The 278199-nt window shown below is 44.5% G+C and overlaps 5 protein-coding genes and 1 non-coding gene across 18 annotated transcripts; 3 read left to right on the plus strand and 3 right to left on the minus strand.

Moving 5' to 3' along the window:
* Positions 1-3015: 3015 nt before the first annotated feature.
* COMMD9 (COMM domain containing 9) lies at positions 3016-16089 on the minus strand. The gene is made up of 6 exons (XM_061381150.1): positions 15984-16089; positions 9420-9545; positions 7859-7998; positions 6246-6280; positions 5319-5422; positions 3016-3807 (listed from the first exon to the last, which is right to left on the minus strand). Exons 1-6 carry the CDS (start codon positions 16032-16034, stop codon positions 3667-3669), a joined length of 597 nt encoding a protein of 198 aa, XP_061237134.1. The 5' UTR covers positions 16035-16089; the 3' UTR covers positions 3016-3666.
* Positions 16090-23567: 7478 nt separating this feature from the next.
* On the plus strand, positions 23568-181283 carry PRR5L (proline rich 5 like). 11 transcript variants are annotated; one of them, XM_061381161.1, is made up of 10 exons: positions 103275-103883; positions 125079-125365; positions 127415-127495; positions 143262-143310; positions 157237-157294; positions 161865-161956; positions 167157-167297; positions 170884-171010; positions 178964-179079; positions 180026-180117. In XM_061381161.1, the coding sequence occupies exons 1-9, from the start codon at positions 103845-103847 to the stop codon at positions 179035-179037; spliced, it is 948 nt and encodes a 315-aa protein (XP_061237145.1). In that variant the 5' UTR covers positions 103275-103844; the 3' UTR covers positions 179038-179079; positions 180026-180117. The 11 variants fall into 11 exon arrangements, with proteins under 11 accessions (XP_061237144.1, XP_061237138.1, XP_061237139.1 ...); XM_061381154.1 differs by lacking the exons at positions 103275-103883; positions 178964-179079 and adding an exon at positions 23594-23759 and having other exon boundaries at positions 180026-181283; XM_061381155.1 differs by lacking the exons at positions 103275-103883; positions 178964-179079 and adding an exon at positions 102756-102839 and having other exon boundaries at positions 180026-181283.
* On the minus strand, positions 101079-103530 carry LOC133261048 (uncharacterized). Its single transcript, XM_061439632.1, has 3 exons — positions 103353-103530; positions 102681-103304; positions 101079-101975 (listed from the first exon to the last, which is right to left on the minus strand). The coding sequence occupies exons 1-3, from the start codon at positions 103528-103530 to the stop codon at positions 101725-101727; spliced, it is 1053 nt and encodes a 350-aa protein (XP_061295616.1). The 3' UTR covers positions 101079-101724.
* On the plus strand, positions 120524-120595 carry TRNAC-GCA (transfer RNA cysteine (anticodon GCA)). The gene has a single exon. It is a non-coding gene; the product is annotated as a tRNA-Cys (tRNA).
* Positions 181284-208958: 27675 nt separating the features above from the next.
* TRAF6 (TNF receptor associated factor 6) lies at positions 208959-230140 on the minus strand. Of its 3 annotated transcripts, none has more exons than XM_061381173.1 (8): positions 229912-230140; positions 223120-223194; positions 222195-222515; positions 217828-217978; positions 216772-216930; positions 215324-215395; positions 211419-211496; positions 208959-210097 (listed from the first exon to the last, which is right to left on the minus strand). In XM_061381173.1, the coding sequence occupies exons 3-8, from the start codon at positions 222491-222493 to the stop codon at positions 209228-209230; spliced, it is 1629 nt and encodes a 542-aa protein (XP_061237157.1). In that variant the 5' UTR covers positions 222494-222515; positions 223120-223194; positions 229912-230140; the 3' UTR covers positions 208959-209227. The 3 variants fall into 3 exon arrangements, with proteins under 3 accessions (XP_061237157.1, XP_061237159.1, XP_061237156.1); XM_061381175.1 differs by having other exon boundaries at positions 223120-223199; XM_061381172.1 differs by lacking the exon at positions 223120-223194 and having other exon boundaries at positions 229912-230139.
* A 38001-nt stretch (positions 230141-268141) lies between these two features.
* On the plus strand, positions 268142-275498 carry RAG1 (recombination activating 1). Its single transcript, XM_061381163.1, has one exon. The coding sequence runs from the start codon at positions 268600-268602 to the stop codon at positions 271786-271788; it is 3189 nt and encodes a 1062-aa protein (XP_061237147.1). The 5' UTR covers positions 268142-268599; the 3' UTR covers positions 271789-275498.
* Positions 275499-278199: the final 2701 nt, after the last annotated feature.

A 278199-nucleotide genomic window follows, 5' to 3' on the forward strand; every position in this document is an offset into this window, starting at 1 on the left:
AATCCCAACTACGTGTTCTCTCAAACTCTCACACCCAAGCCAGTATTCTCCCTGCCCTGAGTCACCCCCAGACCAGGCACTAAACAGCAAGGGCCACACCTGTAGCCCAGAGCCTACCCAAATTATCCAGCCTAGCCAATCCTATGCTTACACCTCCATTTCTTCCCGTGAAAACCCCAATAAAGGCTCTGCATGCCTGCTCTTATCACCACTCCCGTCCCCCACCCTATTGCCCTCACAGAGTGTTAGTCACATCCGATTCTTTGGGACCCTATGGACTGTAGTCCACCAGGCTCCTCTGTCCATGGGATTCTCCAGACAAGAATACTGGAGTGGGTCGCCATGCTCTCCTCTAGGGGATCTTCCTGACCCAGGGATCAAACCTACATCTCTTGGGGCTCCTGCATTGGCAGGCAGGTTCTTTACCACGGAGCCACCTGGGAACCCCAATAAAGGCTCTGGACCATGCTATTCTGCCTCCAGGCCAACTGATTCTTCCCCGTTAGCCCTGCAAGACATTCCACGCCTCCAGTTTCTAAGGCTATGTGATTAGAAACGTCTTCCTTTGTGACAATCATTTGTGTGTCTGTGTGTCTTGCCATCCTGGATAAAAATGCATCCCAGTCCATTTTAACACAAACCCGACCCATCCTGATGGATACAGTAGGAGGAAGACTGGGACTGGCTTCATTGGATTTTCTCATCTTCCTCCCAACTTTGGGGTTCTGCTTTGCTCCAGGCGAGCCTCTCCTACTGTAGATGGGCTTTCTCTGTGTGGGGGAACAGGGACCCAAGCATGGCTTTACTATCAGAGCTGAGAGGCAGGAGGTGGTCTTTGTTGCCAATTTCAGCAAAAAAAAGTGTCATAGGGAAAGATCAGATTGGCCCAACCTGAGTCATGTACAATCTCCCTGGGACATAGGATTGAGCCATCTGCTCACCCCTGTGACTGGCTGGGTGGACAGTACTGGGCAGCCAGAGCCAGGGGTAGCCATCACTGAGATCTACCATGGCCCTTTCACGAATGGAGCCTGGACACCCAAACCTTGCTCCAACCTAAGGAAAGGACAGTCTGCAGGTAACTGCTCATTAGTACTACTGGGAAACCAGACAAGCAATGAAGGAACTTCCGTTGATGGAGAGCTGGGAGGTTTATTCTGAGATAGGGTCAGGCCAACCATTGATATGGTAGTTACAAACAGTCCATGCTAAAATGGGAAAACCACCCCCTTAAATGAGCATGAGCAGCAAAGGGTAGCAAACACTTACCATTTTTTGCCTGCACCACGTGGCATGTGGGATCTTAGATCCTTGATCAGGGACGGAACCCACATTCCCTGCATTGGAAGCGCAGAGACTTAACTGCTGGCTCTCCAGGGAAGTTCCTCAATGTTATCTCTTGAATGCTCTGTCACGCACCCAGTTTTGTTCAGGTGGACCTGGCTAATGGAATGTCCAGCTGTCCAGACACCTCTGCTGGGCTTCCTGCTTCAAGTCAATTTTTTGCTGATTCATGTCAATGTATGGCAAAAACCACTACAATATTGTAAAGTAATTAGCCTCCAATTAAAATAAATAAATTAATTAAAAATTTATAATGGAACCCCATGGCAAACCCAGCAAACAGGTTATTTGGGGATCTCTGTCTATGGGTCACAGGGAGTGGAAGGAAAAAAGAGAGGGACGAAGGCACGAAGAGTCTGAACTCTACCTGAGGCTGAGACCAGGGGTGCTCAACCTGGACATACTGGGCTGGCCACCAGGGTCCAGGAACACTTGTCCTTGAATATAAAAAACTTAAGTGTTCATTTCCTACAGAAAGGATTCAGGGTTTTCATTAGGTTCTCAATGGCTATAGCCCCAAATGGGTCAAGAACTGCCATTTTAACAGAAGGTAGCTCAGCTTCCAGGAAACGGCAGAAAGGAGTCTGGGGATTTTTTTTCTTGACTTCCCTAGTATTTCACTGGCGGGGGCAGAAGATTTCTTATCTCTACTTCAGTTCTAGTATTTTCCAAATGGAGCTAAAGTCACAGAACTCTAAGCCCCTTGCAGAGTCCTGTGGGGTAGAGAGACCTGGGCCCAAGAGCTGATGAGGCAACTTACTAGCAGGTGACTTTACCTGGATGAGCTGACTTTGTTGTTGATAAACAGAGGACAGTCACTCATAGTCATACGAACCCCGTTACAGTAGATGAAACAATGAGCACAGAGCGCTCTCTACTCTCCATCCCATTAATAACCAAAGCTAACAGTATCCAGCCCTCATTTGTCCTAATAGCACCAAGTGCTTTTTAGGTTCATTATACCGCTTAAATCTTCACAAAAATTCTACAGAGCAGATGCAATTATTATTCCAATTACAAAAAAAAAAAAAAAAGTAAAAACTCAGGGTGGGCAGGAATTGAGCTCAAGTGGATCCTCTTAACCTGAGGCCCCACCTCCTCCATCCATCTTCCCAAGCACACCATCCACACACATCATCCGAGAAGTCGCCAGAGCAAAGCACTCAGAGCAGGCTGCAGGCTCTTGATACTGAGTGATATGGATAAGGGGCACCTCTTACACTGAGCCCCTGGGACGTGTCAGGCATGTGACAGTGACAATTCCACCCAGTTAAACTCCTTAAGGAGTACTTTTTTTTTCTATTTATTTGGCTGGAATGGGTACTAGTTGCAGCATGTGGGATCTAGTTCCCTGACGAAGCATCGAACCCAGGCCCCCTGCATCGGAAGCATGGAGCCTTAGCTAGTGGATCACCGGGGAAGTCCTGAGGAGGGCGTTCATCACAGCTCTCGTGAGAAGCACCTGCTGAGGTCAACTCTGCTTTTGCTCTATGCGACAGACTATATGGAAGGTGGGCCAGTTCACAGGACCGGTTTCGGGTCACACTATGGTCAGAGATAAGCCAGGAAGGACAACGTGCAGAGAGAGCATCTTTACGAATGACAGGCAGCACTGGTCCAAGGTAACAACTCAAGCCACGGACAAGCTACAAAAGCGACTGGAATCACAAAGGTTTTACAACTGTATTTATTTACAATCACTCCCACTTCTTCACCCCGAGTGGTCCCATTACATCAAGGAAGGGGCACTGGCTCCACGAAGAAGGGAATGAATTCCCACTTTCCACGGCCCAGCAGGGATGAAGGGCTTGGGGAGGCTCTGGGCTCAGGGAGACGGGCACACTGCGGGGACCCTGCCCTGTGGGGTCGGTCTGGCTCCTCTGACAGAGCAGAACTGTGGACGTCGCCTGCGTGACTCCCTGCATGTGTTCCAGAGCAGAAGCAAGCTCAGCCAGCAGAGTGAACGCTGGACAGGGACGTACTAAGATGAGCACCACAACCTGGGCCTGAATCCCCACTCAGTCAGGCAGAGGCAGCTGACCCAGCCAACGCTCCCTCCCTCTCCTGCCACAGCTGTCACAAAGTCCCCCCCACAGGAGCCTTGTGGGGACAGTGGCTCCTGCCCACCGGCTTGAGAGAGAGCAAAAGGAAGACGAGTGAGGAGAAGAGCGTGGGGGCCCGGCTGCTTCCTCCCGACCCAGCTGCTGCGCCTTCTGGATGCCAGCCCCCTTCCGTGCCGGTCCCCCACCCCTGCGGTGGGCGCCGCGGGGGCCTCCACGTGCTGGGGGGTGGTGGGCAGGGCGCTGGGGCCCGCGGGCCGCCTCACTTGCTGGCCACGGCGGACAGCTGGTCCCGGATGCGGCCCAGCCCGTCTAACATCGTGTCCAGCGTCTCCTTACTCAGCTCCACAGTGACGGCCGACACAGAGGGCCTGTCCCCACACAGACTGGGATCTTCCTGGATCTGAGAAGAGAACATTTCCCCAGAGTCAAGGCTGCCTCTCTTCAACCCGCAGGCCTTACCTGGTTCTGGTGAAGCTCTGAGGAGAGGCTCTTTGCTCAGAGTCACGAGTGCTAGTCCTGGAGTTACCCAGCAGATGGGGGCAGGGCGGGAGCCGTCTTAGGGGCTCCGAACAGGAATCGGAGAAGCCCAGGCTCCCTCACCCTCCCACCCCCAACTCAGCGCTTGAATGAAAATTACCGCCTGGGTGCATGCTGGCACTTTAGGCCAGGGCTCCACGGGTATGTAAGAATCCGCCAGGATGCAGGAAAAATATTACAGCCTCTAGTTATATGTGTCTGCATCTTTTTCTAAGTAGGTCTTACACTAATAGTTAAAACTTAAGTTGTCAGAGGCACCCTCTGTTTTCATTTTCTCACCACTGTTGAGTTTCTGGCTGTCTGGTGGTTAACTAAATACAGCATTACCTTATCTAGTTTTAACTAAAACCTGAAAAAAAAAAAAAAACTTGAAACTGTTAGTCGCTCAGTCGTGTTTGACTCTTTGCGACCCCATGGACTGTAGCCCACCAGGCTTCTCTGTCCATGGGATTCTCCAGGCAAGAATACTGGAGTGGGTTGCCAGTTCCTTCTCCAGGGGATCTTCCCGACCCAGCGATCGAACCCAGATCTTCTGCACTGCAGGCAGATTCTTTATCATCTGAGCCACCAGGGAAGCCCAGGTTTTAACTAAACAAACCCTAAAAATAGGTATGTGACTTAACAAGATTCCTGAAAATAACTGTGAAGATACCACCACTGAGGCAACTGCATGTGAACTATCAAATGAAGAACTGACACTTCTCCAACTGCTAACAGGAGCCCATTCAGCATGGCACAAACAGCGACGGCCCCCTTAGTTTGGACAAGAACTCAGTCAAGCATACCAGACTTATCAAGAGGACAATTTGAAATTTGAGTGCATGCTCCTATCGTTAAAGCCAAACCTTCCCGGTTAAGTGCTGAAGGTAACCTTTAGGTTCAACAAATTATTTTTAAAATTTGTATCTCATGTCTGTCTTATTTTTTAAAAAATATTTCTACTTTCAGTATAGGTTTCATTATGACTGTACTATGCTAATTCATGTATACTTTCTAAATAAACACTCTGCACTTTAGGGGTGCTACAGCTTCTTAATTTATGGGGCTAGGGGCTTCCCTGATGGCTCAGCAGGTAAAGAATCTGCCTGCAATGCAGGAGACACAGGAGATGCAAGTTTGATCCTTGGGTCAGGAAGATCCCCTGGAGAAGGGAATGGCTACCCACTTCAGTATTACTGCCTGGTAAAATTCCGTGGACAAATGAGCCTGGTGGGCTACTGTCCAAAGGGTTGCAAAGAGTCGGACATGACTGAGCAACTAAACACACACACAGAGACCCTATGATGTTGGAGACTGGCATTTCCGCTGGTCTGTGGGACACAGATCCTTCGTGCCCTGCCCCTCGCCTTCCAGTGAGCATGACGGCGGACATACCTTCATCTGGAGCAAACAGGTGGGGACGGCCATGCGGCTGATGCTGTCTGAGGAGGTTTTGATGTCCACCCTCCAGTCCAGGTCCACCAGGCGCGGCAGAGAGACTGCGGGGATACAGCTCTGCTCAGCCCTCACACCACCGAGTAACCAAGACTTTATGATGGGCAGCTCTAAGGGCTGCACACTTGTAAGGCCCTTAGTCCACACCGCAAGCCTCTGAGGGAGACAGAGAGATGGGCCCCAAGACCCCACAGCAAGTCCTGGGCCTTCCTTACCACTGCTCGTGGCCCCCGCACTTATTATAGTGTGGACTCCTGGTGGACAGCACCTCCAGGCTTCTGCCTGAACACCTAGCCCTCCAGACATCAAGGGAAAATGAGGAATGAATGACACAGGTTGAGAAGATGAGGCCGTGGCCTGAGTCTTAGGAAATGTGTAGCTTTGCCAACAGCAGAAAGAGCTTTTGTTTGAGAGACACACAGGCTTGGCTTCAATATTCCCTCTGAGCCTCTGTTTGCTCATCTGTAAAATGGGGATGATCCCCACCCCGTTTACAAGGTTGCTGGGAGGACTAAATGAACTAATGCAGGCCAAGTTCTGCAGCACTGTGACCGAGTTTAGTGACCATTTATCAAGCACCCAGTTTTATTCACTCTTTCACAATAATTTCAATTATCGTTAATTTGTTTTCTAATGGAAACATAGTCATTTTAAGTACTTTCTGCTTTGGACAGAAAGTTTTTTTTTTTTTTTTAACAACATGCCTTATAATCAGAAACAATATTAAAAGGTAGGATTAAAAAGAAATGCAGAACAACCACTAAGTGGGTTAATTCACTTTGGTTTTAGTTAAAAACTCCAGAAGATTTAGGGTTAGGGCTGGGGAGGAAGGGGGGTGGGGAAAGAGGCAGGTTCCTTGGTACTCACTCTGATTCGCTTGGGCTTCAGCTCGCCAAGCAGATCTGTTTAGGGAAAGATGAGAAAAACAGAATGGAAAAGGGATGCCAAGTGGGTCTTCCGATAATGAGGCCCGTGGCCTGGGCCTCCGCTCCTTCGGGGATCTTCAAACCTACAATCCCCTCCTGACAGGAGAGGACCACAGAAATGCCCCCTTCCAAGCAGCAGCTGTTTGTTTTACAGAATCAAGTGATGTAGAGGCCACAGCTGTTCAGTTTTCAGCTTAGGAAAAACAAGAGAAGGCTAAATGCCCTGTAATCACATTGTACTGCTGTTCTCAGAGACAAAACAGAAAAGGTCAACTCATCCTTTGTCACTAGCCATCTCCTACACAGTGCTGGCACCTTACATAAAACACACCCAAACAGACCTAACGCTACAGCAAACCCCGCCACGGCGAGGTGCAGAGTCCAAGTGAAACGTGGCTACCCATGAGAAGGTTTCTACATAAGCAGCAAAACCCTTGGTAAGTAAGCGTTATCCATTGTGATTATCACAGAGATCTGTTCAAGCCTGCTGCTAACCAGCAGTTAATCAGTTCTGCTTAAATTATATGTACTGAAAAGGATTTTCCCAGGTAGAAAATGTACAGATAATTCACAAAAGAAATAAAAATGACCAATAACATGAAAAAGATATTTGACATCACTAGTACCAAAGATTCATGCGAGCATGCTAAGGCACTTCAGTCATGCCCAACTCTTTGCAACCCTGTGGACTGTAACTCCCCAGGCTCCTCTGTCCACTGGATTCTCCAGGCGAGAATGCTGGAGTGGGCTGCCGTGCCCTCCTCGAGGGGATCTTCCTGACCCAGGGATCGAACTCGGGTCTCTTGTGTTTCCTGAACTGGCAGGTGTGCTCTGTACCACCAGCACCACCTGGGAAACCCAGGAGCACAGATACATGAATTGAAATGAGGTACCGTGTGCCATTTGTAAAACTCGGAAGTAAAAAAAAAACATTCCCCCAGTGCAGGTGATGGTGGGGAGAGTGGCACTCCCACGTCTTACTGATGGAGAAATAGTTGGGGCAGTCTTCCCGATCGCTGACTGGATAATAAAAAGCCAAACGTCAATATCACCATTTACCAGCAAGGAAATAGTTAAGCACAATGTGGGCAAAGGTTCCCCAAGAAAGTGTTCACTGAAGTGAAAACTGCCAACAGCCTAAATGTCTAACACTAAGGTATCTATTAACTAAATTATACATAATTTCTCCATATAATGAAATACAGTTAGCCATTAGAAATAATACTGGAGGTAAATACTTATCACCCTGGAATATCATTCACATTAATACTGTGAACTGAAAACAAGCAAGTTATAAAACGGCACGACATCACTGTGTTAAACACAAAAGCAAAACCAAAATCCCTCTCTCTCTGTGTAAACGGAAAAAGCACGTCCCTCAAAAAAGGTTTTCTGTTACGGAGTGAACACTGCTAACCCTCTGGGGGGTGGATTTAATGGTCTTCTTCTTTTTTGCTGACCTGTGCCTGCCTTTCAAGAATGAGCATATTTTATCTAGAAGAGAAATTGAAACATACCAGCATTATAAGAAACTCTCAAGAAATGAGCACTTACACGTGTTCCAGGATGATTTTTGTCAGCAGGTTTTTGAGGTTTTGGTGGAAATTTTCAGGAAAGAGTGCCAGAATCGCCTCGGCGGAGGAGAGGTCACGGAACACGGCCAGCCTGGTGAGGCGGTGCAGGGCTTGGAGCAGCTGCGGGGAAGACGGGGAGCCTGGGCGGTGAGGGGCACTGGCACAGGGCCCAGGGCGCCGTCCCCTGCTGGGAAGAGGGCCTGCCGCACGCTGCCACTGTCACTCACGCTGGGCCTCAGAAGTCCAGAGGCCCTGGGGGCCCAGCCGCTGATGCCCACGTGCCTCGGCCCGCCTCCAAGTCCACCTGTTGCTTAGAGGACATGCAGCTGCCCGACCAAGCATGCTATCAACCTGCCAGAAAGTCTCTCTGCTGGCGGGCAAAGGGCTAATAAAGCCCGTTTTTTTCCTGGTGCACGCACTCTGACCTTAAGCTAACTTTCTAGCCTGTTCCCCTGGTAATGTCAGCGCAGCAGCAAGTCAGCTGTGTTACTAGGCAACGCTGCACTGGTCCCTGCCGCTGGATGGGAGGCCTGTGGAGACACCAGAGCCCACATTTTGGGCTTCCCTGAGTGTGGCCACACCGTCCCTGCCAGCACCCGAAGCTGTGCTTACTGCAGTGGTACTGGCTGTGGGGGAGTTTTGGGTTTTCATCCAGAGTAGCTGGAATGTCACCTCCTTACCCCCTAGCTGTCACCAGGGAGGGTGAGGAGAGCAAAGAGCCCCCTGTGGAAGGAGTGGCTGATGCTGCCCTGCTAAGACATCGTCCAGGTTCTACCCCGGGTCGTTCCAAGTGCATGCGTAGCCAAGTGTGGCTTGTCCTCATCTTGTGAGTATCACACTGCTTAGCTGAACCTAACAAGATGCCCCGGAGGTAATTTTCTCTGCCTTAGGGCTTTCTCAGATGCCATGGGAGGTGGCTCAGCTCAGAAAAGCACAAGTGTGGCTTTCGTGCACACCGTCTAGGTAACAAATCTGAAAATGAAATGGTCAAGAGCTCTGATTGTGGCTATCGTCTTCCCATCCATGCCTCATTTATCGTAACGATGTGAAGGTTCAATGACAACAGCTTTTTTGGGGGGCGGAGGGCATAGGTGCTTTACAATTCTGTGTTAGATTCTGTTGCACAACAGAGGGTATCAGGAGAAGGAAATGGCAGCCCACTCCAGTATTCTTGCCTAGAGAATCCCCATGGACAGAGGAGCCTGGCAGGCTACAGTCCACAGGGTCACAGGAGATGGACACAACTTAGCAACTAAACCACACCAAAGTGTATCAGCTCTAAGTGTACATATATCCCCTCCCTCTTGGGTCTCCCTCTCACCCCCTCATCCTACAGGGGTGCCTCTAGAGCACAGAGCTGAGCTCCCTGTGACACACAGCAGGTTCCCACTAAGTTCCCTAACATTAAAAAAACCCATCTGTAATGTCAACAGACAATTCAGGGGAAAAATTCCCTTGGACGTGGCGGTGGCTGGGATGTCAATGAAGAGACTGATGAGCTGAGAAGCCAGTGGCCAGAGGTCATTTCTGACCACACTTACTTGTTCTGCCTCCTCCTGGGTCACGGACAAGCTGGAACACGTAACATCCAAGAGATTCTTGGCGCCAAGGGCTGAACTGGAAAAGCTCTCTTGGCACAGCTGTCTGACAACATCTTTCGAGGAGGCCTATAAATTAATTCACAGATGGAAAAAGACAAAACAAGAAACAAACTCAGACTCTGAAAATACATTTCTTAAGAACATAATACAGTCTCGGTCAAGGCGTAACACCTAAGAGGGGCATAGGACACTTCCATTTCTGGGAAGATGATGCAGATGTACTTTTTCTTATTTTTCCTGCTAAACACGGCTAAACTCCCCAGGCACTTTACAGAAATGTAAGATAATGCTGAAAACGGAGAGAAGGCAGACCTTCTAGGGACCTCATGACCAAGGAATGACACGGTCATAATATGTCCTGAGACCGCGGACCTTGTTTAAATCTTCTGTTTTAGCTGGCTTTCTCTTTCACTGCTCAGGTAGCACGGGGAGTGTGTGTGTGTGTGTGTGTGTGTTGGGGGGAGGATGCGGCTTCATGACTACTGAATGGAGATGAAAGCCCAGCTCCCCTATTGGTTCCTGCTGATACTCTAACGTGGGGGCTCCTTGCTGCCACAGCACAGAGGTGGAAGTTCTGGCTCCGTGTAGTCTCCACTCATGCCAGGGGTGGTGGAAGCCGCCGGTGGGGATGGGAGTCCAGCTCCCTACTTGGCTTTCTCTGACGCCAGCTGCCGGGGCTGCTGAAACACGGTGTCGCAGCCTCACACGGCGGGAGTCTGTGCCCCCCAGCCTTTGCTGACACAGTGGGCAGCGGGGCCACAGTTTTTCCTGTGGTGCTTTGGTGGAGTAAACAGTTGCTACCTAACAATTTTCTCTCTTCCCAAGCTATCCCTTTCTTGGTCTTCAATAAGAGGAAGCAAGTATTTGCTGGAGTTTCTTTGTTTTCACCCACTGGGCTCCTGGGTGGCCCTCTTCTTCAGCACAGTCTGGGACGTATGAGCAAAAAAGAAAAGCCACTGTCCGATGTGGCCCGAACTGTATGTAGAGGAAGTATTTAAGATAACTATATCATACATAAGGGACTACTTCACTCTACCTGGTAAAATGATGATACTGATATTGCCTCTGAGATTGTGATATTATGTAAATAAATGTAATAAGTTGAATTAGCAGTATAAGAGTTATAAACAGAATTACATTTTAAAGCACTATAGATAAATCAAAATGGAATTCCCCCAAATAGTCAACTGGTCAAACAACCCACAGAAAGGCAGAAAAATTAAAGAAACAAAAAATAAAGACTAAGTGGGTTAAAACAGGGGTCCCCAACCTCCAGGATCTAATACCTGATGATCTGAGGTGGAGGTGATATAATAATAACAGAAATAAAGTACACAATAAATGTAATGTATGTACACACCAAAACCATAGCCCCCAACCCAGTCTCTGGAAAAACTGTCTTCCACAAAAATGGTCCCTGGTCCCAAAAAGGTTGGGGACCCCTAGATTAAGAAATGTGATCAGTTAAATGCTGTCTACAAGGAACTCCCTTCAAATATAATGGCAGAAGCAGATTAAAAGTAAAAGAATGGAAAAGGAGATCATGCAAACAATCAGGAAAGCAAGGTGGCTACATGACCATCAGATAAAGCAGACTTCACAGCAGAGAAAATTACCAGAGACAGAGAGGGACATTAAATAACGATAAAAAGTTCTGTTCACCGAGAAGACATCCTGAGTGTAAGCACTCAGCAAGAGAGCTACTACATATGGGAAGCAAAAACAGAAGTGAAAGGAGAAATCGACAAATCCATAAATACAGCTGGACTCCTTAACACCCCTCTTTCAACAATTGATACAACAACTGGACCAGATTCAACAAGGATACAGAAGAACTCTGCAACACCATCAATCAACCTAATTGACATTTATGGAACACCACCCAGTAACAACAGGATACACACTCTTTTCAAAAGCTCACTGAACAGGTACCAAGAGAGATGATATTCTGAGCCAAAAAACAAACCCTAATGAATTCAAAAGAACTGAAATCATACAGAGAGTGCTGTCAACGAACACAAGAGTCAAACTAGCAATCAATAAGAAAGATCAAAGAAATGTGTCCAAATATTTGGAAACAATAATCCACAGACTAAAGGGACAGTCTCAAGGGAAAGCTTAAAAATATATGAAATAACTTATTTCATTTATTCAAGTGAATAAACGAAAATGAAATACAACACCCCAATTTTGGGGATACAGCCAAGATGGTGCTGAGAGAGAAATTTACAGCACAGAATGCATACATTAGAGAAGAGGAAAAATCTCAAAAAAATAACCCAAGCTCTCATCTCAAGGACCTAGAAAACATGAGCATAATAAACCTAAAGGAAGAAGAAAGGAAATAACAAAGAGCAGACACCAAAAAAAAAGGAAAACAGGAAAAAAGAGGAAGTGATGGAACAAAAACCTGGTTCTTTGAAAATATCAAACTTTAAAAAATTAATTAACTAAATTAAATAAATTAATTTAAAAAAATTAACAAACTTTTAGCAAGACTGACAAAGTTAAAAAGAAAGGGAACACTAATTACCATTATCAGGAAGGCAGTAGGGCATATCACTACAGACCCTGCAGATTTCAAAAAGAAAATAAGAGAATAACTAAATACAAACAACTATACACACGTAAATTTGACAGTTTAAATGAAATGGATCAATTTCTCAAAAAAACACAAACTACCACAACTCTCTCAATATAAAATTGAAAACTTGAACAGTCTTGTAACTATTAAGGCAACTGTATTTGTCATTTTAAAACCCCTAGAAAAGAAATTGCCAGACTCAGATGGTTTCACTGGAGAATTCTAACAAACATTTGAAGAAAGAATTAACTAATTCTACATAATCTTTTTCTAGAAAACAGAAAAGGAGGAAACATTTCCCAATTCATTTGACAAAGGTAGCATTACTCTGATACCAAAATCAGACAGAGAATATATGTAAAACCAACCAAACAAACAATAGACCAATATCCCTCATTAAAAGAGATGCAAAGATCCTTAACAAAATACTAGCAAATAGAATTTAGCAATATATAAAAAGCATTATTCACTATAACCAGGTCGAATTTACTCCAGGGATGCTAGCTAGGTCAGTTCAGTATTTGAAAATCTATGTAGTCCATCATATTAACAGGCTCAAGAAGAAAATCACAGGATATCAATCAATGTAGAAATAGCAGTAGATAAAATTCAACATCCATTCTTGATGGAAACTCTCATAAAATTAGGAATAAAGGGGAACTTCCATAACTTGATTTAGAGCATCTACCAAAAAACCTAGAGACAGCATATTTAACCATCAAAGACTAAAGCTGGGAACAGGACAAAGCTGTCTGCTCTCACTACTGTTACTCCACATAGTGCTGAAAATTCTAGCCACTAAAACAAGGCAAGGGGAAGAAAGAAAGGGTTTGCAGATCAGAATGGAAGAAATAAAACTGTCCCTATTTGCAGACAGCATGACAGTCTATGAGAAAGCCCAAAGAAATGTACAAAAAATTATTATAATAAATGAGGTCAGCAGTTTGCAAATTCAAGAGACACATAGAAAAATCAGGTGTATTTCTACACACTAGCAATGAACATGTGGACACTGGAATTAAAAGTACAATATCATTTGCAACTGCTCAAAAAAAAGAAGAAATACTTAGCAATCAATCTAACAAAGCATGTACAGGACTTGTATGCTGAAAATTACACAGCACAGATAAGAAAAATCAAAGATCTCAATCAATGGGGAGACACACCATGATCATGGATTGGAAGATCCAACACATTAAAATGATGTCAATTTGCTCCTACATCATAAACAGATTTAACCCAATTCCTATGAAAATCTCAGCAAGTTTTTTTTTAAAGATATATCCAAGATTATTCTAAAATTGATATAGAAAGGCAAAAGAATTAGAATAGCTAAAGTAATTTTGATAAAGAATGAAGTAGGAGGAATCCATCTGCCTGATTTTAAGACTTATTATATAGTTATGGTAATCACGAATATATGGTATTTTCAGAGGGATAAACAAATAGATCAATGGAACAAACCAAAGACCTCTGAAGTAGACCTATGCAAATATGCCTGACTGATTCTTGACAAAATTGCAAAAGCAATTCCAACAAAGGAAACAGACTTTTCAACAAATGGTACTTCAAGGACTGGATATTCACAGGCCAAAGCAGGGGGGACCTCAAAGTGTCTTATACAAAATTAAGGCAAAACTGGTCACGGACTTGAATGTTAAAAGATATATAAATGGAATATATAAAACTATAAGCAAAAAATAGGGGAAATTTTTAAGAGCTATGGCTTCACAAAGAGTTGTGAGAATTTATACCAAGAGTACAATTCTTTAAAAAACCCCACAGTTCATATAAGGAAATTTTTTTAAAAAACTGTATTTCATCAAAATTAAAACGTTTGCTCTGCAAAAGCTTCTGTTGCAAGCTGAACTGTGTCCCCCTAAAATTCACTTATTGAAGTCTTAACTCCCAGGATCTCAAAATGCAATCTAATTTAGAAATAGGATTGCATGCATGCATGCATACTGCAAATATAACTAGTGAAGATAAGGTCATACACGTGCTGAGTTGCTAAGTTGCTTCAGTCATGTCCTACTCTGTGCAATCCTACGGACAGTAGGCTGCTAGGCTCTTCTGTCCATGGGGATTCTCCAGGCAAGAATACTGGAGTGGGTCCATGTCCTCCTCCAGGGGATCTTCCCAACCCAGGGATCGAACCCAGGTCTCCCATTTTGCAGGCAGATTCTTTACCATCTGAGCCACTAGGGAAGTCCCAAGGAACACAGGGTGAACTCTAAGCCAGTATGACTGATGCTGTCTTTAAAAGGGAAATTTAGAAACAGAGATGCCAACAGGGAGAACTCCATGTGAAGGTGAATGCAGAGACTACAAAATTAAATATTATCAGAAACCAATAGACGGTAGGAAAGAAGCATGGAACAAACTATCCCTTAAAGCCCTTGCTGCTGCTGCTGCTGCTTAGTCACTTCAGTCGTGTCCGACTCTGTGCGACCCCATAGACGGCAGCCCACCAGGCTCCCCCATCCCTGGGATTCTTAGAAGGAACCAATTTGACTGACACCTTGATCTCATACTTCTGGCCTCCAGAACTGGAAGACAATACATTTCTGCTGGGTGAGCCACCAATTCTCTGTAGCTATACACTAGGAAAGAATATGTGCAAACCACACATATGACAAAGGACCACACTCTCGAATATATAAAGAAACTCAAAAGTAAAAAGCAAACAATGCAATTAAGAGTATGAACAAAAAACATAAACAGATATTTCTCTGAAGAGATACAGATGGTAGGCACATGAAAAGAAGTCCAAAATCATTAAAGAGAAATTAAAATTAAAATTAAAATTCAAACCACAATGAGATAGAAAAACACACCTATCAGAATAGCTCAAATAAAATATAGTGATGCCAATAAATGCTGGTGAGGATGGGGAGAAACTGGATCATTCATGCACTGCTGTTGCAAATGTGAATGGTATAGCCATTCTGGAAATTTTGGCAGTTTCATAAAAACAAAACAAAAAACCCCAAAACATGCAACTACTAAAAGATCCAGAATTGTGCTCCTAGGCATTCGTTTCAGAGAACTAAAGACTTGTGCTCAATACAAAAAAACTGTATACAAGTGTTTACAGCAGCTTTATTTGTAATAGCAAAAAACCCTGCCGACGTCATACCATGGAATACTACTAAGCAACAAAAAAGAAAGAATTATTGATACATATGGCATGGATCAATCTCCAGAAAACTGGGCTCAGAGAACAAAGCCAGTCCCCAAAGGTTGTATATTGTATTATTTCCTTTATAGAACATACTTGAAATGAGAAAATTATAGAAATGAAGAACAAATTAGTGAACAAATTAGCCAGAGTTTAGAGAGGGAGTGAAGGCTGAGGGCAAGTAGGTGTAGCTCTATAAGGGGAACATGAAAAACCCTGTGGTGATGGAAAATGTTCTGCATCTTGACTATCAATGTCAATATCCTCGTTGTAGTATCATACCATAGGTTTGCAAAATGTTACCACTGGGGGAAACTGGGTAATGGCAAATAGGATCTCTCTGTATAGGGTGTTTTTTTGTTTGTTTGTTTTCTCTCAACTGACTGTTAATCAAGATCTCAAAATTAAAGTGCGTGGGGAACTGGTAAGGCGGATCTAGCGATTACTACCCCAATGCACCAATCCCAAAAGCCAGCCCCAGAGACTTTTAGTAGGGCACCTTCGTACACCACCTTCAAGTCCATTGTCTTGTTTTCCCCACTATCCTGTCAAAGCGATGCTAATTTTGTTTCTACTATTAAAAAACTCGGAAAAACGCGACCACCTGCCAGGGGTCACAGTGAGAGGCAGTGGCAGAGTCGTGGCTCCAAATCAGGGTTGGTTTATTCTCAACTCCTGCTCTGTCCAAAGTCTTGGAGACAAAGGCCCGTCTTGCGCTGGCCCTAGCCCTCCCATTTACCTTCAGCAGGCTCTGGAGAGCTGCAAAGTTCTCTGCTGTCAGCGCGGCCATCTTCCCCGAGTCACGTGACCGAGGTAGGCGTAGAAGTGCGGTCACGTGGCTCCGATAGCCGCGCAGGGCGTACCGGGAGTGGTAGTTCTTCTGGGTGGCGGGAGCGGCCTGAGTTGCGGAGCGAGGGGGTGGGGAGGCGTGGAGCAGGGCGGGGAGGCGCCGAGCAGGGAGCGCAGGCGGGACTGCTCAAGCCGGAGGATTCGAGGACCGTGGGATTTGCAGGACGCAGGCGCTGGATAGTTTTCAGGGGAGGAAATTGGCTTCCCTGGTGGCTCAGGCGCTGAAAGCGTCGGCCTACAATGCGGGAGGCCCGGGTTCGATTCCTAGGTCGAGAAGATACCTGGAGCAGGAAATGGCAACCCACTCCGGTACTCTTGCCCGGAAAATCCCATGGAGAGAGGAGCCTGATAGGCTACAGTCCATGGGGTCGCAAAGAGTCGGACACTACTGAGCCACTTAACTTTATCTACTCGCCAGGTCCCGGGAAAACTGATTTTCTCGGCTCGTGTGGATGGGCTGGCTGATTGAGGAGCTCCTTGGAATCGTAGCTGTTCTGGAGTGATTATCGTACCTGGCCGCTCGGAATTAAAATGTGGCTGTGCACGTAATTACAAATTCTTGGAATGTACCCCCCAACCCCCACCCCACCTGTCTCGAAGATTGCTTTCATGTGTACAGTTTCCTTTTTGTCCCTGGGGTAGGTAGGAGCTGGTAGTATTAACCTTATCCAAATGAGGTGTTGATGACTTTTCCTAGTCCTGGAGGAGATCCATTCTGATAAGCAGCTGGGGAAGTTTTAGGGAGAAGGAGTAGAAAGGGAATCCAATGAAAGATATTACCTAACTAGGTTCCAATGACACCTATAGCCGGGATGGGAGGTGTGGTTCATGGAAATGATTTAATTCATTGATTTAACAAAATAATTGGAACAAATGTAAGGATGATTTTGGGTGGACAGTACTGGACTCTTTGATTTGCCCAGTGATTAGATCCCATCTTGGAACAGATTCAAATTGTAAAGTCCTGGAACTTGGTTTTGAAGGAACTACCTACCTCCTCTGCCCTCCATCCCCCAACCTCTGACAGTTCCCTTATACATCTTTCCTATCTAGTTGTCTTTCTTTTTCCGTCCCCAGTTCCTTCATGAAATCTGGCTCAAAACAGGTTCTGATGAATTTAAGCCAGAGAAAGAATGTCTAACTATGAATCCAGAAATTGGTCATTAGTTTTTCTGCCTTCTACTTTTTCCCGCCTCTTCACACAAATCTCTCCAGAGAACTTTTCATATCATGACAGCTTGTTTTCCTGGGACCAAGAGATTCAGCAAATAGAAATCAGACCAAAAAAAAAAAAAAAAGAGTACTGAGAAGCTGTGTAGTTTATAACTAACCTTAGTTTAAACTAAGTTAACTAAAAGTTAGTTCACAAATAATCTTAGATGTGACATATCATCACTTCTGACACCTGCTATTGGTCACACAGACTAAAGTGGCGCCATGTGAGAGGGGACTTCACAAGGGTGTGAATACTAGGGAGCAGGAGTCATTGAGAGCCATCTTGGAGGCTGGGGAAAAACTGAAGCCTCTGACCAATAGCCAGCCAAAAACTAAAAAGCCTGCCAACAGCCTCATGACCGAGCTTGGAAGCAGATTCTTAGCCCTGGTAGAGCATTGAGATGACAGTGGCCACGGCCAATACCTTGACTACAACCTCACAAGAGATTCTGAGCCAGAACTGCCTAGCTAAACCACTCCTGGATCTCTGGCCTTATGAATGTTTGTGATTTTAAGCTGCTAAGCTTTGAGGTAATTTGTTACATAGCAATAACAACTATTCCTTGGAGGCAGAAAAGCATAGGGGCTTTAGAATTTAACCTAAGGTTGAATCCGAACTCTCCATGTTGTTAACTTACCTTGAACAAGTTCTTGAACTTCTCTGGGCCTCTTGAACTTCAGCTAAAGCTGATGTTGATCAAAAAATGATGTTGATCACACCCACTTGCCCCAGTGGAAGGAGCCACCTAACAGTTCGCCTTGCCCTTGTGGGCCGGCATGCTGCGAGGGGAATCCTGGGCTTAGTCAGTGCCAGGCAGGGCCTGCAACCCTGCATCAGATCATCCCATTTTGCCAGGACTGCCCACACTGCCACTGCCATGTTGCAGCTAAAGGTGTGTCTATGGCCTGAACAGTTTCCAGCAGTTTCTCAGCCATGAACATTTACATGGGAAGCAGCAGAACGAACGTTAGAGTTTACTTGCATGATTTGGTCTCGCCCTCTGGTTTTCGTTAAACCTAGTCTGACTTCTTTCCAGTACTGGGTATATGGATCTGTGCTTGCTTTCATTTACTTAATGACACCAATTTATTTAATAAATTAAATTTGTATTATTAAATAAATGTATTAAATAGATTTACCTAATACATGTGCCACGCTCCATTCTAATCATTTCACACTTCTTGGTTTATTTACTTCCTATATCAATCTGATGTGATACACACACACACACACACAGAGTACTATAATTTTTACCATTTTACATAAGGGGGAACTGAGGCACAGAGAAGTCAAGTTAACTTGTCCAAGTTCACACAACTAAAATTTTGGCAAAGCCCAAACTTGAGCATTTTAGCTCCAGAGTCTGTGCTGTCTCCTCGTCTTCCTGTCGCTGAAAGCTCATGCTTCTTCTCTCTGGATGTCTGACTACCTTCCCCAGGGGCCAAAAACAATCTGACAGTGTTCCTGGACACTCAACCCAGTGGTATGGTAAGAGACAAGATGATGAGTGGAAGGGGTGACTTGGGTTTTGGAAAAAGACCCAGGTTCAATTTCTGGCTCCTGTAGGCTTCTGGCTGGTTATTTCATCACTGAACCTCAGTTTATTCATCTGTAAATTAGGAGCAAGAATAATAAAAAATACCTTCTGACCATTAGAGGGTCAAAAGGGTCATTGACTAAGGATGACTTACACCCAAAATGGGGAAGGATTATTTATATGGAGACTTAGTTCTAGCCATTGGCTGCACTGAAGGCAGAACATTCCTGTGCTCTGGGAAAGAGTGAGCATTAGGATCATCAACCATCTCTGTTTGGGACACCAGACTTTCTTGCTAACACTGGACGGTTTCAGGCAAACCAGGCTAGTTGGTTACCCTTGTTTGAGCCCTGCGCTTTTGAGGAAAACCACCCTTTGAGAGCTCTTGACCTGTCTTCTCCAGTGTGGCTGCAGTGAAGAGAGTGATATGGATAGTTTCTTTTTAATAGAAGGTAATTAAGATCCCTTGGAGAAGGAAATGCAACCCACTCCAGTATTCTTGCCTGGGAAATCCCATGGACAGAGGAGTATGCTGGGCTACTATCCATGGAGTCACAAAAGAGTTGGACACAATTTAGTGACTAAGAAACAGCAATTAAGGGGATTCTTTTGCGGTGGTTAAGGCTTTTCCTTCCAATGCAGACGGTGTGGGTTTGATCCCTGGTTGAAGAGCTAAGATCCCTCATGCCTCATGGCCCAAAAACCAGAACATAAACAACAGAAGCAATATTATAACAAATTCAATAAAGGCTTTAAAAATGATCCACATCAGAAAAAAAAAAAACTTTAAAAAAAGAAAAAAGGTAATTAAAGGCAGCAATCTTAGTTTTGAGGGGTTTTTTTTTTTTTTTTGTAACAGCTTTATTGAGATATTAGTCTTGTATACAATTTACCCACTTAGAGTATAACAATTCAATGGATTTTAGTGTTATGTAACCATCACCACAGCCAATTTTAGAACATATTTTATCACTCCCAAAAGAAAAACTATACCCTTTAGCTATCATTCTGCCAACTCTCTTCATCACACCGAGCCCTAGGCAACCTCTAATCTCCTTTCTGTATCTATAGATTTGCCTATTCTAGCCTTTTCATATAAATGAAATCTTACGAAATGTGGTCTTTTAATTAGCTTCCACTCAGCCTAATGTTTTTTCATGGGATGTCCTAATGTTTTGATGGCCTGTTTCAGCACTTCATTCCTTTTGACTGTTGAATAATTTCCATTGTGTGGATACACGGCATTTTGCTCTTCCATCCATCATTTGATGGGTGTTTGGGTTGCTTCTGCCTTTGGCCATCATGAATAATGCTGCTGTGAACACTCTCAAACAAGCTTCTGTGTAACTTTATGTTTTCATTCCTCTGGGAGTATATACCCAGGAGTGAAATTGCTGGGTCATATGGTAACTCTGTTTAACTTTTCTGAAGAATTGCCAGACTGTTTCCCATCGTGGTTGCACCATTTTACATTCCCATCAGCAGTGTCTGCGGGTTCCAGTTTCCCACATCCTCCCCAATGCTTGTTATTATCTGTCTCTTTGATGGTAACCATCCTAGTGGGTGCGAAGTGGTATCTCATTATGCGCAATCTTGTTTTGAAGTTGCTTTTGCCTACCAAGCACTTTTGGTCACTTAGACTACTTATGTTCATTTGAGGTGATTGATGGAGATTACAGGGGCATGAGCCCTCAGTCTGCCCTTTGGTCCCACCACCAAGTCCAGGCTTTATCAGGGGAGCGCCTGCAGGAGATGGATTAGGCGAAGGGACTGCAGTCCTTTGGGGAGAGCCCCCTCATCTCACTGGCTGACCTCTTCCTCACCCCCATTTCATGGTCTGAGACAGGGCTGCTCATCTTTTGTGATCTTAGGCCACCTATTCCAAGTCAGAGAGTGGGTTTGAGGTGGCCTGATCAGCAGACAGGGAATCTGCTGGCAAACGGGGGGCAGGAGACTTGAAAACGACAGGCGTGGCCTGGTGTGGAAAATGACGTCTGTGGCCAGACCAAGCATCACAAGGTACATGATTTGAGGCTGACTTCGCACTAGCAATTTCTCAGGAAATGTGTCAAAATTGGGAAATCTGACATAAAAGCCCAGGTTTCTCTATTGTTTTGAAACCGACAGGTGTGGCCTCGCTGTTGCCACCTTGGCATGTTGCAGCGGTCGCCCGGAGCTGAGCCCTGGCTGCCTCTGTATCCTGGCTTGGGAGCTGGAATCCCACTGTCCCAGCTGCTCCCTGTCGTGTTGCAGCTGGCCACCTGCCTCATCCCTGAGGGTATTTATTGGTGCCCAACTTCCCTGAGGGACCTAATGGGGCAAACTGAAGCCATCGTGAGCAGCTGGGATTCCAGCCATCCTCATGCCTTCTTGTGAGTCTAAGCAAATCCCAGGTGTAATGTGAGCATCTAACTTGTCGTTCCTGCTTCTTAAGCAATTTTTATGGGCCAAGTAATGTTTCATGAATTTTATATTGTTATTGTTTAATTGCTCAGTCATGTCCGACCCTTTGCAACCCCATGGACTGTAACCTGCCAGGCTCTTCTGTCCATGGAATTTTCCAGGCAATGATACCAGAGTGGGTTGCCCTTTCCTTCTCCAGGGGATATTCCTAACCCAGGGATCGAACCCGTGTCTCCTGCATCTCCTGCATTTCCTGCATTGACAGGTGGATTCTTTACAACTGAGATCCTATTAACTCATTTAATCTCCATGGTAATCCAAGGATGATCTCAGCTTACAGGTGGTAAAACTGAGGCTCAGAGAGGGGGAAAAAAAAGAACCCTCATAATCTATGAGTTCAGTTCAGTTCAGTTCAGTCGCTCAGTCTTGTCCAACTCTTCTCGACCCCATGAATCGCAGCACGCCAGGCATCCCTGTCCATCACCAACTCCCGGAGTTCACTCAGACTCATGTCCATCGAGTCAGTGATGCCATCCAGCCATCTCATCCTCTGTCGTCCCCTTCTCCTCCTGTCCCCAATCCCTCCCAGCATCAGAGTCTTTTCCAATGAGTCAATTCTTTGCATGAGGTGGCCAAAGTACTGGAGTTTCAGCTTTAGCATCATTCCTTCCAAAGAAATCCCAGGGCTGATCTTCAGAATGGACTGGTTGGATCTCCTTGCAGTCCAAGGGACTCTCAAGAGTCTTCTCCAACACCACAGTTCAAAAGCATTGATTCTGTGCTCAGCTTTCTTTATAGTCCAACTCTCACATCCAGACATGACCACAGGAAAAACCATAGCCTTGACTAGATGGACCTTTGTTGGCAAAGTAATGTCTCTGCTTTTCAATATGCTATCTAGGTTGGTCATAACTTTTCTTCCAAGGAGTAAGCGTCTTTTAATTTCATGGCTGCAGTCACCATCTGCAGTGATTTTGGAGCCCCCCAAAATAAAGTCTGACACTGTTTCCACTGCGTCCCCATCTATTTCCCATGAAGTGATGGGACCAGATGCCATGATCTTCGTTTTCTGAATGTTGAGCTTTAAGCCAACTTTTTCACTCTCCTCTTTCACTTTCATCAAGAGGCTTTTTAGTTCCTCTTCACTTTCTGCCATAAGGATGGTGTCATCTGCATATCTGAGGTTATCGATATTTCTCCCGGCAATCATGATTCCAGCTTGTGTTTCTTCCAGCCCAGCGTTTCTCATGATGTACTCTGCATATACATTAAATAAGCAGGGTGACAATATGCAGCCTTGACGAACTCCTTTTCCTATTTGGAACCAGTCTGTTGTTCCATGTCCAGTTCTAACTGTTGCTTCCTGACCTGCATACAGATTTCTCAAGAGGCAGGTCAGGTGGTCTGGTATTCCCATCTCTTTCAGAATTTTCTACAATGTATTGTGATCCACACAGTCAAAGGCTTTGGCATAGTCAATAAAGCAGAAATAGATGTTTTTCTGGAACTCTCTTGCTTTTTCAATGATCCAGCGGATGTTGGCAGTTTGATCTCTGGTTCCTCTGTCTTTTCTAAAACCAGCTTGAACATCAGGAAGTTCACGGTTCACATATTGCTGAAGCCTGGCTTGGAGAATCCATGAGTAGTTAGTGGCAGAACCAGGATTTAAAGACAGAAGCTTCATTTTGTGAGCTTGCTCATAACAGAGTGTCAGGTCTTTGAGGGGGTCCCAGGGATGCTCTTACATAATGATTCATCTGGCCTCGCCAACTGTGGCTGACGTGCGACACAGCCAGGCACCAGTCCAGGCCAGATGCCCCCTCATGAAAACCGAGAGTTGGAGTGTTTGAAGACAAGATAGCTGTGATTCTTTTCAGCTCTAACTTGTGGTGAGCCTCTGAAAATTGGTAAGAGAAGAGCAGAGGGAAAGGAAGTGTCACTTGGCAATTCGCCATGCCCGGAAGACTAGCCTGGACCGGATTGGTCTCTCCTGACGGGTGTCCCCTGCCCCCCACTACAGGGCACTATGGGCTGGGAGTCGGAAGTTGCTTTCCCATCTCTGACCAGGCTGGGGGCTGTGATTAGTGAAGTCCACAGCACGCCAGACCCAGGAGGGTACTGTGGCCTCGTTTGCCGTCCTCCCGTCCCCAGGAGTAGCACAGCAGTGGCTGGTGACACACACCATTGTGTCACAAACACAGGGCCTCTTTGTTTCCTCCGTCCACAGAGAGGAGGCTGGAACAATGGGCTTGAATGGCACTTTGCTCTCCTTTCTCCAACGTTACATTTGTTTTTTCAGTTCTGGAACCAGCTAAACAATTATTTCCTGCAGCGGGTGTCAGCTTTTTATCTTTTCCGCCTGTTCCTCTGCCAGTCCTCAGGGCCCAGGGAAGTGGGAACTGAGTGGACAGTCAGGCCCAGGGACAGCTGGGCCTCCTCGAAATGTCATCTTCTCGGGAGGCCGAAGGGCTGTGGTACCTCACCTGCCCTGGAGGAAGGAAGCAGACCAGGTAACACAGAAGCGGCTGAGAGCTTCTGGCGTGGCAAGGGGGCTGGAGGTTATGGCTGAGTGTCCAGCCCGAGGAGGGTGGGTTTCTGATTTCAAGACACCCTGCTGGCTTGAGAGCCACTGTCTGCTGGTAGACAAAGAAGCAAAAGCAGCTGAGGTCAAGTTCCGCAACCTACTGAGTAGGGAAGCACACTTCCTGTCAGACCCCCCACTCAATGCCTCTGATGTCTCTGGGTGACCAGCAACTTCAGGGTCTTTGTGGGTTTGTTGGGAAGACTAGTTCTCTAATGATAAGCTCTTACTCTGTGTATAGGTATCTGACAGTATTGCTAGCAATTAGAGCAAACAGTTATAGCGTGTGCTTTCCATTCTTGCTTGATTCAGACCAGGGCAGTCTGGTTCTAGAATCTGTGCTTGCATCACCACACTTCTTGGCTGATGTCCTTTACAGCAAACCAAGGTTATTGTAAGCTTTCACTTTGAGGGGCACTGACCTATAATACTAGCTATATGTAACCATGTGTAATGCTAACTCCTGTGTCAGGCGAGGTTCTAAATGTTTTGCATCTGTTTCCTCATTTATTCCACATAAACTCTATGGGGTGGGTACTTCTATCAGCTCCACTTTATAGATAAGGAAAGTGAAGTACAGAGACATTAAGTATCTTGCCCAGGGTCACACAGCTGTCAGGTGGCAGGGTCAGGATTTGAACTCAGTTTTCTCTGGAGCCTTATGTGAATCTGAAGCCTGCCCTACCCTTCAGCTGGTTGGGAGCTAGTCTCCTTCTCTGGATCATGAGTTATGGAGGGTGGTGTTCTGATCCTGGCTTTGTAGAACATCAGCACTTGAGTTGTCAGCTCCAGGAATGCAGAAGCTCCCAGTGGTTTGCCTATTGTTCCTTGGCTTTTGCTGAGCTCAGGGAAGATGGAATTGCCCAGTGGTGACAGGGAAGGAATTTGGAATGATAATAATTGCTCAACGAATGCCATCTCTTACTTGGCCAGCAACAGGCTAAGTAAGCAAACAGATATTAAATAAGCAGAACTCACCAGGTATATTCAGGAAGCCAACTTTATTTGTGTCTATTGCTGCCTCTAATTTTTTTTGTGTATGTGCTGCCCTTCTCTTTCCTTGCCTTGGGATGAAAATTAGGGCAGCTCCCTGACTTCTTTTTTTTAATATATATTTTTTGCTGCTAGATGTTATGATGGGCCTTTTTATTTTTTAAGTCTTTATTGCATTTGTTACAAAATTGTTTCTGTTTTATGTTCCAGTTTTTTGGCCAAAAGACCTGTGGGATCTTAGCTTCCAGACCAGGGATTGAACCCACACCCCTTACATTGGGAGATAGAGTCTGTTAACCACTAGACTACTAGGGAAGGCCACTGCCTCATTCTTCTGATCACCTTTCTAGTTCCAGCACTGTTTCAGCTCAGTAACTGATACACTGAGGTCTGTGCAGTAACCCAGACCTTCAGTATTGCATCCAAATGAAGACTAGTCTCCTCCCCCACTGGCTGGGCCTGGTGGATGTTAAACCTGCTTCTTTGTCTCTTGATACGATGTTGTGGATGCTACAGAGAATGCCCTCCTTCCTTAACTTTGGGGATTTCTAAACTGCCAGTCCCTTGGAGCAGGTGCCTAAGATTCTTTCCTGAGTCCCCAGCATCCGAGCAGTCTGTCTGAGTCAGCGAGAGTTGCCAAAACAAATAGCACAGACTAGGTGGCTTAAACAACAGAAATTTATTTCCTCACAGTTCTGGGGGCTGGGGGCTGGGGGCGGAAATCAAGGTGTACGCAGGGCTCATTTCTCCTGAGGTTCTCTCCGTGGCTTACAGACGGCGTCTTCTCACTGTCCTCACATGGCCTTTTCTCTGTGTATGTGCACCCTGGTATCTCTTTGTGTGTTCAAATCCCTCTTCTTGTAAAGATTGGACTGGGGCCCACGCTAAATGCCTCTTTTTGACATAATCATCACGTTAGAGCCACATCAGCAAATATATTTATGTTTCAAGGTTGGGCACAGTGCTTCAACATATAAATTTGGGGGCACATAATTCAGCCATATCAGACGTTCTCGGCTTCTTTCTCCACTCTTCCTGGTGATTGTCTTAAAAGGATCTATACAAGGACTTCCCTGGTGGTCCAGTGGTTGAGACTCTGGGCTCCCCATGCTGGGGGCCCAGGTTCTGGCATGGTGATGCAGGAAGAGGTGGGACATGGAGGTTATTCTTACAAAAGATTCCTACCAAGGAGGGCTGAGTGCTGGGGTGAGGGGAGCAAAGGGACACATTCCATTCCTCTTAGAGCTGCAGCCCAAGGAAAGGAGCAATTCAAACGCAATCTTGCAGAAAGACAGAAAAGGAAATTAGGGAGGAATTGGGGAAGTTTGGATACAGATCAAGTATTCAGTTATTAGAGAATGATTCATTTTTTTATAGGTGCTATTAAGGTATTATAGTTTAGATTGGAAAATAACCCTCAGCTTTTTTTTCTTTTTCGGAGATGCAAGCTGAAATGTTTTGAGCTGAAAGGTCATGCTGCCTGTAATGTGCTTGGAAACAGGAGATGTGAGTTCAATCCCTAGGTTGGGAAGATCCCTTGGAGGAGGGCATGCAACCCACCCCGATATTCTTGCCTGGAAAATCCCACGGACAGAGGAGCTTGGTGGTCTGCAGTCCATGACGTCAAAAAAGAGTCAGACACAACTGAGTGACTAAACACCACCACCATCTGCATACACACACACACACACACACACACACACACACACACACACACTGAGAGAGAAAGCAAATATGGTAAAACGTTATCAGTTGTTGGGAATGTATGAGAGTTCCCTGTAGTATTGTACTGTTCTTCTGGCTTTGACTTTTCATAATAAAAATTTTAAAATACAGTGTAGCAAGGGCATTAATTGGAAGTAAGATACAGTGGAAACACAAAGAAGGGCTCCTACTTGGATCAGATAGATGAGAGAAGCTTCCCAAAGAAAATATCATCTAAGACCTGAGAGATGAGTGGTCAATAGGCAGGGGGTTGGGGAAGAACTGATGGGAGAAGGTTCCAGGCATGGGTAATGGCATGGTCGTCTGTTTTGTGCATGAAGGCCTGGTAATCTGTTTTGCTAGAGGAACAAAAGGATATTGAATGTGAATATAGAGTGAGAAGCAGAGAGTCACCAAGAGGTGAGATGGGAAAGGTAAGCTGGTCCTGTAGAGTTGTGGGCTGGGTAGGAGGGCTGGAATTTTGTCCTGATCTGGGTGGAAGCAAGGAGGTTGTGTTTCAGAAAGATATCACTAATGAGTATTGAGCCATTATCATCTGGCAGCCACTGTTCTAAGCACTTAATCTAGATTGGTTCACTTAATCCTCACTGTGCCTTTCCCAGGGACCTACAAAATTAGCCTCTCTATTTTAGAGATGAGGCAAACAGGCATGGCCAGGTTCAGTAACCTGCCCAAGGTCACAGATATGGAGGAACCTGGAGGAGCAAGGATCTGATGGCTGCTAGAAGGCAGGTATTCTTTCTTTCCTGAGTTCTCTTGGGACTCACCAGCTCACTATCTGTGGTGACTGCAATTGCTGATGGCAGGAAATACTTCCTTTCTCAAGGAAGAGTCCAAGATGGTGGCCAGAGTCTACCCCACTGCCCCATCTTGGTCTGAGCCTTGGGACATAGTCAGAGAAGAGATGTCCTCCTCATCATAAGTGGAGAGGGTGTCAGCAAATCCCTAATGTCCCCTTCATCTGTGAGAAGCAGCCTGCTGTACATCCAGCTCACGTTGCTCTTGCCCCGGCCTCTGCTGTCATTGTTGTTCAGCTGCTAAGTTATGTCCGTCTCTTTGTGACCCCATGGACTGCAGCACACCAGGCTTCCCTGTCCTTCACTATCTCCCAGAGTTTGCTCAAACTCATGTTCATTGTGTCGATGATACCATTCAACCACCTCATCCTCTGTTGCCCTCTTCTTCTCCTGCCCTCAGTCTTTCCCAGCATAAGGGTCTTTTACAATGAGTCAGCTCTTTGAATCAGGTGGTCAAAGTATTGGAGCTTCAGCTTCAGTCCTTCCAATGAATACTCAGGATTGGTTTCCCTTAGGATTGACTGGTTTGATCTCCTTGCTGTCCAAGGGACTCTCAAGAGTCTTCTCCAGTACCACAATTTGAAAGCATCCGGCCCCTGCCAACCATCGTTTTTGGTGCAACTTGACATTTTCAGTGTTTGAATTTTGTCACCTGTAACTGTTGCAATTTGTAGGTCAGCCCTGTACCCTAAGTTTACCAGAATAGGCCACAGCCCGGGTCCCTTTCCTGTCTCCCAACTCCAAATGTCTCTTAATTGTCTTCCAAGGTGGTTAGCCTTACATAATGTGATGTGAACACCTGGGGTGTTTTACCAGCAGCCCTTGACCTTTGGGCCTCCTCAGAGGGCTCATCAGGGATGACAAATTAAACAAATATTGAAAAACAATAGAAAGGAAAATACTTGGCTGTGTCCTTCTAATGCTTATTGATTTTTAAGATCTTCTCGGGCATGAAAATAAGATTCACTGCTGGCATCTTGACACTGGATTCCTGTTAACTGAAAGAACAACTTATTGATCAGGCTGGGATACCCAGCAGGGCTGGAGCCAGCCTGTCTCCCCTGCAGGTGATCAGCCCCAGAGATGGAGCCCCACTGGGAGGAAGCTGTATGCACTTGAAGTGGGGGGCGATGCCAGGAAGGTCCTCGTGTGTCCCAGGAAGACACTGAGGCTGTGTATCATTTCCACACCAATTCTCTTGGGGGCCTCATTTTTCTCTTGCTAAAGGCCCCAAGAATTCCAGGTGTTGGTTTTTTTTTTTCATTTTTAATTTTTTAAGCCATCCAAACAGTTTTTATTTATTATATTATATATATATAATAATATATATAATTATATATAATTATATATAATATTATATATTATATATATAATATATTTATTATATTTTATTTATATATTCATAAATACAGCAGCTTCATTAGACATGTCCATTTTCTTCTTTGATCTTAATGTAGAGGATTAGGAGAGCCTTTGGCATCTCAGCTTACGGGAAGCAGAGATCATCCCTGCATTGCTACCTGTATTTATCTGGCTTATTTTTGTGTGTCAAAAACGATACAACTTATATGGATTCACTCACAGAGGACATGGCTCTGCAGAATGAAGCATGAGCTCTTCTGTATATATTCTTTTTTTCCAATCCTCTCTCCAAAGGAATTGCCCATTTTACAGCAAGTATTTATTTTGCTCCTACTATGTGCTACACATTTTCCAGTGGTCATGTATGGATGTGAGAGTTGGACTGTGAAGAAAGCTGAGTGCCGAAGAATTGATGCTTTTGAACTGTGGTGTTGGAGAAGACTCTTGAGAGTCCCTTGGACTGTAAGGAGATCCAACCAGTCCATTCTAAAGGAGATCAGTCCTGGGTGTTCACTGGAAGGACTGATGCTGAGGCTGAAACTTCAATACTTTGGCCACCTCATGCAAAGAGTTGACTCATTGGAAAAGACCCTGATGCTGGGAGGGATTGGGGGCAGGAGGAGAAGGGGACGACAGAGGATGAGATGGCTGGGTGGCGTCACCAACTCGATGGACATGAGTTTGAGTGAACTCTGGGAGTTGGTGATGGACAGGGAAGCCTGGCGTGCTGCGATTCGTGGGGTCGCAAAGAGTTGGACATGACTGAGCGACAGAACTGAACTGAACTGATGTGCTACACATCCAGTTCTGGGTATCAGTGATATGTGTGCCTGCTCAGTTGCTAAGTCATGTCCAACTCTTTTGTGACCCTCTGGACTATAGCCTGCCAGGCTCCTCTGTCCATGGGATTTCCCAGGCAAGAATACTGGAGTAGGTTGCCATTTCCTCCCGCAAAGGATATTCCCAACCCAGGAACTGAAGCTGCATCTCCCGTGTCTCCTGCATTGCAGGCGAATTCTTTACCACTGAGTCATCAGGGAAGCCTGTTTGTGATACAGCAGTACACAAAATGAAAAGACCCCTGGCCTCCTGGAGCTTGCTTCCTAACGAAGTTACTGTATAACCTTCCAATCTATAGCTATATCATATATATCCATAACTGTATCAATGACTGTATCTGTAGGTTCATTTTGTACACATGATCCTGTGACTGCCTTTTTCACTAACAATTTGCTTTTGAGTTCATTTCATGTACACATAAATGGGCCTTCCTCATTCTTTGAAAACTGGAGAATGGTCTTCTGTAGGGATAAACCCCTGGTGTTCTAATTTTTTTTCACAGTACTGCAGCAAACTATCTTCTGCATATACTGTTGTGTTCACAAGAGTCTGTACACTTACTAAGTAACCAGGGGTACTTAATTAACCTCTCTATGACTCAGTTTCTTCATGTGTGAAATAAACATAATAATTGTACCTCCCTCTACTCATCAAGGAAATGCAAAGTAACCACAATGAGATGTCACTTCACATCCACTCAGATGTCTGTAATCAAAAAGACAGATAATAAGTGTTGGTTGGCAAGGATACAAAGAAATTGGAACCCTTGTGCACTGCTGGTGGGAATGTAAAACATTGCAGCCAGTTTAGAAAAAAGTTTGGCAGCTCCTCAAAAGGTTAAACATAGAATTGCTATATGATTCAACAGTTCTACTCCAATGTGTATACCTGGGATAAATGAAAACACAAGTTCACACAAAAACTTGTACATAAATGTTCACAGCAGCATTATTCATATTAGTAAAAAGGTAAAAACAGCCCAAATGCCCATCAGCTGATAAGTGGATAAACAGAATACAGTGTATCTATACAATGGAATATTATTTGGCATTAACAAGATGTAAGTTCTGATACAAGCTGTAGCTTGTAGCTGAATCTTGAAAATATTATGCTAACTGAAAGAAGCCAATTATAAAAGACCACATATTGTATGATTTCATTTCTATGAAATGTCCAAAATAGACAAATCCATAGATTGGTGGTTGCCAGGGGTTAAGGGGTTGCAGAAATGAGGAATGACTACCATGAAGGCTTTCTTTTAGGGATGATTAAAATGTTCATGAATTTGAGCAAACTCCAGGAGACAGTGGAGAACAGAGGAGCCTGGGGTTTTGCAGTCCATGGGGTCACAAAGAGTTGGATATGACCTAGCAACTGAACAATAACAACAACAACATATTCTAAAATTGTGATGATGGTTACACAACTTGATGAATATGCTAAAAAACCATTAAGTTGTACACTTTCAAGTGGGCAAATTATATGGTATGTGAAATGTATCTCAATTGAGCTGTTATAAAATATATAATATCTCCCTCATGGGTAGTGAGGATTAACTGAGATGGTACAAAAATGTGGAGAACAGTACCTGGCACTCTGCAAGCTCTATCCAATAACCCACCCCTCTTGCTGTTGTTCTAGAGATCAGATTCTAAAGGCAAAATTGTTGAGCCAAACCTCAGTTCAGTCACTGAATCATGTCTGACTCTTTGCAACCCCGTGGACTGCAGCATGCCAGGCTTCCCAGTCCATCACCAGGTCCTGGAGCTTGCTCAAACTTATCGAGTCAGTGATGCCATCCAACCATCTCATCCTCTGTCATCCTCTTCTTCTCCTGCCTTCAATCTTTCCCAGCATCAGGGTCTTTTCCAATGATTCAGTTCCTCAAATCAGGTGGCCAAAGTATTGGAGCTTTCACTTCAGCATAAGTCCTTTCAATGAATATTCAGGGTTGATTTCCTTTAGGATTGACTGGTTTGATCTCCTTGCAGTCTGAGGGACTCTCAAGAGGAGCCAAAGTGTTGGTGCATTAAAAATACATATTTTTTTTAATTTCCAAAGACTCTACAAAGTTTCCCGCCTAAAGGTCATCACCAATTCACCCTCAAAAGTAGCATACAAGGATGCCTGTTTCTTCTCTCTTCTTCCCCTTTTCAAAGATGCCCCCAACTAAGAAGTTTGGAAGAACATGTACATAGTATTCAGAATGCTTTCCTTTGGGTGTTGGGATCATAAGTAAATTTTCTTTTCTTTTTCTCATATTGCTTATCTGCATTTTTCATATTAAAAAACCATGTATTAATTATGTAATGTTTAAAAAATAAGACATACACACATCCCCCTTGTACTCTTCATCATGGGGCTTTTACACCTTACAGGCTTCAGAGTTTAGGGTAGGAGACCTTATACTTCTCAGTCCATTATCAAAATAGGTTTTGGGGGGTGGAAGGGTTGTAACTTTCTAGAAGGATCAGCCAGAGGGCAACAACTGTAAACACAGAGAAGTACATAAATTACAATTCTCAGCCCAGGCCTGCACTTTCTTGCTTGATGGTGCCCCAAAGCCCTATAATAAAAATCATGCCTGGGAGTCATTTGCATCCTTACCAGACACCAGACACTGCAAATTTTCAAATGCTTCATACTCATTGTCATTTAATCCTGGCAATAGGTTCTGGTGCAAAAATGGAGTTAGAGAAATTAAGTGACTTGCCTAAGGACACAGTGCTAGTCAGTGATAGGGTAGACACTGCTTAAGATGGTTTAGCTGTGAGTCAAGAGTCAGGAACCAGGATCTTTTATGACCTCACTGCAAAGCAAGGTCGTAGTTAAGACAAGCTTCAGGGGAGGTTGATTCAGCAGTTCAATGATATCCTCAGGACGTTTTTTCTTTCCACCTCTCTGCTCTGCCATCTTTTAGTTGTTTTCATCTTTGGGAAGTTAGAGGATTCTAGCAGTGACATCCAGACACAACAAAGTTCAGAAAAAGAAGAAAGGATTGGTTTCTTTCAAGAGCTTTCTCCTTACAGTGATGGAATATTTTCCCTCCAGCAAAGTCTTCCTGCAGCCACGATGTTTATCTCATCAGCCCCTTCTAGGTCACTTACCTATTCTTGAACCAGTCACTGGCAAAAGGAACAGAACGACTCCCAGCCAATCAGGCTGAGGCTTGTGTTGGAGGTGGGTCATTGTTGCCTGAGGAGGGGAGTTCCATGAGCAAAATGAGGATTCTTCTTGGGAGACAGAAGGGGAAATGGAAGTTAAGAAGTTGGGTGGGGAAGACAATTAGTATCCAGCATAAGAAAGATTCAAATGTGTGTTGTCAAACTCAGGAGTAGCTATTTCTGGCCACTGCACTATTCTGGATCTTGGCCAGGACCTTTATTGCTAGACATTGACTACTGAGGGTGAAGCATATAAACCACCCTCATCTGCCTCTTCTCTCTCTTCAGGTCCCATCCTTTCTAAAGGGAAGTTTGAAAGCTTGATTTAGGGCAGATCATGAGAAGTAAAATGGAAGGTTTTTAAACTATCCCCGATCAACTAGATGCTTTCCATCTCGGGGCTTTCTAGTTTGGGAGAATGCCATTTCCCATCCCCTTGGGTCTCTCAAGAAAAGTCTCTTTGAGATGATCACTTCTTGGCAGCTTATTGGACTGACTTCAGTAATAGGACAGTATCAGTGTGTAGATTTAGAGAACTTTGGGAAGATGTACTTGACCTCCCGCCCTCCCCGGGAATCACACTTTAAGCTGACGTGATCGATTGAAGTATTACTCAGCAAACCTTAACTTATCTCACTTGCAATCTGCGACTTTGTATGCTTCTTACCCCACTGACTGTGGGCTTGGCCAGTGACCTGCTTCAGCGAATGGAATGTGAGTGGCTGTTGACTGCTGCAGAGCCTTTAAATGATGGTTACACTGTGTGGCTTCTCTTGTAACCACCATGAGAAGAGCATGCCTTGGGTAGCCAGTGCCCTTTGTCTCTGGATCCCAGGATTAGTCATATGGAACACATCCAAACCCAGACTGAAGTAGCATCACCATAGCCAATCTGCAGACCTGTGAATAAGAAAAATAAATGCTTGATTTCATAAGTCACCAGTTTTTATTTTGCAGCAGTGTTGCAGGAATAGGGAACTCCCACAGGTGATATTTTCGAGTATTGCCCAAAGGGTGTGGATGGTGTGAGGGATTTGTAGGACAAGATATGAGACCAGGTCCCATCAGAGCAGCCCCTGGAACAGCATGTGTTAAATATAACTCAGGGAGGGAATGAACTGGAGATGTTTTGGTGAATTTCTTGAAACAGCCCAAATTCTAAGAACTTTTTAATGAAGTGTTCTCTGACCCATTCTCACTGAAACACTCTTCATGGCCAAGAAATTGCTACACTACGTGTTTCATCATCAATGCTCAAATGTAGAAGAATGTAAGGGAAAGAGCACTGGGCATTAATTCCTGAGCCCTTCCAGTCTGCCTTACATATGGGCAGAATGGCCACTGGTAGCTGGAGAAAGCCCTTAGGCAAAGAGATGCAGATGCTAGTCATTGAAAGCCAGGCCACTGTACCCTGAAATGGTACCTAAGAGAATGTGGGCAGGGAACCAACAGTATCAACTACAGGTGGGAGGAGGGAGGAGGTAGCTGGAGAATGCAGTGACCGAGTTTAGGGAAGGGGAGGATGTTAGGACAAACCAAAGGCAAACAGATTGTCCTAATTCTCATTATTTTAGTGCTGCTCCCACTCTAAGGTGTGACTGCTGTTTTTAGTAAAGATCTGAAAGGGGTAAGAGAAGAAATACGTATCATTTCTCAGTGACAAACCCAGCACTAATGGGACATTTTCACAACCGCAGGCACACATCTCTGGCTTGGATGGGGGAGGGCTGGGGAAGTGAATTCTTCATGGAGAGGACTATTGCTCAGCCCCTAGTGGGCCCAGCCAGAGAGGCAAAGGAAAGACCTCCATACTTGGTCTCCTCCTGAGTTGGTAGGCTAGGCTGGGCTGAGTTTTACATTATCTCAATTATCACCTCCCCCCAACCAAATTATAGTTAAAAACTGCTTTATGTATAGATTTCATAATTCAAGATGTCAGGTTTTTTCCTGAGTTGAAGGGAAATGGAAATTTTTAAAATTAATTATTTTTGGCTGCACTGAGTCTTCATTGCTATGAGTGGGCTTTCTCTAGTTGCCATGCACAGGCTTCTCATTGCCGTAGCTTCTCATATTGAGAAGCATGGGCTCTAGAGCTCAGGCATCAGTAGTTGGGGCACATGGGCTTAGTTGCTCCACAGCATGTGGGATCTTCCAGGATTGGGGATCAAACCCATGTCCCCTGCACTGGCAGGAGGATTCTGAACCACTGGATGATCAGGGAAGTCTGGAAATGGGATATTTGGGACAAGGTGGACATGGCAGTCTCTCCTGACATAGAAAGATCTTCTTAGAGTGGGGCTTTTCCTGAGTGCGTTTTGCTTCTTTGCTCTGACACTCTGTAGTGGTAGTTCTTTGAAATTTGGAGATGTCCATCAACCTCTTTATTTTTCATGGAGTTCTAAAGTGTCAATTTATGAATAGCAAAATAGTTAGAGACCATCAGAATGTCTTTTAATAGGAGGAAACTCAAGTATAAGGCTGACACATCCATAAATGGAATAGTATGCAGCTATAGAAAAGAATGAAGATGCTCTCTCTGAGTATTCACAGGGCAAGAGCACCAAGAAAATGAGTAGGAGTGAGGATAATTAATAACTACTAAGTTTGTAGTGTCTTACATATGTATATGTAAATTTGGCAGGAAACACAAGAAAATGCAAATCAGTAGAACTCAGAGATGGAAACAGAGTGGGTGGGACCTGGGTGGGGGGGGACATGTTTCACTGAATACTAAAACATGTACCTAAATTTATACCTGTAAATGTCTAGAGATATATATAGTAGTCATGTAGGGATGTGAGAGTTGGACTATAAAGAAAGCTGAGCGCCAAAGAATTGATGCTTTTGAACTATGGTGTTGGAGAATTCTCTTGAGAGTCCCTTGGACTGCAAGGAGATCCAACCAATCAATCCTAAAGGAAATCAGTCCTGAATATTCATTGGAAGGACTGATGCTGAAGCTGAAATTCCAATATTTTGACCACCTGATGTGAAGAACTGATTCATTGGAAAAGACTCTGATGCTGGGAAAAATTGAAGGCAGGAGGAGAAGGGGATGACAGAGGATGAGATGGCTGGATGGCATCACTGACTCAGTGGACATGAGTTTGAGCAACCTCTGGGAGTTGGTGATGGCCAGGGAAACCTGGTGTGCTGCAGTCCATGGGGCCACAAAGAGTCACACACAACTGAGTGACTGAACTGAACTGATATCTAGAGATCGGGAGAATGACTCAGAGAGGGGAAGACATAGTTGCGTTGCCCCCATCATAAATCATCTGATTGCTTCTTCTCATCACTTTGGGAAAGGGAGAAGGAAAAGGGTAGGTGGGGCAATATGAGAAGGTACAAGTGATGAATGGTTGGGGTGGGCGCTCTGCCCGCAGTGCAGAACACCTCCATCTGCTGATTCTCCCACTGGTGTGCTCCCTACAGTTCAGTCCACTGGATGTGTCGGATGCCGAGTGCATGTGCGCTAAGTCACTCAGTCATGTCTGACTCTTTGAGTTCCTATGGACTGTAGCCCTCCAGGCTCTGTCCATGGGATTCTCCACGCAAGAATACTGGAGTGGGTTGCCATGCCCTCCTGCAGGGGATCTTCCCAACCCAGGGATCAAAATGGAACCAAATATTCCACTTCCAGACTTCCCTGGTCATCCAGTGGTTAAGAATCCTCCTGCTAGTGCAGGGAACATGGGTTTGATCCCCAATCCTGGAAGATCCCACATGCTGTGGAGCAACTAAGCCCGTGTGCCCCAACTACGGAAGCCCGAGTTCTAGAGCCCATGCTTGTCAGTAAGAGAAGCCACTGCAATGAGAAGCCTGTGCATGGCAACTAGAGAAAGCCCAGTCATAGCAATGAAGACTCAGCGCAGCCAAAAATAATTAATTTTTAAAAATTACATTTCCCTTCAACTCAGAAAAAAAAAAATCTGACATCTTGAATTACTCAGTCTATACATAGAGCAGTTTTTAAGCATCTCTTAAGTCGCTTGCATTGGTCACACCTGAAAGCCCCTTGACACAGAGTAGGTACTTTGCAAAATTACTGTTAGAGTCAAGCAAGCCAGAGTGCTGCAGAATCTGTTGGCACAGCTCTATATGATCACCGACTTGGGAGTTAATATAGGGTGATGGTTAGGAGCATGGGCTCCAACATCAGAATATACCCATGTTCAAGTCTTGGCGCTGCTAGATACTTGGGCTTGAGTACCTAAGTCCTCCCTTGCTCCTGCCCTCCCTCGTTAAACAGGAATAATACAAGCGACGCCCTCACTGTTGGAAGCATCACACACAGAGTGAGGGGACTGTGCCTGGCCCATTGGTGGTGGTCGTGGTGGTGTGTGCGCCTCAGGTAGTGTCTGACTCTGTGCGACCCCGTGGACTGTAGCCCGCCAGGATCCTCTGTCCATGGGATTTCCCAAGCAAGAATACTGGAGTGAGTTGGCTTTTCCTCTTCCAGGGGATTTTCCCGACCCAGGGATCAAACCGGAGTCTGCTCCTTTGGCAGGCAGATTCTTTACCTCCGAGCCACCTGGGAAGCCCTCCTGGCCCATTATGGATGCTCAGTTACTCAGGGAGTTTGTTTTTACTAGTTCAGTCACTTCTTTTTGTGGCCAGGAGCTCAGATCCCAACTCTGTATAAAATACAGAACGAAGTCTAGGGTTTCTCGCGTGATCAGGGCAGCCCACCCCTTCCTGACCTCACTGGCTGATACTGAAGCTGCGTTTTCCATCCAACCTCCAAGGCGCTCTCCGGAAGAGCCTCTCTGCTGGCAGATGTGTCCTCTAGGATTCCAGAGGCAGCACCAGATGCTGGCGTGCAGCTGTGCTCATGGAACACTCTATCAGTATTTATTCCCTGCATAATTGCTAAGTAAATGGCTTAATGTTATTGTGAAAATGACTCTAAAACTTAATGGTTCCCCTTAAAAGGACAACCCTCCTCGCACTTCTCAGCTGCACCAGATAATTCGTTCTCCATCTTCTTTCAGTCTCAGGGAAAGAAACAAAAGCCTCCCAGTTCACCCCGGTGAGACACTCGCGTGGAATCTTGTCTGTGGTGATCTAGTCTTGATGGGGGAGGGACGGGAGAAAAAGTAAAGCCAGGGTAAGCTGTGATGTTGGGGATTTCCCGCTCTTAAAATGGTTACTTTTTTAAGATCCCATTTTTGTGACAGAAGTTTTAAGCCACACCGGTGTTTAAGAGTTAAGTGTGCTTCAGGTTTCAGAAACATTGAATACATCAGAGATGGTTTTGTGCTGGTCCCCGGGTTCTGGTGAGAGACACATTTTGCATTGCTGTATGGCCGGAGGCTGTCTCTGCCTCCTTTTGAGGCAGCAGGTGAGCCAAGGACAGCCCGCCCTGTCGGTGTAATCTGACCGAGAAGACTGTGCTCAGCTCGGGGAGGAGCCTGGGCTCTGGACACTTGGCTTGCGAGTCTCATCCCATCCCTAGGGTCTTTTTTTTTTTAAATGAACACCTCAGAATAGGAGCCCAGCAACAGCCAAGCATCAGTGACCTTACCCGCACTGCCCATTAAATCCACCTGAGGAAGAATACGAGCTGGAGTCTGTCAACTCAGGAGCCAGATATCGGAGGCTGGAGGGCCCTGCTGAGTTGTCTAGGCACTGTACTCCGGGCAGTGTGTTCTGGGTGCTTTAGCATTTGTTCAGATCCTGGGCTCTGAAGCTGGATTGTCTTGGGTTCAAGTCCCAGCCACTTGTCTTCCTAGCTGCTGTGTGATGTTGACCCAGGAGCTTAACTTCTCTGTGCCTCAATTTATCTTCTGCAATTGTGAGGGGTGGGTGAGTTAATAATGAGCAAAGTACTCTTTTCCTAGTAAGTAGGATAGAAGTTTAGTCTCAAACACCCTCTAAGAGTCTTTTTTTTCCCTTGTCTGTTACCTGGCACTAAGGAGTACTTAATGCAGTACTAACAAGTACAATTGAGTGGGGTAGTTGGCAAGAGGAAACTGAAATGTGCCCCCTGTAGATGACTGTTGTAACCTGTACGGGTGTCAGTTGGCACCTTGGGCTGGGGTTCTCACGTCACCTGAGCTGTCTCTGGTTTTGCTTTGCAGCAATCCAGCTCTTGTCTTGGTGCCTAAGTCACCCTAAAAAAAATCTCATCATCAGCGAGCAAGGTGGACTTTACTGACAATATCCTGGTGAGGTTTGAGAAGGGGATGGGAGTGTATGTTGAGTGCACACACACACACACACACACACACACACACACACCACTGCCACACCCACTTCTGCCTCAGGATTTCTTTCCTCCAGAGTCCGCGTGCTTGGCTCTGTTTTCCGTTGGTGCCCTTTTCCCCACACCAGCTTCCAGGGTTGTTCTCTCTGCCTCTTGGGAACTTAAAATTCCTCACTTTTTTTTTTTTTTTTTGGCTGCACCAGGTCTTAGTTTTAGCATGCAGGATCTAGTTCCATGGCCAGGGATCAAACCCAGGCCACCTGCATTGGGAGCTTGGAGTCTTAACAACTGGACTGCCAGGGAAGTCCCTCAGTTCCTCACTATTTTTTAATAAGCAGAGCTGTTTGGCTCTGCCCCAGGTCCAGTGCATGAACTTACCCAATCAAAAGCATCATAGCCCAACAACCCCAACTTGATTCATAGTATGAATCAAGATGCTGCTCTCCCAAAGGGGCATCAGAGCACCTTGTTGTTGGTTAGTCACTAAGTTGGGTCCAACTCTTTGCAACCCTATGGACTGCAGCACACCAGGCTTCTCTGCCCTCCACTATCTCCAGTTCAGTTCAGTTCAGTCACTCAGTCGTGTTCGACTCTTTGTGACCCCATGGACTGCAGCACACCAGGCCTCCCTGTCCATAGCCAACTCTCAGAGTTCACTCAAACTCATGTCCATTGAGTCAGTGATGTCATCCAGTCATCTCATCCTCTGTCGTCCCCTTCTCCTCCAGTAATTCTATCTCCAGGAATTTGCTCAAACTCATGTCCATGGAGTCAGTGATGCTATCTAATCATCTCATCCTCTGGCACTCCTCCTTTTGCCTTCAATCTTTCCCAGCTTCAGGGTCTTTTCCAATGAGTCAGCTCTTCACATCAGATGGCCAAAGTATTGGAGCTTCAGCTCCAGCATCAGTCATTCCAATGAATACTCAGAGTTGATTTCCTTTAGGATTGACTGGTTTGATCTTGCAGTCCAAGGGACTCTCAAGAGTCTTCTCCAGCCCCACAATTTGAAAGCAACAATTCTTCAGCCCTCAACCTTCTTTATGGCCCAACTCTCACATCCGTGGGCTTCCCCGGTGGCTTGGCTGTAAAGAATCTGCCTGCAATGCAGGAGATGTGGGTTGGATCCCTGAGTTGGGAAGATTCCCTGGAGGAGAAAATGGCAACCCACTCCAATATTCTTGCCTGGAGAATTCCATGGACAGAGGAGCCTGGTGGGCTACAGTCCTTGGAGTCGCAAAGAGATACCACCGAGCGTGCACAGATGCACTCATATCTGTACACTGCAGCATTCAAAGGCCCATTGCTCAATTGGAAACCTACCACTCTGTTCTTTACCAGCTGTGTGATGGCAAGCAAGGTACATGAGTTCTCTGAATCCCAGGATGATCACCTAAGAAATGAAGATACTGATAGGGCTAATGGAGCTGTTGTGAAGACAAAGTGAAATCATGCCTGCAAAACACAGAACAGTGACTCGAGTTTAACAGAATTGCCATCTACACTTTTTGAATAAATCATATCCTGAACTCTCACAAAACATAAATGGGATTTCTCTCAGTAGAAAATGGGCATTGATAACTTTTTATGAGATGTGTATGTGCAATAAGAGCACAAAGAAGGAAACAGGGCTATCTAGATGACACTGCGAAATTTTTCTGCAAGTTACTTAATCACTCCGCACATTAGTCTCCTCTGTCGTAATATGGGGATACTAATAGAAGCTGTTTATATGGCTGTGGGGAAGATTAAATCAAATAATGTGCTTAAAGACAAAGACTTGTGCAATTTAATAGTTTAAGAAACTGTAGCTATTATTATTAAAAGCTTATGCCTTGAATCGAACTATTAGGCTGGGAAAGTATATTTGTCTTCTCTCCTGGTATAAAATTCACATTTGAAAAGTTCAGATGTATTGAGAAAATCCCAATGCTATTTTACAAAAAGCTTTAGTCAAGACAGAAATTGATTAATTTAAGCTGATAGCTCTGGCTTTAGAAATTTTAAATCAGTACACAATTCATAAACTTCCTAATGGTTCTCTCTTGATATTTAGTTTTGGAAATTGTAACTTCTTTGGGGGCTGTTAGCTTTATAGTCGTTTCCTTTCTTCAGCTACACATGAAGAAATAATTCTGGGCATGAGCCAATAGCCCAGCACTCCTGACCAGTGTTCCCTTTGATTTTGTGTAAATTGTGAGCCAATGACCATTTTCCAAAGACAACTCATTAGGAAGATAGAATATGCATGAGTATAGTTTAGTTTGGAATCAAATAAGGCTTGCAACAAATTTAATATGACATTGTAAAGGATATGCAAAACCAACCTGTGCTGTGGGGTAATTAGACATAAATAGAGTTCACACAGATGACCGTAGTTACCTTGCCGCCAAACTAGTCCTTTCAGGAGTGGCTACCAGAGGGATGGGTTTGTTAGGAGCAGAAAGGAGCTTCCGAACACCTGTGAATTCTCCTAAACCCAGAGCATCCAGATGTCTCTCCTTTGGGATGGGACCTGGGGCACCTAAAAGTTTGTTGTTTAGGACCAGGATGTGATGAAATCAACTTCCTCCTGCCTCTTATAGGGGTTTGACTGCAAGGGAAGTTTATTAGTCTAGGCAGGGGTCAGCAAACTTTTTGTGTAAAGAACCAGATAATAAATGTTATAGGCATTGAGGGCCATATGGATCTGCTGATACTTTAAAGTTGACCTGTCTTTACACTTAGAAATGTCTCTTAATAGTAGGCCTCCCTGGTGGCTCAGATGGTAAAGAATCTGCCTGCAATGCAGGAGACCTGTGTTCAATCCCTGGGTTGGGGAGATCCCCTGAAGAAGGAAATGGCAACCCACTCCAGTATTCTTGCCTGGGAAATCCCCTGGACAGAGGGGCCTGGTGAGCTATGGACCATTCAGCCACAAAAGAGTCGGACAAGACTGAGCGACTGAACAACAACAATTTGCATTCCCATGAGACTTCTTATGAGCAGTTCAGTTATCATTCTGGTTTCTGGTGGTTTTCGTTGGTGTCTCGGAAGTGAGTGATGCGTTTGTATGCTTTTCATATACTAATTAGCCATTCGAATACCCTCTTCCGGAAAGAGTCTGTTGAAGTTTCTTACTCATTTGCCGAAATTCTTCATGGAGTCTAGATATGAGAACTTTAGCTGTGATAGGTGCTTTCTGATAAACAGAAGTCCCTGATTTTAATGCAGTTCTTTTTATCAGTCTTTGTTTTATCTTTTAAAGTTCACCGATTTAAGTAAATTATTTGCTACTATTTTTACCACCTTTCTTAGGACACTACATACAGCTGATCCATACATACCATTTAGGACCATTGCATTAGATAGCTAATTTCCTTCCAATCCTGAGATGTGATGAATCCATGAAACCCTGATAGTTTGGGTTCATTTATATCATCTCTGGAAAGGGAGTATATGGACGTGTGGGGCTGCTGTCAGCTATGAGTCACTAAGGACCCTGAGGGTGGGAATTTTGGAGTGCTCAGCCTGCACTAGGACGGGCGCACAGGGACATATGTGACATAAGTCATGCAGTGAGAGGGAGGTGTGGGCAACACGCACAGCCAGGGACGTGTCTGGGATATCCGGAAAAGTGGAGAGGAATTACGAAGGAGTGGATCACAGCATACATCAGAGAGAAGGAAGATGGGAGAAAGGCAGAAAAGGAGGTTTAAATTTGGTAACAAGTGTCAGAGACTCAAATATAATGAAATTAGATGTTCTTGGGAGGTTCGCCGGTTGAGAACCGGTTTCCTTTAATTACCCTCCCTGCCGTACCCCCTCCACACCTTTTATCCTTTTACTAGAGCAGTCCTGATAGTCCAAATCGTATAGCAATAACTTTGTAAATAATAGAAGCACTTAATACTCATCACTTTTTTCTCTCCTGATGGAAAATAAAATGGGTTATTAACTCTTCAATAGGTACTATATGAAAAAAAAAGGAGGAATAAAGGAAATTTAGAACCAGAAGCAAGCATTGTGAAGAATATATATATCCCATGTCAAGATTATAGAACTAGTCTAGCCTAAATCTCTTTTTTGCTTTGAGTATTCTGTGTAGGTCATATTGGAAGGTCCTTTCTATCAGAAAGAACTCTTGTTTGCTGTGACTGAAAACCCAACTTGGAGGCTTCCATGATAAAAGGAAAATTTTGATCCTAATAACCAAAAAGTTTAGAGTGGATGCTGGCCTCCAGTGAGGCAATTTCTAGCTGCCCAAATGATGTCATTGAGGATTTTCTCCACATCCTCATGCTGCCTTTGTTATTGTGGATTTCGTCCTTTGCTTAGATGCACACTTGCCTCTGTTGGCGGCTTCCTGCTCTCTTATCATGAGAACAACAGAACTAACCCAGTTAGAACCCTCAACCCACACTGGACTCAGGAATACTGGGAATCTCTTCTCGAGCCTCCAGCTGAAGACCTAGGATTCGCAGCTCTCATTGGTCCACAGTGGGTCACGTGCTCATGCCACGCCCAATCACGTGGCCCAGAGTCTAAGGCAGGCTAATTGTATCAGTCAGGATCCTTCATGGGACTGAGTGTGTGAAGCTGGTCCCACTCAAACTGCACGGCTGAGAAAGGGGAAGGAGTGGATTCTCCAGTGAAAGGAAAGGTGGTGATGCTGAAGGAGCATCAGAGACCAGCCATTAAACCTAGCAAGGGGACGGAGGGCTTCGGGGAAGCCTTGTGAGCAAAGAACAGCCCAGTGATTCAGCAGCTAAAATGCTAAGAGAGCGCAGCTTTCTTTGGTAACTGTTGGAGTCAGGAGACCTGGCTGGATTGTAGCTCCAATGCTTAACACTTAAGTATCCAACCTTTCTTTTTCTCAGATCCCTTATCTGTCCAGTGTGGAAATGATGCCAGTGCTCTTGTTACTATTGGAGTAAATGAGAGAATATTTTCAGACAGATTTTGGGCAATATAAAAAAATATGAATGTGAGTGTATGGTGTTTTTATTACTAAGGATCATAGCAGAAATAAATCTAAATTTAAATAAGCACATCCGTTTAAATTCAACTTCTGAAGCTAATATTTGTGCCAAGTAAAATCAGTAGTGTTGATCATGATAAAAAATACTAACCACTAACATATATCAAGGGTGTACTGTGTGCCAGGTACATTCATTTAACCTTCAAACAACCTTGTGAATTAAGCACTGTTACTGTCCCCATTTTACAGATGAGGAAATTAAGCCACAAAAAATAAACAATATTCTCCAGATAGCAATAATAGAGCTGGGATTCAAATCCGGGCATCCTGTCTCTACAATCTGAACTCTGAACCACTATATTATCCATGGTAATAGTGTTGAAACCTACTGCTTTGAAAGTCAAGTGGCAGAGTCAAATTTACCTGCTCCATTTTTGGGTGCTAACATATATAATTCATCAAAATATATTCATGGACTCATTAGCCTATACAAATAAATCGCTAAATAAAAGCATTTATTATCCTGGTATTTTTTCTTGTGGTAACTTGGTTCTCTAGTTTTAACCTATTTATGTGGTAACTTGGTTCTCTAGTTTTAGCCTATTTATGTGAATATCCCAAGGCAAAAGCATGTTATTTGTGGGATTACAGCTCATAAAATAGAGTTTAGAATCAAAAGACTAGAATTATAGGCACAGCTCAACCAGTTGCGAAGTGCCGACTCATTGGAAAAGACCCCACCGGACACGACTTAGCAACTGAACAGCAGCAACAATCAATTGTCCGCTATAACCACGCCCACATTTCTGTTTCTCATTTGTAGAGACATTGTCCCCTCCGAGAGTGAGCATGGGGCCAAAATCAGATGGTGCAAAGGACTGTCCTTTGAGAGCTTTCCCAGACAGTATAGATCCAAGACATTTCTTAATTTTCTTATTAATAATGCTCCCAGAGACTTGTTATCAATGAACTGTGTTCCATAGTAATGGCGTTTAATATTTATCTGTATTTTCATCATATTGTGCTTTTAATTTTCCTTGGTGTCTGGCCCTCCTACATGGCCTGATTTCTTCCTATGGAACTTTCTGGATTAGCTCTCAGCATGGCCTAATGGGTCACGTTACCTACTTTACCTACTTGAGGAGGCCACCTGAAGTCAGCATAAACCAGTGCTTTATGGAACTCCTTGAGGGACAGTGGGCAGCCTGCATAAGCCCACACATCTGTAGCCTCACAGGGCCTGACTCCAGCCTCCCACCCCTGTTGGAGTCACATGCTGTTTCCCACCTTTACCTGGTTTATCCGTTTTTCCACAGTGGATACTTGTGTGGTATTTTTGTTGTTGTTGTTGTCGTCTATTTACCATCTAATATCTATTTATTTGTGTTCTGGTAAAAGAAGTCTCCATAAGTTTTATGCTGTGCTGGAGCTGGTGAGTAAGAGCTGACTGTTAAGCATAAGCCAGTTGTCAAACATGGCCCTTATTAAAAATTAACTTATATAAACATGCAATTAGTAATAAATGTTCCAAGTTCATCACTTCCTAATTATTTTGCTACACTTTGTTATCGTCTTAGCCCTTGAAATATTTATGTCTATGGCGTTTATGGTGGAAATACTATTTAATGGCCTGCTACCATGCATCTCCTCCCAACTCTGCATTGGAAGTCATGTATGATAGGAGTATTGACGCTAGAAAGTGAAGTCTCTCCGACTTATTCAACTCTTTGCAACTTCATAGTCTGTAGCCCACCAGGCTCTTCTGTCCTTGGGATTCTCCAGGCAAGAATACTGGAGTGGGTTGCCATTTCCTCCTCCAGGGGATCTTCCCAACCCAGGGATGGAACTCAGGTCTCCTGCATTGCAGGCAGATTCTTTACCATCTGAGCCACCAGGGAAGCCATTCAGCAAATCTGGTAAATTAAGGCTCCTCATATCCTTACAGAATCCTGATTTACCCCATGCTTAGCTTCAGGGGTGAATCTTTATTGACTTAAACCAATCAGTAAGCCCCGCTCCTCTGCCCATAGGGAAAAGCTGATTTGGGCCGATGAGTTGCTGACCCAAGACTTTTATTTGCCTGTGGAGGGAATAAACGGTTGTCCCTGCTTGGGCTACAACTGCAAGGGGAAAGCTAGTCCAAGAATGAAGCTAATACATGGAGGAAAGCAGGCAGAAGCTGAGAGATGGAGGGTCTGGAGTTTGGAAATATCATCAAGCCCCTCGATCAAGCCACTTGACTTTGATTCCACCTAAATCAGAGATCGGCAGACTTTTCCTATAAAGGGCCTGCTAGAAAAGCTTTCTGTCAGAGCTACTCACCTCTGCTATTACAGTGTAAAAACCATAGAGAGTACATAAACCGGTGGATGTAACTAGGCTCCAATAAAACTATTTACAAGAGTAGGTGGTGAGCAGGATTTGGCCCAAGAGCAACAGTTTGCAGATCCCTCACCTAAGGCACTAAGTGCTTTTTCGCTTAAGTATATTGGGCTTGAGTTTCTAACACTTGTACTGAAAAAGCCTTAACTAATCCAGGTTCACAGATTCTAAACTATACAAATTGACTCTGAATTCCTTAAAGAAAAACAGAGATTTGTTATCAAAATAAATGGTAGCTCAAATTTAAATTCCCAGGAGACAGATTCCCATTGTTCTAGCTTAAATCACATGTCCAAGGGAGGGAGACTTTTACCAGTTCTTCCAAGACCACATGCAGGGAGAAGGGGTGGTTTCTACAGCAAAAATCAGGGGGCTATTATCAGATGAACAGGCCCTGGAGGCTTGATCTACTCCATTAAGACAGGGAAAAGTTCCCAAATTAAGCACATTCAGCAGATGCCCTGCACATGCCCTCTCTGTCCCTAACATGCTCTGTTGCCCTGGGCAAGAGATGAAACTTCTCTGAGCCTTAATCTTCCAGTACTAAAAGAACGTGATGAACCAGGACTGTAAGGGCTCACCAAGTGCCAAGTTTTGGTGGTTCGTTCCGTATATCAATTATCTTGCCTGTTAATCTCTGACTTAATACTCTGTGCCCTGTGGTTCACCTTTTTGCATAATCATGAGCTTATGGAGCTCCCTCCTGTTACTTAATTTCTGTGAATATGAATTTCCTCATCTGTTATTGGTCCCACCCTGGAAAGTGGTGTAAGGATTAAATTGATATACGCTGAGAAGGCAGTGTGTGTACTTGTTCAAGGTGGGGCTTTGGAGTTAGATGGTATGCTAAGTCACTTCAGTCATTTCCAACTTTTTATGACCCTGTGGACTATAGCCTGCCAGGCTCCTCTGTCCATGGGATTCTCCAGGCAAGAATATTGGAGTGGATTGCCATGCCCTCCTCCAGGGGATCTTCCTGACCCAGAGATCGAACCCACGTCTCTTATGTCTCCTGCATTGGCAGGCAGGTTCTTTACCACTAATGCCACCTGGGAAGCGCCTGGAGTTAGACTAGCAGGACCCAATTTTCCTTTAGCCATTTTTATGGTAGCACTGAGCAGGTTATTTAAACTCTTGGAATCTTTGTTTCCTCATCTGTAGAAGTGGAAAATTTGTAGAACCCTCTTCACAGGAGTGTTGTGTAGATTAAATGAGCTACTGCATATGATACACTTAGTGCAGAGCCTGGCCAAAGATAATCTGTAAAGGGTAATTGTTTATTATGTTTGCTTATAATGATTTTATTCCACTTTTAGAAATAAGTTCCTGATAGAAAATTCCTCCTGCTTCTTACTTTTCTTATTATGGAATTTTCCAAAAGTAATTCTTTGGATTTTGATGCTGTAGGTTGCTTTGGGGTCTTCTCTGGTGGCTCAGCCAGTAAAGAATCTGCCTGTGACACAGGAGACTGGGGTTCGATCCCTGAATCAGGAAGATCCCCTGGAGGGGGAAATGGCAACCCACTGCAGTATTCTTGCCTGGAGAATCCCATGGACAGAGGAGCCTGGTGGGCTGTGGTCCATAGGATTGCAAAGAGTCGAACACGACTGAAGCGACTGAGCGAGCAAGCTTGCTGTTGGCTGCTTTCAGTTATTTCTCTAAACTTATGAAAGTAATCCATGCCTTTAAAAAAATATTGATTTTCTAACCATTAGAGAAAGATACTTCCAGTTAAAATAACTGATTGATATGAGAAAGGGCATTTATTGGCCCATGTAATTGCAAAGTCATCTAAGGTTTAATATAGCACTCAAAATTGTCACCAAAGATTCTTTTCTTCCTTTCACTATACTCTGCATTCTGTGAGGACAATCTCATGCTAAAACGATCACAAATCATGGCCAGAAGATGGTTTCCAATGGATCCAGGGGTTACATGCTTCCTCTACCACATCCTTCAGAAATAGAAAAGATCTTCTCTGGTGGCTTTCTCAGAAAAACAAGAAAGTGGCTTTCCCATAAGCCTTTATCACCATACTGTGTGTGCTCAGTAGTGTCCAACTCTTTGTAGCCTCCTGGACGGTAGCCTGCCAGACTCCTCTGTCCATGGGACTCTCCTGGCGAGAATACTGGAGTGGGTTGCCATTTCCTCCTCCTGGGGATCTTCCTGACCCAGGGGTTGAACCTACGTCTCTGCTGTCTCCTGCATTGGCAGATGGGCTCTTTACTAGTAGCGCTTACCTGGGAAGAAGCCCTGGAACAGATGTCTTTTCAAGCTTCATTTGCCCAGATGAGGTCTTGATCTCATACCCGAGAGAAGTTATGCCTCAGAGGTTTTGCCCATCACTAGCCAAATATGACTCCCCTCTGAAGCTGCCTGACTGTCCACACTGCACACGGAGGATGCCAAAAGAGGCAGGCTCCAGGGAACGTACACCAGGACTGAATGGCAAGCACTGAGCTCTGGTGCGTCCCCACCACGTCTGCCAGGATCCTCTGTGTTGTTTCTAGGTCTGTGTATACATTTAGGGCTCCCACGACAAAGAACCACATATGAACCACATATGAACCACAAAGAACAACATACATCGATTTCCTCCCAATTCTGGAAGCTAAAGATCCAAGATCAAGCTGATGTCAGGCCTGGTTTCTGCTGAGGCTTCACTCCCTGGCTGGCAGGTGACTTCTTTCTCCATCTCTTCACCTTGTCTTCCCTCCATGTGTGTTTGGTCCTAATCTCTTCTTATGAGGATGCCAGTTACATTAGATTAGGACCTACCCTAAGAACATCATTTTACCTTGACCTCTTGAAAGGCTCTATGGTCAATATGGTCACATTTTGAGGTTCTAGGGATTAGGACTTCTACATATGAGCTTGGAGGTGGGAGTGAGGGACACAGTTCAGCCCATAACAGTTCCCAACTTCCAAGATTACTCTTCAGAATAAGTTTTAACCATTTTTAATGGTTTGTGACATATCTATAGTTTCATAATAATTCCAAAAACATTCTTTGACATGAACCTATCTTGACTTTGCCTAAGAGATTATAGCAGCTGTTTTATTCATGATATATAACAGTCAGGAAATGTTTCATACAACTGATAATTTCACCTTGGAAAAGTTTTGAGGCAGGTGTTACCAGTAATTCGAGTTCCTATTTTTAAAAGGTAAAATGCACCAATATACCCAACATTAATTCTTGGTGAATCTCTCAAAATGGATTGATAATAAATATAATCCCAGAAAATGGGATGATTTAACATAATGGTTTATTAATAAGTATTGGTGGTTTAGTCGCTAAGTCATGTCCAATTCTTGTGACCCCATGGACCATAGCCATCCAGATTCCTCTGCCCATGGGATTCTCCAGGCAAGAATACTGGAGTGGGTTGCCATTTCCTTCTCCAGGGCACCTTCCCAACCCAGGAATCAAACCTGGGTCTCCTGCATTGCAGGTAGATTCTTTCCCACCACCAACATAATGGTTTAGAGTAAACTGTGGCAGCTATTATTTTCATCTGCCTAACATACTTTGGTATACCATTTCTTTGGGAAATTTTCTCTACTGCACGTGACCTTTGAGTATTTGAGTCAAATCATTGCCTACCCCACCCACCACTGAGCACCTCCTGCCTCATCACAGATTTAAACAGGTGGTAGCATCCTTGGGACAAGGTGATTGTCTATCCTTGAAGGACTGGACACATGACTCATGTCAGTACTTAGCTGGATGTTAGGAATTGGAGGGGCAGGGTAGCCCTCCTATTGTGGCTTGGACTGAGTCCCAACAAAAAGATATATTGAAGTTCTAATCCCTGATATCTGTGAACATGACCTTATTTGGAAATATGGTCTTTACAGTTACAATCAAACTAAGATAAGGTCACTGTTGGTTAGGCTGGGCCCTAATCTGACCGGTGTCCTTTCAAGAAGAGAAGAGAGACAGAGACACATGAGGACAACCCCAAATGAGGATGGAGCAGAGGCTGTAGTGATGCCATAAGCAAGTAGAGTCTACAGGCCAAGAAACACTGAGGATTGCCAGAAACACCAGAAGCTGAGAAAGACACAGGGCAGATTCTCCCCAAGAGCCCTCAGAACATGTCCATATGGACCCCTTGATTTCAGACTTCTTCCTGCCAGAGCTGTGAGAAGCTAAATTTCTGTTATTTTAAGCAATCCAGTTTGTGGTATTTTGTTACGGAAGCCTTAGGCAATATATACTCTTCCCATTCTCTCATTTCCTTTGGCCATGCCATGAGGCAAGTGGCATCTTGGTTCTCTGACCAGGCATCAAACCCATGCCCTCTGAAATGGAAGCACAAAGTCTTAACTACTGGATCACCAGGGTAGCCCCTCTTTTTAGAATTTTAGAAAACCATGAAAAATTTAAAAGGAGAAAATAAACCATCTACATTCTCACTATTTAGAAAAAATCATTATGACTTTTGAGATACGTCTTTTCATTTTCTCTAGAAAAGCAAAAATCCGATTATAGGGAACCAGTTTTTTACCTTTTTCACCTGTTATGAACATTTTCTATGTTAGTATTCTTCAGCAACATCATTTTTCATGACAGCATAATATTCCAACATAGTTCTTCACCATGAGTTATTTAACTCACTTTTTACTGATAGTCATTTTAATTGTTTTCTGTGTTCTGACATTATAACACCCCCACTGGAACAAATATCCTTTTAGTGATCTTTACACATATCTGGGATTATTTCCTTAGGATGGATTTCTATGAGTGCATTGTTGACATTAGCAAAAATGACAATTTTTTTTTAATAGAGTAAACCCTTTTATTACTTTGGATCTGTATTCCAAATTGCTTTCCAAAAAGTTTGTATTAATTTACACTACTGGCAATGATGTATGCCATTTTATTTTACTTTTAATTATTTAAAATATCAAACATGCAAAATTCAGATAGTATTGTGAACCCTCATGTCTCTATTACCTAACTTTAATAATTATCATTTTGCTATTCTTGTACAATTTGCATCCCCTTTTCCCACATTATACATTATTTTTTATTTCCTGATGTGAAGTAAATTATAGATGTTATAGCTTTTCATAGGGCTTCCCTGATAGCTCAATTGGTAAAAAAAAAAAAAAAAAAAAATTCATTTTTGCAAACATCAACAATGCACTCATAGAAATCCATCCTAAGGAAATAATCCCAGATATGTGTAAAGATCACTAAAAGGATATTTGTCCCGGGGGTGGGGTGGATGGCAGTTATAATGTCAGAACACAGGAAACAATTAAAATGACTATCAGTAAAAAGTGAGTTAAATTTAGCTTTTCATCCATAAATCCTTTAGAATGTATCTCCAGTAGCAAAGAACAAAAACACTCCAACTCAAACCAATAACACACACAATTAATACAATCCATTCAACTTCCTCATATTAAAAAAAAATTTAATAGTTGCTTTATTGGAATCAAGATCCAAACCAAAGTTGCCCTTGGTTGATCTACCTCTTGTGCTGTTTAATCATTAACAGTTTCCCTTGTCCTCTCTTTCCCATTTCCTCCCCGCCACCCCCAAATTCCATTTATTTGAAGTCCCTGGTTCAATCACTTATCCTATATTACTCATTTAGATCCTATTCCTCATTTGACTGACCATACCCTTTGGGGTCCTTAACATCCTCCTCTGTCTCCCATCTCCCCACCAGGTGGCAGGTGGTCCTGGATCCTTTAGACTGTTTCTCTTAAAGTTGCTAAGCTCTTGAAATGACTTTTTAAATGTCCCCTGGAAAGACTAGAACTATTTAAAGAATCTAAACCATCCTTAAGGACCCAATTAAATGTCAGGGTAAGTGATTGTTAAAACCTGGCTTTAGTTAGGAGCAATAAAAATAAAACCCTGTTATCCTCGTCTGGGTAAATTCCCCTAGAGACCAGTGGAAGATGAAATACAGAGGTGGTATGAACTCTTTAAGACATAGGCCAAAGTCATTCTATATTTACTAAATTTGTTTTCTAGCTCTGTGCTCCACAGCTGGATCCATCGGATAAACAGCAGAATGATGGTAATACAGGTAGCTATCCATTTAATACCACCCGCAAGGCAGTCTCAATTTGAATCAATCTTCTGGGGAGAAAAATACTTTTCTTCTGCTCTCTTTATGCTCAGCGTTTGGAGCTCTGCAAATTAATCTGACAAAATATAGATTAGCAAGAGAAAAGGCAGATTTTTATTCACATGTGGGAGTTCACAGAAAAATGTGACTCAAGGAGGCACAATTTGGAGTTTGTAAACCAACTTAATAGAGGATGAGGAGGAAGAGAAGGGCAATTATGGAAAAACAAACAACATTTAGAAAAGATAAATGGGCCCTTAGGAATTACTTGAGAGAGATGATCTGTTTGTAATCATGTGAATTTAGATATTTCTCGTCCTCAGGCCAACTTCTCACCTCCAGTGACAGGAGTCAGTCTTCCCTGGTTGTGATTTCCTGGGGGCAGAGGTTTATGAAAATGTAATTCTTTGGGAAGGGTCTCCTTGTACGTAGATAAGGGGAATTCAGAACAAAGACTCTTCACCGTGGTATATTCCAGATCCCTTCATTTATCCCATCTGAAACCTCCCTACAAGTTTCACAGATAAGGAGCTGAGTTATTAATGGACTGGCTCCCATCCCACTAAGCCAGCCTCTCAGTCCTGGGAACAAATCAGTCCAGTTTAACAGCTGTGTGTCATTGCAGGAGGTAATGGTGTAGAGGGAAGTAGGGCCAAAGCAGGCCTTTCTATGGCTTCCCTGATGGTGCAGTGTGAAGAATCCACCTGCCAATGCAGGAAACATAAGAGACATGAATTCCATCCCTGGACTGGAAAGATCCACTGAGAAGGAAATGGCAACCTACTCCAGTCTTCTTGCCTGAGAAGTCCCACAGGCAGAGAAGCCTGCTGGGCTACAGCCCGTGGGGTCACAAAGGGTTGGACACGACTGAGTGGCTAAACAACAGCAAATGGTGCAAGCGATGAGGACAGTTAATGAGGAGCATTTCTGTGGAAACAAAAGAAAAACAAAGATTAATGGTTGGAACTGACTGCAGAACCCATTTTTCTCCCCTTTCTTTTCTTCTCTTCTCTCCAGTTTTCTTCTTAATCCAGAGTACAGCCAGTTTAGATTTCTAAATATTGAGCTCAAAATATCTTTGGGTAGTAGTGTGAAGATGGCAGCTGGCAACGTCATGGTCGTGGTTATTCCCCAGCGGGGACCACAGAAGATGCAGCCTTCAGGTGAGCTTTCTGAGTGGTGCACGCTGTTCATCCAGTTCAGTTGAGCGGTGCACACTGTTGTGGTGATAAGTCTTTTGAAGTTATGTCAAGTCATCCAGTTTAGTGTGCAGGGCTTTGGGAAAAGGACATCTTAGCTCTCAGTGATGCCAAGACAAGAAGGTAAGAGAAAAATTGGAAACATTAATTACTGACGAAATGTGTGAGATACCAGGATCCCGTTTAGAAAGTGGAGAAATAGGCTCAATGAACAGAACTAGAATCTGATAACCCACAAGAATTGATTGTAGTTGTTCACTGAAACATAAAGTTTCTCTGTACAATCACTCCCATTCTGATCAAAGACAATCAAAGTAAAGCTTACTCTTATTTTCAAAATAAGAAATGGGCTGGGGAGCAGCATGCTTTAACATATTTGTGTTTTTCATTTAACTGGGGAGACAAGACTGTGTTGATCTACCTGAGGGACAATCCAGATACAGTGTGGTCTACTTCAGTGGAAGCTTTGACAGGATAATTATAGGATATTAATAAATCCAAAAAAACAAGTTCTCCATAGGGCAACTCTCGGTCTGCCAACTAGATAATAAGCAAAAGTGAAAGCCACTTTTCTTTATAAATATTCTCTTTTAAAAGTGTCCTTGCTAGTTAATCCAAATAGTGGATTTTCTTTTGTTCATGCCTGTATTCCAAGCGTCTAGCACAGTGAGGGGCACGCAACAGGTGCAATATAACAGCCCATGAATGAATGAGTGTTTTCTCTCATTTAATGCTTACAGCAACTCTAGCACATAAACGATTATCCCCAATTGTCGTGTAGGTGAAGAAGAAGCCAAGGCACAAGGTTGCAGAGCTGGTGATTGAAGGAGCCAGGATTTAAACTGAGGAAGTCTAACTCAGGAGCCTCCTTTTAAAATATATGATATTATCTGATTTTCTCTGGCCTGGTCTGAGCCACCAAGGCAAGATTTTCGTTGGATCAATTAATAAGCAGTAACTTTTTTCAACATTATCAAAATACATCATATTCCATGTATATTTTACTTTTTAATCCCAGTTCCTAGAATGATTTTTCCCTCAAAACAGGTTTCAACCTATGCTCATTTGTGATGGCTAATTGTATGCATCAACTTGACTGGCCAGAGGTTACCCAGATAATGGTCAAATATTATTCTGAGTGTATCTGTGGGAGTGTGTATTTTGGATGAGATTAACATTTGAATCCATAGACTAAGTAAAGCAGGCTGTGCTCCCTAATGTGGGTGGTCCTCACCCAATCAGCTGAAGGCCTGAATAATACAAAAACAGCGGAGTAAGAGCGAAATCTCTCTCAACCTGACGTCTTTGAGCTGGGACATTGGTCTTCTTTGACCTTTGGACTTGGACTAGGACTCGGAACTATCCAGTTGGTTCTTCTGGGTTTCCAGCTTGTCAACTGCAGATCTGGGCATTTCTCAGCCTCCATAACTGTGTGAGCCAATTCCTTCTTATATATATAATTCTGCTAGTTCTATTATAATTCTAATGAGTGTTAGTCAGTCATGTCTGACTCTTTGTGACCCCATGAGCTGTAACCTGCCAGACTCCTCTGTCCATGGAATCATCCAGGCAAGAATATTATTAGTCCTGTTTCTCTGGATAATTCAACTAATACACTCATTTGTTCATTTTGCCTAAACTACTGCATTAACTGGAGAAGGAAATGGCAACCCACTCCAGTATCCTTGCCTGGAAAATTCCATGGATGGAGGACCCTGGAAGGCTACAGTGCATGGGGTCACAGAGTCGGACACGACTGAGCAACACTTACTTACTTATTTACTCACTTACTGCATTAACCTCCTCTCTGAGCTTTCAGCCTTTGGGTTCTCCTTCCTTCCATCCCTATTGCATAGCTGCTTCCAGACTATTCTGGGTTGTATCAGATCAGATCAGATCAGATCAGTCGCTCAGTCGTGTCCAACTCTTTGCGACCCCATGAATCACAGCATGCCAGGCCTCCGTGTCCAGTACCAACTCCCGGAGTTCACTCAGACTCACATCCATCGAGTCAGTGATGCCATCCAGCCATCTCATCCTCTGTCATCCCCTTCTCTTCTTGCCCCCAATCCCTCCCAGCATCAGGGTCTTTTCCAATGAGTCAACTCTTCTCATGAGGTGGCCAAAGTACTGGAGTTTCAGCTTTAGCATCATTCCTTCCAAAGAAATCCCAGGGCTTATCTCCTTCAGAATGGACTGGTTGGATCTCCTTGCAGTCCAAGGGACTCTCAGGAGTCTTCTCCAACACCACAGTTCAAAAGCATCAATTCTTCGGCGCTCAGCCTTCTTCACAGTCCAACTCTCATATCCATATATGACCACAGGAAAAACCATAGCCTTGACTAGACTCCGTACCAAATATTCATCTTATTGTTAGTGTTAGTTGATCAGTTGTGTCCAGCTCTTTGCAATCCCATGGACTATAGCCCACTAGGCTCCTCTGTCCATGTGATTCTCCAGGCAAGAATGCTGGAGTGGGTTGTCATTCCTTCTCCAGGGGATCTTCCTGACCCAGGGATCAAACCTGGGTCTCTCTTGCTGGTGGACTCTGCTATCTGAGCCACCAGGGAATCTTGTTACTCACCAAAAAAATTTCCAATGGTTGCCTGATATCCCAGGATAAAGCATAAAGTCTTTGACTTATGTATCAGTTAGGATTAGGTTTGGCTGCATGTTAAAATACACCCCAAATAACAGTGGCTTAAACAGTAAAGTTTATTTCTCTCTTTAGTAGCCATTCAGAGTTAGAATATCTGAGGCTGATGAGGGAGATTGGCTCCTTCCTTCCTTCCTGCCAAAAGCCTTAGCATTTTGCCTCAAGAGCTAGGATGGCTGCTAAAGCTCCAGCCATTGTGTCAATATCCCAGAATTTAAATCTCATTAAGTCTCAACTAAAATCAGAATCTAGTCACATGGCTGCACCCAGCTACCACTGAGTCTGAGAAGTATAGTATCAATATATTTTGGGTAAATAAACTAACAATTTTGTTTGAAAGGAAGGAGAGACATCTAGCAATCTCTACCATAGCCTGCCTTTGAAGGCCTTCTTCAATAAAGTGTCAATCCAGATTTCCTTTACCTACTAACTGTTCTGACCACTCTGCCCCCATTGAATTCCTCTGCTCACTGTCTCTGAAACACACCTAGTACTTTGTCACCGTCTCTCCATTTACTCAGCCCTCATGGAATGTGTTTTTGCTTCATATCCAAGCCACACCTTTGTTTCCTTGAGATTTTCCCCTGACTGCATCTGAGTTGATTTCTTCTGAAACTGAATATTCAATGGAATTGTATTTGACTCTCAGATATTCATACCCTTCTGCTTCAGATTGACCTTCTTTTGATGACTTGAGCAGCATTAATTTTTCATTGTTAATTTTTCACACATTTAGGTCTTGCTTCTCCCCACCACTCCCTGAGGACAGGAGACCCTTATTCAATGAACACTGTGCTCCATGCTGGGGATTTAGTAGTAAGTAAGATTTAGGGCCTGTCCTCAATGTCCTAATATTTCCCATGGAGTCTGGTTTTAAAACTCAGATCCATTAAGTTGTTCATAACTTTCTGTTTCTTTGTGAGTAATAAGAGCTAACATTTATTTAAATGATGGTTACTTATATCAATAATAATATTTCTTGAGTAATTATGATGTGGTAGGTCCTATGCTAACTTTTCCCATATATCACTTCATTTCTTTCTAATGCAGCTGTCACTGCAGAATGGAGGAGACCAAAGCCATGCAGCTTCCAGGAAATACAGAGATGGATGAATTGTTTTTGCATCCGAAGTAGTATTTGACAATCAAAAAGGAGGACAGGGGACAGGGGTGAGCAGCTGAGACTCGAATGGGCAGTGGTAGGTTGGCACTGCTGAGCCCGGGGGCATTCAGTAAGGAAAAGGCATCCCAGTCCAAGCAAGCTTCCTGCTGGGACAGGGTGGCAGATAAAGTCCAGATTGTGAATGGCTATTTACAGGATGCAGGCACTATTAATTTTTACAAATAAAAACGAGGCACAGACAAGTAAAGTTACCTGTTCAAAGTCACATAGCTGAAAGTGGGTAGAGCCAGGATGTAATCCACAAAGCTTGATGCCTGAGGCCCAGCTCTTGGTCCTGTGTTAAGATGGTGACTGGAAAGTAAGGGTAAGTCTGGTGATTCAAAGATTTAGTGACATCCTGTAAGCAGCCACCCACAATCTGGATTTTATCTGCCACCTGTCCCAGCAGGAAGCTTGCCTAGACTGGGATGCCTTTTCCCTACTGAGTGCCCCTGGGCTGGGCACTGCCAACCTACCACTGCCCATTTGAGTCTCAGCTGCTCACCCCTGTCCCCTGTTCTCCTTTTTGATTGTCAAATACTATTTTGGATGCAATAAAAGCAATTCATCCACCTCTGTATTTCCTGGAAGCTGCATGACTTTGGTCTCCTCCATTCTGCGGTGACGGCATGGAGTAAGTAAGGAGAGGCTGCCGTCTGCAGGCCCCAAGCTGCATCAGACCCACTGATTGTCCTGTGCAGTCCAGCATTTCATGTTTTTTTAAATTCATCATCAGCATTCACAACTTAGAAGATGTCACACAAAATCTGGACATGGGGAGCTTCTTTTGAAAAACTGGAAGATTTTGGAAACACTGGGTCTGTATGCCCACAGGTTCAGGCTGTCTAGTTCAGATGGAGCACTTTCTGTCTAAATTGGCATAGCATCCCCCTCCCTATTACCCAGACACCTTTATCCACATTAATTTTCCTTACCAGCCAGCAGCACATAGCATAGGTATGTGGCACTATATGTCAGACACTGAACTAAGGGCTTCCCCTTTCCTTGTCACAGTCACCTTTGGAAGAGGTACTGTTATTAACCCCATTCTACAGATGAGAACATGAAGGTCCATACTAAAAATAGTGTCAGGGCTGGAACTCTTAGCAAGACATTCTAGCCCCACAGTCTTAGCTTTTAAGCACCACCTCTGTCTCTCACGGAGAAGGCACTGGCAACCCACCCTAGTACTCTTGCCTGGAAAATCCCATGGACAGAGGATCCTGGTAGGCTGCAGTCTATTGTGTCGCTAAGAGTTGGACACGACTTAAGCGACTTGACTTTCACTTTTTACTTTCATGCATTGGAGAACAAAATGGCAACCCACTCCTGTGTTCTTGCCTGGAGAATCCCAGGGACAGAGGAGCCTGGTGGGCTGCCGTCTATGGGGTCGCACAGAGTCGAACACGACTGATACAACTTAGCGGCGGCAGCAGCAGCTCTCTCTCACTATGGATTGAGATTTATCTCCCTGCTCCAAAAGAGGTTGGACGGGGGAGCAGGGAAGGAACCTGGCCCTTATGCAGCCTAAAGTTGACACACTGAAAATCCAAACCCATAGAGTTAATTTCCTGTACAAATAACAAGCCATCAGGGAAAGGTTGCTTTTCCTTATTGCTCTGAACAAAACTAACCTTGACCCAAAGGAAATCAGGGTGTAGAAAGAAACCAGTAAGCACCTGCCAGGGGTTTTGGGGCCATCGGAGAGCCTGCTGTGGTGGAGAGTTTTCCCTTATCTCGTTTTCCCTCCCTTCCCTTGGAACACGGAGAATTAATTAATTCTATTAAGCCTCCATCCAACTCTCACTTGAAACATTAGCCCATGAACAAGTGTAATCCATCTCAATCCTGATTGTCTCCCAGGGAGGGAGGTAAGGATGAAATATGATGACTTCAGCCTTTGTGAAGGTGTCCACCGTGGTCGCCCAGCCTGTCTGAGTCTCACCATGCTGCGGACCCACAGGGAGATGAATGGAGCCTGAAGCACAGAGAGAAATTCATTTTGTTAGGCTAGCTGCCTGACAGCCTTGCAACAGAGCCCTCTTCATAGGCTTTGAGGAAAAGGCAGGGGAAGTATGGCTGGTTCAGACGGTTGATGTCTGTCTCAAGACCCACCCAGGAAGTGTCTCTGAAGCTATTCATTGAGCACTTCTGGCTGCCAGGCCCTGTGGGTGCAAAGACGGACAAGTCCATGGCATAGTTAGAGTAACCATAAGGTTCCAGACTAGGGCACTGCGGAGCATGAAGAACGCTGGCTTAAACTGGGACTCTCCAGGGCTAACTGATGGAGAAGGCAATGGCACCCCACTCCAGTACTTCTGCCTGGAAAATCCCATGGATGGAGGAGCCTGGAAGGCTGCAGTCCATGGGGTCACTAAGAGTCGGACATGACTGAGCAACTTCACTTTCACTTTTCACTTTCATGCCTTGGAGAAGGAAATGGCAACCCACTCCAGTGTTCTTGCCTGGAGAATCCCAGGGACGGGGGAGCCTTGGTGGGCTGCCATCTATGGGGTCACATAGAGTCAGACACGACTGAAGTGACTTAGCAGCAGCAGCAGGGCTAACTGAGACATATGGTCACGGTAAGCCAAGCCACTAAGAGCCCCCACAGGTCTGGATTTCTTGATTCTGAAGCTGGCTGTGACCATGGGCAAGTTAACCTCTGAGCCTGTTTCTCATTGTCCAAAATGGGAATGATCCCCAGGAATCTTCCCTCTCAAGAATGTCAAGAGGATTATATCAGCTAATGTAGTGACTGGAATGTGCTGAGGACCCCTTGCCCACAAGACAGGTGCTTGAGGCCACGAAGTTGGGTTCCAAGGATGAAGCTAGCTTTCCTTATCTGAGTGTCAGCTGGGCTTTGCAAAGTGAGAGCTAGTGCCTAACAGCTCTGGAAAATCAAGGGTATTATAGACGGTGAGGGTGGGGAAGAAAAAGAGGAGAAATGAAGAGACAGGCGGAAGAAGAGAGAAGTTTGGGGATGGTAGGGAGAGGAGGTACCTATTGGGAAAAATTTTAAGTCAGTGGTAGCTGGTAACACTGAGAGTCCAAGTCTGCATATTTATCTCTGCTTACGGTCTTCAATGGAGAAGCCATTGCTCACAAATGCCATACTGGAGGCAGATCTTTTGGGTGGGGGTGCTCAGTCACTCAGTCATGTCCAACTCTTTGCAACGTCATAGACTGGAGCCCACCAGGCTCCTCTATTCATGACAGCTCCCAGGCAAGAATGCTGGAGTGGGTTGCATTTCTTTTTCCAGGGGATCTTCCAAGCCCAAGCATCAAACCCTTGTCTCCTGTATTGGTAGGCGGATTCTTTACCACTAAGCCTCCTGAGACGATGCCACAGACTCAAGGTGGGCTGGTGGTGAGACTGAGACCTCTAGTGAAGGCTCATTCCACATGGATTTCGTGAATACCTCGTGCGGATCCACAGGGAGGCTCCATAAATGTTAGTGCTACGATCATTATTAGCTGCCAGGTTCCGTATATCAAGACCAGCCTGGAAATTCAAAGCCGAAAACCAGTGGGGCCTATAGAAGAGGGGAAAGCCCCATGAGAACAAAGGGGAGTTTTGTTTTGTTTTGGTCACAACACACGGTTCCTAGAGAAGGCTAGGATTCAGCAGAGCCATTTAAATCCCAGACCAGCTTTGGGCAGCTCCAGGCCTGCGCTTGGCCTACCGCAGTAGGACCAGCAAGACACAGGAGGCACTCCTCCCGGATCAGTTGTCTGCAGAATGAGAAGAATGTTAATTAATCCTGTTATCTGAGCTGCATGCTTTCTGGCTTAATTCCTCTGATGAAACCACACTAAATGGAGAACTCTCAGAATGCCAAAGCAGCCCTTCTAATGGGATTCTTGATGTGCAGTGAGCCCTGGAGTGGGTGAGGGTAGGGGGATAAACTTTTTGACCCTAGGAACCTGGAGATCAGCACTGACTCTCTACTCTGGGTATTCTGACTGAAGACCTTTACCATCCAGGCTTCTTGTCCCATTCAATACAGCCACATTTCAGAAAAGAATGGGAAAATAGAAATTCATTAAAAAAAAAAAACTTAATCTGTTTGACCTTTTATACAAATAAAACAGCCAATTTTATGTTTATTTCACAAAAATGGGCTTATCAGCAAAAATGGGTTTATTTAGAAATGGCAGAGAATTGAAATTTAAGACAAGCATGCTCTAGCAAAAACCATAGGCACGTTCTGAGAAGCAAAAGAGAAGACCCTTATTTCATAGAGGAAAAGGAGAAGCTGGGACAGCCTGTTGTAAATAAAGAGTCCATTGGAGGAAAGTGGGAGTGCAAAGTGTGGTGACTTTTCATTGGCTGAGTTGCAACAATCTCTCATTGGCTAGGCTGTTGCCAGGCAAGGAGAAAATCCTCCTTCCTCCTGCCGGGGTTCCAAAGTAGTAACCTTCCACTTGGAGATGAAAGGCAGGTCTCTTCCTGTTTGGGATCTGCAGAGAGAAAGAAGTAGGAAGGCAAGAGAGCTTCTGGCGTCCTGATTCTATTTTAAATGAGGTTTCCTCTTTCCACTTTTATAGTTCAAAATCTGTAAGGGAGTACATGGAACCAACGCAAAGTTCAGAATATGGAGCTACTTAGAGTTTTTGCATCAGACTTACTAATCACATAATTTGGTGTGCTTACATGTTTCAGAGCCTTTATTGCTTTATAGGTGTTATTTGTGTGGTTTACTCTAAAACACTGCAACATAGGTCCTGTGATATTTATATATACTTATTTGAAGTGACAGGCTTCCCAGGTGGCTCAGTGGTAAAGAATCTGCCTGCCAATGCAGGAGACATAGGAGACATGGGTTCAATCCCTAGAGTAGGAAAGATCCCCTGGAGTAGGAAATGGCACCCCACTCCAGTAATCTTTTCTGGAAAATTCCATGGACAGAGGATCCTGGCAGGCTACAGTTCAGGGGATGGTAAAGAGTCAGACATGACTGAGTGACAGAGAATGCACACACATTTTAAGTGACACCCTAGGGCAGCAACCATTCTAATCAGGCATCTGCTCTCCATGGGTGGTCAGCTAGGGTTATGTCAGAAAATTATCACTCCAGAAGAGGCCATTTAAAGTACTTTGGCTCCCTTTACCTCTGAGAGACACCAAAATGAGCAAACTAAGTGTCAAAAATAGACTTTCATTGGTGAAATTAGTAGGATGTTGATAAGTGTAATGGATGTTAGAAAGGAGCTCTCAACTTCTATCATTGAGTGGTATTCAAGATTCATAGATTGGCAAGAGTGTTTTATTATTACTATTCCTACCCTTGTGTGAAAAATATGTAAGACTTCAAGTCTTTACCCCTAAATGCATGTGTGTGCACTCAGTCATGTACGACTCTTATGATCCCCACCCCCCATGAACGGTAGCCCTCCAGGCTCCTCTGTCCATGGGATTCTCCAGGAAAGAATACTGGAGTGGGTTGCCATTTCCTCCTCCAGGGGATCTTCTTGACCCAGCAATCGCACCCGCATCTCTTAGTTCTCCTGCACTGGCAGGCCGATTGTTTACCACTGAGCCACTGGGAAGGCCCCTTTTACCCCTAAGTGGCTGTTTATCTATTTGAAGATTTTCTTCATTGAGACTGACTGTAAGGGTTGTACAATCCTATCTCTGAAATATTGTTTCAACTGCCTTGGTGATCCTTTTGATGCAAGATGGTAGTTGGTCTGAGCACCTAAAAAGACAGCTATGCTGCTGCTAAGTCGCTTCAGTCATGTCCAACTCTGTGCGACCCCATAGATGGCAGCCCACCAGGCTCCCCCATCCCTGGGATTCTCCAGGCAAGAACACTGGAGTGGGTTGCCATTTCCTCCTCCAATGCATGAAAGTGAAAAGTGAAAGTGAAGTCTCTCAGTCGTGTCCGACTGTTCGAGACCCCATGGACTGCAGCCCACCAGGCTCCTCCGTCCATGGGATTTTCCAGGCAAGAGTACTGGAGTGGGGTGCCGTTGCCTTCTCCTAAAAAAAGACAGCTATAAGGGACTTCAACTACACATGCAGCACAATTTATAGGAACTGCATCATTCCTGCTCACTGATAGAAGTTTGCAAATGCTGATAGTGTAAGGAAGAGGAAAAAGAAGGCTTCCTCTATCCTTTTAGGGTTAGTACCTAGGATCTGTGAATTAAACTGACCAAAAGATGAACAGGAAAGAAAAGTTATTTTGTATGCACATGGAGGGCCTTAGAGAAAAGAGGTGAAAACTCCTCAAAGAGGCTAGACCTTGGAGCTTATATACTATTTTAATAAAGGGTGATGTATTGTGGAGAAGTGGCCAGACAGGCAAGACAAAGGGAAAGCAGTTTGGGCTTCTAGTGGTGGTAAGTTTGGGGAAGGTAAATACATGAGAGAAACTAATGGAAGATAAGGATTATTTAATAAGGTTTGTTCTGCAGACTCAGGTCTCACAATAATCCTGATATGTAGATACTATTATATGCCCCACTTACTGTTGAAGAAACAAGTCTGGAGAGATTGAGTCACTCCGAGGACACAGTCAGGATATAAATCTAGGCTATTTGATTCTAAAGTCCATGTTCCTTACACCATGCAGAAATAAGTTTTATGATTTTTTTCTTGATTTTATAATATCACACACTCATAGGAAGACTGGAAAACATATGAATGTATTAAATACCCTAATTCCACTACTCAGAGAAAGCTGGATTAAGCTTTGACGTATTACTTCCAGATTTCTTTTTTAATGCAAATTTAGTTGTGATTGTACATTGCTTATCATCCTGTGTCCTGTTTTACTTGACACGTTATGAACATTTCTTCATATTATTAAAAATTCTCCATTAACATCATTTTAAGGTGAACATAATATTTCACCCTTTGGCTGTGTTATACCATCTGTTATTAGACATTTAACCTTGTTCTGTACTTTACTACCATCAATAACAAGATGGCCATCCCCGAAGGTAATCTCTTGCTTACATTTCTCTGTTTCTTCAGGGCAGGTTCCTGGAAAGGAAATGTCTGGATCAAAGGGCAAGAACATTTAATGGACCTTATGAGGTACTAAAATAGACACCCATGTACCCTGCCTTTGTAAATAACAAAGACCAGCATTACTTTGTAGGACTCCTATTAAAAATCAAGAGAAAGTAAAATGGTGAGGATTTTGAGCAAGAATCGACTGACCAAGTACTCAGGTTTACTTGGTGCCTCCTTTCTAACCAGGAGGGGGCAGCACGAATACCAACGGAAATCCTTCTTGACCATTTGAATTTGACATTTTTTTTTTTTTTTTAGCATTTTTTCTTTTTTGGCCAAACTTCCTTTGTAAAAATTTAGCAACTACAATGTCATCATATTTACAAGCAGAGGCCAGAGAGGAAAATCTAGTTTACTTAAAAGATTTACAGCTTTCAGGAAGATTCCGGAAGACCGATCCAGATGGCAAAAGGCTAGAGAGAAAAGTCTTTCCAGTGTGGGTTTGCACCCGAGGCTAGGAAAGCAGGTCAGGGTAATAGCAACAGCAGGAAAAAATGGTGTTGGTCCGTGGCATTGATGACGGCCTTCTGTGCCCAGCGAGAGCTTTCTGAGGGCGAGGAAGTGGGTTTATCTTTCCAAACAGGATAGCTGGAGGAGAAGGAGGCACGTGACATCCAGCCTGAGGGAAACCTCGCACAAGGTCAGTGATGGGAGGAAGGGAAGCATTAATGAATCACAGAAAAATATGCTGTGTCAAATCCATGCCAAGGGCTGGGTGGACCTCAGGAAGGAACGTGATTGCAGTGTACCTGGAGCCGGGTTGCTGACCTGAGGACCGTGTGCCTTGGATAACATCTTCAGGAAGTTTGTGCATACCCTGAATTTGTGCAGAATCTGCCTGGTGGCTCAGATGGTAAAGAATCTGCTTGCAATGCAAGAGACCCAGGTTCAATCCCTGAGTTGGGAAGATCCCCTGGAGAAGGGAATGGCAGCCTGCTCCCGTATTCTTGCCTGGAGAATTCTGTGGACAGAGGAGCCTGGTGGACTACAGTTCATGGGATCATAAAGAGCTAGACATGACTAAGCGACTAACACAGAAAAATAAGCACGTTTTTCTAGGGGGGAAAATCTATAGCTTTCAGGAGTATATGACCCCCAGAAAATCAGAAACAAGTAATCTGTGTACACTCCCTCCATCTCTAGGATCAAAGGTACTCTCTCTTCAGAGCTGAACTCCTTCTGCCCTATTTCAAAGGCACCTCCTTCCCCACAATTGGCAGAAAACCCTGTCTGGATGGAACAACAGGGTCTCCAGCCTATCTCCTGGGTGATGGAGGGCTTAGCAGGAGGTGTGGGTGGCTCAGGTGGCAGAGACTGAGTGTTCAGGGGAAAGCTCTTTGGCACAGCAGAAAGCTGGGACGCATCCAGGTGAATCTATCAAGGCAAAATTTCCACTTGGAGATGTACTCTCTTTTCTAAAAGTTTAATTCCTCCCGTGGGAGTCTGGCAACACCCAAGGCTGACTAGAACTGCTGCTTGAAGAGGCTTATTGGCACAGCGGGAGCTTCATGTTTGAGCCCTATGAATCTCTTTATTATATCCCATTTCTTCTGGGAAATCTTAAAAATAATTTATTTTTTTTCTTTTAATTTTTTATTGACGTATAGTTGATTTGCAATGTTAATTATTGCTGTATGTGCTTAGTCCCTAAGTCATGTCCAACTCTGCGACCCCATGGACTGTAGCCCACCAGGCTCCTCTGTCCGTGGGGATTCTCCAGGCAAGAGTACTAGAGTGGGTTGCCATGCCCTCCTCCAGGGGATCTTCCCAATCCAGGGATTGAACTCAGGTCTCCTGTATTGCAGGCAGATTCTTTACCAGCTGAGCTACCTGGGATACCCCATTGCTGTATAGCAAAGTGATTGGATTATACACACACACACACACACACACATATATATATATATATTCTTTTTTTTATATTATTTTTCATTATGGTTTATCATATAATATTGAATATAGTTCTCTGTACTACACAGTAGGACCTTGTTGTTTATCCATTCTATATGTAATCAGTTACATCTGCTAATTCCAACCTGCCACTCCATTCCCCCTGTCAGCCCCCACACCCTTACCAATCACAGATCAGATCAGATCAGATCAGTCTCTCAGTCGTGTCCGACTCTTTGCAACCCCCCCCCCATCAATCGCAGCACGCCAGGCCTCCCTGTCCATCACCAACTCCCAGAGTTCACTCAGACTCACGTCCATCGAGTCAGTGATGCCATCCAGCCATCTCATCCTCTGTCGTCCCCTTCTCCTCCTGCCCCCAATCCCTCCCAGCATCAGAGTCTTTTCAAGTGAGTCAACTCTTCGCATGAGGTGGCCAAAGTACTGGAGTTTCAGCTTCAGCATCATTCCTTCCAAAGAAATCCCAGGGCTGATCTCCTTCAGAATGGGCTGGTTGGATCTCCTTGCAGTCCAAGGGACTCTCAAGAGTCTTCTCCAACACCACAGTTCAAAAGCATCAATTCTTCGGCACTCAGCCTTCTTCACAGTCCAACTCTCATATCCATACATGACCACAGGAACAACCATAGCCTTGACTAGATGAACCTTTGTTGGCAAAGTAATGTCTCTGCTTTTGAATATGCTATCAAGGTTGGTCATAACTTTCCTTCCAAGGAGTAAGCATCTTTTAATTTCATGGCTGCAGTCACCATCTGCAGTGATTTTGGAGCCCCCCAAAATAAAATCTGACACTGTTTCCACTGTTTCCCCATCTATTTCCCATGAAGTGGTGGGACCAGATGCCATGATCTTCGTTTTCTGAATGTTGAGCTTTAAGCCAACTTTTTCACTCTCCACTTTCACTGTCATCAAGGGGCTTTTTAGTTCCTCTTCATTTTGTGTCATAAGGGTGGTGTCATCTGCATATCTGAGGTTATTGATATTTCTCCCGGCAATCTTGATTCCAGCTTGTGTTTCTTCCAGTCCAGCGTTTCTCATGATGTACTCTGCATAGAAGTTAAATAAACAGGGTGACAACGTACAGCCTTGACGAACTGCTTTTCCTATTTGGAACCAGTCTGTTGTTCCATGTCCAGTTCTAACTGTTGCTTCCTGACCTGCATACAAATTTCTCAAGAGGCAGGTCATGTGGTCTGGTATTCCCATCTCTTTCAGAGTTTTCCACAGTTTATTGTGATCCACACAGTCAAAGGCTTGGCATAGTCAATAAAGCAGAAATAGATGCTTTTCTGGAACTCTCTTGCTTTTCCCATGATCCAGCCACAAGTCTGTTCTCTATGTCATGAGTCTCTTTCTGTTTCATAGGTGGGTTCATCTGTGTCATATTTTAGATGCTGCATTAGTGATATCATATGTATTGTGTTTCTCTTTCTGACTTACTTCACTTAATATGATAATCTCTCGTTGCATCCATGTGGCTGCAAATGATATTACTTTGTTCATTTTTATGGCTGCGTAGTATTTCTGTGTGTGTGTGTGTGTGTGTGTGGGTGTGTGTGTACCATATCTTCTTTATCCACTCGTCTGTCGGTGGACATGTAGGCTGTTTCCACGCCTCGGCTATTGTGAACAGTGCTGCTATGAACGCAGGGGTGCACATATCTTTTTGAACTGTAGCTTTATTTGGATATATGTTCAGGAGTGAGATTGCTGTATCATACAGGAATTCTAAAAATAAACATTTATTACAGTATTGATTACAGCTGAAGAAACCTGTGAACAATCTGAGGGTCCATCAAGAGTATGACTGATATGATCAGTATTTTTACCCATATTCTGTATTTGATCCTGATGTGTGGGTTTTCTACACCAAACAATTCTCTAGTCCTCTGTGGATAGCAGCTGGTTATCCTACAAATCAATTCACTTTTGACCCCAAGTTAGTAATTCACTAATTACCCCAAGTTAGTCCAGCCCCACAGGTTAAGGGCTCAGTCTCACAAAATTGCCTTCCTCGTTTCAGATGTACTCAATCAAAAGTAGTGGGTTTCCAGGTTACTCAGGCTTCTGTCCGAGCTAGCTACAAATTGGGAGTTTCTAGGATCTTCTCCTTAGGTTCAATAATTTGCTTTGCTATAAGGGCTCACAGGACCTGGGGAAACACTTTACTTACTATTACCTGTTTATTACAAAGGATATTTTAAAGGATACAAATGAACAGCCGGATGAAGAGGTATTTACAGGGAGGTCTGGAAGCATCCTGAACACAGGACGTTCTGTCTCTGTGCAGTTTGAGGTGTGCCACCTTCCAGCACGTGGGTGATCTTACCAATCGGATGGTCTCCAAACCCTTCCATTTTTCCATTCAGTTCAGTTCAGTTCAGTTGCTCAGTCATGTTCTACTCTTTGCGACCCCCATGAATCGCAGCACTCCAGGCCTGCCTGTCCATCACCAACTCCCGGAGTTCACTCAAACTCACATCCATCGAGTCGGTGATGCCATCCAGCCATCTCATCCTCTGTCGTCCCCTTCTCCCCTTGCCCCCAATCCCTCCCAGCATCAGAGTCTTTTCCAGTGAGTCAACTCTTCGCATGAGGTGGCCAAAGTACTGGAGTTTCAGCTTTAGCATCATTCCTTCCAAAGAAATCCCAGGGCTGATCTCCTTCAGAATGGACTGGTTGGATCTCCTTGCAGTCCAAGGGACTCTCAAGAGTCTTCTCCAACACCACACTTCAAAAGCATCAATTCTTCGGCGCTCAGCTTTCTTCACAGTTCAACTCTCGCATCCATACATTTTTCCATTACATAGACACAATTAATTAAATCTCTGGTCATTGGTGATTAACTCAATCCCCAGATCCCGCCTCCCCTCCCTGGAGGTAGGGGGATTTGTGGGGGTCCCTCTAATCACATGGCTGGTTCCTCTGGCAACCAATCCCCATCCTGAAATGACCTAGGGAACCACCAAGGGTCACCTTATTAGCATTGACTCAGCTTTGGTTGACAGGGGTGTATAATGAATGACAAGACTCCTCTCACCCCTATTACATGGGAAACTACTAGGGTTTTAGGAAGCTTTTGTCAGGAACCAGAGAGAAAGAAGAAATACAATATTTCTTGTTGTTGTGTTAGTAGCTCAGTCGTGTCAGACTCTTTGTGACTCCATGGACTATAGGCCACCAGGCTCCTCTGTCCATGGCATTCTCCAGGCAAGAATACTGGAGTGGGTAGCCATTCCTTTCTCCAGGGGATCTTCTCAACCCAGGGACTGAACCCAGGTCTCCTGCATTGAAAGCAGATTCTTTACTGTCTGAGCCACGAGGGAGGTCCATATGTTTATTATATCATGGTGTCACAAATACTGAAGTCATAGAATAAGTTACAATTCATCCATATTATGAAACATTAAATAGCTTTAAAAAGAATGTTAGATCCTCTGGTGTGACCTAAGAGGTGGCCATGATACTTTGTGACAATATGGATTGGAATGTCATATATAGGGCAGACCTGGCTTCGATCCCCCTTGAATAGTGTGTATATATTTTATAAAGATAGGTCCAAGCTGTTATTGTTGGGTACCTTGGGCAGAAAAAAGGTAGCAAGGAGGTTATTCACTTTTCTTTATTCATTTCTGTTTTGTGTGATTTGAGATGGAATACATGCATTGCATTTTTTGTCATTTCTTTTTTGAACTCCCCAAATGACATAACTATTGGGAATTCTCAGCTGTGTGGGAGTGCCTTCTGTACAGTGAGACATTTGTGACTTTATTGAAGGAAGTTTTAGTTAGCCACAAGTTGCAGAGAAATCAGTAATTGGTAAACCAACCAACAAACAAAACCAAAAACCAGAAAAAAAAAGTAACTCAGTTTGAGACAATGATAAAGCACTACCAAATCAGGTCCAGCTGGCTGCTCACTGCTCCAAACTCAATGAAGAGAGAGAGGGAAATGTTGGCAGAAAGGAAAGTTGCTTTTAATCCAAATGCCAGCAATGTGGGGAGACCGTGGGCTCAGTGTCCCCCTAAAACCATCTCCAATGATTCTGCTTGGTCATGAAAGTTTTTAAAGGGAAAAAAAGGAAACAATCTCAGTTAATCATTGAGTTGGAGCTCAGATCCAACTACTGTGTGCAGGCTTGTTGATCTCTTGTGATTTTTTTCTTTAAAAGGTTTCTTGTTCACAGAATTTGTTCACAAGATGACTGAAGGGGGAGCAGGGGAAGATATCTGGTCACCTATTAATTACCTATTGTGTGATCAAAAGGTCTGAAAAGGGTGCTAGGACCGGAGGTGAGTAGGGTATGGGGGTGTGCAGATTAAAGTTAGTGACAAGACCAAAGGGTGCCTCCTGCTGAGAGCTCTTTCCTGCAAAAGCTGCTTACAGAAGCATGATTTTATGATAGAGGGTCAGTCTCACTCTTTGTACCAGTCATGTCAGGGCTCTCTTTCTAGCCTAGGGTGCTGGGATATTAGACACACATGAGCAAACTCGGTGATCGCGGAGGACAGAGGCTGGGAAGGTGAAGGTCAAGGGAGTTCCTGTGAGAGGAGTAGAGTCTGCTGAGCCAGAAGCAGAGAGAGCAGGCGTCGGGGTGGATGTGGAGAGGAGACCCATCCGCTCACGGAGCCTCAGAGTCTGTGCCTGAACCACGGCAACCCATCACCTCCTGTTAAGCAGGGAACAGTCCAGCCACTGGGGGTACTGGATAGGATCAGACTAAGGGATCCTTACATGGCTCCTGTCTAAAATAGTCTAGAACAAGCTGGTCTCAGCAGAACTTCCATGGGCCTGAACTCAGGGCCTGAACTCTGGGGTGGACAGACCTGGGGTAGCAGCTAGCCCAGCAACCTTGGCCCAAGTTTCTGAACCTCTGGAAGCCTTCATTTTTCCTCTGTACGAGAGAGAAAATTAATTATAATACTACCCCGTATTTCATAGACTGATTATGAGAACCAAATGAGCCAACACACATTTAGCGCTTTCTGTGACTCCTGGCACAAATGAATAAGCGCTTGGTAGATATTAATAGTTTGCTGTCATGACAGTCATCACTGGGGTTGTTACACAACTGCCAGATGACTCTTGGTTTACTCTTGACTGTGTTAACTTTTGGTTAAATTTTCACCTCGTAATCTTTGACAACATCAGACTGGTCTTGGCTTGGTTGTATTCTTTCTCTAGAGCTGTTTTCTCACCTATAAAAGACTTCTTGGCACCTGCTGTCCCCATCTACTCAGGCAGATGAGGTATGAAAGACCCTTTTACACTGGGAGTGTAAAAGGCAGGATGCAAATGAAAGGTGACATGATACCCAAATCTTGCTCCTCCTTCAACCAGTTAAAGTCCTGCTTCTTCTGACCACACAGTAGCTCCCTTTTCAAGACTTCTAGGCATTTTGGTGTGAGCTGGTAGTTGAATGGATGTGCCACAACCAAAAGTGAGATCTTGGAGATCAGGAACTTTCATGTATTTTCAAGCGAATAACTATAAAAAAGAGATGAGTTAAAAACTAATCATTGATGCTAAATTCAAGGAGATTGCTGTGTGTCAGATATGGTGCTAGATGCCCTCACACAGAATTTAAATGTAATATCACAGCACCGCTCTGAGGTATGTATCTGTGTTCCCACCCTACTGATGAAAAATGAAGTTCAGAAAAGTGATTAAGTAGCTGGAGGAATGAAGTACCACCCATGTATCCATATATGAAGAGGCTGCCTCTTTCCTATTTTGTTAGGGCTCAGTATCAGCAGGCTCAGAGTAAATATGTAGTATTATTTAGTACCCCTCTCTGATGAATTCAGATTTAAGAAAGTGTTATTTCTAGAAGCAACAAGGTTAAAATAGACAGCAAGACAAATTACGGACTGTACCCCGCCCTTTCTGTTTAGCCAAAGAACCCAGCGCTCACGTGGAGCTGTACCCAGGGCGGTGGGGGAGGGGAAGCGGGAGGCCCTGCAGGGCCCGGGTTTCCTGCGGGGGAAAATCCAAGCGCTGAGTGTCCCGACTTCCTTCTGGTCGATTGTTCAGGGGAAGGAAGGCAAGGGGCCTTCTGTTCTTTCTCCGGAATCCCGTGATGCCCACACTCTACGGCAAGGGGCCCCTATCCCCTCACCCAAACCCCCACACCCTCCTGGGAGCTCTCCAGCTCCTGCTCCTGAGGCAGGGAGGGGTGAGGAGGGAACTCCTGGTGGGAGTTGGGGTGTCTGTGTGTGTGTGTGTGTGTGTGTGTGTGTGTGTGTTGCGGGGGTGAGGGGAGGGTTACAACTTCCTTTGTTTTCTGGTGGATGGCAAATTTAACGTATCACTTTTTAAAAGCCTATCATTTTTTTAACTCGACCTAAGACACCTTGGGGTGGTCCAGATCCATCTCTTTCATTTAATAACCAGAGAAAGGATTGTGAGACCTACCCTCCCCTACAGGTTGCCTAGTCATTCAGTCCTGTTGGACTCTTTGCCATCCCATGGACTGTAGCCCACCAAGCTCCTGGGTCCATGGGATTCTCCAGGCAAGAACACTGGAGTGGGTTGCCGTTCCTTTCTCCAGCCTTCCCTACAGAGGAGTCAGCAAAGGAGACAGCCCAGCGGCATCTCTGGCTTTGACCTCCTGCCACCTGCTTTTCCTCCATCGCCTTTAGCCCATCCTCACTGCTGCTGGGGTTTCAGCTCTGCACCGCTGAGCTCCCAGGCTAAAGAGAATAGATTTTGTTCTGTCTCAGTTTAACTTCCCAGATTTTTTCTGAGCTAACAGAATTCCATCACAGAGCAAACGCGTGTATCTGCAATACAGTCATTTAAAAGAACAGATCTTCAAGTCAGACTGCCTTGGTTCAAATCCCAGCTGTGCCCCCTGCCAGCTGTGGAATCTGAAGTAAATCACTTAACTTCTCTGCCTCAGCATCCTCATCTATAAAATAGTGATAATAAACAATACTAATGGGATTGTTGTGAAGACTCCGTGACTGAATACTTGTAAGGTGCTTAGAACCATGCCTGATACATGGTGTGTGCCTGCTAAGTCCCTTCAGTCACGTCTGACTCTTTATGGCCCTATGGACCGTAGCCTGCCAGGCTCCTCTGTCCATGGGATTCTCCAGGGAAGAGTACTGGAGTGGGTTGCCATGCCCTCCTCCAGGGAATCTTCTCAACCCAGGGAGTGGAACCTGCGTCTTTTACATCGCCTGCATTGGGAGCAGTTCTTTACCACTAGCACCACCTGGGAAGCCCCTGGCACATGGTAACCAGCAGATAATCGGTTATTAAATAACTACCGCAGTATCCAGGTCATCTCTGTTGTTGATCTGGTTAGTTTCTATGTTGCTGGGTCCCCTGGTCGCCCTTATCCTGATAAACTGCTTTCATTTTCTTCTGTTATATAATTCCTGAGCCTTTCCAATAGCTCTGTGGCTCAGATTTCAAGGGAAAAATGGAGAATTCTTATTACTTTATTTTGGAGGACACTTTTAGCTCCCTTTATTTCCGCCTCTTCATTACAGTCTGAATTGGATAACTTTTTATACCTACAGACTCATCACCATGTTTTTCTAAACAAAGATGAGTCCACTCCTCACTCCCCTGCCATTACAGCAGTGGACAATGCCCATAAATGTGCTCATCGTGTGCAAGCAGCCGTGGGACTTCCCAGGTGGCGCTAGTGGTAAAGAACCTGCCTGTCAATGCAGGAGAATTAAGAGACGCTGGTTCAATCCCTGAGTTAGGAAGATCTCCTGGAGGAGGAAATGGCAACCCACTCCAGTATTCTTGCCTGGAAAACCCCATGGGCAGAGAAGCCTGGCAGGCCACAGTCACGGGGATCATAAAGAGTCGGACACGACTAAAGTGACTTAGCACAGCACAGTAGTCTTTTAATAATTTTGCCTTTTCAGAGGAGGAAAAACTTTTCCTCTACCTTCTTAGATTCTGAGTCAGGACTGTGAATTAAGCTGACAGACAGAGTAACAGGAGAAAAGCATACACATTTTGTTTGATATCAATATTTGAATGTGAAAGAAGTAGTAATCTCTGGGGGCTTAGATATCATTTTAACAAATGGTGTTAAATTGTGGAGAAGTAGTTAGACAAAGGAAAGGGGATTGGGCTTCTAGGGTGGTAAACTGTGGGAAAGTGAATAGGAAATATATAGGGGAAACTAATGGAACATAAGGGTTGTTTCAGTTCAATTCAGTCGCTCAGTCGTCTCCAACTCTTTGCGACCCCATGAACTGCAGCATGCCAGGCCTCCTTGTCCATCACCAACTCCTGGAGTCCACCCAAACCTATGTCCATTGAGTTGGTGATGCCATCCAACCATCTCATCCTTTGTCATCCCCTTCTCCTCTTGCCCTCAATCTTTCCCAGCATCAGGGTCTTTTCAAATGAGTCAGCTCTTTACATCAGGTGGCCAAAGTACTGGAGTTTCAGTTTCAACATCAGTCCTTTCAGTGAACACCCAGGACTGATCTCCTTTAGGATGGGCTGGTTGGATTTCCTTGCAGTCCAAGGGACTCTCAAGAGTCTTCTCCAACACCACAGTTCAAAAGCATCAATTCTTCAGTGCTCAGCTTTCTTTATAGTCCAACTCTCACATTCATACATGACCACTGGAAAAACCATAGCCTTGACTAGACGGATCTTTGTTGACAAAGTAATGCCTCTGCTTTTGAATATGCTATCTAGGTTGGTCATAACTTTCCTTCCAAGGAGTAAGCGTTTTTAATTTCATTAAATTGGGTTATTTTATAAGTTTTTATAATAATTGACTGAAGTTACTTAGCAGCAGCATAATAAATTATATATATAATTTATAAAAATTAATTTATAATAAATTAAATAAGGGTTATTTGAGTAATGTTTATTTGTGCAAGCCCATTTCCATCTCAACTCCCCATCTCGGGTAATAAGAATGTTCTTTTCCTCCTGGTACCAGGAGGGCACTTTCTCAGGAGAAATGTATGCCTTGTGCAGCTTTCAAAATTTGTTAAAACTAGGGGATTTAAGAACTAAAAGGGGTCCCCTTTATCCACACCCCTTTCACAGGTGAAAAGTTGAGCCCAGCCCTTTTCTGTAGCACTAAATCATGTTAGTTGTAGGTTTCAGGACCAGGAGTTACATCTGTGGATCCTCAAGCTGTTCCTTTTCCCCATTCCTTCCATTCAAATAAGAGGGTGACCCTGGATTATGGTGCTTGGCACTCGGCTAAACAGAGGGCTTATACATCCCTGCCCCACCTCAGCCTCCAGGACTCCAGCTTCAGAAAGAACAAACCCTTAGACTGGTTTCTCAGTCTCAGCACTATTGACACTTGGACCAGATAGCTTTTTATTTTGGTGACTTTCCTATGTACTGGAGGGTGTTTAATGGCATCCTTGCGACTAGGTGCCACTGGCATCCCTCCCCCAACCCCCAGTCATGAGGATTAAAAATGTTTCCGACTCTGCTAAATGTTCCTGGCATGGTGGCGGTGGGGGTACAAAATCACCCGAGTTTGAGAACCAGTGCCTTCCGTCAGTCTGCTTACAATAAGCTCCATCATTGCATGGGCCCAAACTCATAAATTGTTTAAACCTGAAGCTCTAAGATCATTCCTTGAGAATACAATGATTACTTTTTTTTTCAACACCTTTAGAAAGGTATTTTGTTCATTTATCCAGACCAGTATATATATGCCAGGAGTTATGGAAGTTTTTAGACACACAGGGGTGAATGAGATGACTTTAAAATGTTTCCAGTCTAAGTTAGTGATGAGGTGAAAGTGAATGCTCTCCTCCAGTCCCAAGGGGAATGGGAGAAAAGAGAGAAGGCAGAAAGGACATTGGCAGTCACATATCTTTTTCTCTCTCTGGGAAAATTCGGAGAACATACTGCTGCAGAAGTCAGCATAGGAATTGAGCTGCTGAGAACGTAGGCTTTGAAGGCAGATGCACCGGTGTTTGAATCTTGGCCTAATATGACTTGGGCAAATAACCTTCTTAACCTCAGTTTCCTTATCTGTAGAATGGAGACACTAACAATATTCAGCTCATGACTGTTTTGAAGATTCAAGAAGATAATACTTCTAAAGCTCTGAGTACAGAGCCTGGGACCTGGTAAACACTCAGCAGTCCTATTGAAGCTTCTCTAATCGTCTTTCAGCTTGTTTTGTACTTAGGAAGAAAGGTAAGTTCTGGACATGACATATCTACTGCCACCAAAGACAGGAGGGGGTCACTGGGGTAGTTACTTCAGCTTCAGTCTTTTGATTATCCTTTATTTATGGCTTGTTAGTTGCATGTTGCTTTGTTTTGAGGTGTCTTATGATTTATTACTAAATCCTTAATTTCCTGTATGCACAAAAGCAGGGAAAGCATTGAGCATGTTGCTGAGAGATTTGCTCATAATGGAAATGAAAGTAGAGGTCATTTTTTTCAACTGAAAGTGAGAAAAAGAATTGTGCATGTGCATTTGAGGTGAAGTGAGAACGTGGGACAGTGATGCATATGAAGTGCTGAGAACTGAGCTGGGCACATAGTAAACACTCAAGAAATTTCTCCCATCTTTGTCATCATCATATCATCATCATGTCGAATGAAGAGGGCATTGTATTATATTTGGAAAATGTTGAGCTCATGTATTCTACAGTTATCAGCCTGAGGCAAGAAAAAAAGAAAACCAAAATGGAAAAAAAATCGCTACTAGGAGGCCAGAGCAGAGTGTCAACCCTAGAAGCCTCATGCAAATTTAGGAGTAGGCTAGGCTTTGGAAAATGCAAGGGCTTATACATTTCCGTTCGCAGAAAGTGGAAAGTGTTGCTTGGAGATTTCTATCACAAGCTATGGTGATCCATGAATTTAAAGCTCATTTGAATCTGTTCCTCATTAGAAAGAACCTTGGGTGAATGGGGTATGGATCCTATAGGCTGCTAAGATACTTATGGAGACCATCTGGGGATGGACTGTCAATTGCCTCTATAGATTTCCAAATTGATCTATTTTAAAGAAAAATGCCTGAGAGATGTATGAGAGCAGCAAGGAGAAACAGGAATGTCAGAGTGCCAACCAACCCTTCCGTCTGGTGGCTATGTGAACGGACATTGCAAGCTTAAACTCTTCTCAGTCTTCTTAGGTTTACAAATATTATACTAACAACAGCAACTCATGCTTATTGAGCATGTAATATGTGGCAGACAGTGTTTTAAATATATCTCATGGACTTTCACCCCAACTCTGTGAGCTGGCTACTGTTATGTTTCCAGTTTAGCTGAGATGCAAGGGATCCAGCTAGTCAGTTGTGCAAGCAAGAGATGAAGTAGGCAGTCTGGCTCCAAAGTCCTTTTAACTACTGAACTTACAAATGGCTTTTTAAGACCTGACCTACTTTTAAAGTATAAAAGCTTCATATTATCACGATGACTATCACTATTAGGGAAGCACAGTCATTGACGTCAAGGAGAATTATGACCAAGTCAAAGCCATTTGATTTAGGACAGGCACATCATTGACCCTTGAGTGGGTGGTTTCTGTAAAGCGCTGGGATGACAGCCAGACTGCAAGGGCTAAGGGAGTCAAGGGAGGTGAGAAAAGGGAGGCCCCGATAATATATCACTTCCAGGGGTTTGGCAGTAACAACCAAGAAAGAAATAGAATTACAGCTACAAGGAGCAGCTAGCCATGGGAAAGCTTTCTTTTCCTTCTCCCCAAGGCAACGAATGCATGTTGGAGGAAAGGAAAGGGGGCTGATGGAAGAGAAGAGGATAAAGATGCTGAAAATGGAGCAAAGGTGTTTCAAATGAATGTCAGGGAAGGGATGGTGCTCAGGGCACTAGTGGAGGGTTTGATGCCCAGCTGTATTTGGAAGAAATATTTTGGACTTTACTTTTTAATGATCCTAGATGAAGTAGTGGTTAAACTTTCAGTAATCTGGACTCACACTGTCCTAAAAGCCCTGGTGTGTATGATCCATTATCTAACTATTTGGAGAATTGGGTGTATGTCCCACAGCTACTAATAAACAGCTCTGTGATCTTGGGCAAAAAAAGTCTTTTCTTAGACTTCCCTGGTGACTCTGTGGCAAAGAATCTGCCACAGAGATTATAGAAGACACAGGTTCAATCCCTGATCCCGAAGAATCCCACATGCCTCAGAGCAACTAAGCCTGCACCCCGCAACTACTGAGCCTGTGCTCGAGAGCCCGGGATCCACAATCACGGAGCCCACGAGCTGCAACTCCTGGGCCTGTGTGCCCTGGAGCCCGCGCTCTGCAACAAGAGAAGCCGCTGCACACTGCAAGTGGAAAGCAGCCCCTGCTCACCACAACTAGAGAAACGAAGCAGCCACGAAGACCCAGCATAGCCGAAAATAAATAAATAAAATTGTAAGAAAAATTCTTTACAAAAGTCACTTCTTATCTCTAAGTCTCAATTTCCCCATCCTGTAAAGTGGTAGATTTGAATTTAAGATCCTGGATCTTTTGCACTTGCAGCAGTACTAACTTTTAATATGAGTAGAAGAAGGTCTATTTTAGGGGGAGGATTCATACCTCTGTTGTGTCATTTTTTGTCTGAGTGAGAGAGAGGTTGCAGTCCCTTTCTTCTGTGCTGGAGAGAGAGGTGATTTGACCAGCATTGTAAACTGCTCTGTATTGTATTTATAAAGGTGTATAATGTTCATTGGGCTGCCCAGGTGGCGCTAGTGGTAAAGAACCCGCCTGCCAATGCAGGAGACATAAGAGACGTGGGCTCAGTCTCTGGGTCGGTCAGATCTCCTGGAGGAGAGCGTGGCAACCCTCTCAAGTATTCTTACCTGGAGCATCTCATGGACAGAGGAGCCTGGTGGGCTATGGTCCATGGGGTTGCAAAGAGTTGGACACGACTGAAGTGACTTTGCGCGTGCACACACATAATGTTCATTGAAATTGACTTATTTGTTACCAGGATTCTAAGGCCATCCTTCTAAACACCATAAAAACTTTGCTCCTTTATTAACTATGTACTTATCTTAGCCTCAGGAATATCAAGAAATATTACCAACTTGTTGCTAGAAAATGCTGTGTCGCTGTCATTCAAATGCGTGAATCCACCCATTAGTCAGGGGTTGCTTATCGCCCCAAGAGCCTGGTTCTGAGGAAGGAGGGGCAATCGCTGTATTTATGTTGCCAACCATCAGTTGTTAACAGCATTTAATAAGTAGAATTTCCCCCCAACCATCAGAACTATAAAATTCAGCTCAGCAAAAGCATAGAGTGCCCACTATGTGTTAAGCACGAAACAGGAAAATGGGGACCACAGATATCAGCTTGGCTGATAGAAGCCCGTAACCACAATAAAAACACAAAACAGGAAACCGTGATGAATATCTGGTGCGCAGCCATTGGGAACACAAGGGGTGCAACCTTTTAGCTAGAGGGGTGTGTGTGTGTGTGTGTGTATGTGTATTTGTGTAAAAGGCTGGGTTATGTGGAAGGCACCCAGGGGTAAACGTGCACGAGCGGTACTTCTGTCTTGCTATGGATGTGTTATTGATCAAAAACACTTATGCCTGGTGATCCAGCAGCTCAAACCACACACACACACACACACACACACAGAAGCAGACTGCTACCTCTGTAGCGTTTTGGTATACTCATGGCCCTAAGTCAGCAATCTGATGCAAGATGCAGGCAGTATTCTGCAGAAGCAACTCTCAAAATGTGGTCCAGGGACCTTTGAAGTTGCCCTCAGGTCCTGTCACACAGGGCCCCCTGCTCAGAAGGGCTAGTGCTCCGTTTAAGGTTGCGTTGTGGCTGTCTTGAAATTCTAAATAACTTTTGACCAAGAGACTCCTCCCATTTGCCTGCAAATTCTGTACCTGATCTTAGTTGCTTGAAACCCTTCCATGGGATCCGTGAGTTCAAAACTACTTTAGTAATAATGATGATGATGATAATTTTACTATATTATTTGCCTTTTCCACTCTCCTATCACTCAAGTATGTACACAGTGGAGTTTTCCAGCGTCTGTATGAATTGGAGCTCTATTGCATCAGATCAAATGCAGAAGCAGATACGAGAATCCAGCTATTTACTCTGAAGCCAGACATTAGAGAGATCTGCAGATTTGAAAAACAGTGCCGCTCAGCTCACCATATATATTTTGCTTTTGGAAAACAGTTTTCATAAATGTATTTTAATTTTGTTAACATGAAATATCTTTTTTGAATGGTTTTTAAGTGAATCAATAAATAGCTATTTAAATTTTCCTCAGTTTTATCTTTTAATGTATTAAATATTGGACTTCCCAGCTGGCTCAGTGGGTAAGGAATCTGCCTGCAATGCAGGAGATTCAGGAGACAGGGGTTCAATTCCTGGGTCAGGAAGATCCCCTGGAGGAGGGCATGGCAACCCACTTCAGTATTCTTGCCTGGAGAATCCCATGGACAGAGGAGCCTGGTGGGCTACAGTCCATAGGGTGGCAAAGAATCAGACATGACTGAAGCGACTGAGCACGCACGCATATTAAATATCAATAGACACAACTCACAAAAAACAAAAATTTTGAGGATCATCAATAAGTTTTAAGAGTATAAAGTGATTCTGAGTCCAAAAAGTCTGAAAGCTATTTAAGGCTGTCTGAAAGCTATTCAAGGCTTTATAGGTATTTACTTTTTCTATTATAGGAAAGAAATCATTGAAGGGATGTGACCAAAGATACAGTGTCCTTGTTTATACGTGTACTAGTCAGGGTTATCCAGAGAAACATAACCAATCGGAGAGATTATATACATAAATGGAGATTTATTATAGGAATCGGCCCAAATGACAACAGAAGCAAGCCAGGAGGCTGGAGACCCAGGAGAGCCAGTGGTGTAATTCGGCCCAAGTCTGAAGGCCCAAGAGCCAGGAGCACTGATGTCCAGGGTCAGCAGAAGAAGGGTGTCCAGGAAAACTGGCCCTTCTTCTGCCTTTTGGTCCATTCACAGCCTCAGTGGATCGGAAGAGCCCACCACATTGGAGAGGACTATCTTCTTTACTCAGGGTTCCTGTTCAGATGCAAATCTCTTCCAGAAGACCTTCACAGACACACTCAGAGATAATGTTTTACTCATTGGCTAGGCATCCCTTAGCCCAGTCAGGATGACACACAAAATTAACCACCACACTTGCTCATTTATGGAGGTAAATCTATGCCTAGGAATCTAAAATATGACGCAAATGAACCTACGGAACAGAAACAGATTTGGAGTTACCAAGGGGGAGGGAGGGGGTGGGGGTGGGTGGGAGTCTGGGATTAGCAGATGCAAACTAGTATATTGGGCTGGCCAAAAGGTTTGTTCGGGTTTTTCCATAGTATCTTATAGGAAAGGCCGAATGAACTTTTTGGCCAACCCAACACACAGGCTGGATAAACAACAAGGTCCTGTTGTATAACACAGGGAGCTGTATTCAATATCCTGTGATAAACCATAGGAAAAGAATATAATAGGCTACCTGGAGGGGGTAGCCTATCCCTTCTCCAGGAGATCCTCCCCATCCAGAAATCAAACTGGGGTCTCCTGCATTGCAGGTGGATTCTTTACCAGCTGAGCTCCCAGGCAAACCTGTAAGTCAACCATACTTCAATAAAATAAAATTTAAAAAAATCTACCTCTATTGGGACAGACACAACCTTTTCTTTACCCTTGAACTTCTTCAGAATTTCCCAACGTCGTCTAACACAAATCACTTATTTCTACTTGTTTTTCTTCCTTTGGATAAGCTTCAGAGTGGCAGATCTTGTTTCATCTAGCCATGGGAGCTTCCCAGAATGGAACGGCTGCCCTGAGAGGCAGTGAGCATCTTGTCCCTGAAAGGGTTCAAGCAGAAGCCACTTCTGGAGTGGGTGCTGGAAAGGATTCGGGCATGAGGCAGAGTTGGGTGAGTGACTTCTGAGGTCCCTTGACATTCTGGAGCATTAGTTGATGAGAGGGTCTTCCCTTACCTAGTCCAGACTCACAGGGCTAAAGTCATAGCGAATGGTACACATATCTTACAAGGAAAAAAGAAAGGAGAGAGAGAAGATAGAAGAAGAAAACGGAAGCAGAGGAGGAGAAGAGGAAGAAGAAGAGAAGAGGAAGAGGAAAAGGAAGGAGGAGGAGAAGAAAGAAAAACAAGAAAGGAGGAGAAAAAGGATATTCCATCAGATCAAAGCAGTGCAGCAATCACTAGAGTTTCTGGTCTTGCATGCAAGGATCCAGGCACCAGCTGGAGTTGAGAAGAGGGCTTTGGAGTGACTGACGCAAAGGAGAACCGGGTAGGCAGGGTAGGGTGGGAATGAGAATTGCATGTTCTCATTCTTATGACTCTGACTCACTGAGATGGACTTTTTTTTAGGTCACTGATCCCTCCCTTCCCTTTATAAGGCCCCTTTCCTCCACCTTTAGCACCAAAGCGCTGACGTGCTTTCCCCACTTGTCTTTTGGAAGTCCATCTTGTGATGGAACGCTAAGGTGCTTGGCTGATAATAGTTGAACACATTACCCTTGGAAAAAAAACAAGGGGAGACAGAATCTTCAACCCCAGGAACAAGTCTCCCAAGCAGGAAATCTTAGACTCTGGGCAAGCAAAAGAGATATTTTCAGGATAAGGACATTTTTTTCTAGAACTTCTCAAACCATACCTGCTGCTTTTAAGGGGTCATCAGAGATGGGTCCCTTTCTCTCTCCATCTGTGTTTCTTTCTTCATTTATATTCTTCCTCTATTCTTCCATAACAGCTTTTCCTAAGCCTGTATTATATCCCAGGGGACTTCCCAGATGGCTCAGTGGTAAAGAATCCGTCTGTCAATGCAGGAGACGCAAGTTCAATCCCTGGGTCGGGAAGATTCCCCTGGAGGAGGAAATGGCAACCCACTCCAGTATTCTTGCCTGGAGAATCCCATGGACAGAGGAGCCTGGTGAATTACATGGGGTCGCAAAGACTCAGAAGAGGACTGAGCGACTGAGCATGCACGATTGTATCCCAGGCATTGCCTAGGTTTGGTGATTCGAAGACAAATCACCCGGCATCACTGATTTCCTGATCTGTGAGCAGAGCAGGTGAACTGATCTCTGTAAGGCGCTCACACAAATGCTGCAGGGCAGGGTGTGCAAGGCCGGGTGCCCGGGGTGGATACAAAGGAGGGTGTGCAAAGTGCTGGGCAGGCCACCTGGGGCGGAGAAAAGGGATAATCCTGACCTGGCGCCTGGAGGGGGAAGTGGTATTTTATAAGGGAGAACAGGGCGCTCCAGGCCCAGAGAGGTTGTGATGTGCCCAACTTCACAGTGCTGTACTGGGGACCAGCGCTGAAATCTAGTTTGTCTCCATTGCCTGGCCCCTTGATCTGAATGCAGTCCCACCTTTCCAAGATTGCAAGCAGCTCAGTGTGACTTGGCGCACTGCAAGGTGAGTGAAAAGAAAAAGTAGCTGGAAATGAGGCTGGGATCCAGCCAGCTTATAGTATTCCTCTAGTCACACTGGCAGACAGAATAAGGAGGTGACCAGGGACCAGGAAAAAGTAAAACCCAGTGTTTCAAGGATGTTCAGTTATACTCATGTTACAAGATATTCAGTGTGTATTCACGGAGTCCCTGCCCTGTGCCCAGGCAGAGGGCGCTCCCACCGTGTCTCCAAGCTCACTTCCATCCAGCAAGGCTGGGGGTAGACTTACTGTGCTAAGCGGCATCCACTGTTAATAGTGCAGGGTCACTCCTATAGATGCTATGGTTGCTGCTTCTCATGCTTCCTTTGAAGACCTTTTGCCCCTTCTCCTAACAAATAACCGCCTTTCCTTCCTCTGACTCCCTCTGTTAGAGGCACAGAAGGGCGCTGAACTGACCCACGACAGGGGCAGGTTTCCTGCAAAGTCAGGAGGAGGGGCCCCAGCTCCTAGACCAGTGGAGTAAGCTACCAGGTTCGACAAGAGACTTGGTTTCTTCACTTCCCAGCCTTTACCTGGCTGATGCTGGCTGAGTGCTTACTGTTCCAGAAACAGCCAGGGCCCAGGCAGAATGGCTCACCCTCCCACAAGAATGCAAAGAAACAATTGGCTATTAATTTCCAGTAGGATGAGCAGAAACCCTTTCAGCCAGGAAATCTAAATTGAACAGCAATTAAGTCATTCAAGCTCCCTGACCCCTGTTTAATTTCCAGGACTGCAGATGGCTCTGAGTAGGAACTTGGAGATCATTTTAGCCACTGGTCTTGGGAGGGTATTTCACCTTTAAATGAGGTGCCTGCCTGTTCCCATTGGACTTCATCTTATAGGGGTTAAGCCTAAGGACTAGGGAGCAGACTGCCTGGGTTTGAGTTCCAGTTCTGCCATTTGCTGTGTGACTTTGAGCAACTAAGCTCTCTGTGCCTTGGTTTTCTCATCTATGAAATGGAAATAATGGAGAAGGCAATGGCACCCCACTCCAGAACTCTTGCCTGGAGAGTCCCATGGACAGAGGAGCCTGGTGGGCTGCAGTCCTTGGGGTCGCTAAAAGTCCGACACGACTGAGCAACTTCACTTTCACTTTTCACTTTCATGCATTGGAGAAGGAAATGGCAACCCACTCCAGTGTTCTTGCCTGGAGAATCCCAGGGACGGGGGAGCCTGGTGGGCTGCCGTCTATAGGGTCGCACAGAGTCGGACACGACTGAAGCAACTTAGCAGCAGAACACTGTTTTGATAACTCAGTTGGTAAAGAATCCGCCTGCAATGCAGGAGACCCCAGTTTGATTCCTGGGTTGGAAAGATCTGCTGGAGAAGGGATAGGCTCCCCACTCCAGTATTCTTGGGCTTCCCTTATGGCTCAGCTGGTAAAGAATCAGCCTGCAATGCTGGAGACCTGGGTTCAATCCCTGAGTTGGGAAGATCCTCTGGAGAAGGGAAAGGCTACCCACTCCAGTATTCTGACCTGGAGAATTCCATGAACTGTATGGTCTGTGGGGTCCCAAAGAGTTGGACATGACTGAGCAACTTTCACTTTCATACTGTTTTGCTGTATTTTGAAGATTAAATGAGTTGGTACTGGTGATGTGCTTAGACCTATGTAAACATCTTTAAGGGTTAGATTAATAAAGCAGATAAAATTATCCAGCGGTGTGTGGTACCTGCCTCTTTTCCTTCTCTTGGGATATCTGTAATTGGCCAGATGGAATACATGTAGCTAAGAGGTTAAAAACAGGGATTTGGGCAGTCAAACTGCCTCAGTTCTGGCTTCCCAGGTAGCACAGTGGTAAAGAACCCGCCTACCAATGCAGAAGACACAGGAAATGAAGGTTCAGTTCCTGGGTCACAGAAGATCCCCTGGAAGCAGGAAATGGCTACTCATTCCAGTATCCTTGCCTGGAAATTTTCATGGACAGAGAAGCCTGTTGGGCCTCAGTTCATGAGGTCTCAAAGAGTCAGACATGACTGAGCACTCACACTAGAACTAGAATAGCTGCCTCCATTCAAATCCTGACTCCACCACTTAGTTAGAGGTTGTCATCTAATCTCTCTGCTCCTCAGTTTCTGCATCTATAAAATGGGTTTGTAATTGTACCGACTTCTAGGATGGTCATGGGGAGTGAGCTGACTCATGTTCTCAGTGCAGTAAGTGACATGTACTAAGTGCTCACCAAATTTTAGCTGTCAGTATCAGGCAGCGCCCTCCCCGCCCCCACTAAAAGTGCTGTGTCAAAACAGCAATTGTGATTGCACAAGTAATAATAATGCCAAAGCTAACATACAGAGCACATGTGGCCAGAACCTCAAGCCAGCTCCTTGAAGCTGGTTGTGTGCTAGCTAACCAAAATCTTGGCAGTCGGCGAGTCATGGGAGAGCTCAGCTATTTGGCATTTAAGTCCTGGCTCTCCTGCTCACCAGAGGTGTGCTGTTGGGCAAGTGAGCATCTCTAAACCTCAATTTGTTTCCTTCCTCCCACTCTTCCTTCCTTTAATAAATATTTTTCAGTGTCTATTCAGTCGAGGCACAGTGCTATATTCTGGGTACTTCCCAAATGGACAGGCCCATGATGCATCACAAGAAGGCTGTGCAATTAAGCAGGCCACCCACTGTCTGCTGGGAGCCTAGCCTTCACGTGGTACCCATGTGCTCTCAGCAAATATCGCTGCTTATGCTAATTCACTATCAAATGCCTTGATCACATCTGCATCTGCTCTCATCAGCCTTTCTCCTGAAGGAGGTGATTGGTTCTTATTCTTTTCTCCAGCCCAGATGAGATGCATAGGTCAGAAGGAGTGATTGTGCAGGTTATTCATTTTGTTTCTGTAGTCACAGCGAAGCAGGCAGACGTTTCCCCTGTAAATTTAGGATACTATCATATATTCGTCATCCAAGAAATTAAAAAGCTGAAAGCAGAGTCTGCCAGGAAGCCTCTACTACTACCTCCCTGTGATCTTATTTAGTCCTGGGCTGTCTTCAAAGCAAAATTTGACTGACATGCAATTCTTCAGTCTAGGACAGCATTGTACCAATTGTGCTCTATGGAAAATTATATCCTTAAACTGTTAATAGTATTCCATGAAAAGAAATGAAATTATTGAATGTTTCTTTCCTGCAGTCCACCCCCAAGTTCTTAACATACAGATGCATGTTGCAATATTGTATGCTATATTTCCAAAGATTGTTTGAGTGAGGAACCTTTCTCCAGCAACACTAGCAACATCTTGTGGCTTACTCTTCCTCAGAGAAGAGTTTGAGAAATGTCCTAAGTTAGACTTCACTGATGAAAGTCATGCAGAAACACCCAAACTCTGGTAATATGAATACCATACTTAGAAGAGGTGGAACAGACATTGAGTGATGTCAAATCAGAACTGCCCCAGTTAACGCCAGAGAGTGAACAGAGAATTCTCTGTGCACCGTGGCCATCCACACTCTGGCTTGGCTTACCATGACCGAGTTGCTAGGGATAGCTGTCCAAGTGGACAGGGTATCCGGCTCCTGTTTACTTTCTCCTACTGCAGAATTCTCCTTATTTCCCACGTCCAGCAGAAAACCTCCCTACAGTTGGTGGTTTGGATGAGAATATTTATCTTCCCCAAACAGCTCTGCAACTTCCCCTCCCTAAATTGGGAGGTCGAGATGACTCAGGGTAGGGAAGAACTTACAGTGAGAAAGAAAACACTGTTATTTGTGGTTATTTCTACTTCTGACAAGTTGCGTGACCTTGGGAAAGGAATCAACCATTCATTTAAGCCTGAATTTCTTCATCTGTACAATGGGGATAATAATAGCACCCATGTCACAGAGTTTGTTGTCTGAGGAGTGAGCTACTGCTTGCAAAGCACCTAACACAGTGCCAGCACATCGTGTGTCTGCAATTAATATTCATGTCACTTGTAACTGTTGCTAGTGTAGATTCCACGTGTGTGTAAGAGACAGAGAGAGAGAGAGAGAGAGAAAGCAAAAGAATGAAGAGAGGGAAGTGGGAGGCATATGATGCAATGTTTAAGGTATAATGGGAATTCCATCTTGCAGAGGAAGATTTAGATTAAAATGGCAAATGAATAAATTTCCTACTAATTATCTCTTTCACTTAAAGAGACAATTTATCAATGTGATACTAGGCAGAGTCCTGGAAACCAAGATTACTGGTTGAAGTGAAGTGAAGTGAGAGTTGTTCAGTCAAGTCTAACTCTTTGTGACCCCATGGATTGTAGTCTGCCAGGCTCCTCTGTCCATGGAATTCTCCAGGCCAGAATACTGGAGTGGGTAGCCCTTCCCTTCTCCAGGGGGTCTTCCCAACCCAGGGATCAAACCCAGGTATCCCACATTGCAGGTTGATTTTTATCAGCTGAGCCACGAGGGAAGCCCAAGAATACTAGAGTGGGTAGCCTATTCCTTCTCCAGTGGATCTTGCCAACCCAGGAATCACTGGTTATACATTAATTAATACCCTAGTTTATATATCAGGAACCTCCCAGGTGGCTCAGATGGTAAAGAATCTGCCTGTAATGCAGGTGACCCAGCTTCAATCCCTGGGTTGGGAAGATCCCCTGGAGAAGGGCATGGCAACTCACTCCAGTTTCCTTGCCTGGAGAATACCCATGGACAGAGGTGCCTGGTGGGCTACAGTCCACGGGGTTGCAGAGTCAGGCATGACTGAGTGACTGATTCTTTCACTCATACATCAGGCTCTGGAGAATTTAGTTAGCATGAGTCAGTCCTCAGAAGATTACTTTGCATGGGATACACCTTGTGGCTGCATCATGGCACCCAGGACGCTGAATTCAAGGTTAGAGGCTTGTGAGATGGGTACTGATTCTGAGGAAAGAGGAATAGATTGCCTTGAGGAATTTTTTTCATCAGGCCTCTTGACTATAGCCTGAACAAACTCTCTTGGTCAGAAGTCTTTTGCTGGACAAGACCATCTCTCTTACCTTGCCTTTGAAAAAAATAATTTTATGTATTTATTTTTGGCTGGACTGGATCTTTGTTGCTGCATAGGCTTTTCTCTAGTTTTGGCGTGCAGGGGCTACTCTCTCATTGTGGTGGACGGGTTCTCATTGCGATGGCTTCTCTTGTTGCAGAGCACGAACTCTAGGGAGCTTGAGCTTCAGTAATTGGGGCCCGTGGGCTCAGTAGTTGCTATTCCCAGGCTCTGGAGCACAGGCTCAGTGGGGGCTGAGTTGCTGCTCAGCATGTGGGATCTTCCCGATCAGGGACTCAACCCTCGTCTCCTGCACTGCTGCTGCTGCTGCTTCTGCTGCTGCTGCTAAGTCGCATCAGTCGTGTCTGACTCTGTGCGACCCCATAGACGGCAGCCCACCAGGCTCCCCCGTCCCTGGGATTCTCCAGGCAAGAACACTGGAGTGGGTTGCCATTTCCTTCTCCAATGCATGAAAGTGAAAAGTGAAAGTGAAGTCGCTCAGTCGTGTCCGACTCTTAGTGACCCCATGAACTGTAGCCTACCAGGCTCCTCCATCCATGGGATTCTCCAGGCAAGAGTACTGGAGTGGGGTGCCATTGCCTTCTCCAGTCTCCTACACTGGCAGGTGGATTCTTTACCACTGAGCCACGAGGGAAGCCCTCCCTGTGCCTTTTTCTTTATCTTCTTTAACACTCCTCTTCCTATCCCCTTCCTCTCCCCCTCCCTACCCCAACAGAAATTAGCATAAACTCATTGCTGCTTTTCCCATTTGTCTTTGGAATGCAGACTACTATCTTTTGTTGTTACATTTATGTGATTCTGCTCCTTATTTTTATCTATGTTTGAAGTGGGAGCATGTGAAAGTCGTTTTAGGATTACCATTTTATTGCCATATTCTTGGACCACTTGAAAAGTCTCCTTTATACTCAACAGTACTTTTTTAACACGAGAGTATATTTGCATTGCAGTAATACAGCAATCATGAGAAACGCTGGACTGGAAGAAGTGCAAGCTGGAATCAAGATTGCTGGGAGAAATATCAATAACCTCAGATATGCAGATGACACCACCCTTATGGCAGAAAGTGAAGAGGAACTCAAAAGCCTCTTGATGAAAGTGAAAGTGGAGAGTGAAAAAGTTGGCTTAAAGCTCAACATTCAGAAAATGAAGATCGTGGCATCCGGTCCCATCACTCCATGGGAAATAGATGGGGAAACAGTGTCAGACTTTATTTTTTTGGCCTCCAAAATCACTGCAGATGGTGACTGCAGCCATGAAATTAAAAGACACTTACTCCTTGGAAGAAAAGTTATGACCAACCTAGATAGCATATTCAAAAGCAGAGACATTACTTTGCCAACAAAGGTCCGTCTAGTCAAGGCTATGGTTTTTCCTGTGGTCATGTATGGATGTGAGAGTTGGACTGTGAAGAAGGCTGAGCGCTGAAGAATTGATGCTTTTGAACTGTGGTGTTGGAGAAGACTCTTGAGAGTCCCTTGGCCTGCAAGGAGATCCAACCAGTCCATTCTGAAGGAGATCAGCCCTGGGATTTCTTTGGAGGGAATGATGCTGAAGCTGAAACTCCAGTACTTTGGCCACCTCATGCGAAGAGTTGACTCATTGGAAAAGACTCTGATGCTGGGAGGGATTGGGGGCAGGAGGAGAAGGGGACGACAGAGGATGAGATGGCTGGATGGCATCACTGACTTGATGGACGTGAGTCTGGGTGAACTCCGGGAGTTGGTGATGGACAGGGAGGCCTGGCGTGCTGCGATTCATGGGGTCATGAAGAGTCGGACACGACTGAGCGACTGAAGTGAACTGAATACAGCAATCATTAGAGTATAAAGAAAGGTCGAAACACATGTGAACCAAATTGGAAATCAAGCACAATACTAGGCTTTACAGTGAAGGCACTGGGATGATTTATCTAGGGAAACAAATGTTATGGACAATAAACACACATCAGTCCCTTGTTCTTATATAGCGCCTCATTACTTTTCTCTTGCTAGTAAAAAATGCCCTACATTGTGCTAAGCACTATGCCAAATATTTCACATATCTCTCATAAGCTTCATTTAGACTTTCTAACATCCCTGGAAACCAGGTTGTATCTGCAACTGAGATGCATGGATTAAGGAACTGCCCTGAAATAACATGCGTGTGTGCGCTCAGTCATGGCCAGTGCTTTGCAACTCTATGAACTGTAGCCGGCCAGGCTCCTCTGTCCATGGGATTTCCCAGGCAAGAGTACTGGAGCGAGATGCCATTTCCTACTCCAGGGGTTCTTTCTGACCCAGGGATCAAACTTGAGTCCCTTGCATCTCTTGAATTGGCAGGCAGATTCTTTACCACTGGACCACGTGGGAGGCTCTCCCTGAAATAATACTCTTAATACTAGTCTAGATCAAAGTTTAAGCTTCTTCCCCACAAGGGAACATTGCTCGACTGTAAGATGTGGATTATACTAGAAGGGAGGACTGTTTTGGTCAAGATAACTATGTTACAGAAGACAGCCTTACCCATACCCTGCTCTTAAAATAAAAGAGGCCACTCACAGACTTAAGGCCAAGTCAGGCCTTGCAGGATCTGGGGCCAGAAAGAGTTCTCTCTCCATCCTTCTCTCTCCCTCCCTCTCCCCCTTGCCCTCTATGTGTGTGTGTGTGTGTGTGTGTGTGTGTCTGTTTGTGCACATGTACACATGTGTGACTTTTCTGTTGGGAGAGCCTCACCATCAGAGAATTCATTCATTCATTCATTCATTCAACAAGTATTTGAGTTCCTATGACATGGCAATCATGGATAACCTGGACAAGTAGTTCCGGCAGAACAGAGAACAGGAAAGCCTGATTAGAGAGGGTCAAAGAATGAAAAAGAAGAAATATTAGAACAATGAATATGGAAAACTCTTTCAAGGTGTTTTGCTGTACATAAACTGGAAGGGTGCGGGAGGGGAGCATCCTACCAGCTCCACTAGGAGATGGGGAATCTGAGGGATGGGATCAATTGCACAATGGAGGGTTTAGCCTCAGAATCCACATTGGCAGTTCATCTCCAGCAATAGGAGCGAGGCAGAATATGGCTGCTGATTACAGCTAGGGGATAGGTACAGCAGTAGTGATAAATGTGTCAGGCTGCTATAACAAATACCACAGACTTGGGGGCTTAAACAACAGACATCCATTGACTCACAGATGTGGGGGCCAGGAAGTCCAAGATCAAGGAACCAGCAGGTTTGATTCTTGGTGAGGGCTTTTTGATCTCATCTAACTTTAATTAATTCCTAAAAGCCCTACTTCCAGATACCATCACATCAGGGATAAAGGGTTCAACATATGAATCTGGGCGGATACAAGCATTCAGTCCATAGCATTGTCAAAACTGTTGTTAGATGTTCCTATATTATCATGCAAAGAAGGAAGTAAGGTTCTCAGATGAGAATGAGGATGTGGAGGAAAACTTTGGCATGTAGGAGACAATAGAAGTATGAAAAGACTAGACATATTTGGTGTGGATGCTGAGTAGCCTGTATTTCTCCACTTATGTTCATATTGATGTAGGCACTGAGTAGAGGAGAATTTGATGAAACAACCTTAATGTAGCAAAGCAAAGAAATGAGAAAGGTGCAAGGGAGTCTAGGATGTATGGGGAGAAGTTAACATGATAACGGAATCTAAGCTGAATGAGAAGGGAAGTGAGGACATGAGGGGTTACATGCCATTTTCATTTGGGAACTTTTTGGCCAACCCAATACATCCCAGCGAGCTGAAGAATTATGCAAGGCAGGAAACTAGAGGGAGAGAAGTGGAAAGTTAGAGAGCAGGTCAGGGTGGCAATAGGAAATGACAAGGTCAAGGCTGACCATCAGAGTGGGTGGCTGTGGTAGAATGAAGGAAAAGGTCATTGGAACTGGGGTTGAGGAACTGAGCTTCCAGGACACTGGAAGAAGTCTTTCTGTGGATATTGAAATCACCAACATAATTCTTCAATGGATATTGAGTGGACGTTGAAACCATCAGAGGCAGAGTGACCTTGAACAAGGACTCAAATCTTCAAGGAAAGAGGAGGCTAACTGGGAGACTGCAATGACCACAAGGAGGGAGAGTGGGTAGAGTGGTCTGATGGTTTGATGGGATGTTTAGGGAGGGACTGTGGTTTGGAAGTGGCACAAGGAACAAGGAGAACAACTGCTCTCCCTTGAAGTCCAGTGACACAAGGACGGTGGGGGAGAACCACCTCCATTCAGGATTTCAGAGGAGGGATGGCCCTCAGGGCAGAACCAGTGTTCATTTAGAACAGTGATTCTCAAAGCGTAGTTAAGGAACCCCAGGGAGCCTCTAAAACCCTGTCAGAGATCCATAAGCCAAAAAGTATTTTCATCCTAGTGTTAGGGGAAGCACACTGATTGAAACCACCCACCCTGGCCAGGCACCATAGTAACCTTTTGCATGAGCTGTTTTATGACAGGAGATCCTGATAAGGAATATGGAACTAATAAGCCACCACCAACCGGAAGAGTTCGGGAAAGGTCGAAAGGAGACATCGTGTGTCCGTCCACTTCCCAGAATCCCTCTCGCTAGCATCCATCTTGGCTGAGCAATGCGTGCACCACCAGGAAAGACTCTGAATTAGAATGACTGGCCAAAGACCACCTGGAAACTAATCCCATCACCATAAAACCCGAGACTGCGAGCCATGCTGCAGAGCAGTTCTCCTGGGTTCCCTTACCCTACTGCTCTCCACCCGGGTGCCCTTTCCCAATAAAATCTCTTGCTTTGTCAGCAGATGTGTCTCCTCAGACAATTCATTTCTGGGTGTTAGACAAGAGCCCAGTTTCGGGCCCTGGAAGGGGTCCCCCTTCCTGCAACAGTAGCACTAAGATACTATTTGCCTCTTTGCTCTCTTTCTCTCACAAATCTACAGTGGAATTTTCCAGAGGCTACATGATGTGTAATAACACGACAGATTGAATGCAGGAGTGTAGAAGAATCCAGCTGTCTTCCATTAAGCTGGAAGTTAGAGAGATTTGCAGAAATGTAAAACAATGCCATTCTTCCCGGGAATGAAAAAATGTATATGTATAGCTATTTTTCATAAAATATGTGATGGTTTTATTACAGTTATTTTTAAATAAATGTTGTATTTCAAATCCAGTATTTATAGATCTAACAAATACAAAAAAGGGTTTTTGTTTTTTGGGGGGGGGGCATCCCAAATATTTTTTAAGAGTGCCCTGAAACCAAAATGTTTTGAAAACTACACAATTAGGGCATAAATTGTGAACATAATGAAATGTTCAGAGAAACTGAAGACAAAGCGTATTTTTGCTGATGATGAACTGTGGGTTCTAAACCATACAACAGAAGGTTTGGGGGAATGGGGAAGGCCTGGGAGCAGGTGAGAAATAGGAATAGAAAAAAGTGTGATGATGACAATCTGGAGGATTAACAGTGATCTTGAGTCCTGGCTCCTCATGTTGAAGGCAGAGAGTGGTGTGAGTGTTACCAGGAAGTCAGGAGCACACGGAGCCAGACCTTGCTGTGGGAGGTATGAAGCTGACTTAGCATCACAACACAGTTTGAATTTTTAGAGGGCAATCTGTTAGGTACTCCTCACCTACCTACCCCAGGCAGCCCTAGGGGTGGAGATCACCAGTTATAGGATGATTGGCTACCCAACCCTGCAGAATCTGAAGTGTGTGATGGTTCTTGGACAAGGATGTATGGTCTGCACACGCATTATCAAATGCCTGTGATAATGATGGAGGAAAAAAAATTGCAGGGGTGGGGAACAACTTTGAATATTTCTTTGGAATACTGAATTGTTTCAAATTCACTTCTGTCTGAAGGTGTGGAGACGGATTGAGTGAGTGCTGATCCTACTTTATGACATAAAACTTGGGGTATGTGGTTTATCATGCATGTCTTCCTTTACCTCTGGAGGCAAAAGACTTCTGAGAAGTGCATCGGGCAACAATGTCAGCATCTTTGGAGGCGGTCATGGTGAGTGGGTTGATGTATGTCTCACATTCTTAACTCTGCAGAGAAAATTCAGACATGGGTCTGCACCAATGGTTGGTTGGTAGAGGATCTAGCCCAAACAATTTTTTAAAAATTATTTATTTATTTATTTTTGGCTGCACTGGGTCTTCATTGCTCTCTCTCGTTGTGAGCGGGGCTACTCTCCAGTAGCAGTGCGTGGGCTTCTCGTTGAGGTGGCTTCTCTTGTTGCAGAGCACAGGCTCTAGGGTGTGCGACCTACAGCAGTAGCATCACACGGGCTTGGTAGTTGTGGCACATGGACTGAGTTGCCCCTTGGCAAGTGGAATCTTCCCAAACCAGGGACCGAACCCATGTCCCCTGCATTGGCAGGCAGATTCTTAATCATGACAACCAGGGAAGTCCTGGACCAAACAATCTTAAGTTCAAGTTCAAGTTTAGTCTTAAGTTCAAGTCTGCCCTACTGCACAAGTCCCAAAAGACATCATTCACACTGTGGTCTAAGTGACTGATGCTTTTTCCAGTTATGTAATATAGAAGCTGTGATGTGAGACGCTTCTCTGTGCATGTCCATATCTTACTTCCACATTGCTTCCTCTATCATCTTTTTGTCATAGTCTCAACATGTCAATTTATTGCATTTAAAATGTGTTTAAATGGTGCCATGTTTGAAGGATGTGTTCAACGAGAGCATTTATTTCCCTATTCCCTCCCACCAAAATGTGTGCAGGGACATAAATCAATTTCCCTCTCTATTGGATAATTCTCATCAGCCTTTAAAACATGCCTTGCTATTTATCACCCATTTAAAAATTAACTGTCAGACAATCAAACCAACAGACTGTCTTTTGACTCTGTATCTTCCAGGTACAGACCCATTTCTCTGCTCCCCTTTATAACAACTAACAACTCTTTGAAAGAGTTGTTAGTATTCCCCGTCTCCACTTTCTTTCTCTTTCCAGCTCACTTTGATGGAATTTCCTTCCATTCCACTCCCCTGAAAGAACCCTTATCAAGATCAGCATCAACCTACATCTTGCCAAAGAAACATTAACTCTATTTTCATTTTAACTCACTTTTTGACAGTGTTGAACATACTTGATCAATCCTTCCTTCTTTGTACATCTTCTTGAAGTTTTTGTATCACACTTTCTAGGATTTCCCTGTCTCATTAGAAACGCATTTCTTTCTATTCTTCTGGTTTCTCCTCTTTTACTAGACTGCTCTATTCTTCCCAATTTCTCTTCTCCATCCATACTCTCCAAGGCCTCACACCTGGCCCTTAGTTTCCAGTGCCATCTATACACACTGAGAGGTCTCATATTTCTCTCTCTAACCCTCAATGCCATCTCATCTATTCCAGTGTCCGTTTGACATCTCTGCTTGGCTCTCACTTTAGGCATTTCAAACATAACATGGCTAAAGCAGAACTACTAATTCTCCTTCTAACCTCACCCTCCATCCCATCCTTCCCATCCCAGTAGTTGGTATCACTCTCCATCCCATTGCTCTAACAAAGAGTGGAAGATATCCCATGATGCTTGTCATTTCTTCATACATCCATCAGAAAATCCCATCATCTCTAATGTTTTACAAATACTATTGCTTCAAACCTAATCCAAGCTTCATTACCTCTTCTTTGGTTTACTGCACTCACCTCCTTAAAAGAACTGCCAGCCCCTCACTTCTGCTACTTTCCTGGTTTATCCACCATGTATTAGCCAGAGGGATCTTTCTAACACAGAAATCAGATCACATCACATCCTACCTTCTAAAACCTTCCAGTAACTTTCCACTGTGACCCAACTCATACCATGACTTATCAGGTCCCATATGATCTGACCTTGATCTTTTTTCCTGGACCTGTTTGCTGGGCTTCAACCATCCTGCCCTTCTTTTCAGTCCCTCTAATTTGTCAGACTTCTTCTTGACTCAAGGCATCTACACTGGCCACTTCTCCTTTTGGAACATTCTTCTGTTCCTATGTCTGCCTCTTGTTATCATCTTTTCAGCCTTTTTTTTTTTTTTCCTTGGCCACACCATGTGACATGTGGCATCTGAGTTCCCTGACCAGGGATCAAAACTACTCCCTCAGTAGAGGAAGCATGGATTCTTAACCACTGGAGCATCAGAGAAGTCCCCCTCTTGTTGTCATTTAAATCTCAACTCCAAGGCTACCTTCTCTGAGAGACCATGCCTGATAACCATAGATAAAGCATTTGTCTTCTTCCCTCCAAATCACCCTAATGCCTCATTTGAGCCTCATCATAGCACAGATCAATACCTGAAATTACATGAAGTCGCCTCTATGTTCGTTCCCATGTTTATTGTTTTCTGTTCCTTGACAGTAGATGTTTCATCTTTCTGGTTCACTGTAGCCTTCCCAGTATCTGACAACAGTAAGTGACGGATCAATATTTGTCCACCAACTGATTAATCTGGAATTGTGGGAAGGAATAATTGAAATCTGGATTATCCAGGGAAAATTTGTGTAGGATTGCTAAATTTCTTTTCACTTTTAAGACTGGCTCATTCAAGTTATTCTCAAAATACCTTCAGAATTACATACCAGCCCCTTGAGAATCCCTGGTGGCTCAGACAGTAAAAGAATCTGCCTGTAATGCAAGAGACACGGATTCAATCCCTGGGTTGGGAAGATCCCCTGGAGGAGGAAATGGCAACTCACTCCAGTATTCTTGCTTGGAGAATTCCATGGACAGAGGAGACTGGTGGGCTACAGACCGTGGGGTCCCAAAGAGTCAGACATGACTCAGTGACTAACACTTTCACTTTCACCCTTTAGAATGAAGGGGAGGCACTTCCCAATACTAAAAGACAAAAATAATTGGAAAAAACACAACATAACAGAAACAGCCCATTGCTATCAAGAAAAGAATGAAAAGACAAAGACAATTTTTTGTGTCATCCAAAATTCTTTCAATACACAGACTTTAAGTTTCTCAGTATTACCGTGGAAGTTAAAAAGAGAATAGAAAGCGGGCAAGGTTTCTCATTTGTGTGCTAAGTCCTCCTGCTGTAACAAAGGTCACTGATTTTACACCCCAGTGTTAGATCAGATGCTGAGCTTATTTTTCAAATGATCCTGTTTTTATGGATGGTGCAGTGCTGTGGATATATGTATATTGAGGGCTTACGCAAGTTCTATATCTAGACTGGTATTTATCATGAGTAACTACATTAACTCATTTTATGACCTGAGCTCTAAGGACCTGAAAGATTGTGTTCTGATACTGCCTATGCCCGGGCACCTACCTGTGCTCCTCACAAGCTCTGTACCTGGCATTAGCAAAAGACTTTGGAATTTATGGGCCTCTAATTTTCTATCTACAAAGAGGAGAAAACTTATAGAAGGACATGATCTTTCTCTTCATTGTAAGACTTCTATAATATGATATGAAACCTTGAGGTGTCATGGAAGGAGGTCTGAATTAGAAATCAGACCTTAAACACCTAAATTCAACAGACATTTATTTTATTCCTATTGAATACCAGGTCCTTAAGGTACTAACTGCTGTGATTCTGTAAATTGAAGCAATTTAATTATAATTTAGAGATGAAAGCACTTAATCAGAGCAAGAAGGAGTACAGTATAGAACAGGAGCCCTGAATTGGCATTGCCTGCCCTGTCTTTTCTTGCTTGTGTATAATTTTAGACGAGTCACCTAACCCTTCTTGTACTTGGTCTGATTAGGCTTTGGGGGTAGAATGGGGTAGAATGAGTGATGGAGTTGGGAAGGGCAGGCATTGTCATGGGAACCGAGGAAAGTAGAAAGAACAGGCTTTCCGAAAGAGCAGAACTGGATGGTGGCTTTGATCCCAAGGCAACCCTAGTGAAGGCCTCAGCTGCTCCCCATCTTGATGCTCACTCACGTCCATATCTACCCCATCGCTTCCTCTCCCTCAGCAGCATTCAAACTCTGCAATTCCAAGCAAAGTTTTGTTTAGAAATGGGTTCTTTTGCTGGGAGAAAAATGGTTTGAACTCTAGCATAAATTCTGCTGACTCAGACCTCTGGCCTCTCTGACAATATGCCAGCATCCCTTTTCTAGCTGAATGTGGGTGCCAGAGAAGTGGGTGAAGCAGGCTGGGAATAAGAGAAGCAGAGAGTAGGGAGTGGCTGGGATTGTGCAAAGTGGAAAGTGCACGCCCTGTTTAACAGAAGAGAAGGACCGTGGCACCAGCTAATTGGGGCTGTGCAGGCCTCCACCATGGACAATGCCAGGTTGTCCAGAGTTTTCAAGGCAAGCTGAAAATCCATATTTTTGCATAAAGTTTTCTGATTTTTACACGTTGGCAAGTGATTTAAAAAGTGTTGACACCACAAGGTTTAAACAGGTTCATCTAATATATATCTAGTTAGTCTACAGACAGCCAATCTGCAGTGACTAGACACTAGAGTTCAGATAAAGTCATGACATTTCAGCTTTTGTTCTGGATACTGCTACTGCTAAGTCGCTTCAGTCGTGTCCGACTCTGTGCGACCCCATAGACGGCAGCCCACCAGGCTCCGCCATCCCTGGGATTCTCCAGGCAAGAACACTGGAGTGGGTTGCCATTTCCTTCTCCAGTGCTTGAAAGTGAAAAGTGAAAGTGAAGTTGCTCAGTTGTGTCCGATTCTTTGCGACCCCATGGACTGCAGCCCACCAGGCTCCTCTGTCCATGGGATTTTCCAGGCAAGAGTACTGGAGTGGGGTGCCATTGCCTTCTCCAGTTCTGGATACTAGCTACATGTATGTCTGTGTGTGTGTGTGTTTATATTCTTGATATGGAAACTGATTCACTCAGTATACTTTTTGAGGCCGGAGTTTCTCAGTGAAGTTTGTCACAGAGTTTGGCTACTTTTGGGTCAGGGCCCACTGAGGCTGCTTAAGGCCTACCCTTTCAGCAGGAAACTTGATTGGCCCAGTTTCCACTTCAGAAGCTGTGGCCATGGTAAACTGTGTATCTGATATATCTAAGAAAGAATGAGAATTTTCTCCTCCATAAATGAATGTTTAAATAGAATAAACTGTATTAGTTTCTCCTAACAAAATTCGATTTCTTAATAAGAAAAGGCAATGTTCCATTGACATTTAGTTAGAATTTTGGTGAAAATTTGAGTGGTAACAAGTATAATATATTGGTATCAATGGGCCTTAGAGCAAAGCTCTCATTTGCACCAAAATGTTGGATCCTTCTAATTTTTAGAAATTTCTGTTTACAAAATTAGCAATTTCTTAGAGTTGAAGACTCTAACCTTTTTAAACCTTCCTTCCAATCCTTGAATACTCTTTTATGGCATCCCCACCATGCTGGCATCACCTGTATTGTGAATATTTCTCTTTACCAGGGAGTGTGCTTCTTTTGGAGGGAGCCTCTTTTATTCTCAGATAGGCCCAGTAATTACGTTTTTTCTTACTGCACAGAGCCCAGCCCACCACAGGCAACCAGTACAGCATACATTTGCTAGATGAAATCTGTTCATGAATTCTAGTAGAAAATATGCCAGGCACTCTCCTAGGATTTTGGATAATATCAGTGAACAGAACAAATCCAGGTTCTTGAAGAGCTGATGTTCTGGTCTGGAAACAGGAGGTGATGGGAGAGAGAATTTGTTGTTGTTCAGTTGCTAAGTGTGCCCGGCTCTGCAACCCCATGGAGACTGCATGCAGCACACCAGGCTTCCATATACTTCACCGTCTCCCAGAATTTGCTCAAATTCATGTCTGTTGAGTTGGCGATGCCATCCAACCTTCTTATCCTCTAAATTTTTAAAAATAATAAGTCACACAAAATGTTACATGGTAATAGATGGAAAAAGAAAAAGTAGAGTTGAATGAGGGGGATTGGGAGGGAAGAGTGTTACAATTTTAAATAGACTGAATAGGGAAGCCCTCACTGAACAAAGACTCCCTTTCCACTTCCCAGACCTGCAGAATAATAACAGTAATAATAATAGTGTCTGTTGAATCTCAGCAGAGATTCTAAGCACTTTCTCTGTACGAATTCGTTAAAGCCTCATAACAAGCCTGAGATAGCTACTACTTTTATCCTCATTTGCATAGGTGTAAACTGAAGTGTAGTGGTTAATAACTTGGCTAATATTCTGCAACTAGTCAGAAAGGGTGGTTGACTACCCTTGACCTCTGGTTCCAGGCTTTGGCTCTCAACTGCTCTACACAACTGCTTTTTTCTTTTTTTAATTTTTTACTGGAGTATAGTTGATTTACAATGTTGTGTTAGTTTCAAGTATACAGCAAAGTGAATCAGTTATACATAAACATATATCCACTTTTTTAGATTCTTTCCTCATATAGGCCATTATAGAGCATTAAGTAGAGTTCCTTGTGGTATACAGTAGGTCCTTATTAGTAATCTATTTTTTTTTTTTTTTGCTTCTCTATCCTACTGACTTTGATTGATAGTTCATTTAAAAAAATGTTTATGTATTTTATTGTAGTTGACTTACAATGGTTCAGGTGTACAGCAAAATGATTCAGTAATACGTATACACATATATTAGTTTTCAGATTATTTTCCATTATAGGTTATTACAAGATATTGGCTATAGTTCCCTGTGCTATATAGTATATCTTTGTTGCTTGTTGTGTATCTATTTTTTTTTAAATTAGAAACCTAGCATTCTATTCATACTAAGTCAAACAGGTAGAATAAAAATTGTCATAAATTTTTTAGCTAGGCAAAAATTCATGTTTTCTAAAATACATATATTATACATACCATATATATGTATACAAAAGCTTTTCTACTGCACTTGATAAAGGCTTGAGAAAGAACATCTAATAAAACAGAAGAGATGGAGAAATTGGAAAACATAAACTAAATGAAATGGGAGCACTGAATATGAAATAAAAAAGTCAATGTAACTTTGGCTGCATTTCCCAGGTCCCCTCATTGACCACTGCCCTCTCAAGCGTTCTGATCCCAGGCACGTGCTTTGTCCAGTCTATTTCATTGTCTTTGATTCCTGGGATGGGATTAAAGTCTCTTCATCATGCTGAGGTTTGCTGAGAACACTTTAGCTTTATCTGTTATCTCTGGACAAGGGGAGCACCCTGAGCTTCATGAAACTCCCTTTGGGCACATTCTGACCAGCAACCTTTTCATAAGGTCACAGTGCTCAAAATAAACACGAATTGTTTTCTCAGTTTTGACATAAAAAGACATCTTTTTTTCAGCAAATGTCACTGTGGTTTCAAAGCCTAAGTGTGATGTGTGAACAAGCCCATTTGTAAAGTATTTCCTGCTCAGCCATAGGGTGAAATTATGCAAGCCAGTGAGTCCTGAGAACAGCTGCATCAAATTCTTAACACCTGCAAAAGAAAAACAGTTTTGAAAATAGTTTTTCATTGTTTTTAATTTGGGGATCGGTTGGCTTTCTGTTGTTTCAAACTCTGAAGGACCCTTCAATTCACTAAACCTTCAGCGGTAAAGAGAAGTGAGAAACTGAAAAAAAAAGTTACCAAATCTAAGATAGAGACCTCACTGGAATTACATTGCCATTAATGCACTTAACTTCTGGAATGGCCTGAAGATTGTCCCTTCAAGCAATGACAGAAGTCCCAGGCTCCAGTCCTCCACTGAGACCTAGAATTACCCCCTTGGCATCCTGGTAGAATTTCTTTCGTGGAGGTGGGGTGGGGGTGGGGGTGGGGTCTCCTCTTGTGTGAGGGAAGCGCAGCGCCAAGCTCCCATGACCTGTTGCATCCTCTCCAGCTTTTCAAGTGTTGAATTTCCTGAAATTGTTGCACTGGATCGAAGTGCAGGCGACCCCTTCCCCTTGCATCACCGCCCCCCCCCCCCCGCCTCCCTAGCCGAGTGAGAGTTGCTGCTGGGGAGGAGCAGTGGGATGGGGTGAGGTGGGGAGGAGCAGTGGGATGGGGTGAGGTGGGGTGCCAGCTGCTGGAGAGAAACTAAAGCGATGAGCACAGGACAGGAAAAGTGGGAGGAGGAGGAGCGGGGGGCGGTGGGAGGAGGAGGGGGAGGTCGTAAGATGAGCGAGGAGGGAAACGTGTCACCAGCTTGGGTCCGGGAGCTCCGCCGCCACCGCGACTGTGGACTCGCGCCGGAGAGGACTTGAGGCTGGACAGGACCCCGCAGAGCCGGGAGAGGAGGGAGGAAAGGGAGCTGGGCACCGCGCGGTGGCGAGAGCCATCCAGGTCGCTCTTTGCTCGCGGGTGAGAAAACTTTCTGGGGAAGACCGGAAACTTTTCCCCAGGCGCGCAGAGTCTGGGGCGGAGGCGAGCTGCGGGGGTGCGTTGACTCGAGGTGACTCGGCAGGGGCTGGAGCCTTAGGCTCAGCAGTGGCACGGGATTGAGAACACAATCGCCAGGCACACCGGGCACAATCCGGCGGGGCTCGCGGAGGGGGCTTGGGGAAAGCGTTACATCTAGGGGCAACCGGGTGGAGGCTCTCGCGTGGTTAAGGGTCCTCGGATCCGACGCTGCAGGCGGGCACGGAGGACGGGGCTCGCGACCACCGTGGGGGGTCGGGGAGGGGAGGAACGTTCCCCGCGTCGGTGGCTTAGGGTGGGCGAGGGACGCTGCCGATCCTAGGACCCAGGCTGTGCCTGGAGATCGAAAAAGAAAGTTTGCTTGTCGGTCTCTCTCGTTCTTCCCTTTGGCCCTTTTGAGGTGCAAATCTCAAGAGCTGCCCCTACTCGGGCGCGGGCGATTTGGCGCCCCCAAACACTCCATCTTTTCTACTATTCCCCCTTCTTTTCGGAGAGAGGCTTGGGACGGGAGGCCAGAGAAGGGAGCCGCTTTGTCCCGAGTGCCGCTGGAGTGCGCGCTCCGCAGACTGGGGCGGGCCGGGGAGCACCCAGCGGAGACCTCGGCGGGGAGGGCGGCCCTCCTCGCCAGCCGCATCCCCTCTCCGCAACATTTTTCCCGCCCGCCCTCGTTTTGAGGAGGCTTTCCCCTGTGCGCCTACTGTGCGCGCACGCAGAGCTCATTGCGAGCACAGGGGGGCGCTCTGGAATCTTCACTCCTGCCTCTCGACTCTGGTTCCTGCTTTCTCCTCTTTTTCCTAGGGGCGGCCGCCCAGGATCAGATCAGGTTCTGTACTTGCAAACCGTGCTTCAGGAATCGGCTCTGGGGTGCCTCCCTGGTTGGCAATAGGGTTTTCCCCTGTTCTACCTAGCCTCCGCCTTGGGTCACATGCCACCGCCTCTTCCCCGGCGATGCCGGGAGCCCGCGTTTTGTTGGTCAGCAGTAAGGCGGTGAGTATTTATAGACACCACTGCAGTCCTGCGGTATGCAAGGTTTCAATTACTACGATGCGTCTTACAAGACGGAAGGCTCACGCGAGGTGGCTCAGAGGCACATCTGCTCAGGAGACCCACTTGGAAAAAGTTCTGGGCTGGAATCTCCAGACATTCCTGCCGGGTAGAGTTCTAGACCTATTGCCCACACGGTCCGTGCAGATCCAAACCATTGCAAAGTACCAAAGCGGTCAAGGACACCAACTCCAGATTGTCTCCATCTTCTGCACGCCCCCGCCCCCCCCCCCCCCCGCCTTTTCCCCACCAAAGGGTGCTTGCTGATCAAACCTCAGAGGTGGCCCTTTTTACTTCCTTTTAGTGATCCTGACCACTGTGGGTGCAGTCATGACATTTCACTGGCCTGCATGTTGCAAAATGTCATGGAACTGTGCTCTAGTAAATTGCTGGGGGGCGGGCGGGGGGGCGGCGGGAGGCACTGTAACTGACAACAGGAACAGCACCTGTATCAGAAGGCGAGACTGCACTTGCAGGAACTAATTTAGCCACATTTTAAATTTAGCCTCTTGTGAGTTTCCTAGTAGGACTAAGAAAAGTGCAACACTCCTCTCTCTGGAACCTGGCTGGTGGCTCTTCTCTGGTTGTATTGAGCCCAGGAAATCTGACCATGAGTGCTGTTCAGTGTTTTTATAGAAGGTTGCAGATAAGGGAAACAATGCTTGGTTAATCCACAAAGTTGTCTTTGGTTTTATTCAATCCCAACCATCATCCTTTCAGTATTCCATTGATGATTGTTAGAGCCAGAACCGTCAGTAGTGTAAAAAAGAAAGGTATTAGAAATAAGGTTGTTTGACCTGGTCATTTCTTGAGGACTTAGTTTAAACAAGCTTATTTCTCAATGAGGAGACTTAATTTCTTTCAGATCCAGAGGGTCATGGTTGTGTTTTTATTTCACATGGGTAAGATTTCAACAGTGGTCTGTGTTTGAACATTTCAAAAATCTTGCCTTTATTTTATAAAGGGTGGGGGGAACAAACACCTCTTGAAGTCTTATTATATCAGACTTTGCACTAAGAAACTTTGATATATAATCTGCCCCCCAAAAATGAGATAAGTACTATCATTTCCACATGACATAGATAAGTCCACTGAGGCTTAGAGGACTTAAATTTGTCCAAAGTCATATAACAGGGAAGAGTCAATTTTGACTCTTCCCTGCTAGATCTATGTCTTTTGTTATTATAATCACACATAATGCCTGCCTCTGAGAATCCTGCTCTTCTGCTTCTGCTGCTGCTAAGTTGCTTCAGTTGTGTCCAACTCTGTGCGACCCCAGAGACGGCAGCCCACCAGGCTCCCCTGTCCCTGGGATTCTCCAGGCAAGAACACTGGAGTGGGTTCTGCTTGACTGTTAAGCTAAAGTGCCTTTATTCAGAACTCCTCTACCTGTAAATGGCAGGAAGGAAGACATTAACAGATCACCCTGTTTGAGGCTTGCTACTCTAGGAGATACTTGCAATGTTAAATGGCCTTTTTAGTTTGTTTCCTCACCACCCCCCATCACTGATGTATAAAAAAATCTGGTATCCAGACTCTGACAGGATGGTTATTTTGAGACGTTAGTCTGCCATCTTGGTCAGGCGACTTTCTAAATAAAGCTCTGAAGATGTCTTTCCTTTCAGGGCCTCAGTTGTTGATAAGATCATTTTATAGTTGATTAACTGGTGGCTTTTCTTTCTTTCTTTTAAATATCATAGAGTGGCTCAGTCACTGGGGGGAAAAAAAAATCCTCGTCTTTAAAAACCATCGCACTGGTATTTGAAAATTTCATTCTGGGGATCCAGACCTAATGTCATAATCTTCACTTTGTTTATTAACAATGTATGTGCAGTATTTCAACCATTCATCTGTAGAAAATTTAAATCAATAAGGACTTTGTGGATTTCTTAATGAGTTCTCTATCCTAGGGAATTTGTCGGTGTGCATATGAATAGTCTCCTGTGGTCATTCCTTTTGTACTGCCCTTGTACATGTAGTATACACATAAACTTGAATTGTAGCCTTTTTTCATTTCCACCTTTTTTTTTTTTTTTGCAGAGATAGATTGATACAGAATTGATGTGAGAAATAGTGTGAGGCCTTCTGAAAGATCTCTTCTGTGTTGTGTTCATCATTTAAAGTTGGTTCCCTAGAGTTGCCTCTATATATGCAAAACTAAATTCTTGCTAAAACCAATGCTTATAGAAACTATCATTTGTTAACTGTTTATTATAAATTAATATTTCAGTGCCTGAGTGTTGGGAATAAAATATTTTGTGGGTTTTGTACAGGCTATGAGTTTAATAATTTGGGAACAGAGACAGTGGTACCGTGATGAGCAGAGGGTACTGTTTTACAAGGGAAGAGTCCCCTTTGGAGCTAAGAAGAAGGTTGAGTGATGCTAAGCAGTGGTGGGGCATCAGCGGTGAACTGGAGTTAATTCATGGTTTGGGCAGGGGCTGGAGATTCAAGGTTTACCTTAAAACATGTACAGTTAAAGGAGCCAACTTATTTACTGGGCAGTTACTGTGAGCTAGGTACAGTCATGGTAATGTTATTTGAACCTCTCAACAGTCAAGCAGGTAGATATTCTTTTCCCTATTTTAAGATGTGAAAAATGAAGACTCAGAGAGGTTAATTACTTTCCTGATGTCACACAGCTATTAACTCAAGCCCCTTGTTCTTTCTAGTATATTCTGATATGTATTCTTGAAGGCCTTCCATGAAGAACCTAGGATCCCAGGATCTCAAGAAGGTCCTAGTTGTTCACATGGAAGTTTCTGAATCAGAGCAGTGTGGTTGCATTAAAATGAGAGGACAGGGGCTGGGTGAACATTGGAGGAACTCAAGGGACAGTCTGGGTAATTCTGAGAGCAGTTATTCCATGGAAGAAAGAGAAAGGCCCAGAAGGTACTGTGACTGTAAGAATTACTGGTGCTGGTCTGGCAGGGGCTGGCTGTCACCCTGGTGGGCAGGACCTGGTGATCAGCCTGCCCAACAGGTGCTGAAACGGGAGAATGCGGGAGGAAGTACTGCCACCTCTCTTGGCCTGGCTTCTGCTGTGAAGAAGCCTCGTTAGAAGCCCTAGGTTATAGTCAATTTAAATTAGGGAGCCCCAGAGTTGTCTCCGTTTTAATTGGACTTGACTCTTTGAGGTAACAGTCACCCAGTCTCTCTCTCTTTAAATATTCTTTTCTTATGCTTTGCCAGTTTATGACCTTTGTAGATCAATCCTTGGATTCCATTTAGAAAGAGAAAGAGAGAGAGAGAAAAAAATAGTAAAGGTTAGTGATTACCTAAATTGGATTAAGTTCTGTCTAGCAGCCGTTTAAAGAAATACTGCTTGCTCTTTAATTACTGTCAACTAGGAATTTAAATGGTCTATTAAATTTAAGCTGACTTTTTTTTTCCCCCCTCTGATAGTTCCAACTCCTAACATATTCTGGTGATTTGGGGGCTTTTTAAATATTCTTCAAATGTGTGGAGGACATTCTCTGTCTCCTCCCTTTAAAAAATATTCCATTTCTGTAGCAGGATAATAAATGATATTATTATAAACTGGCTTCGTTACGAAGCAGAAGCTAGCAGCCTGGTTTAGCTGGCTCTGTGCTGATTGGAGAGCAAGTCAGTTATCTGAGTTCTTTGTCAGAAATGTGAGGACTCCTCTGTGAGGTTTTGGGGATGGGGTATGGCTTCCTAATTTTTCTCTGTAGTTAAAGGTTAGGTTTAAAATGAAAATCAACCACCTTTACTCTGTGTAACCTTTCAGTCAAAAATATGAGTGATCTTTTTGGAAGCGGGTGGTATGTATGCTTTGAGGCTAGGTCCAGAGTGAGCTGGGGTCTTCCCTGGTGGCTCAGCAGTAAAGAGTCTGCCTGCAATGCAGGAGCCACAGGAGATGCAACTTGGGTTGGGAAGATCCCCTGGAGGAGGAAACAGCAACTCACTCCAGTATTCTTGTCTGGAAAATCCCCATGGGCAGAGGGGTCTAGCTGGTTACAGTCCATAGGGTCTCAAAGAGTTGGACAAGACTGAAGCAGCTGAGCACACACGCACACATGCACGCGTGCACACACGCATGCACACACACACTAGGGTGAGGTGAGTGAGCTGTCAAGGGCATGGCCCTGAGAGAGATACCTCACTCGCCCTCTTCCTAGCCCTGTTGTGCTTATGGGTGAACTGTGCCCAGAGGGTCCTGGAGAGCCACGGGACTCACCCTAAGATCCCTCTCCCTCTTGACCATGGCCTCTGGAAAAACCAGGTCAACATCTACCCCTGCCAATGCCCAAACAGCCTCTCATAATTATTTTATGATTTATTTTGCATATAATCATAGGCTCCAAAAAACATGTACTTACCTCTGAGTACACCTCACCTTAATTTTGGGGGGTAAATATGAGATTTCTCTCACATACTCATCAGTGTTCTGGTTTCACTTTAGCTGGCCACCACACACCAGCAACACCTCCAGTTTCTTGCTTCTCTCCTCATTTGTTACAGAACTTTCTTCAACTTTGCTGGCTCTTCTGGATGCAGGCCGAGTTCTGTGTTTTGTTGAAGGCATCTGTGACAACGGTTGTTTCTAGCAAATACTAGGATTAAGGGACTGCTTGGGACTGCCTTGGCCATTCGAGAACTAGAATATATGTCCATTTAGCTGAGCCTGGGAGAATACGTGAAGGAATTTGTTTTCCTCTTCTTCCCAAGGACTGGGGGCAAAAATCCAGCAAGGACTCTGATGTGCGTCTGTATTATTCTGAACTAAGCTGCCTCAAACCCTGTTACAACCTGCTCGTGACCTCAGCTGCGTAAATCCTCCGTGTAAAGCCTTTTACGCTTGTCGTTGAATTCTAAATACTCCTCTGGAACGGCTTCAGCATTATTCCCCAGGTATCGTTGGGGGAGACCACATCAACTGCTGCCGTCATTTTGGAGAACTCTGCTACTTGCCGGCCACTGGAGTCCACCACTGTGGCAGCTGTGTGGCCAGTTTCATTGTAAAATATCTGCTGGCAAAAGTGGTGGGTGAACATGGTTATCCCATGCAGTGTTCTGAGATCATTTAAAAAAATCTCAGCCAGCAGGATAATCGATTCCTTTCAGGCTTCAGAAAAGTCCCCAAGACACCCCCAAAGGTCAGTATCAACTTTGCAGATGAGTGGTGGTAGTGGTTTAGTTGCTAAGTCATGTCCGACTCTTGCAGTCCCGTGGACTGTAGCCTGCCAAGCTCCTCTGTCTGTGGGATTCTCCAGGCAAGAACACTGGAATGGGTTGCCGTTGCAGACGAGAAAGTTGTACAAAGAGGTCATATGTTGGTCCTGGCTGGCGTCTCGGAGATAGTGCAGGACAGGGATTTGAGATCTGGATTGAGCTAGATTTGAGATCAGAGATTGCCATGGGCAAGCAGTCTGACCTGGGGCCAATTGCTCACTGTTGCTGTCTACAAAATAACGCGATTGGTCTCCTGCGAAGGTTCCTTCCTGTGCAAAAATTCCGGCATGGCCAAGGAAGCCTGGTCTAGGGCTGTGCTTCTCCAGGTATATGCAGATCACCCAGGGATCTTGTTAAATCACAGAATCTGATTCAGTGGGCATGCGTTGGGGCCTGACTGTCTAACAAGCTCCCAAGTGATGCCGATTCTGCTGATTCTCAGGTCTCAAGTTAAGTAGCCAGGCGCTAGAGTCTGACCAGGGTCTCAACCTTATCCATATTGACACTTGGGGCTGCATAGTTCTTTGTCATAGGAAGCTGTCCTGTGTGCTATAGAATGTTTAACAGCATCCCTGACCTCTATTGGCTAGATGCTTGTGGTACACTCCACACCTCCCCACAGTATAGCAGCCAAAGATACCTCCAGACATTGCTGAATGTCTCCCTCAGGAGGAGATGGGGGCAAGATCACCCTTGGTTCAGAACATTAGTTTTTGCTAGACCGGTGTTGTAAAGGCTGGCTGTACATCAAGATAGCCTGGAGTTCTTCTCTTTGAAATATGCAAAAGTACTCGTCCCAGACTTGAGTCCTGGTGCTATTGCCCTTTCATAACTGTGGGACCGGAGACAAGTTCCTTCTCTGGCCTCTGAACCGGAAACTCTTTACTTCTAAAATAAATAGGGGTCATAGTGATGCCTACTTCTGAGAGTTGTTGGGGAGATCAGATGAGGTGAATGTGAAAATGAGCTTTAGAAACTAGTCATCCCTTGGTATCTGTAGGAAACTGGTGCAGGAGGTCTCTCTTCCCTGGACTGAAGTCCAAGGATGCTCAAGTCTTTACACTTGGGCCTCTGTATTCGAGGGCTCAGAACCCACAGATCCCTAAAGCTGACTCTATAAAGTGTTGTGCAGGTGTCAGTGGTGAGTGGTATACCACAGGCCTCTGAAGTTTTATTTTACTGGTTTGATTATTTTTCCCAGGACTGGATTCATCTTCCTACAGGCCTCCCTGAATGACCATCACACTCTTTCCTTGTTATTCCTCTGGCCCTGGCAGGTAGGAACTATACTTGTTTTTCTGTAGTCACTCTTTAAGCCAAGGGGCCTCAAACTGGCAACCCAGGCGCCAGACTTTGGCATCAGAAATGTCCTGTTTGGTTTGAATCCTGTTTTGGAAAAAAAAAAAAAAGATTATTTGCTCCAGTATTTAAAAATTGGGAGATTTGACATGTAAACCCGGGCTTCCAGCTTTTCTTTAAGAAACAGAAAGAAGCCTGAGGGTTCTCCTTAGTCTGCTGCGGTCGCCCTGGGCCTCTGAGCCTGGGTGTGTTCTCTGCCTCAGGCCACTGCAGGCTTTGCGTTGTTTGCCATCTGTGCTTTAGGCCTTCCTGTGTTTTTCTTTAATCCTGACCAAATTCCTGTTCTTTTTTCTCTTTTCTTTATTATTGATAGGACCACGTCTGGCTCTTCTTAGTGCTCTGGATAGTGGGTGTTTACTGATATTTATTAAAGCGTAATATTTGGTCCCATCCTTGCCAGATTTTAAAAAGGTACCTGTTGAGCTTTAGCTATGAAAGCTTGTTTTTTTCTTCCCCAAATTTCCTTCCCACTGTCCAGTGCCCATATTCTTTAGAGAAACAGACAAGAAAGAGGAGAGCATGTATTTTTCGGGTGACCTTTCGTTTGCTTTGTAACTGGAGAAGGCGATTTAATCTTTCTGCCTCGGTCTTGTCTCAACTGTCCATCTTCAATTACAGTCGTTGGTGTAATAGTGCATTTACAGCATGACTTTTGAGTATTTCCTGTGAGCCCCTGAGCCCTTTGGGGGCAGATACTCCATTCTTCCTCGTCCCGAACGGTTTTTTCCTACTCAGATCCTGGCACACAGCAGAGCTTCTAACGTGGTTGTTACATGAACTTGAATCGAACTCATGACCTCCCTGAAATGATCAGATCCCAAGAGCCCCTTTAGGCTCCTGACTCTCTTCAGTGCTCTTTGCACTTGGCCCCATGACATGGGAGAAGAGCCCTTTGCCTTCGCCTCCTTTTCTTATGAGAAAGCACTCCATCTTGTTCCTGCAACGAGAGAGTGAAGCTAATTTTTAATAAATCACACATGTTATTCTAGAGCACATTTCCCCACACTGAAATCTCTTGCTGGCTGCCAGACAGTAGCTGCTGACCGCTCTGTCACCCCTCAGGGTTTTATGTATGTTCCATGTCAGCAATGTAATTGCTGACATCATGCGTGGTCAGTCTCTGCGACCACTGGTGTCTAGACTTTTCAGTTTATCATCTGGGAGGCACTGCAGAATCACTCTGGATGGCATTTATGGGCCACACCCAAACAATTTGCACTCCAAGAAACTTGATACTTAAAGTGGGGTTTCGAGAGGAGTAAATAAGAGGTGTGGTTATTCCCCACAGTTTTGTTTGACTTGTATCACAGGAGGGGATTATTCTGATGATTATATCGTGGTTAGTAGGCCTGGGAGATGATGCTGGAATGAAATAATTATTTCTAGATGGATCGGGATTGTCAGTGCTCTGAGTTCTGGGGAGATTTTGCCAACCTTGTGAAACAGAGAGAAACAGGCGCTTGCTTCCTGTTTGTGCCAATATTTACTCTTGCACAAATTCGGACTCCCAGACTCTTCCGTCTGCGTCTGATTTCCAGCGGAGGACTGAGAAAGTTGTCTCATTCTTCCTGTTGAACTTTTTCATAGTCCAAACTTGACTCCTAACATTTTCTTGTTTGTGAGAATGTCTGGCTCCCGCTGGTTTTTGTCTCCTACAAGTTGCAAAGGTGGGTCTTAATCCAAATGAGTGTGTCATGTCCAGCAGCCGGCGCCTTCCTCTGCTGTGCTTGTAGGTTCCACTGACCAGCAGGCAGACCTAGGACTTCTTGCCCACATGGCCTAGGTCCAGTGATGCTAAGGTGGACCCCAGTTCAAGCAGAAAGAAGGGTGTTTTTCTGGTCCCTTGTGTATGCTTGGCTCAAATGGTGAAGAATCTGCCTGCAATGCGGGAGACCCAGATTCGATCCCTGGGTTGGGAAGATCCCTTGGAGAAGCGAATGGCTACCCACTCCAGTATTCTTGCCTGGAGAATCCTATGGACAGAGGAGCCTGGCGGGCTGTGATCCATGGAGTTGCAAAGAGTGGGACATGACTGACCGACTAACACTTTCAGAAATGGAAGGGTTGTTCCACTTGCTGGCGTGGAAGTCCACATTTCATCCCAGTATTCAACCTTATTTCCTGGGCATCTTTTATGTGCTTAGCACTGTGCTCATAGCAGGATACGACAGTGAGCGAGTCCAGCCAGCTCTCACACGTCTTTAAAGAACTTACGTGCTCTCAGGGCCAGTCAGGCTGTGAACCAGTAAACAAGCACAATGACTTCAGCTCTCTCGAAGGGACTATGAAGAAACAAAAACCTCCTTCCTGTAAAGGACAGAGCTCACGGGCTGCCTGAACTGGGTAAGAAGCTGTTGGCGATGGTTGAGAAGGGAAGTATGGGAGGTGGACATGTGGCAGACCTGTTGTTAAAACTTGGGGGTTCAGGTCGTGGAATCAGGTGGGATTTGACTTTTGGTCCCACTTAACTAGTCTTCTGACTCTGGGCAAGTTAATTCCCAGGCTTCAGTTTCTTCCTCTGGAAAATGAAAATAATAAAAGCTGCCTCATTGGGTTAGGACAGAAATGGACTGAGATGATAGTTGCTCACAGAGGCTCAGCATTACCCCACCATCTGGGCCAGCCTCTGATGATGGTTAGTATATTCTTACCAGCACCAACACGAGGAAAATCATCATGGGAAACAAGTGGTCTGGAAAATGGTCCCACTGTTCTTAAAGACGTACGGGCACCAGGTAGCTCAGATCTTGTTTCCTAGGTTGGCTTAGCAGGCTGTTTGCTATATGTTTCTTTTAGTGAGGATCTCAGGGGCTGCTGACTGGCCCTGTTTGAAGAGTGTATCTGAGTGTGTATGTAGTGTAGAGGGGAGGAGAGGGTGCTTGTGACTCCACTGAGGAGGCAATGATGGAGTAAGGGTGAGATAAGAGAGAGAGCTGGTTAGTTAAGAGGCTGACCAATTAGATGATACGGCAAGTGGGAGATGACAGAAGGCTGAGGGCTGGTTCTGCGTTTGCACTGTGTCATGGTCTAATCCCCCTCCTGATCTGTCAAAGGTGCCTGGTTATGTGGGCCTCACAGGGTAGGGGTTGAACACATGGCTGGCAATGCTGAGAGGTTACCATGGCCATCAGCAAGTCTCGTACTTAACTGAGAAATCAATAAATCTTAGGAAGGGAAGTTACTTTTCCAAGGCCACAGTGGCTGGGTAGTGCGGGCTTACATTATACTCTGATTAGGCTCTGGGTAAAAAGTGTGAGAAGGCTGGTGGTCATAGCTATGATGGGATAAAATAAAGGTCACAGACCCATATGCATGCTAAGTTGCTGTAGTCGAGTCCAACTTTGTGACTCTATGGACTGTAACCCACCAGGCTCCTCTGTCCATGGGATTGTCCTGGAGAGAATACTGGAGTGGGTTGCCATTTCCTATTCCAGGGGATCTTCCTGACTGACCCATGGATCTCCTGCAGCCCCTGTATTGGCAGGCAGATTCTTTACTACTGCCCCAGCTGGGAGGGGTTATGTGAGGCCCCTAAGGTGTTAGTCCACCTGGTGAATTAGTTGCCAACTCTTCCACATTGAGTGATTTAAACATTTTAATAGGTCTGGATTTGGGTCTTCTCTTGAAAACTTCAGATCTGGGACAGCTGGGCTTTTATCCTAAGATGGCAAAATCCAGATTGGATTGGTCTGTGGATGCCTCCTTGAACCTGGGTTGTTTCTGTCCACTCTTTGGGATGTTTTAGGCACAGCCCTTTGGGATGGTTTGTGATGCATGATGTGAAGATGGAAAGAAATTGGTTCTCCCCTTCATCTTTTCTTACCAGGGTTTATTTTCTGGCCCATATATCCCTCCACAAGGCAGCTCCTGTTGTAGAATAAATGCTAAATAAGTAAATTTGTGTTGAATGAATGAGTGGTAATTGATAGAGCACTGCCCTGGGGATCAGGAGCCCAGTTTGAATCCAACTTCTAAGAGCTGAGTGACTTTGACCAAATCGTATAAGCTATGATGTATTTGACTTTTGAGAAGGGGAGGGAAGTTGGGGGGGGTCACTTGTTTTTACTTATTTATTTGAAAACAGTAATACATTTTCATGTTTCAAAATTTAAAAAGTACATAAGGGTTTATAGAGAAAAGTGCTCCCCACTGTGTTCCTGCCACCCAGCTTCCTTCCTGGGGAAAACCAGGGTTACCAGTTTCTGGTCTGTCTTTTCAGAGATGCTTTATGCTTATTGAGTGAAATATGCAAATATGCTTTTTTCATCTTTTTTATGTAGATGGGAGCCTAACATAAACATGATTCTATGTTTAGCTTTTCAACACGCTTCATTCAGAGCATCCCCAGAGAGCACCCCAGTCAGTGCGTGAAGTTTGTTGACCCTTCTTTCTGAGATCCCAGCATATGGGACACTGTAGCTGACAGAGCCAGTCCTCCGTGCTAAGCATTTAGGGTCTTCCCGACCCACGGCTGTTATAAAGAAGGCTGCAGAAGAGCTCTGGTTTTAGAACCCACTCGACACGCCCAGAGTAACATCCCTGGAAGTAGCATTGCTGTGTCCGAGGACACAACCTTCGTCATTTTGTGTGCGTTAGTCGCTCAGTCATATGTGACTGTTTGTGACCCCGTGGACTGTATCCTGCCAGGCTCCTCCATCTGTGGGATTCTCCAGGCAAGAATACTGGAGTAGGTTTCCATTCCCTTCTCCAGAGGATCTTCCCAACCCAGGGATCAAACCCGGGTCTCCCGCATTGCAGCAGATTCTTTACCATCTGAGCTACCAGGTTGTAATCTTGTCAAATTTCCCTCCCTGGCAGTTGCCCCAGACTACACTCCATCAAGCCCTACACCATGACTGGATGTCCCATCTGGGAACCTATGGAGGCTTCGTGGAGAACAGTGTTCTATAAAAATTTAATACTAGCTCCAGTTAGGGGGTTTCCTACCGTGGGTGAGGCCATGATCTAGGCTGCCTCATTTAATGCTAACAACGTTGAGATAAATATCACATTCATTTGACAGATGAGGAAACAGAGATTCGGAGAGGTTGAGCCATTTATCCAGGTCACCCAGCTGATACACTGTAGAGGTTGGATTGAACCCAGGCTTGTCGGATTTCAATACTAGGATGTTTTCATGCAGTAAAGCTGTCTGTAATTTGAGGTATCAGACTCCTCAGCTGATACTTGTTTATGGTTTCTTTGTCTCCCAGCAAGACCATCACTCTCTGGCTAGTTCATTTGCTCATTCATCGAATATCTGTGGGATTCTTGCACTATACTACGTTCTGGGGATGCACTTGACCACAGAGTAGACACATTATGGACCTCATGGAAACAAAAAGGAATATTTCTGTAGTGATTTATTCTGGAGTTCGCAGCCTCTGGGATCTAATGCCTGATGATCTAAGGTGGATCTGATGTAATAATAATAGAAATGAAGTGCACAATAAATGTAATGAACTTGAATCACCCCCAAAGCATCCCCTGGCCCCATCCATGGAAAAACTGTCTTCCACAAAACTGGTCCCTGGTAAGGAGGGTGCTCTGTGGGGTGGTGTGACCTGAATGGGGTTGGGGGGTGGGCGGAGAAGGAGTAGGACCTCTCTGAGCAAGTGAAGTTTAGGTGATAAAGGGTGTGCAGGTTTGAGCCTGGATAAGTGAGTAGGAACTATTTCCCACGGAGGGCACAGCACATGCAAAGGTCCCGGGGCAGGAGAGAGCAGGTAGTATTAGAGGAAATGAGGGGAAGCTGGTGTGCAGAGTGAAGGGAAGTGAGAATGTGAGGATGAGGTTTGGGGATTTATTCTAAGACCTGTAGGGAGCCTTTGAAAGCATTGAAGCAACAGCTCTGTGAGCATTGCAGGCACTGGGGTGTTGGGTTCTTGTTCAAAGCAGCATCTCCATTTCCTTCTCTGTAAGATGGGGAAGATGATAGCACACAGGGCTTTCAAGCATTTTTTAAAAATATAGTTATTTTTAATTGAAGGATAATTGCTTTACAATATTGTGTTGGTTTGTGCCATACATCATCATGTATCAGCCATAGGTATACATATGTCCCCTCCTCTTGAACCTCCCTCCCACCTCCACCCCATCCTACCCCTCTAGGTTGTCACAGAGCCCCAGTTTGAGTTCCCTGGGTCATACAGCAAATTCTCACTGGCTATCTATTTTACATATGGTGGTGTATATATTTCAATACTACTTTCTCCATTCATTCCACCCTCTCCTTCCTGCCTCCATATGCACAAGTCTGTTCTCTGTGTCTGAGTCCCCACTGCTGCCCTGTAAACAGGATCATTGGTACCATCTTTCTAGAGTCCGTATATATGTGTTAATATATGTTATTTGTTTTTCTCTTTCTGACTTTCTCTGCATAATGGACTCTAGGTTCATCCACCTCATTAGAACTGATTCAAATGCATTCGTTTTTATGGCTGAGTAATATTCCACTGTATATATGTACCACAGCTTCTTTATCCGTTCATCTGTCAGTGGACATCTACGTTGTTTCTGTGTCCCAGCTGTTGTAAATAGTGCTGCATTGAACGTTGGGCTACAATGAACATGTGTCTTTTTCAGGGGCTTTCTAACATTTTGACAGTAGGAAATACCGATATATTTAGTCTCAGTAAATGTGTGATATGCACGTTTCCCCCAAATGGGTGCACTCTGATATTTTCTAATCTATATCATGAAAGATTTTGGGTCAAGTCCCCCTGAATTCCTTTCAGAGGTGCCAAGATAATGCGTGTCCAGTGCCTGTCCTTTCCTTGCCCTCAGTGAATATGCCATCATTCTCTGTGGTCATCATGATCAAGATTGCTCTGGCCATAGTTAAGAGAACGGATGGGTGGAGTTGAATGACGGTATCTAAATCCTGAGGGTGTGGAAGGTCATTGGCTCTTCATCTCTGTGTTCGTGTCCCAGGGGAGGAGCTCCTTGCTGGGCTTCCTGCCTTCAGGGGCACCTGGGTGGGGGTGAGGGGATCTATCAGATGAGCTGTCTATCTGGTTTCCCTGGGAACGGGTTTCTTCTGTTTTCTGTTTTCTGGGCGGCCACATCAGACTGAGTACCCAGTTTTGTTTGACTTCTTTGTTATTTACCCTCAGAATGGCTTTTTCCTGGAAGCCTCAGAGTCATTATAAGCCATCCACTTCTTTAAATTTTTGCCATGATCCTACTTCCCTTTTCAGAGGGTTGCAGTCTTAGTACAATAGAATTCATTTGCATTTTCCACTAGGTATACCCCCTACTTCTGCCCACTGGCCCAGCCCGTAGGCTGTGCCCCCTCCCCATGCCCTGGCCCTAGAAGCCGGGAGGAGAATGCAAGACACCACATTCTTCTCCAAGATACACATTGTGGATCCCGAGTTTCCAAAGTAACCCCGTGCAATGAGCCCGGCGGGGGAGCAAGGCCAGTGACAGCACCCAGGAACCCTTTAACTGCCTCATGCTTCGTGAACGCAGGACTCTGGCTTTCCAGATAACTGAAAAGCACCCAAAACTTAGCTACTTTAATCATTCTAGAAGCGTATTTTCCTAAGTGTTAGCCTCATTGGTCCTTCATGAGTGAACATCTACTAAAACCCCATGGTTTCTGTAACTCAGAGACTTAGGCAAGGAAGGTTTTGTGATGGTGACAGTGATGATGGTGGTGGTGGCAGTGGTAGCTGAATTGTGTCCCCTAGAATTTGTATCGGAGAAGGCGATGGCACCCACTCCAGTGCTCTCGCCTGGAAAATCCCATGGGCAGAGGAGCCTGGTAGGCTGCAGTCCATGGGGTCGCTAAGAGTCGGACACGACTGAGCGACTTCACTTTCACTTTTCACTTTCATGCATTGGAGAAGGAAATGGCAACCCATTCCAGTGTTCTTGCCTGGAGAATCCCAGGGACGGGGGAGCCTGGTGGGCTGCCGTCTCTGGGGTCGCACAGAGTCGGACACGACTGAAGGGACTTAGCAGAATTCGTATGGTGAGATCCAGCCCCTAGAACCTTAGACTGTGATTGTATTGGGTTGGCCAAAATGTTCATTCGGATTTTTCTGTAACATCTTACAGGAAAAAAGAACCCACAAGTTATTTTGGCCAACGTAACATTTTAAGATAGGGACTTTGAAGAGGTGACTGAGTTAAAACGAGCTCATCAGAGTGGACCCTCATCCAATATGACTAGAGTCCTTATAAGAAGAGGAAGTTTGGACAGAGAGACCCCGGGGATGCAGGCACACGGAGACAAGTCCACGCGAGGACACAGGGTGGCTGTCTGCAAGGCAGGGAGAGAGGCCTCAGGGGAGAACCACCTTGCTGACACCTTGATCATGAACTTGTAGTTCCTGAACCGTGAGAAAATAAATGTCTGTTGCTTGAACCCACCCCGTCTGTGGTATTTGGTTATAGCAGACTGAGCAGGCTAATACAGCAGTGGTGATGGTGGTAATAAAAATAAGCAGAAGGTAGCAGATATCAAGCACTTGCTGCATGCCAACCTGTTTTAAGCCTTCCTTGAATCATCTCATCCAGCCCCACACCATCACTACCACCACCAATCCTAAGTCGCCTGCTTCCGCTGGAAGTGGTGACACGGAGCCTGGCTCTGGCCCCTTTGGTCTGAACCTCCCCAGCACGTGGGGTGGCACCTGTGTACTTCCAGGAACCATGCCAAGCACCTCGTAGATCATCTTGCTCGTCAGCACCACAACTCTGCAGGCTCCCATGTTTTCGATGTAGACCCTGCTGTGCAGGGTGGACCAGGGACACAGTGAGTATATTCATTTGTGGTGGCTGCAGTAACAAATGCCCACAACCTTGGTTTGCTTTAAACAACAGGCGTGGGGACTTCCCTGGCTGGTCTAGCGATTAAGACTTTGACTTCCAGCTTGGGGGAGAATGGATACATGTATATGTATAGCTGAGTCCCTTTGCCACTCCCCTGAAACTATTACAACATTGTTAATTGGCTATACCCCAGTACAAAACAAACAGTTTACAAAATTAACATGTAGAGTTTCAAAAAAGGCTTAGACTTCCAATGCAGGGGATGCAGGTTTGATCCCTGGTCTAGGATCTAAGATCCCACATCCTAAGCCAAAAAACCAAAACATAAAACAGAAGCAATATTGTAACACATTCAATAAAGACTTTAAAAATGGTCCACATTAAAAAAAAAGTCTTAAAAAAAACCAAACAACCAGAAATGTATTTTTTCACAGTTCTGGAGTCAGAAGTCCAGAATCAACGTATCATAGCATCATATGCCCTCCAGAGACGCTAGGGGTGAATCTCATTTTCTTTTTCACAGCAGACCGACTTCTAGCTGCATTGGGAGAATCTGTTTCTTTCCCCTTTCAGCTTCCTCTGGTGGCTGCCAGCATTCCTTGGCTTGTGGCTGTATCTCTCCTGTCTCTTCCTCTGTCTTTGCATCTTCTCTGTGTGTATCTGTGTCTCCTCCTCTGTCTCCAGTCTCCTACAGCCCTCTTATCAGGGTACATGTATTTATGGGCCCATCTGGATAATCCACACTAAGCTACTTCTCTCCAGATCCTTGACTTAATTACATCTTTTGCCACCTGAGACAATGGTCTCAGGTTCTGAGGACTAAGAAGTGACTGCATCTTTGGGGGCCAGTTTTTCTGCCTCCTACAGTCAATGAGTGGCAGAATGAGCGTTAATGCCAGGGTTTGCCTGATTTGAAAGCCTCTAGTGACCACTCATCCTTGAGAGCTACAGTCATTCCTGTTAATTAATGGTATGTTAACTGTTTCATTTGGGCTTCCCAGGTGGCACAATGGTAAAGAATCTTCTTGCAATGTTGGAGATGCAGAAGACATGGGTTTGATCCCTGGCTGGGGAAGGGATCCCTTGAGGAGGAAATAGCAACCCAATCCAATATTCTTGCCTGGAAAATTCCATGGACAGAAGATCTTGGTGGGCTACAGTCCATGGGGTCGCAAAGAGTCAGACATAACTGAGCAACTGAGCAGCAACCATTCCATTTAGGGGGTACCATAGTTGATTAGGGGGCTTCCCTGGTGGCTCAGAGGTTAAAGCGTCTGCCTGCAATGCAGGAGACCCAGGTTCAATCCCTGGGTTGGGAAGCTCCCCTGGAGAAGGAAAATGGCAACCCACTCCAGTATTCTTGCCTGGAGAATCCCATGGAGAGAGGAGCCTAGTAGGCTACAGTCCACGGGGTCCCAAAGAGTTGGACACGACTGAGTGACTTCACTTTCACATAGTTGATTAACCTGTCCCCTTTGGGTGGATATTTTGGTGGTTTCCAATTTTTCATTACTGCAAAAAAACTGGCATATTTGCCAGGCTTCAGGACCATGTCACCATTTCTGTAGGGTACATTCTTAGAAGTGGAACTGCTGGGCCAAAGGGCCAGTAATTCTTAGCTTGCTTCACTCTGTGACCAACCCCCACCCCACTGCCACCCAGAAACCATGCTATGGGAAAGGAGTTGAAAGGCATCATGCCTCAGTAAATAACATCCTGAGTTACCCAAGGCCCTAATGCTCTATGACCACCATGGGGGCTCAGAGACCTGGCCTGCTCCCAAGTGGAGTATTTTCCAGATGTTTTTGAGGTCGCCATAAGCCGGAGGAAGTGTTACTATGCTCCTGCTGCTGTCATTGCCTAGAGATTTAGAAATAACAAGTTATTTATTTAACAAGCACTTATGAAGAATTTGCTATTTGCCACGCACTCTTCCATCTTAAGTGCTTTACAAATATCCTCCTTTTATCCTCATTCAACCCTGAGGTTGTCATGCTAACTAGCTCATCTCGTGCAGGAGGCAACTGAGCCTTAGAGAGGTCAAGAGGCTTGCCAAGGTCGCACAGATAGTAGGGGGTGGGGTGTCTAACTAAAGCAGCCCAAGCTTTCGCCTTTCATGTTTTTCTCCTTGTGCTCCCCTGGCCTGTGTCAAATGTGGTCTTAGTGTTCCTTACGTCTGTTTATCCATCTCTGGGGCATGAGGTTTAAATTTTAATATGAAATTCTGTGACTAGATGTTCCGGCCTAACTTGGTAGCTTCAGTTGTGATTCTCCTGGCCAGGTCTGGTCTCCCGGCAAAGTGAGAATGGGCTGTAGGATGAGGCCAGTCGTCAGTCAGTGATCTGCCTCTTAATAGCTGTGTGACTTCTGGCAGGTTACTTAACTTCTCTGATCATCAGATGGGGTTTGGTGACAGCATTTGTCATCAGGTCAGGCAGGCAGTTGGTGCCTTATGAGTTGCTAGTCTTTCTTCATTTTTATCTTCAGCAGTGCCCTTAGGCTTGAGGTTACAGGGATGAGTAAGTCTCGATCTGATTACTGTCTTCAAAGAGCCTACAGAATGGCCTAGGTGGGGGCTGGGAAACTTTCTAGATCAGGAATGAGGGAACCTGAGTTCTAGCCAGTCCCGGCTCTCTCCTACCTCGGATATCAGACTTTGCTCTGCTCCTCTGAGCCTCACTTTTGTCCCCTGTAAGCGAGAGCCTGGCCTGGCTTCACTGGGAAGCTCCGGCTGTCTTGTGAGTTTCTGCCTTGCCCTGTTTAGGTCAGGACGAGCCCGGGTGTGAGGAGGCAGTGCCATGGCAGGTGGATTCAGGGTGTGTCAGCTTTTCCCTTTTAGGCCCCTCTCATCAATGCGCCCAGCAGCTTCCTCTTGGAGCTCTGGGGAGGCCTCTCGGCTCCAGCCGGAAGTAGGCGTGGTGGATGAAGACAGCTTTGGAATGTCTGAATCTGAGGGTGGCAGGTTTTGCAGGGGACGAATGAGTCAGAAACGCTCCTGGCTGTGTGTTACTGCACGGCTGAGGCAAGGCCGAGGACGCCGTGGTCATCATCCTTTTGGCTGAAAGTCACCCATAGTTAAAAGGGTTGCATATGTGGATGGGGCTGCCCATGAGGCTTGCTGGATGTGCACATGGCTTGGAGCAGGAAGCCTGGCAGGAGGCAGTAACTGAGAAGTGGGATGCAGGGCAGGAGCCCGCTCCCGGGGTCCGCTGTGTTGCCCAGCCTCCTGCAGAAGTGGTGTTTCGGCAGGAAACCAGAAGACATGAATGATGCATTCTGCTCACCTTTCCACTTCCCTGTACAGGTGCCCCTGAGTGGGAGGCAGCTCCATCACCTGGAGTTTAGGATCCTCGTAAATGGAGTTAATATCCCATAATTACACAGATGAATTGCACTTAACAGGCCCATTTAAAGAAAGGCAGTGAAACAGAGTCTCTCTTAATCGTGTGACCTTTACCAGGCAAGTTAAATCCCAAAGCCAGCTAGTTTAAGGCGTCTGAAGGGCTCCCGTGGTTTTATTACTGCATTGCCCTACTCATTTATTTGCATAGATCTTTCCACCTTCCAGGGGCACTTGTGGGGTTATTGAGACCCTCTGAAAGTGAGAAGGCCTATCATGACTTCCTCAGCATTTATTGGTAAAGTTTAGTCATCGTCGGCTCATTCTGAGAATGGGGTGAAGGGCAGGAGACTGTCAGAGAAAGTGGGACACGTTTAAAAAGTGTCAGAGGTAGGATGAGCCATTCCTTTCTTCGCTCCTGGTTTTACAAGTTCATTGTCACTGTGCCCACTGTCTACAGGGAGTGATAGCCCTGCCCGCGCCCTCTGGATGGACAGTCTCAGGGCCCAGCAGCCTCAGTGCTTCGCTGACCAGGGCAGCCTGTTTCCCTGGGAGGAGGGACCTGGATTCTTCCTTCTTCTAACACCGCAGCTGGGCCTGCAAAATCTGCTCCCCCTGCCAGCTGGAAAGTTGGCATTTGTAGCTGGAATATCTTTTTCTTTCAGTGTTGTTTTTGGGGACACAGCAGAGTAAGCTGGTGAGGTGCTACTGAGAATACTTTTGGGCTAAACCCTAAAGCTTTGGAAGAAAAAAGTGACTTTGATCTTGGTGATTTCATTTTGTTCTTCCCTCTGACCAGTTCCCAAACTCACTTTGCATCGTCAGTTTGGACTTGACGCTGACTGAAGAATAAAAGACTGAAATGGCAGGTTCAAAAGTGCCCAGAAAAGAGAGAGAGACAGGTCTGAATAGAAATAGCCAATGCTTGAGAGCCTTGGGTCTACTATTTTGCTGGGCATGTCACACCATCTCATTTCCCCTCTTATCTGTCCTGTGAAGTTGGCATTGCTAGCAGCTGAGGACTCAGACTCAATCAGCCCAAAGTCACACAACTTGGGAGTGACCTTGTTAAGATTCGAATCCAGATTCACTCAAAGTCATTAACCATGGAGTCATAAAGGTTTCCAGGAGACAGTATCATTGAACCCAACCCTGCAGGGTGAGTTAGATTTAGATAAACAGAGAGGAAGAGGGAGGGGGTTCTGGGCAAGGGAAACAGGGCTATGCTGTGCTTCGTCACTCAGTCGTGTCCGATTCTTTGCAACCTCAAGGATTGTAGCCTGCCAGGCTTCTCTGTCCATGGGGTTTCTCCAGGCAAGAATACTGGAGTGGGTTGCCATGCCCTCCTCCAGGGGATCTTCCCACCCAGGGATCAGACCCAGGTCTCCCACATTGCAGGTGGATTCTTTACTAGCTGAGCTACCAGGGAAGCCCTAAGGGAAATAGTAGATACAATCAAAAGCCTGCAGCCTCACATGGAACAGCTCCATGGAGCAGGGACCACATTCTCCATGGCCACCATGCATCCCCAATACCCGAGTGCTCAAAGCGCTGTAGGGGCTTAGTAAATGTTTGTTGCATGAGCAAATACAGGAAACTTCTCTTCCCATAGACCGTGAGCCTCCTGAGGGCAGGGACTCGGTCTTAGAAATCTTCGGATGCTACACAGCTCATGTGGTTAATAAATCGCTGTTGTTTATTACAAAGTTGTGTCCAGCCCTTTTGCGACCCCATGGACTGTAGCCCACCAGACTCCTCTGTCCATGGGATTCTCCAGGCAAGAATACTGGAATGGGTTGCCATTTCCTCCTCCAGGGGATATTCCTGACCCAGAGTTCCAACCCACGTCTCCTGCATTAGCAGGTGGATTCTTTACCACTGAGCCACCAGGGAAGCCTGGTTAGTAAATAGTAGCTAATAAATATGTTCTGATAGAATAAATGAATGAATGGCAGGCAAGGGAGGGTGAGGAGATGAGCCTGAGGGAAGAGGCACTGATGCTTTGGGAAATACTGAGCGATGCATGTGGGCTGCTGTGGTCAGGGCGTGTCATGGACCATCTTCAGTGCCTAGACAAGGAGCTCTTGTGTGCTCTATTTTTTTTTTTTTTTAAGTCATCTCAATGGAAAACTTGGTGGAAGCTACAGAGACTCAGTGGGGGCCCAAACTTTGATGGGTGTGCATGGGAACCACAGTCAAACATAGCTTAGCAATCACTTTTCTGTAGGACTGGCCTCAACTCACTGTGAGTGCCTCTCCACCTGGGGATGACCACAAGGTTATAACCAAAAGGAGGCTTGTGAACACTTGTGAATGGGACCCTGCAAGTTATAGATAGTACTCTGGGGTCCTGGAATTTTTTTTTTTTAGGGTAGTTTGGCCAGGAAGTCCCAACCAGCTTCCCCCACGATGGGGTCTGCTCAGCCCAGGTGTTTTCAAGAAAAGCTGGCCTCTCTTTTCAGGTATTGGTCAACATCGTGGTTTTGAGAACGCCTGAGGGCCGAAAGACAGCCCTGGGAGAAGCCCTTTGGGTGGGCAGTCGGAACCTTCTGGTCAGAGGAGAAGCCGCCCCCTCACCTGGACTTATGACCCGTGGCTTCGCCCCCAGCCTGCCCGTCGAGTTCCCCAAGATGGGCTCCTTCCGCAGGCCCAGACCACGCTTCATGAGCTCCCCGGCGCTCAGCGACCTGCCCCGCTTCCAGGCAGCCCGCCAGGCTTTGCAGCTGAGTTCCAACTCCGCTTGGAACAGGTATGGGAGGCACTGGGTGGGCGGGAAGGTGGTGGTGGGGTAGGGGTTGGGGTGCCAGGGCCAGGGGCTGGCTGAGCTTCAGCATCTCCTGAGATCACAGCTCCAGAAGGTCATGGGTAGGGGTGACTGGCACAGTGTGCCCGTTTCCCTATGGCAACTGTATGCATCAGCGTTTCTTTTTTTTTTTTAATGTATTTTTTCTTTTTGTATTAATATACAGTTATTTGCAATATTGTGTTAGATTCAGTTATTTTTTCTGATTATATTTCGCAATAGGTTATTATAAGATATTGAACATAGCTCCCTGTACTATGCAGTAAATCCTGGTTGCATATCTGTTTGCTATATCCCAGTTTGTTAATCCCATACTCCTAGTTTGTCCCTTTTTCTCTCTCCCTGTCCTTCCTTGTTTGAATAGAGGGAAAGCGGACCACTGGGGGCTTCTAGGCTCTCAAAGTCAGTTAACCAGCCCGGGACAGTTGGATCAGAACTTAACATTAGTCCCATGCCAGTTGTCAGAGGACCCGAGGGTGGGAACATCTAAGTAACCTCCAGTCACCTGCTACCTATTTGGGAAGATGAGACATGTATCTGTGAAAAGCTAGCAACGCAGCGTAGACCAGGGTTGATCCCCACCTGGAAGCTATTGGTGGCTGGGAGAGGAGCCTCTGAGCCTTAATAAGGTGCCCAGCCAATCTGTGTACCAGGTACTGAGTAGAAACTGAATCCATACTATGTCTCACCTTCCTGGAGCTGTTTTTCAAATCTGTGTGGTTCCTCTTTGGATAAATCAAATGCATTGTTATTTTAAAGCATTACTGAGGGTTTGTGTGTGTGTGTCATTTGGATCATTATCAATTTTTTTAAATGAATGCACAACTCATGATTGTGAGGGAGGAGAGAACTGAAATGTTTTGATGTTAAGTAGAACCTGGTTCATTTTTAAAAAGCCTGAAACCTGGGGTGAAAACAAGCCTGTGATCAGCTCCTTGCTGAAATGCTGGGCTGGGTCCAGAGACTTACCTGGGTCCTTCAAGGGATCAACTCTCCTGCCTGGACACTCATGGGAGGGGAAGGGGAAGTGAGGCCAGCCCTTCTGGAGTTCTTCCCAGAAAGTACTATTAAAAGGATGGACCTAGAGTCTGTCATACACTGTGAAGTAAGTCAGAAGGAGAAAAACAAATATCGTATATTGCGGCATGAATATGAAATCTAGAAAAAATGGTCCAGATGAACCTATTTGCAGGGCAGGAACAGAGATGCAGACATAGAGAAGGGGTGTGTGGACACAGAGGGGGAAGGGGAGGGTGGGATGAATCGGGAGAGAGTGACATACACAGACCAGCAGCTGTGAAATAGATCGCTGGTGGGAAGCTGGTGTATAGCATGGGGAGCTCACTTCAGTGCTCTTTGATGACCTAGATGGGTAGGATTGAGGGGGGAGCTGGCAGGGAGGTCCAAGAAGGAAAGGACATTATGTATACATATAGCTGATTCACTTCGTTGTATCACAGAAACTAATATACCATTGTAAAGCAATTATACTCCAATTTTTTTTAAGTAAAATAAAAGGCGAGGACAATTAAAATCCATAATTGCAAAATTAAAAAAAAAAATTAAGATAAGGCAAGGCGTGATCCTTTCCAGGCTGTGAAGACAGAGGCCTCCTAAGGGAGAGGACCTCAGGCTGGGGTGAACTCCTGCTTGTAGCCAATGCCACGCGGGACTCTTCCAGACCCGCAGGTGCCGGCCACACAGTTTCCCGAGAGCAGATCCCACCGCCCGCCCTTCAGTGAGGCTGCTCCCCAGCAGGGCTGCCAGCCTGCGAGAAAGCGCAGGGAGATGGCCTTTTTTTGTCCTCTTGGCCTCGGTCTTCCTCCTCTCCAAGGACCTTCGTGTGCCAGTGATGGATTCCAGGGAGAGAAAAAGTGGGCCTGCCTGTGCCCCGGGCTTCCTGGCCCTTCTCCCCACCTTCGGCTCTGAGCTGCTTGTGGAGGTGGCACCGGGGAGGCAGGTCCACTCACCGGGGGTCTTTCTATTTCCCCGCAGCGTCCAGACTGCCGTGATCAACGTCTTTAAGGGGGGCGGCTTGCAGAGCAATGAGCTTTATGCGCTGAATGAAAACATCAGGTACGTGGCTGGCCAGTTGGGGACCCTCTCCTCCATGGGCCTGAACTGGGGCAGAGGGGCTACCCCTCACCGTCACTCCGGGAGCCTCACCTTAAGTTCTGTTTTCTGCTTGGTTCTTATTGCTGCTCCTGTTGGCTTTGCTGAATCTTTTCTGACTGTTCTGGGGCCCTTGTCTATCTAGACTTCTGCTCCAGAGAGGGCCTGTCCATTTGTCCATGTACATAGTGCATTGTGGGTGGCTGGGGCACAGGGGGTAGAGAGGGACATCTAGCAGCTGTCGTTTACTCTGTAAACATTTCTTATGCCTGATTGACCATATTAGGCAGGATGGTCTGGTGCTTGGGAGTAGACTACTTAGGATTTTATAGCTGTTCTTTCTTTTACTAAGAGGTTTACCAACCTCTTTGTGCCTTGGCTTCCTCTTATATGAAATAGGGATAGGAAATGCGCCTACTTCCATAAGATTCTTGTGAGGTATTGAGTTACTGCATAAATAGTCTGTAAGAACAGAGTTGGACACACATGAAGTACTTGGTACTTGGAGCTCTTACCATCATTGTCACTGTCACTGCTGTTAGGTTTTGGTGATAAAACTCTCAATAAGGTATGGTCCTTGAAGAGTTTGTCTTCCAGAATCTTCCCAGTAGTGTCCACTGCTCGTTCATTCATTCATACATCAAATGTTTCAGCGCCTCCCCATTAGCCAGGTGCTGGAAACACAATAATGAACAAAGACAGAGATAGACACTGCTTTTCCTAGAATTTACAATATGTTCAGTTGGGGCAATAATCAGTAGTCAACTGATCACACGTATAACATGCATTAATAATAATGTACCTGTGACAGCTACCACAACACAATTGACATGATGAGAGCCTGTGTCAGTAGGACTTGGTTTTGCCAAGGAGGCCAGGAATGGTGATGTGGTGCTTGTGCTGTCATCTGATGGGTCAGTGGATGTTAACTAAGTGAAGAGGGCTCCAGGTAGTGGCAACTCCAGGTGCAAAGGTCCTGCGGCAGCAACGGACCTGAGCACAGAACTGAAAGTTAGCCCACTCGCCCAGAGCACTGGGGGCTGGGTGGTCGTGTGGTTGGATTTGTGTGTTGGTAAAAGGAGCGCAGAGAAGCAGGCATGGCCCAGAGCCCCAGGATCTCCTGGGGACAGGAAGTTGGACATAAGCTCTTTTAATGGGCTGGTGCTCATTCCTCTTGGGTGTGTTAAGTGCAGAACATCAAGGCTAAAGACCCAAGCCTGGAGTGGGCAGAACATTAAACAAGGCCATTCTTCGAGTCCTGTTTACATTTAGTTAAGACCTGTATTAAGGGTCAGTGAAGTGTTTTAAGAGCTCTGCTTTCATTGAAAACCTTTAGAGCTCAGAAATAAAGAGAGTTGTCTTAAATTTCTAGCCATGTGCTTGAATTTCACATAAGAATTACACAAATATGGAAAGACACAATAGGGATCATCTCACCCAAGGCCCCCTTTTTACAGAGGAGGAAACTGAGGCCCCGAGAAGCTGGGTGACAGGGGCTAAGCTGGGTCAGCCAACCCCCCAGTTGCAAAAACTGAGTTTCACTCCGAGAACTAAGATCCCCGCCTCTCTATGAATGTTCCTTAGGTCACAATAGATGCATAAATAAATAAAGCGGTGACTCAGGGACATGCTGATTGTTCCTTGTATCAGGGGACAGATCCTGAAATTGTACTGAAAAACCATTGTTTGTTGGCAGTTAGGAAAGTATGGGTCATGCCGGATTGCGCCAGCCCTGTTAACCCATGGGCTACTCACTGAGAGGCCCGCAGGTGCCAGCAGGTCTAAGTGGGTGAAGCCAGCCTGGTGGATGGAGGTGAGGGCTAACCCTCTGCCCAAGGGGATTCCACTCCCCCTCCCTGCTGGAAGAATGTAGGTCCAGTGTCATGCCATCTTATTTCTCAAGAAGAACCAGAGACTTAGATTTTTATGTGAAATTTCATATCATTTAAATGGAGAAGGCGATGGCACCCCACTCCAGTACTCTTGCCTGGAAAATCCCATGGATGGAGGAGCCTGGTAGGCTGCAGTCCATGGGGTCGCTGAGAGTTGGACACGACTGAGCGACTTCACTTTCACTTTTCACTTTCATGCATTGGAGAAGGAAATGGCAATCCACTAGAGTGTTCTTGCCTGGAGAATCCCAGGGACGGGGAAGCCTGGTGGGCTGCCGTCTATGGGATCGCACAGAGTTGGACACGACTGAAGTGACTTAGCAGTAGCAGTAACAAATGTTGATAAATGATCCAGATGTCCCCAAACATAGGTATAGGGCAAACAAAACACACCCGTGGGCTGAACTTGACCAAGGAGGTGCCCATTTGTGAGATCAGCCAGAACATGCATGGGAGGCTGATGGGAATGGTGCATCCCAGATTCCAGCACTCAGGACCCTTGAGTTGGGGGAAAGGGAGCTGACATGGATGGAGGTGCCAGGAAAGTGCCGGGTGCCTTTCACCTCCACCACACTCAACCCACCTCACAGAGCTGTCAGACAACCATTGTTCTCATTGTGCAGCCCGCCCACAAAATGATGGGCAAGAGGTGCACAATAGCTTGTCCAAGGTCACAAAGAGAGTCAGAATGTGAACCTTTTCCTGAGGAACCTATTTGCAGGGCAGGAATATAGACGCAGACATAGGGAATGGACTTGTGGACACAGTGGGGAATGAGAGAGTGGGACGAATTAAGATAGTAGGGATTTCTTTGGAAGGAATGATGCTAAAGCTGAAACTCCAGTACTTTGGCCACCTCATGTGAAGAGTTGACTCATTGGAAAAGACTCTGATGCTGGGAGGGATTGGGGGCAGGAGGAGAAGGGGACGACAGAGGATGAGATGGCTGGATGGCATCGCTGACTCGATGGACGTGAGTCTGAGTGAACTCTGGGAGTTGGTGATGGACAGGGAGGCCTGGAGTGCTGCGATTCATGGGGTCGCAAAGAGTCGGACACGACTGAGCGACTGAACTGAACTGACATATATATATACCACCAGGTGTAAAATAAATAGCTAGTGGGAAGTTGCTGTATAACAGAGGGAGCTCAAGGTGGTACTCTGTGACAAACCTAGAGGGGCTGGGATGGGGTGCGGGTGTGGGAGGGAGGTTCAGGAGGGAGGGGATATATGTATACTTACGGCTGATTCACGTTGTTCTGTGGCAGAAACAAATACAACATTGTAAAGCAATTACCCTCCAATTAAAAATTAAAAACAAACAAGAATGAATCCTTGTCTGATTTAGACACCTGTGTTAGTTTGTTCAGGCTGCCGTACAAACACCATAGACTGGGTGACTTAAACAATAGATGTTTATTTCTCTCTGATCTGGAAGCTGGGAAGTCCAAGGTCAAGGTGCTGGCAGACTGAGCTCCTGGTGAGAGCTCTCTCCCTGGCTGTCCTCCTGCTGTGTCCTGCACAGCCCCTCTGTGTGCACGGAGGAGAGGGCATGCTCTGGTGTCCGTTCTTGTAAGGATGCTAATCCCAGCATGAGTGTTGAGGGCCTACCTGTATCACCTCTTCAGAATCTAATTATTTCCCAAAGGCCTCGTCTCCAGATACTATCACACATAGGGCTTCAACATATGAATTTGGGGGGTGGGGAGGGGTGGAGATACAAGTCAGCCTGCAGTGAAACCTGTGTTCTTTGCACTGCATAATAGTGTCAGAGAGAGAGGTTTTAGCTGGAAGAAGGGTTAAGCCAATGGTGTTGATCTTTCTTTCTGCCACGGTTCCATTCCTGAGGCCTCCCAGGCCCCATCTCTCACCATGAGCTTTGATTCTTAACATCCCCCGAGGACCACAACACTCCCCCAACACTCCTTTCCAGTACTGGGTTTAGTGTTAGGTGTTGGATATTCCTCTGTTTTGAGGATGATGAGAAACACATATTGTAGGGGTTTGAGGCTAATTGCCTGGATGTGAATTGGGCCCAGAATACATCAGAGCTGTCAAAAACCGGACTTCCAATGACCATGCTCTGGACCATCTATCCTCTGTCCTTCTTGAGGCTGGTTATTAGAATGGATGTGGGCTTTCCCAGCACAGACACTCAGAGTGTACCTGAGAACATGAAACGCATCCCAGACTTTGTATGACCTGGTTGTCCCTAGTTAAATAAGTGAACTCTTGTCTGCAAGAGCCAACATGGAAATAAACACAGCTGCCTTTATTTCAGTAATTAAAACACCAAAACAGGCATGCTAGTCTCTGGTTACATTCAGATAGACAGGTTTTGGTTTTTCTTCTCTCTCTTTCTTTCTCTAAGAAGACCTGTTCGCAGAATGCAAGCGCCAACTCACCAGCATTGATACGCCACCAGGTGGGATGAGGGGCAGAGGCAGTAGGGATGAGGGAGGAAGATGTGGAGGGAAAGAAGGCTGTTATTCTCAACCCCATTATTCAATCAGTTATGACAGTTCTATGTGCAGGAAGATCCCTGCCAGATTCAAGAGAATTGTTTAACTTCAGAGAGCAGCTTTTGGTAAGGGATGAAGATTAGACCAGCTATGTGACCATGGCTTATCCAAGTCTCTGTTCTTTGTTTTACGAAATAAGGATAATGACATCAAAATCATAGTGATTGGGAGGTCTGAGATAATGCCAAAAGTGTTATTAGTACAAGAGCTGGTGTCTAATAGATGTTAGCCATTATTATTTGTATTGTGAAAATTTAGCAATAATAAAGTGATAAATGCTGCCTGAGTACCTTGCATGCAAGAACAGGGCAGTGTGACCAGTCGCCTCTTGAGCAGTACTATATAACGAGTTCTCTTATTGTTTCGATGAGGTGAGCTGACTTTGAACTAGAAAGATCCAGGCCAGGCTGCTCCAAGAATGTGCTGGCCTGGGAGTGAGGGTGAGGCTAAGTTCTTACAAGGAGAGCCAGCTGTTTCTCCTTTCTGCAGAGGAAAGACCAAGAGGAAATGACTCTCAGTTCTTCATTCTACTCCAGCCAAACAGTAATAAACTTTGATGGATTATCCAAGTCCAATGTCAAAACCTAAATCAGCTTCCCCAGGTTACCTCAGCCAGCCCTGGCCATCTTCCTAATTGTGGAGTTAGTGTGTTCCCCGGGAAACATGAATTCATGTTAATATTAGCCAATGCAAAGGATCACCAAAAAGGTAAGTGTTATATAACTGGGTCCCGAAATGCAGTTGTTACAAATAATTGGTGTTTTCTTCTAAGACATGTCTGCATGTCTGAAAAATGAACTCCAGTTTAAACGTTGGCAGATAGACTTTGGGGTAGTTCTGAGGAAGAACTCTGGACTAAGGATGGTCGGGTTCTAAAATAGATCATTAGATCAAGAGAAGGATGCGGAGAACTTTTAAGAGCAAATTCATCAGGAATTGTTGTTCAGTCGCTGAGTTGTGTCCGACTCTTTGCAGTTCCATGGACTGCAGCGCTTCAGGCTTCCTTGTCTTTCACTATGTCCTGGAGTTAGCTTGAACTCGTGTCCACTGAGTCAGTGATGCCATCCAACCATCACATCCTCTGTAGCCCCCTTCTCCTCCTGCCTTCAGTCTTTCCCAGCATCTAGTTTTTTTCTCTTTACATCAGGTGGCCACCTCAATAAAGTGGCAAATTTTCCCTAAATTAAAGCCAAGGCTCATGGTCTGTCAATGTGAAGACCATGAATCAGATTATTTTCTGTTGAAAGTGCCTTAGAAAATGACCCCTCAGAATAGACATATTCTAGTGAAACCCTTGTTATCACAACCTACAATTCTGTCTGCCCTGACGTGGGCTGGACCTGAGTATGTTCTTGGTTTAAATTCTCTATGGGGCATCAGTGCGGTTTTGAACGCCCCTCTCCAGCCTCCATCCTAATGGGGCTGCATTTTGACAGTGGGGACAAGTCTGGGTTAGAGGTTTGGGTTTCATGAGCTTTCCCAGGAACAAGAATAGCCAAACTAAGACACGGACGCATGCTCCTGCTAAAACATTCTTTTCAGTAACTAGTCCACTGATTGTAGAAAGTTAGGAAAGTGTGAGAAAGCTACTGTTTATGTGTCCTGGTTCTTAGGAGCCTATGCAAGTAGGTTCTTAAAAGTGCTTTCAGTTTGTGGTTGGCTGGAGGTGAGGGGGTAGGCATAGAGAGAGGGGTCATTGATGCTTTCCTTCATTTCATCAGTGAGTATTTGTGGACTGTCTGTCAGATCCTGGGGCAGCCGTTGGGGTGGGTAGTTCTTGCTCTTAGGGAACGTCCCACAGATTGAGATGAAGGAACTGAATAAGCAGCTATCAAGCGATATTTCAAGTCCGGTGGTGGGAGAATCCAGAGTGCTGGGGAAGTGTGAGGCGGGGAGTGGGCACCATTAGATCTGGGAGAGGGCACCCTGTTGAAATCTGTAGGATGGGGTGGGTGAGAGTCAGGTAGAAAGGGCAAGTGAGGAGAGAAAAATCTTGCCACCCGTCTCTCCATACCTTTTCACCCCTCCTTCTTCCTGGGGAGATTTTTTTTTTTTTCTCAGTAGAAATAAATGCTCACAGATGGAGGTTTCCGGAAACCAGAAATGAGTTATCTGCAGCTGGCCTAAGGCAGGAAACTCACATTTTCCTTCTCTCTCCAACCACCCTGCTTCTGTTCTTGTTGGGAGGGAGGCGTCGTGAAGGAAACCCCAGAGATTTTCAAGGAAAGAGGAGGTTCCAAGAACTGAGCTCCATCTCCGACAGGTTGGAGTTGAAACGTCTTTGTTCTGAGTCAGCTGGCTGCCCAAGTCCCAGAGCAGAGCTCCGCCTCAGCTGGGTCCAGCCCTGGGAGGAATCTGTTGACCCAACTGAGATCTGCAGCTGGGGCAAGAGCTGGGAGGGGAGGAGAGGAGAACCCAGATGGAACCCGCAGGCTGGCAGAGGGGACCAGTCTGAGTCAAGATTCCATGACATAATAGCAGACTTCAGTAGAACATTGATTTAGTGCGTGCCAGGCTCTGTGTGTTAACTCTGGTAAAACTCACCACACTCTTGTGATCTGAGTGCTGCTGTATCTTCCTTTTACAGATGAGGAAATAAGAGGCACAGAGAGGTGGGATAACTGGCCCAGAGTTTACAGAGCTAGTTAGCAGCTGACCTGAGACTTGAGCTTGAGCTTCCCATGTTCCTTAGCAAACAGTCAGTGAGGGACTTCCCTGGTGATCCAGTGGTTAAGAATTCACCTTCCAATGCAGAAGATGTGGGTTTGATTCCTGGTCGGGGAACTAAGATCCCACATGCCCACTTGGGCAGCTACTGAACCCAGGGCTGCACCAAAAGCTCCTGCCTGCAGCAGCTAATACCCGATGCAGCCAAATAAATATATAGGGAAATAAAATTAAAAAACAAACAGAAGAATAAGAACAACAACTGAAAAATGTAAGTGGGCTCCAAGAGGCGCATGATGGGCATTGTCCAGATTTAAGCCTGATTCCCCTGGACAGAGGTTCATGAACAGATCATCAAATGGTTGGGGCATTGTCTTCTGAGAACCCTCGTTGGAGAGCCCTTCAGGCAAGCTGTCTTTCTAGCCCGGGTTGCTCTGCCTGATTACAACATGTTGACACCGTGTGTCTGCTCTGATTGAGAAAGAGCCTTATCTTTGGGGGCAGGAAGAGTAATTTGAGGGAAGGAGCTCATGAGAAACCTCCAGGACCAGCCCATGCGGTGGCTGGCCTGCACAGCATCTGGGCATCTGCCCTGAAAACCCAGAGCTCTCTGGAAAGTTTACACTGGGCGGTGCTGGACCTGGAGCTGGTCCGCTGGTCAGCGGGACCAAGATCTGGCTGCTGGCTTCTGCAGAGTTTGCTGCACTGTTGGTGCCCGTCTCTGCCCCTCACTCACCTTTTCTGCCTGCCCCTGTGGGCGTGGGGGCGGGTACCACTGCCTGGTGTTCAGGTGGGCCTCTGTTTGAGTTGGGATCTGCCGATGCGTATGACCTCAGGCAAGGCTGTGAGTGTCAAGTCTCCTTGTCTTCAAAACAAGGATAAATTCCTACTTTAAAGGCTACTGGAGAATTCCAGATGCTGTGTGCCAGCTGCTTAGCACAGTACGAATGACATAATGTATAGCTCTGGAAATGCTCGCTGTTGGCTTTCTCCATCTTTTTCACTGTCCCCATTGCCACCCATGTGGTTCAGAATATAGAAAGCTGTGAGAGTCCTAGCGTTTTATCTGAGTCATGCACACGATCTCTGATGGGCCCCTATAGAATGGGGGCCTGTGAGGAAAGGTCGTTTCCATGTTTTCCTGCTTAAAGGATGCCGCTGCCTTGAAACACACCCTGTTGTAGATTCGAGGTGGGTGATCTTGGGAGAATTTAATGATCAAATCTGAGAGGCACTGACTAGCTTAAGATCAGGATCCTGTAAGGTTCCCTCTGTTCCTGGACCCTGAGGGTGTCTGGCCAGATCCTGCCAAGGGGCCTGGGGCAGCCGCCGATGGTCATGTGACACAGAAGTACTACCCAACTGATATGGTTTCCCCAATCACGCTGGCTAGACTTTAGCCCCAAGGCACCTCTCTCTAAGCTGTTTCATCATCCTTTGGAATTTTGCTACTTTGGGGCTTGTGCTCAGGGGAGATTGTGGCTCACATCAAAGGTGGTTTCTCTGCGTCATTTCTGCCACTTCCTGCCCTGCCTGCCATTCGGTCATCCCTCTGCCTCCCCACTGGCTAGAATCCAGCTTCTGTGCCTCATTTACCATCGAGCCCACAGAAGTGGGAAGTTGAGTTGACAAGATGGTGTGGGGTGAGATGGCAGGCCTGTGTAATAACAGGAAATCCTGTCATCTGGGGTGGTGTCTCACCCGGTCAGCCTGGAGGGTGGGGGGTGAGATAACGCAGATTAGGGAGTGAGTGGTTCCCCATTCTCCTTATTATGGCCCTTTTGGCTTCTGACTGAACTTCATGCCCTGTTTCCCTTTTGGGTTGAGTCCCACATAAACATTCACTTCCCATTACTCTCAAGTCCCCACTTCCTTCTCATTCTAGCTCAATGGCTGCTGGTGGCGGTGATGGTAATGATGATTGTGGTGGGGATAGTAATGATGGTGGTGATGATGGTGATGATGCGGGGGTGGTGATGGGGGTGGTGCTCATAACGAGTGGTGATGGTGGTGGTGGTGGTGGTGGTGGTGATGGTGGTGATGTGGTGGTGGTGATGGTGGTGTTGGTGGTGGTAGTGATGGTGATGATGTGGTGTTGGTGATGGTGGTGGTGGTGGTGATGGTGATGATGTGGTGGTGGTGATGGTGGTGGTGGGGGGTAGTGATGGTGGTTGTGCTCGTAATGAGTGGTGATGGTGGTGGTGGTGATGGTGGTGTTGGTGATGATGTGGGGGTGGTGATGGTGGTGATGGTGATGATGTGGTGGTGATGGTGGTGGTGATGCTTGTAACGAGTGGTGATGGTATTGGTGATGGTGGTGGTGATGCTTGTAACGAGTGGTGATGGTGTTTTTGTTGGCGATGGTGGTGGTGGTGATGGTGATGATGAGGGGGTAGTGATGGTGGTGGTGATGCTTGTAACGAGTGGTGATGGTGGTGGTGATGGGGGGGTAGTGATGGTGGTGGTGGTGCTCGTAACGAGTGGTGATGGTGATGATGGGGGGGTGGTGATGGTGATGGTGATGCTTGTAACGAGTGGTGATGGTGGTGTTGTTGGTGATGGTGGTGTTGGTGATGATGTGGTGGTGATGGTGATGGTGGTGATGGTGATGGTGGTGATGGTGGTGGTGATGCTTGTAATGAGTGGTGATGGTGTTGGTGATGGTGGTGGTGGTGATGGTGGTGGTGATGCTTGTAATGAGTGGTGATGGTGTTGGTGATGGTGGTGGTGGTGATGGTGGTGGTGATGCTTGTAACGAGTGGTGATGGTGGTGTTGTTGGTGATGGTGGTGTTGGTGATGATGTGGTGGTGATGGTGGTGGTGGTGATGGTGGTGGTGATGCTTGTAACGAGTGGTGATGGTGTTGGTGATGGTGGTGGTGGTGATGGTGGTGGTGATGCTTGTAACGAGTGGTGATGGTGGTGTTGTTGGCGATGGTGGTGGTGGTGATGGTGAAGATGGGGGTGGTGGTGATGGTGGTGGTGATGCTTGTAACGAGTGGTGATGGTGATGGTGTTGGCGATGGTGGTGTTGGTGATGATGTGGGGTGGTGATGGGGGTGGTGGTGCTAGTAATGATGATGGTGGTGATGGTGATAGTGGTGACATTGGTGATGGGGGTGATGGTGGTGGTGACACTTGCCAAGCTTTGCGGTATGCCAGGCACTGTTCTATAAACTCACCACTCAAAGATTAACTAATTTACCCTTGCAGTAATTCTGTGGAGTGGGTAGTTTTACTATCCCCAAATTCCAGTTGAGGAAACAGGTACAAGGGATTAACTTGTAAGTTAACTTGTAAAAGATATTGCTAACCACAGGGTTCAGACCCAGGTCTTAATGAAACTGCACTCTTGATGAAACTCTTCTCCTCTCTATCCTAAGCCCACTGCACACCCTCCTCAGTAACCTCTGAGGTTCCATTTTCTTGTGTCTAAAAAACAGTAATATCACTATCACCTAACAGTTTTAGGCTTAAATGAGGAAACACATGTACATTATTGACAGTGGCACCTGGCACTTAGTAAGTGCTCAGTAAACTCTAATTGGGAAAAAAAAGTCAGGCTCCTTCCTAGAAGCAATTGGTTTTTTATTCATTATTATGAATTGCTCCAATATGTAATTACTTTCCTGTGTCCTGGGAAGAAACCGGAGAAAAGGATGGAGAAAGAGGAAGGGAGGCTGCTGACCTCTGTGCCTCTGTGCCCAGGAGAAACATGCAGCCAAGGTTTTGGGAACAAGGTTTTCCATCTCTTCTGTATGGAGGGGGCCACAAAGCACAGGCTCTTTAATCCTGTCTTTCTTCTGCTTTTCTATTCTTTCTTGTACTTTACAAGCTAAACTAGAAAACTTAGTGAGGCAGATTATAGAGTTGAGTGATCCCTCTGTGGATTAAATCTGTGCATCCCTAATGCCTTCATCCTTTCCATTTGGGGACAAGATGGTAACCTGTCTCCTGAGAGAGTGGTCCCGACGGTGAGGAATCATTGTCTGAGCTCTTCTATCTTCCTCTCCTAGCACCTCACACCATGTCTGACACACAGTAGGTTTTCAGGAAATGCTTGTGACTTGGTGGAATTAACTCCTGGGGTCCTGATGTCAGTCCCCTGTTCCTGTTTTGGTGGAGAAGGTACTGCCAAGTTCCCCTTGATATGACGCCTCAAGGCCGAGAGGCAGAAAATCCCTTTCTCTCACTTCAGCTAAGGCCAGGGTAGAGTTTTTCAGAAGTGCACTTTCCTTGTAAACCAAGTGCAAGCAGAGCAAACACAGAGTATACAAATCAACGGCAGATCCCACACTGACTCGGCGGCTGACTGCTCTCAGCTTGGCCAGCGAGCTCTGACCTCACCTTACCCCATGCTGTCTGTGTTAAGATCTCGAGTTACCCGCCCTGGGGTGGGTTTGCACTGGCAGAGTCTCAGGCCTTGTGGGATTCTGTTCCCCGAGGTCAGTCTGCTTCCTGATACTGTACCCTTGATGTGGGAACACATTCCCACAATTCCTTCTCGGCCTCGAGCCATCCGCTGGTAACCTTGGTGGTGGTTATCGTTAATTAGAAACCATCGTTTTTAGGGGTTTTGAGTAGGACATGTTCACCATGTACTCCCAGATTTTAAATATCTAAGGAATCTCCCTTCCCTGTACTCCAGAAACCCAGTTCCTACTCCCCTGCCAAAGATCACTTTTATTATAGTCGTTTATTGGCTATTCTTCCAGAGTTCCTTTATACATACAGAAGGAATACTTACAGAAAAGCAGCTGGGGATACTTACTTGACACTTTATATGAGGCCCACAAACTGGGGTCTGATGAGGTGATTTGGTGTCTATAGCACTGCATTTCCCAACTTCAAGGAATAAAGTTTGCTAAAGTGCTTTGTTGCCCGACTTAATTTCTAGTAACAGCTTCAACCTTTTTTTTTAAATTAATATATTTATTTTAATTGGAGGCTAATTACTTTACAATACTGTGGTGGTTTTTGCCATACATAGACATGAATCAGCCATGGGTATACATATGTCCTGAACCCCACCCCACCCCCACCTCCCTCCCCTTCAACCTTCTGTAGCCTCCTGTGTCCATGGGGATTCTCCAGGCAAGAATACTGGAGTGGGTTGCCATGCCCACCTCCAGGGGATCTTCTCAACCCAGGGATTGAACCTGTGTCTCCTGTGACTCCTGCACTGCAGGCAGATTATTTACCACTGAGCCACCTGGGAAGCCCCAGCAAAGTGTTTTGTAGCCCGACTTAATTTCCAGTAACAGCTTCAACCTTCTGTAGCCTTCTTTTTGGGGAGATAGAGGGGAGAAGACATTTATAGTGCATTTACAGGTAATTTTGAAAATGCATGTTTGTTTTGCCTGTTTAAAAATTAAGGTACTGTGTGTGTGTGTGCGTGCGCTAAGTTGCTTCATTCATGTCTGGCTGTGTGACCCCATGGGCTGTAACCTGCCAGGCTCCTCTGTTCATGGGATTCTCCAGGCAAGAATTCTGGAGTGGGTTACTGTCCCCTCCTCCAGGGGATCTTTCCAACTCAGTGATCAAACCCGTGTCTCTTATGTCTCCTGCACTGGCAGGCAGGCTCTTTTACCACTAGTGCCACCTAGGAAGCCCCAAGGTACCGTGTATTTCAGTTCAAAGGGCCACTTGGACACCAAATCGTGTAGTTATGACAGAACAGCAAGTTAGAGCAGATTTGACATGAGTTTGTTGATACTGTGTACATAAAATCCATATATATATTTGTTTCCTCTTCCCATATTATACACACTGTTCTGCAACTTACTTAAAAAAAAAATGTCATGTAGACATCTTCATATCATTACTAAGAGCGCTTCTTTATTTCCTCTTTTTTTTTTTATGGTTACTTAGAACTTCACTGTATGAGTGAACCAAATTTTTATGAGCACTTTATTGGTGCAATTTATGTTAATCCCTATATTTCATTGCAGCAAAAACCTTGTACATATATGCATTGACCTTGTCTAACCAGTAATGTGTGCAGACAGAAATAAGACAGGATTTTGTCAGGGACAGATAGCTTGCTGATTTACCCACCCAGGCCAGTAGAATGTTGATTTAAGTGATCAGGTAAGGTCCATTCTGTTCTGGTAACTCTAATAAAAATACCTGGTGGAGAGGGTTTTGAACTTGGGGTTTGATACAAGGACAATCGCACAGTTCTCTTACAAGATCTGGTTACAGTCATTACATTTAATGTATGTAAAGCAGACTTCCACATCTGTGTCTGGTCACGCTTCAGTAAAGAACTGAGGACCACCCTTATCAGTGTGGTGGGAGCACCTGTGTATATTCTGCTTCTTTATTCATATCCATCAGCATCTTGCTGCCCTGGGATGGCTGCTGCTAGCTCCTGAGTCCTTTTTGCTATGCCTTTGTCTTGACAGTTGCAACAAGTTCACTCTTTAGTCTGTGCGCCTTTATGAGCTGGTTTCGATCTCGAGCTTTGTCTTCTTGTAATGCTCTGCAGAACTCTGACGTTGGCCATGGCTTGATGGAGCCCTGGCTGAAACCTTAGGGTGCTGTACCGTTCCTGTCACTGGCAGGGGAGGAGACCCCTTGAAGTCCTCAGTTGGGTAGCATCACGATGCCCCCAGGGTGCCACTGTGAAAATCCCTGGGCAATAACCACCTGCTTAATCACATCCAATCCCAGTCAATAGTGATTACTCCCCTGCCATGCTCCAGGAGGTTTCCCTAGCTCTTGACTTTGAAGGCCTACTCTTACCGCTGAAGCCTCTTTTTCGATTTTACCTGAAGCATCTTCATGAGCACAGTGTTCTCCCAGTGTGGCTTCCTCGGGACACCAATTCCATAGCATGCAGTTTAGTCTCAGAACCGTGTTGACCCCTCCACACTGTGGGCCCCGAAGATACACTTGAGCAGCTCTGTTAGTAGTAACTGACTGTGTTGACTTGTTTCCCCCACTTTTTGATGAAGCTTGGCTCCTTCACCTGTGGTTTTGAGACTTCCCGGTGGCCGTGAAGACCTTGTTGGGAGCCAGCAGCCAGGAGCAGCTTCCCTGCCTCTTCCTGTCCCAGGGCCTCCCCCTGGGACTGCCCACTTGATTTCTGTGTCTGGTCTGAGAGATGCCTCTAGCCTCGAAGTCCAGCCGGGACCCACCTGCTCTTGGCCTGGTAACCAAGGAAGACTTCCCTGGCTTGGTCAAATCTCCACACATGTCGGTGAACCTTAGGTTCTCTGGGTGGGGTGGCCTTCTGATCTCTTGGATCAGAAAATGCAGTTCTCTTGGATCTCAGAATGCAGTGTCCACCACAGACATATCTTCGGTCCTAGGAAAAAGAAGGTATTTTCCTTGCTCAGTGTGGGTTTTCAGCATTCGGGAGTTCTTCCTGGGACAAAAGTTTAGGTCATGGATGTTTCTTCCTCTTGTGACCCAGTCTTGTTGTGTCTGTCTTCTGCGCCTTGTGACATCTTGCTGTAACAACTTCCTGTTTATCCGACACGTGGGAACGCATTGTTTTGAGGAGTTAAAACCCAGTCGGTGTGGTCAGAAGTTTGAATGTTTGCTCCTTAGTAACCGTGGCTGATGGGATGCGTAAATAAAGTCAGTGGATGTTCTGAAGGCTTTCTTCTCTAGGGAACTCACTGGATTCTTGGCTTCAGCTTCCTCACCTTGTTTGGGTTAAATTAAAGAAAGACCAGTAGCAATGGTCGCATGATTTGTCACGGGGAGAAGGAGGTCTGGTGCCAATACCCCCATTTTTCATTTTCTTTTTTTTTGTGTGTGTAGCTCTTAAGGCTCTTTGAACTTATCTTGGGAGTGTATTGATTAACCCGCTGGCTCTTCATAACCCTCCCTGCAAAGATGTAAGCTCCTTGAGAACAGAAACCTCGCCTGTTCTTGTTCTCTTCTGTACGCCTGGTGCTAGAACAATGTCTGGCACATAAAGGGCAGCTGAATGAATGTTGGTGCTGGATAAATAAAATAGACCCGTTCTCCCCTGAAGGACTTTTCAGCTGCTCGGGGATGGGCAATGAGACCACCGAAACCATGGTACCTGAATATATTCTTCCATGAATTTTCGAGGCAAGACAGGGTAGAGTTATGCAAAAATGCTGAATTTGCAGAAGTTTGAATGTTAACTATGCCACTGACTTATTTGGGAGACCTCTCTGTGCCTCAATTTCTTTATCTATACATGAGGGATAATAATTGCTCCCCCCACACACATACTTTCTAATACTTGGATGAAGAATGTATGCAAAATGCATTTTAAACCAGGAAGTCTGCAAAGATGGGGGAATTAATTACACAGTTGTGGTATTCCTCTTCCTTATCTTTTGCTGCATGTGAAGCAAGGTGCCCCGGCCTGCCTCCACCTCTATTAGAAATAGGATCCCCTGTGGCTGCCCTCTGGAAATGCTTTACCCATAGAGTGAATGAAGGAGCAGAAGTCCCTCTAGGATTCCCATCCCCCCCTCCCCAATTCTCTACTAACCTTGGTGGGGGTAGGGCATTCCTAGGGCCTAGGAAAGCACACCCCCTTCCCAGGCCTGGTCTCAGCGCCTGTGTCGCTGGCAAGCATGCCAATTCATTGTGCATCTGTGAACTAGACTCCAGGAGCTGTGGCATCAAGGACTGCTTGACGGTGTTTCTCTCTCTCCAGGCGGCTGCTGAAGAGTGAACTTGGATCATTCATTACAGACTATTTCCAGGTAAGTTCTGTGCATCTGAGCATGGGTTGTATTTTGCACGTGGATACATGGACCCTAAGGGATGACTGATAACGGTTCACAGGACATGCCTTCAACATCCAAAATTATGTATCCCGAGTTCCTCCTATGTGCTGGGCACTGCAGTGCAGCGGCTGTGGCGGCATACAGGACAAGTGTCCTTGCTCTTTTGGAGATTACAGTCTCAGGTAGCAGTTCTCAGGCTTTTTGGTCTCAGGAACCCCTTGATGTTCTTAAAAACAATCATTTATTTGGGTTAACTGTATCTTCACCATGATAGAAATTAGACATGAGAAACTTTACTGTATGCCTTAATTCATTCAAATAATAAACCTCCTGCATGTTAGCATTAATGACCTGTTTATGAACAATAACTTTTTCAAACTAAATGTAGAAGTGTGGCATTGTGTTATATGCCTGCAAATTTGCCTGCAGACTGGATGCTCGAATCGGCTTCATCATCAGTCTATTGTGATAATGCACATCTGGAAAATATTGCACATAGTCTCCGGAAAATTCCACAGTACACTCATGGAGGATGCAAGGCAAATAACAGCTTAGTGTTGTTAAGAAAATCGTTTTGACCATGTGGAAGAGGTCTGGGTGATCCCCCAGGGGACCCTGAACCACACTTGGAGAACTGCTTCTCTACTGCCATTCCCTCCCACCCAGTGGATGGTACCTAATTGAGTGTAATGAAATGTCCCTTTAGTCAAGTTCTTTCTTGTCATTAAGCCTCTCAGTCTGTTCTGTTAAAGGTAGAATTGAATCAGACAAGCTAACATCCCTCCTGCCTAGACACTGTTGTCATGCAGCTAGTCAACTCAAGACTCCAAGTTCAGTCACAGGTGGTTTCTAACCCACTGGCACGAGCTGGCTTCCTGACTCCAGCCAAAGGCACGTGGTGGGAGGGCGTGGGGAGGTGTCATGTAGCTGAGTGGGTGACTTCCACGAAGTCAGAGCTGAGTGTCTGGGGCAAGCTGCTTCACCTCTCTATGCCTCAGTTTCCCCATCTGTAAAATTGAATTAAAAAAAAATGATCTACCTTATAGGTCGCTGCTCTGTCCACATGAAATAATTCATGAAAAGCACGCAGCACATACTGTGAAGGGGCCAGGGCGGGGGGAAGCAGAGCAGAACGCTTAGAGCCAGACTGCCTGGGTTCAGCGCCCAGCACAGCCACTTTCTAGCTGTGTGACCTTGGGAAGTCACTTTACCTCTCTTATTTTAGTATCTTGTTCTATAAAAACAGGGGTCATAGAATGTAACCTTACAGGGCTGTTGTGAGGACTAAGGTAATTATTATTTGTTAAGTGTTCGAACAGTGATTAGTACAGAGTAAAACAGAATAATGTGTTCATTAAATATCTATATACTGTTGACCCTTGAACAACATGGGTTTGAATCACAAAGGTCCACTTGCACACAGGTTTGGTTTATTTTTTAATAGTAAATACTACTGTATTTACTGTAGGATCCATGGTTGGTTGAATCTGTGAATATCAAAGATCCTGTGAAGCAGAAGACTGACTACAAATTATATGCAGATTTTCAAGTACGTGGAGGGTTGGCCCCCAAAGCCCCCCATGTTGTTCAAGGATCAGCTGTATACATATTCTTTATTCTAAAGTGTAACCCGCCCATTTTAATGGGGAAGTGACATAAAACCCGTAACAAATTGGTTTCAGGTTGGTGATGTTATTCTGTGCCCCAGGTGAGCATACTTTTAAGACAGTATAAAGAGTTTGTAGGTTTTAAAAACAACACAAGCATCCTTTCATTTTCTTTGCATAGATCAGGAAGCTTAAACTTTTATGTGCACTTTGAAAGAATGACAAATGTCAGTTGTTACACACACCCACACCCACACACACACCCACACCCACACCCACACCCACCCACACACACACACACACACACCAGAAAATGGCCACTTGGCCATTCTAAATCTGGAGAAAGCAAGACCCAACAGAAGCCCGAAATTCAGTCAGGTCAAAAGTCTCAGCAGCTTGAAAGACCACCCCTGTCCAGGGAGAGAGACAAACAAAGATTAAAGAAGAGATAATTAGTCACAAATGTGAATCATTTCAGTTGCCCTTGACTCAGAGGTCAGTCTTGTCCACACTGTCTTCTCTCGCTGTCTCTAGTGACTGAGTTTTAAATCCCACTACAGAAGTGGTTTTTCATCCCCTCCTGGAGAAACCTGCTGGCCCAGCTGCCTTCCTCATTGACATTTAAAATAGACAAGGTTCCCTGTGTGGTTTCAACCAGGTTTGACGTGTCAGTCATTGCTTGGCTTTGGGGGCTCCCCCTCGGATGGGTTGGGGAGGGCTTTTGGGTGGGGATTTGTTTAACTGGGAAGCCCTGAGGTTTCGAGGGCAGTTAGTACTGCTTACAAAGTGTGTCAGACACTTAACAGCTGGTAACCACATGTCATGTTTTATCTAGAGCTTAATCAGAGAGACTGCTTGGTGACTATTGAGTCTCCTTCTGGGAGTTTTTCATGATTTCAAATCTGGGTTTTTCCTTAGTTCAAGGTGCTAGATTGGAACAAAGGCTATCCTAGATACTGTTTGTTTGTTAAAATGTAGGTTTTAGGTCTCATGCGAGCTCAGAGCCATTTTTTAAAATGCGTTTGATTCTGTAGTCCCTAGAAATTACCCAGCACATAGTAGATGCCCAGTAAACTTTCTTGGGCTAGAGGAGGGGGTTGTCCACCGTGGATACATGAGAGATTTGAGGAGGTGTATGCCGTGGTATTGAGCAACCTTTGTCTTCATGGTGTTTCCTTATTTTCCTTTGGCACTTCTGATCCTGCCAGGGAAAGTCTTGTTTGCGCCCTTGTGTCTGTTACACTTCTGCAAGACTTGATGATCTATGCTGTTTAATGAAGAGACAGCAGGTTTCAGACTTAGTGTCTTCAGCCAGAAGCCCTTAATTAGAGTTATGTAACATCGTTTAGTTTGCATTGAGTAGATCCTTGAGTTACATTCTGTTTATGGTAAATGGGGTTACTATGGTTTCTTTTTTAAACATATTTATATTTTGAAAAAGTGGATTGAGGGGAACTTCCCTCAGTTCCCTGGTGGTCCAGGGGTTAAGACCTCGCTTTCTAATGCAGGGGGTGTGGGCTCCTGATCAGGGAGCTAAGATCTGACATGCCTTGGGGCCAAAAAACCAAAGCATAAAACAGAAGCAATATTGTAACAAATTCAATAAAGACTTTTAAAGTGGCCCACATTAAAAAAAATCTTTAAAAATAAAGAATGAAAAAAATGGATAGATTGAAGAAAAATAGTATACAGGAATAACTGTAAGCGGCCCTGGTTGTGGCCAAGTGGTGACGGTGGTTCAAGAGAGACTCAGGTTTGGAAAGTCATTTGCCAGGCACCCTTAGTAATGGTCTGGTTTCAAAGCCACACCGAGAATAGTTCTTCAGATGAAGAGGGAAATCCAGGAGGGAAGGCGGATAGAGGCAACCTCAGCCTTCACACTCAGTTATCAGCCATAGTTTTAAGAGGGACAGTCAGGATGGGCTCCAGGAAGAGCGTTCCTCCAGAAAGAAGGAAGGGGCAAGGTCTGGGGACAAGTGAGGAATGAAATCTTGGGGTGGACTGTTGCAACCCACATGCCATGGACATGGCTGTTGGGTAAGGTGACGAGTGGGCTCCTCTGTGTGGAGGATCAGATGACCACCCTCCCAGACATCTGTACTCAGCAGTGAGATCTGCTTCCTGGTACCCAGAACCCCCAACCCAGAGATTACTGTTTGTAAAATCTATCACTGGGGCTCCGCTTTTGAAAGTGAACATTCTCATTTTGCAGCTTAAAAAAAAGATGGTCTTCAGGGAAGTATAATGAAAATGACCCGAGGTGAGGGAAGGAGGAAAGCAGGTGGGAAAATGGTGCTTATCTTATGCCTGCACACAGAGAAGACAGCCCATTTGACTGGCAAAAGCACAGATAGATTTCTAGAAGACACCGGCCAGAAAAAATCTTTGACATTTGCAGTATTGATTTTCTTTATCCTTTGGTCTGTTTTGAATTGCACCCAGAAGGAAAATTGGGGTTTCCGACAGGAACTCTATCCTAGAGACAGCCCTGGGGGGGTAATTGGTTTCTTTTAACTCTGGAAATGGATGATAGGAAATGCTCTGCATTTTTCTCTTAACTGATTAGGTACCTTAGTGGTTCGGGATGTGGGGATGGGAAGAGTGCAGATAGCATTCTGTGTTTCTGCATCTGCTGGCTGTGTTGTGTCTGTTGGAAGCTGTTCCTCAAGCCCAGAAAGTTAAATTACTTTTGGTGCAACCAGAGTTTTGCTTGATACAGAAACTCAGGGTGTAGTCAGTGACTTTCAACAAGATTTGTTCTTTTTGTTTAGTCACTCAGTCGTGTCTGACTCTTTTGTGACCCTAGGATTGTAGCCCACCAGGCTCCTCTGTCCATGGGATTTTTCCCAGCAAGAATAATGGAGTGGGTTGCCATTTCCATCTCCAGGGGATCTTCCCAACCCAGGGACTGAACCCACGTCTCTTGCATCTTCTGCATTGGCAGGCAGATTCTCTTCCACTGAGCTACCTGGGAAGCCCTTGAACAAGACACTACCTAGCAAAAGGGGAAATCTGGCAACCACACTTGTCAGTAGGTCACAGATGGCCTAGTAGTGTGTGATAGAATGTTTCCATCTTCTCATATCTGTGAGTCCCAGGAGGCCAGTTTCCCATTAATGCACCATTATCAGAGAGGATTCATCAAGGGCATGTGGCACGTGGCAGGAAGCTGAAGGAGAGACCCATAGAAGCGTCCTGGTCACCATGGAGTATGAAATTGAAGTGCAGAGCTGTAGATACATCCATACAAGTAATACAGAACATTATGTTAACTGAAGCACTGAGTGGAAGGTAAAGGCTTAAAAACAGGCCCAGAATAAATACATTGTTTAGGTACAAAGATAGGGCTTGTAAGAATCCAGAAAAATTAAGGTGGAGAAGCAATAAAGAGTGGGGGAAATAATTTTTGCAATTTTCAAACCCAAATGGAATAGGGTACAAAAGTTTAAACTCTTCTTTAATCCACTTGGGAAGGCTAGAGTGATTCCTGAAATGGGAAAAAGGATAAATTAGGAGGGCTTCTCAGGTGGCGCTAGTGGTAAACAACTAGCCTGCCACTGCCGGAGACATAAGCGACTTGGGTTCGATCCTTGGGTCGGGAAGATCCCCTGGAGGAAGAAATGACTACCAACTCTAGTATTTTTGCCTGGAGAATCCATGGACAGAGAAGTCTGGTGGACTACAGTCCATAGGGTCACAAAAAAGTGGATATGACTGAAGCAACTTAGCATACAAGCACGCAGGTAGTGAGGGATAGTTCCCATATACTGCTTTGAAGGTGAAACTGGAGCCAGGATCCAGAGGGGCTTTAAACAAGAGGAGCTGAACTCCAGGATGAAGATGGGAGAGATGGGGAGAGGATGATGTCTTTCGGTGAGAAGGTCATTAGAGGTTGCATTTTGAATTTGGCCAGCTCTTGGAAGAGAGGCCTTAACTTACGTACAGAGTCTATGAACACTGGGGTGGCCTAACGCTTCCCTTGGCTGCTGAGAAGGGAGAGAAAAAGTTGGCATAGTCTGGGGGCTTCCAGGATGACCCCTGGCTCTTTCAGGCTGCCTTCTGTGGGGTTGCCCACCAGCCAGCCGCTTTGCTGTACTTAATTTCCTCGGCAATTACTTGAATTTTGTGCAATTATTTGAATATTTTTACTGGGCTTTCCTCCTATTTCATGGAGATAAATGGAAAAATGAGTCTTGAAATGGATAACCATAAATCTTAATATAAGTGAGAGAAAGATGGAAATCTGTGGACATGCTGAAACAGCAACTCTGTAGCTTCATCGGACGAGATTATTACACGTTCAACTGTTAAAGAAGGAACATGTACATACCAAATGCTGCAAATATAGCACCTGAAGATGAGCACCAAAAATGAGGTGTAATTAGGGATTTTATCATCTAATGCTCTATAGAAACAGAACTCCCCCTTATAACACATCAGTGTCTTGTTCCACATGCGTATGTGTTTTTGGAAACCCATTATGGATGAAATTGGGTGACTAGGCTGGGAATGGCAGGAGACGGGTTTAGGGAACCAGTGTGAGAAGGGATGGAAGACATGCTGGACACATGAAAACATCTAGCACTTCAGTGGCCTGAGAAGTAAAGACTGAGGCTAAAGAGTATTGTTAGACTTGGAAAGCAGCAGGGGGCCTTTCTCGGAGGCTGTTCTACAACTTAAGGAAGACAAAAATAACCATCATAGTAACAAAAGCCAATATTTTCCAAAATTTATGTGTCAGGCATTGTTCTAATCTGTTGGTTCTCAAAGTGTGGTCCTCAGACCTGTGTTTTCAGCATCACCTGAGAAAGTGTCAGATAAACAAATCCTCCGGCCCCTCCTCAGACGAACTGAATCAGAAACTGTGGGGTCTGGCCCAGCAGTCTGTGTTTTAGCAAGTCCTCGGTGATTCTCATGTGCGCTCAAGTCTTGAGACCTGATCTGAGAACCATTCCTGCACTAAGTCACGTGGTCCTCCTGACAGAGGATGAGAACATTTTCATTGTTATTGTTTAGCACGTATTGCAGCTGAACTTGGGGAAAGAGAGGTTATTTACTATCATTCGACTTGTAAAAGACAGCGTGCATGCTAAGCCGCTTCAGTCGTGTCTGACTTTTTGTGACCCTATGGACTGTAGCCCGCCAGGCTCCTCTGTCCATGAAATTTTCCAGCAAGAATACTGGAGTGGGTTGCCATGCCCTCCTCCAGGGGATCTTTCCGACTCAGGGATCATACCCTGTGTCAATTATATCTCTTGCATTGGCTGGCTGGTTCTCTACCACTAATGCCTCCTGGGAAGCCCAGTAAAAGGTAGAGCATAGATCAAACCCAGGCCATCTGGCCATGGGAAAAAATCTTTTGGATTATATAATTTAAGTGTTAAAAATGCCCTGGAGACATCCCCTGAAAAACCCCGGAGAAGAAAAATTTCAATGCTTTTAAACTTTATATTTTTCAGTATCTAGCAAAACAGACATGGGACTGTTTTCCTGCTTCCTCATAAAATAACTTGAAAAAAGCCCTAATTCACCCTTTCAGTGAATTTTACCAGCAAAATGATGCTAAATGAAGAATTAGCATTTGTACCAAGTTTTAAATTGTCTTCAGTCTCCCATCTGGGGCTTTCTCTCTGGTCTCATCACTCCTACACATTAGTTTATTAAGAACTCTTTGGGCCTGGGGGTGAGTTTTGTTTATAAGACTTTTTATTGCTTATCTAGGAAGACATCCAGGTTCACAGGAAATGTAGACATCCTTAGAGATGATGGCTGTACTTTCAAAGTCACAAAAGGGGAAAAAAATGGAGGTGACCCATGAATCCATCATCGGCTTGATGCCAACGACAACAACCTCTGTAGACATTGCTGTCCCTGAAAACAAATGCGTGAACTAGAATTATTGGTTAATACAAGTTCTTGGTGGGCAGAGTGACATCCTGCCAAATCCTTCTGGGGTAGGAAAGAATGTCTTATCTGGCAATAGAATCCATCTGGGAGCCAGATGTGTGCCTTGCTGGATATAAAATGTGGTTGGGAAGATCCCCTGGAGGAGGGCATGGCAACCCACTCTAGTATTCTTGCTTGGAGAATCCCATGGACAGAGGAACCTGGCTATAGTCCATGGGGTCTCAGAGTTGGACACGACTGAAGAGACTTAGCACAGCGGAGAGGGAAGCCCCAGGAAAGCCCTTTTGGAGAGGCAGAAGTTGAGAAGCTGTAGCAGGATTGGGCAGCAGCAATGACCCAGACGAATGAAAGTTTTGGTGGAACCTGGTTACATAGCCTGAAATTGCCAAGCCAACCTCCCCACCATATCTGAACCAGATGGATCTCATCTATTTTCCTTTGTGGGCAAGGGCATTAAAAATCTCTCCAACTGACTGGGCAGAAGAGTGTGATGCCTAAAACCACCAGCCTTTCTGCTGGGAAGGTATGAATCCCAGTCCTTGCCAGAACACTTTCTGGCTATGTGACTGTAGGCATGTTACCTAGCCTCTCTGAAACTCAGTTTTCTCAGTGATAATCTAGCTGTAATCACGAAGGCAATGGCACCCCACTCCGGTATTCTTACCTGGAAAATCCCATGGACGGAGGAGCCTGGTGGGCTGCAGTCCATGGGGTCACTAAGAGTTGGACACGACTGAGCGACTTCACTTTCGCTTTTCACTTTCATGCATTGGAGAAGGAAATGGCAACCCACTGAAGTGTTCTTGCCTGGAGAATCCCAGGGAGGGGGAGCCTGGTGGGCTGCCATCTATGGGGTCTCACAGAGTCGGACACGACTGAAGCAACTTAGCAGCAGCTGTAATCACAGTACCTACTTCCAAAGATTGTTGCCAGTTACTAGAGGAGATGACATATATTAAGTGCTTTGTATAATACAAACTGAGCCATCAAGGAATGATAGCTGTTCACCTTAGTATTTTTTTTTTTTTTTATCATCATTGCTGAAGTAAAACAGAGTCATATGCTGGGGGAAAGATTTGGGCTTTGGATTCCAACCAACCTGAATGCCAGTTCTGGTCTCACATTTGCTAGTTGCTTCTCTGAACCTTAGGGCTTCCCTGATAGCTCAGTTGGTAAAGAATCTGCCTGCAATTCAGGAGACCGTATTTTGATTCCAGGGTCGGAAAGATCTGCTGGAGAAGGGATAGGCTATTCACCCCAGTATTCTTGGGCTTCTCTTGTGGCTTAGCTGGTAAAGAATCCGCTTGTAGTGCGGGAGATCTGGGTTCAATCCCTGGGTTGGGAAGATCCCCTGGAGAACAGAAAGGCTACCCACTCCAATATTCTGGCCTGGAGAATGCCATGGACTGTTTAGTCCATGGGGTCGCAAAGAGTTAGACACGACAGAGTGACTTTCACTTTCACTTCTCTGATCCTCAGTTTCTTCTTCTGTATAAAGGGCCTCAGTTTGTGGCAACGGTAAAGTGAGATCACGCATTCTAAGGGTACAAAACAGTGCCTGACAAAGAGTAAAAACCAGTGTTATCCCTCCTGTCATCCTTTCTGTTCTTACTGTCATCATCACTGCTAAAGCACCAGAAGCAATGGATGGTTAGCAGCCTTAAGCATTTACAGAGCTCCTACCCTGTGTGGGAGTAGCATCATTCACCCCAACTCCTAGCTTGTTGGTTCTTCATTTTCCGGAGCCCTTCTGGCCGGGTCAGGGAGTAGCCCTGCAGTTGTCACAGGCCCACTCTCTCCTCTGTCCTCCCCAGCTCCTTCTGCCCACTCTCCAGGATTACCCAGGATGAGCTGAAGACTGCATAGTTTTGATACTTTTCCACAGACACCCTTGTGTTTTGTTTTGTTGCGTTTTTTTTCCCAACATCTTCATAAACACAGGTCAGCTGTTTTTTTTTTTTTTCCCTTCTGGATCCTCTGCCACTTCATTAGAGGGCTATGTATTCCCCGTCCAAGTTCATTTATGGGGGCTGCATTAAGTAACAACTGGCCCATTTCCTAGGCGGCTGCTATTGAATATAACTGGTTCTTTGGCTCAAAGCCTTTGGGTTGGGAGGTGATGGGGTTGGTGCCACTGGGCAGGGAGTGGGACAAGAGGAAAGTTGGGATCCTCTCCAGCTCTGTTCCCGTACATTTTCTCAGCACTTTCTTTCTAGAGTCAGGTGTTTATCTGGGGCTTCAAATACTGGCAGGTGAGGCCAGGGGGAACAGATGCTTAGAAAGACAGGATAGCTCTCTGAATCCAGGCTGTTTTTCTCTTCTTTTTTCTTTAAGTCTCAGCCGTTTTAAGCTGCACAGATGTCCAGTTGGTGTGTCCTTGGGTGCAGTGATCAGCAGACAGGGTGGGCTTCATCATTTGCAGATGCAGAATGTAAATGTGGTTGCTACCGGGGCGTGGAAGGCACTTCCCTTCGCATGGACCTGCAGCTGCCACCCACCATGGACAGGGGACCCCCAAGAGTTATAACCTTCACGGTCTCGGTACATAGATCAGGGGTGGTCAAGAGGCCTCCACTGAGTCACCAGCACTCGAGCCAGAGCTTTGCCAGCCCAGGGCAGGGAGGTCTGCCGCCTGGCTTTCTGCAAGATGCTGTAAGGCACCAGGCCTGGGCCCCCACCGACGCGACCCTGTCATCGCCTTAGGAGTAGGATGACAGCAGTGGTGGGGCAGGGCAGAGGAGATTGGCAGGGCAAGGAACAGCAGGGGGTGGGGAGCAGGGACCTAAACCCCCCCTCCTGGGGTGGCTGTAGGAGACAAAACCACAAGTGAGCTGAAGTCAAGCCCCTGGGGTGAGCTCCATTGCCCCGTCAGCCTTCTCTCTTAAAAAACAGATTTAAAAAATAAAAAATATTACAAAGTGAGGAAGGCAACTGCAGAGCATAAGTCCTTTCAAAGCACTGGGACCTTAGGATTACAGAGCCCTTTGGATCAAAGGGGGCCTGGTTGATTACAGTTCCCAGGAGAGCAAGTGATTGGCTCAGTTTGAGACTTAGGTGGGTTGGAGGGTGGGCATCCAGCCAATCAGCATAGCCGGAGATGAAGGCTGGGTTCAAAGGGCTCAAGCATGCAAGAGGGGGCCGAGTGTCACTGAGTAGGTGGCGGGCGACTCTCCAGAGAGGTGGGGCTGAGGGCCAGGCTAGCCCAAAAGATCGAGTTCACTTAGCACGTGCCAAATAAAAGCTGGAGATTGTACTTCTAGTTGCAGTTTATTCAACTGTAAAATAAGAGCAAAATCTACAAAGCCTAGGAGTAAAAATGCTTTCTTTAAGATGCTTTTGAAAGGTGCTTTAGCTTTCTGGAAAATGAGTCCAACCTAAAAAATTACTGAAACTGTGTGTGGCCATTTGATTTGGACCACAGGGCTGGGGAGAGGTGAGAATGACTAGATGATTCTGAAGGCCCCTTTTCACCTCAGGTTTCTGTTACTCTTATTTTAATCTAAGCTACAGAATTTCTATGCTATGTATCATGAGAAATTTAACAAGAATGTTTTCTTTTCCATTTCTTCCATAATACACAAATGACTTCCTTAGTTTTAAAAAAAGTTTCCCCAAATGTCTCCTTGTAGGGGGAGGACCTGGAAAAGAGTAGGAAGGAGAGCCTATGCCATGTTTTAAAGTTTGTCTAGTAAGATGCAAAGTAGTTTTCATCAAAGGAATAAAATGCCATTTGTAAAATAAGAGCAAAATGTACAAATGCCTAAGGGTATTAGAATTTTGGCTTCCCAGATGTCTCAGTGGTAAAGAATCCACCTGCCAATGCAGGAGCCCAGGAGACTTGGGTTCAATCCCTAGGTTGGGAGGATTCCCTGGAGTTGGAAATGGCAACTCATTCCAGTATTTATGCTTGGAAAATTCTATGGCCAGAGAAGCCTGGTGGGCTACAGTCACAATGAGTAGGACACGACTGAGCACACAGCCTATTTCGTACTAGAATTTTAGGGACTTACGTCACTTTCTCTCTTAAAAACATTCTCTTACCTTGATTTCTTAAAAGCAAAAATGGTCTCTAACATCCAAACAGGCAATATGTACTCAGTGAATATTTATTAGCTTCTACCATGTTTTAAGCATTGTTCTCCAAGCCAGGTAACCTAAATTACATGGTCCTCACCCCTAAGAACCTAAAATCCTGACGCATGGGATATATTGACTATTACTGACTAATGATATAACCTGGATTAGGCTTTTATTTCTCTCGGTGCCTTGGACACCCCTCACCTTTAAAATGTAAATAATTACAGTGCAGGAACATAACGATGAAACCTGCATCACAGGGAGGAGTCTCTCGTACATTTGGAGGTAAATCTCAGAAACTTGAAATTAAGGAGGATTTGTGGCTATTTTGGAAGAAGGCTGGGGTACCCGTGTTGGCAATGGAGGCAGTGATGGAGAGCAAGGCATCAGGACTCCTCGCACAGAGCGCCTGGGGACCTCCTAAGACATCCTCTGGGCCAGTGAAAGGGACCAGGGCACAGACTTCAGGCCTGAATTGGGATTTTTGCTTAGAGCCATTTGCTGGGGGTTGGTTACATCTGGAAACACCTGTGCCATCCATTCCTGCCCAGCTAAGGTGGCACAAAGTCCTGATTGTGATCATCTCAGTGGTGCTGTGGTGTTTTTCTTGCTTCTGGGATTCGTGTGCTTGGTGGAAGGCAGAGGACACAGACTTTCACTGTCATTACTTGTCTGTTCCATCATTCCTAGGAAAGGAATTGATCTTTTTCCCTTTAACAGAGTTGGTGGACTCCCATAGGATGTCACTGTAACTTTGAGTTGGGACTCCATCTTAAAACTAAATGATGGCTAATTACTTTTCAAATTAGGTTATAGCCTGGAAATTTTAATTGGGTCTCTAAAATTCCATATATATGTATTAGTCACAGGAATGTGATAGTGCTTTTGATAAACTACTTTAATATGTTTGATGTGGATCCATTCATTATCGAATCTCTTTACCCACCTGTTCTTTCGTGAAGATAGTTGTGTTAAGAGAGCAACTATTGTCATCACTGCCCATTACCATTGATTACTGTGGGTGTGTGTGTGTGTGTGCGCGCGTGTGCGTGTGTGTGTGTGTATTTAATCTTTTGGCTGTGCCACACATCATGTGGAATCTTAGTTCCCCAACCAGGGATCGAACCCACGTCCACAGCATTGGCAGCTTGGAGTCTTAACCACTGGACCACCAGGGAAGTCCCTGTGTGTATATTTATAATATTATAAGAACTTTATGATATTGCTGGTGTGATGCTATTTTACAGATGAGGGGGCTCAGGACTCAGGAAAGGAAGCCCAAGATCACACAGCTAGAAAGTGGCTGAGCTGGACTTGAACACCTGTCTGATCTTTCCTCTCTGCCATGTACACGCTCACCATCATGGTAACAGGGTTTTAGGTTTTTCTAAAGGAGAACACTAAGAAATGCATAGGTTTTTGATAGGATATATACCACTGTGGATCCCCCACGCCATAAGCATAGGCCTTTGATTATCTAAAGATGTGAGGTAAGTGGTGAGGCATCTCTGAGATTCTGTGACCTTTGGAAAAGCTGCCTGCATTGTGTGGGACCAGCTGTAGCCTTTTGAGGGAAGAAGGGGATCTGGGTGGGAAGACCTACTGGAAGGTAGCAAGGCAGAGTAAAAAGAACATGGCTGGTGGAGCCAGGAAGATTGAGTCTGTCTCCTGTGGGCAAGTCTACCCTGACCATCAGTAAAGTCAGAAGGTAATAGCACCAACTTGATCGGATTATTGGGAGGGTCAGAATTAGATGAGACGAAGAATAAATAGCCTGTGATATCTGCAAAACAGTTGTTAGTTGCAATTGCAAAGGGACTTCTTCTTACTCTGTTTTCCCACAACTTTCTCATGCACTCACTCACTGAGGGACATATACTCACTGCTGCTTAAAATTTTGCAGGCCGTCTCTTTCATGCTAGCTTGAGAAACCGTCAGTTTTTATAAAAAGTCTATCGTTTCTGCATAATTTTCCATTGCCTCCACGCTCCACTTTCTGAGTTTATATGAAGGGCTCAAAGGACATTGGGTGTCCACCCTAGTCCTTCCAGACAGTCCAGCCAAGCTTGTGGTCACATCTTCCCTGGTTGGAGGGATGGGAATGCCGGTTGGGTTTGGCTTTCGTCTCCTTCGTGACGGACTGTCTCGCTGACTCCTCCCGAAGCCTCAGCCTTCCTAGAGGATCGAAGGCTTCTTCAGCCTGGAGGCATGACAGTGTCCAAGTGCCTAGAACTCCATGCCTTCACCCGCCTAGAGTGGACAAGGGTTAGTCACGCAGTGAAGTCTTGTGTCCTCTGTTCTCTTTTGGCAGAACCAGCTTCTAGCAAAAGGACTGCTGTTCGTGGAGGAGAAGATCAAGCTGTGTGAAGGCAAGTACAAGGCAGCCCCCATCTGGTGGGAACTCTGACTCAGCCTTTGATGCTTGGACAGATGAAATGAGTCTGTCCAAGAGAGGCAGGCTCCAAGCGCGTGAGTCACCCCAGCCGCCTCTTCTCCAGCTAGGCGGCAGCGTTTCAGTTTGAGTCACTCCTGGCAGTGCAAGTCAGACTGCTTGAGAAATGAGGGGGAATTAGGGTGGCCTCTTGGGAGGCCCCCATAAGGGCTGGTTTTCAAAAGATGTATGCCAGGAGTCTCCTTTGAAGGAATACATTATACTGTAGATCCTGTTCCCTCTGGTCTGATCCAGGCTATTTCCTATTGACCTTTGTACTGTTTCTTGGGGCTTCCCTGGTGGCTCAGATGGTAAAGAATCTGCCTGCAATGTGGGAGATCTGGGTTCGATCCCTGGGTTGGGAAGATCCCCTGGAGAAGGGAATGGCTACCCACTCCAGTATTCTGGCCTAGAGAATTCCATGGACAGAGGAGCCTGGCAGGCTACAGTCCATGGGGTCACAAAGAGTCAGACATGACTGAGCAGACTTTCACTGTTTCTTGAGGTCGTATCTGTCAGATGGTCCACTCATTTGAGGGAGACTTAGCAGGCACCCACTCAGTGGGGTAAGATTTAATAAGCAAAGAAAATTTCCCCAGCCTTAAAAGATTCTAGAGTCTAACTGATAGAAAGGCATTGGATGGAGCTGGGAGCTGGGATGAAGACAAGAGTTGGCCAATAGACCCCATGGCTCCACTGATGGCTACTGTCAGCTCCCATCAACGTGGATCCTGGTTGCAGCTTGCCACTACTTCTTGGATGACTTTTGGAAAGTTTCTCGTTGCTTTGAGTCTTGGTTTTTCAAATAATGTTTTAAATGATAAAATGGAGGTAGGGATTGTACGGGATATGGGAGTAGAACCAGCACAGTGCTGTCCCTGGCACATAGTAGGTATGCATACTGGTTCCTTCTTTTTTTTCTACTCCAGCCCAGAGACCTCTACTGTTGATCAAGTTTACTTCTAGATTCAGATGTATCAGGCAGTGGACCATCCCTTTTTCTCTTCCCCTTCTCTGGGAAAGACACTTGTGTCTGTGTCTCCTGGAAAGCCAAAGTAGGAAGAAAAATGAGAAACTGACCCTGGAAAGTCCCAGGGCCCAGCACCCAGTGAGTGCTCACCAAAACTTTGAAAAACCAGAGGTTCGAAATTAACCTCTGTCTACTCAAGAGTTGACTGAACCTGCAGCCTTGTTTCCCTCGAATGCAATTACGTTGAGCGCTTCATGGCCTTTTTGCATTTTGGAGTGGGGCTAGTACCTAGGCGTGAAAGGTGGGTGGCTTCCACGTCTTCGACCACGTTGTTTGTAAGTCATTTGGAGAGTTATTTGAGAGTTATATGCTCCTGGAAATGTGGATAACCAGAGTTATGAACGAGATCCTGAGCAAAACTAGAGATTCAAGGGACCTTAAAAGGGAAAGCTGACGGTCTGTCACCCAGGTGACACTCAACATAACTACATTCAGAGTGAACACTCAGGCGCAGAGCTTGATAGGAGAAACAAGAGCATCCAAGTTTCTGTGTTTCTGCTCCAAAGCGTGACTGGAGGGCAGTGGCCGGGATGTTCTTGCTGGGTCCCTTCTTGTCCTGCAGGTTGGGCGGCAGGGTCCTTTCTGCACAGTGAAGGCGCTCTTACATCTTCAACCAGAACATCTCTACATGTTAATTTTGTATGTTATAACTCCAAGAAAGATTTTATTGGATGAAAGTGTTTTGCTATAAAATCAAGTTTGGAATCTGTCTTATCATTGAATAACCTGTACTTTATCGACCTGACTTATACACGTCCACCCTGACTGATGGCTGCAGAAGGGACAGAGGCAGCCCCTAGCTATGTGGTTCTCTTTCGTAGGGAGAATATGCCTTGTTAGTTTCAGTAATATTTTCTAGAGCTTTAGTGACCTTGGCTTTAAAGAATTTCTCAGACTTATTCTGTACACCTCTGATCTAAACCTCTGTGGCAATTAGAGGACAGTTTTTAATAAGATAATCATCTAGAAGCGTCCATCCAGACCCCTTTCATCTTTGTAGAGGACTAAGCCCTTGACTTGGGGGCTGTTCTTGGAGGTAGAGTCACTTCCTCCCATTAACTCTTTCCTCCCCAGGCTACTCTGTTTAGCTTGTCTCTCTGATGTTCTTCTCTGAACACTTTCCAAAACCTCCATTCCTCTCTGAAGTTTGAAGCTGACAATTAGACCCAGGTTCCCAGGAGACGCACCTTCCCATTGCTGGGTTGAATGATGACTACATGTGCCAATGAGTACTCAGTCTTGGAGGTGAAGGGGAGAAAGTAGGAGGAGCACTGAGCAGCAGGCTTTCTGTCCTATCTTTCTAGTCGGCAGGGCCTCTGCTCGTCTCTGTGATGGAAGGCTCAGGGTAAGGGCCATCAGTAAAGGAGATGGCATAGCCTTTTCTCCTTTGAGACACTCTCTCCAAGTGTTGGGGTTCATGTTGGCTTTAGGCAACAGCATGACCCAATGTTGCAAACTGTCCTCTTGATTTCCTGACTCCTCCCTGCAGTGAACTAGCAAACCTGCCTTTGAAAAGAGGATGGTGACTGATTGATTCATTCAGACATTTGATTATCTATTATGCCAGGTGCTTTGCTAGGTGCTGAGAACACAGTGGTGAGCAAAACTTCATAGGATTACAAATCCTGAAGGTGCTCACAGCCTGTAGTGGAGACATGTATTAATCAAATCACCACCAAATATAAAACTGTAACTGAGACAAGTACTAAGAATACAATCCATAACAGAGGGGTTTGACCAATGGGGGAGACTTTCCTGTGGAAGTGATGCTAGAGTTGAAACTATGAAGAAGATGAATACATCTTCTGTTTATGAAGATAAACTGATGTAGGTTAGGCAAAGAGAGAAGGCAGAGAATAGTCTCGACAAAGGAACTAGCATGTGCAAAAGCCCTGTGGCATGGAGGGAGGATGGTGAGTGTAAGGGGCTGAAATAAAATTCACTTAGAAGGGGAATTCAGAAGAGGATGAAGATACAGAAGAAGAAAATAGACTCTCCCCAGCCAGGTTGCCATGGTGTGGTTTTCTTTATCTAAGAGGAAAGGAAAATGTTGGAGCTGACTATTAAGTCCTGCCTGCTCTGTCTTGTCCCGTATTTGGATTAAAAGGTAACCTCCTTCCACTCACCAGCCTTGGCATTTACAAAAACTTATATACTTAATACTTGCCATTCATTCAATCAAAGATTTCCAAAGAGTGAATCACCAATGTGTCTGGCACCATGCTAAGCACTAGAAATAGAAAGGTGAGCAGGAAGACAGGGCCGGTGCCATTACTTCCATTCTAGTGGAGGAGACAGAGAAGTGAATGAGTGATTCCACCAGAGTGGAATTAGCTCTTGGCTAATTACAAAGGAGAGTAGAGGGTGTTATGGATTTGCATTTTCCCTGGTGTATTTCACTCTGACCTTTTAAAATCGGCACATCTTTGGTCCTGCCAGTTAAAAGTCATGGCTTCATTCTGTTCTCTCTCGCAGCCACTGCTTTTGTTGTCCGTTAAACTAATAGATGGACATCACTAAGTGAATCTTTCAAGATCTGTTCAGTGGATCTGGCAATGTATTGCCAGACGCATCTCTCAGTGTTTAATCTCGGCTGACCCAGTTTCCCTGCCTCAGCTGGGCAGAGACAGTGCCCAGTCAGCTCTGCTATCTAGGTCATTAAACAGCAGCCACCGTGCCGACTCCCCTCTGCCAGTGCCCGCCTTTCCTGCAGGTGCAAAAGTTCCTCAAACAGCCTTCCGGTGGTGTTGGGTGACCTGTGTCCATCTAGCCTGGGGGGAGTGCTTGGCCAGGGCTGGGCTTCCTGATCCCGGGGGTGTGGATAGACACGGTGTCAGGAGGTGGCTGTGTTTTGCAGATGACCGTTCAGAGAGTAATGCCTTTCCAGTTACAGTGGGTGCAGGTGATAGTTTCTAATTCCTCTTTCCATCTTTCTCAAGTGATAGCTCAAATCTACACTGAAAAACCAGTGTCTTAGTGATTGCAAAAAAAAAAAAAAAAGATAATATTTAACTGTGCACTTGATCTGGCTGGATTATACTGGCAAGAACATGGGTTCTGGAAGCCCAGCTTGGCATTCTACCTGTGTTCCTTTGAGCCCAGATACCTGGCATGTCTGAGCTGTAAAGCAGGGTAATAACATCCATTCATGAGATTACTTATAGATAATAGTCTAGCACAGGGCCTGATCATGTTGTAACCATTCTCATGATGATTGCAATTATGTGCTTTTCAAAATTCAGCTCCCTTTTGTGGACTAAGGGAGAGAAGGCATATTTGCATATTCTTGATAATCTTCCCATCCAATTCCATGTTTACTGTAGTAGCACTTAGAGATCCAATATACGTAATGAGCTTTCCCCCGCAACACCCCCGCCTGTGCTCCATTTGACTAGGAACTGCCTCCCAACCACTCCTGTGAGTAATGACCACATTCTTTTCTTTCTTTCTCCCCTCCCATCTTCTCGCCCTTGTGTAGGTGAAAATCGCATTGAGGTTCTGGCTGAAGTCTGGGACCACTTCTTCACTGAGACTCTCCCCACCCTGCAGGCCATATTCTATCCAGTTCAGGTCAGTCTCACTGGGGAACGATCTCCTGCCGGCCTGGGCAGTCTGTCTTACTCCCTGACCGGTGCCCCCTGGGGCCTGCCAGCGAATGAGGGAAAACCAGGAGCCTGGGCACTGCCCGAGTTGGATCAGGACCTCGGACATCTTTGGAAGGCACTCTGTTCTATATTTAGCATCTAACCTCAAGCAGCGAACAGTGCATGCATACCTAGCAATTTGCAGGCTCTCCTTTCCCTCTTGGTTTTGAGGATGTCTGTATCTTCTTAGAGTGGTTTGTTTCTTCTTTTCAGAAATAAGGGAAGATGGGGGAAGGAGACTTTTTTCCCTTTTCTTTCCTTTTTTCCCCTCCCCACTTTCTTTGAAGCATAGTGGTCTGGCAAGTTTCCTGTGACTCCCAAATTCCGGGAAAGGAGTAGTGTTCCTTGCTCTCCATAAGCGATTTCCTGAAGACGAGAAGGCCCATGATGTAGCAGAAAGAACTGCGGACTAGGAATCTGTAGTTGAGTGTAGGCAAACTCATTTCCTGTCTCTGAGCATGGCTTCGTTTCATCTCCTGCAGAATGAGGAATTTAGAGTACGAGATGAACAGCATCTCTTATGCTTCTTATTCTGAGAGCTCAGCTCATTTCTACCATGTGCTGGTTTCCCTCTACCCTGCTGCAGGGGCCAAGAACAGGATTGGTCAGTGCCTGGTGAGAATAGACACGCCCTCAGGCAGACTGACCAATAGATGTTCTTCTCCAAAGTGTACGTGTCTGTCATAGGCTTCCGTTGCTGTGTGCTCACAATAGCTCTTGCCATTGGGGTTAAGGCTTCGCATGCAATCAGGTTCGGAGAAGGCAATGGCACCCCACTCCAGTAATCTTGCCTGGAAAATCCCATGGACGGAGGAGCCTGGTAGGCTGCAGTCCATGGGGTCGCAAAGAGTTGGACACGACTGCGCGACTTCACTTTCACTTTTCACTTTCATGCATTGGAGAAGGAAATGGCAACCCACTCCAGTGTTCTTGCCTGGAGAATCCCAGGGATGGGGGATCCTGGTGGGCTGCCGTCTATGGGGTCGCACAGAGTCGGAAACGACTGAAGCGACTTAGCAGCAGCAGCAGTAGCAGCATGCAATCAGGTTAGATTAGATGTGAAGCCATTGATAGGAATTACTTTGTACCAGAGGTAAGGGCCCATGGGCTTTGTTTGCTCTGAATGCTGTTTTAAAGGAATTCTGGGTTCTTTTAAATACATGTCAAATATTTTAAAATCGGAAGATCACGCCTTCAGAGTCCCTTTTTCCAATTCCAGTTTGCCCCTAACAATTCCAGTAGAAGCGTGTGGCCTGCAGCCCACTGCTCTTTTCATCCCATCCCTGCTCCCCGCTGCGCCCCCATGAGAGGATTTATAGCTTTTCTGTGGATGGCTCACCCTCTGTGTCCACAGACTTGTCCCTTTGCTGCAATACTCACTCCTTGGCCAGCAGTGGGTCTTAAGACGACATGCCTGGGAGGCAGGGTTGCCAGATAACACAAATTGACCTACAGGATGCCTAGTTAAATTTCAGATAAACAATAAACAACGCAATATTTGGGACATACTTATACTAGAAAGTTATTCAAATGTAGCTGGACAGCCTCTGGTTTATTTGGCAGCCCTACTGGAGAAGGGGTGTAGACCTAGGTCCTTCTTAAGATTCCCTGTGTCTACAGGGAATTCCAAGATAGAGATACCCAGATGGGTTTTTTCTCTTTTTCACCGTGCTTCGAGACATGCAGAATCTTAGTTCCTTGACCAGGAGATCAGGGATCAAACCCTCACCCCCTGCAGTGGAAGCTCAGAGACTTAATCATTGGACTGCCAGGGAATTCACCACTAGATGGAGTTAGAATGGGGAGTGAGGAAGCTGAGTGGGCTTGGCCCTGGTATTGGAGGGTCAAGAAGGGCTCCCTTAGCCCCAGATTCAGGCAGGAGCCCAGTTGTGTGGATCTGAGGATGACACTGTCCTGCTTCTCTTAAAAAATTGTAAGATCTGGGACTTCCTTGGTAGTTCAGAGGCTAAGACTCCATGCTCCCAGTGCAGGGGAGCCAGGGTTCAGTCCCTGGTCAGGGAACTAGATCCCTCATGCTGCAACTAAGTGTTCACATGTCACAACTAAAGATCCCCGCATGCAGCAATGAAGAGTGAAGATTGTGCATGCTGTAACTAAGACCCAGAGCAGCTAAATAATTAAGTAAAAAAAAAAAAAATTTTTTTTTTTTAAGAAAAACTGTAAGATGTTGCAACATATGCTGTTGCCCCATCCACCTCGCCCACCCACAATTTCCCAAGTGCTGCTGCTGATACAGATACCCCACTTGGAGAACCCCTGGGCTCTTACTACTGGTAATAACACCCTCGGGGTGTCTGTTAGTCTAGACACTAACTTCCTGCGTAAGTGTCTGCGTGAGACCTGCTTCCTCACTGGATAAAGGTGTTTGAGTGCCCACAGTATTCAAGGGTGTAGAAACTTGCCTGCCTTTTTCTGTCTTGTAGAGTGAATGGAGTCCTGGAGAGGAAGCAAGGGCACAGACACTTATGAGATAGGCAGTCAGTGCCAACTGCTAAGATGTGGTGCAAAGAATAGAAATTGTAGGACCTTGGGAAAGGTGGGGGACCACTACCATTGGGGGTGGCCAGGGAAGGCAATCAAGAAGGAGTGGTTAGGGATTTCCCTGGTGGTCTGTGGTTAAGACTCCATGCTTCCACTCCAGGGGCATGGGTTTGATCTCTGGTCAGGGAACTAAGATCCTACGTGTTTCAAGCAGCCCCCAAAAAAGAACTTAGAACTAAAGAAAAAAATTTTAAGAGAAGAAATGGTTAAACTGAGCCTGTGAGGTGTGGGTGGGGTGTATCTCTTGGGACTGGAGAGTAGGGGGCTGTGAGAATGGCAAAACCACTCTTGCCCGTGTTTCTCTAAACCCTAAGGAGTTTTAGGAAGTGCAAAGCTTCCTTAAGTCTTGACCAACTTGAGGAATGGGAGGCCACATCCCTTTGGGAGGATACCCTGATGATATCTCATCTTCTCTAAGAGCAGCCAATTGGGGTATGTGCTGTGTACACACATGCAAAGGAGTGTCTTGGAATGGGCCCTGCTTTCCCTTTCTGTTTTGGGAAACTTTAGGAGCTCTAGAATCAAATACTTTATCTTTGAGATCCAGCTCTACTTTGGGTAAATTCCTGTCAGTCTGGGTATAGGGTTGTTCTTCTGTGGATTGGGTTTTATTACGATATCTATCTCAGAAGTGGTCATGAGGATCAAACGTGCCATTTATATCTGGCATGTTGAGAATCAAGCCCAGCACATGGTCAGAGGTAAGGGTCTTACTTAGCCTTCCTAAGATAAGGATTAGCTCTTACAATTATCAGTCACTATTTTCATCCTCAGCCCCTATCTACGTGGTTGAACAAATCCTTTTCTTCTACGTCTTCAGTGATTTTCCTTCCTATGTTACTTGCATTGGCAGAAGAGTCTTAACAGGTCCTATATTTCCTTCTTTGCCTGGCATACGATAGGTCCACAAATATTGAATGGCTGAAGCTGAGGACACAGCCTTGAGTGTAGGGAGGCGCTGTCTATCTTTCCTCTTGTTTCCTCCTCTTCCTCCTTCCTCACTCACAGCCCAGCACGACCCTCAATATATGGCCTTGTGTCACCTTTGCGTCGTTTAGGCAGGTTGAGTCACACCTTACTTTTTTTATTGACATATAATTGATTCACAGTATTAGTTTACAATGATACAATATTGGTTTACAATACAGTGATTCAGTGTTTCTATAGAGTGTACTCCATTTAAAGTTATTGTAAAATATTGGCTATGTTCCCTGTGCTGTACAATATATCCTTGTAGCTTATTTCTTTTATACCTAGTAGTTTGTACCTGTCCATCCTCTAGCCCTGTGTTACCCCTGTCCCCTTTCCCTCTACTCACTAGTAACCACCAGTTTATTCTCTATGAGTCTGTTTCTGTTTTGTTATATTCATTAGTTTGTTTTGTAAGTGATAAGGTACAGCATTTGTCTTTATCTGTCTGACTGATTTCACCTAGCATAAATACCCTCCAGATTTATCCTTATTGTTGCAAATGGCAAAATTCCATTCTTTTTATGGCTGAGTAGTGATGAAAGTGAAAGTAGAGAGTGAAAAAGTTGGCTTAAAGCTCAACATTCAGAAAATGAAGATCATGGCACCTGGTCCCATCACTTCATGGGAAATAGATGGGGAAACAGGGGAAACAGTGTCAGACTTTGTTTTTTTGGGCTCCAAAATCACTGCAGATGGGTTACTGCAGCCATGAAATTAAAAGACGCTTACTCCTTGGAAGAAAAGTTATGACCAACCTAGATAGCATATTGAGAAGCAGAGACATTACTTTGCCAACAAAGGTCCATCTAGTCAAGACTATGGTTTTTCCAGTGGTCATGTATGGATGTGAGAGTTGGACTGTGAAGAAAGCTGAGCGCTGAAGAATTGATGCTTTTGAACTGTGGTGTTGGAGAAGACTCTTGAGAGTCCCTTGGACTGCAAGGAGATCCAACCAGTCCATTCTGAAGGAGATCAGCCCTGGGTATTCTTTGGAAGGAATGATGCTAAAGCTGAAACTCCAGTACTTTGGCCATCTCATGTGAAGAGTTGACTCATTGGAAAAGACTCTGATGCTGGGAGGGGTTGGGGGCAGGAGGAGAAGGGGACGACAGAAGATGAGATGGCTGGATGGCATCACCGACTCGATGGACGTGAGTCTGAGTGAACTCCGGGAGTTGGTGATGGACAGGGAGGCCTGGCGTGCTGTGATTCATGGGGTCACAAAGAGTTGGACACGACTGAGCTACTGAACTGAACTGAGTGTTCCAGTGTGTGTGTGTGTGTGTGAGTACAGCTTCTTTATCCAGCCATCTGCCTAGGGGCATTTAGGCTGTTTCCATGTCTCAGCTGTTATAAATAATGCTGCTATGAACATTGGGGTGCATGGATCTTTTTGAACCCATGAGTCATACCTTATCTTAAATGAAGCTTTCATTCTGAAGGAACAGGGGTCAAATATTCTTCTCTTCAACAGCCCCCCTGGGCCTTGGAGACACCAGTCCCACCCTCTGATTGTGGTCCTGGCTCCCATGTGGTTGGTGACAGATCCCACAAGCTCTTACGTCCCGCTGCTGCCTCTTCTCTTCCACCAGGGGCAGGAGCTGACCATCCGCCAGATTTCCCTGCTGGGCTTCCGCGACCTGGTGCTGCTGAAGGTGAAGCTGGAGGACCTGCTGCTGCTAGCGCAGCCCCAGCTGCCCTCGTCCATCGTCCAGATGTTGCTCATCCTGCAGGTGAGGCGCGACGGAGATGTCACTGAGGGATGAGGGAAAGGGCCCCTGTGGCTGGAGCACCCTGGCTCAGTTTGTCTTCTTTAGTGTCATCGGTCACGTTCCAGTTCCTTTGTCCGTTTGCTGTGCGTGCAGCGAGCCCTGTCAAGGTCCCTCTCCTCCCGCAGTCTCCCAGGACACTTGGAGATGCCCCATAAGCGATGGTCCCTTTAACGTGGGGAATTTGGCATCATTCCCTGAGGGCGTCCTGGGACATGTTCTTCTACCCTCTGGGAGTCAGGAAGCCAGAGGCTGGGGGTGTGACAGTGACAAAGGCCGGTCTTTCCCCAGCCCAGGACTGACTCTGGGTGGCAGGGGTGGCAGCTTCTGGATCTAAAGGAAACGTGCAGGTTGTACTGCCCTCGGACCATCCCCGCTGCAGGGAAGTTGGGCCCCAGTAGCTAGAACTGCTGTTTTCTCTGCCTGGGCCCGCACTGTCCACGGCATCAAGAGATCTGGGGCTGGTTTTTCCCTGCCTACCTCTCCTACAGAGAAGAGCCATTTCTCTTTCCCAGTGCATTTCCAAAATGGCCCTGAACCAACCCTCCCTCCTCAAAACATACAAGGGGCTCAACCTTTCCTCCCGTGGGTCATGAGGTCCTATCCTTAGGCTGTCCAGGAAGAGGCTGAACCAGAGACTTTGACCACCCTAGAGATCTGATTCTCCCTGGCAGGTGCAGGCAGGTCTGAGACTGTCCTAGAATGGTCCCTTCTGAGGGGACCTGCCCAATCAAGCCGGTGTGCCCTCTGCCAGTCAGTGCCCCAGGGTCCTCCCCCGCCCCCGTTCCCCCCACCAACAGGATCCCATGCTGGGTTTAATTCTCTTCCCTGATGGCTCAGATGGTAAAGAATCTGCCTGCAATGCAGGAGACCCGGGTTCGATCTTTGGGTTGGGAAGACCCCCTGGAGAAGGGAATGGCTACCAGCTCCAGTATTCGTGCTGGGACAAACCCATGGACAGAGGAGCCTGGCGGGCTACAGTCCATAGGGTAGCAAAGAGTCAGACAAGACCGAGCGACTAACACTTTCACTTTTCATCACCATCTGGAAATTCTTAATTTTTGAACAAGGGACCCCACATTTTCATCTTGTGCTGAGCCTTGCAAATACATAGCTAGTCCAGCAGCCAAGCCAAGGATAGCTCCTTCCCAGAGGGCTGTGTGCAAGTCAGGTTCTTTGCCCAGGGATTCTGATGCAGCTCAGAATTTCCTTCCCACTTCTTGCCTCTTCTCCTCGCTCTGCATCCCTCTCTTGTTTAGTGCTTAGGAATCGTAGAGTGGAAGAGTCTTGTGGGGAGAAGGCAGATGAGAAATATCAAGGGGTGAAAAAATGAGATAAAAGTGTCCTCAGCTCTGAAACCCAACCAAGGTGGTTTTGGGGCTGAAACTGCTCTACTTTTGAGGCTGTGGGTGGGTCTCTGAGAGCATGAATAAGGCTCCCCTCTCCCTTCTGCCACCTGGAGGATCCCCTCACCCTTCCTAAGTGAAGCCTTTCTTTTCTCAACATGTAATTCTGTAGTTAGTTGTGATAGATACTTATTTTTTTTTAACAAAGAAGCTTTTGTAATACCATATTGCCAGTGGTCGGAGAAGGCAATGGCACCCCACTCCAGTACTCTTGCCTGGAAAATCCATGGACGGAGGAGCCTGGTGGGCTGCAGTCCATGGGGTCTCGAAGAGTCGGACACGACTGAGCGACTTCACTTTCACTTTTCACTTTCATGCATTGGAGAAGGAAATGGCAACCCACTGCAGTGTTCTTGCCTGGAGAATCCCAGGGACGGGGGAGCCTGGTGGGCTGCCGTCTATGGGGTCGCACAGAGTCGGACACTACTGAAGCGCCTTAGCAGCAGCAGCATTGCCAGTGGTAAAGAACCCACCTGCCAGTGTAGGAGACGTAGGAGACCCGGGTTTGATCCCTGGGTCAGGAAGATCCCCTGGAGAAGGAAATGGCAACCCACTCCAGTTTTCTTGCCCAGAGGATTCTATGGCAGAGGAGCCTGGAGGGCTACAGTCCATGGTTCGCAAAGAGTCGGACACAACTGAGTGACTTAGCACATTACACATATTAGTAGTTCTGAAATTCCACCTGTTTTTACTTTTTTTAATTTTTGTTTCATATTGCAGTACAGTTGATTTATAATGTTGTGTTACTTTCAGATGTACCATGAAGTGATTCAGTTACACGTGTACATGGATCTCTTATCTTTTAGGTCCGTTTCTCATATCGGTTATTACAGGGTATGAGTAAAGTTCCCTGTGCTCTATAGTAGGTCCTTGTGGAGTGTCAAGCGAGGCATCTTGCTGGCCTTTCCCAGTGCTTCTGCTCTTGCTGAGGGACATGGAAAACCCTCAGGTCTTCTCCCATGAGCAGCCCCCTCAAGTGCCAGACAACCTCGCTCACGTTTCCTCTGCACCAATTCTGAGCCCTTCCCGGTCCTGCAACCACCAAGTCTTCTGCCCCGTAGCCCCCTCCTCAGCCTTCCTTTTCGTTTCGGTAAGCCACCCCTGCCTCCCACTGCCCCCAGCTGCCCCCATCTCACTGTGATGGAGCTGACAAGGTACCACGTCAGCCAGTCCCTTGGAGCTTGCACCCAGGGGTCTCCACCCAACCTGCAGGACGGGCCCCTCCCCCTTCTTGGCCCCAGCTCCTAAACTCCAGTGCAGGGGAGAGTTTTCTCTTTTCAAACGAGAGTGATTTAAAATCTCTTCCGCTTTGAGACTCTGACAGCTGGCCCTTTGGGCTGAGCACAGTGCCCACGAAGCCTTGCTCTCTTGCAGGCCCTCCATACAAACACATGGCTTCCACGCCTTTCCAGCAAGAAATTGAATTCCTTCAGAGTTAGCTGGTTTTCTAGAAAACCTCGATGACTTTCCAGCTCCTTGTAGCTCCGAGGACTCCTGTGCTTTTGAACTGACCCTTCACCTTGGTACTAAATGTGTGTCTGGTCCACAGTGATGCTCCTTTTCTTCTGCTGTTCTGGTCTTTTCCAGATTCTCTCCCGCTTTCTTTTCCAGCCTGTTAACAAGGAGCAGTAAGATGGGCTCAGAGCCAGGCAGCTTGTGTGCCAGGCCTGGGTTTTGGCCCCTTACCAGCTGTATTTTCCTGGGCAAGTTACATAAGCTTTCTGAGTCTTAACTTTCCTTGTGTGTAAAAGGGGGGATGGTGAGGGTTGTTGGCAGGTGCTGTGAAACATAGAAAGTGCTTTATAAAGCTCCTGTGTGCCTGATGTGGAACAGTTATTGTGACAGAGAGGGTGAGCTGGCTGTGATTGGGACCGGTCAGACCTCAGCCCTGGAGCTGGGTTGGGGACAGTCCCACCGTTCCACCAGCCCTGCTTTGGGGTGGGATCCCACCGCAGAGGCCACGGTGCTTGCCATGCACAGTTCTGATCACCGCCACCCAGGACCAGTGCCTGGGGCTCCAAGCCTGGGTTTCCTTCATTCAGCCACGAGGATACAGCCTGCTTGGAATGTAGTGGGAGGGTGGCCAGAATCCGCTGGCCATGGTGACTTGGACTGACCTGTCTCTCTTGGGTGTTTATTTCCAGAGTGTTCACGAGCCCACAGGCCCAAGTGAGGGTTATTTGCAGCTGGAGGAGCTGGTGAAGCAGGTGGTTTCTCCTTTCCTTGGCATCAGCGAGGACCGTGGCCTCTCAGGCCCCACGTACACATTGGGTAAGGGGGCCGGCTCTCAAGCTGCCAGGAGCCGCAATGACTGGTACCAGTTATGTTTCCCTGAGCCCTGATGACCTGCCAAGCCCTTTGCTTCCCACGTGGGTCGTGCAAACCTCTGCATGTTCACTGCTCGTGTTTCCCTCTGGCCTGGTTGTTGCAGTAACCTCCCCGCTTGGCCGATTCCTCCCCAGGAACGGATACTGAACTTCTGTGGTGGTGCTTGTCTGATTCACATCTTTGATCAGTGGCTTTGATCTGTTTTGGTGCCTGCAGTGTTAACTTTCCTGTATCTGATACCAAAAACCATGCCTGACTGCAGCCTACCCCCTCATGACTGGAAAAACCACCAGTGATGAGTTTCCTTTTGAAAGTGGCTCAAAACGTGAAGCCAGCTTACTGGGTGTGCGGCTGGAGATCCAGCTGCTGCTGCCCACTGCATTCCTGTAGGTACTGCCAGGGACTTCACACGCAGGACAGGGGCTCCTGGACTGGGGGACAAATCCCACTGAGGCCTCTTTCCAGTGGCTGTAAAGCTAAAATTCAGGCTCTGTACTACTCACCCCGGAGAATCTAGAGATGAAATGAGTCTATTCCTTCGTTCAGTGAGACTATGGTCTAGATGAGGAAATAGCTATAGAATATCATAAAAGATATTCCTCAGTTACTCTCTGAAATGGAACCACCCACCCCCCGCAAATGCAGGAACTTTTGGCTTGTGGTTCTAACTTCAGCAGCCAAAATGCTGCCTGGCAATGCAGTGTGTGTGCATACGCAGTCACTAAGTCGCATCTGATTCTTTGTGACTCCATAAACTATAGTCCATTAGGCTCCTCTGTCCCAGCAATGGAGTGGGTTTCCATTTCCTCCTCCAGGGGATCTTCCCAACCCCAGGGATTGAACCTGCATCTCTTGCATCTCCTGCATTGGCAAGCAGATTCTTCACTGCTGTGCCACCTGGGAAGCCCTGGCATAGAGTAGACAGTCAAAAACTATTTGTTAGATGGATGGGTGGTGCCCGAGGCTGGGGTGACCAGCACCCACACACAGGTGCAGAGGTGGAAAGGGATTTCCCGAATTTGAAACCTTTTATCCCTTCTTCTTGCTTGAATGGAGACAGAGCTGGGCTTCAAAGAAAAGAGGGGAGGAGCAGCCTCCAGCGGGCTTCCCGCCCCTTCCCGGGCCTCCCGACTGCAGAAGAAAGCAAGGCCTGCCACAGTTTTTAGGGCCCCTTCATATTTCTCTGGAGACACCAGTTTAACCACAGTCACCACAAATCTGAGGGTGCTGGCCCCAGTCTTCTGCCTGCCTGGTCCTCCACCCTCCCTCCCTCCTTCCCTCCCTCCTCCCTGATTCCACCCAGGAGCTGGCAAGAGCCGGCTGAAGGAAAACAGTCCCCTGCCCTCCCCGTGAGGAGGGCTGGGCGCCACTTTCCTGCTCTGGCGGGGCCAGCTGGCCCCCAAGTTTGGGGCAGGAGGATACAAGGAGATGTCAGCATGCCAGCGGGTTAGCCGGGCCATGGCAGGGACCCCACCATCTGCTGGGCCTGGAGCTGGGAACGCGAATGGATTTGGAAGTTTGTTCAGTGAGGACTCGCTCTAAGAGGGGATGCCTTCAACTTTTCAGCTATAATAAGACTCATACATACTTTCATCAAATTGTGATCAACGGCCTGAGGTTTTATTCTTGTGCCAAGGACAGTCGTTGTCTCTGGGGCGTTGTCACAGTAGAACCCGAGAAGGGAGGAAATGACCTTCTTTTGATTACTTTTTTATTATATTATTATTTCAACAAATGTGTACTAAGAAGACCCTGTCCCTGGCACCTCGTGAACTGCTGCAGGTGATATCTGTGACAAAATTGACCCACCCCTGCCCTCTGGCACAGGGACCATGACTCATCAGTGTACAAGTGCTCTGAGTGGGGAAGTCCAGGGCCCACGGCAAGAGGACTGGGCAATCAGGGAAGACTCCCTGGAGGAGGTGATCTCTGCAGTGGGACCCGGAGGATGAATACAAGTTAGCTGAGTCAATGGGGAGGGAAGATTGACCAGGCAAAGGGAAGGATCTCTGGGAGGCTTTTGAGGTTATGAGGAGGTGGGTGGGGAGCAAGAGGGTGCAACGTTCGAGGAACTGAGAGAGCTTTAGAGTTGCAGAGTGGCTGACGGCAGGGGAAGCCCCGGGACACAGACCACGTCCTGGGCACTGTGTGGGGTGGGCTGGATACCACGTTCCCACTCACAGGTGAGGCAAATGCAGGTCAAGGTCACTTGGCTGTTGGAGACAGGCTTTCAAAGCCCCTAGCTCTATGCCCTTGGCCAGCTGTTCTTCCACACTCCACCCGCCCCCCACCCACCCTGTCAGCTCCAAGAGGTGACTGATGGTGCTGAGGGACCGCAGAGAAACTGGTCCTTCCTTCTCAGTTGTCGACTAAAAAAAATTACACCCTAAAAACTGAGAATTATGTTTTAGTCAATGGAAAAACTAAGTACTTGAGCATAGAAGACAGCCTCTCAGATAGCTCTGGAGGACTGTTCCAAAGAGGGAAGGAGGAACTAGGGTGTATGGAAGTTTTTGCAACAAAGACCAGGTAGTTGGAATATTGTTATTCCTATGAGACAATACTGTTAATTAAAGAAAAATAGATATCTCACGTTTGTGAATTTAGTGCTTTTCTACATGTGGGAAGATGCAAGAGTCTGGGCTCATTGAAGTCATTCCTTTTTTAAAAAACTTTTATATTGGAGTATATTTTATATTGGAGGATAGCCAATTAACAATGTTGTGATAGTTCCAGGTGGACAGCACAGGGACTCAGCCAAACACATACATGTGTCCATTCTCCCCCAGCCTCCCCTCCCATCCAGGCTGCCACATAACACTGAGCAGAGTTCCTGTGCTGTACAGCAGAACCTTTTTGGTTGTCCATTTTAAATACAGCAGTGTGTACATGTTGACCTCAAAGTCCTTTGATACATACCCTAACGTCTAGGCCTGCTCTCCTATAGTTTTTCTCCATCCTGAATCCCCTGAGGGTGCACAGTCCAGGGTGGCTGCAGTGGCTGCTGGCTCGATGGCCAGGGCATCCTTTGCTTAGTGGTATGGCAGCCGGCATTCTTTGTCCACGCGGTCCTTAGTGCCAGAGGTATCCAGGGCCAGGACGTCATCCCCAACCAACCCCTGGACACCAAAAAGCTAAAATGGCCACCACAGCGCCCTTCCTTATGGAGGACACCCCTTTCTAGATAAAGAGAGGACTCTCTGTGGCTCAGTCTTCCACTCAGTTGAACAGAGGCTCTTCTCCTGTCTGTGGAAGAGGTAGCTGCCTGTTGTGACAACCGGCCGAGGTAGAAAGAGACGGAGCAGAGGCGGTGGACGTGAGAAATCTCCGGAGGCCTTTCCACGACCTCTCTGGGCCTGACAGGGTGGGAGGGGTGAAGGGCAGCTGGGCCCAGCATCTCAAAACACCTGTCACCTTCCAGGCCCTGAGCAAGCACTTGGCATGTAGTCATCCTACCAGATTCTGGGGATGCATGCTGTCGTGACCTCAGACTCTGCATTGGTAAGAAACGTCCCCAGGGTCACATGGGGTAGGTGACCAGAGCTGGAGAAGTGGCCTTCTAGGGCTCCCACCTGTACTCACGGGCTCAGGCAGGTTGAGCCGGGGACTCACGGGTGGACCCTCTTCCTGCCCGCCAGGCCCATGGGTCTGAGAGTTAAGCCTCACCCCACGGATGGGCAAGGCTTGCTTTGGAGAGAAAAGATGAGTCCCAGGACGCGATGGAGTGAGCGTGTGTGTGTGTGTGTGTGTGTCCTTCCCTCCAAAGCTGTCACTTTTCTTGGGCAGAGGGAGTAGTGGGTGAGGAGGAAAATAATGAAATCTTAAAAAAAAAAAAAAAAAAAAAAAACAGGCCAATTTGTCAGAGGCCAGGCCCACATTTCTACCTTTCCAGTTTCCCAAGTTTCCAGGCCGCTGCCCTGGCTCAGTTAGCGCTCGTTTCTTCCGCACAAAGGCCCGGGCCTCCCACTCATCTCTCTCCATTGTGGCTCCAGGGGGAGGGTCCTTTGCCCCAAGATACGGTAACTTGTCCTCTTGACCAGTCGGCATTCATGGACTTTCAGGTGCCAGGGCCTAAAGAGAGACGCCCACCGTGAACCTGATGGGCAGGCGTTGTAACACGCCTGATGGGGGCCACTCTGGTGGGGCCTGGCCGAAAGCCTGGGAGATCAAAGGCCTGGGAACTGAGTCCCCAACAAAGAACCGCCTCCTCCGGGCTTTGTTTCTCTCTGGGGGTTTGAAGGGAGCTGCCAGGGCTGGCTTCAGAGCAGGGGGACGAATGCCAGGGCTCCGCGGGTTGCCTGGGGAGTAAGGCAGGAACAAATACAGGAGGAGGCTGGAAGAGGGGTGCAGGAGGCGTCAGGGTCCAGCCCCTCTTGCTGCTCCTCCGTGGGCCCCCTTGCCAAGGAGGGGCCAGCTTTCAGGCACCAGGTGGGAGACCCACAGCTCAATCAATCCCCTTTGGAGACTTCCTGCTCTGAATGGCAGGGCCCAGCTTTCCCTGATGCAAATAAGAAAAAGAAGGCAAAGAGGACAAGCAGCCACAGTGTGGCGAGCTGACTATCAGCTCCAAGCCTACTATGCAATTTAAAGGCCTCCCAAGGGGCCCCTGTGGTCTCTTCTCTGGGAGGCGGCTCTGAACGTTGGGGGGAGCTTTGCAAGCACACACGGCCTGCCCAGGGGACTCACACAGCCTAGCCGCCCCTGTGGTCTCTGCTGTGTCCACACCCAGGCTTGGGAGCCAGAACATTGTGCCCAGAAGGCAGGAGGAGGAGCTGGTGGCCTCCGGGTCAGCGGCAGGGAACTGTCCTAAGAGAGGCGGGGCTGGCTGCAGAGGGAGCAGGGCTGTGGAAACCACCAGGGTGGGCTTCAGCTGTGTGCCCTGGAGTAAGTTACTTAATGTCTCTGAGCTGTGGAGGGCCGAACACAGAGGAGGAAGAGGCTGCCCTGTCGCTGGGCAGGGGCCTGGCAGAGCTGCCAACAGCTGTATTACAGGCCCAATAGGATGGTCTGGGGCCTGTGGAATCACCCCAGATGAGGAGTTGTGTGTGCCTCCCCTTTCCTTCTACGGACCCCAAACCACATCCCAGACCTTACCATGCTGTGTTAGTCACGGCCTGATTATTTGTCGGTCTCCCCCTTAGACTTATTGCATGTGGCTCCCCTGTTGGCTAGGCATGGCGTAGACCTCTCCTCTGAGGGAGGGAATGAATGAACGGACAGCCATGCAGTCTGTCTGACCCTCAGAGGACTAGGCCCATCTGAGAAGCCCCCTCTTCATAACTCCTCCTCCTCTGATTCCCCAGCCTGCTCTCATTTGTACCCCTGCCCTGACATTGGTTGCCCTGATATTGGTCAACATTGTGTTGACCTGGTTTTAACACAGATGTGTGTGCTGGCTTCCAGAAAGTCAGGAGCAAGGGCTGTGCTATCCGCCCTGGGCTTGAATCCCAGTTTCATCACTAACCATGACTGTAAAATGACTTAGCATGTCAACCTCAGGTTCCTTTTCTGCAAAGCAGTCAGGAGATCGTGTCAGTGAAGCCTCTCCTGTTTGGATAGAGTGCATAGTAGATGCTGAACTAATGACTGCTTCTAAAACTTCCCCCACCCACCCCTCACCACTGTGCTCCAGCCCCTGTGTGAGGCCTCATATCAGATTTATGCTCCTCTTTGCTCTCCGCAGCAAACACAACATTTTGCACAAAGCTCAAGACGTTTGTTGAAACGTTTGTTGAAAGGGGGGCATCATGGGGACCCCCTCCTCCAGGCTGGCCACCCCCCCTCTGGCTCCATCTCTCCGCAAAAGCCCAAGTAGAACCCTCCAGAACCTTTAGGCTGCTAGACTAACAGTGTGAGAGAGACGGACGACGTCCAGGCACCCATCTGAGACAGCTTGCTAGCTCATTCTGCCAGGTTGGGAACGATGGAAACCACCCAAGGAATTCTTTCCTCCAGAGATGCTGTGTGTCTACCATGCACGTCTCTCCCCCAGACCTCATCCCGCGTCCTGAGCCTGGGCTTTTTTCCAGATTTCTCCTCTTTCTTGATCTGCAGGTAGTAAGCACTCACTGTCCAGTCCAGTTTCCTCCTAGGCTGGTTGTAGGGCCGCCACCACCTGGGTTTTCCAACTGCCAACCTTGAGTGTTTGCTTTTAACAGCAGCAGGAGAGAAGATGAATTGTTTTCAAGGGCACTTTTTTTAAAGGATGGTTCTTTAATGGGGTCCCTGCTTCTTTGAACTCTTCCGGTGCTTCTGTTTTATAGTTATCGATTTTTGCGATCATAAAAGTAATACATGGTTATTGTAAAAATGTGGGAACATTTTAGAAATGTGAGACTTGGCGCGTACAAGCACCCAACGCTTCAGAGAGGACCTCTGCCGACGTCTGGCATAGATTCTTCTGTCCTGTTGGCTCCTTGGCGTTTTATCCCCTATATCATTTTTCCCCCAAAGAAGGGCGTGAGGACCCAGCCTCTTGTCTGGCATTGCTGCAGGCAGTGTTTGCTGCTGCCTGAGTTCAGAGAGTGGGCTGGCTCAAGGGCAGTGATGGAGGCTGGAGACGCAGCAGTGTGTATTAGGGATGTCTGGGCACTGCCATTTAGGACTTCAGAGGATTGGCTTGAGCCTCAGTCTTCCTCATCTGAACAATGGGGATGATGAGAGATGTCCTAGTGTTTTAGAGGGAGATTGGGACTCAACAGTAAGATGATGGATGGGAAGACACTCAGTAAGTTCTAAATTCTACATATTATTACCTGATTCTGAGAAATAATTGCTGTTGCCATCAAATAGCTCCTGGGGGCTCCAAGTGAGTAGTCATGGTGACTTAGTCCTAAGGGTTAGGATTTTATTCTCTTGTCATTGTATATACATATTTGTGTATGTGTATATAGTCACACACGTGTGTGTGTACACATATATGCATATGAAAAGTGAAAGTCGCTCAGTTGTGTCCGACTCTTTGCAACCCCATGGACTATACAGTCCATGGAATTCTCCAGGCCAGAATGCTGGAGTGGGTAGCCTTTCCCTTCTCCAGGGGTCTTCTCAACCCAGGAATCAAACCCAGGTCTCCCACACTGCAGGCGGATTCTTTACCAGCTGAGCCACAAGGGAAGCCCTTATATGCATATGCATATGTGCATGTATGGGCATATAAGACCATCCAGTGATGGGACCTGCTGAGAACTTTGCAGATGAACACGGCACCCTCACTACAATGCCCATCAAGGCGCATGAGCTTTGAAGGTGATGACTGCATGTTTCAGGGCCTCCAGATCCATGGGAAAACCCAACAGTAAACTAGAGCAGCATGGGCTGAGTGTCCCAAGGCCAGTCTGTGACTGGCGAGTGCCGTCTTCTCTCCCTTTAGAGATCAGGTCTCCCCCTCCACCCTTTGTTATCCTGTCAGGGGTGGAGGGAGCACCAGCAAGGTCAGGCCTTCCTCATTTATCCCCTTGGAATCCCCTGCTGAGAGAGGCATGTGTTAGGAGTCTTCCAGGTCTTAGGAATGGGGGGAGTTGGGGAAAGCAGTGACAGGTGCCGATGGGTTGGGAGGTTGGAAGGCTGGGGTGTGTGCACTGGCTGGAAGAGGGCAGAAGGAAAAAAGAGGCTTTGACCAGACCCCACCGCTCCTCAGCCCTCCATCCTCACCTCCTCAGCCCTCCACCCTCACCTCCTCTGCCTCGCTGGGGTCTTTCATCCAATTCATGCTGCTAACATGGTGCCTCAGTGGAATAGGAGGCTGGTGCCTACAGAGGAGGCTTTCCTGGGGCCTTGGGGATGCAAGCTTGCCCTGGGCCCTGCCCCGGCCACACTGGAGGTCTCAGGACTGGCGTGGTCCTTGTAAAGGTGGGAGAGGAGAGACCTTCACAACTGGGTGTTATTTGTACACAGGCTTCCTCCTTCCGACTCTTCTCCCTGGATTCGAACCTCATGTACTTGGCTTGTCCTTCCCTCGGGATGCTTAGTCAACTATCGCTATATATGCTTTGTGTGGACAGCGAGCACAAGTGAGTCTGGAGTGAGACAGCCCTTGTTTTGCATCCCAGCTCTTCTACGTTCTAGCATCCCAGCTCTTCTATGTTCTAGCTGTGTAAGCGTAGGCCAATTCCTATCTCTTTGATGCTCATATTATCTCCCACTTTAACTATGAAAAATGATCATAACTTAGGTTCAATTTTTAGGAGGATTCAAAAAATGAACACATGTCAAGGTTGAGCATAGTTTCCAAAATGGAAGAATTTGAGAAGCAGCAGTTTTAAAAATAATTCATGTCCACTGCTCTCTGCTGCCTCCATGGGCCATCTACGGAGCCTCATCTCCTCTTTGGTGCTGTGAAAGGCTGGTTGAAGCCAGAATATCGACTTGAACAGAACTCAGGCCTCAGATCATCAAGCTGCTGGGACTGTTGGTGGTTCTGGTCCATGATGATCCAGAGGATGTGCCACTGCTTTTGCTTTGATAGCCAAGGTCCCCCCAGTTAGCTCTTCCTCTGAACTTGAGCTTATGAGGCCTTTTCCACTTCCTCTGTTGACACTGCAGGGGGCTCATCATGCTGAATGGAGCCCAGAGCATCTCTGGGCAACTGGTCCAGCCGGTGCTCAGGTCTTCGGACAAGACTGGTTAGAAGGGAATTGAGGGCAAATCCAAGGAAGCTGAGGCAGCAGCTGCAAATGTGAGGAGACTCCCTTGGAGCTCCTTCATCTGTCATGGAACATCCATTGGTACTCCTACTATGGGAGGGCATGTTGGCCATAGGCAGGATCAGGCATGAACAAAGTGAAGTTACAAGAGAAACATAGATGTAGCCAAGTTCCTTCCTTGTGCTTCAGGGCTTCATCTAAAGCCGTCCCTGAAGGTGGAGCTGCCACCTCCCTCTTCTGCCAAATTCTTTAGGAGTTTTTGACACCTACCACCCCCACCCAATCACAGCCTTTGCTGGTCTTTCTCTTGCAGCCAGGCGCCACTCCAGGGTCCGGCCCAAGGTCACGCTCCTGAACTACGCCTCCCCAATAACCCCCGTCAGCCGGCCCCTGAACGAGATGGCCCTGACCCCGCTGACGGAGCAAGAGGGGGAGGCCTACCTAGAGAAGTGTGGCAGCGTCCGGCGACACACAGTGGCCAATGCCCACTCGGACATCCAGCTGCTGGCCATGGCCACCATGATGCACTCGGGCTTAGGGGAGGAGTCTGGTGGCGAGGACAAGTGCCTGCTGCTGCAGCCCAGCTTCCCACCGCCCCACCGGCAGTGCTCCAGCGAGCCCAACATCACCGATGGTCCCGACGAGCCAGAGCAGGGGGCCACGGGCAGCCAGGAGGACTCGGAGCTGAACTGTGCTTCCCTGAGCTGAACCCCCATCTCCCAGGACTCCCAGCTGCTGCCTGGCAACCAGGATGAGGGCAGCTGCATCCCCAAGGATCACTGAGGGGAGCACTTCCTCTGGGCAATGCCACCTTCTGCCTTTTTGGATACAGGCTAGTCTGAGTGCCCTAGGGGACATTTGTCATAAGCCTCTCCATTTTCAGGACTGTGAGCACCTTTTTGCAGCCACACAGATCTAACTGCCCAATGTCTGCCCTCTTGCCTGCTTGACTCAACCCAGATCTTCCTCACTGGGCTTTTATTCTCAGATAATGGACTGTCCGGTCCTCCTGACTGTATATCACAGCACCCCTGGTGTTCCTATAGCTGGAGGTCATCCAAACCACATACAAAGCCAGCAAGGCTGTGTTGGCATGTGGAGTTCCCCTTGAGTCTTTGTGATACAGAGGCTGGTGGGTGAAAAGAGGCAGTAGAGAGATGTACCTCTTGACTCTCTCGTGTGGAGTAAAAGTAGACTGCAGCCCCTCCCAAGCCTGACCAGGAATGCATCTTCCATTTCAGTTTCAGAATTACTGGCCAACGAGGGTTCTTCCTCACCTATACCCAGACCCTTTATGCTGTCTTTGGCTTTTGGCCCAGGAGGGCCACACGGCTAGAGGAACCCCATCTTTAATTAAGCTTCAGTGTTCCCTTTCCAAGGCTTTCTCCCCAACTCAAGGAACTAACCTCCCCGGTGGAATAGCTGGTGCCTCCCTCTTTCATTTCAGAAACTGACCCCTTTGCTGTCATGGGGGAGGGGCCAGCTGATACCAACCAACTAATCTGTTCCTGGATTTGACTTGAATTTTTTTTTAATGTACATCATTTCAAAAATAAAATCGCTTGCAAATATTTGCATGTAGATCTTGCACTGCTCATTTCCCATGGAGGTGGGTCTTCACACAGAAAAATAGCAAACCCCCTAAGAAAGGAGGTTAGGAGTGGTTCAGGGTGAAAGCAATCCATGGTAGGTGGGGCCCCGAGGTACAGAGCTCTGGAAGCAGCTGGATTTGAGTCTGGTAAGCCCTGTGTTTGTGAGTGTCATGGTTTATAGGCAAAGTTGTATTGAGATGAGGAGACTCGGCATGCCTCGGGAGCAGAGGGGCCTAGCAAATGAGATGTCTCTGCTTTATAGTGGGGGGAGCCAGGGCTGATGTGGGCAAGACCTTTTGGAGACATGTTCATTCCCTATGATTAAAGCAGTGCCGAGAAGTGCCTGGAATGTCTAACCTTTGGGGTCTGGAAATGTTCTTTGGATCAGCAGGCTTTGGTACTATTTATGTATAAAAGGTGAAAGTGTTAGTCACTCAGTTGTGTCCGACTCTTGGCAACCCCATGGACTGTAGCCCACCAGGCTCCTCTGACAATGGAATTCTCCAGGCAAAAATACTAGAGTGGGTTGCCGTTCCCTTCTCCAGGGGATCTACCCAACCCAGGGGTTGAACCTAGGTCTCTGGCATTGCAAGTAGACTCTTTACCATCTGAATCATATAATATCTTCTCAACACTGCTTCCTCCATACAGGTCTGGACTTTTTATATCCTTTCACTCCACTGTTCTTTTTGTATTTGTCTGCTGGCCCCCTGATAACAACTCCAGAAAAAAAAAAAAAAAGAAGGCCCTGAACACTTCTGGCACCTTCTAGGTATCCTGTTAGTCTTTGGAAACTTTGTTTATGAAATGTCAGAGCTGTGAGCCAGCTTGGCTTCCAGTACAGCTGGAGAGAGGATAAGGACAGTCTAAGCTGCCAACAGAGGAAGAGACCTTCTAAACTCATCTCATCCTTGACGGTATTTCCCTTCTGGGTGAAGATTGAAATATGACCAGAGTAGTGCTTTTGATGGCTTCTGATTTGGAAATTTTGTTTAAGAAGTTGTTTCGTTTATATCCTTTTAAGAGAGTGATGGAAGAAAAAATACACAAAGGAGACCTTCTGAGAATTTCAAACAAAAAATAATCTGTGGATGTGTTGGCTAAAGTCCATGCATTCACCAACATGCATTAGCAAATGGAATATCAGTAGGTAACATGTGATGATTTCTTTAACCAATGGCTTCTGTCCTTATTGGCACACTTAGCACTCGGGACTAGTATTTACTGATCCCAGCAAAGTCATTAATCATGGTTGGGTTTGCTTTTTTAGTTTACAACATGAATGATATATATGTTTTTAAATGCTTTTTCCATATACTAAATGCCCCTGATGAGGACAGCAGTCATCAGTTAAATGTGTAAGCCCTTAGCTTAAGAATGGGAGCGTCAGTATAGACCCAGTGTACTTAACTGCTAATGAGTGTTAGCTAGTTCACAACTGTACCTTTGATGTACATACCTGATATTTGTACAGTAAATACTTCACACTGTACATAGAAAAACTGTTGATGTTTATGAGCATTCAGGCTATCAGAGCTACTGCAAGAGCAACAGCTATAGTGCTTTTAACCACTTTTTCTCCCCTTCATGAGATGAAGATTCGTTTTCATTATTTAAGCTAGGATCTTTCCGTGCCTGAGGTTTAATGACAGGAAACGATCACGACTCTTAAACTCCGAGTGAGCTCATAAACCAAAAGCCTTTCATGCTGTCTGTTTCCAAAACAGATTCAATAAACATCATTTTGTACATTACTCTGTTCCCGGGCTGTGTGTCTTGATTGAATTTGCAAGCGTGTCCATTTGCAAATTCTGAGTCTGAGAGCGTCCGTTAGACCTCTGCATCCTGTCTGCACACTCCTGGTGTGAGGAACCCGCCTTCCCGGCTTCTAGGTCCCTTTTCCTGTTGCCTCCACCCCTGGGTTAGACAGCAGCCTGACCTCAGCCAGTCTCCCCTGGGCTTTGCTTGCCATCCTCATCTGGATTGGCAAGTCATTTCCTGGAGGAACAGCCTGTCTGCGGAGGAGCTTGGAAAACACCGAACAGAGTCTGCAAAGGCAAGGTCTCTTCTGAAGCCAGCCTGGTCTCTTTCCTGAGTGTTTGACCCGGAGGGAGCCTTTGTAAGAGCCTTCAGAGAGGTGTATCCTGAACTGATTGAAAACCCTGGAGGAGGTCAAGGAGAACAGTCACACTTTTCACTGAGCCTTAGAGACTGGCACAGTGAACTAGGAATGCCAAGAGGTCTGCCTCGGTAGATTTCACATCACTGGTGCACTACCTGTATTCACTCATCCAGCCACTCATCTTCCTACCAAATATTTGTGGAACTGCCACTGCATTGTAGGCACTTGTGGGTGTTGGGCATGCGGTGATGGGACAGAAAACCTGTGTGCCTGCATCTCTTGGGGCTTACCATCCAATGGGGGACGGCAGGCAGTCAGGTGAACACAGGTATTTCAAGTAATGAACAACACTGAATGAAACAGAATGGCAAAATCCAGTGACTAGTGGGTAATGTGTGAGTGACCCCAGACCAGGTGGCTAGAGAAAGTCGCTCTAAATTTGGGATCAGCCTTAAAATCTGCTTTTGTTCCCGCTCAATGCCATAAGAAATTACCACAAATGAGCGCTTGCTGGGCTTACCTGGTGGTCCAGTGGTTAAGAATCCACCTGGCAATGCAGGGGACCCGGTTCGATTCCTGGTCCAGGAAGATCCCACGTGCTGTGGGCCAACTGTCTGTGTTCCACAGCTACTGATCCTGTGCGCCTAGAACCTGTGCTCGGAAACCAGAGAAGCCACTGTAATGAGAGGCCCACACACCGCAACAAAGGGGAGCCCCTGCTCACCACAACCAGAGAAAGACCGAACACAGCCCAAAAAAAGGCAGTGTGCATTTGTGATCTCACTTTCTGTAGGCTGGAAGGCTGACCTGGGTCTCACTGGGCTAGAGATCTAGGTGTTGGCGGGGCTGCGTTCCTCTCTGGAGGCTCCGAGGGGAGAATCCATTTCCTCACCTTTGCCAGCTTCCAGAGGCCGCCCATATTCCTTGGCTTGCAGCCTCTTCATCTTCAACACTAAACTCGCAACCATGGGTTGAGTCCCCCTCACGCTGCATCACCCCAGCCTCCATTCTGCCTCCCTTGTCCACTCTTTAGACCCTTGTGATTCCACTGGGCCCACTGGGATAATCTTTATGTCAAGATTTCCATGGGCCTCTGATTACCACTGCCTCTGCTGCCCCCTCTACTGATGTCTCAGGGAGGAAAGGCCAGCCTCGTGGTGTGCCGGGGACACTGAGAAGACTGAGCTGCAGTCAGCAGGTGGGTACCAGTCTCAGTGTCCAGGGAGACCAGTCTGCCTGGCCTGGGGGCCTTTAAACTTGATGTCCACTCAAAGCTGCTTCTCTTGCTCTTCTTGAACTGTTTCTAGAAAACCTCATAGGGTAGGGAGCAGGGGTTGGGGGAACCTGGACAATGGATTCCTTATGTAGAAAAGATTTCAATTTTTTTGTTGTTTTATTTATTATTTATTTTTGGCTGTGTTGGGTCTTTGTTGCTGTTCAAGGACTTTCTCTAGTTGCAGAAAGTGGGGGCTCCTCTCTATTTGCAGTGTGCAGACTTCTCGTTATGGTGGCTTCTCGTTGCAGGGCACAGGCTCTAGGGCGAGCGGGTCTCAGTAGTTGTGGTGCACAGGCTTAGTTGCCACATGGCGTGTGGGATCTTCCCGGACAAGGGACTGAACCCATGTCCCCTGCATCAGCAGGCGGATTCTCAACCACTGGACCACCAGAGAAATCCCTCAATGTTTTTTTTAATCTTTAAACATTAATAGGTTTAAATGTGGCTTTAAAAATAATATTTAATAAGTATAATCATTAGTAATCATTTAATAAATAGTACAATTAATAATTTTGTCTTTAGAATCAATATTCAATTTAAGACACAAGTTAAAGTTTTGGGGGGCTTTTGAGTTCAGCTTACACATTTTATTGTTCTTTACATAAGTCTAATAGATTGTAGCAATAACTTTGGAGGAGCCTTTGAATAATGCTTGGTCCTATTTACAACCTTAGCTCAGCACTTCAAATGCTTTAAATGCATTTATAAATTTAATATATTTATTTCTTTTTAAAGTGCTTCAGTATTTCTGACAGCATGCAAAATCTTCCCCAATCCTAAATTCTTATAGAAACTAATACATTTAAACTTATAAATAAGGGAAACTTTAAATGTTTTTATACTCTACTTAAACTTAGATGTCACTATTTAAAAATTGCAAGTCTAAATTAATTACTCAATTATGCATTTTAAAGTGGAGTTATAAAAGTGACATTCTAATGGGACTTACTGTCTTAAATATCACGTCTGAAATATCAAATATGCACTTTGCCTTCCTAACGTAAAAATATTAGAGCTATAGTTTTATTTTAAATCTTTCTCCATTTAAGCCTAAATCTTCCCGGTGTGTTGGTTGTTCAGCTGTTGTCTTAGCTTCCAGCCTTTTCTGTATTTTGGGATGCAAGCGCAGGGCCTCCGCACATCACGCATCTGCTTTGTGAGATGGGCCCACTGTTGGTTCTGCCAGTGGGGGGCGCTAGAGGGAGCCTGGGAAGCTGGTGCAGTCACCGCTTCCTGTCTTGTCAGCATTGCACTGGCAGTTGGGTCTAGTAGCTGCAGCTACCTCCAGTTTGCAGGTTTTCCTCCCTCCTGGAACCCACCTTAACATCCTCTCCGAGAGACAGCAGCACCCTGGACTGGGCCCCCTCAGACACTGGCAGTCCAGCTCTCAGCAACCCCCCCGCCAACCCTTAACACCTCGTCATCCCCAGTCGTTCCCTTCTGTGGGTTGTCGTTGCTTCCTGTAGTTACTTCTGTGATTCCTCGGGGTCTGCTCTTTGCCATTTTATTATTTGTTCAATACATGATTAATAATCGTTCTACTAAATGCTGTTAAAATGACAGATGTGGCTTTTGTCCCCTGGCTAGACCCAGTCCAATGAACCAGGGTTGAAAACCACACGCCTACTAAAGAAGACAGTAACCATCCCAGGTGACCAAGCTTAGGGATTACCAGAAGTTTCCTTTCAATGTGAGACCCAGACCTGCAGGCTTTCAGAATGATTCTTCTCACCCCCACCTAAGGAAACCATACTGCTACTGCTAAGTCACTTCAGTCGTGTCCAACTCTGTGCGACCCCATAGACGGCAGCCCACCAGGCTCCCCCGTCCCTGGGAATCCCCAGGCAAGAACACTGGAGTGGGTTACCATTTCCTTCTCCAATGCATGAAAGTGAAAAGTGAAAGTGAAGTCGCTCAGTCGTGTCCGACCCTCAGCGACCCCATGGACTGCAGCCTTCCAGGCTCCTGCATCCATGGGATTTTCCAGGCAAGAGTACTGGAGTTGGGTGCCAATAGCATTTCAAATAATTTTGGTGATTGTTCCTCAGCATTCTTTAAATTACCAGTGAAGCTGACCAACTTGATGGACTTGATTCTTGCCAGCATCCCCAAGAGACACTGGGTGCTATTTATGATTTTTAGTCAATGACTTCATAACCTAAAAGAGCCTAGTTTCCCAGTCTACCTTCAGAAGTATGCCTTTCTCACCAAGTCACTCATTACATTGGTTCTTAATTTCCTTGGTTCTTCTGGCCTACGTCTAATAACCTTTGAGAAGAATACTAAGCAATGTGAATACCTTGAACCCAACAGTCTCCTGAATTCTTTCATATTCTCAGGAACACATAATTTTTAACAAATACCTAAACTTAAGCCTGATATCAGTTATATATCTTGGAGATAGCTTTGTCTGGAGTCCAAATTATGAGGTCATTGCATTCTCTATAGACTGAACTAGGATCAAGTCAGTTACCTGCCAACAGAAACTTTTGCTGCCCACTCCAAGGCAGTTTTGAGACGGGCTCAATAAATGGAAATAGCACACAGCTTCTGGTTCTGGCCATAGGGGAATGACTTGTATCAGATGAACTTTTCTGCCAGAATAATTATAGAAGCTGGATAAAATATATAAAGTAACTGTTCGGAGGAATTGGCGATCACCCAGTGCAGGCAGGATCTGAACTGCTATGATCCCTCCCTAACAGAAGGGAAACAAATGAGGCAAAACTTGACATTCATCCTGGTTTTTCCAGATGGTTTTTCCCCAGGTCACCAGCAGGGGTGTGAGTAAGACAGAGTGAGTGGCGGCAGCAAGCAGCAGCCTTACTGGACTGAGACCAGAGTTTAAGGCTAGAGAGTAGCTGGAACTTGAAGGAAGGGAGAAGGATGGAGAGGACTAAATGGGAAATCTGCATGCTTGTTTCCCTCCAGCTGTTGACTGACTCCTAGGCTGAACATGGGGCTTTCCTGGTGGCTCAGCAGTAGAGAATCTGCCTGCCAATGCAGGAGATGTGGGTTCGATCCCTGGGTCGGGAAGATCCCCTGGAGTAGGAAATGGCAACCTGCTCAGTATTCTTGCCTGGAAAATTACACGGACAGAGGGGTCTGGTGGGCTATAGCCCATGGGGTCACAAAGAATCAGACACGACTGAGTGCACACACACACACACACACACACACACACATACACAAGCTGAACATGCAGTGAGAACTCCAAGAAACCCAGCAGAAAACAGCAGCTGGGATGCTAAAGAACAGAACAGATTTCAGCTGTTGCAGAATGCTGAGGAGACAGAGGTTCAAGTCCCACCTTTTGGTTGAGGCCCAAGAAAGGCCACATTCTGGGAGTAAGGGTCATGCCCAGTAGCAAGACGGTAGACTAAAATACAATGACATCAGAAATTACATTTAATATTAATGAACTAAACACGCCAACGAAAAGACAGAGAAGGTTAGACCAGATGAAAAGATAACAATATTCTGTTTATAAGAGACGCACTTTAAGTCTTTGAACAGAGAATGATTGAAACTGAAAGGTTGGAAACGTATATACTATGTAAATACTAGCAAAAGAAATTTGGTGTTGCTAATTTGAATCGTGCAAATTTCATAATGATAAAATGTCAATAAAGATATAATACAATATAAATATAATACAATAATCATTTATTGGTCATCAACTATATGCTATGTACCACCCTAAGTATTTTACATTCATTGTTTTGTATAATCCTCTGAGAAGTTTTATGAAGAAAAGTTATCATCTTCATTAGATGAGGAAATTGAAGTGCAGAGAGATTGAGCAATTTGCCAAGGATCACATAACCAGAAAATGTGAGAGATGAGATTCAAATGTAGTTTGGTCTGACCTCTTGCCAGAGAGCTTTTAAATCACTGCTCTGCTTTCTAAGTGCAATATTGCCTGTGGTATGCTTGTTTGAACAAGCTTGCATGCAGTTGGAGAGGGTCCCTGAAAGCCCAGGAGTACATTGTAACCTAAGTGGAGGATATTCTGGGGCGATTCCTGTAAGTGTAGACTGGAACCTTTCAAGAACTAAGATCCTAAGATAGTCTGCTTGACTTATACACACATTCCCGCACACACAAGCTTCTGTGTAAATGCTCTCCTCTTCTGTTACACATGACCCCTGAAAGGTACAGAGGCCTTCCAGTTCATGGACTCCCGCAGTCTGATTTCTTTGAATTTCTCAGTCCAAATTCTCAAGAATCTGGTCTAGTTCAAGCATGTATCCATCCTTGATTCAGTCGATGCTGCTGCTGCTGCTAAGTCGCTTCAGTCGTGTCCGACTCTGTGCGACCCCATAGACGGCAGCCCACCAGGCTCCCCGTCCCTGGGATTCTCCAGGCAAGAACACTGGAGTGGGTTGCCATTTCCTTCTCCAATGCATGAAAGTGAAAAGTGAAAGTGAAGTCGCTCAGTCGTGTCCGACTCCTAGAGACCCCATGGACTGCAGCCTATCAGGCTCCTCCATCCATGGGATTTTCCAGGCAAGGGTACTGGAGCGGATAGGCGGCTGCTAAGGCGTGCCATCTCACGTGGTTTCAGATTTAACTATTAAATACTTCCCTTGGAATTGAAGAGGAGGCTCAGCAGTTCTCAGGGTAAAGGAGAGACTTGTTTCTGAATCTACACATATGCTGGTAGTGGGAACCAGAGCAGGAAAACCCCAGGTAATCCTCCCCAACTCATCTCTAGCTCTGTTCTTCCCTCAAAATGCAAAGATGCTTGGAGGGAAGCATGGGTGGCAGGCTTGTGCAGAAGGGACTTGGGGAGCCCAGAGAGAGAGTGGGGACAGATGGGCCTGTCTTCGGGGTGGGAGGGAAGAATCTGAAGGGAAACCAGGAGATGAAGCATTTCCTAAAGTGCTCAGTCGCGGGCTGAGGTCTCTCTGCCTTTGAGCTATGATGGGAGTGTTTTCTCTCAGGGAACATTGTCATCAGCTGCCTGTCTCCTTTCTTCCCAGGTAGGAGTAACTGGAAAAGCCTACAAAGAAGACAGGCTGCTGTTTGGAGCATCATGTGCTGAGGTGATGGACAGTCTGGGTGATGCAGGGGCCCTAAGAGTGTTCCAAGCTTCTGGGACCCCACCCCCAAGAATAATTTGGTAACAAGTAATTGTAAGAACAACATTTAATATTCACTCAAGTCTAACTATCACTGGGCACTAGTGTAACACTCAACTCTTTCTATATTATCTCATTTAAACCTCTTAACAATGCAATGAAGTAGACATATTATTCATATTTTAAACTGAGGCACCCACTCCAGTATTCTTGGGCTTCCCTGGTGGCTCAACTGGTAAAGAATCCACCTGCAATGTGGGAGACCTGAGTTCAATCCCTGGGTTAGGAAGATCCCCTGGAGAAGGGAACAGCTACCCACTCCAGTATTCTGGCCTAGAGAATTCCGTGGACTATGCGGTCCATGGGGTCGCAAAGAGTCGGACATGACTGAGTGACTTTCACTTCACTTCACTTCACTTCAAGCTGAGGCACAGAGAGGCTGAGCAGCCTGTCCAAGGCCACAGAGCTAATAAGGGGCCACACCAGAACGCGAACCTAGGTGGTCCAGCTCCAGAGACCAGGCTTTTAACTCTACTCTGATAAACTCTTCTTCTACTCTTTGGAACGTGTAACCTAAATTACTAAACCAAAGAACAGTGACTGAAAAAGATGAGAGCTAGCTGGGTGGCCCCGTGGGGCCCCTGGTTTTCCCTAGGGTGTTCTACTGGAGGGAAGTTCCCTCTGTGAGGCTCCCCACCAGTGTGCAAGAGGCGCCCTGAGGCGCTTCCCCATTACATTCCTCTCAGAGCCAGTGAGTGCAGGAAGAGAATGAGGTCCACAGGAAAACCAGAGGCCCCTGTTTACAGTTTCAGTCTCCTTCTCCTCTGTCCGCCTCCTGCCCCTATAGTCACACAGAGCTTTTTCTCTGCCCAGCAATACTAGCTGGTGACTTTGGACAAGTTACTTGAACTCTCTTTCCTTCCACAAAATGCAACTAATTATGCCTACCTTGCAAGATTAGAGAAAAAATAATATATATATATATATATGTGCACACACATGTACACACTATATACTCCTTACATACACACACATGTATGCATACAAATGGCATAGAAAAGGTTCAGGCTGTCTCTGGGTTAGGGAAGTCACGGATGTTCCTAGAAGCCTTAGGTGTAATAGCCAAAAACTGGAAACCTAAATATCCATAGATTGATGAATGCGGAGACAAAATGAGATATACCCACACAGTGAAGTTCTACTTGGCAACAAAAAGGAATAAAGTACAGGCTACATCTTGGGCAGACTTCAAAAAGTGTCAGGCTAAGTGAAAGAAGCCAGATACAAGAGACTGTTTATTGTATGATTCATTTATATGAAATGTCCAACAAAGACACACTTATAGAGACAGAAGGCAGATGAGTGATTGCCTGGGGTAGGGAATGGGAGTGGGGCTTAATGATAAATGGGCATCAGTGGTCTTATCACAGGGATACATATGTCCTAAAACTGATTTATGATGATGATTGTACCACCTGGAAAGTTACTAAAATGTAACTGTACACCTGACATTGCATTTTTTTTCTTTTTTTTTTATTGTGGTTAAATATACATAAAATTTGCTGTTTTGATCTTTTTTAGGTGTATAGATCAGGGGCAGTAAGTAAACACTCACATTGTTGTACAACCATCACCACCATCTATCTCCAAAATATCTTCATCTTCCCCAGCTGAAACTCTGTACCCAGTTAAGCAATTATTATTCCTCATTTCTCTCCTCTAGCCCCTGGCAGCCACCACTCTATCTTCTATCTCCTGTATTTGACTATTCTGGGCTCCCTGTTTAAGTGGAATCATACAATATTTGTCCCTCTGTGACTGACTGATTTTGCTCCGAATAATGTCTTCAGAGTTCATCTATGTTGTGGCTTGTGTCAAAATTTCTTCCCTTTTGAAGGATGAGATATATTGCAGTGTATGTATGTACCACGTCTTGTTTATCCTCCTTCAAAGGACACTTGTGTTGTTGGTGGCTCAGATGGTAAAGAATCTGCCTGCGATACAGGAGACCTGGGTTCGATTCCTGGGTTGGGAAGATCCCCTGGAGGAGGATCATGGCAACCCACTTCAGTATTCTTGCCTGGAGAATCCAATGGACAGAGTCTGGCAAGCTGCAGTCCATGGGGTTGCAAAGAGTCGCAGTCCATGGGGTTGCAAATGACTGAGCAACTAAGCACATCTTTTGACTACTGTGAATAATAGTTCTCTGAATATTGCTGTATAAATATCTAGAAATTGGTGGGTTTATGCTATGTAAAACATATCTAAATAAAATTATTTTAAAAATAAAACTTTTTTTTCAAAATTTAAAAAGCCAATAAATAATAGATACTGTTATAACTGCAGATGGTGACTGCAGCCATTAAATTAAAAGACGCTTACTCCTTGGAAGGAAAGTTATGACCAACCTAGATAGCACATTGAAAAGCAGAGACATTACTTTGCCAACAAAGGTCCGACTAGTCAAGGCTATGGTTTTTCCAGTGGTCATGTATGGATGTGAGAGTTGGACTGTGAAGAAGGCTGAGCTCCGAAGAATTGATGCTTTTGAACTGTGGTGTTGGAGAAGACTCTTGAGAGTCCCTTGGCCTGCAAGGAGATCCAACCAGTGCATTCTGAAGGAGATCAGCCCTGGGATTTCTTTGGAAGGACTGATGCTAAAGCTGAAACTCCAGTACTTTGGCCACCTCATGTGAAGAGTTGACTCATTGGAAAAGACTCTGATGCTGGGAGGGATTGTGGGCAGGAGGAGAAGGGGACGACAGAGGATGAGATGGCTGGATGGCATCACTGACTCGATGGACGTGAGTCTGAGTGAACTCCGGGAGTTGGTGATGGACAGGGAGGCCTGGCGTGCTGCGATTCATGGGGTCACAAACAGTCGGACATGACTGAGCGACTGAACTGAACTGAACTGTTATATCAGTAACTGAGAGTGATAAAGTTGATCAAGGAAGTGAATTTTTAAAAATTAATTTAATAGAAAAAGACATGGTCTTGGTTTAGATAAAGGAAAAGCACAGAAAAGTACAAAGAAGAAAAAAAATCTAAATCTCACTTGAAGATACCCAATGAAAGACTATTTTACAAGAATTACCAAATTTTAATTTTACTTGAAATTAGTAGAAGGTACTGAACTGAAATGAAGAAGCTGCTGAACATCAGATGTTTATCCAGAACAGAGATTCATTCCTAAACTCTCTCTCCAAAGGCAAAAGAAAGTCATGAGAAAATATGGAGGTCGGGTTGGGACCTGTGGTTTTTCTATTTCACTTCATGTCTCTTAACAGTCAAAGTTTAATCCCCCAGGTGGGCAAGTGTTTCATAAAAATCAGAGGATACTTCTGATGTTTTTAAAAACTAAGCACCAGAACTTTTAGATGAAACACAAAAGAACAATGTTGAAAAGGTAGCAAACGTTTAAGACAAACTTCTAAGAGGAATGATTAGGGAATGACTAGTTTGTAAGCCAAATAACTACAACGATGACAAACCACTTACTTAAAAAGCAGGAGAAAGTGATTGTAGCTAGTGTCTAAAATAAATCCAAGGAAGCGGCCCATGAATTCTGAGAATCAGTCAGTTTTCTCCTTCTTCTGAATTAACTGGTTCTTGTTTTTGAATATATCTTCTCCATCCTGAACTTTTTTTCACCCAGATGTATGGAATCCACACGCTCCATATTCTGCTGTCTTTATCCTCTGTAAAAAAGAATCCCCCAAACTTAATAAGGCAAAGAGTTGAGCTGTATGTCCTTTCAAAGTCACATTGCGGAATTATTTAACAAGCTTACCTGAAGATTATTTAATTTTCTGGGTGAATGTATTGCTGTTTGGCTTTACTATTTATTATTTGATCATAGCTCAGATACTGCAAGCATAGTGTTAAGCCTTAGTCACTCAGTTCTGACTCTTTGCAACCCCGTGGACTGTAGCCTCTAGGCACCTCTGTCCATGGGATTCTCCAGGCAAGAATACTGGAATGGGTTGCCATTCCCTTCTCCGCAGATACTGCAAAATCACATGTTCATTTGTATTTTTCCATTTGATAGGAAAGATAACCCCAAAGGTCATGGCTTTATTAGCTTGCACATTAGCCAGTTTCTTCTGTAACCTAGCAATCTTATTCTAACATTCTTTTTTTTGTTTTGAAATGCTTTTCCTGGTGGATTATATAAACTCTTTTTTACCCTAATGCTCTTGGAATCAGTCTTACCATCTAATGGTTCCATCCTAAATCAATGAGCTGATCAAAACCTTTGACATAGTTTATATTTGAATGAGTCATGATTTTATCATTTGAATGATTATAATTTGATTTAGCTGGTAGATTCAGATGATACTCTTTCCTCCCATCTCCCATGAAGGGTCACCTGGGGAGCCTATTTAGAGTGCAGATTCTCCAGCCCACCACTCAAAAAGTCTAATTTTGGGGGTTTGCCTAGCACCTAATGACATGCATTTTTAATAAGCACCCCAGGAGATCCTGAAGCTGGTGGTCCACAGACCAGGCATCTTCAGAAAGTCCTCCAGTGAACTGCATGATGGCGACGGTCCTAATGCCCACTTGATTCTCACCCTGAGGACAGAGATGACTGGGGTTAAACGCTGAGGACTTGGGATGGACTGGAGTCCCAACAGTGTATTTACCTAAGCTTCAACTTGGAGACAGCAATTGATCTCAAATGCTCATCCACCTACTGGCTGTATCAAAACAGGGGCTGGGTGGAATCAGGTGTGGGCAATCAGGAATCTGATTACATAGGTTGACCCTTGATAAACTGCTATACTCAACTCTTTAATCGACCTTACAAAAACAGCAATTTTGTATGGTTCGACCTGATAATTCCTCAGGTATTTCTAATTTGAAGCTACTTTGGCAATCAATGTGTAAATATGATAGTTGAGACATGGAATTTCCAGTATCAGGGGACATGCTTTGTAGGTTTCATCAGACTTAAAGCAAAAAAAGAAAATAAATTAAGGACTCTCTTCCCAGAGAAAGGTACAAAGTACAACTTTTTGCAAAAAATCTAGGGGAATTTATGGACTCCTTGAAAGTGCAAGGACTTTCAGTTCAGTTCAGTCACTCAGTAGTGTCTGACCCTTTGCGACCCCATGAACTGCAGCGTGCCAGGCCTCGCTGTTCATCACCAACTCCCAGAGTTCACTCAGACTCACGTCCATCGAGTTGGTGATGCCATCCAGCCATCTCATCCTCTGTCGTCCCCTTCTCCTCCTGCCCACAATCCTTCCCAGCATCAGAGTCTTTTCCAATGAGTCAACTCTTTGCATGAGGTGGCCAAAGTACTGGAGTTTCAGCTTTAGCATCAGTCCTTCCAAAGAAATCCCAGGGCTGATCTCCTTCAGAATGGACTGGTTGGATCTCCTTGCAGTCCAAGGGACTCTTAAGAGTCTTCGCCAACACCACAGTTCAAAAGCATCAATTCTTCAGCAAGGACTTAAGGCTACTCCTATTTTACAAATTTCTTTCTGAAGGTCGCATGCTTTAGGGATGAAGCTTTGCTGCCCCCTGCTGCCAAATGATTCTCCAGACAGCTTCTCTTGACTCAGGCCTGTGACGTTTGGAGTCACTTTTCACTTTCCTGCATTGGAGAAGGAAATGGCAACCCACCCCAGTGTTCTTGCCTGGAAAATCCCAGGGATGGAGGAGCCTGGTGGGCTTCCGTCTATGGGGTCGCACAGAGTCGGACACGACTGAAGCGACTTAGCAGCAGCAGCAGCAGGGCCTAGAACCAGCTGTCATCCCACACCTGTTGGAGTCCAATCCTAGGCAGGAATGGGCCCCCTGAGTGTATTTAATTACACAGTTGCAATGAATTCTTATTAGTGCTGAAGGTAGGGAAGTTCTGTGCTTTGATGGCACACTATGCCTTGTGTAGTCCGGAGCACACCCCTCAGGGTTATCAGATTCTCATTCTATGGAAGCTACTTTACAGCTCCGCCCTATGGATAACTGAGAGCAATACAAAATAATTCTTGTTTCTAGAAATACAAATTAAGTCTTGTGGGGAGAGACTGACTTGACTTCCCTCTCCCACCAAGGAAGAAGCTGGACATTCACGTAGATATTCCCAGTCTCTAGGTGTGTCTGTTCTTTAGGTTCTGCTTTGGATGGATTATCTGGGTCCCTCATCAAGAATTAAATAAAACCTTTAATGCATGCTCATTTGATATCTGCGTTGTTGTTCAGTTGCTCAGTCGTGTCCAACTCTTCTCGACTCCGTGGACTGCAGCACGCCAGGCTTCCCTGTCCTTCGCCATCTCCTGGAGCTTGCTCAAACTCATGTCCACTGAATCAGTGATGCCATCCAACCATCTCTTCCTATGTTGTCCCCTTCTCTCCTGCCTTCAGTCTTTCTCAGCATCAAGGTGTTTTCTAATAAGTTGGCTCTTCGCATCAGGTGGCCTAAGCACTGGCCTTTCAGCTTCAGTATCAGTCCTTCTAATGAATATTCAGGACTGATTTTCTTTAGGATTGACTGGCTTGATCTCCTTGCAGTCCAAGGGACTCTCAAGAGTCTTCTCCAACACCACAGTTCAAAAGCATCAATTCTTTGGCATTCAGCCTTCTTTATGATCCAACTTTCACATCCATACATGGTTACTGGAAAAACCATAGCTTTGACTATAGGGACCTTTGTTGGCAAAAAAATGTCTCCGCTTTTTAATACGGTGTGTAGGTTTGTCATAGCTTTTTTTCCAAGGAGCAAGTATCTTTCAATTTCATGGCTGCAGTCACCATTTGCAGTGTTTGGAGCCCAAGAAAACAAAGGCTCTCACTGTTTCCATTGTTTCCCCATCTATTTGCCGTGAAGTGATGGGACTGGATGCCATGATCTTAGTTTTTTGAATGTTGAGTTTTAAGCCAGCTTTTTCACTCTCCTCTTTCACCTTCATCAAGAGGGTCTTTAGTTCCTCTTTGCTTTCTGCCATAAGGGTGGTGTCATTTGCATATCTGAGGTTATTGATATTTCTTCCAGCAATCTTTTTTTTGTAGATTAATTTTATTTTTAAAATTTATTTATTTATTGAAGGATAATTGCTTTACAGAATTTTGTTGTTTTCTCTCAAACCTCAACACAAATCAGCCATAGGTATACATATATCCCCTCCCTTCTGAACCTCCCTCCCATCTCCCCCTCCATCCCACCCCTCTAGGTTAATACAGAGCCCCTGTTTGAGTTTCCTGAGCCATACAGCAAATTCCTTTTGGCTATCGATTTTACATATGGTAATGTAAGTTTCCATGTTATTCTCTCCATACATCTCACCCTCTCCTCCCCTCTCCCCATCTCCCATGTCTATTCTCTATGTCTGTTTTTCCATTGTTGCCCTATAAATGAATTCTTCAGTGCCATTTTTCTAGATTCTGTATATATGTGTTAGAATATTTATCTTTCTCTGACTTACTTCACTTTATGTAATAGGTTCTAGCTTTGTCCTCCTCATTAGAACTGACTCAAATGTGTTCCTTTCTATGGCTGAGTAATATTCCACTGTGTATATGTACCACAACTTCTTTATCCATTCATCTGTTGATGGACATCTAGGTTGCTTCCATGTTCTACCTATTGTAAATAGTGCTGCAATGAACGGAACACACGTGTCTTTTTCAGTTTTGGTTATCTCAGGGCATATGCCTAGGTGTGTCTCCCAGCAATCTGATTCCAGCTTGTGCTTCATCCAGTCCAGCATTTCTCATGATGTACTCTGCATATAAGTTAAATAAGCAGAGTGACAATATACAGCCTTGATGTACTCCTTTCCCAATTTGGAACCAGTCCGTTGTTCCATGTCTGTTTCTAACTGTTGGTTCTTGACCTGCATACAGATTTCTCAGGAGGCAGGTCTGTATGAGATCCATAAGTTGACTCTTGAAAATTATCCTTTAACAAAGGCCAGGATCATATTAGAGATCTCTGATTCCTTTCCTTGAAAGTTCATATTCTGATTAAGAAGACACTCAGTATTGCTAGTAACTCTTGAGTATTAAGAAATCTGCTCCTTCCTCTCCCCATCCCCCACCTTCCTCATAAAGGTAGCATACCACCTCTTTGCCTCAGAGGAAAGTGTTAGTTGCTCAGTTGTGCCCAACTCTTTGCGGGTTAACCCCATGGACTGTAGCCCACCAAGTTCCTCTGTCCATGGGATTCTCCAGGCAAGACTACTGGAGTGGGTTGCCATTTCCTTCTCCAAGGGATCTTTCCAACCCAAGGATCGAACCTGAGTCTCCTTCATTGTACACAGATTCTTTACTGCCTGAGCCACTGAGAAAGCCCTGCCTCAGGGGAGGTACAGGGCAAAAGCAAAATGAAACAAAACCATGAAGGACTTTGTAAATCTTTCTCGGCTTTGTTTTCCTAAAGCATCAGTCCACAGAAGAATTCAGAGGAGCAGGGGAGCAGGAGAGGACCCACATCCTGGAGAAACAGGAGATGGACCTTTCCTTTTACAAAGCCATGAGGTTACCTCATGCTGGGGGAAGGAGACGGAGGCGGGAGCATCAGGACCAGGCCCTGAGAGGCGAGGCTCCAGGTCAGGATGGATGGAACAAGAGCAAGGCATGGCCTGGAAGCCCCACTAGCCCCAGTGGACAACTGATGCTGTAGTTGTGTGTATGTGTGAAAGAACTTTAGTTTTCTGGGCTATTTATATAAAACCCTCAGATCTTGACTCAAGAGGCAAGCTCATCCTTAAAAGTTCATTTGTGTTCTGGGGGCTGCTTGTGAAAACAAGTGTTTCAGAAACCTATCGCGTCGGGTTAGTTGGTGTGCATACTCTTAATTCATTCATCTCTATCGAATTTACTGTGGGCAGTGAGGGATAAAAAAGGATTGCAAAACACTGACCCTCTAGGCATTAAAAAGTCAACTTCTTTAATCAACTGAAAAGCAAAACAAAAACCCAGTCAATTTCATTTCGATTAGTCTAGATGTATTCAGAAAACCTTCCTTCTTTCCTCTTTTTCTTTCGCCCTGGCTCCAGAGGAATTTCAGATGTGTTTGGAAAAAATTTGACTTTCAAGTTCCTAACTAGTCGAAAGGGAATGACTGGTTACCACCTTTAAGCACTTTTGGTGAGGCTTCATCTACTTTAGCGAGACACCTCAAGTGAAATGACCAGCCCGGGGGAAGGAAACGGGGACTGAGACGAGGAGACCAGACCTCCTCAGACAGAGGCTCGCTCTCTATTTTTAAATCAACTCCTGTCAGGCTAGAGCAGCCAGAGGAAGGCAGGGGATGGATAAGGATTATTTTTCAGGATTGTGAGATCTATTTTTCAGTGCCGTTTTATTCTTTAGCTTTCAGCAGTATAAATTCTGTGAAGATCAGACTTGCAGACCCACTTTTATTTTAAAACGTACAAATCCCTACCCAGACCAAGAAAAAAATTTTTGATTATGCATCATTTTCTGCCGAGGCTACCATCATCACTTTACACTGTAATCCTGCTGGCCCGTGGACAAAAGTTAATTCTGAAACTGTGACGACAGTGTAACATACATCCGTGAGGATGGACTGGGAGTGAGATGTATTGTTAAAGACAAAGGAAGACCAAACTTGAAAACTCCGAACAGACAAAACCAGTTTGGTCATACAAGCGAAGCTTAATTTAGCTTATTTTGCAAGACAAGCGAGGCAAACTTGACCTGAGTCACTTCTTGCTTATGCCTCTGAAAATCATAAGCGAAACTTCAATTGTTCCCCAAAATTAATATGAAGTAACCACTAAACAACTCTCTTTAAGAAAATTATAATATTGTGACCAATAACTGCAGAATAAGCACTATCTCCACTCTAGATAAATTGCATTATAACAATATACCTCTGAGCCTCATTCCATGTTTTGGTTTGAATGCGCCCACTTTGCAAGCTTTCTGTGTGTATGTGTGATGAACTTTTACCAATGACTACTTCAATGATTCATTGTTTTTACTTCTGTTTTTTTTCCCTGAACTTTTGACAGTGTCAAGAAGGTAACCCAAAATAGAGGCAGAATGTTTTTTAAAAAAAAATGTTATGGCTTATTCTGGGACTAATACCAATATTTAATTTCTGGAACATTAATTTAAAAATTAAGGTGGAGTTTTGTAAAACAACTACATGTCTTACCAGAGTTTATATTCCACTTAAGGTAGCTGAGTCTGTTTTAGAAGAGACAGACCCATTGAACTAAGAGTTGAACCATAAAGAAGGTTGAGCACCGAAGAAGTGATGTATTTGAACTGTGATGCTGGAGGAGACTCTTCCTTTGGACAGCTAAGAGATCAAACCAGTCAATCCTAAAGAAAATCAATCCTGAATATTCACTGGAAGGACTGATGCTGATGCTGAAGCTCCAATACTCTGGCCACCTGATGGAAACAGTTGACTCACTGGAAAGACCTGGTGCTGGGAAAGACTGAGGGCAGGAGGAGAAGGAGGTGACAGAGGATGAGATGGTTGGATGGCATCACCGACTCAATTGACATGAATTGGAGCAAACTCCAGGAGATAGCGAAGGACAGGGAAGCCTTGCGTGCTGCAGTCCATGGGGTCACAAAGAGGCAGACACGACTGAGTAACTGAACAACAAGACCCATTGAGAATTTACTAAAAATGATTTTAACTGCCCCACAAGAGAGGTAACCATTACTTATAGAACTCATCTAGGGAGTTTGCAGACTAGGAGAGAGGAAGGTAGCCATTGCCCAAGAACTGGGGAGAACAGAGACTTATTTATGTATCTGTTTGGGAGTAAGTTCAACTGGTTTTCTGGTTTCACATTTTCACCTGTTTGGTTCCTTTCTCTTTGGGCCTGATTTCATTCTGTGAGATGCAGTCTTACAGGCCCCAGGGACGAGACCACAGCCTGACCAAGAACTAGAATGAACCCTCACTTACTATTTCCTGAAAGAACAAGATATTAATTTTATTTCAAGTGAAAACTAGTGCCTAGGATGGTTCTTTCCTTCCAGTACAGTGAGTTACATAGTCTCCAAAACAGAACAAAGATAAGGCAAAAATCAAAGTAGTCATTTTATTAAAAATACTTGGAATATCTATTTTTCATTTTGATTAAGGGTACTTTTTAAAGAGTACTCAGTTTTCTCCTGAGAAACCCGTATGCAGGTCAAGAAGCAACAGTTAGAATCGGACATGAAACAATGGACTAATTCAAAATTGGGAAAGGAGTACAACAAGGCTGTATATTGTCACCCTGCTTATTTAACTCATATGCAGAGTATATCATATGAAATGACAGGCTGGATGAATCGCAAGGTGGAATCAAGATTGCTGGGAGAAATAACAACAACCTCAGGTAGGCAGAAAGTGAAGAGAACAGAAAGTGAAGAGAACTAAAGAATCTTCTTGATGAGGGTGAAAGAGGAGAGTGAAAAAGCTGGCTTGAAATTCAACATTCAAAAAACAAAGATCATGGCATCCAGTCCCATCACTTCATGGCAAATAGAAGGGAAAAAAGTAGAAGCAGTTACAGATTTTATTTTCTTGGGCTCCAAAATCACAGTGCACAGTGACTGCCGCCATGAAATTAAAAGACACTTACTCCTCGGAAGGAAAGCTATGACAAACCTAGGCAGTGTATTAAAAAGCAAAGACATCACTTTGCCAGCAAAGGTCTGTATAGTAAAAGCTATGGTTTTTCCAGTAGTCATGTATGGATGTGAGAGTTGGACCACAAAGAAAGCTGAGTGCTGAAGAATTGATGCTTTTGAACTGTGGTGTTGGAGAAGACTCTTGGGAGTCCCTTGCACTGCAAGGAGATCAAACCAGTCGATCCTAATGGGTCCTAATAAGCAACCCTGAATATTCACTGGAAGGACTGATGCTGAAGCTGAAGCTCCAATATTTTGGCCACCTGATGCAAAGAACCGACTAATTGGAAAAAGACCTCTATGCTGGGAAAGATCGAGGGCAGAAGAAGGCGGCAGAGGATGAGATGGTTAGTCAGCACCACCAACTCAATGGACGTGAATTTGAGCAAACACCGGAAGATAGTGGAAGACGGAGTAGCCTGGTGTGCTTCAGTCCATGGGGTCACAAAGAGCTGGACACAGCCAAGCAAATGAACAGCAACATTTAGGATAAAGATATTGGTGTAATATAGAGGCTAAGGCTAGTGGAGGTGATGGAATTCCAGTTGAGCTATTTCAAATCCTGAAAGATGATGCTATGAAAGTGCTGCACTCAATATGCCAGCAAATTTGGAAAACTCAGCAGTGGCCACAGGATTGGAAAAGGTCAGTTTTCATTCCAATCCCAAAGAAAGGCAATGCCAAAGAATGCTCAAACTACCGCACAATTGCACTCATCTCACACGCTAGTAAAGTAATTCTCAAAATTCTCCAAGCCAGGCTTCAGCAGTACATGAACTGTGAACTTCCAGATGTTCAAGCTGGTTTTAGAAAAGGCAGGGGAACCAGAGATCAAATTGCCAACATCCGCTGGATCATGGAAAAAGCAAGAGAGTTACAGAAAAACATCTACTTCTGCTTTATTGACTATGCCAAAGCCTTTGACTGTGTGGATCACAATAAACTATGGAAAATTCTGAAAGAGATGGGAATACCAGACCACCTGACCTGCCTCTTGAGAAATTTGTATGCAGGTCAGGAAGCAACAGTTAGAACTGGACATGGAACAAGAGACTGGTTCCAAATAGGAAAAGGAGGACGTCAAGGCTATATATTGTCACCCTGCTTATTTAACTTCTATGCAGAGTACATCATGAGAAACGCTGGGCTGGAAGAAGCACAAGCTGGAATCAAGATTGCTGGGAGAAATATCAATAATCTTAGATATGCAGATGACACCACCCTTATGGCAGAAAGTGAAGAGGAACTAAAAAACCTCTTGATGAAAGTGAAAGTGGAGAGTGAAAAAGTTGGCTTAAAGCTCAACATTCAGAAAACGAAGATCATGGCATCCGGTCCCATTACTTCATGGGAAATAGATGGGGAAACACTGGAAACAGTGTCACACTTTATTTTTTTGGGCTCCAAAATCACTGTAGACGGTGACTGCAGCCATGAAATTAAAAGACACTTACTCCTTGGAAGGAAAGTTATGACCAACCTAGACAGCATATTCAAAAGCAGAGACATTACTTTGCCAACAAAGGTCCGTCTAGTCAAAGCTAGATGTTTTTCCTGTGGTCATGTATGGATGTGAGAGTTGGACTGTGAAGAAGGATGAGCTCCGAAGAATTGATGCTTTTGAACTGTGGTGTTGGAGAAGACTCTTGAGAGTCCCTCGACTACAAGGAGATCCAACCAGTCCATTCTGAAGGAGATCAGCCCTGGGTGTCCTTTGGAAGGAATGATGCTAAAGCTGAAACTCCAGTACGTTGGCCACCTCATGTGAAGAGTTGACTCATTGGAAAAGACTCTGATGCTGGGAAGGATTGAGGGCAGGAGGAGAAGGGGACGACAGAGGATGAGATGGCTGGATGGCATCACTGACTCGATGGACATGAGTCTGGGTGAACTCTGGGAGTTGGTGATGGACAGGGAGGCCTGGTGTGCTGCGAGTCATGGGGTCGCAAAGAGTTGGACACGACTGAGCGACTGAACTGAACTGAAGGGAGTATCCAGAACCGACAGAAGGGGGTAGTTGTATCAGTCTGGCATTTGTTCTAAATTAATATTCAATAGGATGCCAAACTACCACACTGTTGCACTCATCTCACATGCTAGCAAAGTAATGCTCAAAATTCTCCAAGCCAGGTTTCAAAAATACATGAACCATGAACTTCCAGATGTTCAAGGTGGTTTTAGAAAAGGCAGAGGAACCAGAGATCAAATTGCCAACATCTGCGGGATCATGGAAAAAGCAAGAGAGTTCCAGAAAAACATCTACTTCTGCTTTATTGACTATGCCAAAGCCTTTGACTGTGTGGATCACAACAAACTGGAAAATTCTGAAAGAGATGGAAATACCAGACCACCTGACCTGCCTCTTGAGAAACCTGTATGCAGGTCAGGAAGCAACAGTTAGAACTGGCCATGGAACAACAGACTGGTTCCAAATAGGAAAAGGAGTACATCAAGGCTGTATATTGTCACCCTGTTTATTTAACTTATATGCAGAGTCCATCATGAGAAATGCTGGGCCAGATGAAGCACAAGCTGGAATCAAGATTTCCAGGAGACATATCAATAACCTCAGCTATGCAGATGATACCACCCTTATGGCAGAAAATGAAGAACTAAAGAGCCTCTTGATGAAAGTGAAAGTGGAGAGTGAAAAAGTTGGCTTAAAGCCCAACATTCAGAAAACAAAGATCATGGCATCCAGTCCCACCACTTCATGGTAAATAGATGGAGAAACAGTGGAACCTGGCAGACTTTATTTTTTTGTGCTCCAAAGTCACTGCAGATGGTGATTGCAGCCATGAAATTAAAAGACGCTTACTCCTTGGATGAAAAGTTATGACCAACCTAGACAGCATATTAAAAAGCAGGGACATTACTCTGCCAACAAAGGTCCATCTAGTCAAGGCTATGGTTTTTCCAGTAGTCATGAATGAATGTGAGAGTTGGAGTATAAAGCAAGCTGAGCACCGAAGAATTGATGCTTTTGAACTCTGGTGTTGAAAAAGACTCTTGAGAGTCCTTTGGACTGCAAGAAGATCCAATCAGTCCATCCTATAGGAAATCAGTCCTGAATATTCATTGGAAGGACTGATGTTGAAGCTGAAACTCCAATACTTTGGCCACCTGATGCAAAGAGCTGGCTCATTTGAAAAGACCCTGATGCTGGGAAAGATTGAAGGCAGGAGAAGAAGGGGATGACAGGGGATGAGATGGTTGGATGGCATTACTGATTCAATGGACATGAGTTTGAGTAAACTCCGGGAGTTGACAGGAGGCCTGGCATGCTGCAGTCCATGGGGTAGCAAAGAGTTGGACTCAACTGAGCAACTGAACTGACTGAGGATGCCAATCAAGGAGCATGGTTTTGGTCAAATTTTGCAATCACTACTAAGATGCGATCTAAGGCAAAAACTCCAAGTGACTTTGCAAGATAAATGTGAATCTACATTCATTACCTGGGTTTACTAATAGAAAGAACAGGGTACACTCATCTACTAAATGGAGCAGAGAGACCCTGCTTAGCTCCTGGTCGATCCTGTAATTCAATTGTATTGACCTGACGGAGACCTCCTGAGGTTGGGCTGGCAGGAGCAGGGCTGGTGTTGTGTTATGTGGGTCGATTGGGGAGCAGTGGAATGTTGTGGCACTGAATCAGGATGATTCCTTTAAGCCCCACCCTTCCATACAACCTGTTCTTTAACTCGACATTGATTTTCAATCTTGCTGTGATTAATGTCTGCCTCCTCCCATCTTTAGGGCTTCCCTGATGGATCACAGGTAAAGAATCCAAAAGCAGTGTAGGCGATACAGGAGACGAGCATTTGATCCCTGGGTCGGGAAGATTTTCTAGAGGAGGAAATGGCCTCCCATTCACCCTCTCACAAAATACATAATTTTCACAGTCCAGATGGATCAGGGAAACCACTCACAAATTCTGTGGCAACAGCAAGTTCTAAGTATTTGATAAGATACTTTTGACCATGGCCCATCCTTCAATTTTTCAAATCAGAGTTCATTCTGAAGCTTGTCACACAGTTAGATAATTATGAGAACCTCCTTGGATGCATCGTGTATTTTTTTTTTTTTTAAACGTCTTAACTGGTCCAAGCATTAATAGATGTTACCCATTACTTATTAAAACCTAAATATCAAATTCTAGTCCCCACTTTACAAGTACATAAATGGACACAAAGATAAAGAGAAGTGATTTGTCCATGGTCAGTCAGGGATAAAATCTAAATCTCTTAGCTCCTAATTTAGTGGTTTATATGCTAAATTACCCTGCCTCTTCAGGCCCTCTGGGAACACTATCCTGAAATTTTGTTTAAGCAAAATGAGCCCCACATACACTCTCACCAGAAAAATTAATTAGATAATTTATCAAGTGTGAAAACAACATCAGAATATTCTGTACAATTGATCAAGGACTTTAAAATAATTCTATTATAACAAAACATTCCTTCAGGCAAAATAATTAAGTCTGAAATTCATCAGGACAGATTTACACGTTTAAAACTAGTGTAAAGTAAGGACTACAATTCTAGCTATAATGCAAATATCTCATTTCCCCAGAGTTTAAAACAACTCGCTTAAAGCTGTTCAATTATTTTAGCAGCGCACTTTTAAAAGAGAAACGAAACTTGAACAAGTCTTATTAAAAGTAGCACTCAAGTGATAAGGCAATGTAACAAAATGCTATTTGTGAATTCTAGGTAGTGATCACTGTAAAATTTTTTCAATAATTCTGCATATTTGAGAAATTTCATAATAAAGTGCTGGGGGAAAAAAGTAAACAACCAAACAACTCCCCAATATCTAGGCCTTACCAGAAAAAATTACAAGACAAATCACCTACCATAAAATGGTGAACTTCAACATTCATGATCATGAGTGTGTGCTGTGTGCCAGGCAGGGTGTCAAGTCTAAGGTTTCTGCCTTGGACAGAACCTTGCCCTGCTGCTCATCGCTAGACATGCCCCTCAGGGCTCAAGAGGAAGTACTTATGTGCTTTCAGGACCACCGATAGCATCTCTTTCCTGGGATACAGAAATCCACCTGCCCTTTTTCCCATGGGCGCTCTATTTAGCTTTTATCCTGAAATCTAGGAGACAGTTGGGGAGGTGCAATCAGTCAGCAGAGACAAAGAAGCTCTACGAAGAGAAGGTTCTCCCTTTGAGAGACAGCACAGCAGCTGTGCTTTGCAGACTTCCTAGGAAATGGAGTGGAATGCATGGACCTTCAGAGCCTCCAGCCCTGAGAGAGGAGAGGACTGTGCCCCTCCCCACTCCTGTCCCATAGGCAGGGCCAGCGTCCTGCTGCCAACGCCCCTTGAAAGGAGCACGTCTTCTTTCTACACGTGTGTTCCCCATCCAGGATTACTTTCCCGCATTTTATGAAATTTTATAACAACTGGAATTGCGAGGAGAGGAGGAAAAAGCTTCAAAACTATTGCTTCTTTTTCATTTCCTCAAGGCACTGCACTGCTTAGGTATTTATGGAACTGGGTTGATGGTATTTCTCACAAAACAATGAGAATTTAATTGAGGCAAAACAAGAATAGCGGTTACTGAATTAAGGAAAGATATTTCAAAATCTTAATTTAGAAAAATCTAATAATTAAGAACATTTTTCTGGTCACCAAAGACTTGAGGATTCCCTGGGCAAAGGGAAGACAGACAGCAACTGCTCCCCTCTGATGAGGATGTACTCTACCCACATGCATGCTTTTAGTTTATCTAAGACTTACAGTATAAAAACAGTAATGAAGGACAATTTTATAATTCTATACCTGCCACAAAAACTAATTGCTAGAGATCATCCAGTGTGTTAGTCCATCATCAGGGGAAAAAAATCCTCAATTTTCATCCTATTTCAGGGCTTCCCAGGTAGTGCAGTGGTATAGAATCCACCTGCCAATGCAGTAGACACAGAAGACCTGGGTTCAATGAGTCAGGAAGATCCCTTGGAGAAGGAAATGGCAACCCACTCCAGTATTCTCGCCCAGGAAATCCCATGGACAGAGGAGCCTGGTGGACTACCCTCCATGGGGTCACAAAGAGTTGGCCACAACTGAGCAGCTGCACAAACATGCATTTAGTGCCCCTCTATCATTCTGCAGAATAGCCAGAAACTGCCATTGCTGCAACAGCTAAAGGAGAGGTTAAAAACACACACACACACACACACACCAAACTACCAGTCAGCATGCTGACTTGTTTTCTAATAACAAAGGGTACGACGACCTGCGGCAAGTTTCACTGAACACTGGGCTGGATGTCTCTGGGAAAAGAAGAAATTATTTTTAACAATGTCCAAAAATTAATGTTAAAGGGGTAATAAAACAGATACACAGCACAGATACTTGTAGGTCAGCTGGGTCCAAACCAGCATGTTTCAGAGTGGAACTGGAGGATTGAAAAATGAAAGGAAGAGATCCACTTTCCAGCTAAGTTTTGATTCTGAGTTGGAGTCAACAAAACCTCGTATGTGGAAAGACAGTCTGATCACTACTCTTATCCCACATTCACAAGGAATGATGAGTACATAATAAGTGGCCGGTTTATTACACAATGCCAAATGTTGGGAGTTTAAAAAAATTGTTCAAATTAAAAGGAGACCCTAAATTGATACTAAATTGAAGTACTACGTCAGGAAAAAATAGACCAATTTTTCTACTGGCAAAATCCTTTTGTAATTATTGTCAACATTCTGCTGGTTAGAACTTCATTTCTTAAAACAAAATTTTATGGTTGACATGGACCTTAGAAACATCTAATCCAATTCCTTCAGGGAAACCTGAAGCTAGGATAAGTGAGGTAAAAACCTGATTTTGTTTCGATTTAAGGCTCCCAAGTTAGTAGAAAAAAAATAACATAACCAAAGCAGGAAATGACTCACCTCAGTACCTAATGCACAGGCATGCTTTTAATAGAAGTTTGACCAGGAAGCTTTTAAATATTATTTCCTTTTTTGTTAGGGTTGAATGTTTTGTGGCAACATGTAACTTTTTTTCTTTGAGAAAAGGACATGTTTATTGTAGAAAAAAATGTAAAATGGGTAAGCTGCACAAAGAAGAAAATAAGTCATCAAAAAATGGTAGTAGCTGTCCTTCAGGCTTTCTTTCACCTATGCAACAAGAACAACTTTATTTTTTTACATGTACCTTGACAGGTACTTATTTTTGGACAACAATCACAGAAACAGCGGTGTTCAAAAGAGCTGAAAATTTCTTGGCTCAAATAGCTTTTCTCACCACCAATGAGCCGCCATACTGGCTGACTAGGTGAGACATTTAAACTTTCTCTGTTGGTGATTATGTGTGTGTGTGTCCCCTTGTTCTAGAGCACTAGGGAACAAAGAATCACGGAAGGGCTGTGGAATTCACTCTGCCTGGAAAAGACAAAAAGGGACTTGTAGCCTAACACCTAGCAGCTGGTTTTCACATGGTTCTCAGAGTTCTAACTCTGGAGAAATGCTACTTTGTAGCCTAAAGGAAATAATAAGCAAGGTAAAACGAAACAACTTTAAGGAGAATTATGTGACAGACAACACAGTAGTATTTAATAAGTAAGGTTATATTTAGGGTTTAAACTAGTCCCTGAATATCCTTAATAACACTCTGGAGGAAAAACCAGGGTGAATGAGAACTTAAGCTTCCCAAGGATTATGGCTCAAATCCCCTGAAATCTATAGGAAGTCAAATAAAATTCATTGGTGAGTATTATATCTTTCCCATTGTTTTTTGTTTGTACATTATTATTGAGAACAGGGTAAGTTTGCTGCAGATGTTTTTTCTGTTGTTTCTTGAACAAATCAGAGGATGCTACATCCCTGAGTCAGTACTCCGTGGCTGAAAACCCTCCCTCCGAAGACTGCCCATGTCGAAGCGGGTGGAGACCTCACAGCGTACTAATAACGTGTCATCCTTGATGAAGGTTCTTTGTCTGAGGGCTTCCAGATGCATAAAAGTCACGTAGCCAAAACCCTTGGGGTTCCGGGGGATGGTGGGTCTCTGAAAGGCCAGGAGCTCTGGTTTGGCGTCCATTATTTCTTCGTGGTTTTGCCTCACAGCTGCTTCAGACTGGTCAAGGATGGTAAGGCGTATTGTCCCCTGGAAGGGCCACGGCAGGTGGCTGTCGTACTCCCCTTGCATCGTGTGGACAAAGAGCCATATGTAGTTGGCGCAGCGCTGCGCGCTCGGCAGCTGCAGGTGCAGCCGCATGCACAGTTTGTAGCCGGGTTTGCCTGTGTAGAACCCGGGGCTGTGAATGACAACAGGCTTCTCCTCTTCCTGCGATTTCAAGTGCATCCCAAAGTTGCCAATCTTCCAGATGTAAATCCCATTGCACTGCTGTGCTTCTATTTCAGCAACTTTGTCCTCAAGGGTTCGAATAGTTCGCTTGAGCTCATTTACATACATGCTCTGGGTTTCCATTTTTGCAGTCAGTTCCCGGATTTGATGGTCTTGTCTTACAAGGCGACCCTCTAACTGTTGAATGGTTTCTTGGAAATTGTGGACTTCTGAGTGACGCCCAGAGGAAGGCCGGGTGGGAGGCACAGAGTCATACAGAGGCATGGTACATTGAGGCACAGGAGCTACCGCGAGGCTTAAAGTCTGAACAGCCTGGGCCATCATTCTCATATGCGACTGGGTATTCTCTTGCAGGTGGCGTGCCAAGTGATTCCTCTGCATCTGAAAATCAAGCACAGGCCTCAGGTAGGGAACAGAGATGTGAGGACTAGGAAAGGGACCTAGCCAAGTCAAATAAAAGGTTCTGAAGTCACATCATCACTCTCCTCAGTCCCCTACAACCTTCTCTGACTGCATCAGATTCTCCATCCAGAGAAATGATCTTGCCTCTTCATTCCCTGAAAAACTGAGAGGCTATCTGCTGAATATTCATTCAGGTTTCACTCAGACAAACCTCCCTCCCACTTGTAAAAGTATCAGGATCTATGCCCGTCCTTCTCTTTGGACTCAGAGCTGACCCTCCTCTTGTCCTAGCTTAATGCTTCACCTGGGCTCCAAGTGGCATCCATCCCTTTTCACCTCCTCAGGAGGTTTTGCTTAGCCATCTCCTTTCTCCTTTATCTTCAAACATTCTCTCCTCTTAACCATTCCCCTCAGAACAGATTTATTAAAGTCTTTCCTGTTAAAAAAAACCAGGGTGTGGGGGGAGCAACCCCTTTATTGATCTTGTATCTCCCTCAAGCTAATACCATTTTCTTCCTCTTCCTATTATAACCAAGAGCCATCCACCTGCACTGTCTCCAACCCCACACTTATTTTTACAAATCTACTGCAAAGTGGAATCTTCCCTGTCTTCCTACTTTTCTAAGGTCATCAAGAATAGTCTAATTGTTATATGAAAAAAAGATAATATACCAATTCTACTGTGAGGGTAATTCAAGTACATTATAGAAAGAAAGTGTAGATGTTCAAAAAGAAAATAAGCTACCTGTTATCTCACCTACCATGAACATTTTGATACATTTTCTTTAAGTCTTTCTCTCTATGAACACAAGCAATAGAGGATCTTCCCTCAAGTGTAATCATACTATACACTATTTGCTCATTTAATTTTAAGTTATTAAATGCATACTTACGATAAAAAAAAAATTCAGATATAAAGGCACAGCAGAAACGCCAAAGTGTACTCACGCTCTCCAGAAAGAGAGACAATGCTGTCTCTCAGGTATCTGACAAAACTGATCACCAGGTCTTAAAACTCACGTCAGAGATCATAACAATCCTTACTCCTTGCCTGTTTCACCAGCGTCTGAGACTGTTCATTCATGGCTCCTTTCCTGGTCTGCTTCTCTTTCCAGTACACTCCGTGCAACCCCAATCACACCTCCCCCTGTCATCACCAACTGCTTCCCCCACTTCTCTTTGGAGCTAAAGACCACATAAACAACGTGTCCGCCGCCTCCAGTCCACTGCTATCCTCTACCACACTATAGAACTTGATTTTCGTGATCTATATTTGAGAATTAAAAAAACAACAACTTACCTTTTCATGGCAACCAAAAGCACTGAACGTGCATGGGACTGGGGCTGTAGGGCAGTCTAGATCATAGTGATTGGGCATCTGAAAACCAAAGCAGAGGCTGAAAAACGTCCTTCCCTGCCTTTCATATTCTAGTTTGACAAGAGCATACTCACAATAAAGAATAACACTTCATCTAAACAAAATTATATTGTCTATGGCTGCTTTTGTTACAGTGGCTGAGCTGAACAGCTGAAACAGAAACCAGTCAGCCCACAAAGATTAAAATGATATTTACTTCCAAAAGTCACAGAGAAAGGAAATATCAACATCTCATACTGAGCCCCCAAATCACTCAAAATTCATTTCGAGAACATGAGTTTATTCCTATTGTTGGGGAACTGCCACCCTCTAGCGGCATTTTAAAGAAAAAGCACCTTCTGATGTCATCCACAATGCAACTAGAACTCTCACTGAGGTCCATGCCACTGATTCAGTTCAGTTCAGTCGCTCACTCATGTCTCTTTGCGACCCCATGGACTGGAGCACACCAGGCTTCCTTGTCCTTCACTATTTTCCACAGTTTGCTCAAACTCATGTCTATTGAGTCGGTGATGCCATCCAACCATCTTGTACTCTGTCGTCCCCTTCTCCTCCTGCCCTCAATCTTTCCCAGCATCAGGGTCTTTTCTAATGAGTCAGCTCTTCGCATCAGATGGCCAAAGTATTGGAGCTTCAGCTTCAGCATCAGTCCTTCCAATGAATATTCAGGGTTGATTTCCTTTAGGATTGACTGGCTTGATCTCCTTGCAGTCCAAGGGACTCTCAAGAGTCTTCTCCAACACCAGAGCTCAAAGGCACCAATTCTTTGGCGCTCAGCTTTCTTTATGGTCCAACTCTCAGGCCCGTGATGAGGGACCAGTAAACTGTCTACGTCAGAGCCACTGACTGCACCCTGTACTTCCCTCATGACCACCTTTCATAGCTTCTTAGCTTCTGTTAACCTGCGCATACTCTGACTACAATGGGGAGATTCGGATGTTAGAAGACACTTTAAGCACCTAGGTTTTAAAGAAAGTCTCAGCTTTTAATTTGGGGACTCCAAAACACATTCTTTAAGTTAAGATTCATTACACAGAATTATGTTTTTTGAAAGTGGTATGAAATTTCCTCTAAAAATTTAGTTTAGCTATAATCTCAGATGACCTAAGAATATACTGGGCTACACCTAATGGAAGTTTTTGGCTTAATTCTCACTTATGACTTTAGTAATACTGCTATGTTATTTGTATTCATCTGTTTTACAAGATTGTTGTTTCTTGCAATGACCAAATATGTAACTAAATCTCCAATGAAAATGATGAGGACTTGAACTGGAGGAGGAAATGGCAACCTATATGACCCTTCAGAAACAACATCTGTAACAGTGGTCAGCAAAATTGTCTCTGAAGGGTCATGGAATAAATATTTTCAGCCTTGTAAGCCCTATGGAGCCTGTCATGTGTGTGTGTACGAAGTCGCTTCAGTTGTGTCTGACTCTGTGCAACCCTATGGATCGCAGCCCACCAGGATCCTCTGTCTGTCCAATTCTCCAGGTAAGAATACTGCAGTGGGTGGCCATGCCCTCCTCCAGAGAATTTTTCCAACCCAGGGATCGAGCCCAGGTCTCGTATGCCTCCTGTATTGGGAGGCAGGTTCTTTACAGCTTCATCTAGGAAGCCCCATGGACTCTGTCACAGTACTCAGCTCTCCCACTGCAGTACAAAACCAGCCATATACAAGACATAAACGCACGGGCAGGGCTGTGTTCCAATGAAACTTATTTTAAAAAGCAGGTAGCAGTCAGATTTAGCTGGTGGGCTGGTTTACTAATCCCTAACTTAGAATGTCAACTTTCTTATCAGAGATCAACGTGCAAGACAATGGCACAGTCAGAGTCAAAATGTAGGTTTTTTGATTCTAAACCTAGCGTTTTTTCCTACATTAAGTTTTATTTCTGCTAGGTTTTAGATGTGCTTTCCTTCAAACATCAAAACAAGGCAAAAAAGAAAAACCAGGTAGGTGAGAGTTCATAAGCAAAAACAAGTTTAACACCTTCAAATTAAGGCCCTGTTGGAAAAAAAACTAAAGGACTCTGTTAACAGATGAATGGAAAAATTTAGCCGAGGGACAGGTTTTGCTTTTCCTACTTAGTAAGGTAATCAATTATGATCTCTGGGTTTGCAGATTTCATGGGTGTATAAATATTTAGTGACTAATATTCATATTCTGTGGGTAAACTCTTCAAATGTCAGAAGATAGCAACCAGATGGAATTTTCCTTTCTCTATTAATAATAAAAATGAATAGTTTTCTATTACAGCTACTTCTGATGATGCCCCATCAGGGGTCTACAGACAACCGAACAGAGAGGCTACAGATCCTGGAAATCTCCCAACACGCCTCAGGGGCCATGGCAATAAGTAACGTTCTGCTACAGACTTGTTTCCTTCTTTTTCAAGTGGTTTCTGGATACCTAAGATCCTTATTTCACAATCTAAAGATGTATTTCTTATAAAGTTTTCTGTTCTTTAAATGAGCATTTTTAATTATTTTTATCTAAAAATTACTTGGCTTTATTTAGAACTTTTATGAATATACATAAACACAGGTATTATGTTAATGATTTAGGAATTTTAAGTACTTATGACTGAGTACTTTGTTCTTTCTGAAAGTACTGTATCAATATATCTGAAAAAAAAAACCTCAAGTTTTCTAAAAAATTGAAATATAGTGGATTTACAATATTATATTAGTTTCAAGTATATAGCAAAGTGATTCAGTTACATATATATTTATATTTTTTGGATTACTTTCCATTATAGGTTGCTACCAGATAACAGATACCAGATACTGCATATAGTTCCCCACTGTGCTGTGCATATACCTGTTGCTTATCTATTGTATGTACAGTAGTTTGTATCTGTTAATTCAATACATCTAATTTATCTTTCCCCGCTTTTTTTCTTCTTCTGTAACCCTAAGTTTGTTTTTTTATCTCTGGGTCTATTTTTTTGTACATAGATTCACTTGCATCATTTCTTGGATTCCTTATGTAAGTGGTAACATATAACATTCGTCTTTCTCTGTCTGACTTACTTCACTTAGCAGGCTATTCCCTAGGCGCATCCATGCTGCTGCAAATGGCAGTTCCATTCTTTTCTATGCCTGTTGTTGTCATGGTTCAGTCGCTCAGTCGTATCTGACTCTTTGCGGCCCCATGGACTGAGTGATAGTCTAACGTCTATATACATATACCACATCTTTTTACACCAATCTGTTCATGGGCATTTAGTCTGTTTCTAAGTCTTGCCTATTGTAAATCATGTAGCTATGAACACTGGGGTGCATGAACCTTTGCTTTCTTTTTTTGTGCTCCACTGTGTGGCTTGCGGGATCTTAGTTCCCCCAGCCAAGAACTGAATCCAGACCCTTGGCAGTGAAAGTGTGGAATACTGACCAATGGACTGCCAGGAATTCCCCATGCACCTTTTCAAATTAAGACTTTTCATCTTTGGGGGGATATATGCCCATGAGTAGGATTACTAGATCACATGGTAGTTCTACTTTTTATTTTTTTAAGGAACCTCCATACTGTTTTCCACAGTGGTTGCACCAATTTACATTCTCACCAACAGTGTAGAAGGGTTCCTTTTTCCCTACACCCTCTCCAGAATTTATTATTTGTAGACTTTTAAATGACAGCCATTCAGACTGGTATGAGAGGACAACTGATTTTGACTCTGATTTGCATTTAAAACTCACAAAGTTTTAATTCTTCTCCAATCTGCATTCATTTTGCCTTATTGATTTAAATTTTCAATTAAAGACCTAATTTACTTCTTTAATCTATTTATGGAAATATTGGTTTATGAAAGAGAATCACTATACCTGTTCTCTGATGAGCATGGTATTGCAGTATTCACAGATGACATTTGCCAAAGGACAGTTCTGCTCATGAATCTAAATTTTATTGGCGAAATATAAGAAAAAATGTGAGAAAATCTGAAAAGGTAAAAATAACCCATTTTTATAAAAAGAAATATTTTTCACTATGAATAAATTAGGGACACTGGTATGTGTAAAATAAAAATGTGAGAATAATCTATAATGGTTATTTTCTCTCCCTTCGCCAGTGAAGAAATGAGATTCATCTCACCCTCCAGCTCTTTGACAGAATATGATAGTATGCATAAGAGAATCTTTTAAATCACTTTTTGAAAACCTGATTAAAAGTCATAGAGCATCTGTGACTGTTTGGACATCATTCATCAATACTATACTTCTCCAAAGACCTCTTTTCAGAAATTTCCAGTAGCAGCAAGATGATTTAATTAAAACTCTTATCAGGAGGGTAAAGAACAGATGCATAATTGGGGCAGGTTGCCTAGGTTCTTGAAGGCCCCAGAAAAATGAGCCTTGTTTTCTAGAATACAATAAATTTAAGAAATAACTAACCCTCCTGGTTAGGCCCATTTTTAAAGTTTAAGAACACACCAATTGGCTGTAATTATGCCTCAGACTTCACTGTTTTTAGCAAGTTAGCTGACACTGAATAATTAATCAACTTAATAAGTGTAATACACTTGATCTCATAAGTAGGGACATTACCAAGATGAATCTGCAAGAAATAAAAGTCTAAGGAAATACCTTGATAGTAAAAAGAACATAAATTGTACATACATCATTTTAGTAAAAAGGACATAGGATGGGGATACAGGATCTAGGATCTCTGTGCTGGCCTTCCCATTGATAACATTCATATAAAATCACTTAATCTGTCTATAAATGGAAAAAATGTTCTATCATCATGATGCTGTCAGGTGCCATGGAGTTTCTTTTAAAAAATAAACATTTTAATTGAAGTATAAGTACAGAAAAGTGAATTCATTTTATGTGTACAGCTCAATGAATTATCACCAAAGAAGCATACTTTGTGGATGTAATCTCCTCAAAGTTTCAACAATTCATTCTCTTTTTTAAAGAGAAAAATGTAAGTCTTATACAGTAATTATTTGTCTCTAATCCAAAACTGGTTATTAAAATTCACATAGGGAAACAGATCAGCACATGCTTTTCTAGAAGATTTTGTTACTTGTATATCTTCTACAGTGGTTAAGGAGCAGAAAAAATGCTTTCTAAGAAATAGACGAAAATATAAACCCTACATTCATTTACTAAAATGGTTTACTTGACTTACTTTCTTAAAACTCAGTCTTCTCACAATTGATAACACAGACTCAGGACTAGATTAACATCTTCATCTCTGCTAACTCCTTCCACTGTACATTAAAAAAATAAAACAGTAGTTGAATCAACAAATCCAACTTAGTACATACCTCTTTATCTTCAAATGCCATTGATACAGCACAGTTTTCACAAGGAACCTGTCTCCTTGGACACTCCTTGAGAATATGAATATTAAGATGGCATTTCTGGAAGGGACGCTGGCATTGCGGACAACTCATAAGAGCAAACTCACAGTGTGCTTGATGCTCCTATGAAGAAAAAGAAATAAGCAGTATTTGCCAGTCCTTGAGAAATTTTCTAAATATATTCTAAGAATATACTGTTCTCTTCTATAGATTTGGCTACTGAATCTGCTTTGTGTAGTACACACCACAGAACTACACTATGAAGGCTTTAATGGATTTTTTTCAAATAATGGTTGTGAATTGAAAGTTTATACAAAGGACTTGACTTTTCAGGTTCATTTATCTAATTAGGGAAGAGAGTTGAAAAGAAGCAGATTTTCTCATCGTCAATTTAGTGCTGTGTCCAAAAGGCCACTCTTTCAAAAGGAGCTAAGGGAGTAAGTTATACATATATTTTAAATGCTTAATTTCAAATGGAACTTAAGTGATATTTAACTTCTCATAAAAACCACCACACTAAGGATTAACTTAAAAACAAATTCTTTTATCTGGTGGCTTCAGTTCATCTTAAGCTATAGGAGAACTCCATTTAGTTCAAAATAAAATGAATAATTTAGAAAACCAGAGAAACAAGTATGATGAGGTTGCTAAGATGATGACTACTTGGGGCTTGTTGCTTATTTCAAAATGAGAGAAATGAAGCTATGGGATTAAAACGTGACACGTTTAAAACGCTCTTCAGTTTCATTGCAGATAAAGTTCACCCAAAAAACTTTTAGAAGAATACTGATTTATTTTTTATTATTACAGGGTGTAAAGCCAGAGTAGACGGAAAAAGAAATTTCTGGTTTCTACTTATATTTATACTCAATAATGAAAGGGTTGGTATTAATTCAGCAAGAATTTACTAGCCAATCACTATATGCTAAGCAGTGGCAATATCCAGATGGACAAAGCGAAATCCCTGTTCTCCAGGAACTTCTTGCATAAACGCACATGGCTAGAAAATAACTTTAATACCTCAAGATGCCTCAGTTCCATCTTGTGCAAACAACCTTCATTTGGACATTTCACCATCAGCGAAAGAATCTCTCGTTTTGCAAAATTGTCAGGAAATAGTTGGTTTTCCAGCAGTATTTCATTGTCAACTGGACATTTGTGACCTGCATCCCTAAAAGAAACAAATACATTATTTAGTAGATTTAAAACATTCACCTTAGAAAATACAAAACAATAATACATCACATAGATAAATTCTTCATATATTATTTCCTATAGAAAATAAACACATTGTATTGTATAATATCACCAAAATAAACTGTCCTTTTACGGACAGTTTATGAACCGGTCTTGCCTGTGTTCTGACAGCAGCCATTTAACATACTAGGGAGATGTAACTAAATATATGCTGCTCAGAATACACTAATAACATGTCTACAGTTATTAGTCATAAGTAAAAATTACACCCATTAGCAGTAACCCCGTGAGGCCACATTTTTAAGGTTTACTCTGAAAGTCATCAACACTGGCTCATGGACAACACCGGTTTCTTGTATCTTTGTGTCATGGGTACAATGCAGTTGGGAGTTAGAAGGACCTCTATGTCCTGCTTCCCCATGGTTTATTCCATCCAATTATGGGAAAAACTATCCCCAAGAAGCTTGGGTGTCTGTCATGCCCCTTTCACTTTTGGGGATGTTTCAATCTTCACTCGCAAAATGTGGCAGGTCAGGGAGGCCACAGAGCGTCCTTCACTCAGACACTGGTGGTGCACTTCCTATGTGTGAACAACAGCGGTGGTTCCTGTGGAGGTAAAGTGCTGAAAATAAGCTGTGCTGTCCAACGTCTCAGAACCAGAAATGGTGTGACAGAGTGTTTACGGGGCCTCTCTCACATTGCATGATGTTATCATTACACTGTCAAATATTTTTTTGAGAAGCAGGGACATAAACAAATTTACTGAAATATATTCCCCAAACCTAGATGATTGGGTGTTTAAGAGAAAGAAGAATCTTTCAAAGTGAACTGGAAATCATTATCCACTGCATAAGCAATCACTCCAAAAGAATATGGAATTGATTGAGATGTCTTTTGATGCTCTGAATGACTATACCGACGAGAAATTCCTGAGCCGTTCCTTAAGAACATTAAAGTCAAAGTTAGTGGTCATTTCTAGTTTAGGAGATAGAAAAAAAGAAAAAGGACCTCAACTTCCTTTTGTGGGTTTTACTTCCTTTTCAGATCACTGTTCTACTACTTTCATGAATATCTTGCCATTAAAAACCTGCTAAAGATTAGTTACCTTCCTGGGCATGGGTGAAATACTGTACACCTACAGAAAAAGCAACAATTCACAGTGTGGTCTTGATTCAATCTAAATATAATATAAATTGAAAATCACTATAAACAGAAGAAAAAAGAAAAGGTAAGCCTTTAACAGTCTCACGTATGCCCTAAACCAGTGGTCTCAGCTGGGGCACCTCTGAGCCCCCGGGGACATCTGGCACTGTCTGGAGATGCTCCGGTTTGCACAACTGCAGAAGTGGGCCTATTTTCACCACCCAGTGAGCAGAGGTCAAGGACACAGTTAAGCATCCTATAACACCCAGGACATTCTTCCACAACTCAGAACCATCTGGCTCAGACTGCTGATAGTGTGGAGGGTGAGAAAACCAACCCTAAAGAGACATTGGCAATTCACCACCGGTTAACAAATTTTTCTCCAAAACTGAAGTGAGACACATGCTCCCTTTTAATTTAAATTAAGCCAATTCCCAAGTATGGATGCTGCTGCTGCTAAGTCACTTCAGCCATGTCCAACTCTTTGCGACCCCACAGACATCAGCCCACCAGGATCCCCCGTCCATGGGATTCTCCAGGCAAGAACACTGGAGTGGGTTGCCATTTCCTTCTCCAATGCATGAAAGTGAAAAGTGAAGTCGCTCAGTCGTTTCGGACTCTTAGCGACCCCATGGACTGCAGCCCACCAGGCTCCTCCGTCCATGGGATTCTCCAGGCAAGAGTACTGGAGTGGGTTGCCATTGCCTTCTCCAAGTACGGATGAGGTTACCACAAATTCAAATTTTATAGAAAGGTCTAGCTAGACTCACAAGAGAAAAAAGAGGATTCAAATAAATAAAATCAGAATGAAAGAGGAGACATTACAACTGATACCACAGATGCAGAGAGATTCATGTGAACAAGTATATGGCGGCAAATTTGATAACCTAAAAGAAATGGATAAATTCCAAGAAACATACAGCCTCCAAGACTGAATCATAAAGAAACAGAAAATCTGAACAGACTAGATTACCAGTAAGGAGAGTGAATCAGTAATCAAAAACCTTCCAACAAACAAAAGTCTAGAAGCAGATGGTTTTACTAGTGAATGCCATCAAACATTTAAAGGAGAATACCAATCCTTTTCAAATTCTTCCAAAAAAAAAAACAGAAGAGGAAAGAACATTTCCAAACTCCTTTTATAAGCCAAGCGTTACCCTGACACCAAACCAGACAAGGGATGCCACAAGAAAAAAATAATTTATTTAAAAGTCAAAAGAAAAGCTTACAAGATGAGTGAATGGCCAGACAACCTACTTAGAAATGATTTCACCAATATAAGTAGATGCTTATTAATGGAAGAACCTAAAATTCCTCTAGTTCTTCCATTTTTTGGTCTTGTATAGAACTCCTAAAAATGTTCCCATCTACTTTTGAATAATAGTAAAATACATCTATATCTTAGGAGATGAATTTTATTCCTTTGTGGAAATCCCAAATACTTTCATTCAGTTGAAGCTCATGACTTACTGAGCACCTACTACATATCAGCACTTAGGAAATATCAAGAAATAAAGTTCTCAATCCCTGCTGTCAAAGAGCTTATCTTCCAGGGGGGCAAGCAGACAAAAAGCACACAAATTATCTACATTTTTAAAGATGAAAAATGCTGAAGAAAAAAAGTACCTAAGGGAGAAAGGGAGTATGGGGAGATGAGGTGGAAGGCACGCTGTGGTATAAACAGGGAGGCCAGGGTACCTACAAGAAGGTGAGACTGAGAGGTACTCAGGAGTAAAGTGCATTGACTAAGCACTTAGCTGATAAGATGCAGAGAGAACAGCTATAGCCAACTACACAAGGCAAGAGCATACTTGGCAAATTCAAGGAACAGAAAAGAGTGAACAGGTAGAGGGAATGGGAATCTAATAGAAAGGTGGTCAGATATGACTTAGTGACAGAACTAAGGTCTTACAAGGGCTCTGGCGTGTACTGCCAGATGACAGGCTGCAATGCTTGGAGCAGAGATAACATCATCTTATGTATCTCACCAGGTTCGTTTTGGCTGCTATATCGAGAACAGTCTGGAAGCAGGCAAGGGCAGCAGCAGGGCAGCCTGCGAGAGCTGACGGGGATTCAGCAGGGTGGTGGCAGTGAGGAGACATTGAATGTTGGCAGAGCCATCGATCAGTGTTGCTTGGTCACAAAGTCACATCCGATTCTGCAACCCCATGGACTTCAGCCTGCCAGCCTCCTCTGTCCCAACAATACGGGACTGGGTTGCCATTTCTTTTTCCAGGGGATCTTCTCATTTTAGGGATCGAACTCAAGTCTCCTGTATCTCCTGCACTGGCATGCAGATTCTTTTATCACTGAGCCACCAAGGAAGCCCTGTTGATCAATACCTTAGGTGAAAGTGAAAGTTGCTCAGTCATGCCCGACTCTTTGTGACCCCATGGACTATACAGTCCATGGAATTCTCCAGGTCAGAATAGTGGAGTGGGTAGCCTTTCCCTTCTCCAAGGGATCTTCCCAACCCAGGGATTGAACCCAGGTCTCACGCATTGCAGGTAGAGTCTTTACCAGCTGAACCACAAGGGAAGCCCCCTGCATTGGCATATGGATTCTTTATCACTGAGCCACCAGGGAAGTCCCATCAATCAACACCTTAAAAGAACTGGTTATTTTACAGTGGTCCATAGGCTTCAGGTAGCAGACAAAAACGTAATGTGGCTAAAACGAGAATAATGATTACTTATAGAGTCAGCATTATTTGTACTGTCGAGATGATCATATTCTAGCTGCATCATCATTTAAGGTACTTTTTATATTATTTTCTTAAAGCTTCAAGACACACTCCAGACTATAATACAACTGCTTTAAGTAGAAGGAGCTCCTTATTGTTTATTTATCTAATAGTCAAAGAGGGAAGGAGATAGTAATTACCTTTCATGCTACAGTAAGAACTGGAATAAGAATGTAAATTTCTCAGTTTTCTGTCCACTGTTCTTTTCCCTGAGGCAGCTTTTTATAAATGTGTAAGATTATTCTGTGTAATAATGTTCCATTTGGTTGTTACAGCATCTGATTCTTTCTTTATGCTCACGCACCTTATTGATTTGATGATGCAGGCTTTGCAGAACCTGTGGCCGCAAGGTGTTTGCACCGCTTCCCGCAAAGCCATCAAGCAAATGGGGCACTCGTATTTGCTTTCCAGGGGTGGGTCAAATTCCACGTCGTACCCCTGGATCTCCTCCATGAAAGAGCTGGAGAGAGTCACCGTGCTGGCCGTCCCACTCACACTGTCGTCTTTTGCTGCAGTCCCACAGGAGCTGGCAGCCATGGCGGCGCAACAGTCGCTCTCGGACTGGCTGGATCCACAGCTGTTTTCACAGTGTAGCAGACTCATAGTAACGTGATCATCAACTGCTCTGTAGACACAGCAAGGAAAAAAAAATCCCTTAACATATATTCTCACACACACGTATATATCATAGCTATCTATGCCAGCCACCTTTTAGTGGATATATTAATACATTAGCTATGCTAATATCATTTACAGAAAACTTTCAAAGTTTTTTTTAGCTTTGCTTCATAAACATACTATTTTATAAGTTAAGAAATTCGTGAGCTTGTAGAAAGCCGGAATAAGGTTAACAGAAGAAAAATACCTCAGTTGTAATAATTAGCATAATTATCTGTTTAAATGTCTGTTTTCTATGACTGGAGTTTCAAGAATATTTGTTTCCTCAGTACTTAGCACAAGCTCTTTCACCCATCAGGTGTTCATTAAGCAGCTGAAATGAACTTAGTTATGCTGCTCGAGTTCCTTCAAGTATTCAGAGCGGAAGGCAACGGTACGACGGGCAGGCAGTGCAAAGAAGACCAGTGCACGTGGGATCAGAGGATCGTGAGAAACTATTAGCTATGTGATTTAGGGCGATGTAACCATTTGGATCTCAGTTTCCTCCTCTAGACCTAAAATTCTTTTGGGTACAGCTGACCCATGAACAACTTGGTGTAAGGGGTGCCAACCTGCACACGATAAAAAATCCAAGTTGGCCCTTTGTTCTCAGAGTTCCACATTCTTGAAGTCAACAACCACAGATCCTGTACTGGAAAAAAAAAAGCATGTAAGTGGACCTGTGCAGTTCAAACCTGTGTTGTTCAAGGGGTCAACTGTACCTCCAAATGTTCAGTGTGGCAATTTCTATTATGCAGGAAGAACAGAATTAAAAAAGCGTATTATTTCTACGTCCCCGTGCCCTCAGTCAAGTGACTATGTTTCATTATTAATGACTGGAAAAAAAAAAATGAGGTTTTGTTTGCCTATGGAAAACTATGCCTTTCATGGGTAGGTAGGATGCTTTCAAATTCAAACCTTTACTGGAATTTACAAGTTAACAAGTTAAGGTCTAAAAGCAATTCACAGCCTAGTTAACCAGGTCCCTCCTGTAGATAATTACACTGAAGGAAAATTCTGTCTATGTGCCAGATATACAGCTGACCCTTGAACAACATGCGGGTTAGGGGTGCTGACTCCCACGCAGGTAAAAATCCACATACAACTTTATGGTCTGTGTCTATACCCACTTATTCAACCAACCTCTGATGACATAATGCTGTAGTATTTATTGGGAAAAAATCCACCTATAAGTGAATTCATGCAGTTCAAACTTGTGTTCAAGTATCAACCAGAGTTCTAGAAAACAGAATGTAACTCTCCAGCCAATGTTGTAGACAATGTATCCTCAGCCTGTCTCAGTTCAGTTCAGTTCAGTCACTCAGTCGTGTTCGACTCTTTGTGACCCCATGAATCGCAGCACGCCAGGCCTCCCTGTCCATCACCAACTCCCGGAGTTCACCCAGACTCACGTCCACTGAGTCAGTGATGCCATCCAGCTATCTCATCCTCTGTCGTCCCCTTCTCCTCCTGCCCCCAATCCCTCCCAGCATCAGAGTCTTTTCCAATGAGTCAACTCTTTGCATGAGGTGGCCAAAGTACTGGAGTTTCAGCTTTAGCATCATTCCTTCCAAAGAAATCCCAGGGCTGATCTCCTTCAGAATGCACTGGTTGGATCTCCTTGCAGGCCAAGGGACTCTCAAGAGTCTTCTCCAATACCACAGTTCAAAAGCATCAATTCTTCAGTGCTCTCAGCCTTCTTCACAGTCCAACTCTCACATCCATACATGACCACAGGAAAAACATCTAGCTTTGACTAGACGGACCTTTGTTGGCAAAGTGATGTCTCTGCTTTTGAATATGCTATCTAGGTTGGACATAATTTTCCTTCCAAGGAGTAAGTGTCTTTTAATTTCATGGCTGCAGTCACCATCTGCAGTGATTCTGGAGCCCAGAAAAATAAAGTCTGACACTGTTTTCACTGTTTCCCCATCTATTTCCCATAAAGTGATGGGACCAGATGCCATGATCTTCGTTTTCTGAATGTTGAGCTTTAAGCCAACTTTTTCACTCTCCACTTTCACTTTCATCAAGAGGCTTTTGAGTTCCTCTTCACTTTCTGCCATAAGGGTGGTGTTATCTGCATATCTGAGGTTATTGATATTTCTCCTGGCAATCTTGATTCCAGCTTGTGTTTCTTCTAGTCCAGCGTTTCTCATGATGGACTCTGCATATAAGTTAAATAAGCAGGGTGACAATATACAGCCTTGACGTACTCCTTTTCCTATTTGGAACCAGTCTGTTGTTCCATGGCCAGTTCTAACTGTTGCTTCCTGACCTGCATACAGATTTCTCAAGAGGCAGGTCAGGTGGTCTGGTATTCCCATCTCTTTCAGAATTTTCCACAGTTTATTGTGATCCACACAGTCAAAGGCTTTGGCATAGTCAATAAAGCAGAAATAGATGTTTTTCTGGAACTCTCTTGCTTTTTCCATGATCCCGCGGATGTTGGCAATTTGATCTCTGGTTCCTCTGCCTTTTCTAAAACCAGCTTGAACGTCAGGAAGTTCACGGTTCACGTATTGCTGAAGCCTGGCTTGGAGAATTTTGAGCATTACTTTACTAGCGTGTGAGATGAGTGCAATTGTGCGGTAGTTTGAGCATTCTTTGGCATTGCCTTTCTTTGGGACTGGAATGAAAACTGACCTTTTCCAGTCCTGTGGCCACTGCTGAGTTTTCCACATTTGCTGGCATATTGAGTGCAGCACTTTCACAGCATCATCTTTCAGGACTTGAAACAGCTCAACTGGAATTCCATCACCTCCACTAGCTGTGTTCGTAATGATGCTTTCTAAGGCCCACTTGACTTCACATTCCAGGATGTCTGGCTCTAGGTCAGTGATCACACCATCATGATTGTCTGGGTCATGAAAATCTTTTGTATAGTTCTTCTCTTAATATCTTCTGCTTCTGTTAGGTCGATACCATTTCTGTCCTTTATTGAGCCTATCTTTGCATGAAACATCCCCTTGGTATCTCTAATTTTCTTGAAGAGATCTCTAGTCTTTCCCATTCTGTTGTTTTCCTCTATTTCTTTGCATTGATAGCCAAGGAAGGCTTTCTTATCTCTTCTTGCTATTCTTTGGAACTCTGCATTCAGATGCTTATATCTTTTCCTTTTCTCCTTTGCTTTTCGCTTCTCTTCTTTTCACAGCTATTTGTAAGGCCTCCCCAGACAGCCGTTTTGCTTTTTCGCATTTCTTTTCCATGGGGATGGTCTTGATCCCTGTCTCCTGTACAATGTCACAAACCTCATTCCACAGTTCATCAGGCACTCTATCAGATCTAATCCCTTAAATCTATTTCTCACTTCCACTGTCTCATTTCTATATAAAAATCCTGTCTGCCACCATGACAAACAGTGGATTAAGACAGTAATCCTCAACCTTTTTACCATGATAGAAATCTTTATTTTCCTTCTCAGAAATACTGAGAACCATTTGATGAGCGCCTACAAAGGATGAGACAATATTCTGGCTGGAGAGGCAATACCATGAAGTGGTGAAAAGCTTAGGTGCTAGAATTGGATGATGTGAGTTTAACTTCTGTCTCCATTATTTGGTGTATGCCCTGGGCAAATTACATAACCTCTCTGTGCTTCAGTTTCCTCATCTGTAAATGGGGATAACAAAAGAATCCACCTTAGACTTTGATTAAGTGTATTAATATGTGCAAAACACTTAGAACTGTGCTTGGAAGTAAAGTGAGTTATCCTGTGTGACTCCATAAGAGTTATTTTATTTAACAATTTCATTGTTCCCCTTTCCCCCCTGTCAAAGGGAAAACTCTGAGTCTTTAAAAGGCTAAGCAACTTGCCAAGGATTAACCAACTAATAAGAAACAGTTAGGATCAGAACTCAAGACCACCTGACCCCAGAGCCTATGCAATTTGTACTAGCCTATAGTTGTCTATATTTTGACAACTTTGTCTATCAAGCTGTATTAAAACTCTTTCCAATTATTTTTATGACACTAGACTAAGATGCTGACAACAGCTTCTATTAAACATGAGCTGTTTAATGAAACATGAGCTGTCCAGTATTATCAGGTTGGGTTGATAGAATTCTAAAAAATCAGTAAAGAAAGGCTGATGCTTTGTTTCATTTTTTTAGTTTTGATATAATATTTTCAAAGAGTTAAAAACAGTTCAAGAATCCTTGTTACAGGTAATGCAGATTCCCAGGGAAGGCTGTACAAGTAGATGAGAAGGAAAGGAAAGGCAAGATAATGGAAACGAACAGAATTAGTCTTTACACCTGTGCTCCAGGAGGGGGTGAAAGGCCCCCGTTACACCCTCCAAATCTGAGGACAGATGACACTGTGATGCTATACTAGGGTTTATATCCTTTGTTTTTTTATTTTCCTGTATACATTTTTGTTGGAGAAGGAAATGGCAACCCACTCCAGTATTCTTCCCTGGAGAATCCCATCAACAGAGGAGCCTGGCAGGCTACAGTCCATGGGGGTCTCAAGAGTTGGACACGACTTAGCAACTAAATACACACACACATACACATTTTTGTGCTTAATTACAACTTTAGGTAAATTTCTTAGAAGTAGAATTATTAGCTCAGGTATATAACTTTTTATGATTTCTTATAGATGATGCTGGTTATCCAACATGAGCTACATTTTGATACACAATATCAAAGGCTTTCTAATTCCCACTCCCAAGAGTAGATTAAGTATGAGAGAACACATTTTATATACCTTTGATAATTCCACATATAGTTACTTTTTGAAACTTTATTCATTTTTTTAAAGTAAAATCACTTTTGAGAAATTAATGTTTGTTTGGTTATACAGCATATATCAAAGTACTAGCCAGAAGACAAAAGCAAAAGTCATTGAGCCAAGTCTACTTTTTCTGCCCAAATGTCCAGTTAAAATTTAGTTTATTGGATAGTTTATATACTGCCCTCTTGCTGTCCAGTTCAAAAAACTTGAAGGTCTTTAGGTTGAAAGAGACCTTTTATAGCAAATATGTTACTAAGAAAATCTGTCTAGTCAATCACAATTCCTTAAAAGGAATTCCACTGTGGGAATGCAGTGTTAAGACACGAAAGTGAGCATGTCTTAAAAATCTAATTGCCACTACTTTTCAAGCTTTTAAGAAGTAATACAGAAGCTTTACACCTTTCAAATAAATTTTAGGTAGTCACTGTGTCTACAGGATATAGTCCCATGTAACTATACTGCAAAGGGAAAATTAAGCTAAAGCAGTATTTTAAGTGCCATTCAGTATTTTTAGGTTTACTCTTTCTTTCTGGCAAGTTAAAACAATTTTTCCCTTTGATTTTTGGGATTGTGATGACTTAAATGAAAATCATTTTCCTAACTACAATGAGTAACTGTTTTAATTAACACCAATGAAAAAAATAGTGCTTACAGTCAGCTACAGAAGTGAATGGAAGATGACCTGGCAACCAACTAGAAAATATTATGTTCTATTAGTTTTTTTTTTTTAACCTCACATGGTGCCTCAGGTATCCACTGCATGAGATGCTACAGAGGTAGGCTTGGCTTTTCATAAGCTAAAATAGAGTTAACAGATATTCTTACTTGCAAATAAAGATTTCTTACAGCCTCTTTTCTATTCTAACATTTAGAATTCATGGGGCTTTCTACATGAATTAACAGAAGAGACAGTACAAAGTTCATGGTTCCTTAGTAGGTTAAGAGTTTCATGACTAATTCCCTCTTTGTGAACTTAGTAAGCACTGCATTAATTAAATATTGTAGGATGTATCCACTGCCAACTTATTTTGACTGCAAAATGAATATTGAAAATAGCCTTATAAGAAATCATAGCTTACATTCCCCTATTAGCATGGTGTGTATAGTAGTCTAAAGAGTATACTGTTAAATATCTTGTGGGAGGGGGAGTAGGGTTATGCACAAAAATTTGTTTCTGTAAGATCTACAGATGCTAGGAAGAGAAACCCACCAAGCTAAAGAAGTCAACGTTATATCTTGAAATGGTCAATTTTAAGTCAACGGAAATTCGTTCATAGCTAAACATGTAACTCACATAAAGTAAAACTGTGTTAATACAAAACACTGAGAAATCACCTCTAATTTGCTATTAGCTTTAGAAACAAGAACTATTTATTAGGTTTTTAAAATATATTCCTAAAATTGCAAAGACCTGCAAAAGTGTTGCAATGGCCAAGAAGTGCGGGCCAAAAGAGTCAACTGCTATCCCGTATTCTTGAACACAAATCTGAGGGGCATTCCCCTTTCTAGGCACTATTTGGTCTCCTCCAGGAGGCAAAGATTTGAACAACTTCTTTCAAAATCTAAGAGGCCACAAATTTATCAGGTATTCAAATCTGTCACAGAAAAGCCCTCAAGTTACAATTCTGAAACACTGTGCTGTATGCAGCGCGTGCAGGTTCAAACTGATTTTCACATGGGCACCAAATGCCTGAGACACAGTCCTTCCTTGAGTCATGAAAGGGGCCACAACGTCCTCACTCCACCCCCAGCCTTAAGATCAGAAAAGCCCCTTCTCCCTTCCCTAGCATTCACAAGTGGATGGATAAAGCGCCTGTGGCCAGATTCTCAAGGCCAACACTCAGAAAGTTTTTCTTGTTTCTATGCCTGTGTACAGCAAGGCATTTAGTAGTAAATTACTCTCCCGAGAAACCAGAGAAAACACGCAGATATTACAGGTTCAAGCCGCTAAAACTTGTAGGTACTTTCTGTTCACTCAAGACAGTCCTAACTCTCAGCTGGAGTTCCCCTGAAGCCAAATACTAGGAACAGCTTTATCAACCCAGCGTCTGGAACAATCGCTAGAACTCCCAAGTGCAGGCGCGGGGGAGGAAACATTCGTGTCAGCTGAATAAAAAAAAAAAAAAAAAAAGCTTGCTGCCTGGGAAGTCTACCGAGTTCAACATGGAGCCTCAAAATAGCTTTCCCATGACAGTGACAGAGGGAGTCGCTACGAACTTAAGAGGGATTTTTTTTTTTTTTTTTAAAGCTGCTAACATCCGAGCGACGGGAAAATCCAGGAGACGATTTCCTCTTCTGGGAAGGGAATGCGCGGAGTGGGGCAGGTCGGGCGGAGGAAGCTGGCTCGCGACTCCCGCTGGGAGTTGCAGTGACTCGGGGAGGAGGTGCCCGCAGCCGGCGGAGCAGAGGGGACAGGGGGCGGGGTCCCCAACCTGTAGGAGCCCAGGGGAGAGGAGGCGGCGTCCCCAGCCCTTGGGAAGCGAGGGGACAGGGGCGGCATCCCCAACCCGTCAGAAGCCAGGGGACAGGGGCAGCGACCCCAACCCTGGGAAGCGAGAGGAGAGAAGGAGACGTCCCAGCTCGTGCGGAGCGAGGCCGCGACCTCTAAGAGCCGTCAGAAGACTCACCGTTCGGGTTCGCTGGGCCGCCGACTCCACCCGGCCGCACGACTCCTCTCGGCCAAGGCGCCAGAAGAGGAAGGCGCCGCGCTCCGCGCCGAAGCGGCCGGAAAGCCAGTCTCCTAACTTGAAGGCCGCCACTGCTGCGTCCCTTGGGCGCCCGGAGCCCGAACCCCAGAGGTGGACACCCCTACTTCCGCCTTCTCTGCTCGCAGGAGGAGCGACGGGCGGGGAGCGGGCGGGGAGGAGACAGAGGGGCCGAGCCGCGCGGGGCGTCCCCTGGCGGCGGTCCTCCACGCGAGCGCGCTGTGGCGCAGGCGCGAGGCGGTCAGTCTAGCGCTCCCCCGCTGTGCTTCTGTCCCTCGGTGGTGGGAATCCCACCTGGGTTCTTTACACCGCAGTCCTGAACTCGTGTGTGTGTGTGTGTGTGTGTGTGTGTGTGTGTGTGTGTGTGTGTGTGTGTGTGTGTGTGTGTGTGTGTGTGTGTGTGTGTGTGTGTGTGTGTGTGTGTGAACTGGGGTGTGTGTGTGTGTACTGGTGTGTGTGTGTATGGCAGCAATAGCAGTAATTCCACACTGTTCTGATAGCTTACCTATCCAAGCAGGAGAGAAATCCCAACTCAACGAAATCACTCGACTTTCGAGAATCCTTGAATCCTTCCCCAACTCCAGCGGACTTGCCAAGGAAGTTTCCATCAAAAATAGAACCCTCTTATCACCTTCCCCTTCAACCAGTCCAGGGGAGTCAAACCCGTATATTTAAAAAATTTTTTTGAAACTTCTGCCAAGCACATCATTTCTTTTTCTGTCACTGTCACAAGAAAGCTGTTTTGAATTCCCCGCGGAACTACATGCAGACATGTAAAGAATGTAACACGCAGGAGATGCCTGAAAGATTTTGACCCACCGCTGCAAACCTGACTCATCCTTCACCTTTTTAGCGGAGGTATTGCCAGGTGATGGATTTTATATGTACACATCCTGAAACCAGAGTGCTTCGTTCCAATCTAGTTTTTCTGTTTTATAAATTACTGAACTTTAAATAATGTATTGAATCTTTCTTCAGTTTTTGATTTCATATTAAAATAAGGATAATGATAATATCTACCTCATTGGTAGCATGTTGGAGTGAGATAAGTTAGTACATAGAAATAAAATTTTTAAAACTATCTAGGATGTAGTATGTGCTCCGTAAATGTTAACAATAATGTATTTCCTGCTTTCTCATTGCTGATCTATTTTTTAAAAATACTTATGTCTTTAAGAAACTGTCACAAGTTTTCAATTCTATCTGCCCCCTTCTCTTTTTTAAAAAAAAAAGTATTTTGAAATATTTAAGATATAAAAGAAATTAGACACACATTTATGTGCTGACCACCCAGCTTGCTAAAGGGCCAGTAGGATTGCCAGCTCTTCTGTATCACTCCCCAGTGAATCCCTAGGCTCCATAAACATAAATCCTTTATGCAATGGTGAAGAGATCATTATGTGAAGCTGAGAGATGGAGAAAAGGAAGCTCAAGAGAGTTAGACTTTCCTCCACTTACTAATATGATCTCTGGGGCAAGTTTTGTAGTTTCTGTCAACTTAAAAAATATTCACAACCTAGAAGTTGAGAGTTATGTTTTACTCAGTGGGAATTTTTAGGACTTCAAGCCTGGGAGTCAGCATCTCAAGTGACTCTGAGAGAAATGCTCCAAGAAGGTGAGGGAAGGAGCCAGGTTATCTAGAAGTTTTGCAGTAAAGGATAGATAGTCTGAACATCAAAAGATTATTGTTAGTTGAAACCAGATGTCCCAAGTTAAGGAATTTAGCGCTTTTCTAGGTATGGGAAGATGCAAGACTCTGGGCTCATTGAAATCATTCCTTTGGTATCAGTTCAGTTCAGTCGCTCAATCGTGTCCAACTCTTTTCAACCCCGTGGACTGCAGCATGCCAGACTTCTCTGTCCCGGGGCTTATTCAAACTCATGTCTATCGAGTCAGTGATGCCATCCAACCATCTCATCCTCTGTCATCCTCTGTCATCCCCTTCGCCTTCTGCCTTAAATCTTTCCCAGCATCAGGGTCTTTTCAAATGAAACAGTTCTTCACATCAGGTGGCCAGAGTATTGGAGTTTCAGCTTCATCATCAGTCTTTCCAATGAATATTCAGGACTGATTTCCTTAAGGATTGACTGGTTGGATCTCCTTGCTGTCCAAGGAACTCTCAAGAGTCTTCTCCAACAAAAACAGTTCAAAAGCATCAATTCTTCGGTGCTCAGCTTTCTTTATAGTCCAACTCTCACATCCATACGTGACTACTGGAAAAACCATAGCTTTGACTAGATGGACCTTTGTTAGCAAAGTGATGACTCTGCTTTTTAATATGCTGTCTAGGTTGGTCATAACTTTTCTTCCAAGGAGCAAGCGTCTTTTAATTTCATGGCTACAGTCACCATCTGAAATGATTTTGAAGCTCAAAAAAAGTAAAGTCTCTCACTATTTCCATTGTTTCCCCTTCTATTTGCCATGAAGTGATGGGACCGGATGCCATGATCTTAGTTTTCTGAATGTTGAGCTTTAAGCCAACTTTTTCACTCTCCTCTTTCACTTTCAACAAGAGGCTCTTTAGTTCTTCACTTTCTGCCATAAGGATGGTGTCATCTGCGTATCTGAGGTTATTGATATTTCTCCCAGCAATCTTGATTCCAGCTTGTGCGTCATCCAGCCCAGCATTTCACATGATGTACTCCGCATACAAGTTAAGTAAGCAGGGTGACAATATACAGCCTTGACCTACTCCTTTCCCAATTTGGAACCAGTCTGTTGTTCCATGTCCAGTTATAGCTGTTGCTTCTTGACCTGCATACAGGTTTTGCAGGAGGCAGGTCAGGTGGTCTGGTATTCCCATCTCTTAAGAATTTTCCAGTTTGTTGTGATCCACACAGTCAAAGGCTTTGGCATAGTCAGTAAAGCAGAAGTAAATGTTTTTCTGGAACTCTTGTTTTTTCAATGATCCAGCAGATGTTGGCAATTTGATCTCTGGTTCCTCTGCCTTTTCTAAATCCAGCTTGAACACCTGGAAGTTCACGGTTCACATACTGTTGAAGCCTGATGTGGAGAATTTTGAGCATTACTTTGTTAGCGTTTGAGATAAGTGCAATTGTGTGGTAGTTTGAGCATTCTTTGGCATTGCCTTTCTTTGGAACTGGAATGAAAACTGACCTTTTCCAGTTCTGTGGCCACTGCTGAGTTTTCCAAATTTGCTGGCATATTGACAGCAACACTTTCACAGCATCATCTTTTAGGATTTGAAATAGCTCAACTGGAATTCCATCACCTCCACCAGCTTTGTTCCTTTGATATGCTGCTAAGCTTCTAAGTCACTTCAGTTGTATCCGACTCTGTGCGACCCCATAGATGGCAGCCCACCAGGCTCCCCCATCCCTGGGATTCTCCAGGCAAGAACACTGGAGTGGGTTGCCATTTCCTTCTCCAATGCATGAAAGTGAAAAGTGAAAGTGAAGTCGCTTAGTCGTGTCCGACTCTTTGTGACCCCATGGACTGCAGCTCACCAGGCCCCTCTGTCCATGGGATTTTCCAGGCAAGAGTACTGGAGTGGGTTGCCGTTGCCCTACATCTTAGTTAATCTGTGGCCAGTATCCTTTGTTTTCACTTCCTGAGCTTCTTTGCCTCTGGGTTCACCATGGGGAGTGGCTACAGTCAGATGGCTGCTCAGTTCAGTTCAGTCGCTCAGCTCAATCATGTCCATCTCTTTACAACCCCATGGACTGCAGCACACCAGGCTTCCTCTGTGCATCACCAACTCCCGGAGCCTACTCAAACTCATGTCCATCAAGTCTGTGATGCCATCCAACCATCTCATCCTCTGTCATCCCCTTCTCCTCGTGCCTTCAATCTTTCCAGCATCTAGATAGCAGATATTCTTCTCCTTCCTGAGCTCCCTCAGGGTTCACCATCCCACATTGGAGGGCTGCAATTGCTGATGATTGTGACATCCTTGTTTAATGATATGGCAGGAAATATTCCATTTCTCACATCTATAAACTTCAGTTTCCTAAACCATAAAAGAAGGAACAATATTCACCTTCCAGGCGAATTGTTGTCAGAATCAACTAATAAAAATGTGTGTGAGAGAACCCAGCATTGAGCTTTCAAAAAGGTGTGGTGTTATGTGTGTATTTCACTGTTTTCATTAGTGTCCTTGGGGGGCCTCCTCCTACTTCTACAAATGCTATTTATTCTTCGGTATTTATTCGTGGTGGAGAGTGTGGGTGCTCACCTATGCCCTTGGAACACAGAAAACGTATACTTCCCTGTCCCCTTATATGGTCCCCTGAGGAAAAAAGAACAAGATGAGGGGACTTCTTTGGTTGTCCCGTGGTTAAGAATCTGCCTTGCAAAGCAGGTGACACATTCGATCCCTGGTCAGGGAACTAAGAGCCCACATGCCTCAGAGCAACCAAGCCCAGTGCCACCACTATAGAGAGGTCCACAAGCAGCAGCTGAGATTCCATGTGCCACAACTAAGATCTGATGTGGGCATGCTCAGTCACTAAGTTGTGTCTGACTTTTTTTGCAACCCTATGGACTGTAGCCCACCAGACTCTTCTGTCCCTGGGATTTTTCAGGCAAGCATAATGGAGTAGGTTGCCATTTCCTCTTCGGAAAGGGGATCTTCCTGACCCAGGGATCAAAACTGCATCTCCTGCTTGGCAGGTGGATTTTTTACCACTGGGCCACCTGGGAAGCCCAAGACCTGATGCAGCCAAAATTTTAAAAAATGATAAATATTAAAAAAAAAGAACAAGATGAGCAAGAAAGGTCTTGAAGTTCAGGAACAGGAAAAAACCCAGACCCTTATAACCCTTCCCGCCATGCTGTAACCATTGCAGAATTTTTGAGCCCTCCTGTGTAGCATGGCCTGTCCCCTATCTGTCCCATACAAGGAAAGGTATGTCTTACCCTTCATTCACCCCTATATAGGGAATGCACACATACCTCATCCAATCAGCAAATGATTTGCAAGACCCCTAACCTGCTCCTTTGTTCTCAAGCTATAAAAGCAGACTAAGCACCCATGTGAGGGGTCAGCTCTCCCTGATTATCAGGAAGCTGGCCTGCTGTACTGGCAGCAACCCCCCTCCTCCCTCATTCTAATAAATTTTATTCTCCTTTCATTCTGCCTCCTGTCTGGAAATTCTTTTCCAATCTGCACACGGACACCTTGCAGTCAGATAGCATGTTATGAGTAGTTCTGGCCCACAGGCTATGGGGTCGGGGGAGGCAGCAAACGTTGTTGTAAAACCAAAGCATTTGACTTCCATTGAAAGATCCTCTTCCCCATGTGGTAACCATGGGGCAGCTTTAAAAGGGTGGATCACTAAAGTGCTGTGTGGAGGGCATTTGCCTTGAAAAGTCAACCCGTCTGCGTTGGACTTACGTGACAAATCTCTGTTGTTTTGAGCCATTGAGATGTTGGGGTTGTGTTTTCTAGTAGCAAAACCCGCCTATCCTATGCAAGTTCCTCCTCAAAGTCTTTTCTGATAGTTCATACCCTTCCTGGAATAGGAATCAGAAAACAAGGTTTTACTCCTGGTTATGCTTATTAAAATTGGGACCTACCCAAGAGGCACAGTGGTAAAGAATCCTGCTGCCAATGCAGGAGATGCAAGAGATGTGGGTTTGATCCCCGAGTCAGGAAGATCCCCTGGAGTAGGAAACAGCAACCCACTCCAGTATTATTGCCTGGAAAATTCCATGGACAGAGGAGCCTGGTGGGCTACAGTCCATGGAGTCACAAAGAATCAGACACAACTGAATGCATGCACGTGCACGCGCGCACACACACACACACACACACACACACACACACACATGAGGTTAAGACTCAGAGCTCCCAATGCAGGGAGCAAGGGTTTGATCTCTGGTTGGGGAACTAAGATCCTGCATGCCACAAAACGTGGCCAAAAAAGTTTAGAAAAAAAGTAAAATTGGGACCCAGTCAAGTATCCTCATATGTAAAGTTGGAATAAAATCTATTCTGTCTTCTCAGAGCTTTTATGAGTGCAAATGAGATCATATATGTGAAAATGTTTTCTACAACTGGAAGCTCTATACAAGTGGAAGGATCTGAAAATTCTGATTAATAGGGTTACCTGATATGACAGCAACCACACTACCTAAGTTTCCTGAAATACCGCTAATTTAAAATATTTTCCAGTGTCCTGTTTAAGTATTTGAAGTGAGCAAAAATATCATGACTGTATCATTTCTGGGTTGCTGTTTTTCACTTTCTATTTGAAAATTGAAATGATTCACCTTGTAGGCTGTCCAATATGGGGGTGGGAGAGTCTCTAAGTGTTAAGTTATTTAGAGATAAGGTGGGTCTCTAAGTCTTAAATTATAAAGGTAGAACAAAATTATTTACTTGAAAACATATATATTGAACAACCATCATGTGTGTATGGCAATCGACCTTGAAGATGATATTTAGGCCCTTGTGTGATCCCCTTCCACAGGAACAGAGTGCACCAAAAGTTGCAACCAATGGGATGCTCTGAAAATAACAGAATGCAACTTCCTACACTAGGTAGTCTCCAAGATACCGGAGGAACCAATTAAAGAATTCATAGCTGCTAAGGGAGAATTTCTTGGTGAAAAAGGACAGATTCAGAGAGAAATTTTCTAAGTGATTCCATCTTACTTTATTTAGATAACAAATTCAAAACAAGACCCCTTGCTCTATCATTTCTCTCTTTTTTTATTCATTCATTTGTCTATCTACCCATCTATGATCTCTATGTCTATTTTAAAGTTAAAATTCACAAATGAGATCATCTTCATGATGTATATTATTAGATTTTTTAAAGAGTTTTGTTTATTTATTTATGTTTAGCTGTACAGGGCCTCTGTTGATGCTCACACTTTTCTCTAGTATCATGAGTGGGGTACTGGATAAACAGTATGGCAGAATTGTGTCTTTTGCAATTATTTGAACTTATCATAAAAAATTTTACACATGCCAATCTGGAGTTGGCAATGGAATGTGTGTGTGTGTGTGCGCGTGTGTGTGTGTATTAGTCACTCGGTCATGTCTGATTGTGGCCCTTTGGACTGTAGCCCACCAGGTTCCTCTGTCCATGGGATTCTCCAGGCAAGAATACTGGAGTGGGTTACCATTTCTTACTCGAGAGGATCTTCCAGACACAGGGATTGAACCCAGGTCTTCTGCACTGCAGGCAGATTCTTTACTGTCTGAGCCACCAGGGAAGTCCATGTGGTGGAATATACCATCTTACAAAAGAACCCAAGAATCATAACCTTTCTCAAACTAGAAGCAGTAAGAAAGTAAATATGTTAACCTTGGATAAGATCACAGACCAAGAAAGACTGAGTTAATCAGAGGAAGCATTAGATCTGATGAAACCTAGAAAAAGGTCAAAGAGATTCAGTGTGGCATTTCTCATGTTTATTCTGTCTGGGGAAGGAAGAGCCCTGGATTATAATCTCCCCCTAGCTATCCTTTTTTGCAGGCAGGATTTTGGAGATGTCTTGATGTCCTTAACTTCTTCTTCTTCTTTTTTTTTTTTTTTTTGATGTCCTTAACTTCTTCTTCTTCTTTTTTTTTTTTTTTGATGTCCTTGACTTCTGAGCTGCAAAAGCAATTCAATTATTGAATGATTTGGGCTTCCCAGGTGATGCAGTGGTAAAGAATCTGCCTGCCAGTGTAGGGGATGCAAGTGACGTGGATTTGATTCCTTGGTTGGGAAGATCCCCTGGAGTAGGAAATAGCAACCTACTCCAGTATTCTTGCCTGGAGAATCCATGGACAGAGGAGCCTGGTGGGCTACAGTCCATGGGTTGTAAAAGGTCAGACACAGCTGAGCACGCAAAGCACAATACTGGCTAAAGGAAGCCAGAGGAGTGCAGGAGGGAGGTTACCCAGTACAGAGCTCTGGTCCTGAGATACACTCCAAGCACAGTAAGTCTCAGGGTAGCCTCCACTGTTTCTCCCTCTCCTCCCACACCACTCCACCAAAATAAGGGACAGTTTTCAGAGGGAGGAGGACGTGCGTGGTGAAGAATGAAGGGGGTGAGTAGTAAAGGGAGTGGGGTGTGTGGACAGGCAGATTGTATGGGGAGGCCCCTGGGGAGACTGCAAACAATAACAGGCTTTGTGACTATGCCCTTGGCTCATTTCACTATTCAGACTGAGAGTAGGACTCTGAGCCAGGAGGCGGAAGGTTAGTTTTGGAAACTGCCTTGGACATTATGGAAGTTCCTAATACTGTCCTTGACAATGAGTTTTCTTTGGTAAAACCTGTCCACTAGCAAGAAGTAAAAGTACCTGCCTTCCCTCTCCAGTCTTGCTCATAGCTCAGTTGGTAAAGAATCCACCTGCAATGCAGGAGACCTCAGTTCAATTCCTGGGTCGGGAAGATCCCCTGGAGAAGGGATAGGTCACCCTCTCCAGTATTCTGGCCTGGAGAATTCCATGGACTTACAGTTCATGGGGTCTCAAAGAATTGGATACGACTAAGCGACTTTCATTTCACTTCACTTCCCTCTTCCCAAATGCTGGTCAAGAACCTGGACATTCTGTGGCCATACTCATTTTTTCTGCTCTTGAAGAAAGGAGATGTCCCCCCACTCCGGCTTCATTTGGAAAAACGGGGAGGCAGGGAGCATTTTCACTGCATTGCAGCCTGATTTTCCTAGTTAGTTTCACTATACCTCATCAAGCAATAGTGAGATGATGCTGTGCTATGCTTAGCTGCTCCTCTGTTCGTGGGGATTCTCCAGGCAAGAATACTGGAGAGGGTCGCCATGCCCTCCTCCACTGGATCTTCCCAACCCAGGGATCAAATCCAGGTCTCCTACATTGCAGGCAGATTCTTTACCAGCTGAGCTACCAGGGAAGCCCCATTGAGAGGATAAATTGACCCATTTTACTGCTTTCCTTAGAGGAAGAATGTACCAGCCATAGGCTACAGGAGTTATGTTTTTAATGTAAACAGATTATTTTTGTTTGATTTGTAGATTTGTTTTTCCTGTGAGCTGAGTTAGTGTACAGGCACACTGCGTGGAAAAAAAAATCAGTTTTTGAGCTGAAAGAGCTAAGAGTCAGAATATATTACCAAGGTAAATAATACGTTATGATTTCCCTTGGTACATTCTCTTCTAAACTCTTTTGAAGGCATTATTGTTAAGAAGGATCATCCAAAATTTGAAACACAGTAAGAAGGCAACCGTGTCATTGTTTACCATGCTCACATAATAACTATTACATTTAACTATCTATGTCTGCCCTGGAGGAGGCATGGCAACCCACTCCAGGATTCTTGCCTGGAGAATCCCCATGGACAGAGGAGCCTGGCGGGCTGCAGTCCACGGGGTTGCAAAGAATGGACACGACTGAGCGACTAAGCACACAACACATATCTGTGTCTGATAATTCACCTGTTTGACTTTGCTATTTACTATTTGATTAGAGATGAGACACTGAAGTTGAACATTAACTCATAGATTTGTTTAGTAAAAAAAAAAAAATACTCCCAGAGATTAGCGCACTGTAGGCTATTAACCAATTCGTATCTGTTAAGCTGGTAAATCCATTTCCGCTTTCTTTTGACTGACTATAAAATTCTCTCAATAATTAATGGGTTGAAAAAAATCTTACAGTATGTTCATTCTTGATTTCTGTGGCAGTCATGTTGAAGTTTTTGAAAACTATGCTTTAGCATTACAATATTCCTGCTGAACTCTGCTTCTGTCCAACGTTTGCATATTGAATGAATCTCTTAGATTTTTGCAGGGTTGGTTGATGTTTGAATACAACAATGTTAAACCTTTCAGGACATTGGGATCCTTAAAAAAATCCTAATCATGGCACTGTATAGTTGTTTGGGTTATCTACATTTTGAAACAAATAGAGGATTGCTGTTTGGAAGGCTATAAGTTCAAAAGCCTCTTATGTGTGAGTTCCTGCTGCTTGCCAGGTGTGGAAATTCTCACAGCTGCAGTGGAAAGCAGACAAAATCTGAGACACGAAAGAGGAAGTGTCCAGAACTGCGGTCTGAGCTAACTTGGTGGGAAGAACAGGAGATACATTTCCAGTGTTCCTCATTAGATTTTATAATATAATTTCCCCAAAAGGCAGTTAAATAAATGTTTCGTTTCCCTGATTGTCCACAATTGACGTTGAGATAATCTTTTATGCAACAGTATTATTTTTCATAACTATATCTCTTTCATTGCAAACATTTTTTCAGATACGAGTGTGAGTGAAATTGTCTTTCGTGGGGCAGACAGAGGTGGAAGTGGGGAGGGGGAAAGTGAGTCCCGATTTTAACAATGTTTTCATAGAACATGTGCAGTTTGTTGGAAACAGCTCAATAAAATTCCTTTGGGGGAGAATATACAATTTTTTATAGCTTGGAAACAGCCTAAATGAGGATTACCACAATGACAAAATCAAGTAAATTAAAAGCTGCTTTACTGTAAAAGGGAATGGAAAGGGTGTGTGTGTGTGTGTGTGTGTGTGTGTGTGTGTTGGTAATGGTGTCACTCCTTTAAATTTTTTATCATATCTAGTAAGACACATTCTGGGCTTCTAAAACCTTTGTGTTTTTCTTTTTCATGTGGTGCTGTCATTAATGCCTGTGATTGTTAAGACAAAAGAGAAATCAAAAGCTTTTCAGACAAGCAAAAGCTGAGAGAATTCTGCACCACCAAACCAGCTCTCCAACAAATACTAAAGGATATTCTCTAGACAGGAAACACAAAAATGGTGTATAAACTCGAACCCAAAACAATAAAGTAAATGGCAACGGGATCATACTTATTAGTAACTACCTTAAACGTAAATGGGTTGAATGCCCCAACCAAAAGACAAAGACTGGCTGAATGGATACAAAAACAAGACCCCTACATATGTTGTCTACAAGAGACCCACCTCAAAACAGGGGACACATACAGACTGAAAGTGAAGGGCTGGAAAAAGATTTTCCATGCAAATTGGGACCAAAAGAAAGCAGGAGTTACAATACTCGTATCAGATAAATTAGACTTTAAAACAAAGGCTGTGAAAAGAGACAAAGAAGGTCACTACATAATGATCAAAGGATCAATCCAAGAAGAAGATATAACAATTATAAATATATATCCACCCAACATGGGAGCACCGCAGTATGTAAGACAAATCCTAACAAGTATGAAAGGAGAAATTAACAATAACACAATAATAGTGGGAGACTTTAATACCCCACTCACACTTATGGATAGATCAACTAAACAGAAAATTAACAAGGAAAAAAAAAAACACATGTATCTATAAAGCTCACTAAAGCAAAGCACAGTAAAATGAGGTATGGCAATAAAAAGAGTTAAATTTATCAAATAAAAAAAATAAATAAATAAAGTGCTGAAAAATTAAAAAAAAAAAAAAAGATCATATCCCAACATGTCTGCCACCATCTGCTGTTAAGAGAATCTACATTTGCTGTGCTTTCCACTTTTCATATACATTATATCATGTAGAATGCATTAATCCTTGAAATGAACCCAACCCACCTCTCTTTAATTTCTATTCATAGATACTAATTATAAAAAAAAAAAAAGACAAAACAATTTTCAGTTTCAAATAGAACTTTCAGCATTTCATCCACCAAAAGTATCATACTTTCACCTCAGTTTCTGCCAGACCAAAATGAATTTATTTCTGGATTTTCTAAGTAAAACATTGCTTTGATGAATAACGTGGGACTGGTTACTTTCTTGTAACAGAGTAATCTTCATGTTCTGAATTATGGCTAATCCTCCAGGCTTTCCTGAAGGAGATTCTGTAGGGGATACACCATATAAGAATTCTGTTAAACTAATAACGATCTTTCAAAACTCTACATGTACATATCCTTTTTTCTAAAACGGTTTCTTGAGGATGGTGGTGGTAATTTCTTCTCAAGGCATTTATTAAGTATCATTTACACTTTTCTGTTTTTCTGTGCCAGTGAACTAGGGATATAAGGGTCAGTAAAAGAAATCAATGAACAAGATATCATTACAGCCATGACCAGAGAGGCATTGTTTTCGGATAGGAAATTCCTCAAAGCTAAATTGGGAAAGAGCCAAGTAACAGACTCCAAAGAGGAAACAAAGTCTGAGAGATTGGAACACAATTGGAAACTGGAAATGATGCATCAGCTTTCGTTCTGTGGCCCATAAAATAGTTTATATTTATTTTATTTCTCATATAAAACATTTCCAAAGTAATTAAAATATTTACTTTTATTGATTATAAGATAATAGTATAGAATGTACAGTTTCCTATCTAAATGCCTGCGTGTATAATAAGTTAACTATTCCTCTAAATTGGAACATCAGATTATTCATATAGTATTTGCTTTTATAATGTGTCAGTGAACTTCTGTGGATAAATCTTTGTCCACATTTTAAATTATAACTTTACGATGGGTTCCTTACATGGAAATTGGCAGGTCAGAGGCTATGGATATTTATAACTGTTTCAAATGACTTCCCTGAAAGACCGTCAATTTTTGTTCCACTGAGTTCTTGGTATGTCTCTTACTCATTCTCCCTAGGATTCTAGGGTAGAGTATTATTTTAAAACACAAATGAACACATACACAGAGAGAGACACAAAACACATATCACATATCCCTATAACTTTGAAAAGAAATTAAAACACACATGCAAGATAAATTATTCATTACAGAAGGTAAAAAAAGATTTCTCCTTACATTTTTGAAACTCAGTTCTACTTTCCTGAAGAAACCACTGTGAAGGAAAAAATATGACTCACTTAACATTTTTAAACAAGGCCTTGCTCCTCATCTGACTATGTTATGGAAGGAGGAGAATGTCTATTGCTCGGACTTGGGGACCATTTATCACTGTCACAACACTTCGAGGAGAGTACAATCGAAAGTCACCTCTGGGAACCGCCTAGCACTTCACTGGAGAAGATGAGACCCCACGGCATTTGGACAGGAGGGGAAGGTAAACTTTGCAGCTATAAGTTGGCCAACTTGAAAAACTTGTTTAAAGATACTGATAATGTACATTTGAAAAAGTTTCCAGTATCTGATCTGTAAAATGTTTTATAAAAAGTCTATAGCATTACCTACAGGGATAGAAAAGTAGGCAACGTTTGTCTAGGCAAGCAGGGAGTGAAAGATTCCTAGTACGGGACAGAGTTCATAACTTTCATAACTACTGATTATGGAGGCTGTTTCATCACTCTGGTCTATTTGTTCATCTTTCAGGAATGTTCTATGTTGGCCGCTTGGCTTGCTTACTCTCGCCCTCCTTCCACCCCAGCCCCCTTAATTATTTGAGAGTTTAAAAAAACTTATTTACTAATTACTTGAGATTTAGGTGCAGGTGTTGTTACATGTTATCCCTAAATAATTTATTATACTAAATAATTCAGTGTAACAATGAGTTATATGGGCTCCTGTATAATCATAACACTATGATCACACTTAAAAATTTACCTTGTGCAATAATTACTGTTTAGCATACAACCGTATTTAAATCTCCCCAATTCTACTCCAAATAATCCTTTAGAGCTCTTAGTTTGGTTTGGTTTTCCATCTAGGATCCAGCCCAAGTTTGCAATTGTATTTGCTTGTCATTATAGAACCTTTAAAAAAATTAAACTTTAAATTTGAGATAATTGTAGATTCTCATGCAATTACAAGATATAATACAGAGAAATCTCATTTCCCCTTTACCCAATTTCCACCAATGGTAATATATCTCGAACAAACATAGCACAATATCACAATATCTTGATATTGATCTGGTCAAGATACTGGATATTTCCATAACCACGAGGATCCCCCATGTTGCCCTTTTATAGCGACACCCACTTCCCTCCTCCTTCCCCGCTCCTTCAACCCTGGGGACCACGAGTAATCTGTTCTTCATTTCTAATTTTACCATTTCAAGAATGTCACACAGGACTTCCCTGATGGTCCAGTGGCTAAGACTACACACCCTCAGTGTGGGGGGCCAGGTTTGATCCTTGATTGGGGCACTAGATCCCACACACCACAACTAAAGATCCTGCGTGCCATAACTAAAGATCCCACAATGAAGACTGAAGATCATGTGTGCTGCAGCAAAGACCCAGTGTGTGTGCGTGTTAGCCACTCAGTCGTGTCCAACTCTGTGACCCCAAAGACCATAGCCCTCCAGGCTCCTTTGTCCATGGGATTCTCCAGGCAAGAATGCTGGAGTGGGTGACCATTTCCTTCTCCAGGGGATCTTCCCAACCCAGGGATTGAACCCGGGTCTCCTGCACTGCAGACAGATGCTTTACCAGTTGAGCTACTAGGGAAGCCCTGGTGTAGTCAAATAAATAAATACAGATTTAAAAAATAAAAATAAATTTAAAAAAGAATGTTACACTAATGGGATCACTTAGCATGGAAGCTTTTGCATTGGAATTGGTGATAAACATTCCTATACAGATTTTTGTGTGAACATAAATGTTTTTTTTCTAGGGGTCAATGTCCAGGAGTGCAATCCCTGAGTCATATTGTATTTGCATTTTAGCTTTTTAAGAAACCTCTAGATAGTTTTCCAGAGTGGCTCTATTATTGTATATTCTCACCAGCAATGTAGTGATTCAGGTTTATTATATTAGCCATGCTGATAGCTGTATAGTGATATATCACTGTGCTTTTAATTTTCATTCCCTTAATGGCTCATGATATACAACAGCTTTCCATGTGTTTATTTGCCACCTGTACCTTATCTTTGGCAAAATGTCTCTTCATGTCTTTCGGTATTTTCTAATTTGCTAGTGTTTTCACTGTGATCCATTTTGAATTAGTTTTCATGTAAGTTTTGTTGAAACTAGGTTTCCTTCCTTCCCTCATTCCCTTTCTTGCTACTTTCTTTTTTTTGCTTTTGGATGTCCAATTACTCCACCATCACTTGGTTGAAAAGCCCTCCTCCACTAAATTGTTTCTTTCACCTTTGTGAAAAATTAGTTGGGTATATTTGTATGGGTCGATTTTGGTTCCTTTATTCTGTTCCATTGATTGGTATGTCTATCTCCTCAATATTACCACAGAGTCTTGATTTGTATAGTTATATAATATCATGAAATCAAATAAATGAGCTACTCCTACTTTTGATTTCTTTTTAAAACTTGCTTTAACTGTTTTAACTTCTCCCTGGAGAAGGAAATGGCAACCCACTCCAGTATTCTTGCCTGGAGAGTCCCATGGATGGAGGAGCCTGGTCGGCTACAGTCCACGGGATCACAAAGAGTCGGACACGACTGAGCGACTTTATTTCACTTCACTTAACTGTTTTAGTTCCCTTGCTTTTCCATATATATTGCTTTAGAATAATATTGTCTATCTGCAAAAAATCTTACGATTTTGATAGGAGTTGTCTGAAACCTATGTTTCAATTTCTGGGAGGACTGACATCTTTATTATGTTGAGTTTTTCAATTAATTAACATAATATGTCTCAATTTGTTTACATAATCTATGATTTCTTTCATCAGCCCTTTGAACTTTTGCAACTTGATAAAGAGCATTCACAATATTAAGGGCTTTAATGTAAAGAGTTAAGGGCTTTAATTCATTAACATCTTTAACACTTCTGAGTACCTCATATAAGTAGAATCAATCTGTATTTGTTTTGTGTATTTATTTCACTTAGCATAACTGAATCGAGATTCATTGATGTAACATATGTCAAAATGTCCTTTCTTTTTAAGGCTGAATAACAGTATCTTTGACATACTCCTTTTCCTATTTGGAACCAGTCTGTTGTTTCATGTCCAGTTCTAACTGTTGCTTCCTGACCTGCATATAGGTTTCTCAAGAGGCAGGTCAGGTGGTCTGGTAATCCCATCTCTTTCAGAATTTTCCACAGTTTATTGTGATCCACACAGTCAAAGGATTTGGCATAGTCAATAAAGCAGAAATAGATGTTTTTCTGGAACTGTCTTGCTTTTTCAATGATCCAGTGGATGTTGGCAATTTGATCTTAGAAGCTGGAATCAAGATTGCTGGGAGAAATATCAATAACCTCAGATATGCACATGACACCACACTTATGTCAGAAAGCAAAGAACTAAACAGTCTCTTGATGAAAGTGAAAGAGGAGAGTGAAAAAGTTGGCTTAAAGCTCAATATTCAGAAAACTAAGATCATGGCCTCTGGTCCCATCACTTCATGGCAAATAGAAGGGGAAACAATGGAAACAGTGAGAGACTTTATATTTTTGGGCTCCAAAATCACTGCAGATGGTGACTTCAGCCATGAAATTAAAAAATGGTTGCTCTTTGGAAGTAAAGCTATGAACAACCTAGACAGCATAGTAAAAAGCAGAGACATTACTTTGCTAACAATTGTCCATCTAGTCAAAGCTATGATTTTTCCAGGAGTCATGTATGGATGTGAGAGTTGGACTATAAAGAAAGCTGAGCACCGAAGAATTGATGCTTTTGAACTGTGGTTTTGGGGAAGACTCTTGAGAGTCCCTTGGACTGCAAGGAAATCCAACCAGTCCATCCTAAGGGAAATCAGTCCTAAATATTCATTGGGAGGACTGATGCTGAAGCTGAAACTCCAACATTTTGGCCACCTGATGCAAAGAATCGACTCATTTGAAAAGACCCTGATGCTGGGAAAGACTAAAGGTGGGAGGACAAGGGGACAACAGAGGATGAAATGGTTGGATGGCATCACTGACTCAATGAACATGAGTTTGAGTAAGCTCTGGGAGTTGGTGATGGACATGGAAGCCTGGCATGCTGCAGTCCATGGGGTTGCAAAGAGTCGGACATGACTGAGCTACTGAACTGAACTGAATTTCATCAGACACTTGCCTGGGGCTTTCAAGTTAAGGCTCAAGCTCAGGCTTTCCTCATCTGGTAGCATATTCCATAGGCCCTCTTGCAATGTGGAAGCTTATTTCTTCCAAGCAGCAGAGGAGAAAAGTCTCTCTCTCTGGCTATTAAGACAGCGTCTTACATGATGTAGCACAGTCAAGACAAGATTATCGCCTGTGTCTTGTTCCCTGGCTTTGGTCAAGTCATAGGTTCTACCTGAATTCAAGGGGAAGCGATTTATACATGAATGCTTTTATGCAGTCTTCTGTATATGTAATATATCTTATAGTACATTAAAAAACAAATAAATTAAAAAGAGAAGTAGCATAGATATATAAAAGAATGGAGTCAGCCTGTCTACCTACCTACCTACCTATCATCATAATCAATCTATGGTAAATTAAAAATGAAAACAAAAGCAAACCAGTGCAAGGCATTAAGTGTATCTTAACCATAGTGGAAATCAAAGAAAGAACATCTACAAGCACAATGAAGGTCATTTTATATTGATTGTACTTAATTTTTGCTTTTCAAAGGTAATTTTTTTCACAAGTGGATATTTTCATAATGTTTATTATTCTTTAAATGTTAGCATTTTAACACAATGCACCTTGGAAGAGATCTCTCTATTCATTACCTTTTTCAGAACACAGTGATGAACTCTTCTAGAGTTAAAGCTTTGTTTAGTGCAGGAAAATTGACTTCAATGCTATCCTCAATAATGCTTTTATTCCACGTGATTTGACAGGATTCAATTATTTTGGGGGGAACACACACCAATCTGTGGGTTTCATTTCACTATATTATTTCTTTTATAATATCTATCCCTATTTTTTCTCATTGTTTTCATTTCTGCATTCACTTCCTGTGTGACCTGAGACTTTTTTCCAGTTTGTCTTCTAGATCAGTAAGTTGCAAATGTGTCTTTTATCCCACCCAGTGTATCCATTTTATTTCTTCTCCCTGAGTGTTAGTTTCATTACATATCCTTCTTATCTTGGTTTATCTTCTCTTCAAGGAGGTTGCCTGTTCAACAGAGGCAATTCCTTATAGGAACATAAGTGAATAAATATTTACCCATTTGTCTTCTGTTTCAGAAAAAGCTTTTCCCACTGAATGATTTGGTCATTTACAAAGGCTTTTCTTCATGCTGTAGAGTTTCTTCACAGATATCGTATTGATTTTGTTCTATTATTCATCCTAGAAAGAGAAGTCTCTATAGAACTGATGTTAAAGAATATTTCTGTCTATTTCAATCAGAACCCTCACACTTTCCTACGAGGGGCTACCTGCATTTCTGCTTGAGTTTAAGGCTGCCTGTCTACCACATACAGGCATATAGCTGTTGTGGTTCAGTTACTGAGTCATGTATAACTCTGCAGCCTCATGGACTACAGCACGCCAGGCGCCTCTGTCCTCCTGTATCCTGGAGTTTGCTCAAATTTTGTCCATTGAGTCAGCGATGCATTCTAACCCTCTCACCCTCTGCCACCCGCTTCTCCTATTGCCTTTAGTCGTTCCCAGCATCATGGTCTTTTCCAATGAATTGGCTCTTTCATCAGATGGCCAAAGTATTAGAACTTCAGTAGGTATACCTTGGGGATACTGTAGGTTTGGTTCCAGACAGCCATAAAAAAGCAAATATCGCAAAAAATGAGTCTCATAATTTTTTTTTCATTTTCCAGTACACATAAAGGTTACGTTTACATTATATGGTAGTTTATTAAGTATGCAATAATAGCATGCCTACAAAAACAATATAAACAGTTTAAAGTATTTTATTGCTAAGTAATACTAACCTTCATCTGGCTCTTCAGAGAGTCCTAACCTTTTTGTCGTTGCAGAGTTTTGCCTCGATGCTGATGCTGCTTTCCGAGCGTGGTGGTTGCTAAAGATTGGGGTGGCTCCGGCAATGTTTTAAAATAAAATGACAGTGAAGTTTGCCACATTACCTGACTATTCCTTTCACAATTTCTCCGTAGCATGCGATGATAGCGTTTTACCCACAGTAGAATTTCTTTCAAAATTGGAGTCAGTCCTCTCAAAACCTGTCTCTGCTTTATCAACAGCTTTATGTAATATTCTAAAACCTTTGTTGTCCTTTCAACAATCATCACAGCATCTTTACTAGGAGTAGAAACCATCTCAAGAAACCGCTTTCTTTGCTCATCCATAAAAAGCAACTCCTCATCTGTTTTATTATGAGCTTGTAGCAATTCAGTCAAATTTTCAGGCTCCACTTGTAATTCTCTTGTTATATCTACCATATCTGTAGTAACTTCCTTTACTGAAGTCTTGAGCCTTTTAAAGTCATCCATAGGTGTTAGAATCAACTCTTCTAAACTCCTGTTAAGATTGATATTTGGACCTCTCCCCAAGAAACACAAATGTTGTTAAAGGTATCCAGAAGGTGAATCCTTTCCAGGTTTTTCAATGGACTTTGCCCAGATACAACATAGGGATCACTATCTATGGCAGCTATAGCCTTATGAAATGTATTTGTTACCCAATAAGACTTGAAGGTGAAAATGACTCTTTGATCCACGGACTTCAGATGGATGGTGTGATGGCAGTCATGAAAACAACATTAAAGTTATGGTGCATTTCCATCGGAGATTTTGGGTGACCAGCAGCACTGTCAATGAGCAGCAATATTGTGAAAGGCAACAGTTTTGTCTACCTTGAGAATCTGTTGTTTAGCATAGCCACCTTCACCATTCCCTTAGCATTAGATCTCAGTGGGCTTGGGATAGTAAACCATGCTGTCAACAGATGTGCTATCATCCAGGTTTTGTTCTTCAATTTATAGAACAGAGACAGAGTAGATTTAGCAGGATTTTTAAAGGCTCTAGGATTTTTGGAATGGTAAATAAGCACTTGCTTCAAATTCAAGTCACCAGCGACATTAACCCCTAACAAAAGGGGGCTCTGGTGCTTAAAGCCGAGTACTGAAGCTTTGGAGCCAAGCACTGATTTTTCCTCTCTAGCTATGAAAGTTTTAGGTATCATCAGCTTCCTCTACAAGGCTGTTTGTCTATCTTGAAAAGCTGTTGTTTAGTGTAGCCACCTTAATTATTTACTTTAGCTGCGTCTTCTGGACAACTTGCTGCAGCTTCTACATTAGCACTTTCTGCTTCACTTTGCACTTTTATGTTATGAAGATGGTTTCATTTCTCAAACCTCACCCATCAACCTGCGCTATTTCAAATTTTCCTTCTGCAGCTTTCTCACCTCTCAGCTTTCAGAGAACTGAGGAGAGTTAGGGTCTTGCTCTGGATGAGGCTTTGGCTTAAAAGGAAGTTGTGGCTGCTTTGATCTTCTATCCAGACCAGCAACACTTTCTCCAAATCAGCAGTAAGGCTGTTTTGTTTTGTGTGTTCACTGGAGTATCACCTTTCATTTTGGCCAACTGTTTCATATCAAAGGCCTAGTTTTAGGCCTATCTCAGCTCTTGTCATGCCTTCCTCACTAAGCTTAATCATTTCTAGTTTTTTATTTAGACTGAGAGACGTGTGACCCTTCCTTTCACTTGAACACTTAGAAGCCTTTCACTTGAACACTTAGAAGCCATTGCAGGGTTATTAATTGGCCTAATACAACCCTAATTGTTGTATCTCAGGGAATAAGGAGACCCAAGAATAGGGAGAGGAGTAGGAGAAATGATGGTCAGAACACACACAGCATTTTTCAATTAAGTTCACTACCTCATTTGGGGATGGCTCGTTGCAGCTCAAAAGCAATTATAGTAGTAACATCAAAGATCACTGATTGGGACTGGCCTGGAAGTCCAGTGGTTAGGACTCCGTGCTTCTGATGCAAGAGGGGCGAGTTCAATACCTGGTCAGGAAACTGATCACCACATGCTACTCAGCCAAAAAAAAAAAAAAAAAATCATCCATCATAACAAATACGAAAAATTATGAGAACTACCAGATTGTGACAGGGACACAAAGTGAGTAAATGTTGCTGGCAAAATGGCATGGATTTGCTCAATGGAAGGTTACTACAAACCTTTGATTTGTAAACAAACATAGCATCTGTATAGGGCAATAAAGTGAAGCACAGTAAAAATGAGGTCTCCTTACAATAAAAACAATGCTATCTTTCTCTCTGAACGTAAAGTTCTTCAATGCAAATGCAAAGAGAAATTGCTCTTACTTGATTCAGCAAGTTCTTTCTTATTTGATAGGATAAGGAGGCAAATAGGGATAGGACTGTATACCCTGCAGGCTCCTTTTAGTCTCTTAGCATGAATTTAATATGGTAAAACAAATACACTGTCATTGAACTGAGAATAAATTTTATATGCCTCTGAAGCATTGGTCAGGCAAAAGAGGTTTTAGGGAGAGGCTTCTTGGGGTGCTCTTTAACCTGTCGTTTCTGCCTGACTTCCTGGCTAATGCATTGCTGCTTGCCTGAAATGGATTTTCATTTGTGCCTTTGGAATTAGCTTCTAGATGCTTGGAACAGCTGCTTCTCTGTGCAGATTCTCTCGTTTCCTCTAGGCTCCAAAGCCTCTGTGCTTTGGATGATCCTGTTCATCAGGGCAGCCTCCCTTCCCAGCTCCAAGTTGGAAGGTATACCTGAGGGTGTCAAGAAAGGGGTTTCAAGTCACTTCTCACTGAGCTTTCCCTGTTCTCACTTTTCCCCTTCTCTACTTCTTCCCTCTCCCCTTCTTGCCTGTTTTCCTTCCAGGCTATTTTCTCTGCAAAAATTGAGAAGTGGATTGCAGCCCTGTTATGGACTGAATTATATCCATACCCCTACCCAGATTCATATGTTGAAGCCCTAACTGCCTGTGTGACTATATTTGGAGATAAGGCCTTTAAAGGGGTGATTAACATTAAATTGTGGTCATTTCACATGCCAGCAACGTCACGCTCAAAATCCTTCAAACTAGGCTTCAGCAGTATTTGAACCAACAACTTTGAGGTCTACAAGCTGGATGTTGAAGAGACAGAAGAACCAGAGATCAAATTGCCAATATTCATTGAATCATGGAAAAGGCAAGGGAGTTCCAGAAAAACATCTACTTTTGCTTCATGGACTACGCTAAAGCCTTCAACTGTGTGGATCACTACAAACTGTGGAACATTCTTTGCAGATGGGAGTACCAGACCACCTTACCTGTTTCCCGAGAAACCTGTATTCAGGTCAAGAAGCAACAGTTAGAACCAGACATGAAATTGACTGGTTCAATATTGGGAAAGAAGTACATCAAGGCTGTATATTGTCACCTGCTTATTTAACTTATATGCAGAGTACATCATGTGAAATGCTGGGCTAGGTGAAGCACAAGCTGGAATCAAGATTGCCTAGAGAAATATCAACAACCTCAGATATGCAGATGACACCACTCTAATGGCAGAAGGCTAAAGAACCTCTTGATGAGGGTGAAAGAGGAGAGTGAAAATTCAACATTGAATTTCAATGTTGAATTTCAACATTCAACATTGAGAATTTGAATTACCTCATTAAAATTAATGAGGTAATTAAAAGCTTGAAATTCAACATTCAAAAAACTAAGATCATGGCATCTGGTCCCATCACTTCATGGCAAATAGATGGGGAAAAAGTGGAAACAGTGACAGATTTTTTTTTTCTTGGGATCCAAAATCACTGCAGATAGTGACTGAAGTCATGAAATTAAAAGACGCTCCTTGGAAGAAAAGCAATAAAGAACCTAGACAGCATATGAAAAAGCAGAGACATCACTTTGCCAACAAAGGTCCATATGGTCTAAGCTATGGCTTTTCCCCTCTAGCTCAGATGGTAAAGAATCTGCCTGCAATTCAGAAGACCTGGGTTTGATCCCTGGGTCAGGAAGATCCCCTGGAGAAGGAAATGGCTACCCGCTCCAGTATTCTTGCCTGGAGAATCCCATGGTCAGAGGAGCCTGGTGGGCTACAGTTAATGGGATCACAAAGAGTTGGATACGACTGAGTGACTAACACACACGCCCCCACACACACGTACAGATGTGAGAGTTGGATCATAAAGAAGATTGTGCACCAAAGAATTGATGCTTTCGAACTGTGGTGCTAGAGAAAACGCTTGAGAGTCCCTTGGACTGCAAGGAGACCAAACCAGTCAATCCTAAATGAAATCAACCCTGAATATTCATTGGAAGGACTGATGCTGAAGCTGAAGGTCCAATGCTTTGGTCACCTGATGAAAGAGGTAACTCATTGGAAGAGACCCTGATGCTGGGAAAGATTAAAGTCAAAGGGAGAAGTGGGTGGCAGAGAATGAGATGGTTATATAGCGCCACTGACTCAAAGCACATGAATTTGAGCAAACTCTAGGAGACAGTGAAGGACAGAGGACCCTGGCATGCTGCAGTCCATGGAGTCACAAAGAGTCTGACATGACTTAGTGATTGAACAACTACACAGAGGTCATGGGGTCATGTGGATGGGCCCTAATCCAATAGGATGGGAGTCCTTTTCAGAAATAGAAGAGACAGCAGGAATCTGTAAGCCTAGGGGAAAGACCATGTGAGGACCCATCAGGAAGGCAGCCTCTAAGCCAAGCAGAGGGGCTCCAGGAGAAACTGACTCTGATGACACCTTGCTCTTGGGACTTCCAGCCTCCAGAACTGTCAGAAATCAATTTCTACTGGTTAAGTCCCCCAGTTTGTATTTTGTTATGTCAGCCCTAGCAAACTAATGCAACCCAATTTCTTTCTCCTAATGTATAGAGACTTCTGGGGATCTTGGCATAAGGCTAATTTTTATCACTTATATCTGGTCCTGCTGAAATTTTTCTCTCATCTGGGATGTTTTTATGGGCATCTTCAAGGGGGCATTGGAGAAGAAGGGTCTCCTTGGCCTTCCCTTAATCTCCTCTGACACTGTACATTTCTTATGGTCTCTAGCATGCAATTTAGAAGTTATGCCCTATCTGTTCCATTCATTAATAGCAACAGCTTTCATATCATCTGCCCAATTAACCTAGCTTGCAAGCAGCAGGTTATTAAATTCTGTTATCTCTGTCTAACACAATGCTCATGCTTAAAAATGCTGGAGATTTGGTCGATTGGTTTAAAACCTGAATTGGATCCAGGGCACAGGGATCCTGTTTCCTCAGTTTAGATGGTGAAGGCAGATTCCAAGGGGACTGAGGGAACTAGGGCTTCTTCCAACAATGTGAGTATTTTGGAGTCCCCAGTCTGATTTCCACATGAAGTGATGTGCTGGTCTGTTGTTTTCCTCAGGGACCTCCAGAAAGATGTAGACAAACAGCAGGTGAGGAGGAAGAGCCCCGGCAGAGCCCGCCGAGCGCTGTAAACAAGCGACGCTATATTAAGAAAGCTCTCCATCTGCAGCACTGCCTCAACCCTGCCCCCTACTGGGCGGATTCCTGAATTGACTTTCCACAGTCAGCTGCTTCGTGACAGGTGTGTCACGATTTTTAAGACACAAGTCGCAGCTTCTTAGAATTGGGAAGATTCTTAAATATCACATCCTCTGGTGTTCTGAAAAGTCTCATTGCGCAGCATGAAATGAGTTTAGGTAGCACATGAGATGACTTCAGGTGGAGACATTAGCTTCGTGTGCAAGTTAACTGCAGAATTGCTTTTTCTGTTTTTTTTTTTTTTTCAATCCTTCTAAATTTGGGAAGGAAAAAGTATCTATTTGGTAGATCTTTATACTCACTAACCTTCCTTTCTAACACAGAGAGAATTTTTTTTTCCTACATTGTATTTCGGCTACAAACATTTGATAGCTTATAAAAATCCTTCTCTAAGTAAATTAATAAGTAAAGAAGGTGGCTTCCTTTAAAGACAAATATTAAACAAATAATAGTGCAGGTGGTATTTGGATGAGGCAAAAATCGTGAATGTGGTCAGAGTGAAATTATGGAGATACTGCTGTCCCATTCCCTCCCCTTTGCGTCTACAAATGGAGAAACCGAGGCCTCTTTGTAATGTTTCACCGAGAGGCTGAGTTGGGAGAGATGAGACAATTGAGTAGTGGCATCTGTTATGACTGGGGCTTTCCAGGTGGCGCTAGTGGTAAAGAACCCAGCTGCTGATGCAAGAGACTTAAGAGACACAGGTTTGATCCCCGGGTCAGGAAGATCCCCTGGATGCGGGCATGATAACCCAGTCCAGTATTCATGTCTGGAGAATCCCATGGACAGAGGGGCCTAGGGGTCTACAGTCCACAGGGTCACAAAGAGTCAGACATGACTAAAGCAACTTAGCACACATGCATGGATCTATTATGACTGCTGCTGCTGCTGCTAAGTCACTTCAGTTGTGTCGGATTCTGTGTGATCCCATAGACATCAGCCTACCAGGCTCCCCCGTCCCTGGGATTCTCCAGGCAAGAACACTGGAGTGGGTTGCCATTTCCTTCTCCAATGCATGAAAGTGAAAAAGTGAAAGTGAAGTCGCTCAGTCGTGTCTGACTCTTAGCGACCCCATGGACTGCAGCCTACCAGGCTCCTCCATCCATGGGATTTTCCAGGCAAGAGTACTGGAGTGGGGTGCCATTGCCTTCTCCGCTATTATGACTAGGATGCCCCAAAGGAAGAAATGCTGCCCCAGAAGTAACCTGAGTTGGCCTTGCATCTGCTTGGACCTTCACAATGGTAATGCCTGATACACAGGGAGGGTGAAAGGAATATCCAAGATGAGAGACTGATCCCCATTTTCTTAGTCTGCTGGGGCTGCCAGAACCAAATACCACAGACTGGGTGGCTTAAGCAGCAGAAACTACTATTCTCACAGGTCTGGAGGCTGGATGGTAGATATTAAGGAGCCCTCAGGTTAGTTTCTCCTGAGGCCTGTCTCTTTGGCTTGTAGACGGCCGCCTTCTCATGGCACCCTTACGTGGCCTTTCCTCTGTGCACGCATGTGTCCTTCCTCTCATAAGGACATCAGTCAGATTAGATTAGGAGTCACTCTACAACATTTTTTAACATATACTTTTATTTATTTATTTTTGGCTGTACTACGTCTTCGTGCTGTGCGAGGGCTGTCTCTAGTCGTGGCGAGCAGGGGCTGTTCTTTGCTGTGATGTGTGGGCTTCTCGGTCCAGTGGCTTCTCTTGTGAAGCATGGGCTCTGGCTTCCGTAGTTGCAGTTCCCGGGCTCTAGAGCTCAGTAGTCGTGGCTTATGGGCTTAAGTTTCTCCTCCCCACGTGGGATCTTTCCACATCAGGGATCGAACCTATGTCTTCTGCATTGGCAGGAGGATTCTTTACCACTGAGCCAGAGGGAAATGCAGGGATCACTCTGATACCTTACTTTAACTTAATCACTTCTTTCAAAACTCTATCTTGAAGTCTAGTCACATTTTGAGGTACTAGGGGTGAACATTTCAGCACATTCACATTCACATTTCAATCTAAAGCCCATGTTTAAATTGACAGACACAAACCACAAGTTACTTCAACATTACACTATATTGTTATTGATTGCCACCTGGAGGAATAGGTTTGTTAGAAAAAGGGATTTGTGAGTCCAGGTGGCCAAAAGGCCCGGGAATCCAGGGGAGATTCCTGGAAACTTACAGCAGTTTCTACGTAATGGTCTGTGGTCCATGAGAAACAGAGAAGCCACAAAGTCACTGAGGAAGTTTGAGCACTACTCTGATGTCATGCTACTGAGAGCCTTTCTTTTTTTCTAGAATAACATATGTAATATGTACATATTAGAGGTATTCATGGGTTTTGTTGTGGCTGGTGATTTTGGGGAATTGAAGGGGGGCATGGGAGAGACTGGAAAAGTTGAGGGGAGCCTGAGGAGAGTGAAGGTAAATTCTTCTTGATGGAAGTAAAGAGCATCAGATCAGATCAGATCAGATCAGTCGCTCAGTCGTGTCCGACTCTTTGCGACCCCATGAATCGTAGCACGCCAGGCCTCCCTGTCCATCACCAACTCCCGGAGTTCACTCAGACTCAGGTCCATCGAGTCAGTGATGCCATCCAGCCATCTCAATTCAAGCTGAATTCAGCTGGTCTCCCCTTATTTATCACAAAGCAAAGTTATGTTTTAGTTTTATTATTTAAAAATGTATGTTATTATTATTACTGGCTTCACTATAATAATAATTCCTGACCAGGAATTAAACCACCCAAGGCAGTGCAAGCATGAAATCCTACCCACTGGACCTCCAGGGAATTCCCCAGAGTTATTTTTTAAAACTGACATGTGGATAAGAAAGAATAGAATTCAGACTTTCTAATAGAAACTTATATAATGAAATAAATAAATGAATAATAATAATAGTATCTTCAGATACAGAAATAAAGATACAATTTTTTTTTTCTGTAACGATAGTGGTAAAGTGTGCTTTTATCTGCATTTGAAAACAGTACTCTTTTTTGAGTGGGATAAATGTCCCAGAAAAAAATTTATAATAAGATATACATTTAAATCACATAAAATTTCAACTTTTTTGATAAACATATTATAGACAAGTCAATGGCAGGTTTTTGTACAAATATAACTAGAAGCTGATTCTACCTATGTCGTTCCAAAAATCTATTCATAAGTTGAAAAACAATATAATTTTAATTAAAATTTATTAAAAACTTAGCAACTGTTCTCATTAGAGAAAAAGTTAAGCTACATAGTAACTATATATAGACACACAGTTAAATTACAGTTAAATTCCCTTCATTTAAGAGTATTCCTTTCTCACGCTCCAAAAACAATTATAAAATTTTTGGAGCCCCCAAATTGTAGAGCTTAAGACAGATGCCCAGTTTGGCTTTTTGTAAACATATCTGTGGCTGTCCTGGAATTAGTCGTTTCAGGCCATTATGTTTATTCCAGGCTTGAGAAACTCATTCCTCAGACTTGAATTCTAACCCCTGGGCACTTGGATAAAATTCATCCTACATTGATATTTGAACTCAGACCCTGTACAGCTGAATGAGATGAGGCAGAAAGAAATGCCTTTCAATGTTTGGGGTTGGAAGATGGAACAGATGTCTCCAGTTTAGAAAGGATATCTAATAAAGTCTGAAACATTGGATGGCACTTCTCAGTCCTCAAACTCCCTCATGAAGACACGATCCTTAGGTCTTCACTTTCTTGAGGAAGGGGGAGAAGGCACTCATTAAATATTTTCTGGGACCAGTTAGCAGTAGCAAAGTAGGGAGTTCCATGTCAGACCTTTGACTTTGGTGGAAGACTAGAGTTAACTAGGTCAGAGGTCGTGAGCAAGTTACTTTGACCATCTCAACTTCTGATGCTGTTTCTTAGTCTACAGGAATTACGGGAGATTCCTACAGAGGCAGGAGATAGTGAAGGAGATGGGTAAGAAAGACGGAAGTCAGGATACAGGAAGAGAGAAGAGAACCAAACTTATTAACTGCTTCTGAACCAGTTCATGAACTTCCTAAGACTTTTCCTGATGGCTTTTTCTGACTGCTCAATGACACAGCCTTTTTTTGCCCACACGATGGCACTAGTTGTTTAGAAAACAGCTTAGCTAATAATGCCAGAAAGCCCGCCAAGGCACTCCTGAATTTGTGGGGAATGAGCTGCAGCTGACGTTTATAGCAATTAATAATGCATTAGAAAATTTACTAACAGGGATAATCCACATTGAGTTAATTAGAAAGCAATTTCAAGACTGGGGAAGTGGGGGAGAAACGAGCGGGTGGGGTGCCGGCTCTCCACCACCAGCGTTGTGAGAGTCTGCGTTATCACTGAAGGCTCTAGCCGAGCAGTGGCCTGTTGTGGTTCTGCTTCATCGCCAACTGGAGCTCCTTTCCAGGCTAAGAGAAGCAAGAAGGCATCGGGGTGGGCGGGGGACGGATGCTCCCTTTTCAATGTACTGGAAAGAATCTCTTCCTAGGACTCCAGAGACCCGTTTGTAATGCTATTTTTGCTACTAATTCTCATTCCCTCTATGACATTGAATAGGACACTTTACCTTTAGGGGACTGTTTCTCACTTTTAAGAGACATCCATTGGGTCAGATAACCTCTAAGTTCCCTTCCAGCTCTGGCATTCGATTCAGTGATGTTGGAAGACAAGAGTTTTGTGAGCTGGAGATACACAGATACATGCTTCTATATGTAATCACAGTGTCGGTAAACAGCATCTGCTGGATTATGATAAGAGCAGAGAAGGCAGTGTTCACACACCCAGACACAGCTGCAGGAGTAGATTTTGATTGATATCAGCAACTGGAGCTCCTGGCAGTCTGGGAGGAAATTGAATTTGAAAAGGTCTTTTAAAAGGGCCTGCAGGGAGTCCAGGGGAATGAGTGGAGGAAACCTGCTAAGGAGGATTTGGGGCTTGGGTGGAGAGGCAGGTGAAGTGAGAGATAGTAGGCTGCCTGTGCACCATACGGAGCAGGGCCAGTGCTGGCCCCTTCGACATTTCTAGGATTAACCACAGCTAGTCTCTCAGCCAGGAGGGCTCTACTCAGTGCTGGGACCTGCCTGGCCTTGAACTGTCTAAAGTCTAGTTTGCCCTTTTCATTTGTTTCCTCCTGCTAAACTTGGTCAAGATCAGTCGGGCATGTTTTATTTTTAATCTGCTTGGAACAACATGGAAGTCTTGGCAGCTCTGACTTTGCTGTTTCATGATGGAAGAAGAGGTTTGCTCCACGTGGGGGTCTGTCACATGGCAAAGACTTGAAATGGGAATAGTGGGTGGAATTTCAGTGGCCAGGGAAAGGGGGCATGGATTCATGGCTCAGCGTGTTTTGCTGGCGATCCAATGGAGGTGTCATCTTTCAGCAGAGAAGATGGGACAGCTACAAGATTTCAACATGGATAGGAAAAAGAGGTCCCCAGGTGTGATGGGGAGGGACAGGAAAATATTGGAAATCCTCTCCCTGAAGAATCTGATGTATAAAAATCTAGATTTTCAAATATAAAAAATTAGAAGTGTTTCTTCACATGTACCCAATATCTTATTTTGCCTTGTTTTAAATTTTTAATATTTTATTTGTTATCTTGATTTTTTCTATTTTAAAGGAGACATATGACTGATAAAAGCTTAAACAACACAGAAATCCTTGGCAAATATGATAAAAGATAAAGCTCAGATAAAGCTCTGGTTTGTCTCTGGTCCCTATGGCCTGATGCATATTCTTTAATGAGTCTCTTTGAACATCTAATTTTCCTAAGAACAATTGAAAAGGATTCTATTTATGAATATTTGAGCTTAGAGAAAATTTCCAGCTCTGGTTTGGGGTTGAAGGATGTCCCACTGACTCTGTTTGCCTTGGACTTTCAGGGCCGAACCCAAGAAAGTTCCAGGAGAGTGGAACAGATGGGCCCTCTAGCGTTACATAACTTCTAAGTGGGTTTGTGGAATTGAAGCTGACCCTTGGAAGCTGGGACTTGCTGCTCTGTTCCAGTTCTGTGAGATGTGGCTGTTGCCTTGGTTCCTTCAAGGTGAGGTAAGGTGAGGTGGCCCTCCCTTCCTCTTTATGTGAGTCCAGTGGAGATGCAGGGTTTTACAGTGTGGGAGAGTGGAGGGGAAGGGAAACTTCCTCTGCTCAGCGATGCTCTGACGCTTCTCTACATGACCCCATAGTACAAAGAGGATATCAAGACCGTAAGTCACATCCTGGAGGCCCTGCTTCCTGCTGATTTGAACATGGGCTTCGTTCTCCAGGAACTTCTCAGGTTCCACCCACCCAGCCTCATGATAGTGTTTGAAACTTGGGTATAAACACAGAAGCTCCTGCAAGACACAGGCCATCTCTCCCAATATTACTGCAATGGCTCCTGCTCAATCTTTATGAGCGGAAACTGTGTCCCCCCAGGACTGTTGCGTGGTTGGACAGGCCTGAGTAAAAAGCAATGGGGATATACGAGGAGAGGAGCTTCCCAGGTGGCTCAGTGGTAAAAAACCTGTCTGACAAACAGGAGACATAGATTCAACCTCTGGGTTGGGAAGATCCCCAAGAGAAGGAAAGGACAACCCACTCCAGTATTCTTGCCTGGGAAATCTCATGGAAATGTTGAGCGTGGCGGGCTACAATCCATGGGGTTGCAAAAGGGTCAGATAAGACTGACTAAACAACAACAACAACATACTAGGAATGTCTTGGAAGACATGTTCTTCCTTGGAAGGAAAGTTATGACCAACCTAGACAGCATACTAAAAAGCAGAGGCATTACTTTGCCAACAAAGGTCCGTCTAGTCAAGGCTATGGTTTTTCCAGTGGTCATGTATAGATGTGAGAGTTGGACTATAAAGAAAGCTGAGCTCTGAAGAATTGATGCTTTTGAACTGTGGTGTTGGAGAAGACTCTTGGGAGTCCCTTGGACAGCAAGGAGATCCAACCAGTCCATCCTAAAGGAGATCAGTCCTGGGTGTTCATTGGAAGGATTGATGCTGAAGGTGAAACTCCAATACTTTGGCCACCTGATGTGAAGAGCTGACTCATTGGAAAAGACCCTGATGCTGGGAAAGATTGAGGGCAGGAGGAGAAGGGGATGACAGAGGATGAGATGGTTGGATGACACCACTGACTCAATGGACTCATGGGTTTGGGTGGACTCTGGGAGTTGGTGATGGACAGGGTGGCCTGGTGTGCTGCGGTTCACGGGGTCACAAAGAGTTGGACATGACTGAGCGACTGAACTGAACTGAACTGAGGAATGTCTAAAGAGGGCAGCACAGCACAGAGAAATCCTCACACTGATGCTAATAGGTTTTGCTGAAGATGAGAACAAGGCTGCCCCTCACATATTAGCTGAGCACAGGGGTACTTGGGTCTAAGAAATATAAAGGGGATTTGAAACAGAGACCTTGCTAGGTAGACTGAAGTTTGTTTTTGAGTCATCCTCACACTCTTGCTGCCGATGGCTCTCAGTATTCTCCTTTTACAGAATAGTGAAGTGGTTGAGAACATGCACTTTGAATCCCACTTCACTATTTAGTGGTGTGTGTCCACGGGTAAGCTTCTCCATTGCTTTAAACTTCTGTGGCTTCTCTTTAGAAAAAATAATGTCGAATGCACAGCGTTTTGGTGACAAATAAGTGATAGTAAGTAAAGTAAAGCACTTGGAAGCCTGGCCTATTGCTCTGGATAACAGGGGGCTAATATAATCAATATTGGGATGTAGACGAGGAGATAGCATCTCATAAATCTGTTACTTGGATTTAAGTAATATATCCCAGACCCAAAGCAATTGAAGGCACAGATCCTAGTCTGTTCCTTCAAAACTCTAGTAATGTAAACGTAGTGTTGTTTCGAGGAGCACAAACTTCCCTTACTGAGAACTGTCCAGGTAGGTCATTTCAAAATTATAGTAAAAGTGATCACAGAGTTAGCATTTGATAAGTTCCTATTAAGGGCAGATCTCTGGGCTTGCCAGGTAGCTCAGTGGTAAAGAATCTGCCTGTAGTGCAGGGGATGTGAGTTCGATCTCTGGGTTGGGAGGATCCCCTGGAGAAGGAAATGGCAAGCCACTCCAGTATTCTTGCCTGGGAAATCGAATGGACAGAGGAACCTGGTGGGCTACAGTACATGGGGTTGCAGAGTTGGACACAACTTAGAGACTAAACAACAACAAGGGCAGATGCTGTTACAAGTATTTTCCTATGATAACTCTCACTGTATAAGCTCACTGACTATTTGAAGTATATGTATTTCCATCTTACAGATGAGAAAACTGAGGCACAGGTATAGAACCTTGGCAGAAGTCCAAAATTATGTTGACAAGATCACTTCCAACCAGTCTTGGGGAGTGACCTGGCGGCTCTGGCAGTGTTTCAGCACACACCAGAGTGTGGTTCTACACTCAGGTCCCCCAGCTAAGCTTCCTGAAGAACCAGGTGCCAGCTGGAGCTGGGGGCTCACGGGCTGTGATTGGCTGCCATCACTTGTGGTTAGCCCTGTGTGGTGGGGGGAGGCTGGGAAAGGCAGTGGAGACTGATAAATAATGCAGCAGCCTGCCTGAAAGACAGGAGAGCACCCTCTGCCTTCTCTTTGGTATCAAGTGATATCAACTGAATTGCAGTCTTCCTAACACTTTGCCCAGGCAGCCCGCTGAGCAAGGTAACACTCATGCTTTTCATGCCTTGAGTCACAATATTTATTATATTTTTATGTTGCTAACTAAAAGTACTTGGGCTTTTTCCCTTGTGGGGAATGAGAGGAGGGATCGAGGGAAGCTGACTTATGTTTGGTTTTTCTCTCTAATGTGCTTAAAATAGGAAAGGAACAAGAGACTAAGTTGAGGAAGACACTGTAGGTTCATAGAGAAGATGCAAAATATCCGAATTACTGTAAATGAGGGCTCTAGGCAGAGGAAGGGCTTGGGGGAGTGTGTTATTTATTTATTTGGCTGCAATGTGTGGCTTGTGGGGATCTTAGTTCCCTGACCCAGGGATCAAACATGTGCCCCCAGCAGTGGAAGCTCAGAGTCCTATCCAATGGACTGCCAGTAATTTCCCAAGTAGTGCCTATTGAAGGGATTTGCAAAGCGAATCAGCAGAAGGAATGGAGTGAGACTCTTGGAAAAAGTACTGCGCTTATCCAGGCAAGAAAAATAATCAGGAGCAAACAAATTTCAGGGTTGGAGGAAATATGTACTTGCCAAGGTATTTGCTAAGAATTGCCAGGAATTTCCTGAGCTGCATCAGATTAAGTAGGAGACCAGTATTTCCCAAAGCATGACCTGTGTGCCCCTAGTAACAGTGCCACTGAAATGCTTGTTAAAAAATACAGTTTCTGGACTCTGTCCCAGATGGAGAATCAGACTCTCTGGGACCTGATGATCTGCATCATTGTTTTAAAACACAAGCTCCCTAGTGATGCTGGCACATAGCAATTTTCAGAACTGCCACTGTAGAGACCCTACACAGAGGTTACATTCGTGAACAGGATTCCTGATCAGGGGCTGTGACAATGCACTTCTTTCTGAAGTAGTTCAAGCAAGAAGTTGCCTGGAGGAAGAGCAAGAATCCTCAGGTCATTTTGTAGATGCCTTGAGACATAAAAAGGCTTTTGATGCTGTCAGTTTTTTGATGTTGGTGTTTGGCAAAAAGCAGACAATAGTTATTTGTGGAGTGAATGAATAAATGAACGAATGAGTGCAACGGGTGTGACAACAAGGGGTCACGCTTGGGCACACAGTAGTCACTCAAGCATTGTGTGGGGACCAAAGACGTTAAGAGGAGGGATTGTGGACCAGGTACTAACACGTATGTGTGTGAAGAGTAGGGGGCTGGGCTGGGAGTAGGGGCAGTGCTGCAGCTCTGCCTTCCGAAATAACTAATGATGCACTCCCATGAATGACAGTTTCTGCCCCAGCCAAGTCACCTTAGACTGGCTGCCAAAGTGAATCCACACCCTGTAGGGAGAAGGACCTCTCCAGCTGTGATGGAAGGTCATAGCAACGCTGAGAGGGTAGAGCATGGGAACAGGGCTGAACCAGCAACAACCACCCTGCCTTATAGAGTCTGACGCTGGTCCACCACTGAGACCCTGTGTTAGAAGAGAGGAGATCAAGAGTTTGCAAGATTCCCAGGTGTCCAAAAAAAAAAAAAAATGACCTCAGGATAACTCTTTCATGGTTCAAACTTCATGCTGTCTGCAAGTCCATATTTCAGTCCCCTTTCAACTTGTTTGGGATTCCAGGTGGCTCAGTGGTAAAGAATCCGCCTGTCAACGCAGGAGATATGGGTTCGATCCTTGGGTTGGGAAGATCCCCTGGAGAAGGAAATGGCAACCTGCTCCAGTATTCTTGCCTGAGAAATCCCATGGACAGAGGAGCCTGGCAGGCTACAGTCCATGGGGTCGCAAAGAGCTGGACACAACTGAGCGACTGAGAATGCAAGCACAGGTTTACCAGAAAAGAAAAGCTAAGAATGGTGGTCAGATTTGACATTTGGCCAAACTTTTCTGGGAGGAAATTTAGGAAGAAGTATGGGAAAATGAGGAAGGAGAAGAGTGTGTCAGAGGATGAGGTGGCTGGATGGCATCCCCAGTGCAATGAACATGAACTTGGGCAAACTCCGGGAGATGGTGAGGAACAGGGAAGCCTGCGTGCTGTGGTCCATGGGGTCACAAGAGTCAGACACGACTGGGCCACTGAACAACAACAACAATGCGGAAATGACTATGGGTACATGGAAATCTAGCCTTAAAAATGTTTTTTCCCTAAAGTGAATATATCACAAAAATTTAAAAAATAATACATATTTGTTGTGAAAAATTCTAATGATATAAAAATGAATTAAATAGAAAATTAGAGATCTTACCAGTATCAATTCTATTTTCTTAAGAGTTGACATTGTGAAGGTTTCAGTGCATACTCTTCCAGACTGTCTATATTTTCAGATATATACAAATATGAACAAATATGCAAGAATGAGGTCTTACTATACTTGCTATTGTTGTTCTTGTCTCAGCTTTGTCATGTGTGCATCATTTTATATCTTGATGTATATAGAAATTGCATATATGTATCAATGCATACAGAAAATTTTAATTTCTGTGTTGTTTTCCATTGTGTACCTGGTCCATAGTTTGTTTAATAATGCTTGGTGATTATTTATGCTGTTTTTTTATTTTGCAAAGTAAGAAAAAAATTTTTTAAACGCATTTTAAATTTTTTTCTTTCTCTCTTTCCATATAAAATATCACTATGGGAATAACCTGTGGGAATGTTTTTATAGAATTTTCTAAAATCAGATTTATTCCACCAAAGATAATCTGTATTTCAACTTTTAAAAGACATTGCTGCATTTTCCACTAGAAATATTATACCAATTTATACTCCTCCCAAAAATGTATGAAGATACCTTCAATCCCTGTACCTTCATTAATGCTGATGAGCATCAATCTCATGTTTTCAATCTTTGCTAATCAAATAGATAAATGATATCTGATTAGAACTAGTTATTAAAAGTTCTGTCTTCTAAAAATAATAGATGCTTATTTCAGAGGCAGTAAAAATCCTCCATAAGGATAAAAAATATAAAACATCTATAGCTTTCACCTCGGAGAAGGCAATGGCACCCCACTCCAGTACTCTTGCCTGGAAAATCCCATGGACGGAGGAGCCTGGTAGGCTGCAGTCCATGGGGTTGCAAAGAGTCGGACACGACTGCACGACTTCACTTTCACTTTTACCTTTCATGCATTGGAGAAGGAAATGGCAACTCACTCCAGTGTTGTTGCCTGGAGAATCCCAGGGACGGGGAGCCTGGTGGGCTGCCGTCTATGGGGTCGCACAGAGTCAGACACAACTGAAGAGACTTAGCAGCAGCAGCAGCATAGCTTTCACCTGTGTGCATGCTAAGTTGCTTTACTTGTGTCCAGCTCTTTGTGACCGTATGGACTATAGCCCTCCAGGCTCCTCTGTCCATGGGATTCTCCAGGCAAGAATGCTGGAGTGGGTTGCCAAACCCACCTCTAGGGGATCTTCCCAACCTAAGGATCAAAACTGCCTCTCTTCTGTCTCCAGCATTGGCAGGCGGGTTCTTTACCACTAGCGCCACCGGGGGAAGCCTCATAGGTGCCACACATCACCACTATTAGCTTCTTGGTGTATGTTTACCTAAAAAAGAGAAGAATAACACATTTTCCCTACTCCATTCTTGCTTCTAGTTTGGATAAACTTGTAGCAGCTAAATAGAAATACAATCTAATAAGTAAATTTGATTTGGATGTCAGTGGCTAATAATAGCATGGTGATGGTATTTTTTCTGGGAGTACTTTCACAAATGTATTTCAGCTGATTCTGATACACTATTTTAGGGTAGTGGGAGTCAAGGCGAGGTGTGGGTAGGGAGGGGAGACGGTTCTAGGGCTCCTTCTAACATGCCTTGACTTACTGATTATGAAAGTTCAGTATTTAACTTGAATAACTCTAGAGATAGTCATGCATTTTTTAAAAGAATTCAAAGTATTATCTTGGAATTCCAGAGAACTAGTGTGCTAGAAAAAGACAGGGAAGGGGAAGGCTAAAGAAATGAAAAAGACATTTGGGAATGAGTTCAAACCAAGGCGACAGAGGGGGCATGGGAAGGCCCCTGACCCTGACCCAGGACAGAATTTAGGAACATAATTGAACCGTATGCAACTTTGAGGTGTTGGTTGGGCTGCAGCTGAAATACTTCTGAGGTTAAGGAGGCCTTTGAAATGGTTTGGAACTGTTTGGTTCTCACACAGTCCTGCATACAGAACAAGGTAACAGGATTTCCTTTTCAACCAAGACTTGGAAGTTGGCTATTAGTTTTTACAAAAACATGAACCTCTGAAGCATAATGCATGCAAGATGGAGCAGACTTCAGCGGTTTAAGGGATGGCCTGACCGGAAACAGTCAGCAGCCATCAGGACAGCCCTGGCGGCTCCCCCTGCCCTCCCGCCCCCCACCGCCAACCCCACCTCTAAGCAGAGCCTGTTCCTCTGAGGGTAGTCTCCATGACCACATGACTAGAAAAATATCATCAATTTGGTTAGTTAATTGAGGGGAAAATGTTATTTAATATAATCGCCAAGTCAAGAGCATTAAACCAGAGACTTCCCTGGCAGTCCAAGTAATTAAGACTTTGCCTCCCATTGCAGAGGGTGTGGGCTGGATCCCTGATCAGGGAGCTAGGTTCCTGCATGCCTCACAGCACTGCACCCGCCCCCACCAAAAAAAAAAAAAAAAGCCCCAAACATAAAACAGAAGCAATATTGTAGCAAATGAAACCAAGACTTTAAGAAAAAAGAGCATTAATCCAGCCAAATATGGGATATATAGATGACAGTTTGAATATACAGTTGCTGTTTTTTCCAGTTATGTGTACTAAAGAATTTTTAGAATATTGGGCTAATTGGGTCTAGAGATACTCAAATGGCATTTTAAGACTTATTCTCTACAGCACCATGATGGCTACACCACAACCCAGATTTCTAGGGTTTCCTGAAATGTATAATTGCTAATGTTTTTCAAAGAAGAAAAATATTACTCCCACCTCTTCTCATTACAAACTATAGAGCTAATTAATGATCAGTGCCTGGTAATGACTTTCAGGATGGCCTGTGGAATTTTATCTGAAAATACTCGAATTTTTCATCTTAAAAGTTCTTCAGAATCTTTGTATATGCACACTGTGGTTTGTTTCAGGTTTAGAGAGTTCTGTGGGGTTTGTTTCTAATGGAGACATAGCCTTTTAATTTACAGCAGCATTCACTAATTAAAATTGTAAGCATAATTACTATCCATGATACTTATTATTAGCATGCATTCATAAAGCTCAAAATTCACTTCATCCTTTCAAGTACTGAGTAATTAGTTTCTTTGGATTTGTAGCTTTATCATCCTTTTATGTCCCGTTTGGAAGAAATAAACAATCAACCTCCTGGGAGACAGCTTTAAAAAGCTGGAAATATATTGTCCAGCTACTGCAAAGAGGCTGATACAATGCAGAAAATATGACTTTTCTTTGGTTTTAGTAGCCAGTTTTTTTCTTGCATTTATTCGGCAAACGACTATTGAGAATGTAATGTGTACTAGGAACCTTGGGGATACAGAGGTAAATCGTGAGATTTTTGTCCTCAAAGACCTTAAGGTTTTAGTGAAAGGGAAATAATATTGTACATATGGTATGTACATCAACTGTACCTCAATAAAAATAATAAACTAAAATATAAGGTTGTACACATATATGTAAAATTAACTATGGTGGTGCACGTACTTACATACCTGGTTTAAATGACCATCTACACTGTAAGAACAGGGAATGACTCTATTCTCTGATATATGATCAGCACCTAACATAGTATATTAAAATAGGAGATTTAATAATTAACTTTCTGGATGATTTAATAAGTGAATAATTGAACGTACTAATCTGTATTCTTTCCAAGATGCATCAGTGGGATGTTGACATTTTTTTCTCATCTGACTTGTTTTTATTGTTCCCAGGTTTCAGCCAGCATGGCTGTCTCTCTGCCACCTACCCTGGGACTCAGTTCTGCCCCAGATGAAATCCAGCATCCACATATTAAATTTTCAGAATGGAAATTTAAGCTGTTCAGGGTGAGATCCTTTGAAAAGGCCCCTGAAAATGCTCAAGCAGAAAAGCAAGATTCCTCTGAGGGGAAGCCCTCTCTAGAGCAATCTCCAGCAGCCCTGGACAAGGTTGGTGGTCCGAAGCCAGCCCTGACTCAACCGGTGTTAAAGCCCCACCCAAAATTTCAGAAAAAATCCCATGATGATGGAAAAGCAAAAGACAAAGCAATCCACCAAGCCAACCTGCGACATCTCTGCCGCATCTGTGGGAATTCTCTCAAAGCTGATCAGCACCACAGGAGATATCCAGTCCACGGGCCCGTGGATGGCAAAACCCAAGTCCTCTTACGAAAGAAGGAAAAGAGGGCCACGTCCTGGCCGGACCTCATTGCCAAGGTCTTCCGGATCGACGTGAAGGCAGATGTGGACTCAATCCACCCCACTGAGTTCTGCCATAACTGCTGGAGCTTCATGCACAGGAAGTTCAGCAGTGCCCCGTGTGAGGTTTACTCCTCGAGGAACGCAACGATGGAGTGGCACCCCCACACACCATCCTGTGACATCTGTGATGCTGCCCGTCGAGGACTCAAGAGGAAGAGTCAGCCGCCAAACTCGCAGCTCAGCAAAAGACTCAGAACTGTGATCGACCGAGCGAGACAAGCCCGACGGTGCAAGAGAAGAACTCAGGACAGGATCAGCAGCAAGGAACTGATGAAGAAGATCACCAACTGCAGTAAGATACACCTCAGTACCAGGCTCCTAGCAGTGGACTTCCCAGCACACTTTGTGAAATCTATCTCCTGCCAGATTTGCGAACACATTCTGGCCGATCCCGTGGAGACCAACTGTAAGCACGTCTTTTGCAGGATCTGCATTCTCAGATGCCTCAAAGTCCTGGGCAGCTATTGTCCTTGTTGCCGGTATCCCTGCTTCCCCACTGACCTGGAGAGTCCGGTGAAGTCTTTTCTGAGCATCTTGAACTCCCTGATGGTGAAATGTCCAGCAGAGGAATGCGATGAGGAGGTCAGCTTGGAAAAATACAATCACCATGTCTCAAGCCACAAGGAATCCAAAGAGACTTTTGTGCATATCAATAAAGGGGGCCGGCCCCGCCAGCATCTCCTGTCCCTGACCCGCAGGGCTCAGAAGCACCGTCTGAGGGAGCTCAAGATGCAGGTCAAGGCTTTTGCCGACAAAGAAGAAGGTGGCGATGTGAAGTCTGTGTGCCTGACCTTGTTCCTGCTGGCGCTGAGAGCGAGAAATGAGCACAGACAAGCGGATGAGCTGGAGGCCATCATGAAAGGACGTGGCTCCGGCCTGCAGCCGGCTGTCTGCTTAGCCATCCGCGTCAACACCTTCCTCAGCTGCAGCCAGTACCACAAGATGTACAGGACTGTGAAGGCCATCACGGGGAGGCAGATTTTCCAGCCTCTGCACTCCCTTCGGAGTGCTGAGAAAGTCCTTCTGCCAGGCTACCACCCCTTCGAGTGGCAGCCACCTCTGAAGAACGTGTCTTCCAGCACTGACGTGGGCATTATTGATGGACTGTCTGGACTGGCCTCCTCTGTGGACGATTACCCGGTGGACACCATCGCCAAGCGCTTCCGCTATGATGCAGCTTTGGTGTCCGCTCTGATGGACATGGAAGAAGACATTCTGGAGGGCATGAGAGCCCGAGAGCTTGACGACTACCTGAATGGCCCCTTCACCGTGGTGGTGAAGGAGTCTTGTGATGGGATGGGAGACGTGAGCGAGAAGCACGGCAGCGGACCGGCAGTTCCAGAAAAGGCGGTTCGGTTTTCTTTCACGGTCATGAAAATCAGCATTGCTCACGGGTCACAGAACGTGAAGGTGTTCGAGGAAGCCAAGCCTAACTCCGAGCTCTGCTGCAAGCCGCTGTGCCTCATGCTAGCCGATGAGTCTGACCACGAGACCCTGACGGCCATCCTGAGCCCTCTGATTGCCGAGAGGGAGGCCATGAAGAGCAGTGAATTAATGCTGGAGATGGGAGGCATCCTCCGGACTTTCAAGTTCATCTTTAGGGGCACCGGCTACGATGAGAAACTGGTCCGCGAAGTGGAAGGTCTCGAGGCTTCCGGCTCAGTCTACATTTGCACCCTTTGTGATGCCACTCGCCTGGAGGCCTCTCAAAATCTGGTCTTCCATTCCATAACCAGAAGCCACGCTGAGAATCTGGAGCGCTATGAGGTCTGGCGTTCTAACCCCTACCATGAGACGGTGGAGGAACTGCGGGACCGGGTGAAGGGGGTCTCGGCCAAACCCTTCATTGAGACGGTCCCTTCCATAGATGCCCTCCACTGCGACATCGGCAATGCGGCTGAGTTCTACAAGATCTTCCAGCTGGAGATCGGAGAGGTGTATAAGAACCCCAACGCTTCCAAAGAGGAAAGGAAAAGATGGCAGGCTACCCTGGACAAGCACCTCCGAAAGAAGATGAACCTGAAGCCCATCATGAGGATGAACGGCAACTTTGCCCGGAAGCTCATGACCAAAGAGACGGTTGAGGCAGTTTGTGAATTAATTCCCTCCCAGGAGAGGCACGAAGCCCTGAAGGAACTGATGGACCTTTATTTGAAGATGAAACCCGTCTGGCGATCCTCATGTCCTGCTAAAGAGTGCCCGGAATCCCTCTGCCAGTATAGCTTCAATTCACAACGCTTTGCTGAGCTCCTCTCCACCAAGTTCAAGTATAGATATGAAGGCAAAATCACCAATTATTTTCACAAAACCTTGGCTCACGTCCCTGAAATTATTGAGAGGGATGGCTCCATTGGGGCATGGGCAAGCGAGGGAAATGAATCTGGCAACAAACTCTTCAGGCGTTTCCGGAAAATGAATGCCAGGCAGTCCAAGTACTACGAAATGGAAGATGTTTTGAAACATCACTGGTTGTATACCTCCAAATACCTGCAGAAGTTTATGAATGCTCATAATGCCCTGAAAGACTCGGGGTTTACCCTAAACTCGCAGGGAGGCTTAGGGGACTTGTTAGACCTAGAGGAATCCCCAGAATCCCAAGATTCAATGGAATTTTAAGCAGGGCAGCCGCTTATGAGTTGGTTTTGCAAATATGTTTTCCTCTGGGTGGCATGAGACCTTCTCCTGGCACCCTGCACTCCAGTGTGTGGGGCTTCACCACACAGGCAGTGGTAGGTTGGAGAGGCCGCAGATGCTGAACCCATGTCAGAAATGGGTAACTGGTGAGCTGATTGCTTGAGCTGTTTAGGGAGTTCAGAAATGCAACAGGGGAAACCAGTTATTTGAAAGCTCAATAGCTGAGAGGAGGAGTAACTGCAGAGGAGCAGAGATGAACAAAGATAGGTATGCGTGTGACTGAGTGACGTGAAAATCAAAGTCAGGGTTGCCAAAGAAGCCAGGGGAGAAATTTGACTTGTGGTCTCCATCCCCCCACCAAGTTACTCTAGTTTATATTGAGCTGTGTTTTTTATATCATTTTTGTAGAATTCTTGGTTTTATAAATTTGATGTATTTTGGCTTATTCTACAAGATTCAAAACAGCTTTTCAGATATCTGTAGGAATAATATCTTCCTTGTGTATGGTACAGTGACCTTGATAAAATGCTCTTGGTACATCCTGTCATTTGGTACACTTATGCAGAAATACCCTACATCCAGAATATTTTTGGAAAATCAGTCCTTTTCTGAATTTAAATGATGTCTCTTTTGTAATGGTTAGAGTTTAGGAGATCATCTGTACCATGGATTTTTCAATAACAAAGTTAGAAGAATAAAACTGTTAGCTGCAATTAGTTATTAATCTTGTGGTAGTACATGTTTAGTTTGCTATCAGTAGCCAAGTATGATCTTTATTTTTACTTTTAACTAGATTCTTCAAATGATTGTCCATACAATCTCAAAGGCACATGGGTCCTTTTTTGTTTTGTTTTTACTTTAAAAAATTATTTCTAATTGGAGGATAATTGCTTTGTAAAGTTGTGTTGGCTTTCGCCATATATCAACATGAATCAGCCATAGGTATGCACATGTCCCTCTTCTCTTGAATCTCCCTCTCACCTTCCACTCCACAGTGGTCTTTTAAATCTGGGTTTGTTTACTGTATAAAAACAGATTTAATGTCTTGCTGAAAATTTCTGCCAGGTTTTCTCCATATGAAACCTGGACCAATTTTACTAAATCTAGTTCTCATGGCATCTTTCCCTCTACATTATGTTATTATTATTTTTTTCTATTATGATCAGTTTAATTTCAGTGTATTAAGGTTTTTGTAGCAGGAAATTGTTGTATTTTTCTCACCTGCTAAGTTTAGAGGGAGGGCTTCCCAGATGGTGTCAATGGTAAAAAATCTGCCTGCCAATGCAGGAGATGAAAGAGAGGTGGGTTCAATCCCTGGGTTGGGAAGATCCCCTGAAGTAGGAAATGGCAACCCACTCTGGTATTCTTGCCCGGAAAATTCCATGGACAGTGGAGCCTAGTGGGCTATAGTCTATGGGGTTGCAAAGAGTCAGACATGACTGAGCCACTGAGCACGCGTGCACAAGTTTAGATGGAGCCTGCTCGTGGTAGAGTGGAAGAGTTAACATTTGTAGAGGGTTTTTTTTTTTTTTTTTTTTGCCACTTTTAGAATATTTCCACATTCATCCACATTCATTTGCCTCATTTTTCCTCACGACAACTCTGTGGGGTAGACATTGCTATGATTCTCATTTGTGGAGGGTTAAATGACTTGCCCAAATTTACGGGGATAGTAAATACCTGATCTGGAATTTGAACTCAAATGTTTTGTCTTCAGATTCCATGTTGTTTCTGCCACAAAAACGAACCATTAATTTTTTTGAAATAAAGCGGTAACATAATTTGTTTAGAATCTACAACTCACCACTATAGTTCATAATCTTGAGATTGCATTCTTGGGAGCAGGGACGGGTGGGTTTTAAGTCCTTGGTGTGCTTAGGGCCTTTTGCTAGGAGGAAGAATTGTCAAAGTTCTCAAGAGCCCCCCCAAACCTCTGGTGGCTCCAGTTTCTGGAAACTCTTGTCTGCATCCTTAGGAATTTGGGAATTGCCAATTGCTGGCAATTTAGAGCAGGCATGGGAGTTTATATGCTAGTGAGTCATAATGATATGTTAGTGTTAATTAGTTTTTTTTCTTCATTTGATTTTATTGGCCTTAATTGCCACTCTTCACACACAGTATATCAAAGAGCTTTGTAATTTTGTTGTCAAATGTGCATCAGTGATATTATACTAAATGGTATGCGTTTGATGCTTTTATAGGGATTGAACCTGGTATTTTCCATTTAAACAATACAGCAGTTTTTTCTTGCTTTTTTTGTATAGAATATATAAATTACAAAGATACTTGTAATTTAGTTGTCAAAAACATATACATATTTTAATTTTATTTTCTCTAGAAAACGTTTACGTTTTGCATTAGGTAAACTAATGGACTTTGAAGCACCCCTTTCCTTCATCCCCTTTAATCCTTACAGCATGTCTCTGCCCTAATAAACAGCTAAATTCCTGTAATCTTCTTACTCCCTGAGGCATGCTTGCTCTGGTTTGTGGATTTTTTTTTCCCACTCCCTCTCTGTTACTCGATTGGTGGCAATGTAAACACTCTCCAATGTTAAATTCAACTTTTCTAGCATTGTAGGAATTCCTTTGAATGCATGTGACTAACAGCATGATTTATAGCACAACCCTCCCAGTAATCCCTTAATCAGATCACATTTTAATAAACCTCAGGAACATCTGGCTGCAGGAATTTCAATATGTAGAAATGCGGCCTATGGTTGTTTCTGTCCTCCTCACTGTTGAGATTGTAATATCCTAGACCCTGGTTTTATATTCAAGTCTTATTTTTGACAGTGTCCATTGTAAATGCAGTCACATTCTCTAGGGAAATTCACCACACTGAACGGAGCTTTTTTTTTTTTTTTTCCTGAAATGTAGACTGAGACTTGAGAAGTGAAAAGCATCTTTTTCCCATGAAACCTGATTCTACAAGTTCTCCTGCCAACCCGCTGAGGTGCGCTGCAGGGCCAGTGATAATGGCTGATGAAAATTGATGAATAGTTGGTATGAGGTCAAAAAGCTCCTTGGGATTAATAAATATGTACCGAGAAGCAGGAACAGGAGGAAAAGATGTCTTTTCCTTCCAAGTGAATTAAAATTTAGTTTTGCCTCAATTTGTTATCACAAAATATAGATGAAGGTAAAGATTTCTTTTTTTGGGTTGAGCTTGTGGAGGCAGAGTTTGTAAGCACCAGGGGTGGCTGCGGAAATGAATCATCACTTCGATGCAAATGATTTTTGATTGTGGTTATGTCTGTGTCTTCACTTATTGTATGAGAGGTGGTCTATTCTTTCGATGTTGAGAGATTTTGTGACTATATTATGTCACTATTTGATTTTTTCCATTTAACTACAGTGACCTACATAAATGTACCTCATTCATTTTGGGTGAGATTTTTCCTTTTGTGAAATTGCACTTCACTTTATTTTCATACACATAATTATAAAGTTTGTTTAATGGCTTCTAAGACCTTTCTTCTTCTTTTTTTGTATTTGTTTTAGGAAAAGTTCAGGCACCAGGATGCAGTGGTTTTATTTGATGATTTGTTGTGGAGGAATTTCCATGTCAAATGTTTTTAATTAAAATATGTTTCAGCACTTAATTTTTATATTTTAATATTTCTATTCCTTGTGAATATTATGGTTATAGTTAACAGTTGTATGTTTAAGTATTTGAAATAAAAGTTTAAAATTTGGAAACAGTGGGTATTGTGATTTATATTCAAATAATAATATTGAGTACAACATTAAAAAAAATGAAATGACATTTTTCCTCGAGGGAACTACAACATGAATTTGGTGCTTTTATAATAAAAAGGCAACAGAATAATGAATATAGTTTATACTAAAATAAGAAAGACCATTTGGTTCCAGATACTTAAGGTAAATATAGGATGTGAAATGAAAATTTAAATTCCTTTGACAATCATAAAAATACGATCCTCTGCCCCATAAAATTCATGCATTCATACACTCAACATTTTGATCAGAGTGGTTGACTTGCCAGGGCCACACAGATAATGGCAGAAGTGAGCTAGCCCCCAGGTTCTCTTGCCCAGTCCTTTCCCTAGAAACAACAACAACAATGGCGATCACAACAGTAATAATAGCTGCCACTGACCAAACCGTGTGGCAAACACTTTGCCTATGGTTTTCTCATTGGATTCTTTTGGAGTCAGTACTACTATTTTCTTCACGTTACATGCGAGGTCACTGAAGCTTATCTCAGCCCGAAGTTGACAGGACTGCACCTCCACAATTTTCCCTCTAGTTCTGTCCACCTTACCTTCACACTAGTCTGTCAGTGCCACATCATCTGTGAAATTTCAAGCAACTTAGTGCCACCTTTTCTGGAGACTTCCCCAGCTCACTCCTACTCAGAACAGAGATTTGGCCTGGCTAGTGAAAGTCGCTCAGTCGTGTCCGACTCTTTGTGACCCCATGGATTATACAGTCCATGGAATTCTCCAGGCCAGAATACTGGAGTGGGTAGCCTTTGCCTTCTCCAGGGGATCTTCCCAACCCAGGGATCAAACCCAGGTCGCCCACATTGCAGGTGTCTTCTTTACCAACTGAGCCACAAGGGAAGCCCTTGGCCTGGCTACTTCCATGAGTAGGGAGGGCACCAGGGTCTTTGGGGTACATGCTGTTTACCTACAAGTACAAACATATTTCAATATTTAAAAACTTGGTATGTTTCAATGGAAGTAGCCAGGCCAAACATACCAAGTTTTTAAATATTGAAATATGTTTGTACTTGTAGGTAAACAGGATGTACCCCAAAGACCCTGGTACCCTCCCTACTCCTGCAGCCCCAATCCATCTCCCAGGAAATTATATCCAGCAAGTAACAAGTTGACTGTGGGCATAGCAGGGGGCCTTAAGGGCTGTTCCAGTGCTGCCATCTTTGATTGACTTTTAAAAAATCCTACTATCTTTATTCTGTACTATTTCCCCCCAGCTTTATTGAGGTATTATTGACACATAAAATTGTCTGTATTTGAAGGATGATTTGATATAAATGTTCATTGTAAAATATTTAAAATATTTACTCTGATGCTGGGAGGGATTGGGGGCAGGAGGAGAAGGGGATGACAGAGGATAAGATGGCTGGATGGCATCACTGACTCGATGGACATGAGTCTGAGTGAACTCCAGGAGTTGGTGATGGACAGAGAGGCCTGGCGTGCTGCGATTCATGGGGTTGCAAAGAGTCGGACACGACTGAGCAACTGAAATGAACTGAACTGAACGGTCATGGCACTTGTGGGTGTGTCATTTAGCTTGCTAGTGTATTACAGTGAGTGTATAACGAGGATCAAGGTCTACTGGAAGTGGAGTCTTCTGCCATCTTGGAGCTGGTTGGTTCTAAACAGTTTTTGTCACGTCCCGTGACCATGCCATTCTTTTTAAAGGTTGTTCCCTGACCCCTTCCCTTTTGCTTCAACTGAAGATGTTTCAGAACTGAAGGAAGGTCTGTGTAGCAGAAGTCAACTGAGGGAGGGGCTGCTGAGTCCAGAGAATCAGGCAGAGGCCTCATCATGCAGGACCCTGTGGTTGGGTAAAGACTTTGGATCCCACCCCAAATGCAAATGGAAACCACTGAAGCATTTGAGGCATGCAACCCATGCAAGCCAGGGGAGGGACAAGAGTGAAATGCTTTTGGAAGGTGTTAAATGTGAAGTGATTTGTCTAAGACTGAGAAGGGCTATGTACATAATTTTAAATGTTGCAGTAGCCACTTCAAACGTCTTAGTGACACACTGCCTGTTAATTCTTTTGTCTTATTCCCTCAAGTGACTGTGGCTCTGTTTCCGGTTTAACAGAACTATGTTAGTGCCCTTCATTATTACTTCAAGGTACTCGGGACTATTTAATCTGCATGTTTAAATATATACTATGGCAGATATTCCAGATGTTCAAGCTGGTTTTGGAAAAGGCAGAGGAACCAGAGATCAAATTGCCAAGATTCGTTGGATCATAGAGAAAGCAGGAGAGTTCCAGAAAAGCATCTATTTCTGCTTTATTGACTATGCCAAAGCCTTTGACTGTGCAGATCACAATAAACTGTGGAAAATTCTGAAATAGATGGGAATACCGGACCACCTGACCTGCCTCTTGAGAAACCTGTATGCAGGTCAGGAAGCAATAGTTAGAACTGGACATGGAACAACCGACTGGTTCCAAATAGGAAAAGGAGAATGTCAAGGCTGTATATTGTCACCCTGCTTATTTAACTTATATGCAGAGCACATCATGAGAAATGCTGGGCTGGAAGAAGCACAAGCTGGAATCAAGATTTCCGGGAGAAATATCAATAACCTCAGCTATCCAGATAACACCATCCTTATGGCAGAAAGTGAAGAAGAACTAAAGAGTCTTTTGATGAAAG

This window comes from Bos javanicus, chromosome 15 (assembly GCF_032452875.1).
Source record: "Bos javanicus breed banteng chromosome 15, ARS-OSU_banteng_1.0, whole genome shotgun sequence".
NCBI lineage: Eukaryota > Metazoa > Chordata > Mammalia > Artiodactyla > Bovidae > Bos > Bos javanicus.

Coding starts and splice junctions, on each gene's coding strand:
- LOC133261048 (XM_061439632.1), bottom strand. CDS start 103,530: ATGCGGCTGGCGAGGAGGGCCGCCCTCCCCGCCGAGGTCTCCGCTGGG. Junction 103,305..103,352: donor AATAGTAGAAAAGATGGAGT/GTTTGGGGGCGC, acceptor GCAGCTCTTGAG/ATTTGCACCTCAAAAGGGCC. Junction 101,976..102,680: donor GAGCTCCCGGACCCAAGCTG/GTGACACGTTTC, acceptor TTTCTTTTGCAG/GTGTTAAGAATTTGATGCAG.
- COMMD9 (XM_061381150.1), bottom strand. CDS start 16,034: ATGGCCGCGCTGACAGCAGAGAACTTTGCAGCTCTCCAGAGCCTGCTG. Junction 9,546..15,983: donor CTCTCCAGAGCCTGCTGAAG/GTAAATGGGAGG, acceptor ATTAATTTATAG/GCCTCCTCGAAAGATGTTGT. Junction 6,281..7,858: donor AAAATCATCCTGGAACACGT/GTAAGTGCTCAT, acceptor TTCCCTAAACAG/ATCTGCTTGGCGAGCTGAAG.
- PRR5L (XM_061381151.1), top strand. CDS start 103,845: ATGCCGGGAGCCCGCGTTTTGTTGGTCAGCAGTAAGGCG. Junction 103,884..125,078: donor TGTTGGTCAGCAGTAAGGCG/GTGAGTATTTAT, acceptor CTCTCTTTTCAG/GTATTGGTCAACATCGTGGT. Junction 157,295..161,864: donor GAAGATCAAGCTGTGTGAAG/GCAAGTACAAGG, acceptor GCCCTTGTGTAG/GTGAAAATCGCATTGAGGTT.
- RAG1 (XM_061381163.1), top strand. CDS start 268,600: ATGTTGACATTTTTTTCTCATCTGACTTGTTTTTATTGTTCCCAGGTT.
- TRAF6 (XM_061381173.1), bottom strand. CDS start 222,493: ATGAGTCTGCTACACTGTGAAAACAGCTGTGGATCCAGCCAGTCCGAG. Junction 211,497..215,323: donor CCATGCTCATCAGAGAACAG/GTATAGTGATTC, acceptor TTTGGTTTTCAG/ATGCCCAATCACTATGATCT. Junction 210,098..211,418: donor CTTTTGGTTGCCATGAAAAG/GTAAGTTGTTGT, acceptor CTTGATTTTCAG/ATGCAGAGGAATCACTTGGC.